Source organism: Monodelphis domestica, chromosome 2, assembly GCF_027887165.1.
Source record: "Monodelphis domestica isolate mMonDom1 chromosome 2, mMonDom1.pri, whole genome shotgun sequence".
Lineage (NCBI taxonomy): Eukaryota > Metazoa > Chordata > Mammalia > Didelphimorphia > Didelphidae > Monodelphis > Monodelphis domestica.
The window spans coordinates 283,038,924-283,327,281 of record NC_077228.1 but is presented as its reverse complement, the minus strand read 5'-3'; the positions used below and the strand labels follow the sequence as shown (position 1 = coordinate 283,327,281).

General features: G+C 42.8%; 3 protein-coding genes and 3 long non-coding RNA genes across 22 annotated transcripts; 2 read left to right on the top strand and 4 right to left on the bottom strand.

Moving 5' to 3' along the window:
* Positions 1 to 30,500: 30,500 nt before the first annotated feature.
* On the bottom strand, positions 30,501 to 60,393 carry MDFI (MyoD family inhibitor). Of its 5 annotated transcripts, none has more exons than XM_007483860.3 (5): positions 60,124 to 60,393; positions 57,832 to 57,942; positions 39,119 to 39,310; positions 34,477 to 34,725; positions 30,501 to 31,797 (listed from the first exon to the last, which is right to left on the bottom strand). In XM_007483860.3, exons 2-5 carry the CDS (start codon positions 57,929 to 57,931, stop codon positions 31,541 to 31,543), a joined length of 798 nt encoding a protein of 265 aa, XP_007483922.1. In that variant the 5' UTR covers positions 57,932 to 57,942; positions 60,124 to 60,393; the 3' UTR covers positions 30,501 to 31,540. The 5 variants fall into 5 exon arrangements, with proteins under 5 accessions (XP_007483922.1, XP_007483923.1, XP_007483924.1 ...); XM_007483861.3 differs by lacking the exon at positions 60,124 to 60,393 and adding an exon at positions 58,543 to 58,794; XM_007483862.3 differs by lacking the exon at positions 60,124 to 60,393 and adding an exon at positions 58,508 to 58,706.
* Positions 60,394 to 111,962: 51,569 nt separating this feature from the next.
* Positions 111,963 to 214,254, bottom strand: FOXP4 (forkhead box P4). 7 transcript variants are annotated; one of them, XM_056818203.1, is made up of 18 exons: positions 214,117 to 214,254; positions 188,080 to 188,329; positions 157,812 to 157,901; positions 145,683 to 145,805; positions 144,547 to 144,633; positions 139,683 to 139,833; positions 139,169 to 139,376; positions 138,538 to 138,642; positions 137,542 to 137,629; positions 136,555 to 136,638; positions 135,969 to 136,173; positions 135,773 to 135,849; positions 134,561 to 134,662; positions 119,752 to 119,873; positions 118,257 to 118,323; positions 117,921 to 118,010; positions 117,337 to 117,506; positions 111,963 to 116,828 (listed from the first exon to the last, which is right to left on the bottom strand). In XM_056818203.1, the coding sequence occupies exons 2-18, from the start codon at positions 188,311 to 188,313 to the stop codon at positions 116,681 to 116,683; spliced, it is 2,151 nt and encodes a 716-aa protein (XP_056674181.1). In that variant the 5' UTR covers positions 188,314 to 188,329; positions 214,117 to 214,254; the 3' UTR covers positions 111,963 to 116,680. The 7 variants fall into 7 exon arrangements, with proteins under 7 accessions (XP_056674181.1, XP_056674182.1, XP_056674183.1 ...); XM_056818204.1 differs by having other exon boundaries at positions 139,683 to 139,830; XM_056818205.1 differs by lacking the exon at positions 117,921 to 118,010.
* LOC107651432 (uncharacterized) lies at positions 132,779 to 149,787 on the top strand. Of its 6 annotated transcripts, none has more exons than XR_008916548.1 (7): positions 132,779 to 133,263; positions 135,003 to 135,070; positions 137,341 to 137,423; positions 138,192 to 138,243; positions 139,753 to 145,412; positions 148,603 to 148,650; positions 149,610 to 149,787. It is a non-coding gene; the product is annotated as an uncharacterized LOC107651432 (long non-coding RNA). The 6 variants fall into 6 exon arrangements; XR_008916545.1 differs by having other exon boundaries at positions 137,273 to 137,423; XR_008916544.1 differs by having other exon boundaries at positions 137,762 to 138,243; positions 149,610 to 149,785.
* Positions 214,248 to 230,117, bottom strand: LOC130456937 (potassium/sodium hyperpolarization-activated cyclic nucleotide-gated channel 2-like). Its single transcript, XM_056814712.1, has 4 exons — positions 230,041 to 230,117; positions 219,325 to 219,368; positions 216,801 to 216,829; positions 214,248 to 214,679 (listed from the first exon to the last, which is right to left on the bottom strand). The coding sequence occupies exons 1-4, from the start codon at positions 230,115 to 230,117 to the stop codon at positions 214,248 to 214,250; spliced, it is 582 nt and encodes a 193-aa protein (XP_056670690.1).
* Positions 230,118 to 230,844: 727 nt separating this feature from the next.
* LOC103099531 (uncharacterized) lies at positions 230,845 to 249,096 on the top strand. 2 transcript variants are annotated; one of them, XR_462516.2, is made up of 3 exons: positions 230,845 to 230,961; positions 242,140 to 242,274; positions 248,771 to 249,096. It is a non-coding gene; the product is annotated as an uncharacterized LOC103099531 (long non-coding RNA). The 2 variants fall into 2 exon arrangements; XR_008916542.1 differs by lacking the exons at positions 230,845 to 230,961; positions 242,140 to 242,274 and adding an exon at positions 248,369 to 248,551.
* Positions 249,097 to 281,936: 32,840 nt separating this feature from the next.
* Positions 281,937 to 283,072, bottom strand: LOC130457373 (uncharacterized). The gene is made up of 2 exons (XR_008916541.1): positions 282,992 to 283,072; positions 281,937 to 282,379 (listed from the first exon to the last, which is right to left on the bottom strand). It is a non-coding gene; the product is annotated as an uncharacterized LOC130457373 (long non-coding RNA).
* Between the last annotated feature and the right edge of the window lie 5,286 nt (positions 283,073 to 288,358).

The following is a 288,358-nucleotide window of genomic DNA, read 5'->3' as shown; positions in this document are numbered from 1 at the left end:
CTTTCTGAGATTGAGTTTGTTTGGATTCTCTACTTCCTGTTTTGTTAATTTTCATGTTTTGTTTAGAGTCTTCCATTTTATTTAAGTTTTTGTTTTATTGGCATATGATTGGATAAGGCAATTTCTAATTTTTTCCTTTCCATTCATTATGAATTCCTTCTCATTTAGATTTTGATTATTTATTCTTTCTCTGGTCTAAACTTTATTCCAACTGGTATTCTTGTTTTCCTAGAAGTTTTTGACTAATAGGTAGTCTTCCCCATCGCTGATACTGTTTTCTATTGCTTCTCATTCTTATTTATTTAGACTGTTCCACTGATCTATTTTTCTGTTTCTGTTTTTTTAAGTCAGTAGCAAATACTTTTGATGATTAATTCTTTATAATATAGTGTGAAGTCTGGTAATGCTATGTGTCCCCCCCATTTGATCTTCATAACAATCTGTGAGGTAAACAGTATATTATAATTTCCACTCTAGAGATGAGAAACCCAAGATCCAGTAAAGTAAAATGATTTGCCTAAGCTTCCTCAGCTTGTGAAAAATAGAATCAAACTACAATACAACCCAAATCTTCTTATTTCAATTTTAGTGCTCTTTCTAAGTCCATCAGAGGAAGGTATAAGCAGTTTTTAGAAACAAAATGAAATTTATTTTTTCAATTCAACAAACAAGGAAGAGGGAGATAGAGACATATATACAAATATTAGCTAGGGTGAAAAGACAATGAGTTAAGTGCTAAAGATGGCAATACCCCCAGTAGAATCATATAGAAAGAGACTTGGATATGGCATCTAGGTGGCTCAGTGGATAGAGAGCCAGGCCTGGAGATGGGAGGTCCTGGGTTCAAATCTTGCCTCAGATACTTCCTAGCTGCATGACCCTGGGCAAGTCACTTAACCCCTATTTTTTTGTCTTAGAACCAATACATAGTATTGATTCTAAGATGGAAGGTAAGAGGGTTATTATTGTTTTTGTTGTTTTTTTTTTTTAAGAGAGAGAGCTGGGAGTGACTTCAGAGGCTGTCTGGTTTAACTTTCTTACTTTACAGATGAAGAAACTGAGGCCCTAAGAGGGAAAATAACTTGCTTAAAAATCATATAGTACCAGGTTCAGAGATGAGAGGTCCTGGGTTCAAATCTGGCCTTGTACATCTCCTAGCTATGTGACTCTTGGGCAAATTACTTAATTCCCATTGCCTAGATCTCACCTCTTTTCTACCTAGAAACTAATACTTAGTATTGATTCTAAGATGGAAAAGTAAGATGGTTTTTTTTTTTTTTAAATCCCATAGTAATTATTTGAGTTGGAATTTGAACTTGGGTCCTCTAACTCTAGACTCAATGCTATATCCACTGTACCACAGTTGGAGCGTTTGCAAACAGGTGACCTAAAACTCTTTGGAATCTTGGGTGTCAGCATCATCGGGAGCACGGTTTTTAGATATCCTTTAAAGTTCCTTTATTAAATTAAATTTCCTGGATGATTCAAGGAGTTCATTTTGGGAGAGCTACAGAGGCCCACTGCTAGGTGGCAAAGTAGATAAAGTGTTAGAGCTAGAATAAGAAAGACCCAAGTTCAAATCCAGTCTCAGAAACTTTCTAGCTATATGACCCTTAAAAAAGTCATTTAAGTTCTGTCTGTCTCTATTTACTCAACTGGAGTCTGGGTATATCATAACACCTGCCTTCCAGAGCCCTCCAGTGGTGAGGATCCAATGAGATAATATTTGTAAAGCTCTTGGCACAGTGGTTGGCACACAGTTGGTTGGTTGATTGTTGTCCATACTCTAAGAGGGCCAAAATGCTATCACTATGTTGATATCAATGTACAATGTATCTGGTTGTGGCTGATCTGATGAACGTGACCTTAGGAACTATGACCATTTGAGGTGGAGATGAATCCAAACTGGCCCATCTCACATTTCTTTTGTACTATTGCAGTTTTGCTTTGCTCATAGAACACTGCCTTCTTTGATGTGGGCACATATATGCTTAATAAACAAATAGATGCTTTATTAAAAAATCAATAATAGATGCCAAATAAATGCTTGTTTCCTTCCTTCCCACTCATAATTCTGGAGTAAGTGGAAGGAAATCATAAGATCATATAATTTAGTGCTATAGGGGTATTTATTTTTATTTTTAACTTTTAAAAATCCTTATCTTCTGTTTTAGTATCAATTCTAAGACAGGGCAGCTGTAAGTGCTAGGCAATTGGAGTTAAATGGCTTGTTCAGGGTCACCCAGCTAGGAAGTATCTGAGGCCAGATTTAAATCCTGGTCCTCCTGGCTCTAGACCTGGCTCTCCATCCACTTTAGAGATCATGTCATTTTACATGGAAATGGAGAGAGTTTATGTGATTTGCCCAGAGCTATACAATTAGTTGAATGGGAGAGGCAGGATTCTGACATGGATCTTTGTACTCCCACCTGGCTCCTTTCCCAGTGGGAATGTGGTGGTCAAAGAAATGGTGGCCTGGTAATCCTTGGGAGTAGTCAATATACCTATGGTAAAGCAAGGAGGAAGAGGGAACAAGAGCCTGCCCTTGTCTCTCTCTTGGGAACCAGCCCTCTTCCCTCTGTTTGGGTTTAGGGATACTGGTTAGTCTTCATTTTTCTAGCATCAAAGGCACAGCCAAGGAGAAGAGTGAGTATATTAGCACACTTGGTCTATAATCATGGAATCATAGGACTTTTAAAACTCAGGGAAAGCTTCAAAATCTGGTGCAACCCTCTCCTTACAAAGATGGGGGAAATGAGGCTCATGGCAGGGACCTGACTTGCCTAGAGTGGCAGAGATGAGACCAAAATGATTTCTGCCTCAATAGTCTTTTGCTTTCACTTCACTGTTTTATAATCATTTTTATTTATTTATTTTAAAAAACCTACCTTCTTTCTTAGAATCAAAACTGTGTAAGGGTTCCAAGACAGAAGAACAGTGAGGGCTAAGCAATAAGATTTGCCCAGGGTCACCCAGCTAGGAAGTGTCTGAGGTCAGATTGGACCCCAAGACCTCCTGTCTCTGGGCCTGGCTCTTAACCCACTAAGCCACCCAGCTGCCCTTAATGTTTTATTATTATTGATTGACAGTGTATACCATAGTGATTATGCCAGAAAGGAGTGAGTGGAAAAATGGCGCAAGTTCTACAGTGGTTTCTAGGCTTCAGCTCAGAATCCAATAGAATTATTTGGATGTATTATTTCTGCTTTACCTTAAAAGGCTGTTTGAGCCATAAAACTCTGCCATACCCTTTGCCCCAGCAATACCACTACTAGGTCTATACCCCCAAAGAGTTCAGAGATAGGGGAAAAGGACCCACTTGTACAAAAATCTTTTTAGCAGCTCTTTTTGTAATGGCAAAGAATTAGAAACTGAGGGTATCCAGCAATTGACTGAACTAGCTGGAGTGTGCTGTGGTTATAATGCTGTAGTTATAATGAAAAACTATTGTTCCATAAGAAATGATGAATAGGATGAGCTCAGAAAAACTTGGAAAGACTTGTATGAACTGATTCACAGTGAAGTGAGTAGAACCAGGAGATCAATGTATACAGTAACAGAAATATTATACAATGATCAACTTTGAAACACTAAACCATTATCAGCAAAGCAAAGTTCCAAGATAACTCCAAGGAACTTATGAATCTGATTGCAGATCAAAGCATTCCATCCTTCATTTTATTTCCTTCATGAGTTTTTTTATTGTATATGTAATATTTTTTTTGGTCATGGTATGGGGATTATGGAAATATATAATGAGCACTGGTATAGCCTATATCAAACTATTTACTACCTTGGGAAGGGGAGGAGAGAGGGAGATAATCTGAATCACAAAATGTCAAAAAAATAATTGTCAAAAATGTTTTCTATATGTAATTTAAAAATAAAATTTAATGAAAATAAAACAAAAATGAAGACCAAAAAAGGTTTGTTTGAAGGTCCATGATCGAATGTGATGAACCTAGGGACAGTGAGAAAGGGCATTTCTGGGTAGCTCCAGGTAGGTCCTGGAGTAGGGGTTGAATTCAGCAACGGGATCTCTAGGGAGTCAACATTATAAATTATCCTTTGAATCAACAGCTTCTCTACTTATCCACTTAGGATACATAGAGCCCGTTCTCTGGTGCCCTTGAATCATATAGTTTTTTTGTTTATTTGTTTGTTTTTTAAGCCCTTACCTTCTGTCTTAGAATCAATGCTAAGTATTGGTTCCAAGGCAGAAGAGCAGTAAGGGCTAAGCAATGGGGATTAAGTGATTTGCCCAGAGTCAATATATACATTTCAAGAACTGTTCAATTTAGAGTACTTCTATCTCCTTTCCCCAGGCTCTCTGAAGACTGTCCCTCCTCACTGTGCATCTGTGATGAGCAGGCCCAGCCAAGGCTATAAACTAGCATGGAATGAATAGAGACTTACCCCAGGGTGCCAATATCCAGAGAGGGGCTGCATCTTCTCTACAGTTGCCATTGTCTCTGCATCCCAATCTCTGGTATTTTGCCAACAAGCCATTGTGTGGTATCATAGCCCCCAGGCCAGCCTTTCAAAGAGTGCCCATAGTGCCTCTCTTCTACCTGGAGTTTACTTCCTTTTCTAATCCCTGTAAGGGTTGAGAGATAGGGGATATCTCATCTTGGTATAACTGAACCTATGATTATACTCTCCTCTGAACTATCAAAGAATAGGATACAACCCTTGATTCTTGTTTTGGTTTGGTTTTGCCCTAAGTAAAAAAATTCTTAGCTACTTTGGATTCATTCCAGAAACAGCTGCCTCTCTCACTGGGGCCCAAGTAACTGCTGGCCTTGGGGTCCTGGGATGGGATAATTATGGAAGAAGTGTCCTTGGGAAGAATACACACTCTATGAATGAGGGGCAGAGACCGCCCCCCCCCCCATCCTGATGAAGAGTAAGAATTCATTAGACTCTTTCTTCCCCTAGTCCTAGAGAAAAGTCAGAGTAGTTTTTTTCTTCTACAATCTCTTTTTGCTTCCTTCCTTCCTTCCTTTCTTCCTTCCTTCCTTCCTTCCTTTCCTCTTTCTCTCTTCCTTCCTTCCTTCCTTCCTTCCTTCCTTCCTTCCTTCCTTCCTTCCTTCCTTCCTTCCTTCCTTCCTTCCTTTCTTTCTTTCTTTCTTTCTTTCTTTCTTTCTTTCTTTCTTTCTTTCTTTCTTTCTTTCTTTCTTCCTTCCTTCCTTCCTTCCTTCCTTCCTTCCTTCCTTCCTTCCTTCCTTCCTTCCTTCCTTCCTTCCTTCCTTCCTTTCTTTCTCCCTGTTTCTCTGTCTCTGTCTCTCTCATCTATTTCCAATTATCTACAATCTACCCATCTATCTTGTTTATACATAGCTATGTTCTTGGCATGTACCTATTTAGACTGGGAAAGCAAGGACTGTCTTTCTACCTTTCTTTGCTGGTACCTGACAAATGATAGGTGCTGAATAAATTCTTGGTAGTGACTTGAACTCACTCCACTTATGGCAGCCATCCAAGTATATTTCCCAAATCTTCCATCTCTACATACTAGGCCAAATCAGACTCTAGTCATTTGCCCAGTACTTGTCAAATATCTCTGAAGTTCAGAGTTCCCAGCTTTTTTGAAATTCTTCTTTTCTTTTATAGATCCATGCAAATGAGTGGATGAGAGAAAGCAGAAATAGTCAATGGCCTGGGGCAAATTTATTGTCTTTGTCAGTGTTCAAGATGCTTTCTTGGGCTTTTCATATGCAAATGAGCTATTAAAAGCAAGGTGCAAAATAATCCACTCCTATCTGAAAGCTCACCTTTTACTAGGTGCTAATGACATCTGAATGGGAACACAGTCTTACGGAAAGAATGTCAAGTGAATCTTTTTAAAATTTTTTCATTTTTTATTATGATTTGGATTAAAAAAAAAAGACCACAAACAAGATGGACCATAAAATAGAAGGCATTTAATTGAGGTGGAATGAGAAGGGGAATAAAAAGGAATTAAATCAGGTAGAAAGTTGTTTGCCCCATAAACAAAATGGTTGCCACTTTCCATGAATCTAAGGGAGCCAATACTTAAATTCTCATTTAATTACTCTACTTTCCTACCATAATGGACAAGGATACAATCAGTGTAAATTCACAGCATCTGTGCCATCGGACTCAAATTTTTTTTCTCTCTAGGCTCAGCTGGACAGGCTGATGATGGCAGTGATGATGACTGACAATCCCTGAAAGCCCCTCTGGAAGCATCACACCATGGCCTGGCCACGAGGCATACTCCAGTGCATCCCACTGGTATCCCTCATCTGTTAAGCCTGGCCCTCAGATCTGTTCATGGGCAAGGCCTGTTCTCTCTCATCAAACCATGAGATACCTCCGAGGACCTCAGCTTGCTAACGATTTCTTCCTCCTTCATCCACATCCGAGCCTTCTGCCCTTTCTCAGATTTCTTAACTTTTCCCCACAATATCCTACTGCCTCTCCTTAATGCAATGTGGTATCTATCTTCAGAATAGATTTCCTGCTAAAGAGCTTGAGAGACAGATAGTTATTACTAGGGTGAGAAAGGCCCAGAGGCACACTGGTCATCACAAGAAGAGCTAGACAAAAGCCTCAGAGAACTGATAAGGAATAGTGACAGGGGAACAGAGAGGACAGAGACAGAGAGTAGTACTGCTGTCTGGTTTCCAGGTCAGGGCTAGGGAGGAATAAGTCCGGGTCAATATATCTAATGGTTTGTGGGTTTTTAAGTGTTAAAAAGAGGCACTTTTACCAATTCAAAGTTCCATCACGACAATGGGCAGTTTAGAATTATTGAAAGAGCTATATAATTTTCCAAATGTAATCCATTCCAAGCAGCTTATCCTGTTCAATTCCAGACTAGCTCTTTGTCCAACTGTCCCCATCCAAAGTCTATTGTAAACAGTAGAAGATCTCAATGGGTTGCTCATTCAACACATTGTGCATTTTTCCTTTTTTTCTTGTACAGATTGTTAATCAATTTCTCTGCTGCCCATGGATATCAGTAAAGAATCCCTATCATGTTCCAAAGCTTTGTTTAGGATATGGATATCAGTAAAGAAGCCCAATAAAATGCCAAGTTCTTCAGTAGTTTCAGTCCCCTCTTGGTGATCCCATTTGGGTTTTTTTTTTTTGGTCAAGACATTAGAGTTGCTTGCCATTTTTCCTTCTTCAGTTCATTTCATAGGTGAGGAAACTGAGGCAAACAGAAATAAATGACTTGCCCAAGATCACATAGCTAGGAAGTGTCTGAGGCCAGATTTGAACTTGGGAAGACGTCTTCCTGACTCCAGACCCAGTGTTCTATCCACTATGTCTCCTATCTATTCTTCATATCTAATGGTAGCAATAAGGAAATGATTAGACAGTGCTATTTGGCACAGAAGTCTCTTCACAATCTGAACTCTTCTCTTACTGCTATCAAACCATTCTGAGAGCCAGCCAAAGTGCCTTTCTTGCTATGCCCCCACAAAAGACATTTTATTTCCATCTCCATACCTTTGCATTAGCTGTCCTTCATGCCTGGAATACACACCCTCCTCACTTCTCTCCCTCAGAATCTTTTACATCCTTCCACATCTAGCTCTAGAGCAATCTTCTTTATTTTCTCAGATACCAGTTCCTTCTCTTCCCAAATTACCTATATTTAATGTATAATCTGGGTCTCAAAGCCCACTTGCATGATTTCTCATTAATAGATAATGATTACTTTATGCTCTGTGCCTGTGTGAGGGATGAACCTGGTGAGAGCTTGAGAGAAGAGAACACCTGGACTCATGGTTTCTAGTTCTCTCTAGAGAGAAGACAAGAATTTTCGCATTCCCTTCAGATCCCTGAAATAGGAGAAAGAGTTAGGAAGAAGTCAGCATATAGAGAAGCCAGCACTTCAATCATGCCCCTATTCCCAGCTTCCAACACTAGAGATTTCAGGGAATTTCTACTTGGATGAAATATTAGACTCTCTCTCTGTCTCTCTGTCTCTCTGTCTCTCTCTCAGTTGAGTTAAATTATATCTCTCTTTGTGGGAAATCTCGTTCACTCCATGTATTTGGCATATTCTCATATTAATATCTTCTCTGATTTCTATTTTGCTATTAACTTTATTTACCCTTCACTAAGTGTGTTCTTTAAAAAAAATCCTACTTTCTGATCTGTTTGTAAAAAAATATTTATAGCTGTACTTTTTGTGGTGGCAAAAAATTGGAAACTGAGGGGTTGTCCCTTGATTGGGGAATGGATAAACAAACTGTGGTATATGGTGGTGATGGAATACTATTGTGCTATAAGAAACAATAAGCAAACTGATTTCAGAAAAAGCTGGAAAGACCTACATGAATATTCTACACAGAGATGGATATGCTATGGTAAAATCGAATGTAATGGACTTCTCTACAACAGCAATGCAATGATCCAGGACAATTCTGAGGGATTTATGAGAAAGAAGTTAACCACATTCAGAGGAAGAACTGTGAGAGCAGAAACATAGAAGAAAACATGATTTATCACTTGTTTATAGGGGAATAGGATTTGGGGTTTGGGTTTTAAGAGATTATTACAAAAACAAATAACATGGAAATAGGTTTTGAGTGATATTATATGTTGAACCCAGTGGAATTGTTTGTCAACTCCAGAGGGTAAGGGAAAAGGGGCAGGAGATAATGAGAATCATGTAATTATGGGGGAAAATTTAAAATAAAAAATTTTAAATGAGATGATTAAAAAACCCCTTATTTTCTATCTTAATAACAACACTAAGACAGAAGGGCAAGGGCTAGGCAAACAGGTTAAGTGAGTTGCCCAGGGCCACATAGTTAGAAAGTGTCTGAGGACAGATTTAAACTCAGTTCCTCCTGACTACAGGTCTGGAATTCTATCCACTGAGCTACCTAGTTGCCCTTCTATGTGTATATGTTTGTTTGTTTTTTTTTAACTCTTACCTTTCAACTTAAAATCAATATTGTATACTGGTTCCAAGACAGAAGAGTGGTAATGTCTAGGCAATGGGGTTTAAGTGACTTACCTGGGGTCATACTCTACATGTGTTCTTTTTTGAACTGGCATTTAGGAGGAAGGAAGTCAAGCCTTTTGTATATATCTTGGGGGACTCTTTCACCATTAAGGGATAGCAATCAGTAAATAAGCTTGAACTACAAAACTACTTAGAGGAACATTAGCTGGAACATTGGGAAGAGAGTTCCCACACTGCCCCCCCCCAAAAAAAGCTTTGACAATTGATGTAGCCACATGGTATAGGTAGGTATTGTCCATTGATAGGAGCTGGAAACAGATGCACTTTCTAAGTCTGGGGAAAATGGCATTTTTCAGTGGCTGTAGCAGTCAAAATTCCTGATATCTCTTTCAGCTGTTCTCCAGGCAACCCATGCCTGATGAATTCCCTTGTCTAGGATGTAGGACTATGTATATCAGAGACAGATGGACAATGAGAGGCCCTGGAATTAAACTAGGGAACTTGCAAAGTTCTGTGATGACCCTAAGCTTCTTCTGAAAACCAGGGTCTCCCTTTTTAATGTCAACCTCTTGCCAATACAGATATATGGCAGTGAGACATAAAATACAATAGTCTCTGAAAAATTAAAAATGCCAAGGCCATAGAGAAATACATAGTGGGTATAAGAAGGCTCCAGCACAGAACCAATGAGGAACTTCAAAGAAGAATAAGAATTATAGATACAATCAAGGAAATGTATGACAGGAAGTGAAGGGGAGCTGGTCAAATGGCTGAAATGACAGATAGACAACCAGTCTTCTATTGACCTCCCCACAATGTCAGGAGAAAGCAAGGGAGACTTCCAGTCCCTTGGGTTGATCCTCTGTGGTGAACTTATGGGAAAACATTATCAAAAATTGTATAAAGGGGCAGCTAACCAGAGAGCCAAGCCCAGAGATAGGAGATCTGGGTTCAAATTTGACTTCAAATACCTCCTTCCTGTTTGACCCTGGGCATAGCACTTAACCTCAATTACCTAGCCCTTACCTCTCTTCTTTTTTTCTCATTTAAATTTTTATTTTTATTGTCATGCAAAATATATTTCCATATTAGTTATTGTTGTAAGAGCGCATTCATATATAACCAAAAAACACCAAGTCAAACCATACTGATGTGAAAGATGGAAGGGAAAAACTACAAATCAGGTCTTGATTTATCGTTTTGATGATTGTCTAGACTTAAAGTGATGGAGAAAATATTAATAACTGTACCTCTCTTTTATCTTTAAACCAATACTTAGTATCGATTCTAAGACAGAAGATAAGGATTTTTAAAAAATGTACAGAAAGGGCAGTTATGATGGATTTTAACCTCCAGCAATGAAGGGAACTTTAAAATCAAGGAGATCATAGATTGATTTGAATATCTCTGAAAGGACTTGATCTCTGTGCTGTAGAGACCTGGAGAAAGACCTGAGGGACTTGATGGAGGCTCCAATGGAGGCAAGGTTTTCTGCCCAAAAGATTAAAGTTTGGGGGCATCTTGGTGGCTTAATGGGTACAGAACCAGACCTGGAGACGGGAGGTTCTGGGTTTAAGTTTTACTTCAGATACTTCCTAGCTGTGTAACCCTAGACAAGTCATTTAACCCCCACCCCAACCCCCATTGCCTAGCCCTTACTGCTCTTCTGCCTTAGAATCACACTAGTCAATTCTAAGATAGCAGGTAAGAGTTAAAAGAAAGATGAAAGTTTGAATGGATGGTTAGAAAAATCAACCCCTGCCAATTTTCAAAAATCTTATTTTCCATTTTCTCTAATTTAATTAAACTGCTTAGCTTGCCTATGAAGTTGAGTTCTACTTTAGGAAAGCAACAATTCGATCCAGCAAGAGGACTGCAAAGTAAAATGAGGGCAGAGCCAATGATTAAGAAATGACCCTAAACAGAGTTCAGGTGTGATTGATCATGTGATTGATGGTTCACCTGTGGAGGACACACCCTTTTTACATGACCTGTTAGGCAGGACAGTCATCGCATTTGGGAACACCCTGCTACCATTCCATAATATCAACTAAACCAAACACACCTGGAAAACAGAGAGCTGAGGGCAAGGGGGGGGGGGGGCTGATGCTAGAAAGCAACAGCTTTGGGGAAGCATGTGAACTTAAAGGCGAATGAAACTTGTGGTGAATTCTCCACTGTCATTAGAGCTGACTCATTCAAACAAGGTGTTTAAAAAGTATACCAGGGAGCTGCCCAGATCTGGCTGCACAGGACTATTTTCTTTACCCCAGCCCCAACAAGATAATAAAGGTATTTTGGGCAGAGTATTCATTTATATGCTTTCCCAGAGGAAGCCCCAGTTCACAGGGCTCAATCTTTCTCCACTCAGCTCCTTACACTATGCATTGAGTGTTTAGGATGATATGTTGTCTAATGTTATTAGTACATTTTCCTGCCCCTCCTACTAGATTGTAAACTCGGTGAGGGTAAGGGCCCCATCAAACCCATGAAATCAAACCAGTAAGAAGTTATTGAACTCTTTCTTGTGATATACAAGTCACTATTCCAGGAGCTATAGGGAATAATAGGAAGGACTCCTTGCCCTCAACAAGCTTGCAATCTAATTGACTATGTCCTTTTATGTACCTCAGGTATTGGCACATAGTTGATATTCAATACATAGAATTATCCAGTGTCAGAGCCAGGAGAAACCTTAGAGTTCCCTTTAGTCCTGAAGTTCTTAACCTGGGGGCCAAGGAACTATGAATTTTAATGGGGAAATGTTATGCCTTTATTTTATCTTCCTTCCTTCCTTCCTTCTTTCCTTCCTTCCTTCCTTCCTCTCTCTCTCTCTCTCTCTCTCTCTCTCTCTCTCTCTCTCTCTCTCTCTCTCTCTCTCTCTCTCTCTCAATCTCTCTCTCTCTCTCTCTCTCTTTTTCTTTCTTTCTTTCTCTTCTGTTCTAGAATCAATCCTGAGTATTAGTTCCAAGGCAGGAGAGTAGTAGACTGGGGGTTAAGTGACTTGACCAAAGTCACACATCTAGGAGTTATCTAGGACAAGATTTGAACTCAGGACCTTTCATCTCTAGGTCTGGCTCTCAATCCACTGAGCCACTTAGTTGCCCACTATACTTTTATTTTCACTCATTATTGTTCATCCTTTGTTTTCTAAGAAGACCAATGACATCACAGGGGTAATGTCTTGACTTGCTCATAAATTGTATGAAGTGAGGTCGAGTTATACAAAGTCATCAGCTTCATTCTTTTTTCTAGATTCATTGAAATCCAGTATCCAGACAGGAAGTCAGGATGATTGGTGATGGCCAAGGATGCAGTAGATAACCTTGCTGTCAATATCTGACCAAGCTCTTTTCAGTTTTTGGAAACATCATTTTGAAAAGGGATTCCAAGATTTTACCAGACTGTCAATGGGGTCCATGACCCCCAAAAAGGTTAAGACCACCTTCATTATACCACGAAATCATACCACATAGTCTCTCTGCAGTGAACGTATTATACTTGGTTTCCTTAACCAGAAATATGATAGCTGAGTTTCTGGTTGCCATCACTTTACAATGTGACTTTGGGCAAATTAATTTCCAACTCTGGGCAAATTAATTTCCTTCTTTGACCCTCAGTTTCCTCCTGTAAAGAGGGGAAGTACAGCTAGGTGATCTCTAAGATGCCTCCCAGGAGGAGCAGCTAGGTGGCACAGTAGATAGAGCACCAAGCCAGGACCTCAGTTCAAATATGACCTTAGACTCTGCCTAGCTAGGTGACCCTGGGCAAGTCACTTAATTCCACTTGCCATAAGACAGAAAATAAGGGTTTAAAAAGCAGGATAAGATCCCTCTGAGCCCTGATACTCTAAATTTGACAGCTCTAGGTTGGATCTGTAAAGGTTAGCACCCTAGAAGCATCTCCTGTGCCTGCTTGGACAATGCAGTGGGTGCCCTATGAGTCAGGAGACATTGCCTGAGCTTGAATCAATGTTCTTCCATGAGCCATCTTGGGAGAACCTGGGGGTAAAAAATGGGCTACTGTGCTAGAGGGACTTCCAGCTCTGGGGTCCTATGATAACAGCCTGAGAAGACATGAAGAGGACAAGGACCTTTTATTTGCAGTGACAAACATTTCCCCTTTTTGCTCCAGGAATCAACAATTTGTGGGCAGATCCACCCTGCAATGCAGGTACTTCGCCGCTAGGTGGCTGGTGATGCTTGGCCTAGACTCCTGGCCTGAGGCCTGGAGGGTAGGAGTAGATAGGTAGTCTGAGGATAAGATTAAAGTGGATTTTCCTGCCAAATTACCCCGTTTCACCATAGCAAAAAATCTTTATTAAAGCCTATGGAATGGCTAATCTGGAAATACATTTTGTGTGATTGTATAAGCATAACCTATATCAAATAGTTTGCTGTCTCAGGGAGGGAGGAAGAGATTTGGAATTCAGAAATTCGAAAAATGGATATTAAAATTTGTTCTTACAATAGTAAAAAGAGAAACAAAATAGATATAAACAGAAAATATCGTTTTTAAAAGGACTCAAAACCACTTCCCTATACTTTGTATTCATGCGTGTTTGTACGTGTGTGTATGTGTCTAACGCACTTGAATTGGTCTCATTCAGAAAGAAGAAAGCTGGATAATTCTTTCTCTGATGATGAGCTATCTGCTTCTCCTAACTGTGGATTAAAAGATTATTTGAGCCAGAAGAGAATTTACAGGCCATGTAATACAAACTCGTCATTTTGCAAAGGTGGACGTTGAGGCTCAGAAAAAAATGATTTGCTTCTATTTACTAAAATAGTGGTGGAACCCAGATATGATCCCAGATATAATCTGGATCTCCTGAATCTCATCCCAGTGAATTTATCTTAATAATATGACATCATTCTTGACCTGGGTTTACTACCACAGGCAGGGAACAAGATGGTGGAAAGAACAATGGATGAGGCATCAGAGGAAGTGGATATTTAAATAGTGCCTTTGCTAATTACTACCTCTGTGCCCTTAGGTAACTCACTTCTCTCTTCCCCTCTTTCTCTGTAAAATGAGGAGATCCGATTACATGATATCCAAGGTCTCTTCCTTATTGACCAGCTGTCACAAATAGGCCATTTGGCCTAGGAGCCCTGACCATCCATACTACTTCTAGCCCAGTCCTCAAAGCCATCATCTAAGGAAGCAGCTCCCGTGGGGCCAGTCATCCCTAACAATCACTCACCAATAGTTGTTTATTTTTTGTTTCTAAGGGAACCATGACATCACAGGGTGATGCCTTAACTTGTAAATGAATTGGATTTGTGAGGCATAGTGGCACAAAGGCATCAGTCTTTCTCTTTCAGAGTCATCAAAATCCAATGGAAAGACAAAAGTAAGATTGATGATGGCCTTGGGTTGTAGTGGATGACCTTGTATCTTCAATATCTAACCAGGCTCTGAGTGCTCCACAGCACCTGCTTCTACTGCTTTGTGGCCACTGGAACAGAATTCCACCAAGGGAAGTCTCACTTGCCTGGCCTAGACTTCTGGGATGAGGATTGGAGGACAGGGGTAGATTGGTCTTCCAAGGGCAAGATTATTCCTGCCAAATTACACTCCCCACTCCCCCTTTATAAAAAGAATCTTTATTAAAGCATATGTAGTGACTAATACTGAAATAGGTTTTACGTGACTGCACATGTATAACCTATATCAAATTGCTTGCTACCATCTCCATAATTCACCAATGGATTTGAAGCCTGTTGGTTATCCTCAACTTGGTTTAGCCCATCTGCTGACATTGTTTTGCCATGGTATGGATGATGCACATGCCACAGCTTCTTGGAGCCACAGGGAAGAGTTGGGTGAAAGGTAGATGCTAAAGGTGAATGACTAGCCCTAAAAAGAACTCAGCAAGCCCTCAAGAGATGCTGGATCTATAACAAAGCTATGAGGATATGTGTAGAGGGCTATGGAACTATAGATTTAGAGATGGAAAGAGCCTTCAAGATCATTTAATCCCCTCATTTTATAGAAGAAGAAAATGGTGAAGTGTGTATACTACAGCTTCTTGAAACGACTGGTAAGTATGGTGGGAGAGAGGCAAACACCAAAGGTAGATGGGCAGCCCTGAAAAGGGCTCACAAAGCACTCACATCAGAGGTACTACTCCTCTCTAACCACTCATAGACCCCAATAACTAACTTTCATACACAGGGCAAACAAGGCAATCTAGCTGAAGCAGCAAGACATCTTGGGTAAGAGAGTGGAGGCAATGTGTGCCCAGCAAGCCACCACCATCATCACCTTGACCATTATCTCCCCTCAGATCCTAATGATATCAGCCCAAGACCCTGAGTCCAAGATCCTTGGGAAGACCAACTCTTCTTCCCAACCAGTACCCTCAGCCATTATCCTGGGAAACATCTGCTGGAGCCTGGTCATTGCTCCTGTGGGCTACAGCCAACAGCTACTGAAGATGCAGAAAATAAACTTCTTTCTACCAAAGTCTTTGGTACTGTCAAACAGATGGGCCTCAGAAACTGATTTATTTTTATTAGTGGAAATGACATTAAAGAAGAGATATTAACATCTGCTTGACTGCTGCACCCCAAGGACCATGAGACCTTGCCATCTGACTTGCAACTGAAACTTTCCATGTGTATTGTTTCTCCCATTAGAATGTGATCTTGGAGTCAGAACCTCTTTTCTATTTGCATCCCTAGTGATTAGCACAGTACATTGCACATAGCAAACACATAAATGCTTTATTCATTCATTCTTCCAGCTCTGACAGTCTATGGACTATATTCTAATATTCTACCTCTTAGGAATTCTTCCATTTCTGAGAGTCTACATTCTAGCATCCTATGTCTTAAAGGTCCTTTCTAGCTCTGCTATCTATTCAAACAGCACGTTCTAAGATCCGTTTTAGTGCTCAGTCTATCCATCCACTAATCAATTTATTAAAGTGCCCATTATGTGCCAGGCAATGTGCTAACTAAGCCTTGGAGAAACAAATACAAAAACCAAACTGCCTGTCCTCAAGAAGCTTACATTCAACAGGAGATAATATGTGCATGTATAATTATATACAGAATAAATTCCCAATGAATATAAAGTAGTTGAGGGAGAGGGGAGCAGCAGCAACTGGATGGATCAGGAAAGGCTTCATTTAGAAGGGGAATCTTGAGCTAAATCTTTAATGCAATCAGGGATTCTAGGGATCAGGGGTGGAAAGGAGCTGTGTTCCAGGCATGAGATTGAAGAGTGGGGTATAGAGAGGCAGTACAAAGGAAGCAACTGAATGGAGGGTGGTTTGGAGTGGGAAGATGCTTTAGGTAAAGAGTCCAAACAGGAAGCTATTGCAATTATCTAGGCTAGAGGTAAGTAGGGCTTGAAATAGAATGGTGGCTATTATGAGACTGGAGACAAGAAGGTGTGTGCAAGAGATATGGAAGTAGAAATGGAAAGAGTTCATCATCAATTGGGTATGTAGGATGAGAGAGGATGAGGAGCTGAGGATGACATTGTGGTCATAATCCTGAATGACCAAAAGAATGGCAGTGCCCTTAACAGTAATAAATTCAAAAGAAGGGTAAGTTATGGGGGAAAGGTAATGATTTTTATTTTGCATATATTGATTTTAATTTACCTATAGAAGTTCAGTTTGAAAAGGTCAATAGATAATTTGTAATCTCAAAATAGAGATCAGATACACATACATATCTTTAGCCCTAGTTCTTGAGCTCAGATATATATAGCTTGCTTGCTCATTTGCTCACTCACTCACTCACTCACTCACTCACTCACTCACTCTATCTATCTATCTATCTATCTATCTATCTATCTATCTATCTATCTATCTATCTATCTCTATTAGCTATTTATCTGTTATCTAGCAATCTATTATCTAGCTATCTTTATATTAACTATCAACCTATTATTGATCTATCTATTATATATCTAGCATCTATTTAGTATCTACCTACCATCTATCTAGCTCTCTATTATCTATCCATCTATCAATATAATTATCTATCTATCTATCTATCTATCTATCTATCTATCTATCTATCTATCCATCTCCAGCCTTAGTCCTGAGCTCCAATCTGACATTACAAATTACCTATTTACCATTTCAAACTGAATGCTCTATAAATATCTCAAACTCAATATATCCAAAACAAAAATCATTATCTTTTCCCTACAGCCTACTCTTCTTTTGAACTTCTCTGACTTTGGACACACACACACACATATGCATACACATATACTTTTGATACTTATGAGGCTACCAAGTACAGAAAAAAGATAGATCCTTGGGCTAAAATCACAGTTAGAAGGAACACTGAATAAAGAACCATCAAAGGAGGCTGAGAAGATGCAATCAGATAGAAGAAACTGTGTCACAAAACTCCAGGAAGAAAAATTAGTTAACCATGTCAAATGCTGCTGAGGAGTCCAGTAGGGTAAGAACCGAACAAGGATCACCAAGCTTGGCAATAAATATTTCATTAGTAACTTTGGAGAGAAGAGTTTCAGTTAAATGATGAGATTAGAAGCCAAAGCACAGAAGTTTTAGAACAGGGTGAAAGAAGAGGAAGGAGAAGAAACGAATCTTTTTAAAAGGAGTTTGGCTGTGAAAGAAAAGAGGGATAAGGAAAGATGACTATGAACATCCATTTTTTCTTTTTAAATTTTTCTTTTAAAACACTTTTCCATGTTTTCATGATTCATTTTCTCTTCCTCCCTTCTTCCCTCCCCCCTCCCAGAGCCAACAAGCAACTCCACTGGGTTGTACAAATGTTGTCACTTGATACCTATTTCCATATTATTCATTTTTGCTATAGCAGCCATCTTTTAAAGCCCAAACCCCAAATCATTTCTCCATATATATGTGATAAGTGATGTCATATGTTTTGCGTTTGCATTTCTACTCTCACAGTTCTTTCTCTCAATGTGGATAGCATTCTTTCCCATAACTCCTTCAGGAGTGTCCTGACTTGTTGCATTACTCCTAGTAGCAAAGTCCTATGAGCATCTATTGAGGGAATTTTTTAGTATGAGAGAGAGACTTGGGTGCATTTATGGGCATCAGGGAAAGAATCTGCAGACAGAGCCTGAAGATGAGGGGGGTATGGGGGAGGGGGATAGATCAAAGGAACATATAGAAGAATTGGCCTTGGAAAGGAAAAGAGATATGGTAGCACCTCATTTTACATGAACTCAACAAGGTGACCAGTTATACACAATTGGCAATTGGAAAAAAAATAAAGGCAGGAAAATACATGAAATAAAAAATTTTAACCATATACTAACTTTACACCATTTTCCTAAATGGAGTGTCTCACAATCTTGCTCATTCTCTCTCTGAGAAGCATTAATGTGTGTCATTACATTGCTTTTCACTAACATTAGCTCCTACATCAGTCTTGGTCTTCAGTTCTTGCTTGTAACAAGTCATGTTTGGGTCAGCAGTGCTTCCCATTGTTTTATTAACACTATCCAGTTATTAATAATGGCCCCAAAGTACATGAGTAGTGATGCTGGTAAGTCTGATAAGCCCAAGAAAAGTCATGAAGTGCCTAAGTATGTTTGTATAAGAAATACTTATCAAATAATAGGGGTTCACTTGATTTTCAATTTATGTGAAGGGTCTTGGAACATATTGGTGGCTTCAGTACTTCATCAGAAACTGGAATAAAGGAGAAAAGAGTGGGAGACTGACATCAAGGAGCTGAGAGATGAAGGGGAAAAGGGAAGAGAGAGCTCATAGGGAATGGCCTTAATTCTTCCAACCAAGTTTGAGGGCTTTAGCTGAGAGAGTAGGGGAGGGAGGTGCCATGGAACACCTGAGCATAGAAAAGAAGCAAGTTTAAAACTGACATTGTGGAGAGTGGAAGAAAGGATCAGTTAGGGACATGTAAAAGGAGGACCCAGTGGAGATGAGCTAAAATCAATTTGTAGTAGATACAAGCAGCACGTAAGAGTGATTTCCTCTAGCTCAGATCAGCAGAAAAAGATATCTGTGTTCTGATGGATAGAGGACTGGATTAGCTAGTGCAGGTCTTAATCGCCTCATGCTTTGATTAGGCTGATAGTCTGCTTGTGGTTCTGCCCACCTCTGGTCTCTCCCCACCTCCAATCCACCCATTCCCAATTTGGCCACTAAAGTGATTTTCCTAAAATGTGGACCTCATCATGTCACCCATCCTCCTCAGTAAACTCCAGTGGCTTCCTGTTGTTTCTAAGAATAAATATAACATGTTCTGTTGGGCATTTAAAGTCCTTCCTAACCAACCCTCCACTTCCAGGCTTCTTACACCTTAATACCCACTAAGTACTTTACAATCCAATCACATTGGCCTCCTGGCTGTTCCACCAACAAGACACTTCATCTCTTGGCTCCAGGCAATTTTGTTTTCCTTCTTTTTTTTTAAACTCCATACCTTCTGTCTTAGAAACAATATTAAGTATTAGTTCTAAGGCAGAAGAGCAGTAAGGGCTAGGAAAATGAGGTTAAATGACTTACCCAGAGTCATACAGCTAGGAATCATCTGAGGTCACATTTGAACCCAGGACCTCCCATCTCCAGGCTTGGCTCTCTATCCACTGAGCCACCTACCTAGCTCCCCTGTTCCAAACATCTCTCTGGTTGTTCTCCCACACCTTGGAATGCTCTCCCACCTCCACTCTCACTACTGACCTCCCAGGCTTCTTTAAGTCCCAAATAAAGTGCTACCTTCTACAGGAAACTTTCCTCAACCCCTCTTAATTCTAATATGTTCTTCTTGTAATTCTCTCCTATTTGTCCTGTAAATCGATTGCCTTTGTTTATATTTGTTTGCATGTTGCCTTCCACAGTAGTTTGTAATCTTCTTGAGAGGAGGGACTGGATTTTGCCCACTGTATATTCCTAGTACATGGCACAGTGCCTGGCACATAGTAGGTGCTTAATAAGTGTTTATTGATTATTGATTAGTTGTCAGGAGCCTGGGTTTGATCACACTTCATTTCTCTGGGTCACCTTAGGATTCTCATTATCCTTCTGGCTCTATGAAATACTCTACATCCTACAAACTCTGTTCTGCATCTATGTCCTTTGTTTTGTTATGTTTTTAGCCCCTACCTTCTATCTCTGAATAAATACTGTGTATTGGTTCCAAGGCAGAAGTGTGGTAAAGGCTAGGCAAAGAGGGTCAAGTGACCTGCCTAAGGTCACACAGCTAGGAAGTATCTGAGGTCAAATTTGAACCCAGGTCCTCCTGATTCCAGGTCTGGTGCTCTAGCCACTGTACTACCTTCCATCTTAGAATCAATACTGTGTATTGGTTCCATGGCAGAAGAGTGATAAGGTCTAAGCAATGGGGATTTAAATGGCTTGCCCAGGTTTTTTTGTTTCTTTCTTTGTTTTTCCTCTGGAAGAATAACTTTGATTTAAACTGTATTTTACAGAAGTCTAGGAACAGTTTTTAAAAAGCACCTCCTCTTTCCCCCATCATGTTTCTTTGACAGTTGTTAAAATATTCAATGAGTATGTGAACAGCTTGAGGATCTGCATCTTGTAAGGCTTTCAGAGATCAGCCAACCCAATGCCAAATGAGAACTTGGCACCTTTTTATAATCTTCCTTTTAATAAATCCACTCAGATTGTTAACCTGACAGGCCACATCACCAAAACATTGTGCAAATCCCCCCCCCCCCCAAAGTTAGGAAGTGTCTAAGATCAGATTTGAACCCAGGACCGTTTCCCGCTTGTTTCAGCAAGAAGTAAATTTATGGATTTGTCATCTGATGAATGGTATAAGCTGAAAAAAATTTCAACAAGTCCCCCAAAAGTTTAGACAGATTCCTAGATGACAGTTCTGGGTAATGTTATTAAAGAAGCTAGTGATATGTAGGGCCTACCCCTCATCTGTGAGGCTCAGGTCAATAGGGACATCCTCACCCTCCCATCTCTTGACCCTGGTTGGAGAGGTGGAACTTTGGGCTATCGAACCAGGCGGTGACCCAGGCTGGAGTTTTGATGGGTTTCTGTTCTCAGCCAGGAAGCAGGAGCCAAGAATGGGTGTCAGCACCTTTCTTCTCCCAGCAAAGACAGGCACACAGCCAGACCCTTGCATTCTTGAAGATATATGGAGCAGGGAAGGTCCAACTCCCTCTTTACCTGCACCCCACCCTCCACTGAGGACAGACAGAAGCATGGCAGAGTACCAAGACTTCTAGTCTTGGCAACATCAGATTTAGGTGCTACCCTCTACCAGCTGAGCATTCTTGGCCAGGATACATCCTCCCTCTGGACCTCAGTTTCCTCACTAGATGGCATTTAAATTCTACTAATTCCTACATTCTTAGAAGTGTATGAGTTCCTGACTTATGGGAACTTGGGCAAGCCCCCTGATTTTTCTTTTCCTGACCTTGGAAGAGGAGAAAGTATTTGGAGATGGAACGAACAGCAGCCCCCAGTTTATTAAGTCTCCCTATTCCTAGGCCATGCAGAAACAGAGGCAGCCAAGTTTCTCTACTTCCTCTGGTCAACCCAAGAGCCCCAAAGCCCCTTTTCCATTTACTTTGCCATCTAAGCTCAAGAACAGTTCTCTCTCTTCTGGTCTACCTTAGTTGGGATACAGAAATGACCTTAAAATGTGGGTAGAATATCACCTGCTCAAAATCATCTCTCTAACTTGTTTCCCTCCATGCCACTCTACCTTCCTTTTTGTTATTCAGTTATGCCTGACTCTTCAGGACCCCTTTTGGGATTTTCCTGGTCAAGACACTGGAGTGTTTGCCACTTCCTTCTCCAGCTCATTTTACAGATGAGGAAACTGAGGCAAGCAGGTTTGAGTGACTTGTCCAGGGTCACATAGCAAGTAAGTATCTGAGGCCAGATTCAACTCATATCTTCCTAACTCCAGCCCAGTGTTTTATCCACTGTGCCACCTAGCTGTCCTCCTATATGGAGCCAAATTCCTACCTTTCAAGTCACTTGTTGGTATTAGGAAACAAAGGTGAAAGCAATGTCTCTAGAAGGCCCCCTAGTGAAAATGCTCTTGGAGGTAAAAACAATCCAGGGAGGATAGTCCTGTCCCAAGAACACAGTGACTCCAATTAGGTTAAGTAGATGAGAAGTCATAGAATATTATGGCTGGAAAAGACCTTGGATTTTAGTCCAACTCTCTGACTTTTCCCATTTTACAGATGAGAAGAAAACTGAGATGGAAAGAAGAGAATCAGTTTGCCTTAGTGGAGTTAATGGCAAGGCCAGGATTAAAACCCAAATCTCCTAACTCCAGTATTCTCCCCACTACACCATGTTGTCGCCTTTGCCAAAAAAGAGGCAGTGGAGGAAGAAGTTTACAGGGATTTGGGCTACAAAGATCTTTGAATCATCAGATGTTAGAGCCCAAAGGAAATTTGGAGATTATTTGAGCCAGCTGCCTCCTGGTACAGATGAAGATGCAGTTTCAAAGAGGGAAAGCTGAACTAAGTCTAACATTCTCTTATTACTGGTAAACAAAGTGAAAGTGACTTACCCAAGATCTCACAGCTAAGAACCAAAGAACAGGGCCTTGAGCAGAATTAGGAGGATGGATGGAGATGTGAAGATCTAGAACAGGAATTCTTAACCAGAGATTCATAAGCTTTTAAAAAAATATTTATTTTCTGAGAACTGCATTTCAATACAATTGGTTTTCTTTGTAATCCCATGTATTTTACTGTATGTATTTTGGGGGTTTTGATTTTATGGATTTTAAAAAATATTTCACAGAAAAAACATTGAATATACAAATAAAAGAAAAAATCTAGTGGGAACATAGAAAAAATTACAAAATGTAAAGCCACTTACTCAACAGTTTTCTAACATCTAAGTAACAGTAATGACTTTAAAAAAGCTATACCTGCATTTTTAATTTGCCAACTTAAGGATGTTTCCAGAAATGAGCAGGATTTTGTTTGTTTATTTTTGCTTTTCTTTTCGACTACATGCGTGTTTACCTTTTACTGAAAATGCATTGATTACATTATTAAATAAAATAAATCTATTAGAAACTTGGGAAAAATTTACAAAATTTCATGATTTTAAAACGTTATAGGCCCATAGTCTTCACCACACTGGCGAAGGGGTTACAGAAGGGTAGGAATTGCTAGTCTAGAACTTGGGTGGCTGTCTAGATGGGAGGAGGGACAACTCAGAGAGACAGAATTTGGCCACTGGGAACCTGCAGGAGAAAGATGCCTCTGAAAGACAGGGGCCAAAGACAAGGTTCCCTGTTTGCCAGTTTGCCCAAGGCGGACTCTGCGGATGGGGCTGAGGAGAGGCAGGACTTGTCTTCCAAAGGTCACTTTGGATGTAAGCATAGAGGGGGTGGCGCATCATTCTTTCCAACCTCATCCACACAGGAACAAGGACCTTCAGTAACATCAAATGCCTTTACCTCCCCTGCCATCCCATCTCCTAGATGTAGCTCACTTCACCTCACCACACCCATTCTATAAATCTGGGAGAAGAAAAGCCAAAGGCAAAACCACAGCTGAGCCTGCAGAGCTCCATCATTCTGTGTTGGGGCTGGCTGTTGGCCCTGGGGTGTTTGTGAGAAATGCTAGCTATCTCTGGGTCTCTTCAATGGTTCAGCTAGACTAAATTCTCTTTCCTACTCATTCCTAAACTCACCTCTTCCAAGAAGCTTTCCTTGATGGGATTCCTTTATGATCTTGCCAAGTTTTCCCCCATTGGACTGAAGGTTTTCCCAGGGCAAGGTCTGAAGCTCCTTCCTCTGAATCTCTGAAAATCCAGTAGAGAACTATTAGAACTCAGTACCTGGGGAACAGTCTTTACTGGACTACTTCTGTGTCTGTGTGTTTTCTTGGCAGCTCCTCTGGATTCCATTGCCCAGTCTTGGCCAGAGTTTCAAGGGTTACTTGAAAATGTGTGTTGCAGTTTGGTGCTCAGCTTGTAATGCCCAATGGGTGGTCCCTGATGAGGGTGAGGCCATATGAATGCACGTTATATCCCTGCATGTAATTAGTATTTGGTATAAGCCTCTGTGAGCTCTTGAATTATACAAAGCTAGCATACTTCTATCTTTGTGAGTGCCCATGTGAACATTTGCCAAATTCCAGCTAGTTACACTATCCTGGGATCCTGGGTACATTCAATTCTTTGAACCTCAGTTACCTTATCTATAAAATGGGACCCATCATACTTTGTATCTTTTTTTTTTGTATTTAATTATTGAGCTTCATTGTTAGATATTCCATTAACATGTGTGGAATACAGATTGATTGTGAGAAAAGCACTCTTGAAATATGAGCTGTGATGATGATGATATTAGAATTAATATCTGTGTGTTGGGGCATATCGATATGATTGACAGTGTCTAAAGAGTCACAGCTTGTGAATTTGGGGTCAGAGGAACTGAGTTTAAATCCTTCTTCTACTTACTGTTGGCATAAGCTTTTAGGGAATCATTTAGCTTCTCTGAACCTCAGTTTTCTCATCTATAAAGTAAAGTAGTTGCATTAAATGATCTCTTAAGGTCCTTCCCAGCCCCAAACAGTCCATGTTCTGTGTTCTAACATTCTATTTTCCATCTAATTTATTTTTGTTTGTTTTCTTCATTGTATTCCAGGAACAAATCTACACTTTCTTCTTCTAAAATCTCTTTCCTAGTTGACAAGTAATTCCACTGGGTTTTACATAACATTCTATATTCTCAGATTGGAGCAGCTTGGTGGAGCAATGGATAGAGTCTGGAGTCAAGAAGACCAGAGTTCAAATCTGGTCTCAGACACTCACTAACTGTGTGACCCTGGGCATATCACTTCACTCTATTTGCTTCTGTTTCCTCATCTGCAAAATAAGCTGGAAAAGAAAATGGCAAACCACTCTAATATCTTTGCCAAAAAAGCCAACTCAACCCAAATGGGGTCACAAAAGGTTGAGAATGATTGAACAACAACAAAAATGCTAAGGTCCCATCCAGCCCTCACATTCAGTGCTCTGTGTGCCAAGATCCTTCCAGCTCAGGCGGTCTAGGGCTCTGTGGAGCATCTTTGTGTGTGACTGTCTTTTGGGTGTTTGTGTAGCCAAGTGTACCCCTTTGGGGTTTCTCACAGTCTTTTCTCTATTCTCCAAGAGCCTTTTGTGACTCAGTCCTGTGTTTCCAAGTTTTTCTATGTGCCACTGTATGCATGATTGTGTGTGTGCTGCCTGGATCCCATCCCCCAGTGAGCCCCCCTAGTTCCAGCCAGCTTCTCTCCCCTCCCCCTCCTGGCCTCTCTGGTTTCAGCCACCGTCCTAAAGAAAACAGCTCTGTGTCTGTAGCAGGAAATCACTATTTGGGCTGCTGGGGTGCCTCTTCCTGAGGCAGAGCTCCCATCTCACAATTCCTCTCTGAGTCTTGGACCGAGGCAGGGTCCCCGCTGACCCCCCTCCTCCTTCGTGATCCTGAAGTCACATATCAGCTTGAAGAAGAGACCTTTCAGTTCCTTTGCCCATTAGGCTCCCAAGAATGGGGGCACCTTGATGTTAGCTGTAAGGTCAGCAGGGAAAGTGGGAGGAGGAGCCAAGCCCCAGGATCCCTTTGATATTCCTACCTCTTTCAGGCAGCTGGGTGCAGCAGTGGATAAAACGAAGAGCATGGAATCAAGAAGACCTAAATTCAAGTGAGAACACAGATCCTCACTAGCTGTGAGACTGGGCAAGTCACTTAACCTTTGTCTGTCTCAGTTTCCTTGACTGTAAAATGGGGATAATAACATTATCTTAAAGGGTTGTCATCAGAAACAAAGGAGATGATATTTGTAAAATGACTGGCATGTAGTAGGCGCTTAATAAATACTTATTCCACTCCCTCCCCCAACTGCAGGGAAACGGCATAGTATATGGTCAAGTTGAATGAATATTAGAGTGGGAGTCAGGAAATTGCCGTCAGCACCTCACTTAATGACCATAGGTAAACCCTCTCTGGACCCATTTTCTCATCTGCATTTTGTTGTTCAGTCATCTCAGTCATGTCTGGCTCTCTTTGACCCCAGCAGGGTTTTCTTGGCAAAGATACTCAAGTGGTTTTGCCATTTCCTTCTCATTTTACAGATGTGGAACCTGAGACCCAGAGGGTTAAGTGGCTTGTCCAGGATCACACAGTTAGTAATCTGAGGTCAGATTTGAACTCAGAAAGAAAGATGAGTCTTCCTGCCTCTGGAGCCTGGCACTCCTTCTATCTCATCATCCAGCTGCCCCTCTCTTCTGTATAACCAGATCAGACTAGATCAGGGGTTACAAACACAGAACCTATTCTCTTGTTTTGCAAAATATTTTGATAACTATATATCTGTATAATTGGTTTCATTTGTGGAAAGGAAACTAGAACAAGTTCTGGACTTTTCTGCCACTGTGTTGGAACAGGCAACAATGGGAATTCCACACATTTGTTTTCTTTGAAAAACATTGTGAGAAAGGGTTTCTAGACTTTACCAGGTTGTCAAAAGGGACAGAAAAGGTTAAGCATACTGGGTCTAGAGGATCTCCAAGACCCATTCTAGCTTTTAAGTTTCTAGGATTCTGTGTCTGGATCCAAAGGCGGAGACATTTTCCTCTGAGACTTGAGGAGGCTGGGAAATTTTTTTAGCTAACATCTCACCCCCTCTCATTTTCATTTTCAACCCTCATATCTTACTCCACTACATGACATCTCTTTAGAGATTTAATAAATCCCCCATATCTCAATCCTATTCATCCATTCACTCATTCATTTATTCAATAAACATGGGTGAAGTCTTCACTGTATAAAAGCACTGTGCAGACACTGAGGACACATCCATGGATATGGTACAGACCCAACTCTCAAGGGACATACTATCTAAGAAAGAAGTAAATGAATAACTATGATGTGGGGAATAATTAGATAAAGGGAGGCAACACGGTATGATGGGAAAAAACCCCAACAAACCAACCAGATTCTGGACCTATCAGAAGACCATGGTTCAGATCATGTATCTGATACTGCCTGTGTGATCTTGGGCAAGTCACTTAACCTCAGTTTTCTCAAATGTAAAATGAGGGCATCAGACTTTATGACCTCTAAGTTCATGGTCCTTCTAGCTCTAAATCTATGATCCTAAGTCACTTAGCCCAAGTTTCCTCATTTGTAAGAAATGAAAAGTTGTACTAGCTAGTCTTTGAGGTCCCTTCTAGCTCTGGATGTGGGCTCCATTAGATTGGGGGCCCCTCGAGGACAGGGACTTTGACTCCTTTTTGTATCTCCAGCACTGAGCACAGTGATTGGCTCAGAGTAGGTGCTTAATGTTTACTCACTGTCTGACCACGCTTTTATACTTTTGAAGGAATGGTTTCATCAAAGTGCTTGGAAAAGAAGGGAGAGATCAGTTGGGGCAGGGTGGGAAAATGAGGCAGGGAGAGGAATCAGGAAAGGCTTCACAAAGGGAGTGAAACCTGAGGACTCGAGAGAAAAAAAGGAAGCATCCTGACAGTCGTAAGAGTCTAGTCTCATACGTGGATGGGCTTTGGCAAATAGGGATCACAGGCAGTAGGGTGAGAAAAAAGAGAGCAATTCAGTTTGACTGAAATATGTAACATAGGAAGAAATCAAGAATTTTTACTTTATCCAATAGGTCTATATATAAATATATGAGCTACTGACAGATTTTAAGCAAAAGAATGATGTGATTAGAGCCATGTCATCTTCCCAATGCTTGTTTGTTTGTCTTAAGCTTACTTTCTGTCTTAGAATTGATATTAGGCATTGATTCTAGAATAGTAAGGGCTAGGCAATGTGGGTTAAATAACTTGCCTAGGAAGTATCTAAGGCCAGGTTTGAACCTGGACTCCAGGCCTGGCACTTTATCCACTCCGCTACCTAGCTGCCCCACCCCCTGGGATGCCATGTTTGTTGGAGAGGCACCAACATGAGGAATGGATTTAGAATTTTAGATGGATTTAGACTAATTTGGAAACTCCATTTGGTTAAGGAAGAAAGGAAGGAAACATGCATTTATATAGTGTCTAGGCACTGTGCTAGGTATGTTTTAAAGATATTAACTCATTTGATTCTCACAACAATCCTAGGAAGTAGGTGTTATTATGAATCCCATTTTATAATCAAGAAAACTGAGACAGATAAAGGGGAAATGACTTCTCCAGGGTCACCCAGTTAGGAAGTATCTGAGGTTAGATTTGGACTCAGATCTTCCTGATTCAAGGTCCAGAGCTCTATCCACTCACACTCCCATCTACCTCTAAGCCAGACCAGTCTAGGAGAAAAGGGATGAACAAACTCTTTGAGGCTTGTTTTGGTTTTATTTTGTACTCCAGGGTCTACCTTAATGCTTTGTACATGGTAAGCACTTAAAAACTTTTAGAATCTAACTTAATTGAAAAAGGGTCCAGCCTAAAGTGGTCAACAAACATTGGGAGAAATCAGAGGAGTAAGTCCTGGCTCAATTCTACCTCTTGCATGAAGCTCTTTCCGTGGATGCTTGTTCACACTAATTTCTCCCTTAACTGAGTTTCCCAACTGTCAGAATCAGTTCAAGATTTCTGTTTTCTTTACTTATTTCACATCTTGGCCCTGTCTCTTATGTTAGACTGTAAGCTACTTAAGGGAGTTCATATTTCTGCTTCTCTGGATCCCTCTCTCTCCCCCTCTGCCTCTAGGGCTCCGAACAGAGTGTAGAAGCTCATAAAAATCAGTGATGGTTTCCTGGGGTACATTGGTCCTCCTTCCTCAGCTTTCTCTCTCTTTTTTTTTAAATATATTTTATTCGATCATTTCCAAGCATTATTCATTAAAGACATAGATCATTTTCTTTTCCTTCCCCCCACCCCCCATAGCCGACGCGTAAGTCCACTGGGCATTAGATGTTTTCTTGATTTGAACCCATTGCTTTGTTGATAGTATTTGCATTAGAGTGTTCATTTAGAGTCTCTCCTCTGTCATGTCCCCTCAACCTCTGTATTCAGGCAGTTGCTTTTCCTCCATGTTTCCACTCCCATAGTTTATCCTTTGCTTATGAATAGTGTTTTTTTTTTTCTCCTGGATCCCTGCAAGTTGTTCAGGGACATTACACCGCCACTAATGGAGAAGTCCATTACGTTCGATTATACCACAGTGTATTAGTCTCTGTGTACAATGTTCTCCTGGTTCTGCTCCTCTCGCTCTGCATCACTTCCTGGAGGTTGTTCCAGTCTCAGCTTTCTCTTTTCCAAGCTGAATAATTTCCATTCTTTTTACTTTTTTCAAAGCAACTCACCCACCAGACTCTGGTTATTGTTTACAGACCCTCCTAGGTTCAGGTCAGAGACTCTGTCCAGGGTGAACCTCTCTCATCTATTAATAAAGACCACCTTGGGGACAGCTAGGTGACTCAGTGGATAGGGTTCCAGGCTTAGACAGGAGGTCCTGGGTTCAAATCAGATATCAGACACTCCCTAGCTGTGTGAGCCTAGGGGAAGTCACTTAATCCTGATTGCCTAGCTCTTGCCAGTCTTCTGTCTTAGATTTGATATTAAGTCAGATGGTAAGAGTCTAAAAAAGGCAGAGGGGAGGTAGCTAGATAGCTCAGATTGAAAGCCAGGTCTAGAGACGGGTCCTAGGTGTGAAGATGGAATTCACTCTCCCTTGCCCATTTTTAGATTTAATCACCAAAAGTGTATATACCCCACTTATCCTTAAGTATGGGGAGGTTGTAATTTTGAGGGCAACAGATTCTAATTTCACATAGGTTCAAATCTGGCTTCATATACTTCCTACCTGTGTAACCGTGAACAAGTCACTTAACTTCAAATGCCAAAATTTAGTACTGATACTAAGATGGAAAGTGGGGGTTTAAAAAAATAAACAACCCAAAAAGATCACCTCCCTGGGAGTCTTTGAGGGAATCTTCTAAAACAGCAGAGGGTGGAAATTTTTTAGTATTTCTGCTCCCAAATGTGCCATTATACTTTTCCTTCTTCTTCTTCCCCAATCCCAACCCCAGTCAGGGACAGGAGCTGCTTAGGTTGCCAGCCAAGAGCCTTAGAGAGGATGCCAAAGCAAGGGTCAGTCACATCTCTAGGCACCATTCCCCTGCTGGCATGGGAATTGCTTCTTGTTTTAGAAGACAGCGTCCTACGGAGCAGACTCTAAAAAGTTGGAGTCAGCAGGCAATTAATTAATTGAAATGGAACATATCTGTTATTAATTAACTTCTATGCTAGGAGTTAACCCCTTCCTCTCAGACCCCTGAATATCTCCTACAGCCAAGCCCATCCAGAACTCTTACTTTTCATGGGGCAAGGGAAAGGGACTATGGGCATTCGGCTTTCTGTCTCCCACACCCATCTCTCAGAGAGTGAAACAGAATCGGGATCGGAGCATTGGGGGCTCAAAGAAACAGTCCATCTCTTTCACAAATAGAAAAATTCCTGACTTTGGAACCAGAATGCCTAGGTTGGGCTCCAGCTCTGCAACTTGTGACATTGGGCAAGTCAGTGTCCTCATCTGTAAAATCAGGGAGTTGGGTCTGATCCCCCATGCCCCTTCTAGCCCCTCGGATCTGGTTCTAGAATGACACGCTGGGGAAATGCAAAATGGCAAAAATATTTATTTACAGCAACTAACAGGCCTGACCCTCCCCGTGCTCCCCAATTTCCCTCCCACCACCCATTCCAGTCTCTTCCATGCGGTTGCCCACCCCCTCCCCTTTCTTCTCTCTATACGCACCCCATCTCTAGGCTTTGGCCTCCTCTCCTAGGTCATTATTTGGGTGAGCATCTAAGGAAAGCCCAGGAGAGGGGAAAAAGCAAAGAGGGGAAGAGAGATGGGGATGAATATCCCAACTGAAGTTTGTCTCTTTTTTTTTTTCTTCACATTTAGCTGCCCCAGAGGCTGGGACAGAGTCAGAGAGAGTCTGGAGCTAGGGGTGGTGAGAGGTAGAGAAATTCAGGACTTCTGTTTGTCCCTTCTTCCTTCTCTACCATCTTCAATCCAGGTCCATTCAGCTCACGCTCTAGAGAGTCCCATCCAATCCCCAGTTCCTCAGGCCCAAGATTATCAGTGGCTGGCAGGGTCCCTAGCTCCCCAAAGCTCCTCTCCCTTGACTTTCACAGTGTACTGAAGCCTGGTCCTGAGGGCTCCAGCGCAGGAAGCCAGGTCTTGGAGTACTTCCAGGATGGAGTCCCTCCTCGGAGTTACCCCTGGTGGTCTTTCTCTACCAGCTCTCCTGTGCTCAGTTCTGTTGGTACAGGGGCAGAGGACAGGCCCCTAAGACCTTAGACTAATAAATACTTGTTGATTGATTGACTAACTGACTGGGACTCCTGGGTCTCTAAGTCTTGCCTCCATGTGGAATTCTTCCATACTGGGGCTCCAGGTTTAGTCCAGGGTGCTGGGGTTTGAGAAGGAAGAGACGAAAGGAAGGGGATGGCTAGGATGCTCCCCATGTATCTCCTCCTCTGGCTCTAAACTGGAGTCGTCTCTTCAAGTCAACCCCAGTGGAATCCTTGGTAAGGGGACAATTTGATCTGGAGTGGGGAGTAGGGACATGAGGGGGTAGAAGTTTAGGTTGGGAGCACCCCACCCCGTCTCTAGTCCTCCCCAGTGCCTCTCCTGGGGCCAGGGGTCAGGAGGAGAAGCAGAGCCCACAGCACTCCATGCAGATCTCCAGGCAGTCGGCTGATTCGCAGCAGGCATCAATGATGCCACAGTCCATATCACAAGGCAGGTCGCAATCGGCACATTCCCCTGATCCTCCACAGCAGCAGCAACAGATGCATGAGTCCTCAGAGCACGAGCCGCAGGTGGCACAGTCCAAGACAATGTTGCACAACGTTAAGAACTCACAGAACAGGCAGGAGAGGATGCAGTGAACACAGCAGTCTGGAGGCAGTGATGGGGGATGAGGGTAGGAGATGAGAGAAGCAGAAACAGAGGAAGAAACATTAATGAAATGCTAGGACCTAAGATCCTAGGGTCATGGCTCAGAACTGGAAGGGACCTTCTAGCTTCTCTAATCTAACCCTCTCATTTTACAGATGAGGAAACTGAGGCCAGAGAAATTTGTCCAAAGTCACCCCAGATAGCACATGGCAAGTTGTCATTGTCCTGTAATGTCAACAATCTGTGACCCCATTTGGGGATTTTCTGGCAAAGACACTTGATTGGTTTATTATTTCCTTCCCCAGATCACAGATTACAGATGAGGAAACTGAGGCAAACAGGGTTAAGTGACTTGCCAAGAGTCATACAGCTAGTGTCAGAGGCCAGAAATGATGAGTCTTTTTCACTCCAGATCCAACATTCTATCCACTGTGCCACCTAGCTGCCCTAGCACGTGGCAGGACTGGATTTAAGCCTAAATCCTCTGACTCGAAATCCAACTCTCTTTCCCCCTGTATCATTCTGCTTTAGAATCCTAGACTCTCAGATCATTAGAGCTGGAAGGGCCCTTAGAAGTCCTCTAGTCTAACCCTTTCATTTTATAGGAAATTGGTGCCCAGAGAGGGGAGATGATTTGCATAAGACCACACAGCGGGTCAGTGGTAAAGCCAGGAGTAGAAAACTCGAGCTTCCTTGCCAGATCAATAGTTAGTAATTTTGGTAACCAGAGCAAGCTTCAAACAACATAGTTGGGGTAAACAGCACAAAATGTGTCCTCAAATCAACTTTTAAAAAATAAGTTAGTTGATTGGGAAGGGAGAGACCCTAGAAATTCTGCTGAGGAGGCTTCTGTAGGGGTAAAAATAAAGGGAGTGGGATCGGATTGGTACAGGGCAGACCATGGTGGGAGGAATTAGCATGTAATGGCTTCCTATTTCAATATATTATTCTTGCCACTTTGGGGACACGATTAGATGATTCTGCTCTCAGTTGAGAGAGCTATCAGGGTTCTTTAAATTTTGGTGCCCTAGGGAAAAGCCCCAGTTACCTCACCCAAGTTCCAGCTTGGTTCCTGACAAAGAGCTCAGTGCTCTTTTCACTCCACTGAACTACATCTTTATTAGTAAAGCTGCTGGACTTCTGCACTGGAGAGCAGTCTGTTCCAAGAATATTGGTATAAAGTAAATGACTAATTTTCTTTCTGATTTCTGATTTTCTGAACTCCAATTGTACTTATATTCTGCTAGTGGGCAGCACTGCCCTTTGTTCTTTGTGTTGTCCTTTGACAATTTTTCTCCCATTTATCTTGTTTCCCAATGTGTGTGACTCAGTGAGTGGGTAGGGGTGAGGGTTGGGGTTAAGGGAATAAACATTAATATATCATCTATTATGTGCCAGTCACTATATTAAGCACTTTACTAATATTATCTCATTTGATCCTATTATAACAACCCTGCAAGGTAAGAGCTCTTATTGGTCCCATTTGAAGAACTGATATAGGCAGAAGAGAAATTATTTTCCCAGAGTCACACAGCTAGTAGTAGTAATAATAATAATAAGTAACAGTTATATAAGCAGTGTACAATTATCTCATTTGATATTATTTTATTATTTACATTTTACAGATGAGGAAACTGAGGCAGGCTACAGTTAAGTGATTTGCCCAAGCTCACACACCTAAGTCAATATCCAAGGTCAGATTTGAACTCAGGTCTTCCTGACTTCCAGGCCCAGTATTCTATCCTCTGAGCCATAAGCTGCCTCAAGGATGGGGAATCACATCTTCCCCTTTCCCACAACCACCACAGGACCAGACAGAGTAAAATGCTGGTTTACTGATGCCACGTGTCTGGTTGGCTACAGATGGAATATACTGATAGGAAGAGGGTGTCAGAATCATAGGGCCAGAGATCTTAAACCAGAAGGAACCCTGGAGATGATTGGCCAGCCTCCTCATTTTACAAATAAGAAAACTTAGAAAAGTGATGTCCCCCAAAGTCACACAAGCAGTAAGTAGCAGAGCTATATTTGAGCTCTAGGGCTTACTAAGAGGGGTGCAGAGCCTGACGTCAGGAAGACTCATCACCCTGAGTTCAAATCTGGCCTCAGATACCTCCTAGCTGTATGACCCTGGACAAGTAATTTCACCCTGTTTGCCTCAGTTTTCTCATTTGTAAAATGAACTAGAAAAGGAAATGGCAAACCACTCCAGTATCTTTGCCAAGAAAACCCTCAATGGGAGTCCCAAAGAGTCAGACATGACTAAAAATGACTGAACAACAACATTTATTCCAAAGCCAATTCTCATTCTATTGAATAGTATTTAGAGCTGAAAAGGGTCTTAAATAACATTGAATAAACCCCCTCCCTCCCATTTTTACAGATGATGCAACTGAAGGTCAGAGAGGGCACATGACTTACCCAAAGTTGCACAATAATGACAGAATTCAAACCAGTTCTACAAATCCAGCATTCTTTTCCCTATACTTTACTGGATTGGAGAACTACTTCTGCCAATCCCATTTACACTGTACTGAAATGAGGAAATCTGGAGAGGGAAGTGTCCTTCCTTTCCTAGCACCCAATTTCAAGCAGCTGGATATATAGAGGACCACAATTTACCTTTCTTGGAAGAGTTTGGGGGTAAAATTTATTTATTCATTATTTATTTATTTTTACCTTCCTGAGCCTCAATGGGGATCTGGGAAGCCGCTGATTTTGTGCTTCCCTTGCTCTTCTTGCTGCCCTGGCTGGCGAACGATGAGTGTGGCTGTAGCTTCCGGTGGGCTCTGGAGCCACCCAGTGTGCCGTTCCCTGACCTCTTGGGGCAACCCGCTTCCGGGGAATGGCCAGCACCATTGGGCAAGCGCGGGGTAAAGCTGGAGGGCCCAGGAAGTCCCCTTGGGGAGGGAAGCCCCTGAGGCTGGCCTAGGGAGAGAAGAAAAAAGGGAAGGGGCTAGGGAGCCTCCAAGAGCCCCCATGGGCCCAGGATGCCAGGTTAGTCCCTAGGAGGGTCTTCTCACTTAGAATTCACAGGTTCACAAAATCATTGATGCCTACAATCTCAGAGCTTGGACAGCTTAGAATATAGGACAGAGTGTATTACCAGAGAACACAAAAAGTCAGAGCTGGAAGGAACCTTAGAACACAGACTGTTAGAACACAAAACATAGAATGTCAGAGCTTGAATGGACCTTAGAACATAAAGAATGTTTAAACAGAGATATCAGAACTGGAAAGGATCTTAGAACACAAAATATAAGCAGAGAACATGGAATGTCAGAGCTGGAAGAAACCTTAGAACACAGAATGTCCAGAGTTTTTGTGAACCCATAATAAGATAACACATAATCATAAATGCTTAGCAGAGTGTTGCACATAGTATACACAAATGTTAGATATTATTAGAACACAAAAGCCATAATGTCAAAGCCTAGACAGACCTTAGGATAGAGAATATTCAAACACAAAATATAAGAACTGGAAAGGACCTTGGAACACAGAATGCTTAAACACCGAACTTTAGAATGGAAAGGGACTTTAGATTATAAAATGTCAGAACCAACACCACAGAATGTCAGGGCTTGAATGGATCTTAGGAGATCTTTATCTATCTATCTATGAGATAACAGGTTATATCAGGATATGTATGTATGTTATATAGAGGATATATATTTATAGCCTATATAGGAGATCAATATATAGGAGAAAGCCACATATAGGATATAGATATATAGGTGATATTAGTAGATATATAGGCTATATAGAAGACACATATGTTTGTAGGATATGTGGGAGAAAGTCATGTATAGAATGTTGTAGAATATAGGGTCTAAACATTTGTATAACCCAGTGGAATTGCTGTTTGGCTCTGGGAGTGGGAAGGGAATTGGGGAGGGAAAGAAAATGAATCATGGAAACATGGGAAAATATTTTAAAAATAAATAAAATTTTAAAATAAGGTAGGGTCTATTAGGATGTAGATGTATAGGCTATGGGATATATTAGGAGATATATAGGCTATATAGAAGGTATAGATGTTTATAGGATATATAGGAGATCAATATATAGAGAAAGTCATATATAGGATGGCATGGAATATAGGCTCTATTAGGATATATATATATATATATATATACATATATATATATGTGATACATGTTCAAACACAGAATGTTAGAACTTGAGAGGATCTTAGACCATAGAATGTCAGAACACAAAATGCAGAATGTTTGAGCTTGGAGGGACCCTAAACATGAAGGATGTTTAAACACAAAATGGAGGGACCTTAGAACAGACAATGCTTTGATCACCGAACATGGAATGGGAGGGACCATAGAGACCATGTAATCTAAGCTGCTCCCTTTACAAAAGAGGAGCGTGAAGCCCCCAGAGAGCTAGTGCCTGGCCCCAAATCACACGGTGGTTGGCCACAGAGCTTGGACTCTCAACTTCCGTCCAGTGGCCTTTGCCTCATTCCCAGGATGCCTGGCTGTTTGGGGGTAGGGGAGATAAGACACTCCACTCCCGTGGCTCTGAGGATCATGTCTTTGGAAAGTACGTTGACCCTCCCAGGCTGCTTTGCTCAGATTGACCCTCATTTCTCAGGTCCATAGCTGCCCCAGTCTGCTGGCAGAGCTGGTTTCTCCCCTAAGGAGAGACAAGGTCTGGGGAGGAGTAGGCACCGAAGCAGTTAATCAGCAGCCCCTCCCTGCCTTCCAAACCCCAGCCATTTCTGCCCTTCACGTGATGGGGGGAGTTATTAGAAACATCTGTTTGGAGAGGAATGCCCTTCCCACCTCCTCTTCTCCAGCCTGTCCCTAGAACCCTTGGGGCTGCCCTCATACACACATAGTATACACATACATGCACAATGCACACATACACACAATACACACCTAATGCACACACCACACACAATACAGACACACAACACATACCCACTACATACATGCACAACACACATCATATACAACACACATTCAATGCATATACCACACATATGCAACACACGTTACATATAAATAATGTGTGTTACATGCTAATAACACGCTACATATCAATATACAAGCTACATACAAATAACACACACCATCTCTGCTTCTCCCTGAGCAGCATTTTGGATGGAAGGAGCTTAGGAGGAGAGGGAGCCCACCAAAGTTGGGGACTGTCGGGCTGAGTTTCAGGCTGAGGGGCCAGCTTTAGTGTCAGTGGGGCATAGGATCTGGTTGAGCTCTGGAGACACCTGGGACCACATTCCCAATCCCCAGGTTGGCCCTGGTCCCTCCAGTCATCCTCATGCCCACACATGCTTCCCTAGAGGCTGGGGGCACCCAGTTCTCTGCTTACAAAGGTTTCTTTACTCCTAGAGCAGACAACCCCCTTCTGTCCAGGGAACCCAGCTATCTTGCCTGGAGGCAGATGGCTACTTGGGTGCTTGTTGCTTAGCTTCCTAACATCCCCACGAAGGCTCTAACACTTTGCTGAAGCCTGTGCTCCTTGTAACTTGGAAATGGGATAGGAAGAGGGAGGGGGGATCTGGGAGCCAAATTCCAAAGTCTGAAACAGAGGACTGAGAGGTAGGGGTGGTGGAACAAGAGATTGAGATAAGGCAAGAAGAGTAACTAGGTAACACAAGGGACAGAGCTCCAGACCTGGAGTCAGGAAGTCCTGGGTTCAAGTTTGACCTTGGATACTTCCTTAGCTGTGTGACCTGGATAAGTCACGTAACTCCAACTGCCTAGCCCTTGCTGCTCTTAGAATTAGATCTTAGAATTGATACCAAGACAGAAAGTAAGGGTTAAAAAAATAGATGAAGTGAGAGAGAAAGAAACAAGGCAGAGAATAAAGGAAAGAAACTAAGAAATATGAATGTGGGAACTATAGAACAGACTGGGGTGGGGTCAGGAGAGAGGAGGAAAACTGAGAGAACCAGAGACAGGAAACTGGTCCAGGAAACTAAGGGACAGAGGACCAACAGATAGATGGGAAGATAGAAGAGACTTGGGATCTGGGGGGAAAGAGGACTGAAGAAAGGAGATGGGGAAACAGAAGAATAACAGAGGAGACCTGAAAACAGGGGGCAATAGAACAGAAACGGGGAGAGAGGAAGCTAGACAACACTGGAGGGAAAAGACACCAGAGAAGCTTCATGCTGGGTGCTCTTTTGGGGGACTCCCTCAGACATATAAGTAAAGGGGGTTACCCTGTCAGGAGCTCTCAGTCCTGTCCAGAACCCCCATGTTTCCATCCATTATGGTGGGAACAGCTACTGCTCAGAGTCCTTGAGAGCTCTCCCATACCCCTGACATGCTTCCCACACCATAAATCTCCTCCTTGGAACCAAATGTGTATGTGGCCAGGGCTTGGGTGGGAGGAGGGTGAGGATGTGGGAGGAAGACACAGAGACTGCCTATGCTTTTGGAGGTGGGGATGGGGGACAGGGAGCTGAGTCACAGAGAAAACACCACAGCCCACTAGACACAAGGGGCATTTGTCTCACTCTGACCCCATGCCACCCTCCCCTGTGCCCTGACCTCTCTCTTCTCTCCCTTTTGCCCATGGTTCCCATTTGGGAGGGAGCAAGGAGAGAGGGTTATAATACCCCTTGATTTCCAGAATGTCAAACATAGCCCTAGATGGATTAATGGAGCACTGTCCCCACCCAGCCCCAGGTAGAGGGTTGGTTCAGGTTCTTACCCATCAGGTGTATGGGCTAAATTCAGAATCTTAGAGGGACAAGAATACCCCTTTTCTCTTCCTCTCTCCTGTCCCCAGATATATCCCCTGCTTTCTCCCTTCTGCTCATGACCCCTCAGAATAAAAGGGCAGGGGTTCACTGTTCCTTTAGGTCCTAGTTCACTTACAAAGGGAAAGATCTTATTATATATCTATGCACATAGATATATAAATACATGCATTGATATATGTCAATTTTTAGAATGGATCCATGAGCTCATTCACTTAGGGAATGCTTCTCTATACCATTGTAAATTAGCACCTACTTTGCAATGTCTAGTTTTAGAAAATTGGGTCTTGGGCAGCGTCTGGGTCACTGAAGTTAAGCGCCTTTCCCATTGTCACACAGACTCTAACTAGGCATGTATGCATGAATACACATATATTATTTGTGTATGTGTGTGTGATAGATGTGTCTTATGGGAAAGGGTGTTTCTCCCCAACTAGTCTTTAAGCTCTTTGAAAGCATATACCCTGTTTTCCATTTCTCATGTTTCCCCCTACTGTGGCTAGCATTGTGTCACACACACACAACAGGCCCCCTTGTTGTATTCATTTCAACACCTCCTTTCTCTAGACTCACATGTCACAGCTTCTGAAGGAATGGCAGGTTCAGTGCTTTCTGGGGCCTGGGGAGGCCCTGGTCCGTTGCTCTGGGGCATAAGGGGAGCTTCTTCCTTTAGGGGGTCTTCTTTCAGTGTTGCCTCTGCAAGGTGTGGAGATGGCACTACCTCCAGTTTGGGCAGGAGAGATGGAGATGAGGCTTTGTCTTGGGCTGAGGAGAGAACAGATAACTCAGAAACATTTTTCAGGAGCTCCTAGAAGGATGTGTATTTTTGTGCCCCTCTTGGGGTCCTCTTGCCCACGATGGCCTCAGGGTCCCCACAACCCCATCCTTCCCATCACTCTCTCCTCCCAACCCTTCCCTGCCCACCAGCAGCACAGCCTCAAAATAGAATGTTCCCAAACCACACTGTATGTGTTATGTGGAAGGGGTGGGGGCTGTGGCCTGGAAGAGAGACCGCAGTTATACAGTAGAAAGAAAAAAGATAGTTCCAGAGAGAAGAGAAGCAAAAAACAGAGACAAAGGGGAAGAGCCTCCAACAGAAAGAGAGACTGAGAGATGAGACAGCATGAACCCTGGTGGGAGAGTAAGGCCAACTGTGTTCTAATTTAGTTTTGCTGCTTGTTGGTTGTTTGAACTTGGGAGAAAAAACAACCTCCCAAAGCCACAGTTTCCTCATCTGTAAAATGAAGACAGTCCAAACAAATCAGAAGAGACAGGGAGACATAGTGAGACTCTAAGACAGACACACAGATTATACCAGAGGTTCTTAACCCGGGGTCTATGAACACGACTTTTAAAAAATATTTTGATAACTACCTCCCCACAATTCGTTTATTTTATAGGTCTCTGTATTGTATTTTATGAATTTTAAAATGTTCTTTTGAGGAGGGATCCCTGGGCTTCATCAGTTTGCCAAAGGAGCCATGACAGAAACCCCTGACCAAAAGCATTTCTAGCATTCATCCCTCTCGAAGTCTATGTCTGACACAGAAACAGTTCTAGAAAGAGAAAAGGAGGAAGAGTAAGAAAGAGAGAATAAAAAGAAGAAAGGACATAGCTAGATAAGGACAAAGAATAACAGATATAATGATGAAGAAGCAAAGCCAGTAAGGGAGGTGTGTAGAGAGAAGGGAGGGAGTGAAGGGAGCAAACATTTATTAAGCAATGCTTCGTCAGGCACTGTGCCCAATGATTTACAAATGTTATCTCTTTTGACAACACCAGAGAGGATGGGAGACAGATACTACTTATGTAACCTTCTATAATTCACTTACTAACTCTGTGACCCTGGACAAGTCCCTTAATCCTGTTTGCCTCAATTTTCTCATTTGTAAAATGAGCTGGAGAAGGAAATGACAAACTACTACCATGTCTTTGCCAAGAAAACCAAGCTCAAAAGGGATCATGAAGAGTTGGACATGACTAAACAACAAAATAAAATAAAATACTGATCTAATTCTAAAATAATAACAGTAACAGCAACAATAGTAATTTCTGGGGCTTGTTTCTTCTTCTTCTTCTTTTTTTTTTTTAAAGAGAGGTTTGGACTGGATAACTACTGAGGTCTCTTCCAGGACTAGATTGATGATCCTGTGGTCCATCCATATTTTTTTCTTTTTTTAAACCCTTACTTTCTCAATATCCATTCTAAGATAGAAGACTGACAAGGGCTGGGTAATAGGGATTAGGTGACTTGCCCAGGGTCACACAGGCAAGAGGTATCTGTGGCCAGATTGGAGCACAGATCCTCCTGACTCTAGGCCTGGCACTGTATCCACTGTGCTACCTAGCTGGACCTCTGTGTGGTCCATTCTTTATGTCACACACAGAGTACAAAAGAAAAATCAGAGGGAGACATAATGAGAAAATAAAATCAGAGAGAAAAAGAGGAAACAGAGAGAGAGAGAGAGAGAGAGAGAGAGAGAGAGAGAGAGAGAGGAGAGAGAGAGAGAGAGAGAGAGAGAGCAAGAGTCAGAGGGGAAAGACAGGGACTGAGACAAAAGGGAAAGACAGAACGAGAGAACTTGCAGAAGAACTTGAGCTGCTACCTATAATTATAGAGGATGACCCTCTGTACAGTGGGCGGAAGTGGGAGAAACAGAGCCACCCCTAATCCCACAATTACAGTGGCTGGAGCAGAGATCCTTGGAGTGAAACTAGCCTGGAAGGCAGGGGAGAAAAAGGGGGTTGATTCCCCACCCCAAGGCATGAGAAAGGCCTCTGAGTGGGGATCAGAAGAAGGGGGGTTAGGGAGCTAGCAGAGTCAGTCACCAGAAGCAGCCAGGGTGGAGTAGAGCAGCCTGGTCCCCCACCAAAGCAGATTGCTGTGAAGCCCCCAAATGTCAAAGACTTTAAAAGAGAGCTCTGGAACTTCACTCACCATTTCTGTCATGGAATAAGGGAAAGAGACACCCAAACACAGGCTCAGACAGACCTGACAACTCAGAGGAGACAGAATGAGACACAAAGTCTCTAGGATTAAAAAACAGACCAAGACAGGCAAAAGTTGAGTCAGGTACTGAAACTAAATCAGAGCAGGCCAGTGAGGCTCTCACACTGTGCCTGCCTTCCTATGACTAGCCTCCAAGTACAGAGAAAAACAGGCAATTAGAGAAACCAGAGAGGAAACAGGATCAGGCCAGCAGAACCTGGCAATAAAAATCTCCTCCAGCAAGAGAGTAAGTTTCACTGGGGCTCAGTGTTGCCTACCTGGGAGCAGTTCCTACAGGGGCTGCAGTGTTCCTGAGGGGCCCCTGACATTCAGGGATCCTTGGGGGGGGGGTGTCTGGCCTGAATGAAAACTCCAGTGCCCAGTGGAGGGTTAGGTGGTGTCTAGAGCTCAGAGCAAGGCAGGTACAGACTTGACATGTTCACACCTGCCCAAGGCAAATGACAGGTCCTGCCCTGAGATCTGAGAGCTGGAGTGAAGAGACAGGGTGGAACCTCTGAGCTATCCAGGCACTAATGGACTGAGAGTAAGCCCACTGGATCTGGACTTTGCACTTGAAGCTCAAAGCTTTGCTTTTTGACTGTAGAAATGGGGGAATGAGGATGTGTGTGGGGTGGGGAAGCTCTTATTCCTTTCAGCTTTGGATATTCTATCTCTAAAGTATGAAGTCTGGCTTCCAGGAAGAGGAGGAGAATTTCTCCAATTACTCTTAAGGCCCCCCTCCCCTACCTCTTCCTCCCTCTCTCCTTTCTTTCCTTCTTTCTCTCTTTCCTCTTTCCTTCCTTCCTTCCTTCCTTCCTTCCTCCCTTCCTTCCTTCCTTCCCTTCCCTTCCCTTCTGTCTTAGAATCAATACTGGGTATTAGTTCCAAGACAGAAGAGTGATTGCCCAATGTCATGACTAAAAAGTATCTGATTTCAGATTTGAACCCAGGACCTCCTGCCTCTAAGCATTTTTAAGGCCTTTCCTACAGCAGAAAGGGGAATGAAGAGAGCTGAGTAGTAGTGGGAAGATACTGGGAAGGAAAATGCATGAGGTGGGAATAGGCAAGAGAATCATGAAACAATGGAAAAGACACCAGGTCTGGGTTCAAATCCAATCTTTAAAGCTTATTTATTGCCTGTGTGGCTTTGGACAAATCATTACCCCCCCTTCCCCTCCCAGTCCTCAGTTTCCTCATCTATAAAATGATGGGAGGATTGGATTAGATAGTCTTAAAGGTCTCTTCTAGCCTTAGACCTCTGACTTTTTGAATACCAGATAGGAAGGAAAGAAAATTTTGAGAAATATACTGGTGTCACTGTGAAATATAATTACTGGGATCAAGGGCTAGAGATGCCTTTTTTCCATTTCTGTCCTATAAGTTAACTCTTCCAGCCTATATATTTATGGTTCTGCCCTCTCACCTCATGGTTTTTCCCAAAGCTGAAGCAGTGGTAAAGCTTGGCCAGGGGTGAGACCTGGCCACAGGGCAGAGGAAGGACAGCTGGAGCTAGAAACCAGACTAGATTGGATGTCATCCAATGGATTTATTTACATTTAGTCTGCAATTAATGCATGAGAACTACAGGTCAGAGAAGATGAGCTTGGAGAGACTGAAGAGGGAAGTGGGAGGAGAGGAAAGGAGGGAGCAGAAGGAAAAAGGGAGAGGTAAGATGGGAGAAGGACACAGAAGAAAGGAAGGGAAGGGATTGAGAAGGAAAAGAGAGTGAAGGGAGAGGGAAAGGAAGGAAATGGGAGAGAGGAAGAGTAAAGGGCAAGAGACAGGAAGAAAAGGAAGGAAGAAGGAGAAAGGGGAAAGGGGAAGGAAAAGGAGAGAGGAAGGATGAAAGAAAGAATGAATGGGGATATGAAGAAAGGAAGATTGAGGGTTTGAGAAGGGAGGAAGAGAGAGAGATGACTGAAAATGTAAGAGAAAATAGAAAAGGAATGAAGCCTAGTGATGAGGAAGATAAGGGCAGTAATGGGTGAGGAAGAATAAAGGAGGGAAAAGTTAATCATAGAATTTGAGAGCTGCAAAGGATCCTTAGAAATAACTTCCATTTGTGTTTTTACATTTTGCAAAATACCTCCCTTACAATCAACACTATGAGGTAGGACAGGCAAAAATGGTCACTCCCATTATACAGATGAGACAACCAAGGCTCAAGTTTAAGTGATTTATCCAAGGCCACACAGCCAGTAACTGGACTTAGGTTTTTTGGTGTAGTCATTGTTCTTTTGATATTGAAAAGGACCAAAATGACATCACAATGTTGAAGACTGGATCCATAGCTTAGGAGTTAGACCACAGGTCTAATAAAACCAGGGGCTGTGAGTTCAGATCTGGCTGGGACATTGTACACATCACTTTTTTACTCTATCTACAAGAGGAGGCTGGAAGTAGAGGTAAAAAAGTGAAGGCAAAAAGAGCAGCTAGGATTGAAAGCCAGGCTTGGAAATGGGAGGTCCTAGATTCAAATCTGACCTCAGATAATTCCTAGTTGAGTGACCCTAGGCAAATCACATAATCCCAGTTCCCTAGCCTTTACTGCTCTTCTGCCTTGGAACCAATACTTAGCATTGGTTTTAAAACAGAAAGAAAGGATACTTGTTGTTTTGTTCCTTTGATTGTTTTTTACATAAGTAAATCAGGTAGACAAGAGAAGGGAGAGACAAATGGAAAGGAAGCAAAGGGAAAATAACTGAGCAGGTTTCACTCCAAAGACTGCTGATTTGCTGATGAACCTTACAGAAGACTTGGAGATATCAGGTTTTCAGAGATGTTAACAGCCCACACACTGTAGATTAGCCACTGAGTGTGATGGCCACTGGGACCCCCTCCCTGGAGGCCAGACCATCCTTTAGCAAGGAAAGGGACAAGGCCCCAAGCTGAGGATCAGAGCAGAGAAACTTAGTAGATAATATAGTCAAGATCTGACCCCTTTCCTTCCCATCTTTCCCATAAAAAGAGGAAAAGAGCAAGATAAATAGACCCAGAGAAGTTAAATGGCTTTCCTAAGGCCATCTAGCTACTCTTCAAGTTCTTGTCTCCTTAAACCACCTGACTCCCAAATTTCAGAAAGCATTAAAGAGCTGGGATTGGGAGAAGAAGGGGAAGAGGAAAAGGAGAAACCGAGAAGTGATGACCCAGTCTGGTGGATAGAGACTCTTCCAGCCTCCAGGTGAGGCAGGTACCAGGCCAACAAAGTTCTTCTAATTGCAAAGACCAAACTGGCAGAAAAGGGAAGCTCCTATGCCAGTTAGAGAGTTCTAGCTGGATTGCCAGATTTTCTGAAAGGATGGGGGCCTCCCTGACCCCAGAAGACCTGACTCAGCTGCCCTGCTTGTGTTGTCTTCCCCATAAGACTATAAGCTCCCTGAGGGCATTTGCTGTCTTTCTTTTTGCTAGTATTTGTATACCCAGCTCTTGGCACAGAGTCTGGCACACAGCAAATGCTTAGTAAGTGCTTATTGTCCTACTTTACAGATCTGGAGGAAACTAAGGCTTCTGCTATTGTGGCAATGGGAGATGAGGCAGGAACAAAAGTCTGGGGAGAGGCAAGACAGAGGGAGGAGTTGCAATATATTGGAAAGAGACTGGCTCTGGGCTTAGAAGAGTTAGCTTGAAAGCCTACCATCTGCAGGATTTGGAACAAACTCTTTAGCCTCTCTGGAGGCCTCAATATTCTCCTCTCAAAAAAAGGGAATAGGACTAGTTGGCTTCTCGTATGCTTTGCAAATGGAAACTGATAATTCTATGATCCTTCATACAAGATGTCTTCAGTGTCCTCCTCAGTCCATCCTGGGATTTAGAGGCTTGGACATGAGCCCTGGAGACCCTAGACTCCCAGAATGGGGCATGTCAAAGGAAGGAACCTTAAGAAACCATCTAAGTCTCCTCTTCTGGCAGGGAGCCAAGGAACTGACACAACTTACTTAAGGTCACTTCTATGGCAGATCTAAGATGCTCAGACTCTAGAAAGAGTCATTTACTCAGTCAGTCAACAAACATTAATTAAGTGCTTACTATGTTCCAGACACTGTATTAAGCCTTTGATTGCTCTCTCCACAACCCTAATCTCGAGGTTTATACAAGGCTTCTTTCCAAGTTTAGATTCTTTTCCTGTTTGCAGGAAGGCGTCAGCAGATGGGCCAAAAAGGAGGCTACCAACTACTGAGGGGAAGCCACAATGAGAGAAAACAATGGAAAACAGGCTTCAGAAGTGCCCAAGTGAGGAAAATCTTCAGAAGAAATGGCAAAGGATAGCTGGCTGATCCTTGAGGAAGTGATACAAAGAGCACAAAGGGATGCTGTTCCTAATGCCTCTGAGACACAGGAAGTAGAAGGGGAAGCCTACTGGGCTAAAGGGAAGCCTCCAGGAAGAACGGCTGAGCAAACAGGAGCACTACCAGAAAGGGGAGAGGGTCTAGCTACCCTGATTCCAGGCAGACAGGGGATAGCCTGCTTGGGAAGGAAAAGAATTAGAAAAATTAAAAATCAAAGACGGCTGGTAAAGAGTCATTTTCCAGCATCTACATTTTTTCTCCCCAGAGTCCAAGAGACATCCACTGAGGCAGAAGGGTTTAGCAGGTGTTCAGAGAACCTCTGATGTGAGTACCTCTGGTGTGAGGGCTTCCTGGTCCCTTTTCAGAGATGCTCATTGATCTTTCACCCAACTCTCATCTATGGGTCCAAGAAGTTGTAGCATGCATAGTGGCCACACCTTGGTAAAACTATCTCAGCAGACAGGCTAAACCAAATTGATGGTAACCAATGGTCTACAAACCAGTCGATGAGTTGGGGGTGGTGGTGTCTACCCCAAGCATAAGAAGACTTCCCCCAGTGTAACGGACAGATGAGAACAGTGCATTTCAATGGCCATGAAGGTGGCTGAAACATACACTGTGGAGCCCCTAGAGGCATGGAAGATACTATGATCATTCCACTACATCCCAGACCATCACCAGCCACCTGCTTTTTGTCTTGCTACTAGATTTGGATGTCTCTGGAGTTGACAACTTTGTGCAACTCTGCTTCACTGAAACCCAATTCACTAGCAAGTTCAGATATCACCAGTGATGTCACTGGCCCTCATAAAAATGAAGGACAAACAACAACATTGAGATATTGAAGAGAGAGATGTCCCGTTTTGCCCCACACATTTCAGGTTTTCCAAGTGTCCAGAGTAAAGCAGGGGAAAAAAAACTCAATATAAAAATTGCCTTTACACTTTGAGGTTCAAGTGACTTATAATGTCAGCAGTCCAGGAGGAGTGGTGGGAGGGGAACAGTGAGAAAGCACTGAATCATGAAGGACTACACTCTTTGCCCAAGGAGACTATAAGAGGGAAGGACTAGAACCAAAGGGCCTTTCAAGATAATCTAGTTCTATCTTAGATGGGGAAATCAAGATTCAACTTGTCAAAGGTTTTGCAGGTATTAAGTTCCAGAGTCAAGATTGGAACCCAGATCCTATGATTCTAAGTCCAGGCATCTATACTTTAGTATTCGCTCACTTCTATCCTCAGTAGAAGGCTCAGCCTTCTGCTACTTTTCCATCTTCTATGTCCTTCCACTCTAATTGGTGAATTCTTCCTTAGAACCTAAGGACCAAGTTCACTTGTAACCTAGCTTAGTGTCTGATTCCTTGGATTTTTTCCCCTTAGGTTCTCCTGCTTTGTGTAGGAGCTTCTTCATCCCATTCCTGCCCCCTTTTATTTGAGGTCTTTCTCCATTAGAAAGTAAACCCCTTCAATATTGTAAGGACAAACAACTTTGAAAAATTTAGAAACTCTGATCAACACGAGACCAACCACAATTCATGATGAAACATGCGGCCCATCTCCTGATTAAGGGGTTATGGACTCAGAAGAAGGTATATATTTTTTGGACATAGCCAATGTGGGAACTTGTTTTCCTCTGACTATACATGTTTATAAAAAGAAAGAGTTTTGGTTTTCTTGTTTTCTCACTGGAGAGGAGGGGAGGTAAGAGGGAGTAATGTAGATCTGAAAATAAAATAAAACTTAATTGATTCTAAGACAGAAGGGAAGGGTTTAAGAAAAAAGAACATAAGCTCCTTCAGGGAAGAGGCTATCTTTCTTTTGTTTATATTTACATGAACAATACTTAACATAATACCTGACAGAGAGAATAAGCATTGAAAAAGTGGTTTTTCTAATCTAATCTTGCTGAGAAGTAGTAGCTAAAATTCTGGATTTAAAGTCAGAGGGCCTGGGTTCAAATTCCACACTCTGCTACTTACTAGCTCTGTTACTATGGACAATTCACTTAACCTCTATGGCCCTTAGTTTATTCATCTGTAAAATAAGGGAGTTTAACAAATGACCTCTCAGAATCCTTCCAGTTCTAAATCTATGACTCTAGGATCCTAAAATAAGTTCTGAGCATGTAGAAGATCTTTACCCTATCAATCATCACATAACCTGAACTGACTAGGTGTCCAGTTGGCTCTCCTTCCATATGGAGGAATCGGTCAGCCTCAAATTGAATGAGAAGATCCATCTTTAAGGATATGCAGTGGAAGTGATGCTTTTAATGTAACAATATGTTTGTAACATGAGTTTTTTATTTTCCTGTTTTCTCCGTGGAAGAACAGAGCAGAGGTAGGAGGTGGGAATAGAGGGGAAGGAGAGAATGTAGATCTGAAAATAAAATAACATTTAATTTGAAAATTTTACCTCACCTGCCAAACCAAAGAGGACTTCAGGTCTTTGGTGGAAGAGAGAATTTTCACAGGAATGAAATCTTGAATCTTAAGAAGATCACCAAATTTCAAAATTAGAAGGAACCCAAGAAGCTGTTGAGTTCAAACCATCTCTGACCATGAATCCTCTCTACAACATGTCCCAGCAAGTGGCCCTTGAGTCTCTGTTTGAAGATCTCCAGTAAAAGGAGATCCGTTACCTCCCATGATATTCTGCTTTGATATTGTTGTTTAGTTGTTTTTAAGGCATGTCTGAATTCATGGCCCCATTTGAGGTTTTGTTGGCAAAGATACTGGAGTGGTTTTCCTTTTCTAACTCATTTGACAGATGAGGAAAACTGAGACAAAAAAATGACTTGTTCAGAATCACACAGCTAATAAGTGTCTGAGGCCAGATGTGAACTCACAAAGGTTCTACTCTGGGATGGCTGTTCAAGCCTAAATTGGCCTCCCTACAACTTCTTGCTATTGCTTCTAGTACCTAACTTGGCCTCTGGGATCAAGAGAACAAGTCTGGCTAGACTCCTAGAGGACCATCTTCAGTTCTGGGCACTCGTTGTAAGAAGGACATTGATGAGGCTTGAGAATGTTCAGAGAAGGGACATGAGAGTGATGAACAAATTCTAAACCATGTGGCACTGAAACAAGCATGAGGTAAAGAAACTCAGGGGAAGTTTTATCTAGGCCAGAAAAGACTTAGGAGCAGCATAGTTATAGATTCAAAACTGAAAGGAATCTCTGAGGCCATCTAGTCCAACCCATTCGAGAGGGTACCCAAGGCCACACCAGCAGTAGGCATTGAAGGAATGATTTGAACTCAGGTCCCTAGGTTCCTGAAAGAACAGTCCCCTTGTTGTTCAGCTGTTTCCAACTCTTTGTGACCCCATTTGGGTTTTCTTAACAAAGACACTAGAGTGGTTTGCTACTTCCTATTCCAGCTCATTTTACAGATGAGGAAACTGAGGCAAACAGGAGTAAATGACTTGCCCAGGGTCATACAACAAGGAAGTATCTGAGGTCAGATGAGTCTTTCTGACTCCAGGCCCAATACTCTATTTACTGCACCACCTAGCTAGCTGCCCATGATATATAGAAATGCCTCAAAGACAGCTATTTCTGAAGGGTTATTGTGTCAAAAAAAAAGGTACTAAATTTATTTTACTTGGTCCCAGAGGATGGAGTTTGGAATGATGGAAAAGAATTACAAGGAGGCCTATTTAGGACCGATGTCAAGAAGCATTGCCTAATGTTCAGAGACATCCCAAAGAAGAATGGGCCATCTTGGAAATAATGAGTCTCCCCTTACTGAAAGTCTTCAGGCAGAGATTAAATGGTCATTTATTGGGAGATATTGTAGAAAAGATTCTTGGTCAGGAAGGATGGACTAAAATCAGTAGCCTCTTGGGTCCCTTCCAGTTCTGAGATTTGATGATTCAATTAAGATCCAAGATTTCATTCCTACAGACACTCTCTCTCCCACTGAAGACCTAAAGCCCTGTGTGGCTTGGTGGATAGTTTTATGAGTTACTGCAGCCAGAACAATTCGTCACCCAACAGGCAATCCTCCAGTGATATCTTTCCATACTTAACTAGACTGAATATAGGACAATAGACACATAGTCCTTCATGGAGTCTACACCTGAAGACTTTCTAGCCTCAAAGGACAGGATGCCCTAGAATTTGTATTCTCCTGACATGGCCTTGGAAAGTACTAGGTCATCTCTATATCTAGATAAGGATTTGGGAAAGACTTTAATGTCTTAGAAAGGAGAGTTTAACATAATATTCAAATTCAGGAAGGTAGCATGGTAAGTAGAAAGAGCCCTAGAATAGGAAAGAAGAAATCTGGATTTCAGTCTTGGTTCTTATCACTGAACCACTAAGTGATTCCTCCACTGCAAAATGATGGATTATAGGGACTTCAAGGTCCTCTCGGGTGCTAATATTCTAGGGTCTCGGAGTCTACAAAATGAGAGAGTAAAGCACAGATAGCCTAGGGTAGAAAAGAACACACAAGAGGCAAATAGTAGAAAAGGAAGAGGTCTTGCAATTCCCCAACCTCTGTCTACTAGGTCAAAGCAGGAGAGTAGAAGTTGTTCAGTTATATCAAATTCTTCATGACCCCATAGGGGGTTTTCTTGGCAAAGATACTAGAATGATTTGCCATTTCCTTCTGCCGTGAATTAAGACAAACAAATGTCAAATGACTTATCCAGGGCACACAGCTAAAGTGTGTCCAGAGCCTGGATTTGAACTTAGGTCTTCCTGATCTGGGTCCTGAGATTTATGGGATATCAGTGTTGACATACATGTGAGTTATTACAAATGACCATCTTTAAAATGGATCCATTGAAAGAATTTGGGCAAATCCATTTCCCACTTCCACATTTTTGTACTGATTGTTTCCCATGCCCAAAATATATTTTACCCTTCATCTCTACTCACTGAAATAGCTGGTTTTCTTAACACTCAGCTCAAGTAATATCATCTTTTTTTAACCATTGCCTTCTGTCCTAGAATTGATACTGAATATTGGTTCTAAGGCAGAAGAACAATAAGGGCTAGGCAATGGGGGTTAAGTGACTTGCCCAGGGTCACACAACTAGGATGTGTCTCAAGACAAATTTGAACTCAGGACCTTCCATCTCTAGGCCTGGCTTTCTATATCCACTAAGCTGCCCTCGAGCCTTTCTAGCCTTGAAGGATGATTTGGGCTAGTTCCTCTGCTCCTCATCAGGTTACTTTGTAATAATAATAGCTAATATTTACATAGCATTTGCTATGTGCTAGGCACTATGATAAATGCTTTATAAATATTACCTCATTTAATCATCACTATAGCTGTGAGGTGAGTGCTATTATCATCCTCTTTTTAAAGATGAGGAAATTAAGGAACACAGACATTAAGTGACTTATCAAGGGTGACATAGCTGGTACATGTATCAGTGGCAGGATTTGAACTCAGATTTCCCCAACTCCACATGCTCCATTTATTTCTTTATATATATATAAATATATAGATATATATTTTTTATTTATATATATGTGTTGCCTCTCTAGTTAGAAGATAATCTCCCTGTGAGCAGGGACTGTTTCACTTTTGTGGCCGAGCTCTGAGCATCTAGCACATTGCCTGGCATTTACATCAACTTTACTAAATGCTTGTTGACTGATCACATTGAGGGAACCCCACTCTGATCCCAAGAAGTTCCCACAGAACCTGTGACTACTTGTTCCATGCCCAGCCTGAGGGCTGCCCCATTCCCTGCCCTGTTTGCATTGTACTGTATTTGCATTCAAGGGCAGCTAGGTGGCACAGCCTAGAGAGCACAGGGCTTGGAATCAGAAAGATCAGAGTTTAAATCCTGCCTCAGACTCCTACTAGCTATGTGATCCTAGGTAAGTCCCTTACTCTCTCAGCCTCAGTTTACTCTTCTCTTAATATGAGGATGATAATAACATTGTTATGAGTATCAATGCTACCTACAATTATTATTACCTTGTTAAAGCCTTTGTTTTGACAGAAAGATTGTTTCCAACTTTTAGTTCTTGCAAGACTCAGCTAAAAAATTCAGAAACTAAGTAACTACCTCTGAGGTAAATTACAGAGGGAATTATACTTTAGTTATGGGTTGGCTTAAACAGCCACTGTAATCCTTTGCAGTCCAGAGATTCAGTGATTATGAGAACTCACCAAATTAAAAGATCGGGGGAAAGACAGAATTTTATTTCTATATTGTTTCTGAAAGGGATTAGAGAAAGAAAGTCACAGTATAGGCAGTCATAGCAAAGTCCATAACAATCAAATGTGAAATAAAAAAAAAAAGGAAAAACTATACTGCCCCCCTTTCTTTGTGGAGGTGGAGGACTATGGGTAAGGAATGTTGTATACCCAAAAGATCACACTGATGTATTGGTTAGTTTTGGTGAAGTGCTCCTCCTGCCCCTTTCTTATTCTTTGTTCCTATGGATGGCTCTCTGGGGAGGGAGAAAGGACAAGAGCCATATTTGGAAATGGAGGTGGTATGAAAACAGAATATATCAATAAAATTTTAAGGAGGAGGAAAGAAATCACAGAAGAAAGTACCTGACCTTTCAGTGCCAAGTGAGGGAAGGATAGAAGAGGAGAACAAGGGGAGCAATAGCAAGGACAAAGTAGCTCCTTTTAAATAGCTCTAACCAACTACCCAAGAAGTTAGAAAAGTTTTTGACAGTTGATGAGAATTCTTTGGAAAAAGCTTTTGATTTAACATTGGTCCTAAAGTTCCAAGAAAGGAATTGATCCCAACTAAAGACTCAGGATGAATTTGGAGGGGAAAAGCCTTCTGATCATATGAAACAGAGCCATCAGAAAGAAGGAATGATGCACTGGTACTCAGGAAGAGACAAGTTCAAATCCTGCCTTGGACAATTACTAGCTGTGGATCACAGCTTAGGAGCTCTGGTCCTCATTTTCCTCATCAGTAAAATGGGGATAATAATGACTGTCCATGCCTATCTAATAAATTAGATGTATATGAAGTGCTCTGCAGACCTTTAACTGTTATGTTATTGTCAGCTATGATCACTTTATGGGGTTATTAGAGACAAATGAGATGATAGATATAAAGGTATTGAGCACTATATATTGTTGTTTAGTCATTTTCAGTCATGTCTTGACTCTTCATGACTCCATTTGGGGATTTTTTTGGCAAGGATACTAGAGTGCTTTGCCATTTCCTTCTCTAGCTCATTTGACAGTTGAGAAAACCTAGGCAAACAGTGTTAAGTGACTTGCCTAGGGTCACACAGCTAGTAAGTATCTGAGGTCACATTTGAACTCAGTTCTTCTTGACTACAGGTCTGATTCTCTATAACTGATAGAAAATGGTAAGGACTTTAGAACCTCAAATGCCCTGACCTTCCCTTATAATATTTCCTTCTTAATACTATCAGAGCTAAGATGACCTAAAGAATCCATACTTTGATTAATTCCTTAGACATGGCATTCATAGCCCTCCACAATCTGGCCCCCAGCCTTATTACCATGGGCTCCCCTTCCACTCTGATCCACTTGGCTTGCCTCCTTGAAGACTCCTTGGACATTCCTATTTTGCACATCCAGGCTGTGTCCTTGACCTGCAATACTCTGACTCCTTCCTGTCTGCCTATCCATTTCTTACCAGCATTAAAGCCCTCTTAATCTTTCCCTCCCAGCACATTAACAAGAGAAGTACATTAGAAATCAGAGGCCTGGGGATCTAATCCCAGCTCTGTATTTATGACCTTGGACAAGTCATTTCTCCTTTCATAGTCCCAGTTTCATTCTCTGTAAAATGAGGATGTTGGACTCAATGACCTCTAAGATGCTTCCACCTCTAAATATATGATCTCTTCCAAAACCAATAGTTCTTATACCTCACTTTTGGGGGCAGAATTCACACAGCCTTGGCTGGTTAGTGACATTTATATAGATTGTGTACATCTTCAACTACACTAGAAATTCCCTGTGGGTAGAGACTATCTTCCATTTCCCTAAATCCCCCAGAATCTAGAACTGTGGTCATAGGAGGCACTCAAGGGCCATCCGAAAGCAAAAGCCCTGGTAGAGGAAAGGATTCCTTGCCATCCTCCCCAGATCAGACACCAGTGTGACAGCTTTTCTCCCTCACTTTGCTCCATCCACTCTATTTCCCAGCCAAATTGGACTTTGACCACAGCTCCATAGTTTCTTCCTCTGTGCCTTTCCTAGGCTTCCCCCCCCCCCCCCCTTACTTACTTAGTGTTGATTCTAAGGCAGAAGAGCAGTGAGGGCTAAGTAGAGTTAAGTGACTTTCCCAGGGTCACACGGCTAGGAAGGGTATGAGGTCAGATTTGCATCCAGGTCCCCCACACTCCAGATCTAGCACTCTATCCAATGATCTAGCTGCCCCTATTAAAAACAAGTCTTAAGATGATCTTTGCTTTGTAGCTCAGCCAGGCATAAGGCTCAAGTATAGGGGGACTGGAAAAAATCCCATGTGGAATGAGGTCTGAATGGTCTTGGCCTTTCAGACTGGTCTGAAGCCTGCCAACTCCCCAAAAAATTCAACTGGAAGCAAAGTAAAATATATGAGCCTCTCCCTTAATAGGTCATAAGCAAGGTCAGAGATTTGGAGATAGAAGGGACTTTGTGTAGAGGGCAGGTCTTCTAGTCTACCTTCTTTGGGGTTTTTTAATCCTTTCTTTCTGTCTTAGTAGTAAGTCTAAGGAGGGCAAGAGCAAATAGGATTAAGTGACTTGCTCAGGGCCATACAACTAGGAAGTGTCTGAGGTGATTTGAACCCATGTCTTCCTGACTCCAGGCCTAGCACTGTACCTACTCTGTCTTTCAGCTGCCTCTAGTCCAACTTCTTAATTTTATTTTGGGTCTTTACTTTGATGTCCAAGGAAAGTAAGTGACTTGCTCAAAGTAGTAATAGTAGGATCAAGATTTAAACCTCTGACTCCAAAATCTGTCATTGATGCTAAGAACTTCTCCTCCTCCAGAATAATATTATCTTCAGCTTTGGGGATTTCCTCCCCAAAACCTGGTGAGTTGGGTGGGTATTATTTATTGTTCTCATTTTATAGTTGAAGAAATGGAACCTTAGAGAAGTTGTGTGATTTATCTAAGGTCATATATCTAGTCATGGGCAGAGCTCAGGTTTTAGTCCATTTCTTTCTACTATCCCATGATGCCTTGGTGTGTTTTGCTGATCTGTCTATGGTCTATCTTTCATCCTTCCTGCTGCATTTGGAGCTCTGGATCACATGCTGGCAACTTGGATTTTAGCTCTTCATGATGTTAGGGACTCTGGCCTCTATTTCCTCCTTCCTTTGTCCCACTTGGAATGTGTCCCTATAATTATCCAGCTCTTTTTGTCTGAACTTGAACCCTGGTCTTAGACTCCTACTTTCCACACTATACCATGCTGCTTCTGAAAGTCAGGAAAGCCAAGACATTATTTGGAAACATGGTCCATGGGTCTGGAACTCTGGTTCTCAGAGAATAGATTCTGGGTACCTGCAGGGTTGGAGATTGGGGGACACTACCCACTTCAGGAATGGAAACTTGCCCATCCCATACCCCCCCCCCCAAATCACAGAAAAGTCTGGAGTCTTCCTCAATGCTCCTTATAGCACTTGGCCAATTTCAATGTAAGAAAAAAGGAGCCTGTAATTGGGATGGGGGTAGGGAGAGGGGGATATGGGATTCTGATTCCCTGGCTCATTCAGGGGTGTAGTTGGGGTGAAACCTGGAGAACCAAAGTGTTGGGACCAGTGTTTTGTCAGCCCTCTTGGGCGTGGGGGATTCTGGTCCAGGATTCAGGCGTCTGTGGGGTTTTGGCTGGGCCTCCTGCGGTTTGGGCTTCCTGGGCAGCTTGTTCGTTCTCCCAAGGCTTGGGCAGGCATCAGAAAAGCCAGCCCTTGTGCTATGAAAGCAGCATTGTCTGAGTCCATCTGGGGCTTGGGGAGGGGGCAGAGTTGGTTAGTGAGGGAAGAGGAAGGTGGGGGTGAAGGGGAGGACTGTGGTCTGAGTGCTTCAGGTTGCAACTGGAGGCCTAATTCTGGGGATGGTTAACTCTAGTCCCCTTGGCTCTTAGCCAGCCAGCTCCCTCTTCTTCCTGCCACCAAGAAAGTGGAGAATGCTGCTTAGACCAGAGGTGGGGGTGGGAGAGGGGTTGGTCATAGAACATGGAGGGATGGGGAAGAGGGCATCAGAGTGAAAGGTTAAGGGGAGACAGAAAGAAGGGAGAAGGAAATAGGTTTGAAGACGATCAAGGGGGCAAAAAGAGGGAAAATGAGGATAAATGAGGGGAAGGGAGAAAGAGATGAGTGAAGGACAGCTTGTCCCAATCCTCTGGGAAAAGTTATTCCTAGCCTAAGAACCTAGAACTAACCTAGAACTCTTCATCTTTGTCTTCTTCAGACTGAAGAAGTCTAATTCTTCAAGTGTTTGGCTCCTGGATTGCTTGACTACAGATATTAGGAGCTCAAGTCTGAGAGCCCAGGGAAAGGTAGAAAACCACAAAATTGGGGACTTAGAAATGATCAAGTCATAAGATCAATGGACTCTGAGCTGGAAGGAACCATAGAGATCAGATCACTCAGCCCCTCATTTTTTTACAGATAGAGAAACCAAAGTCTAAGAAGTGGATTGACTTGACCAAAGTCAAACAGTTAGCAAAGGCAAGATTTGAACTGAGACTTAATGAGGCTGAATCTGAGTCTCTTTCCACTATACTAAACTAACTCCTCGTTTCACACGTGAGAAAACCCAGGCATAGGCCAAGGGAAGTGACTCACTCAAGGTCACATTTCCTTTTACTGTCACCTTCTAGCCTAGAACCCAGGTCAGAGGATTCCCAGGTTTATTGAAGAGAAAGGAAAGGAGAGAATATGAAAGCGCTGCAGAGGGAGGAAGGGAATGAGAATTCCTTCACAGAAGTGGGCATGTGGACATAAAAAGCTTCGAAAGGAAAAATCAGGTCTAGATCTCTTCTCCACCTTCACTGAAACCCTGCTTTTTTTGGGCAGGTTTGCAAAAGTCCCACCGAAATCAGTCCCCGTCTGCCCACTGCTCCCTGTTCTTGCCCTTTTCTCCCTCAGGTCATTCAGAAGTGGGGCAGCAGGTCATAAGGGCTGTGGGACACTGAATGTCCCGGCTTTGCAAAGTTCAGGAAGGGGCGCCAGAAGCGAGGATGGGTGGAGAGGAGTTGTTTGCCTAGAGGAGAGGTGCAAGCGAGGTGAGGGAGCCGCGAGTTGTGGTCAGGTAGGAGGGACACAGCAGGCGGCCGGCCCGAGAGAGAAGCAGGGAGTGAGGGTGAGGATGAGGGGGCGGGGTCCTGGAGCGGCCAAGGCGGCAACTGCGGCGGCGGCGGTCTCGGGAAGGCGAGGCAAAGAGAGTAGACAAAAGTTTTCGGGAATAGCTCAGCTCTAGTGGGGCGGGGGAGGGAAAGGGAGAGCCAGGGACTCAGACATGCACACGCCCCAAAGGTGTTTACACTGGACAGACACGATGGGGTCACAAACTGGGACAGACACACAGGCAGGCAGACAGGCAGAGGTAGAAACGGAGACGGGCACAGAGACGTATTCTCTCTCTCTCTCTCTCTCTCTCTCTCTCTCTCTCTCTCTCTCTCTCTCTCTCTCTCTCTCTCTCTCTCTCTCTTTCTGTCTCTCTCCTGGACAGGCATCTGGGCGGAGGAGGGGAGGAAAAGAGGGTGAGAGAGAGCCTGGTGCTTCGGAACCTCAGCTCTCTCCCGGATCCCTCCGGCTTCCCGCCATCTCTTGCGGATTCCAAGCAGTTTCTAAGCAGAGCGAAGTCAGGAGGGAGCCCTCGCCTTCCAACCAGGCTTCTTATTGTCCTCCATAACCCCCCTCCCCCAAACCCAAGCTCCTCGACCTTTGGCCCCGTTGCTATCCTCAGGACCCTGGACCCTGGTCGCGATATTGGAAGCCCACACCCTCCCCTCTTGAGCTTCTCTCTCTCACTGAAGTCCTACCCCTTCCCGGCCCGCCCCCCCCCCCCCCTCCAACTTCTTTCTCTAGTGCTTCCCCCTTCGCCTACCTGAGGCTGGGTCTGAGACCGAACTGGGGGACTGACCCAGCCTGGGATCTCCATGGGACGTGTCGTGGTGTCGGGAGAACGAGCCGTTCACCTGGGACATCTGCCCGGGACCTGCGAAAAATCGAGCTGGAGCAGGGGGTGGAGAGAAGCGGGCGTCCCAGCCGATCCCTGCTCTCCCCTTGCTTCTCCCCCACTGCCCCTACCGAGCCAACCAGCCGCTTGGGGTGGGAGAAGGGGAGGAGGCGAGGGACATGACATGCTCGGGGTGGGGGGTGGGACAAGGCTTGAAGTCAGTCAGCCCTCCCCTCTCTCCACCCCACCCCCACTTTCCCGGTCCCCCGAGTCAGTGGCAAACTTATTAGACTTAATGAAATTCTGTGTGGCCAACCCAAAGGGCCAATGTAAGACTAAGGACGTCCTGGCCAAGGGCATGCAACTCTATTCCCCACCTGGGGGGGTTGGGCAGCCTTCTCTCTTCTGGTTCACTTTCCCCCTTTCCCCCTTCCTTCTTCCTTCTCCCTCTTCTCTCCTTTTCCCTTTGACTCTCACCTCCTTTTCTCCTCCTTTCTGTCCCTCCCCACTGCCCTCAATATCTCTGTCTGTGTCTGTCCGTCCCTCTCTCTCTGTCTCTCTCTTTCCCTGCCTTCTCCCCCCCCCCACCTACCCCGCCCCTTACATGTCCACAGTCTACGATTCTTTCCCCCCACTTGCCTTGCTGGCTTTCCTGGGACGATTTCCCTCCAGGGCCCGGGTTCGGGCCCCCCTCCCTCCGCCCTCTTCCACGGGGCTAGGACCGGACACGTCTGTGCGCTGGGCCGGCCCCGGCCCGGCGGTGCCCCGGGCTCCCACAGGAAGCTCAACTAGGTCCGTTTCCTCCGCGTTGCGGAGAGAGGGGCCCCCGCCCCCCTTCCTTCTCCCCCTCCACTCCAACACACACCAGTCCACCACCGAGTCTGGGAGCTGAGCCTGAGTGGGGGAGGGGGCTGTTTGCTTTCCCCTTCCCCCACTCAATGAAAGTGTGCAAAAGAAAAAGTTGGGAGAGAGAACGGGAAAGGGAGAGAGGGAAAGAAATGGAAGGGGGGGAATTACCTAAAGAGAAAAATTGACTTTGGACTTCACTCTATGGAGCATTTATCCAGGTAATTCTGGCTGGTAGACAGTATTGACCAGGGCATTTAGGATATCACAGGTTTCAGTGTTTGAAATCTGTCCCCTGAAACACCCCACTCTAATCCCCATCTAGCCCTGGAAAGGATGCTCTGAGGCCGACCGGGGAAGGAGGGGGACGATAATGGAGTTGGGCCCCCAAAGTTCATTAAGAGCCAGAGGGGAATTGTTCAGGGTAGTCCCCACTTTGTCCTCTCTCAGCTGTCCTTACATTCACGAATATAAAACCTCCTCACCCCCTGAACTCCCAAGGGCTCTAAATGAGGATCTTTAACTCCCGCTATACTTAGAGGCTAGGGGAGATGGAAGGGGGAGGGGTGGACAGGTCTACGACATCGATACAAAGTCTGTCACCAATGGAATCAGTATAGAAGACTTTTTTTTTAAGGGAGGAGGAGTGGGGGGAAAACCGAGGTTAAACGTAGCAGAGGTTTTTTGAAGATGGGGTTGGGGTGGAGTAGGGAAGGGAGCTTGGACAGAGTTGGGGGAATGAGGGCGAGGAGACCAGGATAGAAGAGTAAGAATCTTTCTTGGAATGAGGGGATCTAGCTCAAGAAGGGGCCAGTAGTGGAGCACATCTGGAATTGTGAGTTGTACCAATCCCCTTCTGGGGAACCTTGGGTGGGAAGGGAGAGAAGGGAAGGAGAAGGGTGTTTGGTGAGGTGGCAAAAAGGAGCATTGGTGCCCTTTAGGTCTGGGCTAGTCTGAGAACTGACTGTAGGTCAGTGTGACAAGCCTGCTCCTCCTGGGAAGGGATGTGTGTTTGGTGATGAACGACACTCCCCTTTCTGCGACAGAAGAGGCTATTCCTGCTGGGTTGGTTAGCAGACCGAGGCGTCCTGTCACTATAGGGTGACCGTCTGGAGGCACCAACCCACTAAGGATTGGGGGAGGGGTGGAATCAGGTCTTCTTTCAGCTCATCACCTCGTGTGCTTAATTACAATAGAGCGTATTAATTACTCCTGAGTAGACTCCTAGAATCACACACCATTTAGCCTAACTTGCCTCCGCAGCCGGGGCTCGGTGCAAGAATTCCGGGGTTTCTCCCTATGATTGTTCCTGACTCTTGTGCGCCTCTGGATGAGTCTCTCTCCCAGGGTCACCAAGGGGTCCTGGGTACTTACGGCAACTGGAGATCTTCTACAGTCGTTTCGTTGACAGCTGGGCCACTGCCTGGGGCTCTTTCCCAATCAATCCTAGGGGATGAGGCCCCAGCGGAGTGATCTGAATGATTCCAGCACCTCGAGCTCCAAGAAAGAAAGAAGCTGGGGAGCAGGAAAGAAGAGGATTCTCGTTCCAAGACCAGGCAGTGCCGGGGCTGTAGGTGGCCCGGGGCAAGCGTGGCCCCTGACCACGAGCCCTAGGACCCAGCCGGCCGGCAAGAGAAGGCTGCCCTGACTGGGGAGAGACCAGAAAAGAGGGGGCGGGTCTTGGGTTTCCTGGCAGTGTCTGAGTCACCTGGGAGGCCCAGCCGCGCCGGGCTTGGCTGCTAGCGCATTCCTGCTAGCTTACCTGGGCCACATGTGCTGTGCCCTCTGCCCCTCCTCCCTTTTGAAAACTGCCTACCTAGTCCAGAATGTCTTGGTTTCCCCTTCCAATATCCACGTCCAAAAGCATCCCTCCTCTTCCTTAGAGGTGTCTTTGCCCTGCATTTTCCCTTTGCCAGGACGCCCTACCCCCCTAGGGTCATTGAACAGCTATTTAGCCTAAGGTAACTTACCCCTCCCAGAGGTCAGTTTAGTCACCTGGAGAAAAATGGAATTTGGTTAGATGACTTCTTGGATCCATTCCGTTAAATATTCTATGATTCTCTCTTACTGCTGTAGGACATTGACATTATTCTGCTCTCTTGACTCTACCAGGATTGACACCCCCCCCCCCCTTGACTTTAGCTCTTCCAGTAATGGTTCTTTGGTCTGGGCATAGAAATCACTTTTTAGAGGTTTCGCTATCTCTTCTCGCCCCTCTAAAAATCATTCTCCTTGTGAAATCTAGGTAACATCTCAGAACTTTAAGTTTGGAATGAACGTTAGGGCAGGGGTCTTTAACTTGGAGCCCATGAACATTTTTTAATTAAAATTTAAAAAAATATTTTTATCATTGATTTCAATATTACTAGCTTCCTTTGTAATCCTGTGTATTTTATTTTATGCATTTAAAAACATTATTCTGAGAAGTTGTCCAGGAACTTCACCAACCTGTCAAAGGAGTCCATGACACAAAAGGTTAAGAGCCTAAATCTTGTCCAGTCTTTCCCCACCCCACCCCCCATTTTCCAAAGAAGGAACCCAAAATCCAGGGAAAGGAAATGTCTTGTGGAGGTCACACAGCAAGTTACATTAGGAGCCAAGACAAGAAGCTAGATTTATTGCCTCCTGGCCTAGTGCTTTTTCAGTCCAAAGGTAATGGAGATCACTACAAAGCATCATTCTGTCTCAGGGATATGTGTCAAAGTGTATGTGTGGTAGAGAGAGCTGCTACTAGTGCTGGCAGGAAGACCCAGTCCTTTCCTTTCTTTACTAGTTGACTACACAGGAGCCCCTCAGATCTTCAGTTCAGTTCAGCAAAGATTTAATGAATGCAGTGTTGAAGATACAAAGATCCCCTATCTGCACACACCCCACCAAAAAGAATCAGTCTTTACCTTCAAAATGTTTATAATATATTTAGGGAAAGGGGAGGGTGAATATAGTCTACACATAAACAATTATGTGCAAAATCATCTAAAAAAGAATAGAGGACAGCAATCAGAGGGAAGGGTCTTCTCTCTTTAACACTATGCTTATGGCATCCTATTTTCTGTTTACCCCATTTGACTTCTTACAGGTCCATGTTTTAACACTATGCTTATGGCATCCTATTTTCTGTTTACCCCATTTGACTTCTTACAGGTCCATGTGCTTGGGTTGGTTGGGACAGCAGACTAAGACCACCAATCAGTCAATAATCCATTAACAAGAATTCTGCCAGAAGATACCAGCCCTGTGTGGTGGAGCCCCTTCTATGAGAGGAGAGCTGAAGCAGACAAGGCAGGAACCACTCTAGTGTCCAAAACCCAGACTAAGATTCCCACTATTCACACCAACTGGAAGCATTACATAAGCTCTCCAGAGATGGAAAGATGGTGGCCTGTAAGAACATAGGATCTAGAACTGCAAAGGATTTTAAATAGCATCTAGTTATTTTATACCATTTTTTCCAACCCTTACCTTCTATCTTAGAATCAATACTGTGTACTAAATTAGAAGAACAATAAGGCTTAGGCAATGGGGATTAAGTGACTTGCCCAGGTCTGTAAAACTTAAACTTAATGTACAATTACTTCAAATATTATATTTTATAAGATTTATTAATAGAAGTAACAAAATAAAACCATGTGCCCATGGCTAATCTACCTGCTCAAACAGCTCACTCCACCAATGTCCTGATCCAGTAAGAAAAAAGCGCTAGACACAGAAGACCACCCTATTTATCTCCTGTCTACATTAGCATGTAACAACAGGAAGTCAGTGGGCTCCTGGGAAATATAGTTCAAAGGCACAAGATTTCCAATTATACAGGTCACACAGCTCGGAAGTGTCTGAGGTCACATTTGAACCCATGACATCTTGCCTCTAACCCATCTATACTTGGCATTCTGGGCATTCTTGTTGAATGAATGAATGTATATATTGGATGAACTCCTAGGTTTGGGAGGACTTTACAGGGCCTGCTGGCTTTTTGGCAAGTCAATTAGTGATAGGGAGGAAAATGAATTTTGTTCAGAGAGACCTGGACTGAGAGGCAAGATGTTTATAGGGTAACCTCTAAACTCTGTCACTCATTCATCAGGTAATCCTGATATATATTGGGGTGTGTAGGGAGGATTAACATTTCTGAAGGGTTGGCCAAGCATTTTTCAGGGCTATTCATCCACTTTTGATGTGTCTTTCAACTGACTCTAATCTGTGTTTTCAAGAACCATTTTGAAGGGGTAGCTAGGTGGCACCATGGATAGAGCTCCAGGTCTGAAGTCTGGAGGATCTGGGTTCAAATACTTCCTAACTGTGTGGCCCTGTGCAGGTCACAACATCATTTGCTTAGCCTTTGCCCTTCTGTCTTAAGTGGTTACTAGGACCAAAGGTAAGTTATTAAAAAAAAACAAAAAACAAAGAACCTTTTTGGTAGATGAGCTAAACCAGGTCAAAGGCCTCAAACCCAGGGTAAGGGATGTTTACTCAAAGGATATGAAGACTTCCCCTGGTGGAACAGGTAGATGAGAACAATTTGTTCTAAAGTCCATGAAAGTAGTTGGGTCAGACATCAAAGATGTCAAGGTCATCTACTGTTTCCTGAGCTATCTCCAGTCATCTTGACTTTTGTCTTGCCATTGGACTTTGATTTCTCTGGGAGAGAGTGAGGTTGATGACTTTATGCAACTCTACTTCACTTAAATTCAATTCACGTGTCAAGATCACTCCATGATGTCACTGGTCCTGTTTAAAAACCAAGAATGAACAACAACCTTGGGAAGGTTACTGGCTCACTCTGTGTCTCCATTTCCCTTCATTTCCCCATGCTATCAGTTTCATGCCCCTAAAAGTAGTACATTCTTTTTTCAGGCTTTAACAGAAGCTACAAATTAATTATATAGCATCTTCCCTCCCAATACTGCCACTTTATCCCCTGGAGTTGCCATGGCCTTCCTTATGTCCCTAAAGAACCATAATAGATAAGAAGGAATTGAACATAAAAGTAAAAAGTAGATTGTAAAAGGAATTTGTTCTCTGCAGACAATAGTACTAGATGAACATTGTCTAGTTATCTTGACCAAGTTAGCCTCAAAAAAACAAATAGAGAGGTGAGAGTCTCTGGGTGCAGAACACTAAATACCATTAAATCGGTGAGTGTGCTGTTTAGTCCTTCTAAATTAAAAAAAAATCTTTCTTTTTAATTTTTTTTTTATGACAAGAAATGGCTCTCTGAGTAAAAAGGGGGAAGGGACAGATTTGGACATGAAGCCAATTTAACAACAATAGACATCAATAAAATGCTGAAGCCAATAATAATACTAAGGATAAAATTCTCTTGAGACAATAAGCCTGAAGCTGTAGGTAATTCCTGAGAACCAGATGATCAGGGGAAGCATTCTAGGGAACCCTCAGGGCAGTCAAAGGCCCTTGGAACTAGAAGGAACCTAGGAGATTAGATATAGTCCAACCTCCTCATTTTACTGAGGAAGAGACATTTGGGGCCAGAGAGGTTAAATAACTTGGCGGGAGTCACACAGAGTTAGTGATAGAGTTGGGACTTGAGTTATTCTTAGTTTCAGTCCAGGACTCCTTTCAGAGAACCAGGAGTTCCTTGTTCCCCTAGAAAGTCTGCCAGGCTGCAGCTGCCTTGTCTCTGGAGTAAACAGCTCCAGAGAGCTAGAGGGTCTCCCCAAAAAAAACCCAATGCTCCCAGCTCTGGGTTCTCCTCCCCACCTCCCACCCCTGCAGTGTGGTTGTGGTGGTAGCCCCCATCCTGGCTTTCTACCCACATGCCCTGGCTACACTCCAGACCAAAGGCCCTGGCCCTCAGCCTCCATCAGCAGTCTGCTTCCACACCCCCCCCCAATCCCCACCCCAGCGTCTGGCCTGCATGCAGATCGCTTCCTTGCTTCCTGTCTTAGGCAGGCAGGCAGGCGGGTGACTAGGCTGCTACAGCTGGATGCCAGCTGCTGCCGCTAACTCCCTAGAGAATGATGGGGGCCATAGCCCTGGCCAGGAGGAGGCCAAAAGGCAAGTTTCCTGTCTACCTCTATCTATCCTCAATTCTAGGGTAGCTGTTGGAGATACTTTGGGCTCAGCCTCTAGCAGGTCTCAACTTGATCCCAACCCCAACACAAACAGATCAAGAAGGATCCCAAATTTAGGACTAGAAGGGAAATTATAAGACAGCAATTCCAACCCTTTGCTTTTACAGATGAGAAAATGGCAGTCCAAGTGACTTGCCCAGTGTCACACAGGTAGTAAGTGTTTGATTAGAACTCTGGTCCTCTGACTCTAGGCCCAGTGCCTTCTCTTCTCCAGAGTGGCTCCCTCCTTGTTGTTCAGTCATTTCAGTCCTGTCTGACCCATTTGGAATTTCTGGGTGAAGATTCTGGAGTGGTTTGCCATTTCCTTCTGCCTCCTTGAGTTGATATCAAGTGGAATGATGGCCTGGGTTAACTGTAGTGGGATGAGGGTAACTCAGATTACAGCCTCAAAGGAGAAGATACAGGAGACAAGGTGCTGTCATGAAAGGAGCAAAGAACCTAAAACCAAAATCCCCAAGTCCTGAGTTAGCCCCTCACTAGATTTGTAGCATTTAGCAGTCACAATTTCTTTCAACCACTTTAAAATGGGGAAAATAGCATCTGTTTGACACACCACACAACGAAATAGTAAAGTATGGTAGAAATGGGAATTATTACTCTTATAAGAAGAGAAGGGGCCAGTTCTAGTGCCTGAGAATTTCTTGGACACGGAGGACCCTTATTTCCTTCTCTGCTATTCCCTGGCACTCTTGATTCCCTCAGATTGGGTGATGTCTCTGGAGCTGAAGACAGTTCTTTCCCCTTCTGCCCTGTTTCATTGGTGCTCTGGATAGCAAGGCTTCTACAGATCCCTTTCTCCTTCAGCCAAATAACAGTAACTCATATTTCTAAAATTATTCACATATATTATTTTATTCCATATTTCAAATGTCCCATGAGATAGGTAGTGGAAATACTGTTATCTTTATCTTGCTAATGAGAAAACTAAAATCCAGAGATGAAGGACACAGGATTAGTCAATGTTTGAGCCAAGATCAAACCCATCCCTGGTCTCTGGACTCCAAATCAAGTTCCCTATTCACCATGGCATCACCTCAGCCACACACAAGGCTAGTTATGCCCTTGAACTCACCATCACTCACGTGTACCACGTGTACCACCTCCATGATCCCAAACTACAAAATTTCCATGACCATAATTTCCTATCTTTCCATCTCTTACTGTGCCTCACCTTTCCTAAATCTAATTCCCTCCCACTCAGTGATCAGCGCCTCTGTGTCCTCAATCCTGAATGCTTAAACCCCACCTACTGTGGCATCCCTATTCATTCTTTCCTTTCCCTGGCCAATTTCCAGAATCTTCTGGTTTAACAATGATGGCTCTCAACCAACTGCATTGGAAAGGCTTTCTTAAGGTAATTCACCCAATGATGGTAATGACAGATAATGGCTCAATGTGGTATGTTCCTAGAGGGTTTGCTTTAGGATAGCCCATCAAGCCTTAGTAGCCCATACTATAAGCTTAAAATATACTTTCATTTTAAATTTATAGCATTTATCTATTTCATAAATAATGAAATATAATTAAGTCTCACGTGTTTTAGGGCAGTTTTAAGCCTTTAATAACAGAAAATTGCTCAAAGACTTTTGGAATAGTCAGTATTAGATCTAGAAGAAATCATAAAGATCATTCTAACTCTTCATTTTAAAGATGAAGGAACTGAAGCCAAGAGAGGGGAAGGGACTTGTCTACAAGCATGCCACTAGTTACTGGTAGCATAGTACCAGAGGCTTCTTTTCATACCTCCATACTTCATACATGCAAATCAAAGAAAATAAGATAATATGAAAACCACATCTATGTTTTCTTTTGGATAGATTTCAGAAGTTCCTCTCCCTGAAGCTTTTGAAGCAAGGAAATATTTGTACTATTTACATAGGGTTCTAAATAGACTGTTGAAAATGTCATGCTTTCTATGTGCAATCCTAGAAATTTCACATTTAGTACTAGGCTAGAAAAGAATATTTTAATACAAGAAAATTCTCCTATTCAAAGATAATATTGTGCTATGTGGCAGAAGTACTTTGACATAGGAGTCAAAAGACCTAGGTTCAAATTCCAGCTCTACGACTATATGACCTTCCAGGGCCAGTGGTAAACCTATGGCATACATGCCAGAGGGGGTACTCAGAGCCCTCTCTGTGGTCACTCATGCCATTTCCCCAGCGCAGAGTTTGCCAGAGTTTGTTATACTAGAAAGTCAGAGGAACTCAGGGTAGGCTGCTCCCTCCCCTTCACCTGAGGGTATTTCTCACATCACCTGCTCCTCTAAAAGGTTTGCCATCACTGTTCTAAGGCAAATCACTCACCCTCTGGGTCCCATTTGTTCTTATGCAACAGGAAATAGTTGGACTAAATTATTTGTTTCTTTCCAGCTTTAAATCCTAGGAAAACTATAATAAATATAAAGCCTTCTTAGTGAAATGCAGAGTAGTGACAGATATTGATTATAATATCTACATTAGAAAAACAAAATGGATGAAAAACATGTTGCCCAGATTATCACTTGCAGCTGAAAAGAGGGAACATGGATATGCAATGTTGAAGATTGCAAGTAACTTTATTTCATTTACTGTACTTGGGTTTAAGATATATGCTTTAATACACAGTAATGAAGCTCTATCATTTCTTTACTGCTACCTAAAAACATGCGCAGGTATGTGCTATTCTTTTTTTTTTTTTAATTTTTTTTTAAACCCTTACCTTCCATCTTGGAGTCAATACCATGTATTGGCTCCAAGGCAGAAGAGTGGTAAGGGTAGGCAATGGGGGTCAAGTGACTTGCCCAGGGTCACACAGCTGGGAAGTGTCTGAGGCCAGATTTGAACCTAGGACCTCCCATCTCTAGGCCTGGCTCTCAATCCACTGAGCTACACAGCTGCCCCCTAGGTATGTGCTATTCTTAAAAACAAACCATCAAAAAAAAAAAAAACCATCCCATTTGATCGTGTCATCCTCTCAATCTGATATATCTCCTACATTTCACTATCAAACTCCTGGAAAAAGTTATCTACACTGGCTGCCTCTATTTCCTCACCTCAAGAGGTGTGCTGGAGCCAGTCCTAACAGAGAACTCTTATTAAATTTTCAATGTGAACATTTATATTTCAGAAATCAGAGCTTGGTTTATTTTATCTACTTGTTTATTACTGATTCTTTTATTTATTTCTGATTGATTTCTAAACTTCAGAAAGTCTTAATAGTTCAGATTAAACTTAAAAGTATAAGTTCAGGGGGCAGCTAAGTAAGAATTTCCTAGTTGTGTGACCCTGGGCAAGTCACTTAACTGCATTTCCTGAGCCTTTTCCTTTAAAAGATAAGGGCTTAATATAAAAGAGCATATATACATTCCCCTCCACCCCACCAAAAAAAGCCTGGTTGTTAAATGTTTACCAACATACCTGTTTTCCTCTATAAAAATTTCTTGATCTCAGCAGAAGTGTAGTAGAAGGTTCCAGAAATGAAGTAACCACCAGACTGGAGACTTTATGACTGAATGATAATAATAATAATAATAATACTAAAAACAACAGCAGCAACAATAACATTTATACAGCAATTTAAGGTTTACAAAGTGCTTTACATCCATTAGCTCTTTTGAGTCACACAACACACTCAGCACCCTCACTTCTCAACCTCTTACAATCTGACTTCTAATCCCATTATTCTATTGGAATTATTTTCTCCAAAATTATCAACCATTTTTTCCTGCTAAATCTAATGGACTTTTCTCACTTCTTCATTCTCCAGATCTCACCACTTTCATCTACCTTTTCTGTGTTGTCCCATTTATGTCCCATTATGTGTCCCTCATTAAACTCATTGTGGGAAGGGGCTGTCTTTTGTTAGGATTTGTATCCTATCATTTAGCACAATGTCTTGTACCTAGTAAGAGCTTAAGAAATTCTTGCTAACATGATTTGCTGATGACTTTTTTCATTCCTCATATCCTCCTTAACCTCTTTAGAGCTTCTGATACTTTGCACTACTGATTCCTTAATCCTGGGCACTATTTTTATGCCCTTGGTTTCCATTATATTGCTCTCTCCTTGTTCCTTTTCAATTCATTTTGCTAATTCATCATCCATATCCTGTTTACCCAAGGTCCTATCCTCTCCATCCTCCCATCCATTCCCCTTCCCCTTCCTACTCCTTCCCTTCTCTTCTTTTCCTCTTCTCTCTCTTCTTTCTTCCTACTCAGCATCACCACTATCATCTCCTCCTCTTTCTTCTCCTTTTCTTCCTCCCTTCCTCTTCCTACTCTCTGTCTCTGTGTGTGTCTCTCTGTCTGTCTCTCTTTGTCTCTCCCTCCCTCTCTCCCTCCTTTCCTCTCTCCTTTTTCTCTCTGATCCATCCTCTATAGAGTGGACAAAATGATCTCCCTCTGGCACAGTCTGCTCCCTTATCTCTTGCCTGCTCAAAAATCTTTAGTGGTTTTTCATTGTTAAAATATTTGCTGCCATCACTCAGAAAACTGCTTAAGTCTACATTTAAGGGCTTTCTTAAGCTGATTCTCTGCAAGGTGTCAGGGCACATGCCTTCCTTTATGGGAGGTGCCCATCACACAAATGTCCACACCCTGTAATCTCATCAAGTTGATTGGGTCCACCTTGGTAAACCTGGTGTATCACCCAGTTACTAGGACCCAACAGAAAGTAAACTCCCCGAGGGCAGGGAAGATTTTGTTTTTATTTTGTACCTAAGACAGAGCCTGTAATATAAGTCACTTAATAAATATTTCATGGACTGAATCGAATTGTGTCAGCTAAGGAATCAACAGAGGGAGGAAAATGAAGGAATTCAGCAAAGTGGTGGGATTTAGAATAAGTCAACATAAATCTAATACTAAAGCAGTCCTGTATATCACCAACAAATTCTAGCAGAAAGATCTAGAAAGAGAAATTCCATTCAAAATAACTATAGAAACTATTAAATATTTGGGAATGTATTTACTAATATTAAACTAGGAACTAAATGAAACCAACTATAAAAGACACTTTGAAGAAATACAGAACAAAGTAATTGGGAAAATATCAGTTACTCAGGGGCAGGGCAGGACAGGCCATACAATAAAAATGACAATGCTGCCTCAATTATTTACTTATTCTGTTCTGGGTCAATCAATGCCACATCTCTAGTGCCAGACCTCATCACCTCACTTTGCAACAGCCTACTGGTTGGTCTGCCTTCCTGAGTCTTTCCCCTCACCAGTCTGTCCTCCATTCAACTGTTAAAGTAATCTTTTTATTTCTTTTTTTTTTAACCTTACCTTCTGTCTTAGAATCAATATTGCGTATTGTTTCTAAGGTAGAAGAGTGGTTAAGGGCCAGGCAATGGAGGTTAAGTGACTTTCCCAGGGTCACACAGCTAGGAAGTATATGAGGATGGATTTGAACCTAGGACCTCCTGGCTCTCAATCTACTGAACCACCCAGCTGCCCCCAGTAATCTTTATTTCTAAAGCATAAGTCTGACCATCTCACTCCCCTTACTCAATAAGGTCTGGAGCTCCCTGTCACCTCCAGGATCAAACCTTCTATTTGGCATTCAAAACCCTTCAGAACCCAGTCCCTTCCTACCTGTCTAACCTTCTTGTACCTTATATACTGTCTCCTCCCCATAAATTATCCATTGTCACTCCTTGCACTAATGACAACTTCCTTACTATTCCTTGAACAGGTAGTTTTCAAAAGAATTCAAAGCTATCTATAGTCATATGAAAAAATGCTCTAAATCACTATTAGAGAAATGTAAATTAAAGCAACTCTGAGATACCACCTCATACCTATCGGGTTGGCTAACAGTATAGAAAAGGAAAATGACAAATGTTGGAGGGGATATGGAAAAAAAATGGCACACTAATGCACGGTTGGTGGAGTTGTGAACTGGCACAACAGTCCTGGAAAACAGTTTGAACTGAAAGTTTGCCTAAAAGATTATCAGATCTCTGAACCAGCAATATCTCTACTAGGCCTATATCCCAAAAAGATCAAAGAAAAAGGAAAGGGAAGTATATGTACAGAAGTATTTAGAACAATTCTTTTTGTAGTGGGAAGAATTGTAAATTGAGGGAATGTCTCTTGACTGGGGAATGACTGAATAAGTTGTGGTATATAATTATGATAGAATACTATTGTGCTATAGGAAATGAGGAACAGAGGGGCTTCAGAAAAACCTGGGAAGACTTATATGAACTGATGTAAAGTGAAGTGAACAAATCCAGGACAACATTGCACACATGTGAGATTTAAAATGATTGAGGTCTTAAACTGTAGTGATTAAAATAGTGGAAGATATAAATTGTGATAGATATAAGGGAGGGTGAATAAATTTGACTGCAGAAAATATGTTTCACTACAGTGTCTTGGTTTTTAAATCAAATATAAGGTGCTCACCAGGGAAATATTCCCAATTACTCAAATACCCAAGTCAACTGGGTTTTATAGAGATTTTTAATTAATAATATAATGAGGAATTAGAGAAAGAGAGAAAGAGTAGGAAAGGAATAATTATGAAGGGCCTCAAGCCAATATGGCCTAGACCTGAGTCTTAAGAGAGAGAATCACTCAGTCAGTCTTTTAACACTCACCACAAGGTCTGCCTAAACAAGGATTCTAGTGACACCAGGCCAGCTCCATCTCAGCTGACTTCACCAGAGAGCCTTCCAGCCAGAGACTGTTCCAAAGGGCCTTTCTCCAGAGCCTCTCTCAAGAGATTCTTCCCAAGCAATCCTCATCAGAGATCCTCCAAAAGGATTTCTCCAAAAGGAATATCTCTATCCTCAAGAGATTCTGCTTTTTCTTATATAGGGGTTTTTCTCCCATGTCACCTCCCCTAAGTCCCTACATCTACCAATCACTGTAGAAGCTTTCCAAAGGACTGTCCATCTAAATTCCTACTAAGTCAACCAATCTCCTCAGTAAATCTGAATCAGAAAAAATGCTGCTGTGTCGACCAATCTCCTCAGTAAGTCTGAATGAGAGAAAACACAGCTGAGTCAACTAATCTCATCAAGAGAAAACTTGCCGACCCTTTTAGGTACCTAGCATCCCATTGTATCAATTCTAAAAACAGGCCTGGCTCAAAGAACTCCTTGCCTTATTATAAGCATGGGTCCAAGTACTTTCATTGTTTAGCAAGGATTTTTCTCCCCTAAAGCAGTCTTAAGCACAGGTGGAGTAGAGGTCCTCCCATTTCTGATCCTGGCGAGTTCTCACATCAAAATGGGGAATGTTTCTCAGTAGGGAATTTGTTCCAATTAAGAATTCCCCAATGGGGAAATTTTTAACATTCACAAGTCTGAGAGATTTCAAGATTTACACACAGTAATAGCAATACTATAATGATGATAAGTTATGTAAGACTTGGTTACTTGATCAAAAGAATGATGCCAAACACTTCCAGAGTGAAAAATGCTATCCATCTCCAGAGAAAGAACTAATGAAGTCTGAGCGTAGGTTAAAGTATAATATTTTCTTTTTCTTTCTTTTTTAAAATATTACTTATATGGAAATATGTTCTGCATGATTTCACATGCATAATTGATATCATAATGCTTATTTTCTCTATGGGTGGGGAAGAGACTAAAGGAGGGAAGAGAATCCAGAACTCTGATTTTTTTTCAAAATGGATGTTAAAAATAAATGGAGCTTTCCTTAAAATGATAAACAACATCTATCTAAAACCATCAATATCTATAATGGGGATATACTAGAATCCTTCCCAATAATATCATGGATGAAGCAAGGATGCCTGTTACCACTACTACTATTTAACACCAGAAAAAATTAGCTATAGCAATAAGAGCTTAACTTCAAAGGAATTGAAGGAATTGGAATGGGTAATAAAGAAAGAAAATTCTCATTTTTTTGCAGATGATGTAATGGTAAAAAAAAAACAAAACAAAGAACCCCACAGAATCAACCAAAAAACTAGCAGAAACAAAACCCAGCAAAGTTGCAGGATACAAAGTAAAACCCACATAAATCACCAGCATTTCTATTTACTACCAACAAAGTTCAACAGTAAGATAACTGTAGACAATATAAAATACCTAGGGGTCTACCTAGAAAACAAACCTAGCAACAATTTGAACACTCTTACAATATTACAAAACACTTTTTGCACAAATAAAGCCAGACTTAAATAATTAGAAATGTATTAATTGCACTTGGATTGGCTGAGGCAATATAACTAAAATGACAGTCCTGTGTAAAGTAACTTATTCAGTGCCATACCAATCAAATTACCCAAAATTTATTTCCTAGAATTAGAAAAAATAATGAAAATTATCTGGAAGAACAAAAGGCTGAGAATATCAAAGAAATTAATAAAATGTAAAGGAAGGAGTATCAGATCTCAAACTATACTATAAAGTAGTAATCATCAAAACAATCTGATAAGAGGTAAGAAATTAAGTTGTGGATTAATGGAATAGGTTAGGTCAATCAACACATAGTAGTTATTGACATAGGCTAAATAAACCCAAAGATCCAGGGTATCACTATTTAACAAAAACTACTGGGAATGGGGGCAGCTGGGTGGCTCAGTAGATTGAGAGCCAGTCCCAGAGATGGGAGGTCCTCAGTTCAAATCTTGCCTGAGACACTTCCTAGCTGTGTGATCCTGGGCAAGTCACTTAACCTCCATCATCTAGCCCTTGCCAGTCTTCTACCTTAGAACCAATACACAGTATTGATTCTAAGACAGAAGGTAAGGGTTATTAAAAAAAATACTGGGAAAACTGGAAAACAAATAGGACACAGAAAAGTTTGCCTGTCAGACTTATGAATGAAGGAGGAATTTGTGACCAAACAAAATATAGAGAATTGTACAAAAAATGGAATTGATAATTTTGATTATATTAAATTTTAAAAAAAGGTTTTGTACAAATAGCAACCAAAATTAGAAAGTAAACAACAAATTGGGGATGGGGAGGAAATTGTATAGCAAGTATTTCTGACAAAGGCCTCACTTCTCAAATATATAGAGAACTGAGCCAAATTTATAAGAATATAAAACAGAGCTTATTGATAAATGGCTAAAGGATATGAACAGGCAATTCTCAGAAGAAGAAATTAAAACTATCTATAGTCATATGAAAATATGCTCCAAATCACTATTGACCAGAGAGGTGCAACTTAAAACAATTCTAAGATGCCGCCTCACACCTATCAGATTGGCTAATATGACCCAAAAGAAAATGACAAGCATTGGAGAGGATATAGGAAATTGGGCCACTAACACATTGTTGGTGGAACTATGAACTAATACAACCATTCTGGAGAGCCATATGAAACCACTATCAAAGGCCTGTAAAACAATGCATACCCTTTAACCCAACAATACCACTACTAGGCCTGTATGCCAAAGAGATCAGAGATAGTCCCTTTCTGGGCTTCCTTGTACAAAAATATTTTCAGTAGCTTTTTTTTGTAGCAGCAAAGAATTGAAAACTTAGGGGTATAGATGACTGAGGAATGGATAAACAAATTATGGAATATAGTTGTAATGGAATACTATTGTGCCATAAGAAATTACAAACAGGATGAGTTCAGAAAAACCTAAGTTTATATGGCTGATGTTAAGTGAAGTGAGCAGAACCAGGACAAAAGTATATACAGAAATATTGTAAGGATGAGTAACGGTGAAGGACTAAACAATTCTGTAGAGAAGGAAAAAAAAACTTTGAAATACTCTTCAATGCCATTTCATATTATAATAAATCATGAGTCCAGAAGCCTGAAGTTAAAACATGACACTCACCTCCAATGCATCCCTTGACTTTCTGTGCCTGTAACTAGACATATAGAGGAGCAAATGAGAGAACAAATGGAAAGCACTTGGCACAATGCCTGGTACACTGGAGATTCTATATAGAGGCTTATTTTCTTCCTTAACCAATCCCCTTGGTTAGGAATACTTACCCATCTGTGGATTGTTCTCTTTCCTTAGTTAAACCTAGATCTTATCTAATTTCCTCCAAGCTCACTAAATCTTGCGTATTCGTTCATATATATACTTCTTTAAGTTTTGTTTACTGCTTTCTCCGATAAAGAGGTTCATCAACCACTTGTGATGTCTTTTGAGTGACCAGAAGTGAGGAACTAAGCTAAAGAGATAAAGTTAAATGTTACCTTCCCCTTGAGAGTGATCAGGGAAAGTGGTAATTATCTCAAACCCCAAAAGAGTCATACCCCTAGACTACCATTATGTTTGGCATGGCATAGATGTAATTTTAGCTTAATTTCCATTTTAGAGATAGTAAAGTAGTAAATGTTCAATCATGACCATCTCTTGCTACCTACAAAGATGGAAATTATAGCCTCTCTTGGATATGGGGTGGGATACATCCTAGATGTAAGATGTAGCTACATCTATGTTAGGTGTAGGTCGGGAAAATAAGACTATAACTATAAAAGAAAGAATCACAAATGACAGTTAGAACTGTCATAATCCCTTCAAGCTTCATTTATGAGTATCAAAAGTGTTTGGGAATTCAGGGAGGACTAGAACCTCATACCAGGTATGAGGACTTGCTGAGCCCTTTTCAGGGGTGCTCATCTATCTTTAGTACCTCTTTCTTACCCAGCTCTCACCCATGGTTCCAAGAAGCTGTAGCATGTACAGTAGCCACACTCTGATAAAACTATCTCAGCAGATGGGCTAAAACAGGTTGAGGGTAACCAATTAGTCTCAAATCCATCAATGAGATAGGGGGTTGTCTACCTCAAGCAAGAAGACTTGGCCCAGTGCAATAGGAGGATGAGAATAATTTATTCCAATGGCCATGAAGGCAACTGAAGCAGGACCTGTAGAGCACTTAGAGCTTGGTCAGACATGGAAGATGCCAAAGTCATACTTTGCATCCTGTCCTAGGCTATCACCAGTCCTTTTGTCTTGCCATTGGACTTTGATGCCTCTGGAAGAGACTTTGTACAACTCTGCCTCATTGAAATTCAATTCACTTGGAAATCAGGGCATCAACCTGTGATGTCATTGGTCCTCTTCAAAAGCAAAGGACAGGGAGACTTCCAGTCAAGATGGCGGCTTAGAGAAAGCTAAAGTCCAGATCTCCTGAAATCCTTCCTTACCAATCTCAAATGGAATGCTCCTGGGGCACTGAAATTCAAAACGATCAACAACATAGACCCCGGGAGTCCTCCTCCTGGACCTGGACCTGAATCAAAAGGTACGGCCCCCCCCAAAAGCCAGAACCCGAGACCACTGGGACCTAAGGGGTAGGCAGAAGGAAGGTCCTAGGACCCATCCCCCCCAACCCAGAGTGCCAAGTCCGAGTCCGAGGCAGCAGAGGCAACCTCAGAGCCCCACATCCTGCTATTCGGAAGGCCGCTTCCTGAAAACAACCTGACTCAGTCGAGGGGGCACCCAGACAGCAGGGAAACAGAGAGGGATGGGGGAGCTCTTAACCCCCTGGGAGGAGCCCTCGGAGCTCCAGGAAGCCGCGGCCCCTCCCCCTCAGAGAGCAGGGTCATCTGGAACAACAGCAACCCTCAGGGCTGGCAAAAGGGCCTCAGGAGCTGGCTATTCTGAAGGCCACATCCTGAAAACAACCTGACCCAGTCGAGGGGCACCCAGACAGCAGGGAAACAGAGAGGGATGGGGGAGCTTGTAACCCCCTGGCTGGATCCTTCCATTGGAGTCTCATGAAAAAAAGTCCCTGCCTCAAGGCATACTAAATTCAACCCAGGGAAAGCTAATCTCATTAGGAGCCCTCGGAGCTCCAGGAAGCCATGGCCCCTCCCCCCGCAGAGTGCTGCAGCTGACAGGCTAAGGCACAGGAAGAAGGGTCAAGCTAGGCTCAGAGCCTGGAAGTAAGGCAACGGAGAAGCATCAGGAGGCTGCCGAGGAGAGGAGGGCAGCAACAGGGACACACCAGCAATTCCTGGCTCCCCAGGAAGACAGAATAACAACTGCATAGAACGGACAATCTGCCTAGGGCTAAAACCTCTGAACGCCAGACAGAGATAAGAAAAGCTAATCCTCCCCACTCAGATAGAGATGGCAAACTACACAGAAGCACAAAAGCCCCAAAATTCCAAAAGAAACAAGAAGAAGGGGACAACTTTGGACACATTTTATGGAGCAAAAATACAAAACACAGAGGAGATAGTAGAGGAAACACAACCAAATGCTCAGATACCTTCCAAAGGAAATGGAAACTCTCCACAAACCCATGAAGAATTTGAATCTGAAATGAGCAAAAAGATGGAAGCCTTCTGGGAGGAAAAGTGGGAAATAATGCAAAAGAAATTCACGCATCTACAAAACCAGTTTGACCAAACTGTAAAAGCAAACCAGGCTTTAAAGCAAGAACTAATAAAGCAAAGCCAAAAGACCAAGAAATTAGAAGAGAACATAAAATATCTCACTGACAAAGTGACAGATTTGGAAAATAGAGGGAGAAGAGATAATTTAAGAATAATTGGACTTCCAGAAAAGCCAGAAATAAACACCAAACTTGACATCGTAATACAAGAGATAATCAAAGAAAATTGCCCAGAGATTCTAGAACAAGGGGGCAATACAGCCACTGACAGAGCTCACAGAACACCCTCTACACTAAACCCCCAAAAGACAACTCCCAGGAATGTAATTGCCAAATTCCAAAACTCTCAAACAAAAGAAAAAATCCTACAAGAAGCCAGAAAAAGACAATTTAGATATAAAGGAATGTCAATCAGGGTCACACAAGACCTTGCAAGTTCTACTCTAAATGATCGTAAGGCATGGAAGATGATCTTCAGAAAGGCAAGAGAGCTGGGTCTTCAACCAAGAATCAGCTATCCAGCAAAACTGACTATATACTTCCAAGGGAAAGTATGGGCATTCAACAAAATAGAAGATTTCCAACTTTTTGCAATGAAAAGACCAGAGCTCTGTGGAAAGTTCGATATCGAAAATCAAAGAGCATGGAATACCTGAAAAGGTAAATATGAAGGAAAGGGAAAAGGAAAAAATGTTATCTTCTTTTACTCAAACTCTCTTCTATAGGGACTACATTTATATCAATCTATGTATACTAACAGGTGGAGAAAATGTAATGTGTAAATAGGGGGAAAAGAAAGACCAAATAGAATAATCTTTCTCATACAAAGATTCACATGGGAAGGGGAGGGGAAGAAAACTCCTATAAGAAGGAGAAGAGAATTTTTACTTAAAACTTACTCTCAGGGAAATCAACTCTGAGAGGGAAAAACATCCAGATCCATTGGGATCTTGAATTCTATCTTACCCAATAAGGGTAGGGAGAAGGGAAAACCAAAGGGGGGAGGGGGAGGGGGAAAAAAGGGGGAGGGAAAGAGATGGGGGGAAGGGGAGGGAACAAAAAGGGAGGGACTAAAAAGGGAAACATATCAAGGGAGGGGACAAGGGGGACCAATTTAAAGTAAATCACTGGACTAAAAGGTAGAGCCAAAGAAGAAAAGGTTAGAACTAGGGAAGGATATCAAAATGTCAGGGAGTCTACAAATGACAGTCATAACTTTGAACATGAATGGGATGAACTCACCCATAAAACGTAGACAAATAGCAGAATGGATTAGAATCCAAAACCTTACCATATGTTGTCTTCAAGCAACACACATTAGGTGGGTTGACACCCACAAGGTCAGAATTAAAGGATGGAGTAAGACCTTCTGGGCCTCAACTGACAGAAAGAAGGCAGGAGTGGTAATCATGATATCTGACAAAGCCAAAGCAAAAATAGACCTGATCAAAAGGGATAGCGAAGGTAATTATATTTTGTTAAAAGGGACTTTAGATAATGAGGAAATATCACTAATCAACATGTATGCACCAAATAATATAGCACCCAAATTTCTAATGGAGAAACTAGGTGAATTGAAGGGAGAAATAGACAGTAAAACAATATTAGTGGGAGACTTGAACCAACCATTATCAAATTTAGATAAATCAAACCAAAAAATAAATAAGAAAGAGGTGAAAGAAGTGAATGAAATCTTAGAAAAATTAGAATTAATAGATATATGGAGAAAAATAAATAGGGATAAAAAGGAATACACCTTCTTCTCAGCACCACATGGCATATTCACAAAAATTAACCATACATTAGGTCACAGAAACATAGCACACAAATGCAGAAAAGCAGAAATAATAAATGCAGCCTTCTCAGATCACAAGGCAATAAAAATAATGATCAGTAAAGGTACATGGAAAACCAAATCAAAAACTAATTGGAAATTAAACAATATGATACTCCAAAATCGTTTAGTTAGAGAAGAAATCATAGAAACAATTAATAATTTTATCAAGGAAAACGACAATGGCGAGACATCCTTTCAAACCTTTTGGGATGCAGCCAAAGCGGTAATCAGAGGTAAATTCATATCCCTGAGTGCATATATCAACAAACTAGGGAGAGCAGAGATCAATCAATTGGAAATGCAAATGAAAAACTCAAAAGCGATCAAATTAAAACCCCCCAGCAGAAAACCAAACTAGAAATCCTAAAAATTAAGGGAGAAATTAATAAAATCGAAAGTGATAGAACTATTGATTTAATAAATAAGACAAGAAGCTGGTACTTTGAAAAAACAAACAAAATAGACAAAGTACCGGTCAATCTAATTAAAAAAAGGAAGGAAGAAAAGCAAATTAACAGCATCAAAGATGAAAAGGGGGACAGCACCTCCGATGAAGAGGAAGTTAAGGCAATCATTAGAAATTACTTTGCCCAATTATATGGCAATAAATACACCAACTTAGGTGATATGGATGAATATATACAAAAATACAAACTGCCTAGACTAACAGAAGAGGAAATAGAATTCTTAAATAATCCCATATCAGAAAATGAAATCCAACAGGCCATCAAAGAACTTCCTAAGAAAAAATCCCCAGGGCCTGATGGATTCACCAGTGAATTCTATCAAACATTCGGAGAACAGTTAATCCCAATACTATACAAATTATTTGACATAATAAGCAAAGAAGGAGTTCTACCAAACTTCTTTTATGACACAAACATGGTAATGATTCCAAAACCAGGCAGGTCAAAAACAGAGAAAGAAAACTATAGACCAATCTCCCTAATGAATATAGATGCAAAAATCTTAAATAGGATACTAGCAAAAAGACTCCAGCAAGTGATCAGAAGGGTCATCCATCATGATCAAGTAGGATTTATACCAGGGATGCAGGGCTGGTTCAATATTAGGAAAACCATCCACATAATTGACCACATCAACAAGCAAACCAGCAAGAATCACATGATTATCTCAATAGACGCAGAAAAAGCATTTGATAAAATACAACACCCATTCCTATTAAAAACACTAGAAAGCATAGGAATAGAAGGGTCGTTCCTAAAAATAATAAACAGTATATATCTAAAACCATCAGCTAATATCATCTGCAATGGGGATAAACTAGATGCATTCCCAATAAGATCAGGAGTGAAACAAGGATGCCCATTATCACCTCTACTATTTGACATTGTACTAGAAACACTAGCAGTAGCAATTAGAGAAGAAAAAGAAATTGAAGGCATCAAAATAGGCAAGGAGGAGATCAAGTTATCGTTCTTTGCAGATGACATGATGGTCTACTTAAAGAATCCTAGAGATTCAACCAAAAAGCTAATTGAAATAATCAACAACTTTAGCAAAGTGGCAGGATACAAAATAAACCCAGATAAGTCATCAGCTTTTCTATATATCTCCAACACAGCTCAGCAGCAAAAACTAGAAAGAGAAATCCCATTCAAAATCACCTTAGACAAAATAAAATACTTAGGAATCTATCTCCCGAGACAAACACAGGAACTATATGAACACAACTACAAAACACTCTCCACACAACTAAAACTAGGCTTGAACAATTGGAAAAACATTAACTGCTCATGGATAGGACGAGCCAATATAATAAAAATGACCATCCTACCCAAACTTATTTATCTATTTAGTGCCATACCCATTGAACTCCCAAAATATTTCTTTACTGATTTAGAAAAAAACATAACAAAGTTCATTTGGAATAACAAAAGATCAAGGATATCCAGGGAAATAATGGAAAAAAAAACACAAATGAGGGGGGCCTTGCAGTCCCAGACCTTAAACTATATTACAAAGCAGCAGTCATCAAAACAATTTGGTACTGGCTAAGAAACAGAAAGGAAGATCAGTGGAATGGACTGGGGGAAAGCAACCTCAGCAAAACAGTATACGATAAACCCAAAGATCCCAGCTTTTGGGACAAAAATCCACTATTCGATAAAAACTGCTGGGAAAATTGGAAGACAGTATGGGAGAGATTAGGAATAGATCAACACCTCACACCCTACACCAAGATAAATTCAAAATGGGTGAGTGACTTAAACATAAAGAAGGAAACCATAAGTAAATTGGGTAAACACAGAATAGTATACATGTCAGACCTTTGGGAGGGGAAAGGCTTTAAAACCAAGCAAGACATAGAAAGAATCACAAAATGTAAAATAAATAATTTTGACTACATCAAATTAAAAAGCTTTTGTACAAACAAAACCAATGTAACTAAAATCAGAAGGGAAACAACAAATTGGGAAAAAATCTTCATAGAAACTTCTGACAAAAGTTTAATTACTCAAATTTATAAAGAGCTAAATCAATTGTACAAAAAAATTAAGCCATTCTCCAATTGATAAATGGGCAAGGGACATGGATAGGCAGTTCTCAGATAAAGAAATCAAAACTATTAATAAGCACATGAAGAAGTGTTCTAAATCTCTTATAATCAGAGAGATGCAAATCAAAACAACTCTGAGGTATCACCTCACACCAAGCAGACTGGCTAGCATGATAGCAAAGGAAAGTAATGAATGCTGGAGGGGATGTGGCAAAGTTGGGACATTAATACACTGCTGGTGGAGTTGTGAATTGATCCAACCATTCTGGAGGGCAATTTGGAACTATGCCCAAAGGGTGACAAAAGAATATCTACCATTTGATCTAGCCATAGTACTGCTGGGTCTGTACCCCAAAGAGATAATGGACAAAAAGACTTGTACAAAAATATTCATAGCTGCGCTCTTTGTGGTGGCTAAAAACTGGAAAACGAGAGGATGCCCATCAATTGGGGAATGGCTGAGCAAATTGTGGTATATGTTGGTGATGGAATACTATTGTGCTAAAAGGAATAATAAAGTGGAGGAATTCCATGAAGACTGGAACAACCTCCAGGAAGTGATGCAGAGCAAGAGGAGCAGAACCAGGAGAACATTGTACACAGAGACTAATACACTGTGGTATAATCGAACGTAATGGACTTCTCCATTAGTAGTGGTGTAATATCCCTGAACAATCTGCAGAGATCTAGGAGAAAAAACACTATGCATAAGCAAAGGATAAACTATGGGAATAGAAACATTGAGGAAAAGCAACTGCCTGACTACAGTGGTTGAGGGGACATGACAGAGGAGAGACTCTAAACGAAACTCTAATGCAAATATTAACAACATGGAAATGGGTTCGAATCAAGAACACATGTGACACCCAGTGGAATCATGCATCGGCTATGGGGGGTGGGGGAAAGGAAAAGAAAATGATCTTTGTCTTTAATGAATAATGCTTGGAAATTATCAAATAAAATATTATTTAAAAAAAGCAAAGGACAAATAATAGCAACCATGATTATTATAAATCATCAGAACTTAATTCATGTTACTGTTTTTTGATCCTAAAAACTTGCCAAAGAGTTATGTACAAGAGACCTCTAGAGGTCTCAGCCTTACTAGACTGTAAACTCATTAAAAACAAAGTTTGTTTTATTCTACTTTTGCATACTCAGCACTGAGTACATAGCCATTTTTTTTTCCTCAAATGCTTCTTGAATGAAATTAAACAACCTTATGGAATAAGAAGGTAAAAATTATCATTGTCACTCAATAGGTGGGGAAATAATGTCAGAGAGGGTATGTGAATAAGAATGTTGAACTTGGGTATCAAAGGATCTGGGTTTGAATTCCTATTCTGAGATTTCCTTAGTGATCTGGGATAAGTTGCTTAACCTCTCTGGTTTTCTATTTTCTCATTCTCAAACTGAGGAGATTGGATTAGATGAACTCTAAAGTTCCCACCAGCTTTAAGATTTTTGGCCATATGATTCTCTAGATACAATCCATAGGTACCAGTCACTAGGAAGAATTTCTGACTGTAAATTGAACAAGTGCTGTTCAAATAATTGTAAGTATAAGTATATTGTCCTTGATGTTGAATAATGCTTAAAATATTATAGAAGACTGTCCTATACATTAACTCATTTTGTTCTTATTAGCCATTTGGTTAATTCTGTTATCCTAATGAAGAAATAAAGCATAAAATTCAGGGAGTAAATTTTCTGGAGGGCAGAGATTGTTTTCAGGTTTTTTTGGTCTATGTCTGGAGATGCCAACAATATTTGCTGAAATGAATTGTTGTTTTTTTTAAACCATTACCTTCTGTCTTAGAATTGATTGGTCCCAAGGGTATCTAGGTAGCTCAGTGGCTTGAGAGTCAGGCTCAGAGATGAGAGGTCCTTGGTTCAAATCTGGCCTCAGACACTTCCCTTATCATACTTGTGCCTTGGAAACAATACACAGTATTGATTCTAAGAAGGAAGGTAAAAGTGGTAAGGGCTAAGCAATGAGAGTTAGGAAGTGTCAGAGTTCAGATTTGAACCTAGGACCTCCTGTCTCCATTGCCTGGCTCTCTCTCCATTAAGCCATCTGGATGCCCAAATTAGGTCATTTTTCCAAAGGCACAGAGCAAGTGAATATTGGGATTGCATCCTATTTGCACTCCTGGTCTATCTAATATTATTCCTGATGGACCTTATTTCCTGTGTGTGGGCTGGTATTTGAGAAACAGAGAAGACAGTTAGTTGGTGGATGGGTCAAGTAGGAGCAGTTCCAGTCCAATAAAGACCATTGATGATGGTCAGACATATCAGTCACATCCAACTCTTATAATCCCATTTGGGGTTTTCTTGGCCAAAATACTGTAGTGGTTTGCCATTTCCTTTTCCAGCTCATTTTACAGAGGAGGAAACTGAGACCAACAGGATGAAGTGATTTGTCTGGGGTCACTGAAATAGTAAATGTCTGAGGCCTGAATTTAGGAAGCCGAGTTCTCCTGACTCTAGGCCTAACACTCTAGCTACTGCACCACCTAGCTCTCCCCTCCCCACAATTGCACAGCAATCCAAATAATTAGGGAGGCTCCTTCCATCAAGGTCTCTCTGAAACAGAAGCAAATGAAAAGGATATAATCTAGGAATACAGTCTGACGGAAGAGACACAGCTTGTTCCTCAAGAATTCCCCAATTTGATGGGAGAGACATAGACCCTGCCTTCAGGGATCTACCAGCAGGTTATAGGAACAAGGACAGACACAGCAAAATCTGGACTTCTTGAGGGAAACCATTCTACCCACTGTGCCACCCAACTGTCCTATGAAGCAATTTATAGGGCCACTAAATAGACATGTTACATTTTACCTTGGTTCTGCACTGTCCAACTAAATTCTCTACGGGTTCATATCTTCTGCCAAGCCAATAGTTGTCTTATAAGTTTGAATGAGTATGGGGTGAAGAAGACAGAAACTGAGATAAAGCTAAGCCCTGGGGTCAAAATCATTGTCTCTGGCCAAATAACTACTGTTTCACACAAGATGTAGTCAGCCAAAATCTAGAGGTCATCACATACATATTTATATTGCAAAGCAAGGGAAAGGAATAAGCATATTCAGTGCCTATAGTGGGTTAGGCACTGTGCTAAGTGTCTTACAAATATTATCTCATTTGACCCTCACAACAACTCTGGAAGGCAGGTGTTTTTATTAACCCATTTTGCAGTTGAGAAAACTAAGGCAGGCTAAGGTCAAATAACTGGTCTAGGGTCAAACAGCTAATAAATATTTGAGGCTTTAATTTGAACTTAGGGTTTCCTAACTCCAGCCCTGGTGCTCTACACTGTCCAACTCAACAAAATGGTTAAGCAATAGCAATTGATACTGTGTATTTGATGGCATATGCAACATTCTATACCCATAGTATCAAACCAAAAGAGGGAGATATATCCTAATTTTCTTCTCCAGGGCCAAAAGAGATAGTACAGTTGCATGGTGTTCAGTATGAACTTCATTTTGTTATTTCTTTTGTTTACATTATTCCAAACTATGTGAATAGTGGTCTTCATTCATACTTCTCTCTGTTTTAGTTCAAGATTTCTCATTTCCCCATAGAAAATATTATTTATGGCACTACAAGTCTATGGAGGATTCTTTATGTAATGAAAGACCAAACCTCACAGTCACAAAAATGGAGATCATCTGGTAGTTGCCAACACTCCATCCAGGTCCTTCTGGGGCTCCCAGATTTCCCCCCAAGCTCTCAGGTGCAGAAAAATAACTTTTCATCAAATCTCCCCACTACCAACTCATTGAACCACCAGAGACAAGTCTTTTTATTAATTAAAAATCAGTTGTATAGGGCTTAGATGAAAAATAATCTTAAAAGAACAGACATTTCTATTATCTTTTAAGGTTTTTGATGTGAATGTTTATTATCTCATTAGATACTTTCAACAGACCTGAGGGGTATGGACTAAAGGTTTTATTCCCCTTCCCTCATTTTACAGACAAGAAAACTAAAGTCCAAAGAAATTAATTGACTTATCCATAAAGATCAATTATAGATCTGAACCCAGTTCTCTTCTGAATTCTGGCCCATTGCTGGGTTGGGTTTTTTTAAGCCTTACTCTGTCCTAAAATCAATACCAAGTGTTGGTTCTAAGGCAGAAGAGTGGTAAGGGTTAGGTAATATATATTTTAGATAATATAAAGGTAATTACATATATAATATAATTATATAATTATAGGTTTCATATATTATACAATTATATATTTCTAGGTTATATACATGTACATATGTATATATGTATATATATATATATATTTTTTTTTTCCTCCCAACTCAAGTCCTGTGTGAACTTTAGATTACACCACCCTACTTAGTCTAACAAAAACTGAAATGTCTACACCCATACTTAAGGATCAAGTATTTAGGAGGATGGTCTATGATAGACATGTGCTAGCAAATGACAAATCAGAAACAACTGATGACCCCTAGGCTGTCCTAAGTCAAGCTTAAGCTACCATTGGTACATGTGAGATGCAGGAAATTGATGTAAAAACCATCTATATATTTCGTGTCACTTCCTCTCTCTGGGCTATTTCTGCGGAGAGGTGGCTCTGGCGGCAGCTTGCTGAACATTTCAGCATCTTGGCATGGTGGCAGCTATTGTCCAGAGTTGGCGATGAGTTTCCCTTGATACTATACTGGGAGAAGCTTAGTAGCCTAGTTCAGGTGAGGCATCTTCACTGAGCTCTCTCAGAGTTTGAGCTGATTCTTTTCTCCTTTACCTTCCAAGCGCTATCTTCTTAGAAAAGCCTCTAATCTTCTTCAAAGACCTCCTTGTGGAGATCTTTGAATTTCCCCTGGCACAGGCCAGGCGACAGAAATCCTATACCCTCTTTCTCTCTCTTCTCCTTAATTCCTTCCCTCTATATTAATTAAAATTACCATAAATTTCCAAACTGACTTTATTTGGGATTTTCTCTGGCAACCAAGTTAATTTAGAATAGGTCACAACCCTAAAATATCCTTACACCTGGGGTCCTATTTACTATATTACCTAGTTGCCCCTACTTTGATAGATATTTATCATATATATACTTTGTAGAGATAGGACCTGAACCTATGATTTTCCTAGCATAGGAAATTACCTGCTGAGGAAATGACCCCACTGAACCACAAGTCATCACCTTTTCTAAGATGTATAGTCTGGGGGCAGCTAGGTAGCTTAGTGGATTGAGAACCAGGCCCAGAGATGGTAGGTTCTGGATTCAAATGTGGCCAGAGACACTTTTTAACTGTGTGACCTCAGGCAAACCACTGAACCCCCATTGCCCAGCCCTTATTGTTCTTTTGCCTTGGAACCAGTACTCAGTATTAATTCTAAGACAGAAGGTAAGGATTTTTTAAAAATAATAAAATGTATAGTCTTAGTGAGTTGCCTAGAACACTGAAGGGCAAAGTGATTTGCTCAGATTCACACATGTAGCATATCTCAGAACACAGGTGTTCCTGGATTATAAATTGGTTCTCTATCCACACTCCTGTCTATACGTACACAAACATATATATAGTCACACATGTAGGTATATATGTGTATATACAAAATTATGTTGTATATATTTATATGTTTTCATACTGCTTCCTATAGAATCTGTGAGCATTTATTAAGTACCTACTACATGCTGGGAATTGTGTAAGACGTTAGGTTTACAGAAACAAAAATGAAACAGTCCCAGAATGCAAGTTTCTTCAGGGCAAGAACTACTTCATTTTTGTCTTTATATCCCCAACACCTAATGAATGTTTGACACATAGTAGATATAAGTAGACAGTACAATAGAAAGAACATTGGGATTGGTATCAGAAAGATCCAAGTTCAAATCCAGCCTCAGACATTTACCAGTTGTGTGATCCTGGACAAGGTATGTAACTTCTGCCTCAGTTTCCTCAACTGTAAAAATGAGGCTAAACAGTACCTCCCTCCCTGTGTTATTGTAATGATCAAATGAGACCATATTTGTAAGTGTGCTTAGCACATAGTGTAGATACCTAAATGCTTCCTTCCTTCTTAAATAAATGGTTAGTAATTGGTTCACTGATTTTCTCCTATGTGTTCTTCCTTTCCCCAGGGCCCTGTGGTTCTCCATATCGAAAGCACCATTCCTTGGGATCCTCACGAATGTGCTTTGGCTAATTCAATCCCCAGACATTCTGGTTAATTCCAGATTTCTGCTCTCACCTTGGAGACCCTTATAGGCATCCAGAGTTATGGTAGTTAACATCTTGAGGGTTTAGACTTGCCTGGAAGAGAAACCTGCTTGGAGATCCTGGGACAGTAACTCTTTTATCATTGGACCTTCATTCCCCAATAACCCAGTAGAAGATAATAGCAGAGGATAAAGTCCAGGGCTTTTGCTTCTCCATATCATAGGTTAGAGTCCTCTGCTGTGTCTACAGCTTTAGGACCATGTACACAATCCTCCCTTTCCAAGAGGTTTGTCTCCCACGAATACTTCTCTCTCTAGAAGGATAGGCCTCAGAATTCTTGAACCTGCAATTGCCCCCTTGGCAACCCAAAGCGGATGGTCTGCAGTAACTCCCTTTCTCTCTCCTGAAGGCTGGATTCCAGCATCATTGCCAAGGATTGCTCTCCTCTAGCTAAGAGACTTGGGTTCATGAACTCCTACCCACAAACCACGTGGCTCCTCTCTCCGTGGCTTTCATTTTGGTGAAAGCATATGTAGTGGGGGATATTTGGTTTTCCCTTTCCCCCAGTTCACTGGATTTAATAAAAGAAAGGAAAGGAGAGATAAGGAAGTTAATGAGGCGTTAACATATTAATGAAGTGCAAAGACCTGTCTACACTCTATTATCCCATCTTTTTCCAAGAAAAAAAAAACTTCTCTAATTGAATTGGAAGAGAAGTTTGCCATTGGCTGGCAAAAGATTGGCCTCACCCTGAAGGACTTAAAAAGCTAAGCTTGTCAAGCCCTGGACCCAGTAGTGGAGAGGAAAGAGAAATTTCCTAGCAGAGATACCCATTTAGTGATACTGTCCCTGAGAAGCACTAGAGAAAGGAAATAGGAAGCCTTTGGTAGTTTCCTTGGCCATATGCACTCCCTACATGTATGCCTAACTATCAACACAATGTGAGTTTGTATCCACTATTTCTGCTAACAATATGTGTGTTTGTAAGAAAGGTTTATGAGGGAAGGGTTCTTACACCATCTAATCTAATAAAGGCCTTTGATGTGATCTTGTTGGGTCTATTGACTAACTATTAGGAGTTTGAGGTGAGTGGACATACAGAGTAACCTTGAAAACTGAGAGTAATCCTGTGTGATCCCTACTTTCACCAACCCCAACTTTAAGCTTGTGAGTGCTAAGTTGGGGAGGAGGGAGACCAGAAGGAGAACTCTGTGTGTCACATAGTCTCCTTGCTTCTCCAGTTTGGGACTTAAGCACTCAAAGTCCAGAAGCACAGGTGATTTTTTTTTATCCTTACAGCAACCCTGAGAGGTGGGTGCTATTATTATGTCCATTTTATAGATGAGGAATCTGAGACCCAGAAAGAGAATGACTTGTTCAGACACATGACTAGTACTGTTTAAAGCAGGATTCAAACTCTGGTTTTTCTGATCCACGTGTATTGTAGCAACTCATTACTTTGCTAGGTTTATTACTCTACCCTGGTATTTTACCATTTTATCAAAGCCAGTAGTGATAGACTGATGACATTTTTAAGACTTAGGGTAAATAAAAGGCCCTTCATTTAAGACTTCCCCCATAACCTGCCTACTGCACAAGTCCAAGATGCTCATACAAAAAGTCCTGAAGAACTGAGAAGAATGCAAGCTTAGCCCCTTCCACCAGTGGTACAGTTAGCTGAAAAACCCAGACCTTGGCTGCCCTCTCTTTCCTGTAAGTATAACAGCTCCATTCAAGTCAGTGTGTTGTTCCACTGTGCTCTGGTCCCAAAAGTGAATGTTTATCTCCCTGGCCAGAACTTGAACACACACACACACACACACACACACACACACACACCATAGAGTTGATTTGGACTTGGCTCAGTCAGATATTGAGTATGAAATTCATTTATGAATATTGTATTTTCAAGCTTATTCAACCTACACAGTTCTCCTGAGGACTGGCATTCTCTTGGCACTCCAAGCACTCACTATTTCTCCTTAACTACTATTTAGTGTAATCAGTAGAAAGAATAGTAGTTCTTGGTCTCCTGAGTTCATATCCTATCTCTGATCCTTATTAGTTGTGCAATATTGAGTAGGTCTCTTCCACTGTTTGGGTTAAAAAGTGAAAAATAGCATGCTTTGATCTGCATTCAGACTCCATCAGTTCTTCCTTTGGAGGTGGATAGTATTTTTGATCATGAATCCTTTGGAATTGTCTTAGATGATTGTATTGTTTATAACAGCTAAATAATTCACAATTGATCTTTGTTACAATATTGCTATTATTTTGTAGTGTTCTCCTGATTTTTGTTTATTTCATTTTGCATTGGTTCATGTAAATCTTTCTAGGATTCTCTGAAACATTTCTTATAGCAAAATAGTATTCCATTACAATTACATTAACTTGTTCAGTCATTCCCCAGTTGATAAGATATTCCTTCAATTTCCAATTCTTTACCACTATAAAAAGAGCTGCTATAAATACTTTTGTACTTATTTCCTCCCCCCCCCCCCCTTTTGTAAACTCTTACCTTCCAGGTTCTAAGGCAGAAGAGTTTTAAGGGCTAAGCAATGGGAGGTTAAGTGACTTGCCCAAATTCACACAGCTAGGAAGCATCTGAGGTCACATTTGAACCTAGGACCTCATTGTCTCTCTAGTCAAGGAGATAACCATTCACTTTTGGGGCCAGAGCACAACAGAGCAACACGTTGTCTCTAATGGAGCTATTCCATGTATACTTACAGGAAATAGAGTGCAGCCAAGGCCTAGCTCTCAATCCACTGAGCTACCCAGATGCCCCCTTCTTTTCCCTTTTTTAAAGAAAACTTCTTTTGGATATAGAGCTAGTAGTGGTATTGCTATGTCAAAGGATATACATAATTTTATAGCCCTTTGGGAATAGTTCCAAATTGCTTTTCAGAATGAATGGATTAGTTCATAACTCCACCCATAGTACATTAGTGCCCCAATTTTTACATCTCCTCTAACAGTCATTTCCCTTTTCTGTAACATTAGCCAACCTGACAGGTGTGAGGTGGCACCTCAGATTTGTTTTAATTTGCATTTCTCCAATCATTAGTAATTTAGAGTTTTTTTAAAAATATGGTTTTGATTACTTTATCTGAAAACTGCTTGTTCACATTCTTTGTTCACATTTATCAATTGGGGAATGACTTGGACTCTTATAAATTTGACTTAGTTCTCTATATATTGAGAAATGAGACCTTTATTAGAGGTATTTGCTGTAAAAATTTTTTTATCCTTTGGCTTCCTGCTTTTCTTCTATGCCTGGATGCATTGGTTTTGTTTGTGCAAAAATTTTTTAATCGGATATAATCAAAATGATCCATTTTACACCCCATGAGGTTCTCTGTCACTTGTTTAGTCATAACTTCTTCCCTTATCCATAGATCTGACAGGTAAACTATTCCACGGTCCCCTGATTTGCTTATGGTATCACCTTTTATGTCTAAATCAGGTGCCTGAAATGAATATTTAATAAGGTAATATATAGTAAGAACAGGTGAGTATGACCCTAGTTTTTTGAAGGGTATGCAACTGTGTGTAGAATATGTATTTCAGTCCTTTTTGTACCTTATGAGTATATATCACTTTGCAAAAGTTAATCGATACTAAGGAGATGACAACTGCTTTAGTTGATATTAGAAGTAACATACCAGTTAGGAGCTTGTATTCTAGCTTCAACTCTCAAGGTAATCCTAAGAGCTGCTGTATCCAACTGCCTCCTGGAAATGAAACTTGTCAATGAGAATGAAGGGTTGGAAGAGTGAGTCCTAGAGCCTCAGCTACATAGCCTTTCTTGGGATAAATATTGGGCCTTTCACTTTTGGGGAGATTCTATAGGGGGCATCTCTACACAAGAATTCCTTTACTGAATCCCTTAGTTTTGAGGATTCAGTAGAGAAAGCTTGATTTTTTTTTTCTCTTTTGTTTTAGGCTACATTTGTACAATCCATTTTTCAATGTATTTTCTTTTGTCAGATCTACTTTTTCTAATAACTTTTGTTTACATGCCAATATCTATTATCACATTGTACTCAGTATGAATATGGATTTTGCCGCCCTAAAATACTGGTGCCTATCTAATACATGCTTAGGTTTTTTCAGATTTCCTTTTTAAATAGCTCTTGATTTCTTCCTTTGCTGGGAGATCATTATAGGCTGGGGGTACATATAATGCTGACTATTGGTTTGTAAATCCAAAATAATCAATCCCAAGTGATTAATCCTTTAAAGGATAATTCATGCTGGTTGGATTTTACCTGATTTGGTTTACTTTCCCCTGGAAATGTGCCTGCTTCTTCTATTATTGGATGAGTATAGAATTCTACCTGAGTTATCCATGTAATTACAAGAATTCTTGGGGAAAGTTTTGGGTGTCTGGTATAGGGACCCTGAGGAAATTTGCCTGGGTTTCCAAGGGGATTGCCTATGATACAGGAATCCCTAGAAGAATTTTTGTGTACCCTGGGTAGAAAGGGACATCTGCATGCTTTATCCAGACCCAGGATGGATGTCCTTAAGCAGTGAGGAAATCATGGAAGAATTTTCACGCAGGATAGTTTGGTCTCTCAGCTAAAAGATGAGAAAATGACTTCTAGGCAGCCTTAACTAGGAGCACAACTAAACGACACAGTAGATAGACACCAGACCTGGAATCAGGAAGACCCGAGTTCAAATTTGACCTCAGATACTTGCTAAGAGTGTGACCCCAGGTAAGTCACTTAACCCTGTTTGCCTAAGTTTCCTCTTCTATAAAAAATGAGTTGGGGGACAGCTGGGTATCTCAGTGGATTGAGAGGCAGGCCTAGAGATGGGAGGTACCAATTCGCAGATAGGCACCAATACGCAGTATTGATTCCAAGACAGAAGGTAAGGGTTTTAAAAAAAATGAGTTGGAGGAGGAAATGGCAAATCACTCAAGTATTTTTGCCAAGAAAACTCCAGATGGGGTCAAGAAGAGTTGGGCATGGCCAAAATAACTGAAGAACAAGTCAACCTCAGATTCTCAATCCCTGTGGTGAGAGTTCCACCTTTTATGGGAAAGCTCTGTGTGGGGGGGAGAGAGGGCAGCTTTTTTTCTGAGACAGGATTCTTAATTTTCTGTATTTTTCTTTTCTTTATTGTCTTTGAGTTGGAGAAGGTTATTTTTAGCACCAAGTCCTTCCCTTAGTCAGTACTAAGCAAGCGATCACCTTTGATAAACATTGTAAAATGTTCTTTTTGTTTTTTTTTTTAACCCTTACCTTCCATCTTGGAGTCAATACTGTGTATTGGCTCCAAGGCAGAAGAGTGGTAAGGGCTAGGCAATGGGGGTCAAGTGACTTGCCCAGGGTCACACAGCTGGAAAGTGTCTGAGGCCACATTTGAACCTAGGACCTCCCATCTCTAGGGCTGGCTCTCAATCTGCTGAGCTACCTAGCTGCCCCCGTAAAATGTTCTTTGTTGAATCTTCCTAACTGTATTTAGAAATAATTGTGATTTCTGCCTACACAAATGGGACTGTAGAAAATCTGTGCCACCATGATTGTTTGGAAACTCATTCCTATATAGCACTGAGGAAGCCAAGTTTGGGATCAGAGAACTGGACCAAATTGAATTGGGGATAGAGACAGTGTGTTCAAAATATAACCTGACTGATTTGCCAAGGATAGCAAATTTTTAGACAGAAAGAAGAATGTAATGAAGAGTCTAGCCAGCAAGGATCTAGTCCTTTGAGCATGTACAATAGTTTTTGCCTCTTTACAATTCATGTAAAGATTCTAGAAACATTTGATGAGATGGTAGTTTCCTTCCCTGTTTTGGAGCATCTGCAGGTACTTTCTTCCATGAGAACAAAAAGCCTTTTAAGTGAGTGTTGAGCCAGAATGGAATATGTATACAAAAGGTTCAAGTGGACAAAACCTGTCTTTTACCTGGAGGTGAGTGAATTGTTATGGATCCTTGGTGTAGTAAAGGCATGGGACCTCTCTCCTACCCTAGTTCCATGTGGCCATAAACTCATGGCACTTATGTTTTATTTACCTCTTTGTGTTTATGCTTTCCTGATCTCAGTAAATGAGTAATGGAGCTACAATAGACCAGATATTTTGAGATTCATAAGATTTTGAGAGCTGTCAAAGGTCAGTCAGAGACAATGGTAGCAATATCTAAGTCTGGTGAGGAGAAACTGATTGAACTCAACAGTGAATCAACCTGCAGCTAATGTCTGATAAAAAAGTGATTTTTCCATTGACTACTGCATACTCAGAAGTGAAGTTAGAGGGACTTCAACTCACAAATGCAAGGAGTACTTCTTGACAAAGGAAGAGATATTTTGTAGCAACCACTCTAAGTGTGGGTTCACTATGCTCAAAGACCAAGTGGGTGGGTATAATCAGTCAATGAACATTTATTAGGCATTTACTATGTGCCAGACCCTGCACTTGGTTTTAGGGATACAAAGAAAAGTAAAAGTGCCTATTTTCAAAGAACTGGTGATCTAGTGAGAGAGACTATGAGCAAACAAGTTATAATCAGGGTAAGCTGGGGATAATTAACAGAGGGAAAAGAATAGAACTAAGAGGGATCAGGAAAGTTACTTGTAGAAGTCAGGATTTTAGTTGGAACTTAACAGAAGTCCAACAAGTCAGGAGATGGAGATGAGAAGTCGTTATCATTCCAGGCATGGAAAATCAATGAAAATGTCCAAAGATGAGAGATGGAGTGTATTATGTGAGGAACAGCAAGGAGTCTAGGATCACCAAATGTGATGAAGCAAAGATATGTACAGAGTTGATCTTGGATTTTCAAGTCCCTAATCCAGACTAGTAGTGTAAGGTCTCTAAGAGACCAAGTACACAGATTCACTTACTGGCAAGAACCCTGAACAAGGGGCTGTGCCACTGAGATCAATAGGCCCATCTCTTTGAGAAGTGATCCTCTAACCTCCAATTGTTATGCCTTTAAGCAGATGAGATGAAATGGTTTAGTAAACAGCCCTGACTCTTTCAAGTCTAAGAAATTCAAGTCTAGTCCTATTTACTCATTGTTCTTGAAAATTTTATATTTCATTGAGCCTTAATTTCTTCCTCTATAAAGAGTGTTAGACTAAAGATCTTTAAGTTTTCCTTTCACTTTTGAAATTCTATGATCTTTAATGATCTCTGTTCTAAAGTCACTTCTACCTTTGGAATTTTAGGATTCTATCACTTACTGAGCAAGATGGCAGAATAAAGGCAAAGACTGATGAGCGCTCCCAAATTCCCTTCCAAACAATTTTTAAATCATGCCACCAAACGAATTCTGAAGTGGCAAAGCCAACAGAAGGACAAGGATCAAACAAATTTCCATTTCAAAGCAACTTAGAAGTTTGGCAGGAAAGATATGTATCACCAGGTAGAGAATGGAGCTCAGTTCAGTGAAGGCCATGCCAGCTCAAGTGCTACAAATCACCAGTAGGTCTTAGGGGTGACTGAATCAGTGGCTTCCAGATCTCTTAGCCCGCAGACTCTAAGGGTGTTAGACAATTTGTCAGAAGGAGGTTATTAGAGACCCTTTGGTAGAACTGGAAGCAGGATTCTGTTGCATTGCCCATATGAAGTTCTGGGTTTTGATCACAGGATAAAGAAAAGCACTAGCCTGAGCAGGAACTCTGGACACAGTTATAGAGCAGAAAAATAAGTGTTTGTGATTTCTCCCTATGAAGATAGGATTAACTCTCCCCTTGTTTATTTTTAGCTAAATAAATCAAGAACTTAAAGTGTCTCTGCTTGACACTAAGTAAGATACTTAAGTATCAAGTCACTTACTAGAGTAAGCTCATACCTCCAAAGGTAAGGGCAGGGAGGGTGGACAGTGTTAGGCAAATTGAAAGACTGTGATTGGTTCCCATAAAGTGGGGGAGCAATAGGAAGTGATATCAAGAAAACTGCTTTTAAAAGGCCAGCTTGAGGATTCAGTCATTTACTCTGTTGGCGACCTGGACTAGAGGAGGAGACTCTTTCCCTGGATCCTGCATCAGCTTGCTGGGTGAGTAGCTGGCCTTCCTTTCCTGGCTTCTGGAGAGATTGGTTCCAGGGAGGCCTTCCTTTCCTGACTTTTGAAGAGATTGGTTCTGGAGATTCTTGCCTTGGCTTTGGAGGAGGCTGTATTGGTGGAACCCTGGCTGAAGATACCACCAGGACTTCTGGCTGAGGATTACTGGAAAATCCACATGGAGACAGAATCTTGGGGAAGCCCTGCTGGGGCTGAGCCTGGATTCTCAGGAGAAAGACTGGTCAACATTAGAATCTGTCTCTTTATCTACATTTTCCCACTTTCACTCTTTCCACCTCTTTGTAAATAAAGCTGCTAAAAGTGATTTTTACTTAAGCTGTAATATTTTTAAATTGGCAACCACAATATTAGTTTAGAACTTTCATATTAACATAAAAACCTAAATTTAAATTCTTACATTAAAGAACAGAGCATGAGACAAGAGAGCAGGGACTACATCTCTCCTTAGATCATACCACCTTGGAAGAACAGAAAACTTACAGATATTCATAAATAGTTCTGAAAATAGCACAAAAAAAACCTGATACCTGGGGTAGTATCCCTTCTATCACAGGAGAAGAACCCAACTTTTTAATGCAAAGTTAGAAAGTTAAGAAATAGGCTGGAAAAATGAACAAACAAAAAAAGAACCCAAATATAGTATTACTGTGGTGACAGCAAAGCTCAAAAAACAAACTCAGAAGAACATAGTCAAAACAGATACATGCAAAGACCCCAAAAAAGATGTGAATTGATCTCAAGTCCAGAAAAAGAATTCCTGGAAGAACTAAAAAAGGATTTAAAAAAGAACCAAGAGAACATTGTACAGAGACTGATACATTATGGCACAATTGAATGTAATAAACTTTTCTACTAGCCGCAATGCAATGACCCAGGATAATTCAGAGGAACTTATGAGAAAGAACACTATCTACAACCAGAGAAAGAACTATGGGAACAGAAATGCATAAGAAAAACATATGATTGATCATGTAGCTCAATGTGGATATGATTAGGGTTTTTATGTTAAGAGATCACTCTACCACAAATATGAATAACATGGAACTAGGCTTTGAACAGTGTTACATATATAACCCAGTGGAACTGCTTATCAGCTCTGGGAAGGGGTAGCAAAGGTGTGTGTGGGGGGAAGTAAGCATGAATCATGTAACCGGGAAAATATTCTGAATTTTAAAAAGAGAAAAAAAAGATTTAAAAAATTAAATAAGCAAGGTTGAGAAAAAAACTGGGAAAAGAAATGAGAGTGATACAAGGAAATCATGAAAAAAGAGTCAACAACTTGGTAAAGAAGGCACAAAAAATACCGAAGAAAAATGCTCTTTAAAAAATAGAATAGGCTGAATGACTTTAAGAAAGGCACAAAAATCCACTGAAGAGAAGTATCCTTTAAAAGCAGTATTGATCATATGGAAAAAGATGTACAAAAATTCACAACTGAAAACAATTTTTTAAAAGATAGAATGAGCCAAATGGAAAAGGAGGTTAAAAAGTTCACTGAAGAAAATAATTTCTTTTCTTTTTGCTGTTTAAACCTTTACCTTTGGAGGTTAAGTGACTTTCCCAGGGTCACACATCCAGGATGTCTCTGAGGCCAGATTTGAACCTAGAACCTCCCATTTCAAGACCTGGCTCTCAACCCACTGAGCAACCCAGCTGCTGCCAATAATTTCTTAAAAATTAGAATTGGATAAGTAGAAGCTACTCTATGAAATATCAAGAAACAATAAATCAAAATTAAAAGAATGAAAAATAGAAGAAAATATGAAATAGTTCTTTGGAAAATAAACCCAGAAAATAAATCAAGGCAGTTATCAAGGAAGGTTGCCCTCATATTCTAGAATCAGAGGGTAAAATGGAAATTGAAAGAATCGACCAATTGCTGATTGAAAGTAAAAGGGTTAAATGTAGGAGTTTGACAAAGTGAGGAGAGCAGTTTAATAAAACTCACTGAACCTGTCAGTTCTCTGATCCACTGAGAAACCCTGCTCTCTCCCCTTTTAAGCTAAACAGAGGGAGAGATTAAGAAAATCCTTTGAACAAAAGCTATACCCAAATGAAAATCCCAGGAATATTATAGCCAAATTCCAGTACTCCCAGGTCAAGGAGAAAATATTGCAAGGAGCCAGAAAGAAACAATTCAAACACTGGGGAGCCACAGTCAGGATATTACAAGATTTAGCAGATTCTACTTTAAAAGGTTGGAGAACTTGGCATATGATATTCTAGAGGGCAAAGGAGCTATGATTATAACCTAGAATCACCTTCCCAGAAAAACTGAGTTTGATCCTTCAGGGGTTAAATGGATATTCAATGAAATAAAGGACTTTGAAAAATTCCTAATGAAAATAATAGAAAATTTGGCTTTCAAATATAAAACTCAAGAAAAGCATAAAAGAGAAATCATAAGGAATTCAATAAGGTTAAACTCTTTACATTCCTCCATGGGTAGATGATTTTGTAATTTCTAAGAACTTTATCAGTATGAGGACAGTTAGAAGGAGTATATATAGACAGAGGGCATGGATGTGAGTCAGGTAGAATGGGATGATGTATAAGGAAAATAAAATTAAGGAGTGAAAAAGAGGAAAAGTAGAGGGAAAGTTGAGGGTGGGGAACAGACCATCAAGTATAACTTAAAACTTCCTCTTATTTGAGTTGACTCAAAGAGGAAATAACCTGCACAATCAGTGGGACTTAGAAATTTATCTTCCCATATAGGAAAGTAGGATAGGGGATAAGAGAAGGCAAGGACTGTTAGAAGGGAGAGTGTATTTAGGCATGTAATGGTCAGAAGCAAAACATTTTCAAGGAATGATAAAGTGAAATGAAAGAAAGAGTTGAATAAAGGGGGGGGGAATAGGATGCAGGGAAATACAGACTAATTATAATTTGTGAAAAAAATTTACAAGTTTCTTCAATAAAGATCTAATTTCTGAAATAGCTAATGAACTGAGGCAAATGTATAAGGATACAAGTCATTCCCCAATGGATAAATGATCAAAGGATATGAACAGGCACTTTTCAGATGAAATAATCAAAGTTTTCTATGGTCATATAAAAATGTTTAAAACCAGTATTGATTAGTGAAATGCAAAGTAAAATGACATATTACATTGCCTAATATTACAGAAATGGAAAATGACAAATATTGGGGGGGGATGTGGGGAAATTGAGACACTAATGCATTATTGATGAAGTTTTGAATGGATTCAACCATTCTGGAAACCAATTTGGAACTATGTCCAAAGGGCTATAAAACTATATATCCTCTTTGGTCCAGTAATACCAATCTCATTCTGTATCCCAAAGAGATAAAAAAAATGAAAAGAACCTATTTGAACAGAAATATTTAAAGCATCTCTTTTTGTGGTGGTAGAGAATTCAAAATTATGGGGATACTCATCAAAATGGGGAATGGCTGAACAAGGTATGGTATATTATTGTGATGGAATACTATTGTACAATAAGAATGACAAGCAAGATGATTTCAGAAAAAAACTTGGAAAAACTTATGAAATGATACAAAGATCAGAACCAGGAAAACATTATATATGGTAATAGCAATATTGTACAATAATCAATTATAAATAATTTAACTATTCTCAGCAATAAGGCAGCTAGGTTGCTCAGTGAATAGTGTCCTCATCTTCTTTAGTTCAAATCTGGCTTTGGGCACTTCCTAGCTATGTAACTCGGCAAGTTACTCAACCCTGTTTGCCTCAGTTTCCTCATCTGAAAAATGAGCTGGAGAAGGACATGGCAAAACACTCCAGTATCTTTGCCAATAAAATCCCAAATTGGATCACAAAGAGTTGGACATTACTCAAAAATGGCTAAACAACAACTGCAATTCTCAGCAATACAATGTTCCAAGACAATTCTGAAGGATTTATGAGAAATGCTATCTACTTTCAGAGAATGAACTGATGGAGCCTAAATGCTTATCAAAGCATACTTTTTAAACTTTTTTTGTTTGCTGTGTTTTCTTTCACAACATGACTAATATGGGAGAGAGAGAAAAAACACAGTTCTATACCTCAAAGAGACCAAAGAAAAAGGAAATATTTATAAAATGTATACCAAAATATTTGTAGCATCTCTTTTTGGTTGCAAGGAATTTGTCAATTGGGGAATGTGTTTGTCAATTGGGGAATGGCTGAACAAATTATATGAATAATGGTATATTTTTACGTTATAAGAAATGATGAGGGGAATGATTTCAGAGAAATCTGGGAAGACTTGTCTGAACTAATATAAAGTGAGGTGAGGCAGAGCCTAGAGAACAATACAACAGCAACAATAGTTTGAAGACAAATAACATTGAAAGACTTAGGAACTCTCTCAAATGATCATCCATAATTCTAAAAAAACTAATGATAAAATATGTTACCCATTTTCTGATAAATGAACTTAAAATGCAGGTTGAGATGTATTTTTTTTTTGTTACAACTATGGTGGAAATTTGTTTTTCTTGACTATACGTTTATGCTACAGGGGTTTTGTTTTTCTTACTTTCTCAATAGAGAAAGAGGTAAGAGAGAGAGAAATCAGACCTTAGTGAAAATAAAATAAAATTTCATTACAAAATAAAAAGCTAGAAAATCCCAATTATCAATGCATAACACAATTTGTCTTCCTTTTCCTCATCATGGAATGGAGGTGACCCTGGGTTCTTTTCAAAGGCTGTATCAACTGGGCTTCTGGTACAGTTGGGTGACAGATTGTGTTTACTCAAGGCCAACTTAATTAAGAAATGCAGAAGTTCATCACCAGAGGGCTGGCCTAGGTGATGAATTCTTTGGCCAGGAAGCAGATAAAAATAATAAATTGTCCTTAGTCCCATCAGTCATCACTCCCCCATCCCATCATCCCCTGCTGCTTCATCTCTTCTGTGACAGTCTTAAAGTGGCACAAAAGAGGAGGGTTGGAGTATGAAGAAGCTCATATTTCTTAGACAGATCTGTGATTTCAGTCATACAGCTGCTTTCTAGGTAACAGGGCATTCAAGAGAATGTGTCTGCTCCTGATAGACCATATGAGCTACTAGCACAGGGTTCACACACTTTAGGGAAAAGGAAGCCCTTGACTGTGATACAGCAATGAAAGATTTGGACACTCAGAAGAGGACAAAGTAATACTCATATTAGCTACTGAAAAGGAAGAGCCACTGACTCTGGATTTTTTTAGTGTTTTCATTTTTTAAATCATTTTAATTTTTTGAATTATTTCCCAATTACATGTAAAAACTGCTAACAATCACTTAATTTTTTTTTAATTACTGGATTCTCTCCTCTCTCCCAACCTTCTCTTTTCCCCTCTCCTTGAGAATGCAAGCACTTTGATTTTTATTATACATGGGAGGTCATAGTAAATATATTTCCAAATAGCCATGTTACAAAAGAAAACAAAAACAAAATAAAATAATAAACATAAAGTTTTTTTAAAAGTATGCATCAATCTGCATTCAGAAATCAGTTTTCTCTCTCTAGGTTGGATAGCATTTTTCATTATGGCTCTTTAGAATTATCTTGGATCGCTGTCTTAGATTATGGTAGCTAAGTCTTCCACAGATGATTATCTTTACAATATTACTCTTACCGAGTACACTATTCTGTTTTGCTCAATTCTCTTTGCATCAGGTCATACAAGTCTTCCTAAATTTCTTTGAAACCATCATGCTTGTCATTTCTTATAGAACAATATTATTCCATCACAATCATATACCATTACTTGTTTAGTCATTTCCCAAATGTTGGGTATCCCCTCAATTTACAGTTTTTGCCACCCCCAAAGGAGCTGCTATAAATATTTTTGTACAAAGAGGTCTTTTCCTTTTTCTCTGATCTCTTCAGGATAAAATTCTATTAGTGGTATTTCTGGGACAAAGGCATACCAAATTTTATAGCCCTTTGGGGTTCCAGTTTTGTTCTCCAGAATGGTTAGACTAATTCACAACTCCATCAACAGTGTATTAGCATCCCAATTTTTCCACATCCCCTCCAGTATTTTTCATTTTCCTTTTCTGCCATGTTAGCCAATCTGATAATAGTTGTGTGGTGATACCTCAGAGTTCTTTTAATTTATACTTCTCTAATCAATAGTGAATTAGAATATTTTTTAAATGTGGCTATTTATAGCTTTGATTTTTTTTCTTCTGAAAAGTGCCTGTTCATATTCTTTGACCATTTATCAATTGGGGAATGACTCTTACTTTTTATTAATTTGACTCAGTTCCCTACATATTTGAGAAATGAAGCGTTTATCAGAGAAACTTGTTGCAAAAAAAATTTTTTCCCCTTTCCTTTTTTCCTTTTCCTTTTGGCTGCACTGATTTTGTTTGTATAAAAGGTTTTTTTTTTAATTTTATGTAAACAAAGTTATCTATTTTACTTGCTGTAATCTCTTCTCTCTCTTTTTTGGTCTTAAACTCTTCCCTTATTCATAGGTCTGACATCTACATTTTTTCATTCTACCCTAGTTTACTTATATCACTTTTTATGTTTAAATTATTTATCCATTTTGATCCTATCTTGGTATATGACATGAGTTCCTGATCTATGCCTAATTTTTGCCTAATAGCGTCCTAGTTTTTCCTAACAATTTTTGTCAGATATTGAGTTCTTACCCCCAAAAGCTTGAATCTTTGGGTTTATCAAACACTAGATTACTATGCTTATTTGCTACTGTGAATTAGGTACCTAATCTATTCCTTGGTGGATCTTTAAAGAGACTTACCTATCCTTGGTCCCCTTCAGTCTTTCCATCAGCTGAGTGTGCTATTACCCTTTGAGCCTCCTCCATTCTTACAGAATATTGACTACACATTTGATACACCTGGATCAATAGGATCCAACTAGATTAATTTGAATCTAATCCACTGTCTACTTTCTCCAATTTGCATTTCCTTTCCTGAGCATAGGTGGCCAAAGAGCAATACTGAGATGGACACATGCCATCTTGGAGGCAACCTTGTGAATTCATAAGGTTGGAAATCTCTGTTCCCTTGTTCAGAACAGATTGATGGGATAGGGAGTTTCTGCTTTCAGAGAAAATGATGACCTGACCACTATACCAAAATTTAATTATAGTTAATTCTTCTTCTTCTTCTTCTTCTTCTTCTTCTTCTTCTTCTTCTTCTTCTTCTTCTTCTTCTTCTTCTTCTTCTTCTTCTTCTTCTTCTTCTTCTTCTTCTTCTTCTTCTTCTTCTTCTTCTTCTTCTTCTTCTTCTTCTTCTTCTTCTTCTTCTTCTTCTTCTTCTTCTTCTTCTTCTTCTTCTTCTTCTTCTCCTTCTTCTTCTCCTTCTTCTTCTCCTCCTTCTTCTTCTCCTCCTCCTCCTTCTCCTCCTCCTCCTCCTCCTCCTCCTCCTCCTCCTTCTTCTTCTTCTTCTTGCCAGTGCCAGCTTATGAAAGTCCTTTGTGTTGAACAATTATTTTGTGTGATTTACATTGTATATTGAATAGCTTTCCAAATTTCAACTATAAATAATTGTTCCTTGGATACCTGGAGTGGGTGGTGTGAAGAACCAAAATGTTACAAAAATTATCTCATCCCTCTTTCTGGTTCTCAAATGCTTTATTTTAGAGTTGAGAAGGACTCTTTGAAGAGGGTGCCCAGCCCCTTGGGTCCAACAGCTAGGTGGGGCAGTGGATATTGTGCTGAACCCGCATCAAGAAGAGCTCAAACCCAAACTCCGACACTTACTAGCTGTGTGATCCCCAGCAAGTCATTAAACCTGCATTCGCCTCAATTTCCAAATTTATAAAATGGGGATTATAATGGCACCTACCTTCAGGGATGTTGTGAAGATAAAATGAGAAAACACACGTAAAGTGATATGCACACCTTAGTGTATACTATAAATATTAGCTATCATTATTATAATAATTGTTAGATCAACAGTGATAAAGGCTAAAACCCATCCATGTCTATCCATCCTGAGAGATTCTTATTATTGTCTTCTAAGTTCAAGAGATGGGGGAAGGTGATAAATCCATTATTAACATGCTAGAGCCCTTCCTGGATTTCTCCTGATATCAATAGTTTAATAGGAAGAAAGGAAACAAGCACCTATTAATCTCCTGCTATGTATTAGGCACTGTGATAAACACTTTACAAATAGTATCTCATTTGATTTTCAAAGCAACCCTTTGGGGTAGGTGCTATTATTATCTCTGTTTTGTAGATGAACAAACTGAGGCAGGTATAGGTAAAGTGTCTTACCCAGGGCCACATAGCTATTACATATCTGGGATAGGACTTGAACTCAGGTCTTCATGATTCTAAGCCTAGTAGTCAGTCAATAAGCATTGAATAAATGTCTACTATGTACCAAGTACTGGGGATTCTAAGAAAAACAAAAGGAATCTATCAGGAGAGAAGATACGAAACCAACTACATCTAAACAAGATAGATGCAGGACAGACTGGAGATAATCAAGTAGGAACAGAGAAAACTCAGCTCACACCCTGCCCTCTACAAGAAGCCTCTCCCAGTGATGTTCCCCATGCTAGTTATTTCTTTATGAAATCCATTTCCATTTGCACTGTGGATCGCTTGGCTTTTCATAGGTATTTGCATGCTGTGTCCCCATAACAGTGTGAGCTCCTTGAAATCAAGGATCATGTCTTTGCCTCTCTCTGCATTCTCAGGGCTTAGCAAAGCACCTGGCATAGAGTAAGCACTTACATCTGGTTGACTGGTTGTGTCATTATCTAGTTTAGTTAGTCACTGTTCAACTCCCAGGCATTCTGGCCTCTACCTCTAGTTCCCTTTCTGTGAATTTACCTCTTCACCTCTCACTAGTAGTTCAGATTCCCCAGAGGAAGGAACCTCAGGATTCGAAGGTAAGTCCAGAGTCCTGGGACTATTTTTCATAAGCCCCCACCAATGTATGTACCTTTAATAGTCAGACAACAGACCTATGTAGCTCAAAGGAAAGGAATTTACTGAAATGGTATAGTAAAAACAATGGCTACAGAACAATCCTCCTTAACCTGGGGCACATTGATCACCAAAGGCACCAAGAATCAGTGGAAAGAGCAGGAACAGACTTAAAGTATTCTGTTAGTGAAGGAACACTTTGGGTTGTTCAGTCATTTCAGTTGTTATCCAGTCCTTCATGAACCTATTTGGGGTTTTCTTGGCAAAGATCCTGGAATGTTTTGCTATTTCTTACTCCATTTTGTTTAACAGATTAGGAACTGAGGCAAACAGGGTGATGTAACTTGCCCAGGGTCACTCAGATAATCAGTATCTGAAGTCAGATTTGAAATTCGGAAGAGTTATTCTGACCTCAAGTCTGGAACTCTATGCACTGCAGCACCCAAAGATGAGGAACATATCCTGCTAAGGCAATTCATACCTCTACTAGGACAGGACCCAATGACCTTTCTGGTCTTGTGGGGCTCTTACTTTCCTCCCTGCTTAGGGATGTATCACTGCCAAGGTGGTTGTTCATCTAGGCTCCCAGAGTCTTGGACTCACCACTGTCAGCACTGTTTCCATTGTCTGTTTGTCTGCTCTCTTCTCTGCAGTCAAAAGTCAAACTCTTTGATGGTGTTTCTTGCTCTCAACTTTCTGTTTCTATGTTGGCCAGTCAATAAGTATTTATTAAGTACCTACTATGTGCCAGCCACTGTGCCAAGTGCAGGGACTACAGAGAAAGGCAAAAGATGGTTCCTGCTCTTTCTTTCCTTTTTTAAAAAAAAAGCTATCAAGGACATGACCTATCCTTTCTAGTCAATAGATTATTCTCTAATTCCACCATATAGATTTGACATTTTCTAAAAGAGTGACAGGAATCAGACATATCTACGAACTTCTCATTAGCCCGCTCACTGAGATTTCATCAACTAGGTTGGGGTAGGGGGAATCCTCCCCTTCCCTCACATTCTCATACTATGCTACTGAAATTATTCTGTCAGCAGTCACCAATGACTTCCTAATAGTTAGGTTCAGTGCCTTTTTTTCAGTTCAGAAAGGAGAATCTCAACTTTTTTTTAAACCTTTACTTTCTATCTTGGATTCAATATTGTCTATCATTTCTAAGGCAGAAGAGCACTAAGGGCCAGGCAACTGGGATTAAGTGACTTTCCCAGGGTCATAGAAAATAGGAAGTATCTGAGACTATATTTGAATTCAGGTCCTCCCTACTCCAGGTCTGGCATCCTATCCGCTGTGTTACCTAGTGGCATCCCTTTCCTTTTTATTCCTGCCTCTACACACTATAGACCATGAAGGTGTATGTTCTAAGGTGTATTCACCAAGGAAAAGAAATAGTCACAGAAGAAATATTTTAAATTAGGGCTATATTAATTAAAATGTAGTTTTGGAGTCTAGTGTAATTGTCTAGCCCATACTATTCTTCTGCCTTGGAACCAATACTCTGCATTAATTCTAGGACAGAAGGTAAGGGTTAAAAAAATACACATGAAAAAAACTATCCAGCACAACAGCCCAAATGGTAGAGGGTCCTCCAAGGCTGTCAGGGCTTCGTTGAGCTCTCACATATTTGGGAAAAAATCCAGAGGTCTTAGTGGACTGTCAGCTCTATAGGGATCAGCAGCATGATGTGACAGCCCCAAAATACTTGGCTTTGGTCAGATCATATCTAGGTTCTTGTGTACATCTCTGAGCATCAGAGGTTAATAATAACATTGCTAGGAAGGCAAAGATGGCAAATCAGGGCCTTGAGCCCCTAATATACAAAGGATCAGTCAAAGGAACTGAGGTTGTTTAATCTGGATAAGAAGAGACTCAGGGGAGACATGAGAGCTGCCTTCAAGTATCTGAAGAGCTGGCATCTGGAAGAAGGATTACATTTGTTCTGTTTGTCTCCAGAGAGCAGAGTTTTAGGAGTCCTGAGTAGAAGTTGCCAAGAGGAACATTTAGAGTTGCCCCCAAAGTAGAGTGGCTGTCTTGGGAGATGGTAGTGGGTCCCCTCTCTCTTTGAGGGTCTTTGAGCAGAGATCAGGGTATCACTTTAACCAGCATGTCTTTTTCCAGTATGGATTGGACTACCCAAGCCTTGGGTTCCATTTTTCTTTGTGGCTCACAAAGTAGAATGAAAACTCTCAGAACGATACCTATCAATTTGATGGTACTTACCAGAGTATTCTGAGCTCATCTTAAGCCTTTATTCATATTCCTTTTTTTTTTAAAAAACCCTTACTTATTGTCCTAGTAACAACTCTAAGACAGAAGGGCAAGGACTAGGCAAACAAGGCTAAGTGACTTGTTAGGGTCGCACAGTTAAGAAGCCAAATTTGAACCCAAGTCCTCCTGACTCCAGACCTGGATCTCTATCCATTGAGCCACCTAGCTGCTCCCCTTATTCATATTCCTATAGACCCCCCACCCACCCACCCAACTCCAAGCCAGGCTCTCATCATCTTATAATCAGACTATTACTCCAGCCTCCTCATTGGTCCCCCTGCCCCCATTCTTTCCCCAGGCAGTGTGGAATAGAGAAAAAATGCTTAAGTCCAAGAACTAGAGTTTGAATCTCAACACTGCAACTCATTTCCTGTTGGGCTTTTTGCAGGGCTTCTTCAGTTTCTACATTTATAAAATAAGAGAGTTTAATTAGATGTTCTCTAAGTTTCCTCTGAGCTCTCAATCGTGATCTATCTACATGCAGTTACAAAACTAAGCTTCCCAAAACACTGATTTGTGCCTCTGCTGTTGGAAAGCAAAAGTATGGCATCCACTGAGAGGGTCTCCAAGGTCCCTTCCACATCTTACATTGTGTCATTGATGGGAGGGCTCGCTCCTCTTCTCTCTTCCCCTTCACAGAGCCTTCCTAGAACAAGGCTAGCAGCAGCATGGTCGCTGTTGCTACTTTTGATGATTATGGCCATCCCTAGGATTTCATTGGTATAAGGAATGCCTTCTAATACAAATCTCGGCCAGCGATGTGCCTGGGACACTCCAGAGATTAAAGGATTTGCTGAGGATCCCACACCCAGGACGTGTCAGCTGCAAGAACTGAACTCGGGTCTTTTCTGACTCAGAGCCCAATTCTCTATCCGCCATTACACCTGGAGTCACATTCTTTTTATATAAATATATCTATAAATAATATATAGGAACACTTTATATAAATTGGCATTTATGTAAAATATATAAATAAAAGGGCAAAGCATTAAATGCTACACAATGGCTAGTTATTATGACGATGCCTGTCTTTCCCCCATCCCTGTGCCTCTGATTTCCCTCTTCTCCCAGGTCGGGACCAGCCCGCTGGCCCTCCTCCCTGCCCCTGTCCAGGCCAGCACAGAAGGCCTTTCAGACAGGGCTCCACCATGACCTACTCCCTTGGGAGGGGCTGTGTTATTCTAAACTTTCACTCCTGGCAGGAGGCAGGACAAAAAGGAGGGAGAAGGCTGGATGGGAGTGGGAGCTCCGATGACTGACTTCAAGAGTAGCTGTGTAGATGGGATTGTGGCCGAGCATCCATTTATTGGGTGGATTGCAATGTCGCAGCATGTTAAGAGCTAGAAGAGCCCCTGTGCACATGTCTGTGCTTTGCATGTGTGCATGCACGTGTGTGTGTGATGTGTGCCCTGGCTGTGTTTGGGAATCCACATTTGAGCTTCTGTGCATGTGCGCGTGTGTGTCTGTATTTGTCTGTGGGGAGGAGGCGCCTGTGTATGAGTTGAGTTGCCTATGTGTGTCTGGCCTTACTGTGTTTCTAGGTTCAGACAAGGCCTCCTTTGTCCTCCTCATGCCTTACTCCTTTCTTCATATACATGGCCCCGCTGGATTATTTTTATAAGTTTTTTTCAGCCTCCTCCCCTGCCCCCTACCCTCTCTGCAGTGGCTCAGTTGTTTGAAGGGCAGGGGCTGCAGACACAGAAGCCAGGACCCCTTTCTTGGCTCAGTCTACCTCTATGTCCAAGTTTCCCCAATAGAAGTTTCTGGAAAAGAAAGGTTTAGTGGAGGGAACTGAGGAAAACAGAATGACCAAAAATTAAGATTAAGCCATGGAAGCCTACTCCCACTCCTCCCATCCACCCATTTCTGACTATTTCTCTCTCTTGCCATCTCTCCCTCCTCATCTCTGTTTCTGTTTCTATGTCTCTCACCCCCAACTCTCCCTTTTCATTCCTTCTCCCCTCTCTCCCTTCTTGTTTCTGTCTTTCTGCCTCTGTTTCTCTGTATTTCTCTCTCCCCCATCTCATTCCTTCTCCCTTCTCTTTCCATTTCTCCCTCCTCCTCACTGTCTCTCTATCTGTCTCCCTCCACACTCCCATCTCATTCCTTTGACCCCCTCTCTTCCTCTCTCTCTCTCTTCTTGTATCTGTTTGTCTCTCTGTCTCTCCCTCTTCTCATCTTATTCATTCTCCCCTCTCTCTCTTTCCATCTCTCCCTCCTTGTCTCTGTCTCTCCCCAAGCTCATTCCTTCTCCCTTCTCTCTTTCTATTTCTCCCTCCTCCTCACTGTCTCTCTCTCTCTGTCTCCCTCCACTCCCCCATCTCATTCCTTCGACCCCCTCTCTTCCTATCTCTCTTCTTGTCTCTGTTTCTTTGTCTCTCTATCTCTCCCTCCTCTCATCTCATTCCTTCTCCCCCCTCTCTCTTTCCATCTCTCCCTCCTTGTCTGTCTCTCCCCTATCTCATTCCTTCTCCCTTCTCTTTCCATTTTTCCCTCCTCCTCACTGTCTCTCTATCTCTGTCTCTGCCTCCCTCCATGCTTCCATCTCATTCCTTCTCTCCTCTCTCTCTCCCTCCTTGTCTCTGTCTCTGTCTTTCCCCCACCCCCACTCTCTGATCTCATTCCTTCTCCCTTCGGTCTCTGGGAGATTTCCGAAGACACACTAAGGGAGGGGAAGAATCCTGAAAGCCTCATCCCCCCCCCCCCCAACATCAAGGGTCTTAACCATGTTTTGGCCCTAGCTAAACGCTGCAGCTTAGAGCCTTCCTAGGGGACGAGGGTGTATGCAAGCATGTATGGGGCGGGAGTGAGATCGTGGGCACTCTCTTCTGGCTGCCCACCCTGATGCCTCTCCCCTCTCCTACCAAAGGTCAAGCTCAAGGGAGAGAGCTCGGTGACTAGTCTGTCCAACACCCCCCTCTGCCGGGTATTTGCAGTCCTGCACCAAGGAGCCCCCAGAAGGCTGATGGCTTTGGGAGAGTGGGGTTATGTGTGTGTGGTTGTGTTTCTGAATGAGAGGGACCTTCTAGAAGGTAGGAATGGGCCATTCTTTTTCCCCTCTTCTTCCTCTGTCTGGAGGCTGGGCCCACAAAGAGTGCTACTCTGAACCCCTGCATGGAGGATATTCCTTCCAGGACCCCCAGGGAGAACAAGCCGCACTGGCAGCCCGAGATGCAGAAACCAGAGCCATTGGTGTGCTCCCCAGAACTCCAGAGATAGAAAGCAGTCAGGAAGGAGGTCCATAATTGGACTGTCTAAGAGTGAGTGGACAGAGGGCTGGACTTGGAGCCAAAGAAACAATTTCGTTCTTAGTATCTCCAATTACTGTCTAGGTTACCCTGTCCATTTCATCTCTGACCCTCAGTTTCCCCATCTAGAAAGTGGGAATACTAATGCTCTGAGAGGCAGCCTGGCATCATGGATAGAGAGTTGAACTCAGAATCAAGAAGACCTGGGTTCAGAATCCTGCCTGATGCCTACTGGCTTTGGGGCTCTAGACAAGTGACATAACTTCTTAGCATCCCAGACAACAGTCAAAAACTTGAATTTGCAGAAGACAGATGCTGGTCTACACTGGTAGGATTTTCCACATTAGGACTTCCCCAAATCAATGAAATTAAGGTCTGGCATAAATGATAGTAATACTTGCCCTCTCTCCCATAAGGGGTTGTGGCGAAGATCCAAGGATGTTGGGCATGAGAAGTGTTTTATCATGGGTTGGCACTAAATAAATATGAGCATTTGAGCTGTTTGAGGCCAGGAGTGGGGGAGTGTGGAAGGCTGTGGAAATCTTTCTTTAGGATCTCCTGACACAAGAAGGGATCCAATTGGCCTTGGTGGGAAGCAGCTTTTCTTGTTTTGAAGCAGAAGAGGATGGATGAGGTGATCTTGAGAGAGATAATCCAGAAAGAGAATTGAAATCAGGAATCTACATTTCATAGGGTTCCAAGAACAAAAGGAGATATATCTTCTTCTTTTCTCTGGGCTTTCTGCTTTCCACTTGCCATTCCTAAATGAATCTCAGGGGCATGGACTCTATTGGATTTCCAAATGCCTGAAGGACCATCTTCTGTTTTCTGAGGATAGGTCTTAAGGAAGGAAGGAAGGGTTGAAACTTTGCCTGGAAGGTATAGAGTAGAGGCAGCTCTACTGCTAGAGAGAGGCTCTAGAGAGGATCAGAAATTAAGGGAGGGTGGCATCTGGGTGGCTCAGTGGACTGAGAGCCAGGCCTAGAGATGGGAGGCCCTAGGTTCAAATCTGACCTCAGATATTTAGCTGTGTGACCCTGAGCAAGTCACTTACCCTTCATTCCCTAGCCCTTACTGCTCTTCTGTCTTGGAACCAATATTGATTGGAAGGCAGAAGGTAAGGTTGTTTTTTTTTAAAAAAGAAGAAATTAAGGGACCTGGATTCTAATGTTGCCTCTGACCCTGTCTGGGTGACCTTGGGCAAGTCACTTAATTTCCTTAAATGTGTTTCATCTGATAGACTGTACATGTGTTATAATAATACATAATTCCACATTCATTAAGTTTTGAAAAAAGACATCACTTCCACTAGAGAAACATTTATAGAAGAAATAAAATGAAAAATGATATGCTTTAAAAACAATGTGTTTCATCCTCCATAAAATTAAGAGGTTGGACTAGGTGACCTCTGAGGCCCCTTCTTGTTACAAATCTATGATCCTTGAGGGTAGCTAGGGGACTTCGTTCTAGGTTCAAGTCTGGCCTCAGACACTTCATAGTTGTGTGACTCTGGGCAAGTCACTTAACCCCCACTGCAAGCCCTTACTGCTCTTATGCCTTATAGCATTGATGCTAAGACAGAAGGTAAGGGTTTAAAAAAAGAATAATTCATTTATGATTGGGAGGACTCTTCTAATAGTGAAGTTGATTGGAACAGAACACAGTGATTTCATCCCTGGGCAGCTCTTTAGCACAGGGCAAACCACTATGGGCTGGAGCAAGGGCTGTTCTGGACCAGAGGCTGGAGAGGGATCGATTTGCCCCCAAAGCAGCATCCTGGATTCTCAGCTGCTTTCTGGAGTTGTGGGGAGGAAAGAAGGGGGAAGGGGCATCACTGTAGGTAATTCACTTTATTGCATTATATATAATGCTGTTGTCCATACAGATTACATGCAGCTAGTTCTACTGTACAGGGTCCGCCTGTCTGCCGCCACAGAGCAGAAGGAGGGTAGGCGGAGAACGAATACACAGCAATGCTATTCCTTTATACAGCGCAGGATGGGACCGGGCTTGGGCCGAGGGGAGGGCATGGAATCCCCTGTCTGTCCCACCTGACCCCCTTCACCCTGTAGGGGGACCCCAGCTCTGAGCATGTGTCCAGCAGGATGAAGAAAAAGAGTGGAGACACAGAACACCACATAGAGGAACTAAGAAGGATCAACAGAAACATACATGTACACACATGGAGCAGACAGTGGGGGGGCACACAGATAACAGAGACAGAAAAAGGCAGAGAGAAAAGGAATGGGGGGGGGGGTGTTGGAAAGAGACAAGACAGAGAAATCAGGCCAGAAAGAGAGAGTGGGGCCACAGAAGAGAAGTGACACATAAGGAGTTTGGAGTCCTCAGGGCCCTCTCCTCTGTGGTCTGTACTTAGTTCTAAACATCCCAGATTGGCTACAGGGAGAAGGCTGGGTCCCAGTACTTCACTTGCCTCCAGTGAAGGCGGACCATCCCTCTCCTCAGACCCATCTTCCCTCAACTCTACCCTTGAAAGACCCTGGTCAAGGAGCTCCCCAGCCTCCAGAGCGTTTGGGGTGTCTGGAAGACTGATGGTGGCTGAGGGTGAGGAAAAGGAAGTTTGAGAGTTGAGTCTTGGGGTCCCTGTGATTGAGTCTCAGAGGAGGGTATATAGCAGACAGACAGCATAGGGAATAAGCAGGCAGGCTTCTTTCCATCTATCCGGCCCCCATCTTGGGGCTGAGGTTAGAGAGAGGGTGGATGGGGAAAACTCATGATTTTGTAAGGAATCAGTAGAGTTGGGGAATCTGGGTGGTGGGGAGAGAACTGGTCAGGGGAGGACTTTGGTTTAAGCATTTTAGGGGTTCCCTCCTCCCCCCCGTCCCTTCTCTTTGTTGGGAGACCAGTAGCACTCACCAGGGCAGTCAGTGTCCCTTCTACATTGGTTTCTTGGACTCCACATCCCATTCTGGCAAAACCACATGATCACACTCACATATATGTTCAGGTCTGTAAGCATGAGCCCATCTACAAATCCTTACAGCAGCATATAGACATGCACACACGCACGCACACACACACACACACACACACACACACACACACACACACAGCTCTCAGGGTGTGGGCTTGCCACCCCAACATTTCAGACTCGAGTCTTCAGAACCACTTTCCCTTGTAAGAGATCTGGTTTCCATCTAGGAAGGAGGACATCTTTGATCTAAGAGCCAGGCTGACTGGAAGGGTTAGTCCAACAAGTAAACAGACCCTGGAAATCGCTTACCTCCCCCAACCCCAATCCCCCTCCTCCTCCCAGACGCATGAGCCTGGGAAAAGCCACCAAAAACTTGGATTCCAAACCTGTGCGAGAACATTGGGTAGCAGGGTGTAGGGCTGGGCTACTGGGAAAGAAACTTCCAAAGGACAGAATATGAAGGGATTAGGAGATGGGGTGAAGGACCAGGAGGGGTCTGGAGCTGGGATGAAAGGCCTGAGACAGCACCTCATGTGTCTGGAAGGCCGGGTATGAGAGGCTGTACCTGTTATCTGGGAGTGTGTGTGTGTGTCCTCAGCTCTGCTCCCTTCTGGGGGGCGGGGAGAGGACACAAGCATACTAAGGAGCTGGGGGAGCAGTGAGGAGCCAGGCCAGATCCAGAGAGGGAGAGCTGGGGGCCCGAGGGGAATGGTAGCCTGAACACACCGGAAGCTTGTCAGAAATACTGTCAATTCCTCGGCACTCTGGCTTCTCCCCCCAATGGACCACTTTATGGGGAAGCGATCCCCAGATCTCACTTGGTAAGAAGGGAAAGAAGAAACTAAAGTGGGAAATGGATCCTGCAGTCCAGTCTGGGCCAGAGGCTGCCTTCCCAACCAATACGTGCCTTTGTTCCATTGGGAATGATGCTTCGAATCAGAATGTGAAGGTACCTGGACACACACGTTGGTTTTAGGAACCTACGGGTGCCCATCGCCATTCCTGCTCATTCGTGCATGGCTGGGTATGGTCAAATGGACACACACACACACACACACACACACACACACACACACACTCATCCGCTCCTATGGAATGCCCCCTCCCATACTTTGCTTCCCATGATCAGGTCCTCCTGGCTTGCCCCTGCCCGCCCCGCGCCACCCCCGCTAGGTGACACACACTGAGGGCCTAGGAGCAGAGGACATTTAATATTTCTGCACAAGTCAGAGGGCAAAGGACAAACTGGGAGGAGGATCACAGCTAACAGGCACCAGGGACCTTTGGCCACCCAGGTCCTGGGGGGGGGGGGGGCTTGTGAAGATCACAGTCTGCGTGGGGTACCTGGGTGCTTTCTGGACAATAGTCCATCGGGTCCCCTCCAGACCCCTTCCTGGTCCTGTCCCTATAGGAGGGGCTAGTCTAGGGGGAGGATGGTGTCAGGCATGGCAGCCTGGCATCTTGCCCTTCACCTGGAGTTGGAGTCCCCCATATCGGGGTGGGAAGGAAGGTGGCTTTGGCGCTCTCCCCAGAGAGCTCACCGATTCCAGCCCTCTACCATTTGTGTCTCCAGCCCTAGTGGTGGGAGGCTGATGATGGGCACCCCAGGGACTGTGCCTGGGGTGGGCACTGGAGGGTGAGCACAAGGAATGGCTGGCTGGCTAGAACACAATAATGGCTGAGGGTGGTAGGGCAGGAAACTGTACCCTCCTCCCAGAAGCCCTTGGAGGCTGCTCTGTTGCCCCAGGGAGAGGACATCCCATCAGGGCCTTTCCTTCCCCTCAGATCCCAAGACCCCCGAAAGGGGAAGAGGAAGGACAAGTGAGGGAAAGAGATGAGGGGGGACATAGGAGAGCAGGAGTGAGGTGTGCAGGGAGGCCTATCCCCCAACCCCTTCGGTGGAAAGCTGAAGACCAGGGTGTGGAAGAAAGCCATGGCCACCAACAGACACTGACAACTTTGGTTTAAAACAATAACTTAAGTGGAAGGGGCTCCCACTCCTCCAGCTTCTAGTCTGGGGGGGAGGGAGCCATGGGTGAGGGCAGAAGGTCAGATCAGGAATGGAGGGCAGGGGGTGACAAAGGAAAAAAAGCAAACAAAAAGTTTTGGTTTCTGCTTCTGGCATAAGAAAGGTCTTTGGTCATCCATTTAACTGGGGGTGGGGATGGAGAGGGAGAGGGGCAGGGGGCAGGAGGAGGATGAGAGGGGGACTTTGGAGGAGGTAACCCTTTCCTGTGCCCCCCACATCCCACCTCCCAGACACAAGCCTCTTCACGAAGGTGGCCCAGGAGGCTGGGGGCACACTCCCTCCCTCACTGCTGCAGCAGGGGGCTCCGCTCCATGGGGTGGCCTAGCAGAGGCCCTGGGATTGTCCCCTCCACAAGTGAGGACTGACCCTTCTGGTTCCATGGGTGTATACCAAAGTCTTGAGGACATTTTCCCTCTTTTCCTTTCTCCCCGAGGGCAAGTAATCTCTTCCCCCAAGCCCTCCCTTTGCCTCTCAGGCTTCTCCTTCCAGATCCTCAGGACTGCCCACTCGGCACAAGAAGGCAGCTCCATGGGGGGCTTCCGGCCTCTGTCTGCCTGGAAAGGGCAGGAGTCAGGCCTCAACCGTTACAGCAGTAACCCAGGGGAAAGTGTGAGGGAGGCAGCATCCTGTCTCCCCTGGGGATGTCCGTCAATGATCCCCTTTGCAAAGCTGTTTTCCATCCCAGAGCCCCAGCTGGTCTCACCCATGTACCACTCTGAGGCTGCTGGGCACACGGGGAAGAAAGAGCTGGCTCGTCCTGGGGAGGCAGGGAGGCTGATTCTAAGCCACTCTAGGCTCCCCTTTTCCCATGAGGCTGGTGGCCGGTGTTGATCATTCACAGTACAGAAGAAGGGAGCCTTGTAGAGTACAAGGGAGTGGAAAGCAGACCAAACTTGGGAACAGAAGACCTGGGTTCAAATCCTGACCCTACTGCTTACTGTCAGTGTGGCTTTAAGCAAGTCACTTCCCTTCTTTTGGGCCTCAGTTTCCTCATCTGCCAAATGAGGCAGTTGAACTAAATCATCTGTCTGGCCCCTTCCAAGGTGGCCTTGTCCTGGGCTTCTTGGAGAAGAGGGTGCAAGGTCAAGGCTGGGGTAGGGGAAGAGGGGACAAATGCTGCCTTGGTGAGAATGGGGGTTGGTTAGCCCCGCCTGCGGGTCTCCATGTTGAGGGAAGGGTGGTGCAGAAAACAAAGATGGCGGGAGCGTCCTGCTGGTGGAGGTCATGGTGAGAGGAGGGGCTAGAGGGCAGAAGTGGGGGAGGTGCTCGGACACAGACTGAAGTCAGGTATTGGGGGTCCACACTCTCCTGGCTCTTCCACCAGTTCTAGACCACTGGCCACTGGTCTTGGGGTCAGTGGAAGGGGGAGGAGGCCATCTCTGCCAGGGAGAGTCTGTCAGTCACAGGTGGGTGGCAGGGATCGCCTAGAAGCCCCTACCCCAATCTATTGTCCTGGAAGTGCCTTGAGGTGGGGGTAGAAGGGGGCTGTAGAGTGGAGGGGAAGGTGAGGGCCTGAGGAGGGATCTCCTGAGGGGGGAAGGGGGCGTGTTCACCCCTTTCCCCCCTGCCTGCCCTTCCCCCAGAGGCCCTTACGACAGTTCTTCCCCTGGTAGATCCTCTTCTGGGTCCCTGTCTTCTGGGGGAGCCCCAGTGGTGGGGTTAGTGGGGCCCAAGGGGGGGCCAGGCCGGCTGTCCTCCTCTGCTTCAGCTGGCTCTTCCTTCACCTGCACCTGGTGACTGAAGCAGTGGGAAAAGAGGATGAATGGATGGTCCGGCAGGGGGCTACAAGTCCCAGATGGCAGGAATGACTCTCCCCAATTCTCCACGTTGACCATCCCCAAGACTCATCAGTCAGTCCCTCATCCCTGGCTCTACCGACCATAAATAACACACCTGCTCCCATCCCACCCAGGGGGACCTCTCTGGCATGGGGTCCCAGGCTCCCAGGTTCCCCGTACCCAGACCCTCGGAACTCCACTTCTCTCTCAAGGAGAGGTGGGAGGAGGGGAGGGAAAGAACATGAATCATGGAACCATGGAAAAATATTCTAAATTAATTAATTAAATAACATTTTTCAAATAAAAAAATACATGCTTCCAAGAAAAAAAAAAGACCGACTTAGTTGGTGTGATCTTCAGCATCACAGCAACCTTCAAACACTATATAAACACTAGCTACTTTTATTAGGATCCCTAGCTGGGAGGTAGAATGGGCCCTTTAGATGGGGGGCAGAGGGTGATCTCACCTGTACTGGGGTGGGGAGAGACGTGGGGGGCTGATGCTGCCATTGCTGGTGAGGGGCTCTACAGTACTGCTCACGTCCTCATGGCCGAGGTGCAGGAGGCTGCTGGTAGAGCCGGGGTTGAGCATGCCTGGGCTGTTGAGGAGAGGGAAGCTGCTCTCGGCCAGGGCAGCCTAGAGAGGGGTTCGAGAGAAAAGGGACAAACATTTAAAAAGAATGCTTTATGCAGAGGTCATATCTCACTGCCCCCCCCCACCCATGTCATACCAGCTGGGGACCCTCCTAAGTGTCTCTCTGGGTTCACCTGTTTCTCTATTAACTCCTCTCACCCTCTTAGCCCCAACACAGAGAGACTGGTATGGTATATCTGTGGCCCCAATACTTGCCAGGCCCCCACAGCCTGCTGCTCTCTTTGGCTCCATCCCACTTTAGCCCTGGCCTCCCACCTTCTATCCTCCCAGGCTCAGCTCACATCCCATCCAGGAGAGAATGGAGCCCATGGGGCAAGGGGCTCCAGATGTCTGGAAGACAAAGGCCTCTCCTGTACTGGGGGTAGTGAGAAGGGAGATGGGGGAGGAGGGTCTCACCTGTACTGGAGGGGAGAGGCAATCGGGGCCAATCTTCCCTCCTGTCCCCCTCCCCCAGCTCCATACACAAGAATTGGAAAGAACTGGAGGCTGTGTGGGAAGGAGGAGATAGAGGAGGAAAGGGAGTTGGGGGGGTCTTAGTCAACATGGAGAGAGGGCCCTCAAAAGAGGAAATAAGCTTTTCTTGGCCCTCAGCTGCCCTGGTGCTCTTTGGAATAGGAGAGGAAAACAGGTCTTTGGTAGAGGGTGAGGGAGGGCTTTTGGAAGGAGCTGGGATGGAGAAAGCAAGGCAGGAGAAAGGGAAAGCAGGGACCCACTGGAGGGACAATAAGTCACCTGATAGCTGGCATTAAGTGCTCCATAACTGAGGCCCGAGATCATGTTCTTCACCAGAGTTGGACTCCTTGGAGGGAAGAAAAAGGGAGATATTTTAGAAAGTATCACTTTCCTGGAGTGTACGTGGCAAGTTGAGAGAAAGAAAGCCTTCCTAGCCCAGATCCTGGCCATGATGGGACAATCAGTGACTGGGCATGGAAAGAGAAGGTATTGGATGAAAGTAGGACAGTCAGGTGGAAGAACAACTGTAGAGACAACCAACTCTCCTGCTCACATCCAACACCTACCCTCTCCCCAAAATACCTCTGACCAAAGGAGAAAGCCTGGTGTTTGCCCCAGCCCCAGAAAATTGGAAGAGAAGCCCTATGAGATAAGTGACCAGACACCTGGAAAGGAAGGAAATTAGGATAAAACAGTTCCTCAATCCCTCCACACATCCTGAAATCCTTCCTTCCTTCCTTCCTTCCTTCCTTCCTTCCTTCCTTCCTTCCTTCCTTCCTTCCTTCCTTCCTTCCTTCCTTCCTTCCTTCCTTCCTTCCTTCCTTCCTTCCTTCCTTCCTTCCTTCCTTCCTTCCTTCCTTCCTTCCTTCCTTCCTCCCTCCCTCCCTCCCTCCCTCTCTCTCTCTCTCTCTCTCTCTCTCTCTCTCTCTCTCTCTCTCTCTCTCTCTCTCTCTCTCTCTCTCTCTCTTTCTTTCTTTCTTTCTTTCTTTCTTTCTTTCTTTCTTTCTTTCTTTCTTTCTTTCTTTCTTCAAGAATACAAAAGTAGTTCATTGTAGTCAAAGTTTGAATTCATATCCTGATTCCAAATTCTTTCCTTCTTTCTTCCTTTCTCTCTCTATCTCCCTCCCAAGACTGTCAGTTTGTCTGTTTCTCTTCTTCCTCCTCCTCCCCCCTCTCTCTATATATTTAGATTTATATACATACATGCATATAAATACATGCATACACACCATGGTACATGCATGTGACCAACATGTCTATATGCTTACTTATATATACATCAGTTATAGCATAGAGGCTAAACTTGGGAGATATATGTGTGTGTTTGCACACATGTACATTCATATCCCTCTTTAGCCCTATTCTGTGCCTCAGTGTCTCTCTTGCTGGACCTCCCCTCCCTCCTTTGTTTCTCTGTCTTGTCTGGGGGAATAGGACTGTCATGACTAGAGTAATTATCCCCATCTCCCCTAGCTCTCTATTACTTTCAGACTCCATGTAGACCATTCATTCCTCAGCTCTTCCCTTCTGTTTTCAACTCATCCATCTATCTGTCCATAAGTTCCCAACTAGGTTTAAATGGAATCAAAGTTAGGATGGATGGATGACATCTTTGCCTTGGCAGTGGTGGTGGTGCTGGTAGTGTATGTTGGCTGAGGGGATAGGTGGGTATAAGTGGGCATTATCACCCATGTACCTGCCTGGTCACAGAAACTTATGACCTGAAAGGATCTTTTTACTGGTCCAGAGGGCGCAGGGGGCTGAGCACACATACCCTGTCATCTTTGGCGGTCTCCGCTTTTGGTACTCGTGTTCATCCACCGTCCACACGGCACCCTTGACGTTCTCTACTCGTACAAAGCACTTGTGTAGGCTCAGGTTGTGTCGAACAGCATTCTGAGAAAACAGAGAGATGGGGAGAAAGGAAAAGATGACAAAAGGGACTTGTAGCAACATATCTTCTAGCAAAAGTAGGCATGGAAAATACCAAGCAGCAGCAGCATCATCATTATCTTCAAGAGACACAGAATGTAAGTCACAGAATGTAAGAATCCCAGATTTGAAAGGGACCCCCAAGATCACCTAGTTGAACACATCCCTAAATAGAAATCTTCCTTCAGCCTCCCTGACAAGTAGTAGTAGGATCTTAGGGTCATTTATTTAAAGTTCAAAGACACCTCAGAAGCCATGTGATCCAACCCCTTTCACTCTTTAGGCTAAGAAAGAGACTCAGATTAATAAACTTTTCCAAGAATACAAAAGTAGGGCATGGTAGAGTCAGAGTTTGAACTCAGATCCCATGATTCCAAATCCATTGCTCTTTGCACTGAACTGTAGTGCCTCATCCAGCTCTATCCACTGAGTAACCTAGTTGCCTCTTACCTTTTTTAAACCAAACTTACATCTTCTTAAGAGAGTTGAAGCCAACATAATTGCTTCCATATATGCCACACCCAAAACATCCTGCATTAGTTTAGAAACTAACCCTTGCCATAACAGGAAGGGACCTTAAAGATCATTTAGTCCAGCCCCCTTCTTTTACAAGAGTAGAAAATGAGACCCGGAGAAAGGGCCAACCCAAAGTCACAAAACAGAAGAGTAATTTCTAGGTCTTACTGAGCACCTAATACTGAAAGCCCCTGTCCTAGGTATTGTGGGAAGTACTTAAATGGGCAAGACAAAGCTGGTACCCATTAGGAATTCATTTCAGAAGGCATATACTGTGAATAGAAGGACCCCCAGGCTGGATCTGGGGTACAGCCTTAAGAGTTCATCCCCATCCTGCCTGGGAATGATTATGAGATTGTCAGAGTCACAGGAGTGGCACGATGATCAGGAAGCCTGTTATATAGGCCCATCAGTCATGACTCTTTCTTCTGAGATGTCTAAAAGGGGATTTCCACTACAGAAGCCAAGATGGCAGCAGAAGAAATGCTCTAAGCTCATTCAAACCCACCTCCAAACAACACACACACACACACACACACACACAGAGCGCCTGAGCTCTCTAGAGGGAGTCCACTAAAGGATAGTCTTCCCCAATCTATCTATCCTACTCTTGACCTAGTCCCAAGTTTGACACATGAAAGGGTCGGGGTGTTCTGCAGAAACAAAGTTTCTCCATTAACCACCTCTACCTTCTCAGGTCTAGAAAGCTCTTCCTCCTTGCTTGTTTGGCCACCACACCTGGAAAGCTCTACTTCCTTATGTCCACCTCTGAGAATCCTGGGCTCTATTCAAGACTTGGATTAGGGCCCAGATTGTCTACAAGGCCTTTCTTGTCCAACCCCTCCAAGTTAGTGCTCTCCCTCCACTCCATAACTCTTTATACACTTTGTATATAATTTGTATTTACTAGCAAGGCAATATGGCATAGTGGAAGGACAGTTGGTTGCAGAGATAGGAAAACCTGAGCTCAAGTCCTACCTATGGCATATACTGGCTCTATGACCCTGGACAAGCCAGGATTTAACCTCTTAGCATTCTAGGTAATAGAAGACCTGAGAAGGTGCAACTGCATGAGTAGAAGGAATGTCCTCATCCAGGAGTTCCCAATACCAATGAAATCATATGTCCAGTCTCTTGCTATATTTAGGGCATCTTCTCTAGTAAAATAAAAGTTTTGGGGGGCAAAGGGGGCAGAGAGAGTTTCACATTCATCTTTGTATCCTCCATACCTAAAACTGTGCCTACATAGTAGGGACTTAATAAGAGCTTGTTGAGCTAAATAGCCCAATATTCCTTTTCCCTTTGGCAATCATGTCCCACCAGCTCCCCTCCCACCTTTCTCCTCCTCTCATCCTTGCCATCCAGACCCACTGCCCTACACATAAGTCCTGTCCTGATGATACCTTTCCTGGCCCATTCTTTCAGTTTTAGGCCCTCCAATCTGACTTCCTCCCAGTCCCTCAAAATCACAGAATCTAAGACTTTGGAAAGACATTTAGAAGGTGTCCAGGCCAACCCCTGTCTACAAAGCAGGGGATCATAAACTCATATCTATGAACTTTTTATTATATATATATGCTTATAAAATATATGTCTACATATAACATATATACATATATTTCATTAAAATTAGTTTCTTTTATAATTTTATGTATTCCATTTTAGGCATTTAAAAGTGTTATTCTGGGGGCAGCTAGGTGGTTCAATGGAGTGAGAGCCAGGCCTAGAGATGGGAGGTCCTGGGTTCAAGTATAGCTTTGACACGTCCTAGGCAAGTCACTTAATCCTCATTACCACTCTTCTGTCTTGGAACCAATACATGATGTTAATTCTAAGATGGGAGGTAAGAGGTTTTTTTTTCTTTTTTAAGTATTCTCAGAAGGATCCATGGACTTCACCAGATTGTCAAAGGGGTCCTTGCCACAGAAAAGGTGACGAATTCCTGCTAAGAAGCAATTCTTTCTGCAACATGTGAATGATGAAAAAATGTTACCCTAAAGGTAGAATTGAGTAGACTTGGAAAGTCACTAAATAGTGTAGATGAGAGAGGTGGAAAGTCAAAGCTACCCCAAGGTTATGAAGCTGGATGGCTAGGAGAATTATAGGGCCCTAAAGAGAAACAAGGGGAGCTTGAAAAAGAGCTGGGGTTTAAAGGGAAAGATGGCAAGTTCTGTTTTGGACATGCTGATGCTGATGAGATAGCCAGGAGAAGGCCTATATATAGGTACGCTCAAGTTCAGAAAAAATTCAGGTAGAAGATAGATTTAGAAGTCATCAGCAAAGGGATAATACTTCAGTCCACGGGAGCTAACGAGGTGATCCAGGTACAAGAAAAGAACTGGACAGAGTTCTGTGCTGCAGGATCACTGGAAATGGATGAGAAACCAGCAAAAGCGCCTGAGAGGGAACAGTTAGGCAGCTAAGAGAAACAGACAGGTTGTCTAGTCACAACTCCCCAATCTCTCAGTGGAGAAGCTGGCTTTTTAATATAAGTGAAGCACTTTACATTTATCTCAATTACATTTCATCTTTTTTAGATGCAGCCCACTGTGCTAGTCTGTCAAGATCTTTTTGAATCCTGACTGTCATCCAGTGGGTTGGCTAACCCTTCCAGCTTTGTGTCATTTGCAAATTTGATAAGCAATACCATCTATGCCTTCCTTCCTTCTGTTACCATCAGTCTACAGACCCGCTTTTCCTCTGAAGTGTATGGCATTCAACTATATCATCTTCCTCCATTCCTCATGGTTGACCTGCACTGTCCTGGGTACCATTCCACCTTTCTCTTGGGCACCTGGCTACCATATTCCACCCCCATCCCATCCCAACTCCTCCCCTTTGCCGTCATTCTTAGATACTTCCACATTTATGCTCCTCTTTCTAATACCCTGATCTCATAGTTCCTTGAATTTTTCACCCAATGGAACTTCTATACTAATCAACCAATCAACATTTATTAAGCACCTACTATATGCCAGCAAGCACTGTGTTAAATAGTGGAGACACAAAGGAAAAAAAATCCCTATAACAAAAAATTTCTACTCTGATGGCACAATCATAAATCAGAACATACAAGATACATAAGGGCAGATGAAAGATATCACCATAATACATGTATAACCCAGAGCTTGTCAGCTCTGGGAGGGGAGAAGGTAAAGGGGAGGGAGAGAATATGAATCATGTAACTATGGGAAAACATTTTTAAATAAATAAAATAAAACTAGCTAAGATAAATGTGAGAAAAAAGAGAAAGATATCACCAGCATCACTCAAAAGCTGAAACCAAGTATAAACAGAATCAGGAGAGAAGCATCCAGGTAGAGCATAAAACCACTGGATTTAAAGATAGAAGGCCTGGATTTGAATATCAGCTTTACTGATTATTATCTGAATGAATGTGGGGAAGTCATTTAAACTTTTAGGGGCCTCAGTTCCTTCTTTATCAAATGAGAAGGCTGCTCTAAATTTATAATCTTATCTTCAATTTTCCCTTATCTGCTTTGTATAGTTTTTTCAAATCAGTCTCCAAAAATGCTCATGTTTCCCCAACCCCCTAAAAATTTCTTGACTTCATTATGCCTTTAAGTTATGGTTCTATTTCTTTCCTCCTTACACTCCTAAATTTTTAGAAAGAATATTTCATCCTTCCTCACTGCCGTCTCTCTCTCTCTCTCTCTCTCTCTCTCTCTCTCTCTCTCTCTCTCTCTCTCTCTCTCTCTCTCAAACCCTTATATTATGTCTTAGAATGGATTCTAAGTATGGTTCTGAGGCAGAAGACCAATTAAGGCTAGGCAGTTGGGATTAAGTGACTTGCCCAGGGGTCACACAGATAGAAAGTGTCTGCATCCAAATTTGAACCCAGGACCTCCCATCTCCAGACCTGGCTTCCTATCCTTTAAGCTGACCCTATCCTCAACATCTTTTAAAATAGCTAGCATCTCTGTGACCCTATTGCTAAGGCTGTCTCCATGGTTACCAGTGACCACTTTATTATTAATCCAGTAGCCTTTTTTCTGCCCTCATTCTCCAAGCCCTCTCTACAGCATCTGACCCTTCTGACCACCCCCTCAATCTTGATACCCTCATCCGTGACTTTCAAGACACCGTACTATTATTTCTTTCTCTATTTCTCTGACCACTCTTTTGTTGGGACCTTTTCTTTCTCCTCTACTATCGGCACCTTTAAACCTTGGCATCCATTCTGTTAGCTTTAATGATCACCTCAAAGCAGATTTCTCTTAAATCTTTATTTCTAGCTTGGACTTCTGAGAATTTTAGTTCCTTATTTCCAACTGTCTACTTGCATCTGAATGTCCTTCTGGATGCTCAAACTCACCCTTCTTACTCAATATGCCCTTTTTAAACTTCTGTTTCTGTTGATCACCCTAGTCATGAAACCTCATAGATCTATTCCATACACTGGAACAGTTAACAAGACCAATCATTTTTGTTGTCTGATCATTTTCAGTCATGGCTGACTCAGTGACTCTATTTGGGTTTTGTTGTTGTTGTTTTTGCAAAAACACTAGAATGGTTGACTATTTCCTTCTCCAGCTTATTTTACAGATGAGAGAACTCAGGCAAACAGGGTTAAGGAACTTGGCCAAGGTGACCCAGCTAATAAGTGTTAGAAGTCAGATTTGAACTCAAGAAGATGAGTCTAACTTGACACCAAGCCTGCCATTCTATCCACTGCGCCACCTAGCTGCCTAGTTCTATCATATCAACCTGAAAATATTTCTTCCATCTAACTTTGCCATAGTGCAGGCCATCATCTCTTCTTACTTTAATTACTGTCATCCTGTTCCCAGTCTCCTCTCTTTCTAAACCATCCTTTACATATCCCTGAATATTTTCCCAGACACATAACTCTGAGCATGTAACTCTCTTACTCAAAACCCTTCCTTAGTTCTTGATTGCTTACTTTATAAAGGATAAATTCATTATCATTATCATTCTGCCATTCAAAGCCGAACAGCCAAGAGAATAATAATATCATTATCTACTCTAAGGCTTAGTTCTGGATCTTTATTAGGTGCTGCCTCATGTGGACATTGGCCTAGAAGACAGAGAGAGAGAGTAAAGTATGTGGACAGATTATTGGGGAGAGAGAGACAGAGAGCCAGAGAGAGAGAGAGAGACACAGAGAGACAGAGAGAGAGGGGTGGGAGGGAGGGAGAGGGAGAGGGAGAGGGAGAGGAAGAGGGAGAGGGAGAGGGAGAGGGGGAGAGAGACAGAGAGAGAGAGAGAGAGAGAGAGAGAGAGAGAGAGAGAGAGAGAGAGAGAGAGAGAGAGAGAGAGAGAGAGAGAGAGGGGGAGGGAGGGAGAGAGGGAGAGAGGGAGAGGGAATATCCAGCTTCATTCTACTCATCCAACCTTAAATTGTACTTTTCCCTTCACAGAGGCAATGGAAGGAGAATTGGCCTTGGAATTAGAGGACCTGGATACAAACCCCAGCTGTGTCATACACTCTCTCTTTGTGACTTAGGGAGGTCACATACATTTTCTGAGAGTCACTTCTTTCATTTGTTAAAAGAGGGGACTGGATTCAAAGCATTTTAATTCAAGAGGCAGTGAGATGCAGTAGATCAGTGATTGTCTTGGAATCAGAAAGCCCTGACCAAAATCACACCTCAGATACTGCTAGCAGGCAAGTCAGTTAACCTCTCTAGGCCTCAATTTACCCATCTGTGAAACAAGGGGTTGAATTAGATGACCTCTAAGGTCCCTTCCACCTCTAAGACCTTTTGTTTTTCCAATCAAACTGCTTCACTCTCTGTTCTTCGATCCTTTATAAACTCTGGATTTTGCTTATGGTGACTCCCCAGATCTGCAATGACCTCCTCTCAATTCCATTTTCTACTTTTGGAAACACAATTCCTCATTTTCTTCAATGTCCTATTCGGCTCTATCTTAAAATCTCCTTTGACCCCTCCCCTAACTCCTCAAATCATAGCACATAGCTGAGATTTCTCCTTTATAGTTATCACACTCTTTCTTAAAACTTAGGTCAGTTTGGAATACACTGTAAATTGATGAAATTTATATGAAAAAGTGATTTGATTGGAATTTGGTGGCCTCTCTACTACCTTCATTGGGCTGTAAGTTCCTTGAGGGCAAGGGCTATTTCATCTCTGGCCTTTATATTCCCAACATCTAAGGCAGTATCTAGAATATGACTATATTAATTATACTTTATTATTAAATCTATTATCTTTCTTTTGTTTTTTAAGCTCTTACAATTTTTTCTTAGTAACAACTCTAAACAGAAGGGCAAGGGCTAGGCAAATAGGGCCACACAGTTGGAAGTGTCTGAGGCCATATTTGAACCCAGGTCCTCCCATTTCCAGACCTGGCACTCTAACCACTGAACTACCCAGCTGCCTCTAGGTGATTTTTTAATTGCTTCTGCCTAGCTCTGACAGTCTAATATTCTATAAACTGAACTGAATTTCTTCAGCTGAGGAGTCCCATAAGTCTGGAACATCCCTCTTCCAAGGTTCCCTATTTCTGTCAGGAGACCCATCATCTTTATAATCCTCCCAGATTCACTCACATGCATTCCCTCTTTAACTCCATCTCTTGATCCTTAGCAGCCATCCTTGACTCCTCACTGTCATCCCACATATCCAAGTCAGTTGCCAAATCATGTCATTTCTATCTCCACAACATCTCTCATATCTGATCTCTTCTCTCCACCCACATGAGCACCTTCCCACTTCAGTACCTCATTACCTCTCACTTGAACTATTGCAACACTCTCCCCTTTGGTCTTTCCCCATTCTAGACTCTATGATTTTCCTCAAATTTCGGCCTGCTCATGTTACCCCACCCTTCTACTCAATAAACTCCCTATTGGAAATAATCCAACTCAACCAGTATCAGGTAACCCCAAAGTCTTAGAGCAGTCTTAAGCTTTATTAACTTATTTATGAGACACCTACCATGGGAAAAGCTCTGGGCTAAGCCCTGGTCATGTTGTAAAGAGAAAAAAAAATAGCCTATGCCCTCATGGCGCTTCAAGTCTAGTAAATCTAATGTGGGCACATACATCTAGAAAACTCCAATACACAGTAGAATATGAAAGAGTAATGAGGGAAAAGCAATTTATTTATTCTGTTATTCAGGAACAAATAAGCCCTTCTGTTTCACATTTAAAGCTCTTTCCAATCTGATTCCACCTTAACCTTCCAGCCTATTTAGCTATTATTCTCCTCCAACTACTTTTTTTTAAACCCTTGTTTTCTGTCTTAGAATCGATACAAAGTATTGTGTCCAAGGCAGACAAGGGGTAAGGGCTGGGCAATGGGAGTTAAGTGACTTGTCCAGAGTCACACAGAGCTCTTCCATGTACTCTTTGATCTAAGCAAAGTGGCTTTCTTATTCCTCACACCTCTTTTCCCATTTGTGCCTTAGTACTGGCTGGTTTACATGGGTAGAATGCATTCCCTCTTTAACTCTATCTCTTGAAATCCCTCGCTTCCCTCAAGCAACATTTTCTGCATGAGCCTATCCTAGTCCAGAAGCTAGTTAGTCAACAAGTATTTATTCAGCCTTTACTAGGTGCAAGGCACTGTGCTAAGTCCTACAGAAACAAACAAAAAAAAGTTGTAAACAATCCCTGCCCTCAAATAACATGCATTCTGATGCATTTCCCCACCAGTTTATCATGTATCTGTTTTGAGTGGGTTTTAATATGTGTGTGGAAGGCAGAAGATCTATGTCCAGGCCCTGCCTTGGACATATACCGACTAGGACCCTGGGAAGGTCACCACCTCTAACTATTCTGGGCTATCATTTATAGTCTTATAAACTCTCCAAGGCTCTCAGTTGCAGTGAGGATGACAATCTGAATCAACAGAAAAGAAATTTCCTTCTTTGGGAATTATCCATGCCAACAGCAATGCAGATTCAGTCCTTATCTCCTTTTTTGGGTATGGGGGGGAGTATTTTCCCCTTTAGAATGTAAGTGCCAAATTGGAAACTGAGGAAACGTACAGTCTTTGAGTAACTGTGCTGTAAGAAATGATGAAGGGAAAAGCTGTCCCTAAAATCTCAACTAGCTTACTTATGAAACACCTACTATAGGTAAGGCTTTGGGGTTCTTAAAAATTTTAATAACTAATTTCCACATAAATTTTCCAAAGTTATATGATCCAAATTGTCTCCCTCCCTCTCCTTCCTCCCAGAGCTGACAAGCAATTCGATCTGGGTTATACACACACACACACATCACACACACACACACACACACATACATCACACAAAACACATTTCCATATTATTCATTTTTGTAAGTGACTAATCTTATAAAACCAAAACTCCCAAACATATGCTCTGGGTAAAGCTTTGTGCTAAGCACTGGTGGAGAACCAAGATAAACAAGACAGTCAATGCCTGCGTAGAGTTTCAAGTCTAGAAAGCCTAAGAAGGGTACAAGTTGCATATGTAGAAAACTCTAATGACCAGTGTACGATATGAAAGGGTAATAAAGCAGAAGTAAGCAACAGGCAGCTGGATTTCAGAAGATCATTCTGCCTGAAGGCATCAGAGGAGGCTTCCTTCATTAAAGACACAACATCTGGCCATGGGTTGGTTGAATAGGGCAGGAGTCAGGGCACAGGGCCTTCCTGGTGGAGAAGCTGAGGGCATATTTTAGGAAAGAGTATCTCAAGTCTGGCTAGTGTACATCTAAGGCTGGAATGGCAGGTTGGAGTCAGAATATGGAAGGCCAGGATCTTTTTTCAGTAGGAGAAGGGGAGTAATTCAATGATCACCAAAGTGAGGAATCTAGATAAATCACCCCTCTAACACTGCTTCGGAAAATAAGGGCTCTCCCATAGAATGTGGGGAGCCTGACTCCTCTTCCCTACCCTCTTGATCTTTAGGTAGGGACTCAAGTCTATGCCCACTGCCATCCGCTGCCCCATCTTCTCAAGGTGCCCTGAACACAGTAGGTACTTAGTAACTGCTGAAATGAATCGAGTTCTTCTTCTTATTTCCCAGCCTGTCCCTCCCTGTCTTCTGACCTACTTCCTTGCCCCTGATTCCTTCCCCTGTCCTCATCTCTAGTCTCCCATTTTCATTCCTGTTGCTGGGGCCCTCCCTCGCTCCCTCCCTCACCTGCCCTTTTTCTCCCTATGTCCCCATCCCTGTCCCTGGTCCCTGACTCCATCTTTACATTTCTAAACAGAGAAGAAAGCGGGCAGGGCAGGCAGGCGCTGTGCCCCCTCGAGATCCCCTCTCCTTCTCTCTCTTCCAACTCTTGCCACTTGCAACTGGCCCGATTTCATTACCAATTTTAATTTGCCTCTAATTAAATCCTGTGTATTTTTCCGACTCGCTTGCTAATCCACGAGGGAGGCAGGCGGCTGGAGTGGAATCTCTCGGAGCGATAATTACAAAGGGCCTAATCACGCCGGGGCTCCTGCCTCGGAATAAATTTCCCCGCATTACGGGGCTCGGATCCTCCGCTTTGCAAATGAGAATGACCCCAATTTCCGAGGATGGCCTCACCGGGGCTTTTTTCCCTCATTTCGAAGCCTGATTCGTGATGAGAGACTAATTCGTTACGCTGAAACATTAACGGCAATTTAAGGGGTCTGGTGGGGGCTTCGTAAACAAAGGGACCGGCCCACAACAAGGGCCCGGGGAGGGGCCCGACACCAAAAGGGGCAGGAGGAGGGAGCTCAGGAGGAGGCCGGGGAGGGCATCGGCTTCAGGAAGCAGATGGCAGCTCCTGGCTCTGGGGTGGCCAGGATCAGCCCCAGGCCCCCTCCCCGCCTCTCCCCCTGATCCGGTCCTTCCAGCGAAAGGGATCCAGCAAGAAGAGAAGAGACGAAGAGACGGTGAAATGGGGAGGGAGGCAGAGAGGGAAGCGCAGGGTGAACAGAGCAGGAGGAGGAGGAGAAATGTAGGAGGCCCCAAGGGGATGAGTAGCAGGGCCCGAACCCCAGGAGCCAGTCCCGGGAAGGGAATAGAGTCAAGGCATGGGAGATAAGAGGAGGGAGTGAGTCAGAGGCAGGAAATGAGAACTGAGGATGATTCTAGGAACTCTGGACCCTGGTGCTCGGGAGCTGGGTGCAAGAGAGCTGGAATATGGGCCATGATGGGCCACCATTCCACTAGGGCACATTCTTCTGAGTTGTCCACCATTCTATGCTGAGAAGAAAGCTAGTTAGAAGTCCCAGGAAGATGATTTTCATTTGACCCCACCAGCCCCCTCCCCCATCTGCTGCTGATGTTGACCAGGCCATTGTCTATCCATTATCAAGTCAGGCCTAGGCACAGGGGAATGCAGACACTGTGGGGTCTGGGAAGGGAAAGGAAGACTAAGGAAAGAGCAGAACCCACTAATGACCAGGAAATAAGAAAGAGCAGGAAGAGAGAAAGTCCTGAAAAGGAGAAATGAAGAGGCACTACAGAGCTACTCATTCACTAAAAAGCCTTCTAAAAGGGTGATATGTTTAACCCAGATCAAATGGCCTGCCAGCATGGGGAGGAAGAGGGAAGGGAGGAAGAGAGATAAGTTCCATCGTCTAACATGCAGAAATTTGTTAATTTGTTAATAGTTAATTGTTAATTTGCATGTTAAATTGTTAATTGTTAATGCAGAAACATGTAATTGATAATAAATAAATCTTTTTTAAAATAAATGAGAGAGGATGATAAAAAGGTGCAGTAAAAAAGAGCAATGGATTCGGGAGACCAGAGTTTGGATCCTGGCTCAGCCACTCACTCCCTCTGAGGCTTTGTAGAAGTCACCTTCTCTTATGAGCCTGTTTTCTCAGCTATAAAAAGAGGGTGTTGGACTACATGAAGGCTAAGGTCCCTTCCAGATCTAAATCAGCTGATCTCTTATTATTCTCCATCTTTGAAGAGGAAATGGTCTTCAATTGGCGGAACGAGAACAACAACAACAAATGAAATAATGAGAGTGAACGTACAGTTTCTGGTTTGGGCAGATATTTATACTGTGTATGAAGACAACATGGACAGAAGGGATCATGCTGTGCGTGTGTACACACACTCCTCACTTGGGCTTGGCACAATTGTTGAGTAATAGTTGACTCCCTTCAGTGCTGTCCCATCTAGAGGCGAAAGCCTAGCCGAGATGACCCCTAGAGGGCTCAGCCAGCCAAAAAAGAGCCCAGAGTCTACATAAGTCAGAAGGATGACATCACTTACAGCCAATGAGAAGAGCCTGCCCCAGCTTGGCTTGCCATTACCTCTTTTGGGCTTGAACACTCTAACCCTGTGACCCTAGGCCAAGGAATGTGACCCTAGTCCAGTCCTGGGAGGAGGCACCATGAATAATACCTGCTGTGGCTCTAAACCAGGCACTCAGTATATTCATGTTTCACTCAAGGAATGACAGGCTTAAATGTTACAGTGCTTGAAGATTTACAAAGTTCTTTACCAATATAATCTTATTTGAGCCTCACAACAATCCAGGTGCTGCTATTATCCCTCCTTTGGAAACTGAAGCTGACAGAAGTTTAGTGACTTGCCCAGGGTCCCAAAGCTAGTAAGTGGACTAAGTCTTGACTCAAACTCAGGTCTTCCTGATTCTGGGTCCAGTGCTCTATCTACTCAGCTAGCATGCTATTCAGAAAAGTTTTCTGACAATGAATTCAATGAACAACTGATATGGATGAATGTGGAATATTCTCGAAGTTCCTTACTAACAATGTCAACATCCATCTTTCCAGAAGGGTTTCAGTAAAGTTTGCTTAGAGCTAGGAGGATGACCGCACTGACCCTCAGAACTCCCTTTCAATCCTATAATTACCCAGTTTGACTTTTTCCATAAGCCAGGACAGGCAATGATAAGGCAATATGACTTAAGAGCTTGCATTTTGAGTCAGATGACCCAAGACTGGGTACTAGAAAACTTTATGAGGAAAGAGTGCTGGATTTGGAGTAAAAGAATCTGAATCAAGTCACTCAGTGCTTTTAAATGTCAGTTTGCTCATCTGTTAAGTAGGGGGTCAGACTAGAGTCGATGAATTCCAACATCCCTTCTTGTTCTAAATCTGTGATCCTAATTCACAGCAATAAAATGTTCCCTCCCAACCCAATCTGTGGAAGAAGCACCTTGTAGCCCTGAAGTTCCAACACTGGCCAGTAGGGGGACTCAAAGGCCAAAGATCCTGGCAACTTCTGCAGAGATACCACATGCTTCCCCTTGTCTTCCCCACCCCATGGCCAAGCCCCAGCCCTCTCTCCACTGAGTCACAATGCCCACCTACTGTATAGGCACCAAGCCTCTCAGCTGAAGGCTGCACCTGCCTGTGAACTCATTCCCTCTCATTCTGTCTCTCTGTCTCTGTCTTTCTCTCTGTCTTTCTCTCTCTCTCTCTCTCTCTCTCTCTCTCTCTCTCTCTCTCTCTCTCTCTCTCTCTCTCTCCCCCTCATTCTCTCTGTCTCTGTCTCTCTCCAACTCTTTCCATCGGTTTCTCTCTGTCCCTCCTCCTCTTTTTCCCATCTCTATCTCTCTCCATCATTTTCTCTCCATCTGTCTCTGTCTCTCTCCATTTATGTGTGTCTCTGTGTCAGTCTTTCTCTCCCTTTCTCTGTGTCTCCATCTCTCTCTCCTTCCTTCCATCACTACCCCCTCCTCACACAAAGTCTTGGCAATGAGAAAACAGAAGGCACACTCAGCATCCGGCCCCTAACTCCCTGTCCCATTTTCCCTAGCCCTCCCCCCTTTCTCTCTCTTGTCCCCCTAGGAAAACTGTTATGGCTGGAGGTGTTGAAATGACTAATTGGACTGAGACAATTATCTTTCTGCTTCTGACAGCAAAAAGGGGGAGGGTGTATGTGTGTCCATGTCTGTGTACGTGTCTATGCCCATTGTCCTCAGACCTGTGTTTGCCCCATGTCCAATTTTCCTATATACCATTCTTCCCCGATGAGGGGAGGGGTCTTTGGAACCCCTCCCCCATGTTACAGTTTTAGTAATTCTAGGGTCTCTGGATGATTTAGACAGATATAGTTAGGTAGGTGGCTCAGTGGATTCAGAGTGAGCCCTGGAGAAGGGAGATCCTAGGTTCAAATATGGCTTTAGATGTTTCCTAGTTGTATGACCGGGCAAGAAGTCACTTAACCTTCATTCCCTAGCCCTTACCACTCCACTGCCTTGTAATTTGGTATCAATTCTAAGATAGAAGGTAAGGGTTTAAAACAAAAAAAGACTCTAGCCACAGGTCATCAAGGGTCCTGTTGGGGCTGCCTGTGGAGCCTATGTAGTCAGCAGGGGTCAGATCACCAAAATGTCTCCTTTTGTAGAAATATACATCCTCAGTAGCTCGCTATTGTCTCTAGAATAAAGTATAAACTCCTCAACCTAGTTTAAGGCCCTCCATAGTCTAGTACCCCCCCTACCAATTTATTTTATAATACTCCCTTTAATAAACTTGATATCCCATTCAAATTGGACTATATGCCATTCCTGAGATTTTAAACTCCCTCTCTCACCTCTCTACATTTGCACAAGCTATTCCCCACACCTGGAATGCACTCCCTTCTCATCTCTACCTTTCAGAATCCTTGCCTTCCTACAGGGCTCTTTAGAGGGCACATCCTCCTTGAACCCACCCACCCCCTTAGATGTTAGTCTTTTCCATTACCATTGAATTTTCTTCATAATATACTTATTTATAAAGATATTTTATCCCCTCCCTCTTCCTTAAAATGCAAGAGGAACTTATGAACCTGTTCCCTGGCGGCAGAGACTCCTTCATTTTTTACTTTGTATCCTGAATATCTAGCACAGTTACTTGCTCAGGGTTTTAGTGCCAGCATATGGAAGAAGCAGGCTTTGAACCAAGCTCTTCCTGACTCTGAGGCTCAGCTGGTACTGCACATAAGTGTTTAATACAATGTTTGTTGAACTGAATTAGAGAAGGGTGTTTAGAAGCCAGACACTCCCAAATAAGCGTTTGAGTTCTAGGGATCCCGTTGGGGCAAATCCATGAGGAGATAGAGCTGAGCCACCAGTGTGCCCATCTAAGCCAATGTCACAAGGACCGAACTGACCTTCTGGAGGAAGCTCCCTATAGGAATCTCCACCCTAGGGTGAGGGCCTGCTGCCCTTAGAAAGGGGGAGGGAAGGCAAAGTAGGGAACTCTCACCTTCCAGGTGGCTGTGTTCCTCCGGAAATAGGCAAACATCCTGGTGAACCAGTTGTAGATCTCATTCAGAGTGAGCTGCCTGTCAGGGGTCTCCAGGATGGCCTTTGAGGGAAGCAGAGGTCAAAGGGCTTACTTTATTTCCTCCAGGGATAGGAAGTCAAAACTACTGGTCTCTCTTTCTGAGGATTCCAACTCTCCCTGGAGCCCAAAATAGTCTTTGCATAAATTCCCAAGTATGGGAGCTTGAGACAGTATGAAGGGTATGAATTTGTGTACAGGTGTACCTTTATAGCATTAGTAGTAATAATAATAATAATAATAATAATAATAATAGCTACCATTTATAGATTGCTTTAAGGTTTGCAAAGTGATTTATAAGTAACATATCACCTTATCCTCACAACCTTTAGAAGTAGGTGCTAACGTTATCCCCATTTTACAGATGAGGAAACTGAGGAAGTCAGAGATTAAATAACTTGCCCAGATTCACACAGTGAACTAACATGTGAGGTAGGATTTGAACTTTGGCCTTCAGTAGTCTATCCACTGTACCATCAAGCTGGTTCTGTCATATGATAAGTGCTGAGGTCCATTAATCAGTTCTGCTAATGACCCAGGAACTCTTGAGTCTAACTTTGTGTGTATGAGTACATATTTGGGAGGAAGGAAGGGTGAGAGAAAAAGAGAGAAGGTAGGAAGGAAGAGAGGTGAGAGAAGGAGGAAAAGAGGAAGGGAAGGAGAAAGAGAAAAATAGGAGGGAAGAGAGAAAGGGGGAGAGAGAGAAAGAGGAAGGAAAGAGAGAAGGAAGGGAAGGAGGGACAAAAGGAGGGAGAGAGGGACAGAGACAGACAAAGTGTGGGTGCAAGAGAGGGAATGGATATATATATATATATATATGTCTAAGTAACTCTATCAGTCATATCTGGATGAGATAAGAGAGAATTGACCAAGAGAACGGGAAGAATCTATGTAATAAATGAGCTGATAGGTAATGTATGAGAGAAGGTACATCTGGCAAAAATTAAGTGAGGGTATTGGGATCAGGGAAGGGAGAGGATGAGAAGATTTTGGGTAGTGGGAAAAGACAGGGAAGGACTTCATAGACAAATGGGCAACTGGAGACAGATTTGGGAGATGATGAGAATAGAAAGTAGGATTTATCATGCAGTCTCTTATCCCCGATATCTCCACCATCTTCCCTGGGAAGCTCACCTGTCGGATGAGGGACGCATAGGTGAAGGGAGGTCGGACATCTGCATTCTTGTAGAACTCGTGATTCTGGGCCAGCTCTGGAGGAGAAAGATGAGGGATATAAGAAAGGCCAGACCTGTGGTCCAAGGAAGCCCCTTCCCCTGAACCATAATGCCTCCCTTCTGTAGTGCTCCTGCCCCCATCTCCCCGCCCTCACCAGAGGAGATGGGGGTGCAGAACTTGTCACTACTCCTCCTGCGGGCAGGGCCCCCACTGTGCAGAGTGGCAGAGCTGAGGCCAGGGGGGCGTAAGGGAGTAACAGGGGCGGCAGCTGAGGTGGGGGGGTGGGCGAGGCCATCCGGGAACGAATCAGCAGCTGAGACAGTCACCTTGGAGAGTGAGGAGCCTGACACCAGGTTCAGCTGTGAAAAATGGAAAGCGTGATGAGGGCAAAGCTGAAGAGGAAAGCAGGGATGAGCAGAGACTCTCTCCTTTGATTCAACTGTCTTTTCTGCTCTAATTGATCTCAGGGTCAGGATGGTTAGTGGGTGAATTTTATTCACTAAGGGAAGGGGTAAGTGGGGGACGGTCAGAGCAAGGGGGTGGATTCTGAAGGGGAAAACTGCAGAGGTCTAAAGTAGATGGGCAATATCTAGAGGAAGAGACTGAAGGAAGGGTTGGGAAAAGCATCTGGGAAGTCCCATAGGGTTCCTGGAAGGTCAGACCCCATTGGAAAGTATAAGGAGAGTCAGAAGGACTAGAAGGAATGGGAGATGTATGTATGGGGATATGGAGCATCTCACCGGCTGGCTAAAGGGCTTGGGTTCCGAAGGCCTCATGTGCAAATGGGCCATCATTGCCTGAAGTCGTTCACTCTCCTTGGCTAGCTGTTGGGAGAGAGACAAGATGGAAAAGAAGGCCTGGGTTTCAGAGTTTTCTGAGCTTAGCCCTTTCTTCTTTGGTCAGCATCCAATATCATCCTTCCCCAATCCACTGCCTCAAGGGAAAAGGGAAGGAACCAAGGAGAGAAAAGATGACAAACACCAAGTCTTTTCAGCTGCTTGACCTTACACAAGTGTCCCTGAGTCTCACAGCCCTAGCCAACTCAAGGTTTCCCACCTTTGTTCAAGCTTTTTGACCCACTTAGAATTAAGCATTTTTTCATAAATCCCAATTGGCTGATTGATTCACCCACCAAATATTTGTTGAACATCCATTACATCAAGACCCTTTGTCAGGTGCTGTGGAGAATGCAAAGATATATCCCTACCCTTGAGGAATATACAGTCCAGTGGGGAGCTGATATTGCATACGTATTTGTTGACAGATTAATTTCTCTCATTGATTGACTGGTTCTCCCAATCTGTCTTTTGGGTATTTACAGTTCAAGTCACTATTTTCTCTGTGATCTCTTCATTTTCCCTCACTCTGACTTAGCCAGAACCTTTTTTTTTTGCCACAATCTTTGCCCAAGACAACCCATTAGGAAAATGAGCACATCTTGTTTCCCAACTCCAATAGAACCCTTCTGGCAAGAGGATCACTCTTGATGTTGGGCACACCAGTTACATTGCTTCTGGTCCTCCCAGGACAAGACTCAGACTCTCCCCTCCAAAGCCAACAATGTGCACTTGATAGAATGTGGTTCCTCTGTCCAAGACAACTAGAGGAGGTAAGATTACTTTGGTTCCAAGAACACATGGTTAAACCCAGGGGAAGGTGATACTGGGGCTAGGGAAAGGGTGTGAGGGACCCGACGAACATCCCAACATGCACAGAGAGGGCCACACCTGTATCTCCAGCTGCTGGACAACCTGCATCTGGACCCGGCACTGGGCTGTGCTTCTGTCGTCAAGTGCATGCTCTGTGTTGAGGTGTCTTCATGGGGAGGGGGGGTGGAGAAGGGAAGGTTTAGACCGATTTCACCTAAGAATTGCCCCCAGCTCCCTGAACTATTCTTCCCCCATCTGCCTTCCCTATGACATCTCTTCAATTCCCTCACACACAAAGACAGGGGCAGACAGAATGATGGAGACAAAGAGACAGAGAAGGTGGCCCAGCCAGAAGAAAGGAAAGATAGAAGCGGCATCTTCCTAGTCAGCTTCCTTTGATGTCTTTGCTAAAATCCCAGCTACAGAGAGATCTAATTGCAAATGAACTAATTAAGTAAACCTCTGACGAAGCGTGAAAACAATTTGTTTGACCCTGATGCTGCAAGGGGCTGGGAGACAGCAGAGTTAATCAGTCAGTGACAGAGCCTGGCACCACTGTGGCAGCACCAACCGCCTGTCCGCCCCCCTGCCTACCTGTCCACCTGCCTCCTCTAGACCTCATCACTCTGCTGTCAGGTTCTCCTGACCCTTGACTGGGGAGACTGGGAGGATATAGGAGATAGAGACTGTTCCCTGCTTGCCCTTCAACCTGTTCCATATCTCCCTAGGAGGGAGAGGAGCTACTCTGATTCCACAGAAGCTGGCTAGAGGGAGGTCCAGGTAAGACAGCTATGGTGCAAGTATATGAAGTGACCCCTACACATTTAACACTCCTTCACCCCCAAAACCCAGAGAGCAAGTGCATGGCTTCCGTGGCTGGGGGGCCAGTACAGGACTTGAGAATGGAGGTGGATGGGAGAGATGTGGCCATTGAGGGAGTGAGGAGAGTTGGGACTAACTTGTGCTGGTCAGTGAACAAAGGGGGCAGGGAAGTGGAGATAAGGAGTGGAGAATCCAGGTTGGGGGAAACAGGAGGGCTTAGAGGTGAGGAGGAAGGGGCAGGTGGGGACTTACTTGACAAACTGCCCCAGATCTTCACAAAGGGTTTCACAGCCTGGCCATTTGCATTCCCCATGCCCATAGAGGGGATGGGAGCCAGGGGTGTCCTCGTGTGAGGAGCTGGGAAGAAAAGATTGGCAGGAGGTCAGGGTCCTTATATGGTAGTCAGGGCCCCTATTGCTGACTATAACATCCTTGCTTCCACCTTGGTTCCAGCTCCTCCTGCCCCCATCTTCCTTGGATTTAGTCCTCCAGGCGTATTGTTCCCCAGCATCATCCCCCCAGACCTCCACCTGACTCCTCTCCCATTTTAGAAATTCCATATTTTAGAAGTCAAATATGAACTCAAAAGGGGACAGCTAGTGGCTCAGTATATTGATAGGCAGGCCTGGAGACAGATAGTACTGAGTTCAAATCTGGCCTCAGACACTTCCTAGCTATGTGATCCTAGCCAAGTCCCTTAACCCCCATTGCCTAGCCCTTACCACTCTTCTGCCTTGGAATCAATACACAGTATTGAATCTAAGACAGAGGTAAGGGTTAAAAAAAAAAGATACGAACTCAGAGACCATTTGAAGTCAACTTCCTACAGTCACCCCCCTCCTTCCCCCAGCAGCTTCATTTCAGATCCCCTCTCCAGAGGTACCTGTCTCGTCGAGGTGTGAGCACAGTGGGTTGCCCATTGGGGAGGGTGTGGTGGGAGAGGGGGGGTGAGACCTTAGGAGGGGCAAACGAGGTAGCAGTGGCTGCTGCTGTGGTGAGGTCCAGCCCCTCCTGTTTGATGCTGTCTTCAGCTGGCTGGGCAGCTGCCCCGTCTCCCTTCCATAGCTGAGGCAGGTCGGATGGGCACACAGCTGCAGAGTACAGGGACACATAGAGATCTCTTACCACATTTAATCTTTGGGTAGCACAGAAGGCACCTTATCCTTCTGGAACTGAAGGCTGGGGGTATCTTCCCAGGGACCTTGGGAGGGATTCTGAACATTTGGTCTGGGTCCCTAGGAATATAGGGTCCCCTTAGGGGCCCAGGCCATGGGAGCATTGGAGGCTTAGGCTAGATTCTTGGGAGGGGAGAATTTCAGGGCCTCGGGGCAGGGGTTCTGGAGGCTCATTCTGGCCTGGGAGGGTGCAGAGGGTTGTCAATGCTCCAAGTCACTCACCTTGTGGGAGGGTTTGGAGGGGTCCTGTTGCCTGGCTGGGCTGAAGACTGACCAGACCCTGTCTTTGCAGGTTCAACAGGTGCTGCTGTTGCAGCTGCTGCATCTGAAGGAGCTGTTGCTGGAAAGCTAGCTGCTTGTTCCCAAGTGCCTGCTTCCCGGAAAGCGATGGTGCAAGAAATGTCTAATCAGGCCTTTCGTCATTGAAGCCATGTGTTCTCTGCTCTCCACCACCTCCCACCGCAACCCTCTCTGTCTCCTTTCAGCTTTGTCCCCTCCCTTTCTCAAGGACTGAAGTCCTTCCTGAACACGCAGTAGTTTCTTACATACACCTATTGCATCAAGTCATTCTCTCCCATCCCATGCCTTCTTTCCCAGGGCCATACTCTATACTCCTCCCTTCTATTCAGTGCAGTAAGGGCAAGAACAGATGCTAAGCTCTCTCGATCTCTGCCTCCTCCTGGCCCATCATAAGGCTGTGGGTGCCACTATGCCCTAGAATTCTACCGGGCTGATTTGAGGGGTTGCCCTATCATCTTCTTCCTCCAAAAGCCTCAGCTTTGGGAATAGTCATTGGCACATGGGGCAATGCTGAAAAGGGGGACGACTTTTCTTTCCCTTGGTCTGTCCCTTCTTATGCCTTTCTCTCATTTTTTTCCTCTATTTCACTCTTCTGTCTATTCTTTCCTCTTGTTGGATCTTTATCTCTCCACTTCTTTCCTTTCTACTTTTTTTTCTTCTCTTCTGATCTTTCTTCTCCTTTCTCTGCTTCCTTCTACTCTTCAAGATCAAAAGAAGGAATGGACCTTAGACATCATCTATTCCAATTCCCTCATTTCCCAGATAAAGAAACAGACCCAAGGAGATTAAAGCCAAAGTTAGTAAGTAAGGTAGTAAGTTGCTAGACCGAAATTTGAACCCAGATTCTCTGAGTTCTTAAAATTCATTACTCTTTCCAATGTTTCTTTCCTTTGTTAATTTTTTTAACCCCTTATCTTCTGTCTTAGTATCAATTCTATTATGGAAGAATAAGAGCTAGGCAACTGGGGTTAAGTAACTTGCCCAAGGTCATACAGGTAGGAAGTGTCTGAGGCTAGATTTGAACCCAGGACCTCCTGACTCTAGGCCTAGTGCTCTATACACTGTACTGCCTAAGCTACCTCTTACTGCTTTCTTCTTACTAAATCACAGAACTTAGAATAAGAAGATCACCTAGACAATATATTTTACACAGCTCAGGAATCATCCCTGATATAGTCTTATAATCTGCTGAAATAGAGATACAGATGAGAAGCTTACTCCCTGTTAAGGCAACACATTCCATATTTATTATTGTTCAATCATTTTTTGGTCATGTCCAACTCTTTCTGACTGCAGTCAGGGTTTCTTGACAAAGATACTAGATTTTCCATTTCCTTTCCTCCTTTCCTTCTTTTTTGCCTTTCCTTTCCTTCTTCAGCTCATTTGACAGATGAGGAAACTGAGGCAAATAGGGTGAAGTGACTTGCCTGGAGCCACAAGCTAGTAAGTGTATAAGGACAAATTTGAACTCAGAAAGATGAATCTTTCTAACTTCAGATTCAGCACTATCCACTTAGCCACCTATATGATCTACATTTCATATTTAGACAATGAATTCTTTAGAAAGTTCTTCCTTCTACTGAGCCCAAATCTTTCTTCCTCTAACTTCCACCCTTTGGTACTCATCTTGCCCTTTGGAGCTATGAAAAATACATTTATTCTCTACTTCATCTGACAGGCTTCTAAATACTTAAAGACAGCCAACATACCCCCATCCCTACCTATTCCCAAGTCTTCCCTACTCCAGACTAAACACATCCCATTCCTTAAGCTATTTATTCTCTTTATAACGTGGTTTCCAGACCACTCACCATCCTGGTCACCCTTCTCTGGTCTCACTGCTATATGTCAATGTCTCTTTTATCTCATCTGGATAATCAGAAAAACTTCTCTCTAGAAGCTAGGGGTTCTCTCTGGGGAGGACAGAGGTCACCAACAAGCAAGATAAAGCCCACGATAACATGTTCAATTATTTCAATATGCCAACACACACACACACATACATACACACACACACACACACACACACACACACACACACACACACACACACACCCTAAACACACAGCCATATATACGTAGGCATGTCTCTGCCTGGAACAACTGACCACAGAAACCTCTGGGGAGAGATATCAGGCTGGGGCTAGAAGTGAAGTGTACCATTCCTGTCCCACCAACCTTCTCTTCCCTCCTCACCCCTGCCCAGCAGCAGACCCACTGGAGTAGAAGTATAGCTACACCCAGCCAACAGCCACACACAACTCTGCCTTCCACGCACACACAGATTCAAACAGGGGCATTTCTGCACAGGCAGAAACATGTCAGTCAGTCAGCAAAGCTTTATGGGTGCCTCCGGGGCTATGCTCACTTTGGGCACTTGCAAGTTAAGAATAAATGCTGCCTGCTTGGGGCTTGCTAGTTATTGGAAAATAAAACAAAGGATCACACATTTGCGAAGTCCCCATTAGAGTGAAAGCTTCTGGGACTGACTTTTCTGTTTGTATCCCAGCCCTTAGCACAGTATTTTATACATATTTATTTGTTATCAGTTTTTCAGTTGTGTCCAATTCTTTGTGATTCCAAAGAGGATTTTCTTGACAAAGATACTGTAGTAATTTGCTGTTTCTTCTCCAGCTCATTTGATAGATGAGGAAACTGAGGCAAACGAGGCTAAGTGAAACTGTCCATGGTCATATAGATAGTAAGCTTCTAAGATCAAATTTGAATTCACTCTATTCATTACACCACTTAGTTGCCCCAATGTGTTTTACACATGATGAGCATTTGATGTCAGTCATTCATTCAGAGCTGAAAGAACCCTTAAAAGTCATCAAAGCCCTCATTTTAAAGAGATGTTGAGTGACTTATCCAGGGTCACACAGCTACTAAATATGTAAGGCAGGATTTGAATCCAGATTTTCCTGACTCTAAGACCATTGCCTTATACTGTAATATCATGCTGGCAAGCCAAAGTACCTGAGAAGAGATACTAGAAATGGTATAGTAAATGTGAGAGTGGTTGAAGTATCAAAAGAGCCACCAATTATCTTGTTATACTAGATATCTCTTTGCTTCCAATCATGGAAGGTCCCCTGGAGGAGGTTGCTTAGAACCATCTTTTTTTCTCCCAACATGGGAGAAAGAAGGTTGCTCTAGACACAGAGTAGAAGGTGAGGGGCACAGAAAGAAAAGTGTGGCTTGGATAGAGTGGGTAGGTTTTAGGCTAAGGGAATTCAGAAATGAGAAGTAAAGAGATGAAGTAAATAGAAGTAAGCTTAAAGGTTGAGGAAACCTAGCAGTGGGCAAGCTGGTAAGTAGAAAGGCACAATGTTGAGATCCACAGAAAAGACTTTAAGAGAATGGAAGAAATGGTGCAAAAGTATAAAAACCATGTTTGGCCCCAAAGAAGGGCTATGAGGTTCTCTATATTCCCCGCTTTCCCCATCCTTTGCAGAGATGGGGAATAAAGAGGGACAGTTCATGAGTATGAGCCATTGCTTGTAATATCAGACTTTTCCTGGGTTGAATTGTTTTGCTAATGTTTCTTTTCACTCTTTCATCTTAAAAAAATCCTTTGTTTTAAGGAATGGCTCTGGGAAGGCATATAATGGAAAATATAGATGATTTTTAAAAAGAAATCCTTAAAATCTATTTTTTTAAATAATAGAAAGATTCCTTCTGAAAACTCAATGTACATAAAACTAGGTTTTATCCATAGCATGAACTACACCCTCACAACTAAATTCCCACACGATTATCCCACATAGTAAAAGGGAACCCAATTTATCAGATGGTAGTCTGGATATAAGATAGCACATAGGATAAAAGGAAAGAAAGAGGAATAGAGCAGAATGGGAGAAAACTCATCACCAACTAGATAGCTAGGTGGCAAAGGAGTAAGAGCCTAGAGTCAGGAAGATTTGAGTTTAAATTCAGCCTCAAGATACTTACTAGCTTTATGACACTTAACTTCTATCTGCCTCAGTTTCCTTAACTGAAAAATGGGGATAATAATAGTACATGTATCCCTTCCACATTGGGAGGATTAGGGATGCATTGCCCCCATGATCTGGAAAATCCACATAAAATTTATTGATCCTCCTTTTCAGACCAGAGAAGTCTGAATTTTTTTCTTTTTCTTTTATAAGGTGTTTACAGTAAAAGAAATCGTGTCTATTTGTATTAGAAGATACAATATGTTGACAATGTACAATCCTATACACATATTTTATGCATTTCTTAGTTTCTAAACTTCTTCTGTGTCATCTACTGGCCTTTGCGTGTCATCTGTGACTTCTGCAAAATTCCCATTTAATTTCTTATGCCAACCAGAGATATATGGAAATTGTGATGGGGAGGACTGTGATGTAGAAGAGATATCTGTACTTACTTTCCAGAATTGTTGTGAGGATTAGTTTTAAAGCATTTAGGAGCTATAAAAATGTTAGCTTATGAGAATGATGATGAAAATCTGGCCTCAGATACTTCCTGGCTGGGTGATCCTGGGTAAGTTATTTAACCTCTGTTTGCCTCAGTGTCTTCATATGAAAAATGAGGATAACAACAGCACCTCCCTCCCAGGGTTGTCTTGAGAGTCAGAGATAATATCTGTAAAACACTTAGCACAGTGACTGGCACACAGTAGGGGTTTAATCTTCAACTACGTCCCTCCCATGGGCTTCCCAGTTCCCTAGGAAGGGCTTAAGGGAAAGTTAGTTAGGAGAGGAATGGAGGGAAAGAAGGGGGCCAGGGCTAGGGCCTCACACCCCTCACCCACGCCTCTTACCTCTTTGGGTTGCTGTTTCCCAGCTTGCTGCTGGGTGAGGAGCTGTAAATGAAGCTGCTCTTGTTGTTTCTTATAATATTCCTGTAGCTGAGGAGCAAGGGAGGGGTGGGAATAGGTCACAGAAGGAAGAAAAAATAAACAAATAAACAAACCATAGTCTGAGTTGCTTTCCTTCTTCCTCTACCCCATCCCCACCCACCAACCCTGGCCTCCTCACCACCCTAAAGTGAGGGTGGAGAATTGAATTCGACTTGCTTGGCAAAATGGATGCAGGAGTCCAGGCAGATATAACCCTTTCCCAGGGAAAAAGCACTTGCCCTGGTTTCAGAGGACCTGGATTCAAAGCTGATGCTTACTCCCTGGATGACCCTGGGAGAGTCATGTGTAAAATGAGGAGGAGAGATTAAAATGGCTCGGAAGGTCTTTCCAATCAGTCTCTAGACCTCAGATCCAATTGTTTGGCCCCTGGAGGCTGAGAACAACTTCTGGGGAATGTGGTGGGGCCAGAGGAAAAGAGGTGGTAGGCAGGACAGACTTGGTGTCTAGTGTCAATCACAAGAAGGGATTCTTTCTCAAGGGAGGGTCTCTGCACTGCCCAGATACACATGGGGCTTTTGTGCCGGGGAAGGAGATCTCCTGTACGGGTCACAGAGCCCTAATTTTATTATTATTATTTTGCTCAGGCCCAGAGCTCTGGGGAGGACTGGCACATCAGAGGCCCCAGGATACAATGGGAAAGAGAGCAGAGTGTGAGAAGCATAACCCTCCACAAAGAAGAAAGAAGAAATGACCTCTAACCTGCATCCAGCTGTTCTAGAAGAATGCAAGCCTGTCTAGCCTGAGTGGTTTCCCTAACTGTCAAACAGGTTTCTGTCTCTTCTTGGCCCCACCCACCCCCAGGGCTGGGGGTACCCCATGGCATTGGTTGTGAACAGGCACAAGAGGCAGGAGGCCAGGCCCGAGGGTGGACAAGGGGAGACCACCAGGAGGGGGAAGGGGGGCTCTTGGTCTCTTGCTTTACCTGCTCGGGAACAACCCTACACTTGTGTAGGGTCAAGGACATGGGCATGGACCTGGTGGCAAGAGATGAGGAGAGGGGACTCCTGGGACAGGAAGCAGAGGGGGTGGAGTCTCACCTGTTGAAGCATGATGGCTTGTTGCTGCTGCAGCAGGGCCTGGAGCTGAGGAGGTGACAGGATCTGCTGCATCTGCTGGGGGGTGATCATCTGTGGGGACATCATGGCCACTGACACTGGCACCTGGGGAGCAGGGAGAGACACCATCCTGGTCAGACACTCACTGAGCCTTTATCATTTCTGTTCCCAGATATTGGCACGTCATATCCAAAAATACAGAACCCCAGAAATGCAAAGGCCTCAGAGACCAACTTGGCCAAACTATATTGGGACAAGAACCCTCTTTATGACATCCCTGAAAAGTAGTTAGTCAGTCTACAAGCATTTATTTATTTAGCCTACTATATACCAGGCACCAGGCTAAGCCCTAGGGATAGGAAGGAAAACCAAAGCTAGGCCCTGCCCCCAAGAAGCTTACATCCTAATAGCACTTTACTCCTCAACACAGATGCTCCCATCCAGTGCCACTGGCCTTCCTCCAACTGGATGCTCCCCCTCTGAGCTCTCAGCATTCTCTCTGGGTCCCCCATGCCCAGAAGCTCCATGAGCTACTGACCTCCTTGGCCTCCTTTAAGTCCCAACTAAAATCCCCCATTATATGAGAAGTCTTCCCTCCCCCCCCCAATTCCTGAGTCTTGCCTCTGTTAATTATTTCCTGCTTGCCCCGTATATATTTGCTTGTATGTTGTCTCCCATACTAGATTGTAAGCTCCTAGTAGGCAGGAACAGTCTTTTGCCTTCCTTTTATCTCCGGCACTAAGCACAGCATCTGACACATAATAGGAGCTGACTAAATGTTTATTGATTGATTGATTAATGGGAGAGACCACACAACAAACAACAAGTACCTAGAAAATAGAGACAAAGTAGATAGAAAGTAACCTGAGAGAAGGCGGCACATGGGAGGAATTGAGCTATATTTTGAAGGAAGCTAAGGAAAATAAGGCATGGGTTCTAAAGCAATTACTATATGGCTGACTCTATACCAAGCACTGGAAATATAAGAGAAGCTACCCTTCAGTCTCAAGGAACTTTCATTCTAATGAGGGAGCCAAGGTACAAACCAGGATGAAACCAAGAGATACATCTAAAAATGGGAAGTCATCTCAGAGGGAAGGAGAGTGGGGTAGGGAAAGGACTCTTTCCACCTGGAAGGTGGATATTCCAGGCATAGGCAACAGTCATCACAAAGGCCTGGTGGGGGGACAAGAAGTAGAATAATATGTGCAGGGAACAGCCTGCTTACTAGATGGTTGAGTTTGTGGAGGGGGGTGAGTAAAATAAGAGAAGCCTGGAAAAGTAGGAAGGGGCTGAGTTAGGAATGAAATCTTTCTTTTTATCAAGTTGAAATCTTCCTCTCTGTCACTTCTAACCATTGACCTCTAGAGCCAAAGAGAAGAAGTTCAATCCCTCTCTTCGAATACTTCAAGACAATGATCTTGGTCCCTTCCTCCTCACCTCCATCTCCAGTCTTCTCTTCTCCTTGTTAAACATCACCCATTCCTTAACTGAATCCCATCTGGCCTAGTTTTCAGTTCTTCAGACATTTAGGTCACCTTCCTTCCCTACCTAGAATTCAATACTCCAGAAGTCATTTGACCGGAGACTAGTGCCAAGGGATGTCACCTCCCTATTCCTAGACTCCATGCTTCTCTTAATGCATCTGAGGCCAGCAATAGCTTTTTTGGCTGCTGTGTTATGCTGTTGACTCTTACTAGGCTTGGCAGAGAAGATGCCTTTGGATGCCAATGTGTGGGTACCCATGGGTGCCCAGGAGTCCTTCATGTATAAAGAACACAATCAGTAGGACCTAGATTTTTGTTCAGCCGTTTTCCAGTCATATACAATTCTTTGTCCCATTTGGGGTTTTCTCAGCAAAAATATTGGAGTGATTTGCTATTTCCTTCTCCAGCTCATTTTATAGATGAGGAACTGAGGCTCATAAGGTTAGTTGACTTGCCTAGGGTCATACTGCTAGTATGAATTTAGGTTGAATTCAAACTCAGGAAGCAGAGTCTTCCCAACTCCAGACTTGGCACTCTATCTACTATGCCACTTAGCTGCTCTAAAATCTGGAGGTTGAGCTGCTTTTCTACTAGCAGGAATAGGCTGAATGGAACCATCCTTACTCTCATACAGTCCTGATCACTCAGAGGCAGTGTTGCATAGTGGATAGGGTAAAGAACCTAAAATCAGAACATGCCTGGGTTCAAATCCCAGCTCTGGCAGTTAGTAGCTATAGGACTCTGGGGAAATTTTTTAATCTCTCCAAGACTCAGTTTCCTCAGCTGGAAAATATTACGATAAGAATATAGTTATATTTATTACTTCATAGGGTTGCTTGGAGGAAAACACTTTACAATCGAAAATAGGAGTTATTTGAGTTATTATAACCCTACATGTGAATAACAGCCTTGCCATAAAGCTAGTCAGTCATTGATATAATCAGTGGCTTTGGAACTTACAGGCCCACAGTGAGGCTTAAATATCTGACCCCAGCCCACTTAAGAAGCACAACCATGCTCTCTCATTTATATTACATTTTATAATTTACAAGTCACTTTCATCTCAACAACCCTATAAGGAAAGTAATAAAAGTATTTGTTGTTCGCTCCTTTCAATCATGTCTGACTCTTTGTGACTCCATTTGGGGTTTTCCTGGCAAAGATACTGGAGTGGTTTGCCATTTCCTTCTCCAGCTCATTTTACAGATGAGGAAAATAAGGCAAATGAGGTTAAGTGATTTGCCCACAGTCATATAGCCACATAGTCATATAGTAAGTGACTGAGTCCAGATTTGAAGTCAAGAAGTCAAGAAGATGAACCAAAGCACTATCCACTGCACCATCTTGCTGCCCAGGAAAATTTGTATTATTTTTTAATAAAATTTTTTTAATAAATTTTTTTTTCTTTTACAAAGGAGGAAAATGAATCCTAGAGAGAGGATTTGTCCAAGATCACATGAAGAGTAAGTAATAAAAGTGGAAATTCCAACTTAGGTCCTCTGATTCCAAATCCATATTGGTATATATGTACATAAACAAGGACAAGTACTCCTACTTGTACCACATAGACTCCTGGATCACCCCCTTCCCCCCAAAAAGAGTCAGATTTGAAAGTATCTATGATGGACCAATACAGAAGTGTATTTTGCATAACAAGAAAAAATAAAATAAAATAATAAAAAAAAGAAAGTAGTTAGATTTGGAAGAGTTCAGTGAAAAGAAGCAGGAAATTGGGTGAACAAATAGGTCCTACACTCCAACCTGGAAACTCACTACTCTGCCATTTCCCTCAAGGGGGTGGGGGGGTGGGGGGGATTAGAGGGCTGGCCTAACTCTCTTATTTGTCTTCATACATGAGTCCTGGATGGGACATGGAAAATTTGGAGACCTTGCCTCTAGAGTCTGCAAGCCTAAATCATGGGTTCATAGATGCCTGAATGGATAGAGCACTGGGCCTGGAGTCAAGAAGACTCATCTTCTTGAGTTCAAATCTGACCTCAGACACTTATTTGCTGTGTGACTCTAGGCAAGTCACATAGTCCTTCTTCCCTCAGTTTCCTCACCTGTCAAATGAGTTGAAGAAGGAAAGGCAAACTACTCCAGGAGTATCTTTGCCAAGAAAACCCCAAATGGGGGTACGCAACAACTGGAAAATGACTGAAATACAGTGATCAAAGAAGGTTAGAGATCATTTAATCAAGCCTCTTTATTTGAAACAGAAATAATCTGAGGCCCAGAGAGGACAGTATTTTGCCCAAAGTATCACAGTTAGAAAGCAGCTGAACTGGGATTTGAAGCCAAGTTTTCAAATTCAAAATTCAGTGCTCTTTCTACTTCATGGTCTGCTCTCCTTTTCTCCCAGGTATTTCCATGCTCCTCTCCCTTATCAACCAATTTGAATTCTATCCCAACTGTCTTCCAGGCCCAGATGCAATCCTACATCCAGTGACAGACAGTTTCAGCCTGGCCAGTCTTCCCTTTCTCTGAATTCCTGCAGTATTTGGCTGTCTTCATTGTTTTATGCATATATTCTCATTTTCCCAGCTATAATAAAAATCTGAATTCAAGGGAACCCAACTACAAACTCCTCATTAATAAGAATTGGTTTTCTCTTCTAAACTCTACTTTTTGGAGAAAGAAAATGGAAAAATGGGAAAAAAGGGGGGGAGGGGTGACTTTAAGGATTTATTTTAAAACAAACAAACAAAGCAAGCAAAACAACTTCCATGCTATGTCCTTGGCTCCTTACATCTCTCTCTTCTAAATCCTTCCCCCCCCCCCCCCCCCCCCCCGTCTATGCTCCCCCCCTTTCCAGATAAGAATTCCTGACCAGCAACAAAATTGGAAAAACAAAACCACAAATCCTCACAAAAGAATAAAGAATCAGGAGACAGGGAAGCAAACAGAACATTTCTGTTCTGATTTTGTTGGAGTTAATATACACATAGATTTGAACAAATTGTAAATAATTTTGAGTTTGGGGTTTTACATATGGATCATTTTCTTTGTTTATTTGAATGTTTGTTTTTGTTCTCAGTTACTAAGGTTAGGAAGGAGGGGGAGAGAAAAAGGAGGGAGAGGGAAAGAGAGAGGTTAGGAGAGAGGAAAGAAAGGAGAGGTATGGAAAGGGACAGACAGAGAGATAGAGGGAAATAGAGGGAGAGTGGGAGAGAGGAAGGGGGGAGGGAGAGGGAGAAAGAGTTTCTATTCAGAATGCAAAATGTTGGGATCTGATCTGAAAGATTGTTCAGTCAGCAAAGAAAGTTACCATTGTTTTCTGAGTACTATAATTAATAAGACAGGGAAGGGGCCTGAAAGAGAAATCTGTGGTTGTAGTCAATGGACTTATGTTCAAAATCCCAATAACAATACTGACTCCCAGTGCTACCTTAGACAAAACACTTCCCTTTCCTGAGCCTTAGTTGCAAAATGAAGGAGCTGCACCAAAATGATCACTATGATCTCTTCTGACTCTAAATTTGCAAGTCTGGGATTGTAAAAAGACTGTCAAAAGTCAAAGATTTTTAAATATTGGAAAAGTCAATGATGTAGGGGTTGTGGAAAGACAGATACACTAATACACTGTTGGTGCAAAGGAACTGGTCTAAGTTATGGAAAGTTATTTGAAATTGTACGTTTTTTTTTTAAGTGACTAATATGTCCATACCCTTTGACCCAGAGATCTCACAGCTAGGTATATGCCCCAACGGGATTAAAGATAGAAAGCAAAGTCCAACATACACCAAAATATTTCTAGAGATACTTTTTCTACTAGCAAAGAATTGGAAACAAAGTAGATGTTGACTGATTGGGGAATAACCAAACAAACTGTGATACAAAATTATGGTTAAGAATATTACTGTTTTGGAAGCGACAAAAAGGTGTCTAGATTTAAATAAAATGATACAAAGTAAAATAAATGGAACCAGGAAAACAATATGCATGATGACAACAATAACATGGAAAAAGCAATAAAAATGGAAACTGAATGCTTTTAGAATTAAAATGACCAAAACTTAGTCTGTAGAAAAGATACTAAAAATACACGTCTCTTTGCAGAGGTGGAGGGCTACGGATATGGATCACAGTATATATTATCAGATTTGATCAGGATCTTGTTTTGCTGAATGACTTTTTCCTCCACTTTTATTAGGAAATGAAAGTAATAAAAAAATAGAAGATTAATTAATTAAAATTTCTAGAAGCAGTGAAAAGGAAAGAATGGAGGAAAGGAGGGGGTAAAGACGGAGGGAAAGAGGAAGAATAGAGGGAGAAGGAAGGAAGGACGAATTTTTTAGGATCTCTAACCTTCCAAGCTTTCACTTCCATTACCCTGGGATACCTGAAGAAATGAGATCCCATAAACTATCAAAGCCTTGCACATACTATTTTCAATCTCTGAAGAATCTAGAGGAACAAGAGGCAATCTTTGTCAGGATTGAGGATGGGAGAAAGAGGAACAACTTACAACTAGGAAACTGGTAGCACATTATAACTGGAAGAGTGCTAGATTTGGAGTCAGAGGATCTGAGTTAGAATCCAGACCATGCCACTAACTACATGGGCAACCTTGGGCAAGACACTTTACTGGTCGGAGCCCTAGATTCTGTGTCTGGAAAATAAGGGGACTGGTCTAGATGGGCCCTTCAGTCCTTTCCTAATTCTGTAAGTCCATGTATACCTCTCTCTTAGTGGGCTGAAACACTGAACACTTCATTATGTTTGTCATTCCTATCCTCTATTGGAATTGTTTTCTTCTCTGTCACTCTCTTCCTTTCCCTTTAAGCCCATTACAAAACTAATTCTTTTTAGTCTTTTTAGTCCCTTTAACTTTTAGCTTTCCCTAAAGCCTACTGTTGACCACTATGGGTCACAGTTTGACTGAGAACACTCAAAACTAAAGAGGTTGGTTACTTAGTCCAGAAGGGGCAATTTAGTAGTCAATAAGCTCTAACGAGGGTGGGGGTACAATTTGGAGAATTCCAGCTAGAAAGGACCTCAAAGGCCATCTAGTCCAATCACTTCATTTTTTTCATATGAAGAAACTGAGAACTGGAGAGTTTAAGTGACTTGTTCAAAAGTATAATGTAAGTGACAGAGGTGAAATTTGAACCTAGGCCCTCTGACTCCTAATCATTCACTCATTTCACTGAATCACACAACCTCTAAGCCCAATGCTCAGAGAAAACTAACTAGCCCAAAGTCCTATAGATAATGTGTCAGTTGGGATTTTAAATCTAGATTTTCTAACTCTGATTCCAGTGCTCTTTTTTCCATTGACACCATACTTCCTTCTGTGGGCATGGGGGTAGGGGGAGGGTGGAACACACAGACTTGGCCCACAACAGGAGAATCTGAGGTCAGACACAAGGAAGAACTTTCTGGCTTTGAAGACTGTGAGTCACTAGGAAGAATAAGTGAGAGTGGCCAAGGGGGTCTATTTTCCAAGGGCAGACTAACCCTCTCCCTTTGGCTGTCTCGTCTGGAGGAAGAAGAATGGATAAGATGACTCCTTAAAGTCCTCTGTATTTGGGAATCTATGACTCAATTTATCAAGAAAACTGAAAATCTGAGCCTGAACCCAACCACCTCTGTCTTGGTCCAAGGAGTTCTATAGGATGAATGCTACTCACTAAGATGGCACAGCTGATACCATGGTGACTTTAACCATGCTAAAGAATGGCTGGCTAGATCCCTGACCCAACTCACTTTCTCAAGGGGCCTCACTTCCTCTATCTCATGAGAATTGAACTACAGTTTCCCCCAGTCTCCTCCCTCAGCTTCAGAAGCTTGGGTTAGGGATGTGTCAAGATGGGCATCTGCCAGATAGTGAGCTCAGCAAAGTTAATGAGTCACCCCCTGGCCTGGGGCCAGCCCAACAAAAGTGCTTACTAAGGCTAGGAGTCACAGGCCACCCCTCCCCTAAACTCTCTCCTCCCTGCCCCAGAGCTAATAGTAAAAGAATCCCCCCTACTATCCTGCCTCTCCAGAAATACACATTAGTCCTCTTTCCCAGACCAAAGATTATTCTTATTAGAGAGTAGCTTGGCTGGTAAGGAGAGATGGAAGAATAGATAAAGGAGAGGCTCATGTGAGGCTAGGATCCCCCAGAAGAGTAACACTGATGCAGGTTAGGGTTGAAGCCAAGTCCTCAACTAAACACCATGTAGTAAATGTCTTGCTGGGAGCTGAAGTCAAGAAGACTGAGATGAAATGAATTAATGAATTGATTTCATGTGTGTGTGTGTGTGTGTGTGTGTGTGTGTGTGTGTGTGTGTGTGTGTGTGAGAGAGAGAGAGAGAGAGAGAGAGAGAGAGAGAGAGAGAGAGAGAGAGAGAGAGAGAGAGTTGCTATGGAGGGGGTAACATAAGATATTTTTAAAAACCTCTCAGGGACACATTAACTGTGTGACTCTGGGCAAGTCACTTAACCTCCACCTGCTTCAATTTCCAGCTCTGTAAAAGAAGAGGAAGAATAGTTGATGTGAGAATCAAATGAGATAATGTATGTTAAAGCGTTTTGCAAATTGAAAAAGCTTTAACTATAAGGGTCCCTTTGACCCTAGACAAGGATGGAAGGAAAGAAAAAATCCTAGCCTAGGCTTAAGCCCTAATTTAATGTGTGTGATTAGGAGGGGTAGCTAGGTTGTACAGTGGATAGCGTGCCAGGCCTGAATCAGGAAGATATGTGTTCAAATCTTACCTTCCTAGTTGTGTGACCCTGGCAAAGTCACTTAACCTTGTTTGCCTAGCCCTTTACCCTTCTGCCTAAGAACTGTTGCTGAGACAGAAAGTAAGGGTTTAGAAAAATAAAGTGATTAGGAATGTCCAAATTCAGGGTACACAAAATGATTTTATTCTTTCTACTCTGAGGAACAGAAGACCAGGCCTGAACTTAAAGGGGGAAGGACTCTGGTGAGACACTGGGTAAAACTCTTGAAATGCTGGAAAGGAAAAAAAAAATCCAAGGCATTCTTCACAGGGAATTTGAGACTGGGAAACAGTGTGTACTATGTCCTCCCAAGGGAACCAGCCTCCACTTCTTTGACAGTTGAGCACCAAGCCCCCCATTCCCTCCAAGCCCTGGCAAAAGATGTTGACCACCCCTCCCTAGGCCAGACTCAGAAACTTAACACCAAATTTGGGAACTCAATTGAATTTGGCCGGAGAGATGTTCAGGAAACCCTTGGGAGTGGGGAGGAGGGGGGAAGCCCAAGGAACTGGGGGGAGGCAAGCAACAGAGCAGGAAAAGGGCTGCCATCGATCTGTCTTCATTACCCATTTCACTCAAGTTTCAAATCAACAAAATACACTTTTCCGCTTCAGTGCAGTCTCTGTTCCCCCCATACACACTTCTCACCCTCCCCACATCTCCCTTCTCTGCTTCTGAGCTCAAAAGAAAAGCAATTTCCCCAGAAAGTCTCCAGATTCCCCCGACTCCCTGGACAGAACCTGTTTCCTTTGCAGTCAGGTTTTAGGGGATAGGGAAAAATAGATTATATGGGCTTCCCCTCCTTCATATCTCTCAAGAAAATTAACATGTCTAGATGATGAGTGAAAGGAGAGCAAAATCAAAGGCCCCAAGTCAAGTAAGCATACCAGGATGTTCCCTTGGATCCCATTCTCTGAGACTTCCTTCTCTTAGGACTTAAGTGGAGTTCCAGACTGGGGCTCTATTCTCAGTTTAAGAAGAGGATGTGATTTGAGGTAGTAGGGGGAAAGGTTCTGAGAAGATCCCCATCTGCTTCTTTAACTCCAGGTACAAAGATCCCTCACCAGATCCAGAGTGAATAGGATTGCCATCATCCATGATCAAATGAGATGATATTTGTAAAGCACTTAGCACAATGTCAGGGATATAGTAGGTGCTTAACAAATGATTCTCCCTTCCTTTCCTTCTACATATTGAGGGAATCTCCTAGGAAAAGGTTTTCCTACTCTCCCCTTCCCACCTGAGAAATCTTTTTGGATGTCAGAGCTTCATTCCTCCTGTGGAAGTTCAAGTTTATTCACCTTTGTCCTTTCCCTTATGCCGTTAGCAACCTGCAGGGTTTTGAAGAATGACCTCCATCCCATGGAGTAGCACTCATGAAGATATATTGCCCAAGAATGGGTTTGGATAAAAGAACAGTGCTCCTAAATTCACTCCAGACTTAAACTCAAGGCTATTTCCTCTGGGGTTTTTCCCCCTCCCTTTAGATAAGAGTACCATCCAATAGTAGATTTCCTATTTAAAAAGGCTAGGCCTGGAGTCTAGGGGACCTGGGTTCAAGTCTAGCTTCAGACGCTTCCTAGCTGTGTGAAGCTACATAAATCCCTTAACCCAATTCCCAAGCCCTTGTCCTTCTGTCTTCTAGTTTTTACTAAGATAGAAACTAAGAATTTTTTTAAAAGGGGGGACCTTAGAGATCATCCAATAAACCCCTCATTTTACAGATTAGGAAAGTGAGACTAAAGATTAAATGACTTGCTGTAGGTCCCCAATATTTGAACTCAGGTGCTCTGTTTCCCTCCCTCTTTCAAAGAGTTAGTCCACTCAGCTGTGGAAACAGCTGTTCTGATTGGTAAGTGCATACAAATTCACCTAACCTACTCTAGTCTGGCCAAATTCAGACAATGTTTCATGTCCCATTCACTCATCTACTGGGAAATCTAGGCCCATTTATAGGTATTCTTTGAGGGCACTGATTGTCTCTCTCTCACCCTTTGTACTCCAAGTACCTAGCAAGAGTGTCTGGTGCATAGCAGGTGCCTAATAAATACTTCTTCATTTATTCTCTCATTTGTTCTGACTCCAAATCCAGTGCCCTTTCCACTGGACCACATAGTGGTCAACATCTGGGGTGGAAAGCTTTAGCTGATTCCTATGGTTGATTTAAGAAGTTACTTCCCCCTAACCTTACACAGTCCTCTACCAGTCCTGCTCCTGCTTCTTTGATCAAGACCTGGATTACTATAATGGTGCCTCACATCTCTGTAGAACTATAAAAACTTCTCCAAACTCTTTCAAAGACAAGTCAGAAAAGTTATCAATGTGGCAAGTCTCCCACATGGGGGCGCAGCTCAGCCCTAGACCATTCTTTCCATCTCCCTCCAGTCTGCAGTCCCCCCACTGTAGAGTTGGCCCCTTTCTCCCCAATCTTATTATTGTCCACCCCCCCCCAAAAACACAAACATGTTCACTTATCTCTGTCTCTGTCTCCCCTTCTCTCTCTCCCTCCCTGTCTCTCTCTCTCTTCCCTTCTTTTCTTTCTCTCTGTGTTTCTCCCTCTCTCTGTATATATCTGTATGGTGTTTCTCTCTCTCTCTCTCTCTCTCTCTCTCTCTCTCTCTCTCTCTCTCTCTCTCTCTCTCTCTCTCTCTCTCTCTCTCTCTCTTTCCTCATTCCTCAGTCCACCTTCCTTAGTCCTCCTGGCCCCTTTGCCCAACTCTCCCCATTCAGCCCCTTTTCTCCTCCTCAGCCCCCCAAGTATTCCACATCCCCTCCCCCCAGCCCAGATTCCAGATCCCCTCCTGCTCAGAATCACTCTCACCCTTCCTCTCTTAGATAAACTTCCTTTCAAAGCAGCCGCTTAATCCTCTCCCCCTATTCAGAGCCTCCCCCAGCTGCTGTGGGGAGGGGGGCCCAGAGAGAGGGGAGGGAGGGGGACCTCAAGGCGGGTTGGGGAGGGAGGGGAGGGAAAAGGGAAAGGGGGAGGCTGTCTGAGTTATGACCCATCCCTGACTCATGTCTGCAATTCTCCCAAGTTCTTTGTGACACAAAAAGTAAACAGAAGGCTGAGCTTCCTTCCACCACCACCACCCCCTTTCCCCTCCCCCTACCAGCCAGATGGACCGACAAGCTGGGGGGGGGGGGGCGGGGGGAGCAGATTGTGCAAAGGAAAACAAAAGAGACAGAGAGATATCAGATAGAGAGACAGGGATAGAGACCAGGAGAGGCCCCAGAGGCAGAGAGACACCAAAAGATAGCTAGAGAAAGAGATTCAAAGAAACAAGTTGACTATAACAGAAAAACAGAGACAGAGAGAGGAGAGCAGGGGTAGAGGAGTAGAGGAGTAGAGGGGAAGAGAGAGAGAGAGAGAGAGAGAGAGAGAGAGAGAGAGAGAGAGAGAGAGAGAGAGAGAGAGAGAGAGAGAGAGAGAGAGAGAGAGAGAGAGAGAGAGAGAGAGAGAGAGAGAGAGAGAGAGAAACCAAGAGAAGGGAAAATGAAAGAGGGAAAGAGCAAAAGAAACAAGAGAGAGACAGAGAGAAAGAAAGCACAGATTAGGGTAAATTCAGGCATGGAGACATGAACAACTGAAATTGTAAGTCAGAGTAAGAGATGGAGGGATGGGGAGACAGAAACAGAAACAAAGAGATGGTAGCCTAGAAAGCAAAACTTAGGTGGGACAAACCCCGATGCCAGTGACTACTGGGAGAAACTGTCTAGGTAAGATCCACCCTGACTGGGAGGCAGAGAATTGATACTAGAAGTTCTCCAGATTGTAGATTTGTATATTCAGTTTCCCCTGCCCTCTTGTGCCCAAGTTGTTCTCCCAAGGACTGCCCCCCTCCCAGTTTACCTTAGTTCTTCCTGATTGATGCCCCCTCCCCCAATCAACTCACATCTGATCTGACCTCCTTACCTGTACTGCAGACTGCTTGTTGTCATTGTTCCCAGGAGAGCTCAGGCCTGAGGCTTGCTGTAGCAGGAACTGCCGGGCTACTTGGAGAGCCTGGAACACAGGGGGCCTGGGTCAGTGGAGGAGGGTCATTGGTGAGTCAGAGATGGGGGGGCATCAGATAAATATACAGTGAGAGGAGTGGTTCCCAGGTCTATGGGAGAGGATAAATGGTAGGTCAGAGGGTCATTGCAAGAGGGCTATGGGGGCAAATAAAAGGTCAGGGGGTTAGAGGGTAAATGAAAGGGGTCAGATAAAAGATCAATATAAGGTCTGATGTACTTTATCAGATCTAGAATTCAGCATGGAGGTTCAAGGATTGGGGGGAGAATCAAGAATAACAGGATAGAATTAGGAGTCACTTGTGGATGATAGGTCAAATTAAGAGTCAAGGAGTTTAATGAAGAGAAGTCAAAGGGAAAAACATGGGGTCAGCAGTCAAAGTAGAGCCTTGGAATTCATATAGAGCCAGTTTGACATTCAGAGATCACTTTAGAGTTATTAAAATAGTTGAGTGTGGATTGGTGGAGGGCAGAGGAGGCAGGGCACATCCATGAAGAATACAGGGGTAGTATGTCAGCTTCAGGCCAGGAGTTCAGTTTGGGATCTAGAGCAGTCTAGGCCTTTAGAAGTCAAAAACCATGTGATAGGCCAGAGTTTCCAGGCTTAGGTAAATTAAGTGCGGCATCTTAAGAGGTTGTCAATAAGGCCAGAGGGCCAGTGTGTGGTCAGAGAAGACTGAGTGGTTTATATGGGACCATCCTGATCAATGTGGATTCAGAGGAAACAGCATGGCATGGTGGTGGCAACTACACTCAAGGGTAGTTACTATGGGGTCAGTGACTGACATAAGCAGGTTGATAGAGCTCTAGAAGGCTTGGGATGGGATTGGATGGATCTTTGTATGGACTAGGGTGGGCAGTGTAGTCTCTAATGGATCAGGGTGAAACCTGAGAGATCAACAGGAGATTGGAAATTGAGGAACAAAGTGACAGGTCCAAGGATGTAGTGATTGGTCAGGGATGTCTAGGAAATAAATCTAACCTTGAGTTTATCTCAATTCCCAGCTCAGGGTTAGCAGCCCAGCATTGGGAAGTTCAAGTACCATGCTCCTTACTTCAGCATGCACTGAGAGCCCAGGGGCTGGCTCTGGACATACAAAGATGCCACCAAAAATAAAACCAGTCTCTGCTCTCAAGAAGCTTATATTTTTAGTTCCAAAAGGATAAGATAGGGGCAGCTAGGTGGCTCAGAGGAAAGAGAACCAGATCTGGAGTTGAGAGGACCTGAGTTCAAATTTGGCCTCAGATGCTTCCTAGCTATGTGACCCTTGACAAGTCACTTAACACCTATCAGGCAATATATTCCCTTACTGCTCTTATGCCTTGGAATTGATACTTGTGTCAATTCTAAGACAAAAGAAAGGGGTAAAAAAAAAGGCTAAGATAGCTCCTGAACTCTGAAAAAGAGGTAAGGTCAGTCTGCAAGCATACAACAAAGCATTTACTACAGTACTAGCACTGGGAATATAAAGAAAGATAAAAACATGGTCCCTGTCCTTAAGGAATTCCCAGAATAAATGGGGAAATATTGTTACAATCATGTACATCCAAGATATATATTGTATAAAGGAAAGGTAATCTCAAAAGGGAAGGCACTAGCAGTAGCAGGGACCACAGTGATTGGGTTCATACTTTCAAACACCTCTCCCCTCCTTAAAAAACAAAATTCAAGAAATAAGGAAGGGCATGAAATGAATAGAGTCTTCCCATTCTAAATCTACATATATTTGTAGTATGTATATAGTATGGCTCAGTAGAAAGAATATTGACTCTGGAATGGAGGTCCTGGATTCAAATCTCACCCCTGATCCTTATTGCATGTGTGACTTTGGGCAAGTCACTTAACCTTGCTGAGCCTCAGTTTCCTCATCAATCTAGTGAGGGAGTTGGTCTCTGAGGGTCAACCTTAAATACATGATTCTACCTTTAGGGCTTCAACTTCCATATCTCCCATTCACACCATAGGCACCTTTAAGGTGAAATATGTTCTCCAACATATCACAAGAGTTCAAATCTGGACTCAGACACCTACTCACTGTCCCTGGGCAAGTCACTTAGCCTTGGCTGTCTCAGTTTCCTCATCTATCAAATGAGCTAGAGAAAGATATGGCCAACCATTCCAGTATCTTTGTCAAGAAAACCCCAAATGGAATCATGAAGAATTGGAAATAACTAAATAACAATTACTTAGAAACAAACACCCACACTCAATTTGCTTGTATTAAACACATGCATACCTAATGACTTGTATCACTCTCATGCAAAGCATATACACACTATACACACACACATACATATATATATATATACATATATATATATATACCCACAGAAAACCATAGTGTGCAAAGCCTCAGAGTTGAAATCACCTTCATACATCATCCAAACCAATAACAGTTTAATACTAGTCCATCCAACATTATTTGGAGTAGGAGAGGAGTTCACCAGAGTAGTGTGGCTTTTGGCCCTGTGATATCTTTAAAAAGGTTTCCTTCCTTGATAAGGGGAATTTCTAATGTGGAAAGTCCCTCAATTGATGTATTCCCACAACTCATCATTGATTCAGAGAGTTGCTTGGGAGCACCACCCCTCCACAGGATAAGTGACTTGCCTAGGGTCATACCACTGTTGTGTGTCAGAGGGGACATGAGAATCCAGGTGTTCCTGACACCAAGGCTCATCCTCAATATACTAGACCATGATCCCTGTGCTCACTATCATTCTTGGCTTTGGCCATGGTTGTCACCGAGGTGCCTCCCTCTTGGGACAGCTAGGTGGCACAGTGGGGAGAAGACACATACTGGAGTCAAGAAAATGTATCTTTCTGCATTCAAATTTGGCCTCAGCTACTTCCTAGCTGAATGGCTCTGGGCAAGGTACTTCTCCCCTTTTGCCTCAGTTCCTCATCTGTAAAATGAACTGGAGGAAGAAATGACAAACCACTTTTTTGTCTTTGTCGTTGTCAACTAAATCTAAAATGGGGACACCATGAGTTGGATGCAACTAAAAAATGACTGAACAACTCACTCTTAGTCCTAGACCAGAGGAGTGTGTAAATACAGATTGATCCATGCTGACTCCACCCTAAGCAAAGTGGAAGGAGGCATGCCAGCTTCTTTTATCACCCCACCTCAAAATTCAGATTCACAGGGTTTATGATAAGCTCATCATAAAATCAAAAGATTTAGAGCTTAGATTGGGGTTTTGGTGGTCATCTAACCTAATTTCCTCATGTTATAGATGAAGACATTGAAACTCAAGATGGAAAAATTACTTCACCAAGGTCACACAGACAAATAAGTGGCAGAACCAGGATTTCCACCAAAGTCCTATGAGATCAGTCATTGTCCTATGGCCTAATTGATGGTCCTCTCCACCCCCATTAGGTCACTTGCTTAATAGGGTTGGGAAGGGGGAGAGAAGTCTTGATAGGAAGGTCTGGGAGATATCCCATTTAAAGGACAAAGTATCCTCCCAGCCCCCAGTTCAAATGTCCAGCCCCAAGTTTAGCATTGTAGACAGTGTCCCTGACACTCCTAAGTGGCAGAATACCTACCCTACACCCAGCTTGGGGGAGAAGGGAGAAGTCAAGACTTGAGTTTCAAAGCCAGAACAAATTCCCACTTCTCCCATTTTTGTTGCCTTTTCTCATTCTTTCTCTGTTACAGCTCCGGAATATTCTCCCCACCTCTTCCTGAGTTCCTGAGCCTACAGGATTTGGAATCAGGAGACCTAGAGTAGAATCCTAGCTCTAGTCATTTTGTCCTTGACCAAGTCATATCCGCCTCATTGTGTTTCTTCACCAATAAATTGATGGAATTAGACTGGATCTGAGGTTTTTAACCTGGGATCCAGAGTTGGATAAAGAAAAAAAATCTTTATTTCAATAAAATTGGTTTCCTTTGTATTCAATGTATTTTGCTTTCTGCTTTAAAAATCTTATTCTGAGGTCTGTAAATTTTCACCAATTTGACAAAGGAGTCCATGAACCAAAGGAAGTTGAATAACCCTTTGAGGGTAAAGAATCCCTACAGTGTCTTTCATTTCTCTAAAGACCGAGTGCCTAATACAGTGCTTTGCAGAGCTGGGCTTCATAGATGAATTCAAGTGAATTCTAGCTCTAAACCTTTGATCTATTCAAGGAATTTCCCAGAATCTGGGGGTAGGGTGAAATGAGTATGCTTCTTTCTTTTTTCCTCTCTTCTTTTTTAACTCTAACCTTCTGTCTTAGAAGCGATACTAGGTATTGGTTCCAAGGCAGAAAAGTGGTAAGGGTTAGAAAATTGAGGTTGTGACTTGCCCAAGATCACAAAGCTTAGGAAGTGTTTGAGTACAGATTTGAACCCAGAACCTCCCATCTCTAGGCCTTCTGAAACTGGAAACTCCACCCATTCAGATCAGATGAATAAAAAGAAAAGATGGCAAGTAAGGGTTACTGTTGATGGAGGAGTCAGAAGGAAAGGAAATAGCCTGTACCTCCATTCAGGGTAAAGATAGTGAGGAGGGTCATCTTGCTCCACTCACCATTACCAGGTTTAACAACATCAGCTGGACAAAGAGCTCTCTGACTACCCAAGAAGACTGAATGGGCTATGGGGTACAGGGGCCAAGAGGAAGCCAAAGGGTGGAGAGGCAGTCCAAGGGAAAGTGGCCAGCAGAAGACATGAGGATAATGGACTGGTCTTGGGGAGGGGGAGTGGCTAGGGCAAGAGCCTGAGAGAAGATGGCTGCTGGGCTAGAAGTGGGGTGATCCAGGTGGAGAAATCAAAGAAGTCACAGAGGTTCCCAGAATCCCAGGGAAGGTGGGGAGAGACCAGAGAGGGAGGGGTGCACTTCCAAGGAGAAATTGAGGCTGGAAGTGGCTGAACCACCCTTCTCAGTCTCTTGGGGCAGAGGGGAGCCGGGGGAGTTTGATGCACTCCCCGCTGACTCTCTCACTTTGTCGTCCTCTGGAGCATGAAATTACAAGATTTACAGGAAAAAATGACACGGCCTTACACTCTCACATGGGGACCTCCCCATGACAGCCCTCCATTCCCCCTCCCCCCCATTCTCGACCCTTGGACCTCCAGCCCCACTCCATTCATGCCAAGCTTCTCCTCTCCCTGACCCTCTTTACAGACTCAGATGAGTCAATAGGGCCAGGAATGATCCTTCCTCATCTGCCTAAGCGCTGCTCTATTCCTTCCCTGACTTCCCTTCCTTTCCTTCTACTGGTTTTCAGTTTTTCTGGATGCCCTAAATACAAGGGAGCCTGGGAGATGAGGATCTTAGAAACCATGTAACTGTCACCCTGGACCACTAACATGTCACCACTTAGCCCCAAAAGGGCTCAGAGAAAGAAAAAGAGGGTTAAATGGTAACTATAATTCCCCAGAACCTCTGATCTGAGAGCCTGCTGGCCTAGAATGGTCTAAATTCTGGAGCAGTTCAAGTTAAAGGCCAGCAATCATGAAATCTTGGCCCTATTTTTTATTATCTCTATGACCTTAGACACAATATTTAACCTTTGTTGACTTCTTGAGTAATTTATTTCACCTGTCTGTGATTCAGTGATTCATCTCTAAAATGAGGGGGTTGAACTCTATGATCTCTAAGGTCTCTTCTAGCTATAAATTGTATGATCCAACAAAGACACATGGAATCACTGAATGGCATTTCATTATTTGCATGGCTTCAGCATAATGGATAGAACACTGGTCTGAGAAACAGGAAGCATTGGTTCTAAACCCAGCTCTGCCACTAATTTGAGATTTGATCTTGGATAGGTCATTTTCCTGACATGTGATTCCATTTTCTCACCTTTAAAACAAGAGGACTGGTATTCCGGAAAACAATTTGCAATTATTTGAGAAAAGTTATTAACTTGTTCATACTCATACTGGGTCAATACCCAGTAATCCACCAACAGGGCATGTTCCTACAAGTAGGTCAAAGAAAAACAAGAATTGCCCTGTATATACCAAAATATTCTTATAAACACTTTCATGGTAGCAAAAAACTGGGAAAAAATAGCAGGTGCCCAGCAATCAGGAAATAGCCAAACAAATTGACAGATAGAAAGGGATAAATATCTCTATATCTGCATGTGTGTGTGTGTGTGTGTGTGTGTGTGTAACCACTTGATAGTGGGTTAAGAAATGACAAATACAAGAATTTAGGGATTCAAAAGATCATAGGACCATAGATTTAGAGCTGTGAGAGACCTTATAGATCATCAAGTCTGTCATTTAATTTTAGAGATTAGGAGACCAACACATGAAGTTGTTAAATGACTTCTCTGAGGTCACACATCTGTATCTGACATGGAATTTTTTTTAACCCGTACCTCCTATCTTAGAATTTATTCTAAGTATTGGTTCTAAGGCAGAAAAAAGCTAAAGGCTAGGCACTTGGGGTTAAGTGACTTGCTCAAGGTCACACGGCTTAGGAGGTATCTAGGGTCACATTTGAACCCAGAACCTACCATCTATAGGCCTGGCTCTCCATCCACTGAACTTCCTACCTGCCCATCTGAGGCAGAATTTGAATCCAGGTCTTCCTGACTCTCAGTGCAGTGGCATAGAGACCATGCCCCAAATATGGAGTCCAAAAAGTGATATAGTGAGAAGGAAGCCCAAATGAGCAAACAACAATATTACACAATTTCTACAAAATCCCCCAAAAGATGTCAGAACATAGAATTAATTTTGCTTCCAATTATGGAATATACTTCCATCTTGTCAGAGTCAAGAAGTCAAGGATCAAATAAGATATTTATAATGAGCTTGGCATAAAGCCTGGCATATAGTAGGTGCCCAATAAATGCTTTCTCTCTTCCCTCCTTGGTAGAAGTCATGGACTACAGGTATGGAGAGTAGAATAGACTGGTTGGGGCTGTCTCAAAAGGCTTATTTTGTCTTTTTTTTTTCTTTGTTGTTACAAGGATGGGCTCTATAGCTGGAGTAGGCTGGTTACCAGGAAGTCAGAGGAGTGTAGAAAATAAAAAGCATTAATAAAACATTTTTAAAAATTTAAATAAAATGAGGGGGTAGACTAGATGATATCTGAGGTCTCTTCCAATTCTAATATTGCTTCATTTGCATATGAAGAAGTGCAATCACATATATCCACATATATGCTTTCTTCTAGCCCTCTGGATAAAATCATTGAGTCATCTTTTAAAGGACAGGAAAAAAAAGAGGAGTCCTTGTCCCTGTTAGGCCCTACCTATCTCTCTCCCTAGTTAATCCTAACCAGGCTGTAAATTCTTTGAGGACAGAGGCTGTATTTTGTGTGTGTGTGTGTGTGTGTGTGTGTGTGTGTGTGTGTGTGTGTGTGTGTGTGTGTAATCTGCCCACAGATATAACTGCTCTGGGCACACAGCCGACGCTCAATAAGAACTTGTCAAATTGAATTTTGTTTAGGTTGAATACAGGGGGCAAGTATAGACAGATGTATAACTTATGCAAATGATTTACATGTTGGTGAGGTCTGGAGTCTGATAGCTGTCAATCCTCCTTCCGCACTACATATACTTTTTCTGTCAACCCTTTCATGTGTGTGCCATTAAGATGGGGCAGGCGTTGGGAGAACAAGAATGAGAGCAGGGCAGACGCCTTGGAATGGAACAAGAACCTCTGAGGAAGGTCATCTGGGCAGCCAGGGAAATCCTGTGCAAAGCTGGCCAAATCTCAGCCCCTAATAGGTGAAGACTAGACTCTCTGACCTCTGAAAGGGAGTTAGTTATCTGGGGAAAGACTGAGATAGGGATAAGTCCGCATGGCAGACATAAAGATAAATGCCTACAGAGCTTACATTAAGAAATCATACTTTTCTATCCTCTCATGTCTAGAGATGAAAAAAAAATCAAGAGTCTGATAAAAATGGGGGCCTGGAACCTTCTTTTGGGACATGTGCATCTGAGAGGGGAGCATAGTTCTTCCCCAGTGTTATCCTCTGGCCTGCTTCCCCCAGACAGCACAGCTCTCCCCAGGCCCCGCACCTACCAATCCTGCCCCTCTCCAGAGTTTTACTTTTCCCCATGTAAAAGTTAAATTTAGTCTCTACTGATAAAAGATTTATATTTTATGAGGTTTATTAAAGATTGTTAGAAATCAAGGATAATGAAATACCAAGGGGGCAGCTGGATGGCTCAGTGGCTTGAGAACCAGACCATAGGAGGTCCTAGGTTTAAATCTGACCTCAGACACTTTCCAACTATGTGACCCTGGGCAAGTCACTTGACCCCCATTGCTTAGCCCTTACTACTCTTCTGCCTTGGATCCAATACACAATATTGACTCTAAGATGGAAGGCAAGGGTTTAAAAAAATACCAAAATAAGAAAAGCACATGCCTAGGGCACATTAGCCCATTCACAACCTACTCACTACATCTTGCCTGCCGGGTAGAGAGACGTGTGTGCTTAGAAGAAGAGGTGCTCCTGGGAGGCAGAGAGCCCTTTAAATTCTAAATTGTGTTCTCGCACTCAGGTGAGGACTCAGGTGAGATTATATGGAATTCTGGGAAGCACCAAGGACTTCTGGGGTTTGAAGTCTGGGGTTCAAATCTCCATTTTTACACCCAACAGTCATCTTTCCCCTGTCTCCACCCTATATGCCTCTGCAAAATGCCACCCACCTACAAAGGGATTTTTCTTTGGCCACCCCCTTCACCCCCAATTGAATTTGCCCAGGGGGCCAGAATTCCTAAAGACGACTCTGAAAACCAACACCTTCAAGTTTTGGGATGATAGCATTTAGAGGGAAAGGGACCCTTCTTTTTCTTTTTCTTCTTCATACCCTTACCTTCTGTCTTGGTATTAATTCTAAGACAGAAGAGTGGTAGGGCCTAGGCAACTGGGGTTAAGTGACTGGCCCAGGTCGTACAATTGAAGCCAAGTCCCCTCAATTTCAGGCCTAGGGCTCTATCCACAGTATCCCTCCTCTCGTTTTATCAATAAACAGACCCAGAGAGGGCAAATGATTTGTACAAGGTATAATTATAAATTACAACTCTAATAATAAATCTGGAGGCTTTTTAATTTTCCTATGACATTTTTGTGCGTGTGTGTGTGTGCGTGCATGTGCGCACACACGTACATGCACTTCCCTGGACTGTTTTTAATAGTGCCAAGCAGAAGGTTTTGCTCTTTTTTATTGAGAACCAATCTCTCTGCTTCTCAATTCCCCCTTCAAAAAGTCAAGGAACCCAGTCCCCACTAATGAATCCCAACTCCTCCTCCTTCCCTCCACTCTGTTCAGGAGTCATTAGCAAGGATCTCCACAATTAGGAACAAATGGTTTATAACGAATGGCATCAGGCCTGAGGGAGAGTGGGAGGGGAAGCTGAGCTTGGGATCCGACGATGACAGGGAGCTCCTGAGACCCTTCCTGACAAAAAAAAAAAAAAAAAAAATATATATATATATATATATATATATATATATATAAACCACAGACCAAGAAAGAAATAGGGCTAACCTCCTCTGTCCCCCAATTCTTCTCTAACAATAATAGCAAGAACTGACATTTATATATCACTTTAAGGTTTTCAAAGCACTTTATCCACATTAACTAGGCCAGATAAGTTGATGGGGCCAGGAATAATTCCAGATCAGAGGAGGGCTGTGCTCCACCTCTGACTTTCCTTCCCTTCCTTTCACCTGATCCGACTTCCTCCAGGGGCCCTAGCTACAAGAGGATCTAGGATCGTGCTCTAGAATCTGAGCATCTTAGAAGCCAGGTGGCTGTCACCTTAGATCCTGAATGTGTTGAGTTTTAGCCTCACAGAGATGGGTGAAGGATAGAAAGGATCCATCATTCTAGAGATGAGAACTTGATCCTTAAAACAACTCTGTGAGGCAAATGTGCTATTTGTGTCACATTTTACAGACGGAGACACTGATGTGGGGCAGCTTGGCAGCACAGTGGATAGAGTACCAGGCCTGGAGTTAGGAAGACCCGAATTTCAAATCTGGCCTCAGATATGACCCCTAGGCAAGTCACTTAACCTTAACTCCAACTGCCTAGCCCTTGCCACCACTATTCTGTCTCAGAATTGATACTAAGACAGAAGCTAAGACAATTCCTAGCTGTGTGACCCCAGGCAAGTCACTGAACCCCCATTGACTAGCCCTTACTGCTCTTCTGCCTTGGGACCAAAACACAGACTAATACTGAAGGGAAAGGCTTAAAAAAGGGGGGGGGCTGAAGTTCAGTAAGGTTAAATAATTTGCCTAAGGTCACACCACAAGTAAATAAAGACAGCAGGATTTGAACCCAAATCTTCCTGACTCTGTGCCCAGTACTTTGCTATGTTGCCTACCAATGTACTTTGAAAGGGGGCAGCTCAAAGACCACCCCAGATCTCTCATTCTTCCCCCAGATCAAAGCAGCCTAGCTCTTTGGACTCTAAAAACTCAGAATTTCAGAGGTGGAAGTGACCTCGGTTGGTTATTTCATAGAACCCTGACCTGAATGGCAAGCTTCTCTCTAAGCCCCATTGTAGCGAAGGGAGCCAGGAGAAAGAATGGAAACCAGCTTTACTCTTTTTCCTGCACCATTCTGCTATTTTTTTGGGGGGGGATATTTCCAAACTTGTAGGATCACAAGATCTAGAGATGGCAGGGATCTAAATCCATCCAGCTCAAACCCCTAATTTTTTACAGATAAGAAAACTGAGGCTCAGGTGGGAGAAGTTACAATTCCAAAGTCACCCAGGCAGTTGAGCATGGAAGGTGGGATTGGAACCCAGGTCCTCCAACTCCAGAGTCAGTGCTATTTCTACTGTACCCCAGACTACTTCCTGTGGGGTCCAGGGCAAACAACACTTTTTTTCTGTTTCAGTTTCCCTCCCATCCTACAGGATTATTCTGAGGACCAAATGATACATGTAAAGGAAGCATTTAAAAAAAAAAAACACCCTGTAATACTAAGTGTCAGTTCCAAGGCAGAAGAGCAGAAAGTCCTAGGCAACTGGAGTTAAGTGACTTGCCTAAAGTCACACTGCTAGGAAGTGTCTGAGGTCAATCTAAACCCAAGTTGAGAGTCAGAAACCTAGGTCTTCCCAATTCCTGATCTGCCCCTCTATCTACTATCCTACCTAGTTGCCCTGAAGAAAGCATTTTGTAAATTGATATACAAGTTAAATTGATACATAAATATCAGGTATGTTATCTTTATTTCAGCCTCCCAGGACACATATGGAAAGACATAGGAGATATTACCCTTTGCCTTCAAATTGATACTAAATATTATTCCAAGGCAAAAGTGGTCAGGGCTAGGCAATGACTTGCCCAGGGTCACATACATAGCTAGGAAGTATCCACCCAGATGCTCCCGATTTGATTTTTGAGGATAGCCAGTCAAAAAAAATTTAATAGGCACCTACTATGCCTCCAGGCACTCTGCCAAGTACTGAATAGGGAGGGAGGCTAGTAGGTTTTGGGTTTTTTTTTTTAAATCACGCATACAGAGAATAAAGTAAAAACTTATTTTCTAATTACCCAATTGAACAAAATCAAGATTTGGTTCCTTTCCACTTCCACTCAGGCAGTTATTACTAGACTTAGAAGAGGTCCTGGGGGAGGGATGGATGGATGGTATTATTCTGCCCCCCCCCAATCCCCTTGCTCTGGGTGCCCAGGCAGAAGATGGCATTTTAACAACCCTCATGCCTTCCCCATCTGCAGGAACTTCAATTCTATGTAATTCAATCTAATTTGAGAAATATTTATCACCTTTTATGTGCTAGGTATCACAGGCAAGGTGTAGTGGACCTGGAATAAAACAGCCCAGATTTGTCTCAGCAATAACTTCATAGCTATATGTCCTTAGCTAAGTCATTTCCTTCCTAAAAGTCTTGGCTTCCTTGTCTACAAAATGAAGGGGGTCTTCTTTTGTTGATGTTTTAGTTTTTTGGGTGTTTGAGCTCAGAATTAAAAAAAATTAAAATAACCCCCACACCACAAAGGGTTCAACTGGATAATCTTTAGGGTCTCTTTCCAACCCTGATGTTTTATGATGCTATAGCCTTGCTTTCAAGGAGTTTACAACTTAATACAGAGGGAAAGATGTTCAAGTCAATAACTGTAATGGAATAGAGAATTCAGTCAATGAAAAGGAGAATTTGTCCTGGCAGAGAAGTGGTGGACTTTAGGTGGGAGACACAGCATACATTGTTAAATATGCCCAATGTCTTGGTTTCTTTTTTTGTTTGTTTGTTTAAGATAGATTTCATTTCAAATCTGTCTTATAAACAAATAAAATTTTAAAACAATAAATGTGTTTAATAAATAAGCTATCTTTCCATTCAATGGAAATTTCTTTGGGTGGAAGTGAGAAAGAACTGGGAAATGACAAAGTCTCAATAAAACATCTGAGGTCTTTTTTCAATTAAAGAAAGTATAGGTCTACTTAAAGTGCTAGAATAAATATGACATCTAAAAAATTCCAGGAAAAGAAGCACCATGGAATAGTAGAGACCAGGCCTCTTAATCAGAAGACCTGCCTTTCAAGTCAACTCTGCCATGTACTGGATTATATGACCCTAGGAAAGGCACTTAACAGTTGAATATTCCAGATCTCTAAGATTATAAATTGCTAAAAAGGAACAGATTGATAGCTAGGTAGTACAGTGGATAGAGCACCAGGCCTAGAATCAGGAAAATTCATCTTTCAGAGTTCAAATTCTGCCTTCAACATTTACTAGCTGTGTGATCCCTGGGTAAATCACTTACCCCTGTTTGCCTCAGTTTCCTCATCTAGAAAGTAAACTGGAGAAAGAAATAGCAAACTGCACTAGGATCTTTGCCAAGAAAATCCCAGATGAGGTCATAAGGAGTCAGAAATGACTGAAACAACTAAACATGACACCAACAAGAAGAATCATAGGTCTGGCCCAAAAGAAAAAGAAAAAAGCCTATGTCCCCATATCGCTTTCATCACCCCAAGCACAACCTCCTTAATTAATCCTCTTTCCCTGGGAGGTCTTTAAGTGAAGCCCAGTGAGGCTATGGGGAGGGGGGATTCACAATGAAAAGTAGCTGCCAAGTGTGATCCCTTCAAGAGTTCTGAGATTCTATGGCAATATGGCTCTCTGGTTGTTTTGTGAATTTAAGTCTTGGTCTCCTTTGCTAATGTGGAAGACTTGCCATAAGTGTGGAACATGGCAGAAGCCTAACAAAGCAGCTTGAGGTAAACAGCACAAGAAGCCCCTTGTCTTTCACCCTGGTCACCTGCCAGAACAAGAAGGTCACCAGCCAGCACTTGGTGAAGACTACCTGACCTTGGCAGGGAGGAGGGGCAGAGGTCACTGGGCCCCAAACTATTGGAGAGAGCCTGACCTGGAAGAGATCCAAGTTTTAAATCAGGTTTTGTCCTCCAACAGAGGAGACCAAGAGAGAGAAAGAGAAAGAGAGAGAAAGAGACATAAAAATGATATTAAACAGTGGAGAGATGAAGGAAAGGAGCTGGAGAGGGGAGGGGGACCATAAAATCCCGTAAGTGATTCTACACCTTTTTCCCTTAGAAAAAAAGCTTTTTGGAAACGGCTGTAAATTATTTTTACACCAACCTCGTAAAAATGACATCGGCACATTCCCGAATTAGAACTATTAAGATAAAAACCAGAAACATACACACACACATTCCAAAGAATACTGTGGCATACATATTTCTATACAAGAAGATAGACACATATATAAGCATACACACAACAGAAATGAAACACACAAGTGTACATATCCTTAGCTATTATGGAATGAATTTTCCCCAGAAACAGAAGAGACAGGGGGAGGAGAGTGGGGTGAGGGTGGTTCTAGTTTGGGGAAAATCCCTTTCCCAATTATCTGGCTGTGGATCAGCTCCAAATCTATGCTCTTATGATCTCTGAATTAATAAATTACCCAAGTAGTGATCAAAATTTATAAAAGAGAAACAGTCTTTTGAAAGCTCTTTTCAGACCTTCCTTTTCCTTCTTTAGTTCCCTTTTCCCTTCTGCCAAGAGGCCAATAGATCCTAGTTCTCTAGTCTCCCACAAATATGTCTTGCCTAAACTACTATGTTTTCCCATTTTCTCTTGCATGTAAAGACCAGGGCAAATCATAGAAGGGGCCCCTACTAGCTCTGGGTCTGCTGCTCTCCTGAGGAGGGAATGTGGGTGGGCTCTCTGAGATACTTCCAAGGACTGGGGTGGGAGACCTGTTGAGTCTTGGCTGGAGGGAGGGAAGGAGGGAGAGAGGGAAGGAGGGAGGGAGGGAGGGAGGGAGAGAGAGAGAGAGAGAGAGAGAGAGAGAGAGAGAGAGAGAGAGAGAGAGAGAGAGAGAGAGAGAGAGAGAGAAATGATGCTTCAAGAAATTAGGCTTATTTTTGTAAGAATCCAAGAAATCTGACTATTCCCTTGGGAGTTGGGTTCCCAGAGGGAGAACCAAGTCACATCATTTTGTCTGAATTTACTCTTCTCTCTCTCTGTCTCTAGAGGCTTCCTGGAATTCAATCCTCTCAGCTTCTCTGCCCAATGGGTAGACCTAGGTTGAAAGAGCAGCATTATAGAGGACCTCTGAACAATTCATAGGGCACAGAGATGCTGCTTCCATTTGGGTTGTCTCCAGAGATAAGGCAGAATCCCTGAACAGAGGGAAAGGCCACTTCCTCTGATCTCTGTTCCCAGCAAACGCACCTGTTGGAGGGTGGTTAAGGGGAAGGGCAGCACTTGGGAAGGACACAGAAGACCCTTCACTATCCAAAGTGGTGTACTCCTAACCCAAGGGCAGCCTCTATGAACATGTTTGGCTCTGGAGTCACTGGAACACAGTATAAGGGGAAAAGGACTAATTTTAGAGTCAGAGAACCTTTGTTCCTATCTCACTACTGATACTTACTCCCCGAGTAAACTTACACAAGTCACTTCTCTTCTAGCAGACTCAGTTTCCTCATCTTTAAAACAAAAGGATTAGACTAGATGGATTCCAAGGTCCTCCCTGATTTAAATCAATCTTATTGAATAGCCTATGGTCTTCTTGAAAGATTAGCCTGAGTCAGGGAGAGAAATTTGATAAAATGGAGATAGATCCTCAGTTCCCCAAAATGGAAGCAAATGTACAATCTCCCACCTTTTTCCTTTGGGCCCTCTGCCCTATTTTGAAGGTGTGGGGTTGGGAGTAGGTTCAAGGTGTGGGGTTGAGAGTAGGTTCAAGGTAGAGAGATGGGAAAGGGAGGGGTAAAGAGAGAAGTTGATGTTTCCAAAATGGAGCAAAAGGCAGGTTGGAGCAAATACCCTAGAGAGGTCTCTTCTTATGGGCCACAAAATCAAAGTCCCCAATATCTTCTCTCCTTATCCCCTCACCTTTCTCTCTATAAGGCAGCTGCTTCTGGTTGGAAAAGTTCACTTTTTGTTGATCAAATGAGATCGCATTTGTAAAAAGTGTTTAGCACACTGTCTGGCATATACTAGGCATATATTGGGCATATACTAGGAAAATGCTTATTTTCCACCCTCCAAACCCCACCATCCCTTGTTTGAGAAGGGTAGTCCCAAAAGGGGCACCTTCCTAAATAAATGATCCACTTGGGGTAAGAAGATGGGGATGCAAGCTTCCCCCACCTCCCCAATGTACAAATGGACATCCCACAGTCCTTCATCCCTTCCTTCCCACTCATATCCCTTCCACTCCAGCACCAAGCTCCTTAACTCTCTACAACCAACATCATCTCATGCCCACATCACCCATTCCTAGGAACAGAGGGAGAGACTATGGAAAAGAGAAGGGAGTGGGTAATTCCTCAATGTAGGGACCTTGAGTAAGGTTATAAGAGTTCCACTGGTCTTCAACTTCCCCAATGTTACCTCCAGGCACCGCTCAGGCTTTGTTGGGGGGGTGGGAAGAGGTATGGAATTTGGGAAAAAAGGGGATAATAAACAGAGTAGCCTAGGCTCCACCCCAAAGTTCCCCAAACCCACTACACCATTGGAGACCTCCCCAACCTTTCAAAGCATGCTCTAGTGGTCAGGGAAGAGTCCAGAGGAATGTGGAGTGTGGATAAAGGCAGAGGAGGTGGCCCTAGGGGACACAGGCATGGGGAATCAGGAGGGAGATGAGGAAAGGGATGCTATATTGGCAAGAGAAGAAATAAGAACTTGTAAAACTAATGGGAGAGCTGGGGTGAAAACTCACTAAGGAGAGGGCTTTCTGCATTCGCCTCTTTCTGAGGCTTCTACCAACTGAATTCAACAGAGACTAATTAGACACCTTCTGTGTACCGAGAATCCTTGGATGAGGTGCTGGGGGAGCTCCCCATAAGTTTACAGACACTGATAAATACTCTATTTCATGCCTTTAAATGACCTCTGAGGTCTCTTCCCACTCTTAAGATACTGATTCTATCAAAGGGGCAAAACTTATGCTTCATGTGAGGTCAGAGGAAAGATTGTTACTCACTTAAGTTACTCATTAATTAATTGTTACTCATTCCAGATGCTGAAGTGCCGCAGTGCTCAGAGTCCAACCTCCTCATTTCATAGATGAGGAAACAAAGGCCTCAGAGAGTAAAAACTTGGGGAGACCTCAAAAGCCATTGAGATATTTTATAGATGAGAAAAACTGAGGCCTAGGGAGGGTGACTTGACCAAGGAAGGTTTGGAAAGATCTCTGGGGCTACTGAATTTAAAATTGCTCCATTTTACAGATGAGGAAACTGAGGCCTAGAGAAGGATCCAAGAAAGGTTTCAGGGAATACAGATCATTTGAAAGCAGGACCAGAATGCTTATGGCCCGGAAGCCCCAAGGGGTCATTAGAGAGAAGCAAAAGAGAAAGGATAGGAAAGTCCAACATCCTCTCCTCCCTCCTGGCTGCCCTCCACCCCCACCCCAGCTCCATATTCCTTTCTCTCCTCCCCCAACTCCTTGCCTGCCCCCCCCCCCCCAATCTATTTTCAAGGCAGGGAGAGTTAAAAGCTCATTAACGTGCAGGGACCCCCGGCCCCTTTGAATCTCGTCACAGGATGTGAACGGGCAGGAGCTGGCCCCAGTTGCCAAAGCAACTTCGGTGGGAGTTCCCAGACGCTAGGCAACCCTCCCATGACCCTCTCTGACCTTTCACCCCGAGCGACCCTGGGGACAATGGGAGTGCACGCTAGAGGGGCCCAGGACGCTTTTCAGCCCGGCCGACAGCCGGCTCAGCCCGCCCCCTCCCCCTGAGCAGGCTCCGCCCCCTCCCCAGGCTCCTTCACTCTACAGCCTCCTCCGTGCCCAGAGTCTACAGTGGGGGCGGGGGGGGGGGGGTGTAACGGGTTCTCTTCCTCACACCTCCCAGGGCTGGAGCAGTCTGCTTTGCCCCTCGCCCCTCACCCCATGGGGACAGAGGGGCTCGGGATGCCCAACCCCTACCCTCCCGCCCCTACCCTGCCTCGTGCTCAGGCTTAAACTAAGACCTACGTAGTCCCTGCCTCCAGGGTGCATACAGTCTGGTCTGAGCACCGAGGGACTTCATCAAAACACACAATGTGACTAGGAAAAGAGAATTCAGAGAGAAAGAGCAGGCCAAAAGGCCACGTGACATCCCAGAGGGAAGGATATTACAGTGATTGGACGATCAGAAAAAGCTTCTCAGGAGAGGGCATTTGAGTATCTGTTCTGGGCCAAAGTTTCCTCTTTTGTAAAGTGAAAAGGGGTTGGACTAGACAACCCCTATTGAGTTGTCTTGGCATCAGTGAGCCATGAGTTTAAATTCTGCATCAGCCACTGTGTGATCTTGAACAAGTCACTTAGCTCTTCTCAGCCTCAGTTTCCACATCTGAAAAATGGGGCTCAAAAGAGCCCTAACATCACAGGGTTGGGGTAAGGAGATAATATGAGATGATCTATATAAAACACTTCGCAAACCTTAAAACACAGCATAAATGTTAGCTGTTATTAATTTATGACTTAGGAGTCCAGGCAAAGTAAACCTGGGACACCAAATGGCCAGAATTCTTCCTCTCGATGTATTCAGGTGGCTTGGAAGGACATGGTTCAAATCTAGTCTCAGACACTTCCTAGCTGTGTAACCCCAATGGTCTAGCCAGTACCACTCTTCTGCCTTGGACTGGATCCTTAGAATGATTAGAAGTCAGAAGGTAAGGGTTTAAAAAGAAAGGGGGGCAGAGGGGGGATGTTTTGGAGGGCAATAGGGACCCTCCCTACTAAAGGTGTCCCCAGTGGGCATAAGAGCCTGAAGCACCATCAAACCTCTGGGGATCCCCACTCTCCTCAGAATACATAGCAGCACAGTAAACATGTTAATACAGGTACAATCAGGGTAAGGTAAACAGCCAGAGCTGCCTAGGGGAAAAGGCTTTGCACAGAGCCAGAATGAGGAACAGTTGGAGGAGGCAATCATCAAGGGCACAACATGCAAGGACAAGGAGTGCAGGAGGAGAGGAGGCCGATTTAACTATATTATTATCATTATTATTAAATAAAAGCTCACTTTTTAAGGCTAGACTATGTCCCCCTCGATGGCACCAGGACCTTTATTTAGTAAAACTTGAACGTAGGTCTACGGTGGACAGTCGGATCACGGATGGGCACGTGTGCATGTGCCCATGCTCTTGGAGGGTCCTCAAGCCTTGTCTCTGGCCTCCACAAATGTCTTGTCCAGTTCTGATGGACCATCTATGAGTGAATGGCGGGTCCCTTTTTTTTAAAAATTTTTTTTAAACCCTTACCTTCCATCTTGGAGTCAATACTGTGTATTGGCTCCAAGGCAGAAGAGTGGTAAGGGCTAGGCAATGGGGGTCAAGTGACTTGCCCAGGGTCACACAGCTGGGAAGTGTCTGAGGCCACATTTGAACCTAGGACCTCCATCTCTAGGCCTGGTTCTCAATCCACTGAGCTACCCAGCTGCCCCCAAGGTGGGTCCCTTTTTAAAAAAACACTTTAAACCCTTCAAAATCTAAGTCCTCCTTACTTTTCTCTGTGGGTTCCATGCCAGGGATCTCACACACACAAATCCAAGGCCCTCCTGCCCGGAATGCCCTCCCTCTCCACTCCTGCCCACTCGAACAGGATCATTTCTTTAATTCTCCAGCTCAAAGGGTGCCTCTTCCCAGAGGCCTTTCTTGTAGTCTAGCACCCACCCCCCAGCCCTTTATATTTCATTTCCATACTCCCCATTTCCAATTTCGGTGAACAGGGAGCACTCCCGGTAGAAGGTAAGCTCCCTGAGGGCAAGGACTGTCTGGATTTTGTATAGTGATAGGAGGAAGTGGATTCATAAAAGGTTGTGGATGTATGGATGTATGGATGTATGGATGTATGGATGGAGCACCATCTTTATCCCCCAGGCCAGCTCTCCTAAATCCTTTCCGGGGCCAACAGGAACAGGGATGTGCTCAACCCTTGGGGCCTAGGGTGCTCATAAACACTTGCTTAGTGAGGGAAAAGGAGGATTTTCAATGAAAGGGAAGGTCTGAAAGGGGTGGGAAAATAATGGCCCCTCCTCCTTTACTGTGGCCAAAAGGCTGGACCTAGGAGGGGGGCGGGGTGTGTGGAATTAGTCATTGTTTCAAGGGAGGCAGTGGAAATCGGTGGCTAGCTGGAATAGCCAGGCCTCTTCCCCACCGACCCAGATTTTCCCTTCCAGGCCGGGGTCTGGCCTGTTCAGACTTCCCCCAGCTCCCTGTTCTCACTCTATTATTTTTTTAAACCCTTACCTTCCATCTTGGAGTCAAGGATCCATAATACTGTGTATTGGCTCCAAGGCAGAAGAGTGGTAAGGGCTAGGCAATGGGGGTCAAGTGACTTGCCCAGGGTCACACAGCTGAGAAGTGTCTGAGGCCACATTTGAACCTAGGACCTCCCATCTCTAGGCCTGACTCTCAATCCACTGAGCTACCCAGCTGCCCCCTTCTTGATCTAAAAGCTTGCCAACTGCATGGAGACAGGCTCTCCCACCATGTTCTGTGGTGAAGCACTGTTTGGGCCTAAACTCCTGGTCACCAGCCTGATTTCTGCCACCTCCCTCCATATCTCCTTGCTCATTGCTACTACAGGTGCCCCTTCCTCTTCCCCTTATTCCTGCCCCCCATTCTGTTTCCAGACCTTAGACATCCCCCATTGTAATGGCCCTCTTGAGCCCCATTTCTACATTCCCAACCACCTCCTGGATCGCTCCACTGGGGAGGATGTCCCTCTGGCACCTATCAGTTTCATGGGTCCAAAGCTGGGCTTGGCATCTTCCCCCCAATAAAGCTGCTCCTTTTTGGTGTAGGGTACCACCCTCTCCCAGCAAGTGCTCGATGCCTCAGCATGGTTCCTGGCTTCTCCCTGCTCTCTCATCCCCTAGACCCAAATAATAAAGAGCCCTGTGGATTCGACCTCTATTAGATTTCCTGTATCTGTCCCCTCCTGAAGGGCCTCATCACCTCTTGGTCTGAATTACTGTAATAGTGTCTTAACTGGTCTCCTTGACTCTAGTCTCTTTTCTTTTCCATCTAATTCATCCTTTGACTAGGCTGTCAAAGGAATCTTCTGAAGGCCTCCAGTACCTGTCTAGTTAGGTCCCACCTCTACCCAAAAACCTTCCCTGGATGCTCATTAGTTGCCTGTATGATAAAATACAGATTTCTTAGCCAGGAAATTTAAGGCCCTCCATTATTAATTCATTATTAAGTTCCTGGGACAGCTAGGGGGCCCAATAGGTAGAGCACTGGGTTTGGAATCAGGAAGACTCATCTTCATGAGTTTAAATCTGACCTCAGCCACTTCTTAGCTGTATGATCCTGGGCAAGTCACTTTGACCTATTTGCCTCAATTTCCTCATCTGTAAAGTGAACTAAAGAAGGAAATGGCAAATCACTCCAGCATCTTTGCCAAGAAAACTCCAAATGGGTCAGCAAGAGTTGGACACAACTAAAATGACCAAACAACAAAGTCCTTGCTATGTCCTCAGCACTCTGCTAGGTGATGGGGCAACAGAGACAAAAGAACTTATACTCTATAGAGGAGACATTTGCATGTAAGAACATGCAAATATATTAAAAATAACAACAAGGTAATTTCTTGGGACAAGGGATAGAACACTGGTTTCTCGGGGAAAGGCTTCATGTTGAATCTGTCACATGCAGAATTTTGAAAGAAAGGATTCTAAGAGATGGGTATAAGGAGGATGGCCATTCTAAGGCATGGAGAACAGCCAGTGCCAAGGCAAGGGGACAGGAGATACAGTGCCCCATGTGAGGAACAATAACAAAACCAGTTTGGCTGTATGAGGTACCAGAGATTGCAAGAAAGGGAGTAATATATCATATAGTTGGAAAGGTAAATTGGAGTCTGGTTGTAAAGGTCTTTAAAGCTAAACAAGAAAGGATAGCTGGGTGATAGTGAATAGAGAGCCAGATCTAGAGTTGAGAGGACCTGGGTTCAAAGCTAATCTCTGATACTCTCTAACTGTGTGACCCTGGACAAGTCACTTAACCACAATTGCCCAGCCCTTACTGCTCTTCTGCCTTGAAACTGATATTTAATATTGATTTTTTTAAAATTAAACTCTTACCTTCTGTCTTAGAATCAATACTGGGTATTGGTTCTAAGGCAGAAGAGCAGTAAGGGCTAGGCAATGGGGGTTAAGTGACTTGCCCAGGGTCACACAGCTAGGAAGTGTCTGAGGCTAGATTTGAAACCAGGGCCTCCCATCTCTGGACCTGACTCTCAATCCACTGAACCACCCAGCTGCCCCCATTTAATATTGATTCTAAGACAGAAGGTGAGACTTTTTAACATTTTAAAATTAAATTTAAAATTAAAAAAAAAGCTAAACAGAGGAATTTATATTTGATCCTAGAGCCCCTGGAATTTATTGAGTTGGGGGCAGAGTTAACGTGCTCAGATTCATGCTTTGGGAAAATCACTTTGGCAGCTGAGTGAAGATAGATCAGAGAAGAGAAAGCCTTGAGGGAGAGGGATCAATTGGGAAGCCACTGCAATAGCCAGGGGAGAAGAGCTGAAACCCAAAGGGCAGCTGTATGAGTAGAGAACTGGGGACAGAGACGAGGTATTGTGCATTTGGATAACATTTGGCAACCAACCATATATATAGGTTAAGGGAGGGTAAGGAGTTAAAGGTAATAGCAAAGTTGGGAACCTGAGTGACTGGTGGGGTGGTACCCTCAAAGAGAAATAGGAAAGTACAAAATAAGAGGGTGGGAAGTGGGTGGGGGATTTGGGAAAAGGTCATAATTTCCATTTTTGATACCCTATATTATAGCCTCTTTGCATATGAGTGGGCCATCAGGCCTCTAATTCCATATTTCTGCTTTTTGGAATCCCTTTCCTTCATTAAGGCTTCTTGGATCTCCTTTCTCTTCCTGCCCTCTTAAAATCAATACTCCTTCAGAATTTCCCTAGAGTTCTTAATTGGATACTTCCTTTGCACTTATTATACTTTATTCGGAAACTTACTTATTTGATTATATGTTGGAATCTCTTCATTAGATTATAAATTTCTTGAAGAATAAGGGGAAAGGACCTACTTACATGAAAATATTTTTAGCATCTCTCTTAGTAGTGGCAAAGAACTTATATATAACCCAGTGAAATTGCTTGTCAACTCCTGGGGAGGGGAAGGGAGGGAGAGAAAATAAATCCTATAACCATGAGTAAAATATTTAAAAATAAAAAAGTTTTAATTGTAGTGGCAAAGAACTGAAAACTGAAGGGGTGTCCATCAACTGGGGAATGACTATGTTGGTAATGCAATCCTATTGCTCCTTAAGAAATGATGAACAGGATGAGTTCAGAAAAACCTGGAAAGAGTTATATGAACTGATGCATAGTGAAGTGAGCAGAACCAAGAGAATAGTAACAGAAATACTGTACATGATATACTGTGAAGGACTGAACTATTCTCAGCAAACCAAGGTCCCAAGTTAACCCCAAAGGACTCATGATAAAAAATGCTCTCCAAAGTCAGATGGATATGGATCAAGGTACACTGTTTTTCACATCAGTGTATTTACGGTTTTATTTTGAGGTTTGAGTTTTGTGTAAATGTGCTCTTACAACAATGATCAATATAGAAGTGGGTTTTACATGATAATAAAAATAAAAATTTTTAAAAATTAAAAATGCTATCCAAAGCCAAAGAAGGAACTGTTGGAATTTGACTGCAGATCAAAGCATGCCATCTTTTGCTTTATTGTATGTGTCATATATGTCTTCTGTCCCAGCATGAGGAATATGGAAATATGTATTGCATGACAGCATTGGTATAACCTATATCTGACTTTTTCCACCCTGGGGAGGAAGAAGTGGGCGGGGGGGAAGAAAGGGAGACAGAGAATCTGAATGTGCAAAATACCAGAAAACAATTATTATTTCTACATGTAATTGAAAAGAATAAAAGAAAGTAAAAAATAATAATAAAACAAATTTCCCGAAGGCAAGGACTATGTCCTTTTCATCTTTGAATCTCCCCACAGTACCTTCACATAAGCAAATATTTGTTGACTTGAATTGTTTACCCAGTGCACTAAACCTTCCAATGAGAAACTAGGACAAGAAAAAGTGGGAGAAAAACAGAGACTTTAAGAAGCAAGAGATTGTGAAATAACAGAGGGGCAGGAACATGGAAAGAAGGGCAATCACACCCATCCAGTTGGCAAAATTATTTTTAAAAAACCTGGAATAATGTTGAAGGATTGTGGGAATGGCAGATAAAGACCCATTAATAATATTGTTGATAGAGCTATGCATTGATTCAACCATTATGAAAAAATAATTTGGTATTATGGGGGAAAATCACTAATCTGTTCATTTTCTTTATCTCATTACTGAGCATATGTTAAATATATATATAGATACATATTAAAAGATCAATGACAAAAAGAAAGGTCCCATATATAACAATATTCATAGCAGCACCTTTTGTGATTTTTTTTTAAAAACCTGTAAACAAAATAGATGATTATTGTTAGAAACTTAAACAAATTGTGGTATATAAATGTTATGGAATATCATTGCTGAATAAAAAAACTACAAATAAGAGTAATTCTGAAATTCAGAGAAACATTCTAAGACTTTAAAAAAAAATACAAAGGGGGCAGCTGGGTAGCTCAGTGGATTGAGAACCAGGCCTAGAGATGGGAGGTCCTAGGTTCAAATGTGGCCTCAGACACTTCCCAGCTGTGTGACCCTGGGCAAGTCACTTGACCCCCATTGCCTAGCCCTTACCACTCTTCTGCCTTGGATCCAATACACAGTATTGACTCCAAGATGGAAGGTAAGGGTTTAAAAAAAATACAAATAAGAGGAATTTGAGAATTCAGAGAAACATTCTTAGGTTCTATTTAAAAAATTATAAATAAGCATAATTCTGAGAATTTAAGAATTCAGAGAAACATTCTAAGACTTTTATGAAGTGATAAAGAAAAAAGAAAGCAGAACCAAGAGAACAATATACATGACTACAATAATATAAATTAATACAGCACAATAAGGTAACTGAAGTCAGATAAATTACAATGAAGGATCTTGGTTCTGGAGGCAGAGAATTAAATACAAATCTTGCCTCCCAGTAGAGGTGGGGGACTACAGGTGTGGAATACTGCATATGCTGTCAGATGTAGTTATTCTATCCATTGATTTTGCTAAAGTGTTTTTATTTGTTACAAGCAAATGATTCAATGTATATGCGCTCACACAATGTGTATTTGGAGAAGAGTATATCAGGAAATTACTATGATGTAAGAAAATGAGCAGATAAAAATAGAGGAAAAGGGAGAAGTAGTTCTGGGGACCATACTCACCCTTAACTCAGGTAATAAGCCCTTAATTAAGAACCACAGGGTCATTTCCTACCATTTTAGGGGGAAAGATATCAAGGGAATGGGAGCTAAACTACCTATATTCCTTGCTTCTTTCCTTCTACAAACATTTCATGAACACCTACAAAAGATATTACATTGAATTTTCCTCCTCTTTTTCCCTAAAGGAGGTGCAACCTCAGAGAAGCAGTTTAAAAAGTATTAAAGTCTGGAGATCATCAGAATCTAAATCTTAGCTTGGATGCATAGTAGTAGACCTATGAGTCAGTCCCTTATCATCTCCAGGCCTCAGTTTCTTCATCTATAAAATGGAAATAATAATGCCTATTCTATTTTTTTAAAGAATACCAGAAGGTTTAAATAAGACCATGTATGTGAAAGCTTCAGCTCAATAGAGATATAATGTATTTATTTATTTAAGGAAAGGGCTAATACAGGAGGCCTCTAAGGACTTCCTCATAGATGCTGGAGCTTGGAGCATGGGAAGGGGCGGTGGAGGAGGGATAAAGGAGTGGGAGAAGGAAGAAGGAACCCTATCCCTGAGGCAGCTACCAGAATTTCTTTCCCACACTCCCCTCTGCTTGGCCAATTCCCATGGCAATGAGCTAAAGGGGTTGAATGGGTCCCAGAGAGTTCAGGACCTCAGGATCCCCAAGTAACCCTAATAAAAGGCAGTGAGGGAAGGAGAGATGGTATCTATATTCCAACCTTCTCCTCCTCTCCTCCCTTCCCCCCTTTTCATGCCTCCCACCCCCCAAGACACATACACACACTGGGCTGTGGTTAGCTAGGGCCCCACCCTGTGCATCACATTTGGGAAACAGAAGGATTGCCTAGGGCACGGAGCCATTTAAAAATAAAAACAAAAACAGGAATAAACAGAACACATAAACATGGGCTGTGTATACATAGCTGCCTTAAAATGGAAAACTGAAAACTTCACTTGAAAATGAGGCACAGTGATGTGGTATAGAGGTAAAACACTAGGTCTTGGTCAAAAGAACTGGGGTAAAATGTTAATCCATCTCCTAACCTCATTCCAAGCCTCTTCCCCTCTCTGAGCCTTGGTTTCCTCAACTGTTAAGGGAAAAGCTTGGAATCTGCTCATTAAGGTACCCGCATCTCTAAACCTTACAACACAACTCACGATTCTGTCTTTTCAGGCATTTTTCTGTCATGTCTGCCATTCGTGACCCCATTTGAGGTTTTCTTGGCAAAGACATTGGGGTGGTTTACCATTCCCTTCTCATATTGCTTTATCCAAAAAGACCATTTTACATATAACTTCTCATTCCCCCCTACAACATCCTCCTGAGGTAGGGTGGTGGGATTAGTCTCATTTTACAGGTCAGGAACCCGAGGCTCAGAAAGGAAAAGTTGTCTGTCCAAGGTGACAGGGATATCACTTGAACCCAGTTTATCTGACCGGGAAGCCCCGGGGGCTCTTCCCCCCCCCCATCCAGCCTTTTTAAACATGGCCAGCCCACCCTCCACCCCCAGCCACAATAGTGGGGGATTTGAGATGACAGATTTAAATGATCCAGACAATTGGGTCCACCCTTTATCTGTGCTCCTCAAAGCAATGAGGTACTTCTTCAAATACTAAATAAATGTTTTAAAATAGGACTTTGCCCTAGGTGGTAATTTCCCCCAGCATTCAATATTCCTGGCAAGGTTCACACTTGTGGAGGGAGGGGGAGAGGGAAGATGGTTCAGGAACTCTTGCTGGAGGGGCTATACTAGCCATATAAAAATGGGCGTGGATGGGGGACTTTTTTGGAGGAGAAGTGCTTTGTTTTTTTGTTTTGTTTTCATATAAAGTATGTCTCTTTAGGGGTGGAGTAGGGAACATTTGCACTTTCATTATGGGGGAAAACCAGTTGAGTTTCTGCTTCCTGCTTGTGGGGAGAAGGGATCTCTGATTCCAGGGTTCTGGCTGTGCCTCTTGGGGCCCTTCTCTTACTAGGATTGTGGAGCTGTGCTAGGGATACTCCGAAACACTAACAACAGACACTCCACTCCCTGGGGATGGCAGAGTGGGATATGGAAACATCTCTTGTTCTGTTCCAAGCAGCAGAGAAAAAGAAATCATTTTTTTTTTCAGTCCACAAACCCTTCCTGTATCAGATGGTACAAGGAAAGTTGACAATTTCTTTCAGAGAAGTTGTAGGTTTTACCTGAGATCCACTCAAGATGTCCTTAGGCTAGTTCCTTCACCATTCTCTGTGTCTGTTTCCTTCTTTGTAAAATGAGGGAGGTGGAAGAGACTAACCCAGAATCTAGATGCCACTTCTATGTTCTTTGTTGTAACTTTGTACATTCTGAAATCCCTTCTGATATTATATGTCCTGTGTTCTAATGTCCCATGTTCTAAGGTCCTTTCCTGCCCAAGTAATCCTATTTTCTGTGTTTAACATTCTATATTCTAAAATGTTTACTACCTGTAGGATCTTGGACAAGTCACTAACCTCCATGTGCCTCAGTTTCCTTTTCTGTAAAATGAGATAGTTAAACTAGTCAGCCTCCACAGTTCTTTCCAGCCCAAAGCCTACAATTCTATGTTCTTATGATCGCATCCAGCTGACACTCTAGGTTCTATGTTCTAATATTTGATCATGTAAGATAGGACACTACTGTAACACTGGTGTTCCCAGACTATTTGGGGTTGAATGAGAGAGAAGTAAAGAAGAAGGAGTTTCCTTTAAGGTGGACTACTATACTCTACGTTTGAGTCAAGTCATAATGCTTTTTGGTCAGTCAAGATTCCTTGTAAACAAAAAACCCCAGGGATCATGTATGTACAGAACTGGCAGCAGAGAATCCAATAAATAAACATGATAGAAACTGACATGCATGTTCATTAAAGTGGAAAGGGAATTTCAGCAGTGGACCAAAAGCTCTGCTTTAAGAATTCTTAAGTCAGAGATCATGAATTCAAATCCCACCTCTGATGCTTCCTGCATGTATAACATTGGGGCAAGTTATTGTTCCACAGTTTCTTATCTGTAAAGTGAGGGAGTTGGATTACATAGTATCTAATGTCCTTCCAGTCCTAGATCTAAGATCCTAGGTAGATGCCTTCCACAATCTGACTTTCTGGGTCTAATACTTTATGCTCCAAAGTCCATTCCAAGTGGGAACAATGGTCTGAGAGTTAGGAGATGCCGTTTCCAGTGCCTATTCTATAGCTAAAATTAGCTAAGTAACTTCAGACAACTTATTTTCTCTTTCTTGGTCTCAGTTTCCTTATCTGTAAATTGAGGGGGGAGGGAAGGTGTGAATGAAAGAACTTCTAAAATCTCTCATAACTTGAATTCTAGGATGCTAGGTGTCTGTAGTTTTTGTTCACGGTCTTCCAGGATCTAATGTGATCCAGGGTGGGCAGGACTGGTGTTCTGGCTTGGGGTGGGTTGGAAGTGGGTGTGACAGTAGAGTGAATGGAGGGGGGGCAGACTGGGGCCTCAGCTGTGGGCCTCAGAAGGCAGGGGTGTGACTCTCATTTCACATCTTCTATTTCCGCATTCACCTTGAAGCCATCAGGGCTAACAGGGGCAGCTTTGGATGGGAGAAGCAGAAACAAATAAATGAAGGAGAATCCCTGGCTGAGGGCTGGCCCAGCCGGTTTTCCCCAAACAAGTAAAGCATGATTCTCCCTCTTTCCCCAACCCATGACACCTGGGGCCCCTGCCTTGTTATCATACAGCTGGGCTCATTGGGCAGTGTCAGTGACTCTTAACTGTCTTGCAGAGGCAGTTCTGACCTTAATTCTTTACAGAAAACAGTGTGTGTGTGTGTGTGTGTGTGTGTGTGTGTGTGTGTGTGTGTGTATGTGTATGGGGGATGGGAACAGGCATAATTGGAAGGGGGAATAGGATATGAAAGTGGGGGTGGTATTCAAAAAGAAAGGAGCCCCAGAGGATCCCCAAGAGTCTCATCCATCAAAATAGGAGGGATTTGGGAAGTGTTGTGGAATACAGGGCACAGAGTTGACCTTAGAGTTAAGAAGATCTGGTTGCAAGCCCACAGCTCAAAGGAAGCCTTTCCCACTACCACTTAATTCTAGTTGCTTTCCTCCTACTGATTATTTCCCATTTTTCTTGAATATAACTTGTTTGTACATAGTTGTTCAGATGTTGTCTCTCCAACTAAACTATGAGTTCCTTGAGAGCAGGTACCATCTTTTGACTTTTTCTGTATCTTCACTACTTTGCACAGTGCCTGGCCCACAGATTTACTGAAACATACTGTCTACACAAGTCACTTGACCTCTCAGTTTTCTAGTTAACTCTCTGAGACTATAAGGATTTTTTGTTTTTTAAACTTTTACCTCTAATTGACATCTAATTGACACAAGTATTGGTTCCAAGGCAAAAGAGCTGTAAGGACTAGGCAACTAGAATTAAGTGACTTGCCCAGGGTCACAAAGTTAGAGAGTATCAAAGAATAGATTTGAACATAATATAAACTTTTTTTTAACTCTTACTTTCTGTCTTAGTACCATCTCTAAGATGGAAAGGCAAGGACTAGGCAACTGGGGTTAAATGACCTGCCCAGGGTCCCACAGCTAGGAAGGTGGAGAGAATTAGGATCAGAGCTCATAAGGTCATCGATTTAGGACTGGAAAGGACCTTGGTTGCCAATGTCTTTCCCATTTTACAGACAAGAAAACAGAACAGGAACGGGGAGGTGACTTATCCAAGATGACCCAGGGAGTAAGTAAATGGCAAAGCTGAGATTTGAAAACCCAGGACCTTGGCCCTCAAGTCTAGTGTTCTTTCCATTATTTGGGAAGATCTTTGAGTTGACAGGATCCTGCCCAGCCAACCTCAATCACAGAATGCCCAGGAAATGACCCACGTGGTTCCTAAGTCAGTCACCCATCTACTCACATCCTAGAAGTGCACACACTCGGGTCCTTCCCGACCCAGAGGAGGGCACAGCGGCAACTCTCCAGGCACTACAGGCTCCCTCCAAACCCCACCCCCTAGAGTTTTCTCCCAAAGGAGCCTCCTAGAAGTTAGACTTATCCCATCTCCTCCCCCTGGGCCCTTCTCCTCCGATGGTACTCAGCCACCTAGGAGACCGGGTGATAGAGGGTGCCTGGCAGGGGAGATACAGCACTGGACTTTCTGGGGACCAGGGAAACGAGGCTGGAGGGCTGGAGGAAAGGCAGTTTGTCACCCGGCAGAAGCTCCATCCTCATTAAGCCAGGGGCGGGAGGAAGGCCCAGTTCTCCTCCCTCTTTCCCCTCCCCCCAGCCTGAGGGATCAGAGGAGACAGACGGATGGAGCAGAAAGGGATGGGGGGGAGGGAATGAAGGAGTGGGTGAGAGTGGGGGTGGGGAGAAGGAGATGCGTTGGGGGGAGGGGATTAAGAGTCGACTCCTACCTGTTGCTGCTGAAAGTGCAAGAGCTCCACAGGGCTCATCTCGCCGTTGCTCTCCCCGCCGGCTCCCCCATCTCTCCCCGCTGCTGCTGCTGCTCCTCCTCCTCCTGCTCCGGTCACAGTTCCTGCCGCTCCAGCGCCACCACCGCCACCATCGCCCTGGCTGGAGAGACTGCTGACTCCGTTCTGACCGGACGGAGCCGACCTGATTGTCTCCGAGGCAGATTCCACCATCATGTCGATCTATCGGGACCTGGAGGAGGGGATGGGGGTGGGGGGGGGGGAGTGGGAAAGAGAGGAGGGGCTGAGACTCGGGAGCTGGACCGGCCAAGCTGGCTCCCGACCTCCAGGCAGTTTTGTGTCCCTGATACCACATGCCCCAACTGGAGTCTGCTTCTCAGGCACCACCCTCATCCCATCCAACCCCCCTCCCCCAAATTCTGCAGGCAGACATCCCCTTGTATGTAGCCTCCTCCCTCTTGGCCTGAAGCTCCCCGAAGCCCAGGCCAAGGAAGAAGTTGAGGGTGAGGGAGGATGGAATTAGCCTAGAGCCCAGCCCCAGAGTGAAACTGGTATTAGGTACTCTTTTGTCCGTATCTTCCCTCGGGTTTGTGGAGATCTCCGGCCCTTGGGAAGGGAGAAGGCAAAGGAAGGATGCTTTACTGTCACATTCCCATTAAAAACCCAATTCCTAGGATAAGGCCTTTGGAGTTTAGAAGACCTGGGCTCCAGGCCTGCCCAGCCCTGTCCTCACCTGACATAATTCATAGGAGGAAGTTCAAGGTTGAGGCAAAGGGATTGACAGGAAGAAATTAAGGTGACTCCCTCCAACCCCTAGAAATTAACATGATTGTGGGGGAGAGGGGTGACCAGATTATAGGATCAAAGCCTAGAATGGTCTTGAGAGACTGACCAACTCAATCCAATAAACATTTATTAAGTGCCTTTTATGTGCCAGGATCTATGCTATTCTGCCAGAGATACGCTTAATAAAAAGAATCTGGGCCTCCCTTCTTTTCCCCCACCCACCCCATCCTATTCTACAGGTGAGGAAACTGAGATCCCAGAGAGGTTCTCAAGCCCCACCCCCAGCCAATCCCACTTTTCTTTTGGGAAAAGAGCCAGCTATGTTTTTCCTCAGGGTCTTTGATTGAGAACCTAAAACACCCAGGATAGAGGGTTGTTCTTCCAATCTTATTATACGGATAGCTTCTGTGTATCATAGAGAACATGGAAAATAGTTGGAAAACAGCCAGCTATTGAGAGGACACATCAACCAACCCCCTAAGTCAAGCCTCTGCCAAAGCTATGGCCTCAGGACTTTTCCTTCTTCCCCATAAGGAGAAATTGCCATTCCTTCTTTGGTTGACCCAAAGCTACTGGTTTCTGTTCTTTTAGATTATCCATTTTCCTGAGAAATAAGAGGACTGGGGAGAGTATCCTGGCAAATTCTGTGGAGTAATAGATTTGGAAGTAAAAGCCCTGAGTTTGAATCTTGTGACTCTAACTTAATAATGTGTAATCTTGAGCAAGTCATTTCCCTTTCTCTGAGCCTCAGTCTTCCCATTTATATACTGAGGAATTGGACTAAGTTCCTAAAAGTCCCCCTCCCAGCTCTAAATCGATAATCCTATAATTCTAGGTGGCACATTAAGCACCTACTGTATTCAAAGTAGAGCAGTAGGAGCCTGGAGGAAAATATAAAAATTAGAGAAGACATGCTCTTCCCTCCTTGCCCCTATTCTATTTTCCAAGGAAAACAATTTCCCTAGATCTCAGTTTCTGCAATGGTTAAATAAGGGAGTTAAACTAGATGGGAGTCTAAGATCCTTTCCAGTCCTCAGTTTGTGGTACCATAAACTGGTCTACTTGCTATAGACCAAATTAACATTCCATTTCCAGCCTTCATTCCTTGCTGGGTTTTTGTTTGTTTTTTAGACAAACAGGGTTAACTGACTTGCCCAGGGTCACACAGCAAGGAAGTATCTCAGGCTGAATTTGAACCCAGCTCCTCCTGACTCCAGGCCCTGTGCTCTTTCCCACTGATGCCATCTCAATGCCCCCTTTATTCCTTTCTTAGCACAGCCTTCCCCCCCCCCCATGCTGAAATATATCCTTACCTCCATTTCTTAGAAATCCTAGCTTAATTCAAAGGTCAGCTCCTGTCCACTTCCTAACTGAATTTCTTAAACCAACTAATTATTTTTCCTCAAATAAATTTGTGTATAATAATGTGTATCCTACCAGTACAATGTATACTCCTTGAAAGCAGGGACTGATTTTCATTTTTCTTTGTATTTCTAAAATCTAGCCTTGTACCTTGCCCAGAGTAGGTACTTAATAAATGCTTTTTAAGGGTTAGATTGGATTGTTCCTGCACTCACAGGGGATATTAGAGGGCCATGAAATGTAGTGGAAAGCATCCTGGATTTGGAATCATGAAATCCGGACTGAAATTATTACTTTAGGCAAGTTATTTACCGTGCCTATGCCTCAGTTTACTAGTCTGTAAAAAAAACACTAGTTTTTTTTTTTAGTTGAAATCCGACAATCTTGCACATACACAGAAAACTATAAAAGAAAATAATACTTCAGTGTACTTATTCAGGCCTGTCTCTTTGTGGCTCTGCTTTGGGGTTTTCTAGGCAAAGACACTGAAGTGGTTTGCCATTTCCTTCTCCAATTTATTTTACAGATGAGGAAACTGAGGCAAACAGGGGTAAGTCAATTGTCCAAGGTCTAGGCTGGATTTGAACTCAGGAAGATGAATCTTCCTACTCTAGGTCTGGTGCTCTACCTACTGTTCCGCCTAACTGCCCTTCACAAGTGTACTAGAGAGCTGCAAAGTTTGAGTTACCTGTGGGGAAGGTCATTCATCAACCATCTGGGAGAACATAGAAGTCTTATTGGACTTTAAAGGCCAGGTAAGAATTCAACAGGTAGGGAGGGCAAAATATATATAGCCATATAAGGAAAGGCACTGGGGCATAAAAGAAGGAAGGCGCATGATCTAGTTTGGATGAAGGAAGAATATGTAAAAGGTGGGTATAAGGTGAAAGGAAGGGTAATACCAGATTATGGGTGGCCTTGAAGCCAGGCTAAGGAGTTTGAGCTTTATTTGGCTGGCAATAGGGAGCAAATGAAGAGAAAATGACTAATCCATGCATAAGGATTTATGTGTGTGTCCATGTGCTTGTTGCTCTTATGTTTGTGAGTTTCCTGATGGGTTTGTGTTCCCGTTGTATTGCTCCCCAGACCAGCCTCCAGTCACCCTAGGGGGAGGGGAGGCCAAAACTGTGTGGTTGGGGGCTGCAGCAGGGGCAGAGGCCTGGCCCTGGTAAGGGTGATGGTTTGGAAGAGATTGAGCACTCTGGTCTCCAGCCTTAATGGCAGTGTCAGCCTGAGGGCAAGCAGCTGAGGTGTGATTGATGGGACTTCGGTGGCCTTCCTCTACAGGCTCAGCTCTCACCAAGAGAGCTGACCCCCACCTCTGGCCACCACCGGCCAGACTGTGGGGCCTTCAGCTCCTTCCTAGACTCAGGACCAGGCCAAATCTGACAATGTTGTAAGGGAGTAGGGAGGGAAAGAGAAACTGGGGGAAGAGGTGTGCAATTCACAGGCTTCCATCTTCTTGGCTATGAGAATCAGAATGCTGATTCTCAAAGCTATGGTGGGACCAGTAGGCAGAATCTGGGCAATGTGGAAGGCGGATCCAACAGCTACCCTCCTAGGAAGGAAGGGGACCCCCCTCCCCCCATACATACACACTACTGAGTCACCAATCAAATAGCTGGGTAACAAGTTTGGCGAAAGACACTGGAAAAGAGGAAGAGAGAAGAAAGCTGAGGGCTCCCTTTCTTTTCTACCCTTTTGGGGGGGGGTGCAGAAGACAACCAGTGAACAACATAATTGCTGCAATGTGGCGTGTAATAATAGCTATTCAAGGGCCGATCATTCATATTAAACAGGGTGAAGCAAGCCTCTCATTTGCATGCTTGAGATTATATGCATTTGAAAAGTCATTTCCGCAGGGTGTATGAATGACATTAATTCCCATGTGGAGTTCTCCGTTCCCTCCTAGAGCCCTTGCACTAGCAGACACACACCCGCATACCTCCTCACGCAGTCACTCACTCCCACTCACATACCCCCACTCTCAGTACCCTAACACACACTCTTACACTCATACAAGCACACTCCACACCCCCAGCCTTCCTTTCCTCCAAGTGTGGCAATGGGGCTAGGATATTGGGTAATCGGGGAAGGAGCAGGTTTAGATGTAACTGGGTTCAGCCGGCAAGCAGGTAGGGAGGGGAGGGTGGCTGTTTGTCTTGACCCAGCCCCATGGCCCAAAGAGTCAGTCACCAGTGGGGGGGGGGGTCAGGGAAGAAGAAAAGAGAGAATTGTAAAGGGAAAGAAGAGGGAAGAGAGGAATAGAGAAACCAGTGACAGAAAAAGAAGGGAGAAAAAAGGGGGAGGGAAATAAAATGTGGAATTAAAGGAAACTACTTATCCCCCTCCCCCCCCCCCAAATCTTCCTTAGACAGGAGACACGTCCAAATCCCAAATTCCTTTTGGTGACAGAAAGACCTGGAGCCCAGCTGGTGAGGCGAAGCCACAGGGGCCAGTTTAACTCATGTGCTCCTTTTCTCTCCAGGCTTACTGACAGGTCAGGACCTAATGGGTCTAAAGGAGAATTTCTCCTCCTCTACCCAAATCACCCCTTAAATGTCTCCTTTTTGTCCCCCCCCCTTTCCATTCATCCACCCTCCCTTCTCCTCCGAGTACATTCATTCAAGCAACAAATAGGTATTAAGGGCCTATTCTAGGTTCTAGAGGAAAGGCAAAGTTTAGTGAAACCCCAATCCTTCCGGCTCAGGAAGCCTGCAGCATGGTTGAGAAGTGCCACAAACACTCAAATATACATTTCATTCATCCTTTCATTCAGCAAATATCTATTAGGAGCCAGCTGTACATATAAGCACTGCTCTCAGCCGGCTTGCTGGACTCGTTTCCTAACGCTTTTATTAGGGCCATAGAAGGGTAGAGCTGATAAAGATAGTGGGTCTTGGAGCTTGTTAGACTTGGGTTCAGGTTTCCCCTCTGACACATGGGCTTGGTGTCCTGGGCATTCTGCATTTAACCTCTCAAAGGGTGCCTACCTGTATTAGCAGAGCTCCTTCGTGGGGGAGGGGGAGGTCCCTAAAACGAAGAAATCTTTCTGTCCCTAGCCTTTTATGGCCCCTGCTCTCACCCTCATGGCACTTTCTCTCTGAGGGTGGAAGAACAGAAGGTTTGCCCCGCCCCATCTTTCCCCTGATCCCAGGAGTGGCTCCCCGAGGCGGAGCAGTCAGTCCTTGCAGCTTGGAGACCTGGGAGTCACTGGGGCTCCTCCAGCAGCAGCTGGCCGGAGAACTTTGGGAAAGTGAGCCAGAGCTACAGCCACCCCCCTGGGTCTCGGGTCTCGGGTGGTTCCTAGGTCGACAAACTTCCGCTGGGAGGGTTGGCCTCACTCTAAGAACTGAGGGGTGCCGAACTAGAAACTCAGCCTGGCTCATAGCCATCCAAGGTCCATTTCTGCCTACCTAGAATCAATGGGTCGGGAGAATTTCAGGAAGAAGAGAAAAAACGCTCGTTGGGGGCAGGAACCAAGATCATGCCGGGCGCTTTGGGAGGAGAGGGTGCTGGAGTGGGGGTGGGGGGTGCGGGAGGAGACACAGAAACCTTTTGTGTCTTTTATCGGGACCATATGGCAGCGGGAGTATTAATTACCGTTGCTTTTTAATTAACAATCGCTTAATCTGAGCGGTAACATTTGCCACGACACCCCGTGACTCGCCGCAAACCCGCGCCGCCCGCCCTGCTAACTCATCAATTAATTTTTATTGACGTTTTCTTCCCCAAACAGGCACAATACCAGGGTTTTCCAATTAACACCTCCGCGATCTCTAATTAGTGCAATTAACAGACTGATGGATGCCCAGAGTTTCCCTGGGAGAGAGTGGAGCAGCCCCTGCAGGCTCCCCCAGGCGCGCGCTCCGTTAAGCGCACACATGCACACAAACGGGCCCAGCTGGAGGGCCTGGGTGCGTGTTTCTGCGTGTGGGCACATACTGGGAGAGGAATTTTGAAAAGTGTACCGGGGACCCTATAGCTGTTGAGCCAGTGCATCACACGAACTCACTTTTGGGCCCCTTCATGCCAGAGTGCATTTTGGCCGAGATGATGCAGTGAAAAGAGCCCCGGATTTGGCGTCATAGGACCAGGGTTTTTTGCTTCTTCCTAACATGCAGCGGGCTTGTACAGGAGTTTTTAAACGTGTGTGTGTATGTGATGGACCTCTTTGGCAGTCTAGTGAAGTCCTCAGAATATTCTCCCAATAATGTTCTCAAATGCACAAAATAAAATACATAGGACTACAAAGGAAAGCAATTATGTTAAAACTATAATTACCGTAAGTATCACAGATACATACTCTTAATTCATAGACCCTGGTTAAGAATCCCCTGGGCTAGGTGACCACAAATCTCTAAATCCTATGAACCTGGATCATGGGTGTTCTGGGCAGAAATAGGGAACACAAACACCAGCCTGGGTGAGCTTGCTCTCCACCCTTAGACCTTGGGGTTAGCTTTACATCAAGAGCATCCCAAGAGAGATGTGGGACAAACTTTCCCTCTGTTTATATAGGATACACAGTAATGTGTAACATTTCTAGGAAAGGCACCCCTTATCATGGTACAGAGGTGCCCCTACGTTTCTGAAGGCAATGCCAGCAGAGCACTAATTCTGCTGGGTCTTACCAGACTGGAAAGCTTGGAAGGTGAGCCCAGCTATCAAGTCTTCTAAGGATTAACCTATCTAACCTCTCTAAGGGTCATCACGACAAGGTCAGCTCAGCTACCTTTGGCCAGAGCTGCTCCTGAAATCACATAAGGCAAGGAGAGGCTGTGATGTGCTATTGTGGAAGGGCAAGAACAGCCCATGACACAGGAGATCATTTGAAATCTATAAGGCAGTTTTCTTATTGATCTGGACCCTGAATTCACTTGTGTAGGAGAGAGATCCCAGTGAGAAAACTCTCCCTTATCGATCCTTTTACCATTTCAGTTATTCTGCAATTTATTGTCCTGGAGAGTTATCTGTGCCCCACTAGGCTGACTTCCTCAGGGTCACATTCAGTAAGTATCAGATCTTCTTGACTGAGACTTGATTGGCTATTAATTTCACCATGCTGCCTCTCCAAAGTTTTACATATTTTCCAGAGAAAGGAACTAGAAAAAGGTGGAATCCTAGGCAGACCATTGCACCCAGACACCAAGCTCAGGCAGCCCTGTGCTTCAGTGGAATGAGCATTTGACTGGGATTTGGGACACTTGAGTTCTAGTTCTTACTTGCTGTGTGACCTTAAGCAAATCATTTAATTTCTTGTGACCTAACTTTCATCAAAGGAAAAAAAGAAAGGGTGGGATTAGATTGATCAGTATTTCCAAATTAATTTTGGGCTAATGTTGAGTTTGATCCCCAGGGAATCCATAAATGCTGATCCAGGACTCTAGGAATATAAAATAAAGGGGATAGGGAGGCAATTTGGAGAAGTACAAAATATTCTTTAAGATAAAGGAGGCAAAGGGGAATTGGGAAATATAAATTGGAATTAAGTCTATTTTATATCAAAAAATTGTCTAAATATATTTAGTGTTTCCAATACATGCATAAGACCATATTTAATCATTTGGGTTGGGATTTCATTCATAAAAGGGAACTCTTTAATGAGGAAATTTCCTCTAGCAATGTAACATGTCATTGGCTCTGCAATTTATGATCTTAGAGTGTTACCTAAAACATTGAAAAAACTAAGTGACTTGCCCAGGGTCACATACCTACTATGTCTCAGTGGTACAACTTAAACCCAAATGTTTCTGGCTTTGAGCTTGATCAGCTATTTGGTGTGGTCCTTCATATTTAACACTTTACAGGGGAGGAAATAACTCTAATATCGACATTTTCTCCATTTGCATGGAACCAGAATGTCCAGGTCTTGGAGAATACAGCTGGTGACTAAAGAATCACCCCTCTAAGTTCCCAGATAGCTTAGAATTCAGAGCACCTAAGTGGCATAATAGATAGCTTGCCAGGCCTGCAGTCAGGAGGACCTGGGTTCAAATTTGGCCTTAGATACTTCCTAGCTTTATGTTCTTTGACAAGTTGCTTAACCTCAATTGAATACCCCTTGTCCTGCCTTAGAATTATTGCTAGGATAGAAAGTAAGGGTTAAAAAAAAGTCTTGGAGTCCAGATCTGGGCTTATTCAAAGAGAGATGAAATGTTGCCCATGTGAGGCATCATCTTCCCCTTTCTAACCATGGAATCTAGTGGATCCTGATCTGGTAAGAAGATGTGATTTTAGAGTTACATTTCTTTACCCTTCCCCACCAAGGGCTTCAGCACCAAGGGTAAGGGCCAAGTTACCCATGTTAAAGGTAGTTTGTGGCCACTGTTAGAGTGCAGGACCTGGTGTCAGGAATACCTTGGGTCAAACCCAGCTTGACCATTCATTTCTCTGAGCCTCAGTGGCCACATCCTTTCCATATTTTTACAAATGAGGGTTGAGAGTAGGTGCAAGAGCCTAAGAGATGTTCAGAGTCTCTTGACCGAAGCACTCTTTCCTCAGGGTTAAACATACTGATATTTCACTCAATTTAACTCAGCAGATACCTATGGGTAAAGGGGGGGAGGGGGGAGGGGAATTTTCTTGAGAGCTAGCTGCCCCTACATCCCCTACAACTTTGCTCTGGTTTGGACACACAAGGTACTATGGAGAGATTTTCTTTTGTACCATTTTCCCTCTTCTCTTCTCTAGCACCTAGTCTTTGGTGCTCTGGAAACTAGACATTATCTGATGAACATTCAGTCAGAAGCTTGAGATCTTCAAAATGGGGAAGCTGGGCCAAGGTCCTTGGAGGTACCTGAGAAATGGGAATGGCATTAGAGATGGGGAGTCTCAGATTGTAGGGTTTACATCCAACCTTGTAAAACTAGGGAACTAGACAATAACTAAACAAAGGAGCCAGATTAAGGACATGTGAGCATGAAGAAAGACCCATAGACCTTCTCAAGATCCCTAAGAGGATCTATTCTCCCCTCTCCATATATATTCATGCTGGTAACCTCTTTCCAAATTAGAGTAGTTTCCCCAAAAGAGGAGCATGACCTTCTCCCTTACTGCAGGAGGTTTCCCTGTTCCCCTGCCCCAGTGCCACTGAGATTCATTCTGACAGTCTCAATTTCCAGGCCTCAAATTCCAGAGACAGGCATGCTAAGAAATCTCTCCTGTTGGTTTTGCTCATCTCTGTTTTCCCACTTGAGAAGCTAAAGCAAGTGGCACACGCTGCTTGGAATGAGAGCTGCTTTGCCTGGTCCATCCCTGTTTAATTGTTACTCTGAGTCTTCCCCTTGTCTCTCTCATAATGTGCTCAATGCCCAGGACCCTCACTTCTCCTTGGGGACTAGTCAGTCTGTCAAAGATTGACTGATCCCACAATGAACATAGGATCATAGATTTAGAATTGTAAGGGACCTCAGAGGTCATCGGGTCCAACCTCCTCATTTTATGGATAAGAAAAGCAAGGCTTGGAGAAGTTAAACAACTTGCCCATTATCACAGGTATTAAGTGGCAGAGTTGGGATTCCAAACCAGGACTTATGGATCTAGGCCCCTCATTCTTCTCAATGGTTCATGCTGTCTCCCCCACAAAAATAATAACCCCCCTATATTTGTATGTAGTATCTGCTATCTTATCTGTGGCTTATTTGACTATTCCAGAGTCTTTTTCTTCATCTGTAAAATAAGAAGGTTGAACAAGATGATCTCTAAGGTCTAGTCTAGCTCTAAACCTATTATTCTATAAGGTTGGCAGAGGAAGTATTATTATCTTTTTTTAAACTCTTAACTTTCATCTTAGAATTGTCTAGGGTATATGGTTAAACAAAACCCTAGAATATCTGGGCTAGGATCCCAAGAGATTGTCCAGATCAACCTCCTCACTTTACAGATTTGGATACTGAAATACAGACAAGGGAAGTGACTTGCCTAAAGAAACCCAGTGGCTGAGCCAGTGTTAAAATTCAGGTCATCTGTTTCCCAATCTATAGCTCTTTCCTTTATACCAATGGGCACAGGTAGTCAGTAAATGCTACCCCATCCTTTAAAACTCAGCTCAGTGGACAGAGAGACAGGCCTAGAGATGGGAGGTCCTGAGTTGGAATCTGATCTCAGATACTTTCTATTGGTGTGACCCTGGGCAAGTCAATTAATCCCAGCTGCCTAACCATTACCATTCTTCTGCATTGGAACCAATATTCAATATTGATACTAAGATGGAAGGTGAACATTGTTTTTAAAAAAAAGAACCAATACTAGGACAGAAGGTAAGAGTTAAAAAAAAAAAACCACCTCAACTCAAATGCTACCTCCCTCACAAAGTTCTCCAAGGCCACCTCATTACTAATGATTTTAAACTATGAGCTCTTTCTTTGAAGGACTCCCTTTTGCTGTCTTTGTATCCTTAGCACTTAGTCTAGTTCCAAGCACATAGTAGGTGTTTAATAAATGCTTATTGGGGGAGCATCTGGGTGGCTCAGTAGACTGAGAGCCAGAGCTAAAGACAGGAGGTCCTGGGTTCAAATAAGACCTGACACTTTCTAGCTATGTAACCCTGAACAAGTCACTTAACCCTCATTGCCTAGCCCTTGCTCTTCTTCCTTGGAACCAATACACAATACTGATTCTAAGATGGAAGGTAAAGGTTAAAAAAATGTTTATTAGCTGACTTTCTCCTCCTTCCCTTCAGAGTCCACAAAATATTTCCTTTGCTAACTCTACTACACCTCAAAAGCTATTATATAACTATTTTGTAGAGACCTGTCCCTGATACCAGAAATCAGGTCTTGTCTAAATTTGTATTTCCTTTAGCACTTCTTGAATTGGCAAGTTCAGTGGAGACAGTTAAATATTTATCAGGTTGTGTTGTGTACTAGACAGGGATTCAGAAGATGGAGAAATCATAGTGGACACAGTGGTCAGGAAGTGCTCAGTGTACCAGATTGTCCTTGAGTTTCTAAAGGGCTGGTAAGAAGAGAGAGAGCCAATAGAGTAGGAAAAGGAAATGTAGACTGTGGGGAAAAAGGAATGTGCAAGGTGTAGACCAGTATGGATGCAGGTAAGTCACTTAGATGGGGTAACACCTCCCAGGGTTTGGAAGAATATGTCGTTGGTTTTTTCTTTTCTTTTTTTAAGCCTTACCTTCTGTCTTAGAATCAATCCTAAGTGTCCAATCCAAGACAGTAGAATGGTAAGGGTTAGGCAATTGGGATTAAGTGACTCACTCAGAGTCATATGGAGAGGAAGTATCTGAGGCCAGATTTGAACCCTCTCCAACCCTGGCTTTCTATCCATTGAGCCACTTAGCTGCTCTTTGAACTTGAAGAATCCTACCCTCTCCCCGGCCCTCCATGCTCTGATCCTTCAGGGCCATTGTTGCCATATTGTATTCTGCCTCAGAGGTGGCAGGAAAAGAAGTCTTCTGGAACTTCCCTTGATATCTCTCTTCACCTGATCACCCTCTGGCTTTCTCCAGCCAATGGCCAGCCCTCCCTACTTCCCTCCACACGGAGGGACACAAATACACAGCAGATTTGGCACGCACCACGTGGGGCACACCCCAGACACTCAACAGACCCTAGCAGGGTAGCTCCCCCTTCACTACTCATTTCCTGCCTTCATCTAGAAAAGAAGAATTAACAAAAAAAAGGAAGAAAGAAAAAGGGGAAAAAAGACCCCACTCCATCTCATTAAGAAAGTAAACACAAGAGCCGTCTAAGTGTCTAATTAAGCTTCTAATTAGTCCCTGCTTGTTACTAATGCAAATTAGATTACTCCGCTTAACTACAGCATGTCCACAACACCCTTGTTAATTGCGGCCTTTTGAAATTAAATTACTCCCTAATTAGCATATCAAAGCCATTGATTCGGAGCCAGGAAAGATGAGGGCAGGAGAAGGCGAATGCCAAGTTTGGTTAATCAGAGACCGTTAATAAAATAGTGATGTCTTATGTGGGGGCTGAGTTTGGGGGTGTCCTATTGCAAAGGGAGAGGAAAAGCTGAGCCCAGGCCCCCAGGTGTAGTTTTGGAGTGTGGTTCCTTAAAGGAAGCATAGCACCAAGGAGCTCCAGATGGGGCCTGAGTAGTGGACACTGGGCAAGGAAGATTGGGCAAGTAGTCAGTGCTGCTCACCAAGGAGGGGCCTGTCACATCGGGCTCTCCACTTACCAGTCCTTGGCTAATTTCTCCCCCTGGTTCCTCCAAGCCCATCTCTTGTCTCACAAAAATAATGAAATTTAATAATTTTTAAAATGATTAATATTTAAGAAAAGTGATTGGATGACCCAGTGGAAAATCTCTTAAGGGTGGGATCAGAAGGTCGGGGTTCTAGTTTTTCAAGCCATCTTTCATATCACAGGCAAATCCTTGTGCCCTTTGTGACTCAGTTTATTCATCTGCAAAATGGGTACAATAATACTTTCATTACCTAGCCTACTGGGTTGTGAAGTTCAAATTTGCTAAAGCATGTAAGTGGCAAAAAAAATGTAAGTTATTACCATTATCATCTTATTTAGGGAATCTTCCACCAATATTCAGAGAAGTTGAAGCCACTTCATCAACACCTGACAACTGCTCCCCAGTCTTCACAGTTTATAGCTCTTTCTTCCCTCACTCCTGAACCAGTTCAGGTGGACTAGACTGACAGACTCTTTGTTCCCTTCTGTTCCAGCCACTCTGGAAGGGACCCCCTTCCCTCCCTTCAGCTGTGACCCTAAGAGCTAGACTCACTCTAGGCATCTATCTCTCCTGGGGCCCCAGAATTCTGTCAGACTACCCTGGGCATAATGCCAGAGGAGTAGGGACATCTCAGGGCATCTCTCATCACCTCCTTGTTCTGACTAGCACCCAGCACCATGCTAAGCACACAGGAGTCATTCAGTAAATACTCCACTGGTCAGATTCCAGGCCAGATTTGCTGAGCTTTCAGTCCCTACCCAGAGCTCTTTGCAACAAAGATAAGGAAATTGGGTAGATGTTAGGGGAGAAGGGATAGGGCAAAGAAGAAGTTAGGAGGTGCTCAGGTAGTCCTGCCTTCATTTTCTGAACTAAAACTTCTCTTGATACTGTCAGAAATGTTTTTCTTCCTCCAACCTTAAATACCACTTTACACTTGCCTTAGGCTCATACTATTCTATTTTGCTCTATGATCACTGCATCACTTTCTCCTTAATCCATCCTTCATACAGATGCCAGATGAATCTTCCTTCCTTCCTTTCTTTCCCATACCTTAGAATCAATGCCAAGTAGATGGTAGTTAGATGGCTCAGTGAATTGAGAACCATGCCTGGATATGGGAGGTCCTGGGTTCAAATTTGACCTCAAACCCTTCTTAGCTGTGTGACCCTGGGCAAGTCACTTAACCCCAATTGCCTAGCCCATATCTTTCTTCTGTCTTGGAACCAATACTTGGTATTGATTCCAAGATGGAAAGTAGTTGTTTTTTTTAACCCTTACCTTCCATCTTGGAATCAATACCAAGTATTGGTTCCAAACAGTAGGATGGTAAGGGCTAAGCAATGGAGGCTAAGTGACTTGTCCAGGGTCACACAGCTAGGAAGAATCTGAGGTCAAATTTGAACCCAGAGCCTCCTGTCTTCAGGTCTGGCTTTCAATCCATTGAGCCATCTAGGTGCCCTTTCAAACCACTGAGCTACCTAGATGCCCCTCCAAATTAATTTTTCCTAAATTTTCTAATTTTTCTAAAAATGAAAATTCCTAATTTCCAAATCAGACAATTTCCCTAACTCAGAAATATTCACTGACTCCCTATGGTTGATAAGGGGAAAATGCTGATTCAATAGTCTGGCATTGAAGGTGCCCCCAAAATATGTCTCCAATCTACCTATGAAGTCTATTTCACTCTGCATTTTTAACCAAACAGGACTATAAGCCATTCCAAGAGCTTTTCCTGTCATCACTTTTGTCTTTTATCCTCAGCATCTAGAACAATTCCTGGCATTCAGTAAGCCCTTAAAAATGATTATTGAATTGAGTGAAGACACTGAGATCCAGAGAGGGAAGTTACTTGCCCAAGGTCACACAGCTTGACAGAGCCAGGACTAGAAATCAAGTTCTAACTTCAGATCCAGCCCACCTCCAGATGCTCTTTTAACCCAGAGATGAGTGGAATGGCCTGAAAAGTTCAGCTCCATTAGCCTCCATCAGGAATGGGAGCAGGGGTAGGGGGCACAAGTAAGGATACTGAATTTTCTTTCTCTCTCACCCCTCTTCTCTTATCAGGGGTTAGGGCAGGAGACAAGGGGCAGCAACCTGAGTTGGTTCATAAGGCAGCAGTGGCACAGCAGATGACAGCCATCTTTCTTGATGAGGGGTTTTTATTTATTTACTTAAGGGGGAAATAAACATGGGACAAGTGAAAAAGGAAAAGAGGATGAGACACTGAGAGGGGCTGAGAGTATATCAGGAGAGGTAGGTAGCCCCAAAACAGCCTGGCAGGAGCTGCTGGCATCAGAAAGTCTGAGTTGGTTGGTTTTATTTAGGAGGAAAGAGACAGACAAACAGACATAGGCAGGGTAGGGAGGGAAAGGGAAGAGAGAGAGACAGAGAGATGGGGAGACATACAGAGACAGAGGAAGAGAGAGGGAGGGAGGGAGAGACAGAGACAGAGAGAGAATGGGGAGGGTAAGAGGGGGGAGGGAGAGAGAGAGGAGGGAAGGAGAGAGAGAGGAGAAGGAGACAGAAAGAGAATGGGGAGGGGGGGAGAGAGGAGGAAAAGAGGGAGAGAGAGAGAGGGGGGGGGAGAACAAGCAGAGGGAGGGGGCACTCTGGTGTCCCATAGAGGAGTGGGGGAGAAAAGAAGGCAGCGCACAAGGGCCCAGCCGCTTCCCCTACTACCCCTGCCACACTGAGCTCTCTCCCAACGAGATTCAATTAATTGATAAGAAGAGGCATCAAATTAATTTCTGGAGGATGTGAGATTCTGATGAAGGGAAATCTCCTCGATGGGAATCAGAGTGGAGGGGGAGGTAGGAGGGGGTGCACAGCCCTTTCTAATCAGGCTCCAGCTACTTAATTAGGGGGGGAGGTTCTACTCTCTCCTAGGTCTCATTGTCCCCCACCCACACTGCACCATGGGAGAAGGTGGGGTCTATGATTGGACACACCGTGAGGTTCTGGTTCTGGTCATGTCAAAAAAGCAGTGCCCCCCCCTTTGGCCCAACTCCCATCCCTCCCCAACTCTTATTTCCTCAAGAAATCAAAAGAGCTATGGCCTAGGTGAAGGAATGGGCCAATGAACTAGGCTGGCTATTTCCAGCTATGATTTGGGCAAAGCAGCCTGTGCCCACAATTTGTGCATTCTGGTAGATATGCTTTATACTTTCAGAGGGCAAGAAGTTTTTTTAAAAAGGCATTATTAACAAGGCAAAGCAATCATTTTAGTTTTCTAAGAGTTGTTATGAGACCAATTTCCTCCCATTTTACAGATGAAGAAACTGAGGTATAGGGGTAGTGATTTTCCCAAAGTCACACAAGTAATTAAATGTTACCTCTTGCCTGAACATATTGATTTGGGAATAGAGCATATTTTGTATGCTTTACTGTGTGTGTATAGACAACATCCAGAGCCTTTATTTCCCTAGTCTCTGGCTCCCTTTATTTTCTATCACCTGTGAACAGGTCAAAAGGATGGAGTGGAGTGGGGAAGGCCTTCCATGGAGTAAGGGACATCCCCATTCCTAAGTATTCCTTGATGAGGACTGAAAGTAGGAGTTCCACATCCACCCCTCAGTTATTTTCCTAACTTCTTTCCCTTCCTCAGTTCTAAGCAAATACTTGCAGAGAGATGGGAGTCTAGGTCCTACTTTCAATGAGCTTAAACTCTGAGAGATCTAGTACTTTAAAACCACTAGATTTCTGGGATCATTAAGCTCAGCTCCTTCATTCTACAGATGGAGCAACTGAGGTCCAAGGAACGACTTGAACCAGATCAAACATAATAAATAGATTAAGATTTGAACTCAAGGCTGTCTGATTCCAAAGTCAGTGAATCTTTCCATTAAACACTCTCTCCCCAATAAAGCATTTGCCTAGAGCAAAGAAGTTGGGTAGTTAGTGTGAGAAGTGAGACTTAGGAAATCTTTTCTCTGAATGTATTGTGGGATGATTCCCTGAGGAGGCAACATTCTTAGACTTATAGATTTTCAGACCCCAAGGACATAGGAGAAGCTTTGTGGTCCCAAAAACAGTTTGCCTAGCCCTGGACCATCTGTCTTAGAGTTGTTACTGATAGAAAGTAAGAGTTTTTAAGAAAAGAAAAAAGAAATGGTGGAGAGGTTGTGGGATTCAGAATCAGGGAACTTGGGTTCAGATTCTGGCTGCCAACTGCTGCCAGTGTGACTTTACTCATGCCACTTCCTTTTCTCTTGGCTTCTCTTTTTCTAGAAAATTAAGTGTTTGGATGAGATCCATCTCCAAAGTCTCTTCCAAATCTAAGTCTTCCAATTGCATTTGCTAGTACTCCCATTAAGTCTTTTTTTTTTCTTTTAAAACTCTTACCTTCCATCTTAGAACCAATATTTTGTATCAGTTCCAAGGCAGAAGAGCAGTAAGGGTTAGATAGTGAGGGTTAAGTGACTTGCTCAGGGACCCACAGCTAGGAAGTATCTGAGGTCAGATTATTACCTAGGCCTGGCTCTCAATCCACTCAGCCACTTAGCTGCTCCCTCCCATGAAGTCTTTAATGACACACTGAGTCCTCTTGAAAAAACTTGGGTGCCCTCTTTAACTTAGGGCTTTAACTTCCTCCCCCTGCTTTTCCTCTCCTACCTGCGCTTGTCCAGTTCCTGGCAAACACGATGTTCCCACTTCCCTTGTCGAGTTGGATTCAGTTCAGGAAAGATGCCACCTGTTCTAGGACTAGGGAAACTTCAGGCAGCCTCTATGGTCCAACCAGGCTCTCTGAAGGACAGAAGCTGGTAGGCTGAGGACTGCTACTCCAGCTCTAGTCCCAGAGCCCCTGAGCAGCATCCCCTTACCAGATAGGCTCAGAAAAGAAAGGAAAGGAAAAAGAAAGAAAAGATCCCTTCTGATCTCCTTTTCTCTGCCCCCTTCTTCTCTGGTCTGAATATTAAAACCAAAAGATGTAGCTGGGAGAGAAAAGAAAAGGGGATGAGGGAGGATTGTTAGGACTTATCCTGAAGACAAAATAGGAGTGGGGTAACAGTCACAGACTCCAGAGGCTCTCCAATAATAAAAACTCATATATTCATAGCAATTTAAGATCTATAAATCACTTTCCTCAGAATAAATTTGAGAAAAGGCTAAGATTCTACATTCCCTTCCACTTGTAAATCCATGATCCTCATTCTACAGATGAGAGAACTAAAATGAAACAGCTCACATGGGCTCACACAGGCTTGTTGGATGCAAGGAAATCCTAATTGTTCTCTGTGATATGTGCCGCTGCCAGCTTCACCTTAGCAATCTAGCTCAGGCCCCTCAAGAAAGTGTGAACGATTGACATTTCACTACAGAGGGCTGTGAGCCTAAAAGGGAATAATATACCATTGCACCTTGAGGGATATCGCCATTTGCTGAGAGAATTTCTCAGGTCTCAGATCCTAAAGTCCTGAGGATTTGTCATTATTTCTGCATCCCTCCAGCTCCTAGCCTTGTGTGCCCTGCACAGAACACAGGCTTTTTGGTAAATCTGTGTTAAGGGAAAGATAGGGATTGTGCTCCAACTATACAGGGACACCATCTGAAGCCCAAGGATCTTGGTTTCAACCCTGGCTTTGCCATTTTCTACCTGTGTGACCCTGGGCAAACTCAGTTTCTCGATCTGAAGGGGAAAAACATGAGCTGTTGGCCTAATGGCCTGGTCCCCTTCAGCTTTAAATCAAAGGAGATCTCAAGTTAAGCAGGGAACCTTCACTTTCTCTGGACAGTGGAAAGTGGCCTTCTACCTGTCCTCCAGGTTTTTCCCCTCCCCACTTATTGGTATTCTCCCCCCACCCCCCACTTCCTTCGAGGATAACAGGATTCAGAGCTGGAAGGGACTGGGGAGACCATCTTGAATATATCTCTGGCATATTTTGGATGTGGAGAGAGTCTGCTTCCCTGGCCCAGGCCCCAGCAGTTCCACCAAAAGCATCCCTACCTCCATTTGAATTTAAAATAGGAACTACTCCCCGAAAGCACCTTTCTAAACAAGTCAACCCTAGTGAAGCAGAACTCTTGCCACAATGCTTCCCACAGCTGCCACTATCTTCCCTTCTCACCCTTACTCCATTTACCTCTGGGAACCCAAAATCAGAGGGAGAGTGAGCATAGGAGTAAAGAGGTACCTGGTGTGAAAACCTTTAGCAAGACTGAGATCTGGCTGTCTTAGCAGTGAAACACCAGTTACTGGGGGGGGGGGGCAAGGCAGGGGGGAGGCACAGAGCAATGCCCCACCTGGCTAGAAGTAGGGTAAGATACAGAGAGTTAAAAGACTGAGATTGGAGGGCAGCTAGGTGGTTCAGTAGATAGCTCTCCAGGCCTGAAGACTAGAGGTCCTGGGTTCAAGTCTGGACTCAGACACTTCCTAGCTGTGTGACCCTAGGGAAGTCACTTAACTGCCATAGCCTAGTCTTTATTGATTTTCTGCCTTAGAACTAATACATAATATTGATTCTAAGGTGGAAGGTTAGGGTTTAAAAAAAGAAAAAGAACTGAGGCCTAAAGTTAGGTCATTTTCAGTTGAAGAATATATGAGAACTATCAGGCTCTGAGTAAGGTGGGATGTTATAGAAAGGTCCATAGGATTTTAAACTAAAAAGAACTTCAGAGAACATCTAGCCCAGCTACATGATTTTGCAAATAAAGAAATAGAGGCTTAGGGACATGGAATAACTTGCTCAAGGTCACACAGCTACAGAATGAGATATCACTCCAGGAAAATAGCATCTTGTCTTCTGGACTCCTCTCTCCTTCCTGGTCCCAATCATAGAGCCAGGGACCCTCGAGGAAGTAGTCTCTTGGACTGGAGTGCTAATATTCTGTGGCAATTTGAACCTTTGAGTTTGAAGGTAAAAGGTTTGAGAATGAACTGATGAGGGAGCACAGGAGAACCAGAAGAGACAGCCAAAGAGCTCAGCAAAGATCTGTCATGAGAAAGTAGAACACAAAGATGCAAATGTTTGGGAAGCCAGACACAGATTGAAAGGGAGCAACTAAGAGGGAAGGAGTGAGGAGCTGGGAAAAACAAATGCAGAGCTGGTAGGGAAAGGACATAGGGGAGAGCAGCATGGACAAGGGAGCATTGGGTGGGGAGAATGTTAAAGAACAGAGAGGTATCCAGACTCACCTATGGCCTCCCTTTTTGGGGTCCCCCCACCACCCAGTTCTTCTCCCTAAGCATCTAGGTTTCCTTATAGATCTGAACCCTTACAAAGTCTATGAACCAGTATGAAAAAAAGGGATGTCTTTATTTTTCATTCACTCTCTTCATCTGATCAGCACTAAGAGAATGGAAGTCAGGGAGGTAGGAAAAGGTGGTAATCTGTGGGTAGTCAGACATTGTAGGATCTGATCAGTTTTGGGCACTGATCAGTTACTAGTTCTGGCTCCCCCCTTTGCCCTTATACTTAGTCCTAAGGAGATATTAATTCTATGTTAGTGCATAGAGGAAGAGAACATCACTCCAAAATCATGATCCCAAAATATCCATATTTGAGGCAGATTTGGGTGGTATTCTCACCCTGCTGCCACATCTCTAGAGAGCCTGACTGTTTAGGGAATCTAAGACCACATTACAGCAGGAGCTCAGAGAGCTCTAATTCCAGAAAAAGATAGGGTGAAGCAAGGAGATGGGGTGAAGAAGTCTGTCTCTCTTTAGAAGATATAGGAAGTGAAGGAAAGATATTTAGGTAATCAGGAGAAACATGCTTTAAAAAAAAAAGTTCTTCTTCTCTCTGTCTTTATCTAGAGTAATAAAACTGAAAATCCAGAATTGGCAAAACCCATGTGATATTAAGTTTATGTATATGGGCATCTGTCTTTTTGAAGGGAAATGGTGGCATGTAGCAGTGGGAGGAGGACAGTGATGTCCACCTGTCTACATTCACTGCTCTAATCATGAATACCTGACCAGGAGAGGAGAAGAGAGAAGGGAGGGGAGATAAAAGATTAGAAGAGAAGAAAAGAAGGAGAAAAAAATCAGAAGAGAGAGAAGAGGAGATCAAAGGAGAAAAGAAGAGATAGGAAATGAGATCAGAGGAGAAGAGAGAGAAATGGAGAGATCAGAGGAGAAGAGAAAGAAATTAAGAGATCAGAGAAGAGAGAAAAGAGGAGGGAGAGAAAAATAGAGGAGGAAAGGAGAGAAGGGGAGGAGAGAGATCAGAAAAGAAGAGATTAAAGGAGAGAGAAAAGAGAAGACAGGAGAGGAAAGGAGGGGAAGGGGAGAGAAGATTGGAGTAGAGGAAAGTAGAAGAGATCAGAGAAGAAGGAAGAGAGAAAAGGAGAGGAGGACATTCTTCAGTTTCTAGTATAACAGGGATAGAGAAAACTGTTCATTTGGTTCTGGTTGGGAGGAGAAGAGGGGGTTTCAATGAGATAGGAAACTGTTTTCAGGTTGGTGGAAATCGAGACTCAGAGATACTACTTGCCCAAGGGCACACAGGTAGAGTGGTAGACCCAGGATCCCAGTTCATATCCTCTCATTCCAGCCCAGTGCTTTTTTCTAGGCCACAAATTTAATAACTAAACCAGTTACCCATTCTCTAGGCTCTAGAAATTAACCAGAGTATACTCTCCTCATAGCAAGAAAAAAAAAAGCCCAGATCCTCAGAGCTGGGAATATGAACAGTGGAGATGCCTTAGAGCATCTTCTTCCTACAACTACTAGCTTCCCAAGATCTTAGTCTCTTTTTAAAGACCGTTCTATTTAGGCAGGTAAGTTCCAGAAGCTATTTGAGGGGAGAGTTTGTTTAAGAAATCCTTGAAATCAGAACACTCCTCTTCCTTTCTCTCCTTTTCATCAGGGTAAAAACTAACTGAATCACCATTAACTAACCCCCTCCTATACACATTTTCCATTCATCAATTCACTAAGCACTTGAGTCCATATGGTCATGGTTTTAACTGTGTTCAAGAAGTCCCACTGGCCCTTGTTTTCTCCTTTTTACCATGTTTGCCTCCTGCCCCCAAAGTCTAGACTAACTGTTCTCCTACCATGGTTCTCAGTCACCTTAAATTTAACATATATTTATGAAGTGCTATATGTCTAGAATTGTGCAGCTAGGTATAGTCTGCAGAGGCCGAGAGATGTAGAAGAATCACAAAAGCAGAGTCAGAACTGAGGAAGAGAAGGAAGGGATGAGGGAAGGGAAGAACCTTGGAACATAGACTATTAGAACAGAGTTGGCAGAATATCTGAACTAATAAGTGATCTCAGAATGTAGAATGTTACATCTCAAAAGCAAAACTAAAAGAGCCTAAAAGAATACTGAATGCCATCTAGTTGAATATCCATATTCTAAAGTTGTGGAAACTGAGTCCCGAAAGATCAACTGATTTGCCCAAAGACCGTTATCCACTTAGTGTTATAGCTGGGACTGGAAGCCAGCTCTGATGATTAGCATCACTAATAGGGTATTATTCATATAAGAATATATAATCTAGTGGGAAAGAGAAAGCACACACATGAAAATAGCTGAGTAACAATTCACAAGATCATAATAGATTTAGAGCTAGAAGGAACCTTAGAGGTCATCTAATCAATCAATTAACAAGCATTTATTAAGTGCTTCCTATGGGTCAGACATTGCTTTAGATGCTAGTTGACTCCATTTCTCTCCTCTATCTGACAGAGGCTTGCTTAAGGTCACACATGTAATAAATGGGAGAGGAAGGATTGGAATTCACATCCTCCAGTTCCCATTTCAGCAAGTTCTTCCCACTGTCACACAATTGCAAGGCAGAACTAGAGCTTTTTACCTGAGGGCAATGTATAGGGCAAAGTCAGTCAGGGAAGGCTTAATGGCAAACATCTCAACACCCCTCCTCCCCAGATCTGTTCCAGCCAGGCTCACAGATTTTGGGGGGTAGGTGGTAAATACGCTGAACCTAGAGAAGAGATATAGAGATTACTCATTGAGTGAAGGGAGGCAAGCACCTAGCAAATTCTGCCAAATTCCTTATCGAGAAGGAAGCTGCTTCACATAAGCCCACAGAAAAGCTTTCTGGGTTAAAAGCAGAACGGGGATTCAGACACTGAGGGCTTTTTTGGGGGAAGGGGTAGAATCAGGGGGCAAGGACTATTTCCTACTCTGCTAACTACTCCAGGCCTGGTCTGGGGGTAAGCCCTACATCTCTGAGGCTAGGCCAATAGCGTCCTGAGACCTTTGGGGGGAAATTGAGGTGTTTGGGGTGGGATGAAGGAGAGAAGACTCGTTTTAAGTTTATAGGGGGTTGTTGGGGAGAAGAGGCAAAGCAGCCCGGATGCAAGTTGGCTCCCACCCATGGGCGTTTCCCCTTCCCAATGCCAGGCTCTCTCAGCCTGCAGGGCTCAAGGGTTCCCCAGTCCTTCAGCTCCCGAGATAAATGTCTGGGATGTTTAAAAAAAAAAAGTTTAAAAAACGTTTAAAAAAAAATCTTCCCTGGGATCCATGCCAGGAGAGAAGGTGCTATCTGTTCTCTTCTTTTCCCCCAGGAACCCCTGTGGCAACTTCACCACCCCCCCAAATCCCCTTCTCAGGGGAGTAGAGGAACTTGGGGGTGGGGTGGGGAATGGCAATGAGCACTGGTGGGGTGGGGCGAGAAGACGAGAGCAGAGACTTGTCAAGGCGGAACTCGCCTGAACTAAGCTTTTCTTTCCGAATCTTGAAAGTGTATGTATGGATTTGCGGATGGGGGTGGGGGTGGGGGGGAGAGGGTTGAAAGTTGTATGTGTAGGGGAAGCAGTAAGATACCTGTACAGTAAGATACCCTTCCCTGAGAAGCCCAGTGAACTGGAGTGTGAGGGCAAAGTTGAAAAAGATAGACCCTGAGGCAGATTTTCTACAAACTGAGGGGAGAAAGAGACCGAGGCAGCCCAGGAGAAAAAGAGCTGAAAAGAGAACGAGTTTACTTCCTTCTGCGTCTGGTGGTCTCTCGTGCACGGTGACAAAGATTCTCTCGGTCTGCAGACGCAAAATTCAAAACAAAGTTTCTCAACTTAAATACAATGAAAGCCTTCCCATCCTCTCAGGATCAGCTTCTGGGGGGTAGGGGGGTTAGGCAGAGAGGACCTGCAGTATTTGCCGGGCAAAGAGAGCGGATGATAGAGATGAGGCCCATTGGGTGCCGAGACACAAGCTGACATTTCCTCAAGACCCAGGACGGGTAGGCTTCGACAACCTCGGAGAATAGCCATATCCCAATACCTCAGCCTCTCCCTGAGCCTTTGGGTGGTGCTTGATCTCAGACAGGAGGGAAAAAGGGGAAGGACCAAAGAAAGGAGCTTTACTGACCCTGTTCGATTCTCCCTGAAGCCCCGGCATCTCCACTTCAATCTAAAGAAGCCAATGTGTGAAGGCTCCCAGCAGGGCTTTGGGGTCGTGGGGAGCAATTTTTCAGGAACCTCCAGGATGAAAGTGAAGTGAACTTCAGGTGTCTTAATCACCCAGATCATTGTTTCAATTCCCTGGGCTTGGTTTTGGCTTTAGGAACCTGGCCGAAGCTCCCGCCCTTCTCTCTTAAGTAAAGCTCCTGCCGCCTTGGCCCAAAGTGGTGTTTCTGCAGCTGACTCTTGGGGCTAACTAGGATCGTTCCTGACTTCTATCTTCCCCCAAGGTCCTGAACTACAAACGCTAGGAAGAGATTCACCTCCAGGCTAAGGGAGCTTTAGCCAGCCCCCAGATGGGATGCATTTATTTATTTGTCAGGGTAAAAAAAAAAAATCCGGCCTGGTCAGACTGAAGGAACCAAGAAGTAGGTTGATGATCCTTAAATAGAGCAAAAACCCGCACCGGCCAAAAGCGCATTTTCTCGAATTCTCTCTGGTTAGTAATCTCAATTCTCCTCTTCTTCATGGGGGGAGGGGGGGAGGGGTTGGAAGACCTGACAACTCTCATCTGTTTTCTTCCCTTTATCCTCCCCTTATTCCATATTGAGTCTCCTCACTTGGTCCCTCTCTCCAGATGAGGAAAGTTGTTTGAGAGATTAGTCGGGTTCAACTATGACTGCTGGGTCAGCAGGCAGCCACTTCCACAACACCCGGTTACATCGCATCATTTTCGATGCCGACAAGAGTTTGAAAATTGGGGACAAGGGGGTCATGCATGGGTGGAAAAAAAGATAAGAAGAGTAGGAAGAGGAGAAAGGGGGTTCTGGGGTCAGATACTACAGGGGTCACTTTTTTGACCTCTCTGCTTTGCTTCCTCTCCATTTCACTCACTCCCACAACCTCCCCGGAGGCCTCTCATCTAAATAGAGGAATGGGAATTCCTAGCAGCTCCGAAGCTCAAAATCCGCTTCGGACGAAATGCCAAACTTTCGGGGGTCCGGGGAGAGGGCGAGGTACACGGAGACGGCCTGAGAAATAGGAAGATGGGGAGCTGTCCGACACTTGTTAAGGGGTAACAGTATCTGACCCTGTAGGGACGCTCTCAATCGTCCAGCATCCTCACACCCCAGACCGGGATCTGAAGCAGCCTAAGTTTGCTTTTCGGTTCTCCGACATAAGGCCCGAGGGAGACAGATTGGGGAAAGTGAAGATTTCATAGTGGGGCGCACTACTAGGAATCAGGGGCAGAAAGCTGTAGTCTAAGGCAACACTCAGGTGGGGGCCTTCTATTAGGTATGTCCCCCACCCAATACTCCTCGATGCTAGAATTCTGGTCTGGTAGAGGTCCCAATTGGTCCAGCTCCTGGCAAAGCCCCCCACCCTCTTGCCTCTCTCCGCTAACCTGGTAGGGGGGCATCATGGACAAGGGTGCATGGAGCCAGGGGAGCGGTCCGACGGCTTAGTCCCTTCCTAAAGATCCCATCGGAGGGACCTCTCTGCCTAGAGGCTCCCAGGTCTTCAGGAAGTTTTTTCTTCCCATATCTGTCCCGACTAGGAGATTGATCCAGGGCGTAGGGTGGGGGAACTACTTAAGACCGTACACAATCCGTAGATGCATGGGAATCCATTTTTCCTGAGTTCTGGACTTTAGTAAAACCAGATCCCTTTCTTACAGAAACTTAAGCGGCTCCCGGTGGCACTACAAACCCCACATCAGAGCTCTGCCCAACAGTGAGAGTCCGGCACATACCGGGAAGGGTGGGGGGCTAGGGAGGAGGGGGAGGTCGGAGCAGGCCCCTGTATTTCACTCTCTCTTCAGTCCAGCAAAGTCCCAGCCGGGAAGTTGTCTTTGTCTGACTCCCGGCTCCAGGGGGGTCCGCTTCCCCCCTCCCCCCCAACTCCACAAACCCAACCCTGGAGGGGGCGGGGCTGAGTGCCTAAGCCTCGTGGGGTGGGGGGGTCTGCCAGGGTGGTGAGATGGGGTGGGGACGGGATAAGTAACCTCTTCCCGGGATGGGGGGGGGTGCGACTCTGACGGCTCCCCGCCCCCACTGACCGGCTGCCCCCACCTGTTCCCTCAACCACGCTCGAACTGGGCTCAGTCTCAGTTTGGCTGGGGGGCAGCGGCAGGAAAGGGGGTGCTAGGGAGAGGGACGCGAGTATCTGCGCAACATGGTCATTGCCCGGCAAGGCACCCCATCCCAAGATGAAAAAAAAAAGTCAGCACGAAGCCCGGCCCAGTTCCGTCTCCCGGTAGTTTGCAAACACAAAGTGAGTGGTGAGTGAGCTAGCGAGCGCGAGCTTCTTACTCCCCTACCCACTCCGCCTCCCGGACCCCACGGCCCCCCACTGCCCCATCTCCCGTCCCCCTCCCGGGCCCCAGCACGTACCTGTCCGGGTTCCGCGGCTCCTCTCTGGGTTCCGGATCCCTCAGCCCGTCCGGGGCATGGGGCTCTCGCTCCGGCCGCTGCCCCGGCCCTCCCGCCGCCGCCGCCGCCGCCGCCGCCGCCTCCTCCTGCTTCTACTCCTGCTCGGGCTCCGGCTCCGGCTCTGCCGCCTCCCCCTCCCCCAGAGGCAGACCCGCTCGGCTCTCGGCTTCGGCGCCCGGCGCCCTAGCCCCGCCGGGGCATCGCACTTGGGGGGCGGCTCCCGCTCGGGTTCGGGTTCGGGCTCCGGCTCCCTTTCGGGCTCCGGCTCCTGATTCCCCGCTCCGCTCACTCGCCTCTTCTCCTTCTCGCGTCCTCCGCTCCTCTCGGCTCCTCCGGACCCCGGCGTCCCCGCCCCCGGCCCAGCCCTTGTTCCGGCCCCGGCTCCTCCCCGCCTCCGCTGCCGCCTCCGCCGCGCCCTCCCGGGGCTCGGAGCTGGAGGAGGGGGGGCTCCGACCTGGGCCGTCCGGCGGCGCTGTCCAGTGCAGCGGGGCAGGCGGCTCGGGACTCAGGGCTAGGGGCTGCGACTGAGCAGGGACTGCGAGTGAGTGAGTGAGAGCAGGAGAGGGCGGGGGGAGGAGGAGGAGGAGGAGGAGGAGGAGGAGGAGGAGGAGGAGGAAGAGGAGGGAGGGAGCAAACCAGGGAGGGAGAGAGGGAGAAAAGGAGGGAGACAGGCTGGGAGGGAGGGAAGAAGGGGGGAGACTAACTTCCAGTGCTACCATAATTCATCTAAAACAGGTGCAGCCGCTTTCACCCCTACAGAAATAGCCGCCAGTGAGGAAAGATTAGGAAAGAAGAGGCTTTGGGGGAGGTAGAGTGGGAAGCTGAAAGAGAAGCAGGAGACCTTGGGGTACGGCTCTGGAAGATTTCAGGACCAGAAGGAGAACGCAGGAATACTTTGACGACAGCCTCTTCCTACTTTGACTCTTTTCAGGATTTTATTCCTCCCCCTTCCCCCCCCCCCAATTGCCTACCACCTCAAACCAACCTCGAGGTGCATGTTCTAACTCAGACAGCCTCTCCTGGTTCACTGCTGATTGGCTATCGTATTCGCCCCAGAGCTTGAGCAACTGTCCAGCGCGGCCTTCAACCCCTAACCAACTCACCGACCACCCACTCCCACTCGATCCAGGGGGCGGGAGTCCAGGGTAGGTGGGGTGGAGTGGGCTCTGGTATGGTTAAGCAGTCCTCCACCCCGAACCGCTGACTTCGCGATCTCTCTAGGCGCGCTCCGAAGGTGCAGCTCAGAGGCTACGCATTTAAGGGCGTTTTCTTAGAGAGGAGTTTGGGTAACCAGCTTTGAAACACACTGGGGAGCCGGTCTGTGGATAGTTCGCCTCGATTTAAGGAAAGTGGGAACTGCGGGAAATTATCCGGATAATTTATATTTAGAACGGCGGGAAGTAGGGTGTGGAGGGGGGTGTAAGGAGGGGGAGAACTATTTCTATGTATAAGTGCTGAAAGAAACCAGTTGAGCTGTCTGGTTGTATGTAGGGAAGGAAGGGGGGGGGGTGGACCCAGTAAGATGTCAGGGTTGGAGCTGTCACTTGGAGGTGGGAAGTCTGTCAGTGAGGAGGGAACAATCCCTTTCCTCTTCAGACAAATGATCACGTCAGTAAAACTGGACTATTTTTCTCTTCCTAAAACGGTACTCCAATCTCTTGACTCCTCAGCTTTTCACTGGTTGTTTCCTATGCCTGGAATGCTCTTTTTTCCCACTTCCACTTCTTAGAATACCTAGTTTCCTTCACAGTCCGTCTCAAGCGCCACAGTCTGAGAGGCCATTCCTGATTCTCCCAGCTGCTAGTATCTTTCCTTCTCTCAACGACATGTATATATTTTGAATGTATCTTGTAGAAGAGGCATCATAATAGACAGCAGAGGCTACAGGACCTGGGGGAGTCATTTAACTCAGTGCCCCAGACACCTCTCAAAGTTAGAAAGCAGGTGCCACTGCATTGACAGATTAGATGAAACTATTACATGTAATCACAAGTCTGGTAAATGTATGCACTATATTTATGGATGTACTTATATATGCTCTATTCTTCTAAAGAATGTAAAATCCTTGAGGCCTTCCTTTGTGTATGAGTATATATGCATGTATCCTCAGAGCCCTAGCACAGAACATGGCACATCTTGGTGGTGGTGGTGGTGGTGGTGGTGGTGGTGGTGGCGGTAGTGGTTCGGTCATGTCCGACTCTTTGTGACCCCATTTGTCTTCTTGGCAAAGATACTGGAGTGTATGACCATTTCCTTCTACAGCTCATTTTGCAGATGAGGCAACTGAGACAACAGGGAGAAGTGACTTGTTCAGGGTCATACAGCTAGGAAGTGTCTGAAACGACTTAAACTTAGAGAGAGGAGTTTTCCTGACTCTAGGTCTGGCACTCTATCGACTGGGCTACCTAGCTGCCCTATACCACCTAGCTGGTACATAGTAGGTAATTAATAAATCTGTGATTGCATAGAGGGACCTTAGAGATATCATAGAACTTTCCCTCACTTCACAGAAAAGGAAACAGGGGTCTATTTGACTTGCAATAGGTAGAGTAGAAGAAAAATTATTAGAACCAAGATTTCCTGGCCTCAAGACTTTGGACTTTCCACTCTAACACACTGCTTCTCTCCCTGTCGAGGTAACTGACCTGGATTTGAGTTTTAGTTCTGCCACTTACTAGTCACTTCACACACACAACAAATTGCCAGGGCCCATACATAGTTAAACTAGTAACGAGTGTATGGGCCCTGGCAAGTTGCTGGAGTACTCTGAGCCTTACTTTCATTCCCCATAAAAAAGAATGATAATACACTTAGTTTGGTGGAAAGCTCTATGTCCATCCAGTACACAATATCAACGTGAGCTATTATTATTGCTAAGGAATTCCAAGGCCCTGTGTCCAAAGTTTAGACAGCCAGTAGAAACACTGCTACAGGGAGCCAAATGCCAACAACTACGAAGACTGAGCTGTAGGTCATTCCCTGGGGAAGTTCACATTCCATTTCAAATAAGTCAGATGGATGTAGGAATGGACCTCTGAATGATGATCTGGTCCAGGCGAGGTCACACTGCATGTAAAAGTTGGAAAAGATCTTGGAGGCCATCTTGTTCATCCTGAACCTGTCTGAGAATCCCCTTGACAACATCCAGACTGGGCTTGAAGAGCTCTATTGAGAGGCAGCCCATTGTATTTTGGATGGCTCTCATAGTAAGGGAAGTATACTTATATGGAGCCTGTATCTGCACCTGCACAGCTTCCAAGAATCCCTTGGAGTTGTTCTGGATCTTTGCATTGAGGATAAAAATTAGTTCATTCACAGTTGATCATCATACCCTTATTGCTGATACTGTGTATAAAATTCTCCTGGGTTCGCTCACTTCGTTTTGTATCACTTCATATAAATTACTCCAGGTTTGCCCAAACTATTTGGTAAGAAGATTATAGGAATCTAATACCAACAGGAATATCCTCTCCAGAATCCTTGATAAGTGTTCATCTAACCTTTTGGATTCTCCTTCCTAAACTCATCTTGACATAGTATATGGAGGGGATCCAATGTTCATCCTAAGGTCTTCTGCAGAAGGCTGAAGATTTCCCCCCATTTGGGACTCAACACATTGGGTTTTTTTCTATCTTAGTTCCATAGGGCTTTCCCTCCCTTCCATATTTTCACAACACTTGGACATAAAGAACTTTATTCTCTCCTTTTCACTCATCCCTTCTAGGGTAATATAGGCTCAAGTTCTTTCTAGGTTCTAGCCTTTTCTCTCTCTCTCTCTCTCTCTCTCTCTCTCTCTCTCTCTCTCTCTCTCTCTTTCTCTCTCTCTTTCTCTCTCTCTCTCTCTCTCTCCCCCCCCCCCCCCTCTCTCTCTCTCTCTCTCTCTCTCTCTCTCTCTCTTCCCCCCCCCTCTCTCTTTTTTTCATTGCCTCTTCCCAGGACTCTTTTCCATCTTCACTTTTGCTTTCTTCTTTCCCTTCCCAATGGTCTAACTCTAGGATCTTACCAGATATAAGCAGTAGACCAAAAAGGCCAGGGTAACTTTCAACATTTGAAACCTTAGCCATAAGAATAATAATTCTTTTAAATAAAAAGTTATATTTATACAAGGTTTCCCTCACAACAACCCTGTGAGATAGGTAAGATAGAACTTGGACCTGGAGTTAGGAAGATATGGGTTCATACCCTGCCTTAGACACTTGCTAACTGTATAACCATGGGAAAGTCACTGAATTGCTGTTGGCCTCAACTTACTCATCTGTAAAATGAGGAGGTTAGATTCTAAGGAATCTAAGGACCCTTCCAGCTCTAAATCTATTATCTCCATTTTAAGTTATGTAACTTGCCTAAGGTCAGATGCAGGATTTGGTTCAAAGTTGCGGCAATTAGATCAATTCAGTTCAATACATTTCAACAAGGGTTTATTAAATCCTCCCAAAAATATCCACCTGTGTTTGGGGGGATTCAAAGACAAAAATTAAAATAGTCCCTACTCTTGAGGAACTTACACACCAATTATTTCCATTAGACTTCAACATTTCTCTAAGATACATAAAATTAAAATAGGGAATCCAATAAGTGAGACATAATTTGACTTTTTTAGCCCCCCCCCCTTTTTTTTGGCAAATGAATTCATTATGGCAAGAAATCTACCTTTTTGTGCAGTATCACAGTTGATATCAAGCATGGTAAGACCGCCCTTATCCATCAGCTCTTGGCCCACCCTTGCTAAATTTGAAGCCTTCTTGAGCTGGAGGGATGAGCCAAATGGCAATCTCCTTCCCACCCTCCTCTCCATTTGGTTCTGGTTCTTCCTTTCCATTCAATTCAATTCAACAAACATTTAGTAAACCCCTACTGTGTGCAAGGGGTGCTAAGGACACAAGTGCAAAAATGGGCACATTACGCAGCCCCACTACCTCCTGCCCACCTGAGTAAGAGAAAGGCCAGTAAGGAAAGGGGCCCTGGCTTGCCCCTCCCCCGCAATCTCCCCACCCACACGCACAGTTCCCTGCAGATCAGTGAATATTTTAACAAAGAAAAATTTCATTAAGGAGTTGATACCTTAATGAACTGTCCCCAGGAGCCGTCAAAAACGCAAAGCTTCTCTCCCCCGCCCCTCTTTTAAAGCGAGGGGGAGAGTCTTACCATAGGGTTGGTTTATCAAATTACCGTAATGGCCTGAATAGAAGCCACAGTCGTGTGGAAGAGCCAATCTGGAAAAGGGGGAGGACAAGGGGAAGACACTCAGTTTGGGGGCCGGCCATGACTCGGAACAGTAATGGACTTTTTCTATTTCCTGAATGCCACCTCCCTTCTTGGCCGTCCCCCGCCGCTCCCAGACCCTGTTGTGGGTGGTGACCTACCTGTCCTCTAAGGTGTTTTCACCAGTCCTCGCCCCTATCCTGCTCAAAGGGACTGTGCAGACTAAGGTACTGTGCGGTGGTCAGGCCAGCGCGGGTGCGGAGACTGATTGGTGGAAAATCAGTCATTAAGGACCAGGAAATAAACAATAACCTGACAAGGAGCGAGCAATTTTCCATCAGTTAGAACCCGGCTGCGTCTTTGGGTCAAATGAAGTTCCGAGCCTGATTCCCGAGGCTACGAGGTGATTGTGGGAGGAGAGAAGACAGCATGGAACAGAGTCTGCGAGATCCGAATCTGTCCCTTCCCCCTTTCCTCTATTTCTCACATCTCAGACTTTCACCCAGAGGCAGCTGTTAACTGGAGACCCAGAAAGTGGCGGGAGAGTAGCAGGGGACAGGAAGAGAAAAGGGGCTGGGACTCAGGGACAAGTTCTAGACGAAAAGTATAAATGCTGCTCAGATTAGCTAAAGCTTACCCATCCTTCAAGGCCCATCTCGGTTCCCAGAGCACTCTTGGAGATCTTTTCCTCTTTTGAACTCCCAGATCTTTTACTGACAAAACCCATCTTCTTTTCTGAGTTGCCTTTTCAATGGGTCTCCATTCCCCAACCTCAGACCCATTATCACACTCTTTTTTTTTTTTTACTGCTTAGGAGCACTTTTCATGTATAATTTTGTATCCTAGTTATTTGTGTTTGTTATTTCCCCCTACTAAATTGAAAATCTCATGAAGGTAGGGATGGACAAGTCCTGTTAAATTTTCATATCTACTCTTTGCACACATCTGCAGAATTGAATTCTCCCATTCCCCTTAGAAAGTGAACTCTTTAAGGCAGAGAATTTGCCCTCTGCTTCTTTGCAAAGAAACTTTGTGATGGGCCTCTAGCCAAGATCTGGGTTGGAATCCAACTCCTAATGCTACTAGCTTAAGTGAGCATGGGGGAGTTACTTAATCTCCCTGTGCCTCATCTTCCTCACCTGTAAAATGAGCGATACTAAGAACAGAGGCAGCAGTGGTGGTGCAGTGCTGGGCCTGGGGTCAGGAAGACTCATCTTCCTATATTCAAATCTGGCTTCAGACACTTCAGAATTGTATGACCCTCAGCAAGTCACTTCACCTGTTTGCCTTAGTTTCTTCATCTATAAAATGAGTTGGAGAAGGAAATGGCAAACCACTCCAGTATCTTTGCCAAGCAAGCCCCAAATGGGGTCAGAGAAAAGTCAGACACAAATGAAATCCCTGAACATTGACAAAATCAGAATCACAGAATCAATATAAGGTTCAATTGAGATCATGTAAAGTGCTTTGTACATTTTAACTTCATATTTAAATGTCAATTATTATGACTGTAGCTTTCACTGTGTTTAGCACAGTGCTGGGCACATAGTAGTAGCTCAGTAAGGGCTTTCTGATTCATTGATAGGAGAAATGGAGAAAGAGGACAAAGGATTAAAAAAAAGAGAGACATAGTCAGGCAGGGAAGGAGATGAGGAAAAAACCCTTTCCACTAGCACCACCAGTCTCTTCCCCTTGGAGGACCCATCTTTTCCTGTCCGTTTCTCCTTTTCCTTTTTCCTCTTCTCCACTGGACCTCCCTCACCTTCACTGGAAGCTTCTATAACTAAATGTGAGACTGGTAGTAAGAACCAGTTCAGACAGAACTGTCTAGGACCCATCAGAACTTTCTTCTACCTTTCTCCTTCCAGATTCTGTCTCTGAAGAATTTCTAGTCTCAACTTCATGGCTCATTTTTCCATCTGTCCCATGAATACTAAAGACAAGCCAATTCTTCTCAAATCACAATCCAAGTCACCCTTTTCCTCTGGATGTGCAAATGGAAATTCTAGTAATGGGGCAAAGATCAGAAAAGGGAGGGCATCTAGGTGACAGTGAATAGAATGCCAGGCCTGGAGTCAGGAAGACTCATCTTTCTGAGTTCAAATCCATCCTCAGACACTTCCTAGATATGTGACCTGGAGCAAATCATTTCACCCTGTTGTCTCAGTTTCCTCATCTGTAAAATGAGCTGGAGAAGAAAATGGCAAACCACTGCAATATATTTACCAAGAAAAATCCCAGTGGGATGACAAAGAGAAAAGGGAACCTCTTTCTCTTGCAAAGCTTGAATACAACAGGAAACCCAAGCTGCTTAGTCTTGAGAAGGATAAATCCCCTAGATGGTGGCTGGAAAGTCTGGGAACCCATGTCCTTCAAAGTGCTATGGTACTATAAGGATTCTACATGTTGAGTCCTTCACCTCTTAGGAGGTGGGAATCCTGCCCTATCACTGGTCCCTACTAATTGTGGTTGCTCATTGCCTTGATCAGAGTACTTAAGTCTCTATTATTTTTCTTACAGTGTTATTATTATTGTATAAATTGTTCATCACACTGAAGCAGAGACAGTCTTGAGGTGATAGGCCTGAGGAGATGAGGATACCTCATGCCTTCTATTATTTCTATGTTTCTAGTAGTGGGTCTGTTGGATTAGTCACAGAAATTCCCTGGGGAGAGGCAAATTCCCTTGATTAATCAATAAGTGTTACTATTAACAGAAAGCTCCACTGGAAAAACTAGTGGACTATGCATGCTACAGCCATGAGTGTTGACAGGAATTTGAAAAGAAAGACCATATTACCATGCCCAACCCTGCCTAGAGACTTCTTACAGGTCAGAGCCTACCCCCATTCTAGCCCTTTTACTCAGAGTATAAATACTCTTGGGATTTACAAGATTTATATATCTATATTGATTGATCAATCTATCTCTGGTATTAACAATTACTTGATATTCCAATTTGTTTTTTTCTCCTTTAAATAAAACCATATTCTATTTAGAAAAAAAGATTGGAAAAAACTCTTATATGTGCATATAATGGAATATCACTGTGCAGAAAGAAAGAATAAACTTGAATCACTTAACCCTGTCTGCCTTGGAGGATTCATTCTTTTCCTCTCTGTCTTTCCTTTTCCTTTATCCTTCTCCCCTCTGGACCTCCCTCATCTACAGTGGAAACTCTTGGAACTAAATGTGTGGCAGATAGTAAGAACTAGTTTAGACAGGGCTGGCTAGGACTGGGTTGGCAAACCTATGGCATGAATGATGGAAAATCTTATAGTCTTTCCCTTCCCTCTCTCCACAAGTGCCTGAGGACATTTCTCACATCACCTGCCCCTCTGTCCAGCAACCCAATGGGAGTACTTCTTCCTTTCTCTGTCTGGTGAAAGGCAGGGGGCTCACATGTGATGTGAGGGTTGCAATTTGGGCATTTGGTTTCCAAAAGTTTCACCATCACTGGTCTAGGACCTACCAGAACTTTCTTCTACCTTTCTTCTTCCAGATCCTGTCTCTGAAGAATCTCTAGTCTCAACTTCATGGCTCACTTTTCCATCTATTCCATGAAAATCAAAGACAGCTCAATTCTTCCCAGATCACAGTCTTTTTCTCTAGATATATAGATGGAAATTCTAATAATGGGGCAAAGGTCAGAAAAGGGAGTGCAATCAAGATAATGCAGAATTCAGAGAAACACAGGGAAATTTTTGTATGAATGGATGACAAGTGAAGTAAGCAGAGCCAGAAGAACTACACTGTATTTACTTCAACAATGCAAATGAAAAAGAACACTTTATGAGGAAGCCAAACCTTTGAGTAATGAAGAAAATAATAGAGCTCCTGGAGAACAGGTAAGGAGCCATGCCTTCCTCAGCAGGAGAGAGGGGCAGAGAAGTGGAGTACTGGACTACTAGGAAAGAATACTGAATACATTGTCAAATTCTATGACTGTCAGATATTTTTGTTTAATTGGGCTTTTTTTGTCATAAGGGGAGGATTCAAACCAGAGTTTGATGTGATATAAAAGAAGGATGGTGATATGTAAAGACAAAAGTCATCAGTTAAAGGTAATAAACAACCCAGCTGATCAGTCAACAAACATTTACATTTACAGCACAAACATGACCCTTGTCTTTGAGGAGTTTACCACCTACCAAGGCCAAGGGAAGATGAGACCAACCAATTGGCTTGCAATATTACAAAATTACCATAATATTTTTGAGTGGCAAGTGTCAAATGTTGTAGGAAAAAAAGGGATAGCTCTAGAATTTTGGGGAAAATGAATTGGGCCAATCTAAAAAGGCCTCTTAAAGGAGGCAGCCTTTCACTACAATGTCATTGAGGGCCAGAATGGAGTTTGAGAGGGAAGAGGGAACTGACTATAGCATGGCATGGACAAGGCTTGGCCATGTGAAAAAGGAAGATTGGGCAGAGAAAGGAGCTTAAAGTGGGGGAATGAGTGCTAGATTTGGAATCCTAAGGTTTTTTTTTAAACCCTTACCTTCTGTTTTGGAGGCAATACTGTGTATTGGCCACAAGGCAGAAGAGTGGTAAGGGCTAGGCAATGGGGGTTAAGTGACTTGCCCAGGGTCACATAGCTAGGAAGTATATGAGGCCATATTTGAACGTAGGACTTTCCATCTCTAGGCCTAGCTCTCAATCCACTGAGACACCCAGCTGCCCCCAGGAATCCTAAGATTTGAGTTCATTTCCTGGCTGCATTCTTCTTACCTGTGAAGGATTTTCCCTTTAGGTGCTTCATTTTCTTCCTCATAAAAATGAGGCAATTATAGTATACCAAGGTCTTTCTAACTCTGAATCCTACAAGAATAGGAGTATCATAATGACCTTTCTAAGTTAGTGTACATGAGATAGGCAGCATATTGGGGCAGTGAGAAGAGATGTAAGAAGAAACCAAGGTCTTTACCAGGGACCTGCTGATCATGTGGGGTTCTGTGGTTAGCCCTATAAAGGCCCAGTCACACAGGTTCTATGTGCTGTCATGACTTGACTTGCAAAATTAGGAAAAATCACTTTGGTGGCTGAATGGAGGAAAGATTGAAGTGAGGAGAGATAAGACAGACACACTATTGCAGTGGTCTAAGCCCGTGATGATGAGTGCCTACAGCAGGATGGTGGCAGTATCAGAGGAGAGAAGGGGGCATAATGAAGACATATTACAAAGGTAAAATTGACAGACTTTGACAACAGATTGAGAAATGGAGGATGATACTCAGGTTGCCAGCCTAGAAGTCTTTGAGAATGATGGTGCCCTCAACAGTAATGAGGAATTTAGGAGAGGGAAGAGTTTTGAGGAAAGATAAGTTTAGTTTGCGACATTTTGAGTTTATGATGTCTACTGGACATTAAGTTCAAGATGTCTGCCATTCATCGATTGTAGTTGTAAGACTGGAGATCGAAGGATTGGCAAATTTGAGAATTATCAACATTGAGATGGTAATCAAATCCATGGGAGTTGATAAGATTACCAAGTGATATAGTACAGAAGGAGAAGCAAAGAGAACCCAAGACAGAACACTGTGGGCCACCATACCATTATAGGGCAAGACCTAGATGAGATTCAATCTGATGGGTAAGAAGAGAAACAGGAGCAGGCAGATGGGTGGCTCAGTGGATTGAGAGCCAGGCCTAGAGATGGGAGGTCCTGGGTTCAAATGTGGCCTCAGACACTTCCCAGCTGTGTGACTCTGGGCAAGTCATTTAACCCCCATTGCCTAGCCCTTACCACTCTTCTGTCTTGTGGCCAATACACAGTATTGATTCTAAGATGAAATGTAAGAGCTATAAAATAAATAAAGAAGAGAACCAGGAGAGAGTGGTATCTCAAAAACCTGGAAAGAAGAGAGTGATCAACAGTACCAAAGGCTATAGAGAGGTCAAGGAGAATGAAAATTGAGAAAAAAGCTTTGGATTTTCCTTTTAAGAGATCACTAGTAATTTTGGATAAAGTAGTTTAGATAGAATGAAGAGGTCAGAGGCTGAATTATAAGGGGTTAAGGAATGAGTAAGAGCACAAACAAAACCAATGAAGCCAAAATTAGAAGGAATTCATGAAACTGGGAGGGGGAGGTATGGATTTACAGCAAATTTTTCTGACAAAGGCCTCATTTCATAAATATATAGAGAACTGAGTCAAATTTATAAGAATAAGAGTCATTATGTTGAAAAATTACCAAAAGACATGAACAGACAGTTTTCAGAAAAATAACTCAAACTATAATCCTGTGAAAAAAATTTCTAAATGGCTATTGATCAGAGAAAGTAAAATTACAACACTGAGGTATGACTTCACACCTATCAAATTAACTAATATGACTAGAAAAGAAAATGACAGGTGTTGGAGGGGATGTGAAAAAAATTTGGATATGTTAGTTGAGTTGTGAACTGATCCAACATTCTGGAGAATAATTTGAAACTCTTCAGAAAGAGCTATAAGGCTGTATAACCTTTGACCCAGTAATACCTCTAGTAAGTATGTATTCTAAAGAGGTCAAAAGAAAAAGGAAAAGAATCTATATGTTCAAAAATATTTATAGTAGCTCTTTTAGGAAATTGAGTGGCTGTCCATCAGTCGGGAAGTTATTGAACAAGTTGTGGTATATCATTGTGATGGAATATTATTATGCTATAAGAAATGATGAGCAGGATGGTTTCAGAAAAACCTAGGAAGTCTTCTATGAACTGATGCAAAGTGAAGTGAGAAGAATCAGAAGAACACTGAATACAGTAATAGCAATATTGTAATGAGAATCAACTGTGAATAATTTAGCTATCCTTGTCAATACAATAATCTAAGACAATTCTGAAGGAACTGGCTTATGATGAAAAATACTATCTGCTTCCAGAGAGAGAAGTGAAGTTTGAGTGCAGATTTAAGATTAATTTTTTCACTTTATTTTTCTTGCTTTGCCTTTTTTTTTTATAACATGGAGAGTATGGAAATATGTTTTCCATGATTTTCCATGTATAATTGATATCACATTTCTTGCTTTCAAAATGGGAAGGGAAGGGTGGGAGGGAGGGAGAGAATTTGAAATTCAAAATGTGTAAAAAATGAATGTTAAAACTAAATATAATAATCATTTTAAAAATTAAAAATAAAAATGTGAGAGGAAATTGGAGTTAACTATTGTAGATAGTCTTTTCAAGTAGTTTGGCCATTAAGGACAGAAGACAAAAAGGACAATATTCAGAGGGGATAGAATGGGGGTTTTTTTTGAGGATGGAAAGACATAGATTTGTTTGTAGGTACTAGGGAAGAAGACAATTGACAAGGCGAGATGCCATCCTAGGTTCCCCATGATATATTTCTGAAAACCTTGGTGCCTTGGGTATTCATTCTAGGTGTAGATTATTGATATTAATGAGGCAGAAAGTCATAGGGGTTAAAAACTGTCCTGGGAACCAGGAAGACATGGGTTCAAGTTCCTCCTCTGACATTTTATATATATATATACACATATATATATGCAGTATAATTGCTATTCTTATCCCCATTTTTGCTTTGATGACAGTGGGATGTGAGATATTTAGGCAGCAAACTGCAGGACTGTCTTTTTCTCTGGGGTCCTAGTCAGGGATCTCAGAACTTAATCCCAAAGACATAAGACAAAGAACCCACATGCTTTTGAAGTGGAACAGTAATACTAAGAAGTCGGTAGGGCCTCTGGCATCTCTGTTTATTTCTCCTATCCAATGTTGTCACCACTGGGGTCATATTCACCCACATATGGTCTCTTGTTTTCTCTCTAACTCAGGCACAATCACGTACATATAGGAGTCAATTTTTTTCTTTAAAAATTTTTTATTGATTAGTTTAATGACATTAAAATTCCCAGGCATCTCCATCCCCTCTCCACATCACAGATGGCATCACCCAACCAAAAAAATATGTATATATAAATTATATATTTCATGTTTTTGTTAATTAGTTCTTTCTCTGGAAGAGAAGTTCATACATAGGCACATTAACACTCCTGTGCTCATATTCTATCTTCCCTTGGAACTTTACGTGAGCTTTGTTCTGTTCTTCTTTAATGTGTTTAATGTATTATTGTGTAACATAGTTTATTTGCATAAGGCAACATGTTATAGTAAATAGGGCTGGGTTTGTGGTCAGGAAGACTCAAGTTCAAATTTGCATTCTGGCTCTTATTATATGACCCTGACAAGTCACTTAGTTGACAAGGGGAAGTGGCCTTGTGTGCCTTACTCACTGTCAGAGATGGCTTTCTACCATGGGTTGTGAGAGATAGTATACCAGCAATTCCTTAGGCTAAAACAAACCACAGAGCTTTCTTGTATTTTCATTATTATTTGTGTATATTTCTCATCCCCCTGGTAGGCTGTAAACTCCGTGACACTGCTTGATATAGCAAAAGATCATTGGATTTGGAGTCAGAAAGCCTGGATTTGAATCTTGGCTCTGCCACTCAACACCTATGAGATGGTAGCAAAGTGACAATCTGAGACTCCATTTTCTTCATTTGTATAATGAAGCAGATAGTCAAGACTATTTGAGCCTTAACACTCTCTCTCAATCTTTATATAACACCCCAGAGAAGAGGTGTGTCTTATCTTAACTTTGTGTCCAAAGTATCTATCATAGGACTGTCCCTTTCACATTGAGGGGGTTAGTTATGTTAAGATTTGAAAACCCAAGTAAAATTTTTTAACCCTCCCTTTGTACCAAAGAAGTCTGATTTTTTTTCTTTTATGGGGTTTTAACAGCTCTTATTGTAACTTTTGGGTTAAGTATGCACTTCTGAGTACCTAAACTTTTTCTGTAGTCATCTTTGGCTTCCCCAAAATTCCCATTTAATTTCTTATGCCAACCCTTGAAATATCAAAATTATGATGGGGAAAGTTGATGTGGAAGGGATAACTGTACATTTAAAATCAGAAGGATCCCTAGAGATCATCAAATTCACCCTTTCTCCACCATGACTTTAGACATAAGGAAACTGAGGCTCAGAGATGGTACATTATAGCCTGAATCTGAGCCCAATTCCTCAGATGCCAAAGTAAGCATTCCCTCCATTATGTCTTTCACAGTGTTCCATGTGAAGCAGGGGCTTAATGTTTGCTGGACAAATGGATGCTTATATATACACACTCCTGTGTTTACATGTACACACTCCTACACTTACATATTTTCCTTTTTACATTTTAAATTCTTTTTTATAACACTTTATTTTAACATGTCCCATTAATACCTTTTGTTTCTCTCTATACATGCATCAATCAAACTGTCTATATTGTGGTTCAGTCTTATCCAATTCTTCATGGCTCCATTTGTCTTTTTATAATTATTTTATTTTTATTATCATGCTTAAACCCACTTCCATATTGGTTATTGTTGTAAAAGCACACTCATACATAACCAAATTCCCAAAACAAAACCATAAATACACTGATGGAAAAGATGACTCCCACAATTCTTTCTCAGGAGGTGGACAATATTCCCATCACAAGTCTTTCAGGATTATTCCAGATCATTGCATTGCTGAGAGTAGCTAAGTTTTCCTAGATAATCATTGTACAATATTGCTGTCACTGTGTACAATGTTCTCCCAGTTCTACTTATTTTGCTCTGCATCGGTTCCCACAGATCTTCCCAGCTTTTTCTGAAATCTTCCTGCTCATCATTTCTTATAGCCCAATAGTATTTCATCACCAATATGTAGAACATTTCATTCAACCATTCCCCAATTGACAGACATACCCTCAATTTCAAATTCTTTGCTACTACAAAAAGAGTAGCTATAAATATTTTTGTACAAGTAGGTCCTCCCCCTCCCCTTTTTTTATCTCTCTGGGAGGCAGACCCAGTAGTGGTATTAACTGATCAAAGGGTATGCACAATTTTATACCCTTTTGGGCATAGTTCTAAATTGCCCTCCAGAATGGTTGAGTCTTCTTGACTTCTAGCCCCCAATACTATCCACTGTGCCACCTAGCTTCTTTATTTATTTATATACATATATATGGTTATTTCTGGATGCACTCCACCCTTCTTCCCATGAGCCCTCTTTAGTAATGAATAAAAATAGTTATGCAAAATCAACCTACACAGCGGTCCCTCCTCTGTGTATACGGACATTCCTACCCATCGGTCCCCCCACCCCATTCTACCGAAAGGAAGATGCTTGCTCATTTCTTCTTGGGGCCAAGATTGATGATTACGATGACCCCCCTCTTAGGTAGGCTTCAATGTAATAGTGTTTTCTTTTCCCATTCCTGTCGTCATTGACTCACGGTCTTGAGAACATCTATTCCTATAGATGTACACATTGCCAGGCTCTGACACTTGGTCCCCACTCACTCCCGTGCCCTTCCGTGTTAACACAAGAAGAGACACAGTTCCTCTAAACTTTAACGGGCCTCCTCCAACCTTTCCCCACCCCACAACCCACCACATCACCCACAAACCCTGGAATGGGTTTGTGTATGGTATGTACTGGAATGATGAGGCAGGGGGAACCGCTGCAGTTCTTTCCCCATTCGCCTCTCCCCAACCATTCCCAAAAGTGCCCCATTGCCCTCTGCAGTTACACGGCCCTCCGCGCGCGGACCCTCCACACACTCCTAAGCCCTTCCTCCGTCCCGCTCCCACGCCTCCCGCCCCCCAAGTCCCAATCCCCACGGTCTCCCTCCCTCTCTCCACCTCTTCTCCCCCGACTGCTGCTGCTGCCGCTGCGGCAGCGGCAGCGGCAGCAGCAACGGTGGCAGCCGCGGCAGCATCGCCGCAGCCTGTTCTCATTACGGGCCAATGAGGCTGTTTACTCACCCAGCTGGAGATGGTTAGATAGTGATAAATAATGAAAGAGAAAACAGGCTTTTCCCCTCTGCGGCTTCTATTTATGTAACATGTGTCACAGCTCACTCACAGACTTTGTTTCGGAGTTGGGTGCAGGAAATCGTTTATTTTTTCCGGACAGTGGCTGGGGTGGGGGGTCTTGTGCCTTGGCTCACACCCAGGGGATTGGGGAGTCAGGGGAACTCGACGTTGGTTTTTCGGGATCAGTCGCCCAGGGTTGTATCCCTTCCCCTCTCCTCAAGGCCTACTTCATTTTAGAAAGCCTGGCCGCAAAGGGAAGTTGTCACTACCCCCTCCTCCTACTGTTCTTTCACAGGATTGGGGTAAACTAGGAACTACCACTTCAATCCTAGTCTCCCAGGCAGTCTTTGGGAACCTCAGAGAACTTGGAGGTCTGAGATTCCTTGAGCAAAGGCAGTTGGAACAAGTCAAAGAAGGGCTTCCTGGGTGGGCTGCACCTGCCTACAGGGCAGGGAGTGAAAGGGACAAAGACCCCAAGCCCACCCCTACTCCCCAGGGAGAAGAACCTACCTGGGGAAAGTTCATGGCAAGTTTACTGACCTTGAGTTGGGGGGAGGAGAAGGCATGTGTGTGGTGGTGAGGGAGAATGATGAGGTGGGGAACCTCAGAAAAACTTCCTTTTTCTTCCAGGAGTCTGAGAAGTAGGAATCCTTTTGGGGACATAGATGATGACAATAACAATAACTGAGATTTATGGAGTACTTCCTGATACATTATCCCAGTGGAACCTCATAACAGCCCTCTGAGGTAGGCATTGATGATGATGATGATGATGATGATGATGCCCATTTTCCAGATGAGAAAACTGAGACACATAAAAGTAATTTGCCTTCTTAAAATTGCATTCCCCTTCACCCCTAGTTAGTGTCAGAGGAAGTATCCAAACCTACTTCTCTCTTGACTGAGGCCAAAACTTTTTCCACTATACCAACATGTTTCTCTATACTAAGGGAAAGGAAAAAGTGAGTTTTGTTTTGTTTTGAAAGTAGACATAACTTTACAAGTTTCCCTCCCATCCCTCAAGGCCTGGCTACCCTAGCTTCCCATTTTCAATACCAGCTATGCCTTACCCAGTCAGTCTGTCAGGAAATAGCCAAATGTGGGCAGAACCCTAGACAGAGTACTAACAACCATGCCACCTTACAGGAGTATAGCTTTTTAGAAAGCATTTTCACAGAGATATCTCTTGATTCTCTCAACAACTCTGGGAGGAAAGCAGAACCTGAGGTCAGTTACTCCAGATGTTTTAGCCTCAGTTTTCTCATCAGTAAAATGGTGATAATAATGCCTTTGGTGGCATAATGTGATAGTGAAGTTCAGTTGAGAAAATTGATATAGAACACTTTGAAAATAAGGGTTTGATTTTTAATAAAGTAATATATAAATGTAATTTCTCCTCTTCCTTTCCTTCTTCATTCTCATTATTCCCATTTTGCAGATGAATTAACTCAGAGTGTTATGTACTCAAGGCCACTAAGATAATACATAGTAGAAATGAAACTCTGGCTTGGATCTTGGGAAACAGTCCAGTGCATGGTCCAGGTGTGTTAAAATTTTTTAAGGAAGTTGTTATTTGTCTAATGATAGGACTTGTGGTTTCCCTTTGTGAACTTCCAGTCTGTTGAGGGAGAAGTTACACACATCCACAGACACATGAATATGATTTTTAAAAAAAACTTATGAAGCAATGTACATACAAGGACAGCAATCTAGCTTGTTGAAAAGAGCAGTGGATTTGGAGACAGAGATCTAGGCACTGACTTCTGACTCTGCCTCTTACTGACTGGGACAAGTCACTTCTCCAGTGTTCAATTTCTTCAGTCATTTGTAGGATAAAAAGTTGAAATGCATAATCTGTAAGATCCTTCCCAGGACTGAAGTTATGACCCTCTGACCAGAACTGTGAATAAGAACATAATACAAAGTCAATGGAGAAACCCTAAAGGAACCAAGAATAATGGAGTCTTTGAAACTAGCTGACATCAATGAAGGAAGGCTTTCTGGAAAAAGTGAGGTTTCAGAAGGGAGTTGGCATAAGAAATGACAAACAAGATGATCACAAAGCAATCTGGAAAGACTCATATGAATTGATACAAAGTGAAGTCAGCAGAACCAGGAGAACTTTGCACACAGTAAGAGCAATATTGAACAATGATCAGTTGTAAATGATTTAACTATTATCAATAAGGCAGGATCCAGAACAACTCCAAGGGACTGATGATGAAAATGGCTTCTATTTCTACTTCCATAGAAGGAGCTGATACAGTCTGAATGGAGATTGAAGCATATCATTCTTCATTTTATTCCTTCCATGAAGTTTTCTCTAGTGTAAGTCATATGTGTCTTCTTTTACAACATGATTAACATGAAAATATCTACTATATGACAACACATGTATGACCTATATCATATTACCCGTTGTCTTGAGGAGGAGGGGAGGGAAAGAAAGAACATGGATTGAAAAATGTTAGAAAACTATTATTTAAAATTATATTGATATGCAATTTGTAAAAAAAATTTTTAAGTATATGAACCAAGGGAGAGAAGAGGAGGAGGCCATTCAGAGAGGGACCATGTAAACTTTATTTTTTGTAAACCCTAACCTTCCAGGTTAGAATCAATGCTATTTCAAGGGCAGAAGAGCAGTAAGGGCTAGGCAATGGGGATTAAGTGACTTTCTCAGGGCCACACAGCTAGAAAGTATCTGAGGCCAGATTTGAACCCAAGTACTTAAAGCTCTTCTGCCTTGGAATAAACACACTATATTGATTCTAAGACAGAAGAAGGTAAGTGAAAAAGGAAGGAAGGAGGGAGAGAGGAAAGAAGAAAGAAGAAGATCTGGACAACCACTTAACCACTTGTTGGGATTTTGACATAACATTTTGACATACAACCTCTGTCTATATATTTATCTATCGGAATATGAACATATTCACATATAATGATACCTCCTATACATAAAGACAAATTCCAGTTTGGCTATGAGCTCTTCATGGGCAGAAAATGCAATTTGTACTATTATTCTCTGGTAACCCCAAACCATCTAGAGCAAGACATTGATGTTCAATGAAACCTTGTCACCTGTTTGATTAATATGGATATTTTTATTTCCTTCCTTCCTTCCTTCCTTCCTTCCTTCCTTCCTTCCTTCCTTCCTTCCTTTTTCTCCTTCCCTCCCTCTCTTTCTCCTTTCCTCTTACCTTCTGTCTTAGTATCAATTCTAAGACTAAAGAATGGCAATAGCTAGACATTGGGGGTTAAGTGACTTGCTCAGGGTCACACAGCTAGGAAGTGTCTGAGGCCAGATTTAAATTAAATCCTCCCAACTACAGGTCTGGTACTCTATCCACTGTGCTACCTAGCTGCCCCTAACAAATGCTCATGCCTACCCCATCCCCAGTTGCAATGGGGGAATGTCAAAGGTGTTGGATTTGGAATCGGAGCAAGTGAGAATATTAGTTAGGCCACTTATTAACTGGGTGACCAAAGAGAAGCCATTTGACTTCTCTGTGACTCAATTTCCCTATCTATAAAGAGGGAGTTGGACCAGCTGATTTCTAAGGTACCTTCCAGTTTTTAGGTAGATCGAGGACAATCAGATTAATGATATGGAAATGGAAGGAACCTCTGAAGCCAATTAGTCCAACCCCATAATTTTACAGAGAGGAAACTGAGATCTAAAGAAGTGACTTGCTCAAAGTCATAGGAGAAGGACATGAACCTCAGTCTTCTGACTCCAAAGCCTGTGCTTTCTCTACTCTCCCTCTCTAAATCCTTTGACACCTGAGTCCTCTTATTCTCCCAGCCTTCTCTAGTCTACATGGTTCATGGTTCCATGAGACATAGAATGTCAGAATTGGAAAGGACCTTTAGAGTCCATCTTGTCCAACCCACTTTACTTTATAAAAGAGCAACATGACCAGATAGAAGGGAAGTGACTTCTCCAGCGTCACATGATGATTTAGTAGCAGAATTAGACTAGAATTCGACTCTCACCCCTAGTCTAGGACTTTTCCCCATTTTCCCACATAGAGTAAATGCTGGGCCGTACTAATCTAGAAAAGATTTAAGGCACAAAACCCTCTTTCTTACTATCTCTATGACCAGGACAAGAGAAAACCTTAGTTTACCCTGTCTGTTTTACAGGCTGATGATGGCACACACCTAGGCATGTTCCTCCCCAATCCTGGATGGAAGGAACCCATAGCACAGACCAAAGTCCAGGCCCCTCTCTCATGAAACCCCAGGCTTTGGGGGAACCTGAGGGCTCTGACAAGGGACCCGGTTAATTCTCCAGCTCCTCAGCACCCTCACACCTTCCCTCTGCAGGGCTTTCATTCTCTGCCCACCCCCCTCTCAAGTTCCTCCTCCCAGCCTCTCCCCACCAGCCTCCCTCCCTCCCTTGCAAGCCCCCAAGGGGGCCCTGGCTTCGCTTGAGGGCACGGAGTGAACCAGCCTGTAACAGAGAAATCTCAGGCTCCTCTTTAGACGTCCCCCGAGGAGGCAGATCTGAGGGAAAGCTTCGGAGAAGGCGCCTGCAGCAATGTCAGCTTGAGAACAGCCCAGCTGACAGGATGCTGAGCAGGGGATTAAGGTCGGGATCAGGGAAGCTGGGGAAAAATGAAGGAAGGTTCTTGCTGTTTCCTGGGGCCAGCTCCATCCTGCCTTGTTTTTTTCTTGTTCTCATTCTGGGAAAGGAGGCTCAGAAGGGAGACACACTGAGGAAGGAGGGAGAGATCTTTGGACTCAGTGCCCAGCCAAAGAGAAGGGCTCCTGGAGCTTCTGGGCCTCCCCTTCAGTAGTTCTACTCCCTTCCTTGCCCCTTCCTCTCTCACCTGTGATCTCCAAGCATTTCCCAGAGACACCTGTTTCAGCAAGTGAGTCCAGTATGACAGATCTTAGGAAATCCTTCTTTTGATCATCCCCCATCTTCAATGTGTACTAGGTTGAGGAGGGGCTTGGGGGAAGGGATGTGATGAGACTGGGTTCATGATTTCCTTGGTATGGGGGACTCTTGAACAAGGGTTAAGACAAGAGTTCAAGTCTAGCCTCAGACACTCATATTACTCATGATGTCACTGCTCTTCTTCAAAAATGAAGGACAGGTGGCAACTGGGTAACTCAGTAGACTGAGAGCCAAACCTAGAGATGAGAGGTCCTGGGTTCAAATGTGACCTCAGATACTTCCTAGCTGTGTGACCCTGGGCAAGTCACTTAACCCCCATTGCCTGACCTTACCACTCTTCTGCCTTGGAACCAATACATAGTATTGATTCTAAGGTAGAAAGTAAGAGTTAAAAAAAGTGAAGAACAAACAATAACAACAGACACTTACTAACTCTGTAACTCTAGGCAATTCACCTATCTACTGCCTACCTCAGTTTTCTCAACTGTAAAATAGTGATAATAATAGCACCTACCTCTCAGGGTTGTTGTGAGATCTCTAATGAAATGATATGGTTAAAGCTCTTTGAAAACCTTAAAGCATTATATAAATACTAGCTATTCTTATTACACAGCTGGTATGTGTGAGAGATGGGGCTTGAATCCAGCTCTTTTGGACTTTGAGGGCATTCCTCATTCCATATATTCCCTATAATATGCTGCTTCTAAGTGGGAATTCTGAAGACCAGAACTGGTGCCAGAAATGAAGGCATTTTCATTTTGATGAGGAAACACAGATCTTTACCTAAGGAAACTCCCAAGCTGAGTAACAATTGTTGTCATCAGGGAGCTTCTACTCTGATGAAGAAGGCAAAGAGACTGAAAATCAAGAGAGAAAGGTAGCTGGGTGGTTCAGTGGAGAGGAGAGATTCACGTTCAAATTTGGCCACAGACACTTTCTACCTATGTGACACTGGGCAAGTCACTTAAATCCCATTGTATAACCCTCATCACTCTTATGCCTTGGAACTGATACTTACTATCAATTCTAAGCCAAAAGGTAAAGGTTTAAGAAAAAGAAAAGAAAAACAAGGGGGAAATAGAAAACTGCTCACAAATAACTGCTAAGTCAAATATGACCAAGTAAAACAGGTATGACATGATAAAAAGAGTATCAGTCACAAAAAGACAAAATACCCTGGAGGAGAGCCAGTAATGTGAAAGGAGGCTTCAGCTATCAACTTCCAAAGTTCAAAATGTAAAGAATAAATAAGGTGAACATCAAGGTCTCAATAGGAAGGAATACCATTTACCTCATAGTTATCACTGAGACTTTATGGGGATGAAGTCACTAGAAAATGGTAATGGAAGAATATTCTTTACTAAAAAAGAATAGATTAGATAAAAGGCAGCAGGAGAGAGTAGCATTATTAATTAAGAATGCACATATGGGGGCAGCTGGGTGACTCAGTGGATTGAGAGCCAGGCCTAGAAACAGGAGGTCCTGGGTTCAAATCTCATCTCAGACACTTCCTAGCTGTGTTACCCTGGACAAGTCACTTAATTCGCATTGCCTAGCTCTTATGCTGCTTTTTTGCCTTGGAACCAATACACAGTACATTCTAAGATGGAAGGTATGGGTTTAAAAATAAAGAAAAAAAGGTCACACATACACAAATGGGCTAAGTGTGGTAGAGAACATTTGAAAAGATCAAAGTGAAAAAAGAATTATTATTATAGTATTATGTTATATTATATTATTATAGTATTATATGTAGATTTTATTATTTTTATGTAATTTATTTTATTATAGTAGAAATTATTATAGTATTATAGTAGAAATATACTGCTCCCCACCTAACCAGAAAGAAGGCATGGATGATGGGCTCCAGAAACATCTCACAAAGCTAGCACAGAAAGATGATACAGTGGTGATACCAGAATTCAAGTACCCCAAACATCTGTAAGAGATCTGCTAAAATAAGAAAAGCTGCCAAAATTTCTCAAGGGGAGGAAATAGTGCAGGGAATTGCTATTTTGGATTTGTTTATGACCAATCATTGGTAGCTGAAAAAGAAGTAAAGGAAACCTTGGGGAAAATGAACATTTAATCTTAGAGGTCATGAAAGAAAAGAAGGGTGCATGATTTTAGGAGAGTAGGTTTCAAAGAGTTCAGAGAACAGATAGATAATTTCAATGGGGAAATTGGCTCAAGAGGACTAGGAAGCCCCAAAGTACACAATTCTGATGACATAGTATACATAAATGATTCTGATGAAGAAGAAAAGTGTGTGTGTGTGATTCAAGGAGCCCCATCTATATTTATGCATAGGAACTCATAGATAAACTCAGCTATTAAAATATCATTCAGGGGATGGAAGAAAGGGCAGGTAAATGAAGATGAATACAAAAGAGTGGCATGATCCCTTAAGGATTCTGTCAGGAGCACTAATGCTCATAATGAGTTGAGTCTGGCAGTGAAAGCAAAGGACAACAAAAAAGACTTTTTAAAACAGTGTTGGGACAAAGAAACAATCAAGGAAGTGATAAGACCACTGAATGGAATGGTGCCAATAGACAACAAAGAGAAGGCTGAACTACTCAACTCTTATTTTCTAAATTTTTCATCTAATAGGGCGAATGATATTTGTACTCAAAGGAATAAAATGAATATGGTGAGCAGGAATTGAGACAAGCTAAGTGAGGAGATGTTAAGAATTTCATTTTCTTCAATTATCAGGCAAGATGATTCCAGGATGCAGAAAGAACTTGCAGATGTTACTGCTTAACCACTATTGAAAAAAAAAATCACATCAAAACCAAACAAACAAACATAAGAGGGGATATGAGGCCAGTGATGGCTTAACATAGTCAATTTTTGTATAGTGACTGAGGGCAGATTCTGATAGATCTTATCCTTGGAAAAATTCCAGAAATTATTAACAAAAGGATTGCAAAGAAACATTTAGAAAATTAAAAGGAGATCCTCAGGAGCTAGCATAGGTTCATAGAGGTAGACTATCTCCATTTCAATTTCTAATGGGGACGCAATTGATCAGAGGAATGTTATAGGTATCATCTACTTGGATTTCTTGGATTTGTCAGTAATTTTTTTTAATCTCTTACCTTCTATCTTAGAATTGATAATATGTTTTGGTTTCAAGGAGAAGAGTGGTAAGGACTAGGCAATGGGGGTTATATGACTTGCCCAGGGTCACACAGCTAGGAAGGGTCTAATCTGTAGGCCTGGCTTTCAGGCCACTGAGCCACCTCACTGCCCCCTGTCAATATCTTTTGATGAACTTAAGAGGAAGACAAAAAGATGTGTGGTAGGTGGAATGGACTGATAGGTCATAGCTAAATATAAGGGACTAGTGATAAAATGGTACTACTATATATTAGGAGAATTCATGGGTAGCCTGGAGATTGTCCAAGAGAGAACAATCAGAGCCCGGAAGAGCCTCAAGTTTATAACACATGACAAGCAGTTGAAGGGAGTAGGAATATTTATATTGGAGAAGAAAAAAACTCAGGGAAAAAATGATTTTGTTGTTGTTCAGCCATTTCAATGGTATCCAACTCTTCATGACCTCATTTGGAGTTTTCTTGGCCAAGATACTGGAGTTCTTTACCATTTTCCTCTCCAGCTCATTTGACAGATGAGGAAACCAAGTCAGATAGGATAAATGAATTATCTGGGATGGCCCACTTAAGAATCTTAATCCAGATTTGAACTTGGGAAGTCAAGTCTTCCTGACATCAGACCCAGTACTCTATCCATTCTGCCACCTAGCTGCCCAATGATATGATATTCTTCTTCAAGAATTTGAAGGATGGAGCAGTTAGTAGGCTCAATGGATAGAGAGCCAGGCCTAGGGATGGGAGGTCTTGGGTAAGTCACTTTACCCACATTGCCTCAGCCTTACCACTCTTCTACCTTAGAATGAATACAGTGTTGATTCTAAGATGGAAGGTAAAGGTCTTAAAAAATCGGTGGTGATAAATGCAACATTCTATATTTGGGTTAAAAATCCAATAGGATGGGGAGGTATGACTAGATAGTAGCTGGAACAAAAAAGAATGTGGAGTTTTTGTGGCAGTGAAGTCCATACAAGTCTGCAGTGTGGCATGCCAGTGTCAGTCAATAATAAATTGATAGGATCTCAGGATGAATTAGAAAGGCAAGAATAGCATCCAGAAAAAGGAAAGTAATAGTTGTGGGACCGTTTTGGTGTAGTAGCTTTGGAGTCAGGAGAACTTATATTCAAATCCTTCCTCAGATAGTTAACTAGTTATGTGACCCTGAACAAGTCACTAAGCATCTCTCAGTCTTAGCTTCCCTAGCTGTAAAATGGGGGCGATCATAGCATCTACTTCACTAGATTATTGTAAAAAAAAAGTTATTATATGTGAAGAATTTTGCATGCCTTAAAGAACTATGTAAACCTTTGTTGTTGTTGTTGTTGCTATTCTGGTCAGATGGGCACTGCATTTTTGGAAGGACACTGATTAACTGGAGTTTGATCAGAAGACGGACAGTATGATGAGAGGACCATAGACTGTGCCCTACGAGGAGCAAAGATCATATCACACAAAGATTAGCTAAGGATGTTGATGACAGTTGGCCTAGAGAGAAGACTTAGAATGCATGACAGCCATTCTTAAGAGTCTCATCTGAAGAGCCCATACCTGGAGAAGGGATTAGAGTTCTGCTTGTCCCCAGAGGGCAGCACTGAAAGCAATGGGTGGACTTCAGAGAGAAACAGATTTAGGGAACATTTCCAAACAATTGTAACGGCCCAGAAATTGATGGAAAGATAAGGTTGCAGCTATGTGACTCAGTGGATAGAGAGCCAAGACCAGACATAGGAGGTCCTGGGTTCAAACTTGGCCTCAGACACTTCCTAGCTGTATGCCCCTGGACAAGTCTTATAGCTCTTCTGCCTTGGGATTAATTCTTGCTATTGATTCCAAGACAGAAAATAAAGGCTATTTTTTTTAAACTATTGCCTTCCATCTTGGGATCAATACTGTGTATTGGTTCTAAGACAGAAGAGTGGTAAAGACTAAGCAATAGGGGTTAGGTGACTTGCCCAGGGTCACACATCTAGGTATCTGAGGTCACATTTGAACCCAGGACCTCCCAACCTTGGGCCTGGCTCTCAGTCCACTGAGCCATCTAGCTGCCTCCTAAAGGTTGTTTTAAACAAAGAAAAAAGTGGACTGGGATATCTCTAGAGTCAGTAAGTCCTCCTTCCAGTTTCCAGGAAGCTGGATGAATGGTTATAGGGGATAATAGAAAAAAGACATATAAATTTGTACCAAACCTCTGAGGTACTTTCCAACTAGGAGACTGTTTTTTTATCCTCAGGATTTCTCCAGATGGGAGAAGACAATCCTTATCTTCAGGGTGCTCCTCCACTGCACACAAAATATGGGGATCATCCATAAATAATTTACAGAAGAAGGTCCAACAAATACATACAAATCTACAAACCTAATCCCCTTCTCAGTCATCATTCCAATGACAATGTCTTTGAAACAAAAGTATCTCCAAGCTCTAATCAACAGTCTACTAATAGTAGGATTATTTGATACAGTAAAATTCTAGCATAACTCAAGAAAGGCTCAGCCATGGGCAGTCACTGAAACAGATTCAAACTATTAGTACAAGCTGATATATCTCCAGGCAGGTAATGTCAAGGGAGTAAAGGTCATACAAGGAAGACTTGACGTCTGGAATGTCTTTGAAATGCTTACAGTGTCATGGGCAAGAGAATGTCACGAAACACTAATAGTTGGATGAGTTCTAAGGCAATAAAGTCAAATTCAAATAGAAATGGGGCCACTAAACCATACATAAGGATCACTGTAGGCACATACTTAGAAAACCACATAGTAACATTGTTGTTGTTTAGTCAATTCAGTCATGTCTGATTGTTTGTGACCCTGTTTGGGGTTTTCTTGGCAAATACTGGAGTAGTTTGCCATTTCCTTTTCCAGATCACTTTACAGGAGAGGAAACTGAGGCAAACAGGGTTAAGTGACTTGCCCAGGGTCATTTAGCTAGTGCCTGAGCCTGGATTTGAACTTGATTCCAGGTCCAACATGCTATCCACATTATATTTTATTGTATTTTTATTTACCTTAAACATTTTCCAATTACATTTTTAAAAAACCCTTAACTTCTTTTTTTTTTAATTTTATAATATTTTATTTGATCATTTCCATGCATTATTCATTAAAGACAAAGATCATTTTCTTTTCCTCCCCCCTACCCCCCCCCCATAGATGACGCGTGATTCCACTGGGTATCACATGTGTTATTGATTCTAACCCATTGCCGTGTTGTTAATATTTGCATTAGAGTGTTCGTTTAGAGTCTCTCCTCTGTCATGTCCCCTCAACCGCTGTAGTCAGGCAGTTGCTTTTCCTCGGTGTTTCTACCCCCACAGTTTGTCCTCTGCTTATGAATAGTGAAAAAACCCTTAACTTCTGCATTAGAATTGATACTGAATATCACTTCTAAGGCAGAAGAGTGATAAAGGCTAGGCACTTGGGGTTAAGTGATTTGCTCAGGGTCACACAGCTAAGAAATGTTTGAACCCAGGACCAGGATCCTGTCTTCAGATCTGGCTTTCTACCCATGCTTAACAACAATCAATATCAATAAAACTTTATTTAAAATAATTAATTAATTAAGAATGTTTTTCCATGGTTCCATGATTCATGTTCTTTCCCTCCTGTAGCCAACAAGCAATTCCACTGGGTTTTACATGTGTCATCGATGAAGACCTATTTCCATACCTTAATATTTGCACTGGTATGATGGAATAAAACTTTTTTTGAAGTGGAAAGAAAAGGAGAAAAACGAGGAAGAGTTGGAAGAAGGAGGAAAAAGAGATAACAACTTGAATTAAAATTATAGTTCTGTCCGTTCCACCTGTGTGACCTTGGACATCACTCCCACTGCCTTGGCCTCGGTTTCCTTTGTATGTCAAATGAACAGATTCATTATGTAATGTCTAAGTTCTCTTTCAGATTTATATTCCCTGGCTCCAGGATAATAGAAGCTGGCTCCTTGACCAGGAGAAGGTTTGAGCTGGGACTGGCACAAGGAGGAAGAGAATAGATTGATATAGAAGGGTGAAGATAAATGGCTGCTTAATCTCATAGGTAAGCATGACTTACATTGTAGGTAAGGAATAAACAGCAGGTCTGATGTCCTCAAAAACAGAGTTTAGGTGAAGCCCTCATAAGAAATCTTAATGTTGTCGTTTATTCATTTTCACTCATGTTCGACTCTTTGTGATGTTTTTTGGGGGGATTTTCTTGACAAAGTTTGCCATTTCCTCCTCCTGCTCATATTACTGGAAACTGAGGCAAACAGGGTTAAGTGACTTGGCCAGGGTCACACAGCTAGCAAGTATCTGAGGAGATATATACATAGAATGTTATAAAACCCTTTTACATCTATTCTTCTGTGGACTCTGATCCCAGTCCCAGGAGGCAGATAGGAGAAGGGATTAATAATTAAATAATTACTTAATAATTTTATAAATTAAGAAACTGAGTCCCAGCAATAGTACTTGAAACTAATTTTGTAACTCCAAGCCCAGTGTTCTTTCTACTATGCCAAAGGATCATCTGGTAAGATGGGGAAGGAATAAAATGTCTGAGGAGTCTGGAAGGTAGTATGGTGCAGTAGAAAGAGCGCTTTATCTAGAGTCTGAGAACATAAGTTCAAATCCCTGTTCGTTCACTATCTGTGTGATCTTGGGCAAGTCAATTAAGTTTTCTGAGCCTCAGTTTCCTCATCTATAAAATGAAGAGGTTAGACTATAAAATCCCTTACAACTCTAAATCTGTGAGCCCACTTTCAATCTCTATTTTCTCAGACTCTCTGATCCAGTGATGTACATCTGTCTATCTTGGCACTACAGGCACAAGGGGAATCTACAGCATGACAAGGCAGCTACAGATGACTACATGATTACATATACTTCAATTTCATTGACATGGGTACTCCCTCCAAAGGCCCAGTTTGTAGCCTATCTGTGGTGCAATGGGAAGACTGCTAGATGTTGAGTCAAAGGGTCAGAGTATGAATTTTTCATTGAACCACTTATTACTTAGCCTTTTTTTAGCCTCAGTTTCCTTATCTGCAAAATGAAAGAGTTGGACTAGAGGATTTCTTAGGTCTCTTTAAAGCTCCATATCTACAATATATGCTCCTTCTATGTCTTCCTATCCTGTGGGAACTGGGAATCCTCTCCATGTCCTCTTATAAATCTTCCATGAACAGTCCACTCAAGGCACTAGAGAGCTTTCCTCTCTGGCTCTTCATATTATGTGGTCACCAAGGCTATACTTTCCACCTGTTATCCTTTACAATGTCTAGCCAACCTCCTTTTATGGCCAAAAATCAAATGGATGATAGCTTCTTTGATGCCTCATTCTTCAGCCTAGTTATGCCCTCCATACATCTTTCCATTGCCTTTTGTGTGAGCCACAGTTTAGATTTCTCAGCAGCTATGGTGTTCCACGATTCAGTCATGTAGCAGCATTGAAAGAATAATGGCATTAAAGAGATGGGATTTTATTTTAGGGAGAAACTTTGGTTCATTGAATATACTGTACTACACAATTTCCCAAATGCAATATAGGCTATTATTCTCCTCCTATTCAGTTCCAGGTCCTATTTGTTGTCCACCTGCAATGTCTGCCCAGGTATGTGTACTGATGGACCTCCTCTATGAGTTGTTCATCTAATTGACACTCATTGTTTAACAACAGTCATCCTTCATCTATTACATTTTCCTGCATAGATAATTAGACTAAACTCTTTTGAGTAATGTTAGATTTCCTTTCTCTTAAAGACTTGCTTCAATCAGCACAGTGGTCCACAAATAGGATCATCTGGAGGACCTCACCATTGTTTAGGGAACCTCACTTGTAGGTTGACTCTGTATTGAATATGTTCTATAAGTAACAAGCACAGAGTACCTTAGGGAAGTATGTTTCCCCCTATTTTTATGTCTTTTCACATCTATTCATATTATTAACTAATAATTAAAATTATCTCTTTGTTGTATATTTTAAGGACTCTTATGGGATGTTAATGTATGCATAGGAGGCATCTTGTTTGAGGAGAATTTTTATGGCTGCATTTTGCTTGATTTAATCAATTACTTTTTTTAATCATCAAAAATGATGAACACAGTGGGATCTCATATTTTCTGCACTAGTCATTTGTGTGACTGACTATGAAGTTGTGATCAGTTTTCAAATACTGTTTGCCAATACTTGCCTCTTCTCTTCTTATATTTTCCATCAAGGAATCCCTAAGTATATGTGTAATTTATTCTCATAAAGATTTCATAGCGATGAAAAAGTAGGCATATGGGTTAGTAGTTACTGATATTCTCTTGATAACCCTTTTAAAATAGTAATAAGACTCCTCATTTTTTACCAATCACTCAGTATCTTCTTTCCTTTTCTTGAGAAGTGATCCAGCTAAGATCAATGATCCTATGAAACTCAAAACCATTTTGCCTCTATCATGGACTCCCAACTATATACTTGCTTTGGACTAGCTTCTCTTTCTATTTTCTTAGTGCAGTTTTCATTACCCTCTAGTGAAAACAGGGTTCAGTGAGGATAGAGTTCCAGTGTCATTAATGTCAGATAGAGAAAATTGTTCATTTAAAAAATCTTGACACCGTAGTTTCCATTTTCCATTTGTTTGTTGTCCTATTTCTATTTTGTTTTTCAAAATGCTTTTGGAATGATCTGACTTCATTGAGTCTCATGACAAACTTCTAGAAAATAAACTTTTTTCTTCTACTATTACTCAAGGTTTTATGAGGAGATAGCATTCAATCTTTCATTATCTTTCTCTGGATGATTTTACAAACAAGTTTGATTTCTAAAGCAGGGCTGCTCTTGGTTATCATATTCCTCTGCTTGGCAAAGAAACCATGTGTTTGCTGGTCCTTCTGGTCTCCCCTCATGGTAACAGCTTTACACTGGTTAAATTTCTTCAGAAAATGCTGATTAATCCTTGTCAATGTCTGTTCCTTTTTCATAACCCATTTTTTTGCATTGATAGCCTACTTAAATAGGCCAAGTTAAAGCTGCTTTTTTTTTTAAACCCTTACCTTCTGTCTTAGAATCAATACTGAGAATTGGTTCCAAGGCAGAAAAGCAGTAAGGGCTAGGCAATGGGGGCTAAGTGACTTGCCCAAGATCACATAGCTAGGATGTGTCTGAGGTCAGCTAAATCTGTTTTGATCACAAACTGGATCATTTTATTCTTTATTCTTATTTGGTATTGATTTTTATCTTTTTTCCCCTGAAAAATTTAATGGTCTGAATGTACATGTACAGATGACTCAGAAAGGTCTTCTTCATTTGCAACTAGTAATTTCCTGTCTAGTAAGATGTAATAATCATTTTTTTGGTTATGTGATTCAGTGCTTACCAAATCCAATGCTTTCTGATTCTCTTTTTACATAAAACACTCAAGAAATATATATATATATATATATATATATATATATATATATATATATGTTTGTGATTTTCACATCATCCACCAGCTTTTGGCCTCTTTAATTTCTTCATACTGATAGATATTTCCAATACTTTCTGGTAATTCTCTACCATACTCACTTTCATATTGAAAACAATGTGGGGTATATGGGTGTTCAAGGAAGACTAGCACCTCAGGTGCTTGCTATACCCTTTTCAGGGCTGCTCATCCACCTTTGGTGTCTACCTGGCATTCACCTATCAACTGTGGGTCCAAGAAGCTCTGTTATGTTCAGCAGCCACACCCTGGTAAACCATCTGGGCAGATGAGCTAAATCAAGTTGAGGATAATCAATGGACCATGAATCCAAAAGTGAGTTAGTGGGATGTCACCTCAATCATGTGAAGACTTCTCCTGGTGGAATAAGCTGATGAAAATGATTTGTTCCAACTGTCATATGATGGCAACTGAATCAGGCACTGAAGTGTGCTTAGAGCTTGGTCAGACATCAAAGATGCCAAGATCATCCATTGCCATCCTTGGCCATTACCAGTTATCCTGATTTTTGTCTTATCTTTAGGCTTTGATGACCTTGGAAGAGAGAGTGAGGCTAACAACTTTTAGTAACTCTGCCTCTCTTAAATTCAATTCATTCACAAGTCAAGACATCGCCAGGGATATCACTGATCCTCTTCAAATATCAAGGAAGAACAACAATATTAAAGACACTTTGTATAAAGATGTTATGACTTGGTTTGGAGAACTTTTTAAAGTTGTTCATATCACTTCTCTTGCTCTTTATTATCTTCAACAAATCCTGATTTCTAAATATCTTCATGGTGGTCTTTTTTGCTTCTTTTCATCGTGAGTATTGCAAAAGCACAGGAGCCATGTATCCCCCAAAATGATGTTTTGGTTGTACAATGAAATAGATTCTGCCAAAATTTTTATTTGATTCTTCATGGTGAACCTGTGAAGGGATGAGAGGTCTTCAAATGGGAGGCTGGAGGTAGCAAGAGAATACTCTTGGGTAGGTATAGGGACTGGACTCCATTACTTTGAGACCGTTGCCTGTTCTGAGAGTATGTGATACAGTGTAAGGGATGGGAAGCCACCCTGGTAGAATGGAACTTGAGACATCTAAAAGATTTCTCGATGGTATCTGGCACCTTATCAAAGTTAATCAGCTAGTTAATGAGAAGTATCTGAAGAAATGCTTTCAGTCAGCTGGAAATGAATTCTTCATTGGAGAATATCCTACTCCAAGGAGTTTCTTCTCTTCAAGGGTGTTTTCTCAGAAAAGGGATGTAGGCACAAAGGGTAAATGAAGTCCTTGGATTCTTTGGCTTCTCTAGAACTTCTCATTGGTGTTCTTTGTTCTTTTGCTAGTGCAGAGAAAAGTCTAGACATATTCTTCCTGACTGTACTCTATCCATTTTCCTCTGGTTTATTATCCAACACACTATGATGGCGGCTAATATAGTCCATTTAGTGCCAAGTAGAAGGGTTGAAATTTAATAAATTTTCTCGTAGAGAAGACAGGTGTTTAGGAAGACTGGTCTGAGGAGTTTAGTCTCTGGAGACCCTAATCTCAGGATAATTCATAGGGACTGATGCTGTCATGCTGGTCTGGGAGATGAGACTGGGATGGGGAAACTAGTCTTTGGGAAGACTGAGTTTTCTAACTCAGGGTCCTTGCCCACCTCAAAGAGGCCTGAGGATAGATTTAAGGAAGTTGCTGAACTTGAATGGGAAAAAAGTTACATCTTAATTTTCACTGACTTCTAAATGAAATCTAGCAATTCCTTTAATTATGAATCAAGGGGGCATCTGTGTGGCTCAGTGAATTTTGAGCCAAGTCTAGATAGAGACAGGGATGTCCTAGGTTCAGGTCTGGCCTTAGATACTTCCTAGCTGTGTGATCCTGAAAAAGTCGCTTAATCCTTGTCTCCTGGCCCTTACCATTCTTCTGTCTTGAACTAATACAGTGTTGATTCTAAGCGGGAAGGGAAGTCTTTTTTTTTTTTAAATTATGAATTGAAAACCAACAATAACATTGTTCTGAATAGGAGTCTGTATACTTCATCAGATTGCCGGAGGATTCATGAATACAAAAGGTTAAGAACCCCTGATCTGAGGCAATAGGCTTCTTGGTTGACTGGCTCTCATGGATGAGCCTGAGGAGACTGGTCTATGTAGATTTGGTTTTAGGGTGATTAGCCTGAGAAGACTGGTCTCCAGGAAACAAAGGGTTAGGGCAGTTGAGTGAGGTGAAACACCTAAGATGGTCAGGGGTGGAGGGCAGTGTTCCAATAAAAGTGTCATTCTTCTCTAGATCCCAGTTGCTTTTCCCGGGTCCTGGCCAGCTTTCTACAAAAGAAAGTAGTAGCTCCTGGATAGTGACCATTTTATCTGCTATGGAGAAGCCCTTCTCAGAGACCTTATTCCTCTCTTTTTTACCTCTTATCCTCAGGAAAAAAAAATCATGAACTCCTCCTTGCCAGGGCCCTCCCCCTCAGTCCTCCCTCCTTGTTTCCCTCCTCTTCTCAGACTCATTTGAGTTCTTTTGTTGTGTCTTCAAATTGATGGCAATGTTGTGGCAGCTTCTCAGGACTCACTGGAGAGTGAGGCAGCCCCTCCCTTATGCTGACGGCACAGCCCATCTCACTACTGGGCCAGTGCCCACACAATGCTGCCACCTTCCCCCCCCCATATTGCCTGGCTAGTACCCCTACCACCCACTTTGCCACTGGGCCAGTACCCACACAGGCCAAATGTCCATCACCTCTCTAGCCCACCTCTTTACCTCAGTGCAATGACATCCTGATATTTTCATGGTGGTTTTTCATAGAATTCTTGATCATAGAGGTGAAAGGGGCTTCAAGAAATCATGTAATCCAGCCCCCTCCCCCCCCATAGGTAGTCTCATTAAAAACATTTCAGACACAAAAGACGTAATGTCCCCTAGCTTCATGCCCCCCCCCCCAGCCTGCTTCTTCCTTACGTCTCTCCTTTCTCCTCTCTCTTTCTCCCTCGTCTTTGACACATAATCTCCCACTCTCTATCTCCCATTCTTTTTTTTCCCTCTCTCTCCCCCTCTTTTTTTATTTTAAGTTTTTTTTTCTTTTAACTTTCAAGGTCATTCCGGACTCCCGATGCCGCCAGTCCCTCGGTGAGACGTGAGCGCCATTGGCGTCCGTGGCCTCTGTTTCCGTGGCAACCCAGTAACCATTAATTTTCAATTAAAGGAGACAAAAAGCCCGATGACAGCTCCGGGTCTGCTGAAGATGTCAAGAATCCGTATTAATATACAGCAAGAGAGCATAATTGTGTGTCCATCTTCCAGAGCAGCGAAAAATGGGGGGATAATTACCAGCTGGAAAGCCACTCTGTAATTTAGTTCTTACTGTCACCACAGCCCCACACATTAGCATAAATTAAAAGCAGAGTTTATTGTTATCAAAGTGCATTGATATCGCCAGCCCCGCTTTCTTCCTTTTAACTGTTTGTTGTGGATGAGTGGCTCCTGGACTCTTGGAGAGGTGTCCCCAAGAGAGTGCTAGTGGGCACACTGGGCCAAGCTGCCAGGTGGGAAGCTATGCCCAATATTCCCCATTGTCCTCACTTTTGGAGGAAGTGAGGGCTTTTTTTTTTTGTTGTTCCCTCAGCCATTCTTTTCTTCATAGGCTCTTATATTGGTACTTAACTTTTCATGGAGGCATGGCTCTTGTTTCCCTCACTATACTCCTTCAGGGTAAAGACTATATTTTGTACTTGCTCTCAGGTGCTTGTGGTGTCAACCACCCACAGGGGTAGGTCACATTTTTTTGGACATACTTGTTAAAAGAATGAATGAACGAATGAATGAATGACCTTGGATCTTGGGTCTTATCTCTCTGACATCAAGAGGTTGGTCCATAAGATGATCTACAAAGTCTCTTCTGTCTCTAAATCTTAGAATCTTAGTTTGTAAGGAATTCACAGTCAGGGGACTTGGGCTCAATTCCCAACTAACTGCATTTAACCTGTGTAATGTGAGGAAGTAAGTTTAATTCTCTGAGCTTCTGTTGCCTCGTTTTCCAAATGAGGGGGTTTGATTAAATGTCCCTTGAGGTCCCTTCCAACTATGAAATGAATCTCAAATTGGGTGAGTTGTTGCAGGTACATGGATTGCTTTGAGGGTTCTAGATTGTTTCTTGGATATCCTATCCCCAGGTCTGGTTCAACCTGGCACTTATTGACTCACACTTTTCCACATGAAGATATCCCTGGGTCTCAATTTAGCTGATCCAGTCAGTGTCATCTCCTGGGTGTGACCTGTAGGCCCTCCCTGCCTGAACCCTGAATATTTATTCCTTTCTTTGTCCCCTCTTCTGTGGGGAAGGGGAAAGGAAGTTGTTGTGGAGGAAATGTCAAGGAATGCCACATTTCTTACAACTCACCTTGATGGTTATACTGAAACTCAGGAGCTGAGTGTCTAGCTTCTGGGGTGCTGGTGACAGGCGCCGAATTCATGAATTTCAGTGAATGGGGGAAGCGGGTTTTCTTGTATTATATCCAGAGAGAGCTGTCCTTCAGAGGGGAATTTAGTGTAATTACCCTTAAGGGAGCGATCCTTATACAGTCAGTCACAACACTGACCTGCTGGCTGGGATCTGACAGCCAAATTACAGGCTGTGTACTCAACAGAAGGGGCATCCTCCTTTTGGGTGGGGGGAGGAGGGAAAGGAGATGCAGAAGCTTTGAAAAGAAAAGTGCTGGCTTCGTGGCAGCCAGGCAGGAGGGTTTTCCTTGTTGAGGCATCGAGAAGAGAAAGGCATCCCAGGGAGACCCTAGTACTTAAGTCTGGCCCATGGAGGAGGAGACAGGTCAGGGGTGCTGGCCCTTTAAATATACCAGTCTTGGCCCATAGTCTTCTCCAAGGTCTATGCACCTTAATAAGAACCATAATGAGAATAATAGCTGACATTTAGGGCTTTAAGGTTTCTGGAAAACTTTATACTCATTATCTCATTTGATACTCACAACCACCCCAGGCAGTAGATACAAAAAAATCCTCCACTTTTCAGAGGAGACCAGGGTTCCATGATTATACAACGATGAAGTGTGATTTGAACCCAGCTCTCTGCTGATAAGTCCAGTATGTGTCTCACTAAATTGAACTGCCCTTATACAGGAAGAAGGGACTCAAGGTTTAATTTGAGGAAGAGCTGCAAAAAGCTTTGCCTGCCCCAAAATATCAACCTTGCCCCGTGGCTTTTATGTCATACCTCAGATTCCCTTATTACTGTTTCCTTTGGATTATGGTATTGATGGTCCCTATTAAAATGAATTTGTATACTTTAGAAGATAGATTGTGTATGTGTCTGTATGTGTGTGTGATAAACTTACTGAATGTTAGAATGAAGAGGGAGAGAAGAGAGATAGACAGAGACAGAGAGACAAAGAGAGAGAACCAGAGAGACAGAGAGAGGGAAAGAGAGAGAGAGGAGATGGAGAGAGAGAAAAAGAGAAAGACAGAGAGAGACAGAGTATTTATTAAGCTCCACCTCCAGAAAGAGAACTGATGAACTGCAACTTGAAGTCTAATTTTCTCACTTTATTTTTCTTTAAAATTTTTTGGCTAATATGGAAATATGTTTTGCATGATTTCACATGTATAATTGATATTATATTGCTTGCCTTCATGGGTGGAAGAAGGGGGCGGGAAGTAAGGAGAGGATTTAGAACTCGAAATTTAAAAAGAAAAGGTTGCGAATAAATAATAAATTTAAATGGTTTAAAAAAAAAACTAAACAAGTTAAGCCATTTAACAACTGCTAAGCACCAGGCATAGTACTATGCCCTGAGGGTACAAATATAAGCAAGCAAGGTGATCTGTGACCTTAAGTAGCTTACATTCTAATTTGGGGAAGTCAACACCTAAAGCAAAATTAGAGGAGATAGAGAAATCTAGAGACAAAATTAAGTTGGGAGTAATGAGCAATGGCTGGGACCCTTCCTGAAATGTTAGATTAAGTTCGGCATTCCTCACTCAGAAGAGCAAGCCTTTAGAAACTTTCTTTTTTAAAAACCTTACCTTCTGACTTAGAATTGATACTGAGTACCAGTTCCAAGGTGGGAGAGTGATAAAGGCTAGGCAGTTGGGGTTAAGTGACTTGCCCAGGGTCCCACGGAAGCATTTTGAAAGGGTAAAGTAAGGAATCAGAGCAATGCAGAAAGTAAGTGGAGTTAGGAGAAATGGACACGATTTACCCTACATTAGTCATTAATTCCTCAGCAAGAATTGCCTTCATTAGTCCCAATCTGATTTTCTTCTTGAGGGAATGCCCATACATCTCTGCTTTGACAGGAATCTAGGAAAGGTTTGGAGCTGACCTGGAGCAGACCATAAAGCTAGCAAGAACAAATGGCCTTCTAGAGAAATAGATGGGGCAGAGGAAGGTGGAAGAGAGACATGAGGGTCAGCCTCAAAGGGTTAACCCTTTACTTTATTCCCAGATCCAGTCCTGACTTCTCCAGGGATAGTCTGAGACAGGAGAGTTGTTGGGAGGGGTCTGACTCTTCATGACACCAATACTGTCCATGGAGTTTTCTTGGCAAAGAAACTGGAGTGGTTTGCCATTTCTTTCTCCAGGGGATTAAGGCAAACAGGTTAAATGATTTAGCCAGGATCACATAATTAATACATGTCTGAGGTCACATTAGAACTCGGTTCTTCTTAACTCCAGACCCAGCACTGTATCTACTGAGCCATCCTAGCTGCCTCCAAGGCAAACAAAGGTTAAATGATTTGCCCAGAGTCACACTGTTAGTAAGTGGCTGAGGCCATATTTGAACACAGGTCTTCCTGACTCCAGTCCCAGCACTCTGGAGCTGCCTCTTGAAATTGGAGCCTACTTTCCCTTAAGATGTTCTTTTTTTCCCTGCCTTCTCAGTTTTCTCTCTCTTCCAGCCTAATCCCCTCTACACCCCCACCCCACATCTTCCAGGGCTTCCTTTCTCCTCCACACTCCCCAATGACCACTTTTCCTTTTTATTTTCTGATAGAAAATGAGATTAGGGGAAAGCCAACTCAGGTCCTACCTCCTGCATGAAGTTTTCCCTGACTACCAGAGTCCCTGGGGCTCTCTCCTTTCCCAATTTTGCCCTCTCCTGCTAGGTCCCCTCGTACCTACCTGGAGTGGGGTTTAGGCACTTAGTGCTTCCATAGGTCTTGGTTTAAAAATGAGCACTAATTCATTTTCTCTTCCAGTGCCTTAGATTTGTCTTGCTAACTGTAAGATTCTTGAGGATTGGGACTACATGTCAGATTTCTCTGTGTTCTCTAGACTAAACTAGCTGGTTCAAGACTCCAAACCGAGTCGGGCTCCCAATAAAAAACTATAGATTATAAAATAATAAATAAAAACTAGAATTGTGGTTTTAGGACTGTAAGGGCCCTTAGGGATAGTCCTGGCCAATCCCTTCATTTCATAAAACAAGAAACTGAAGCCCCGCAAAGGGAAATAACTTACCCACTATTCTCTGACCCAGAATCCAAGCATCTTCCATGACACCATAGCTGAAAAGGAGTCTTCTCTCCTCTGCACTCTTAGAGCACTTGGTTGCTATCTTTCTCTGCATTTATGTTCATTTTTGTATTTGGCACAGTGGATAGCAATGCTGGGCCTGAAGTCAGGAAGATTTGAGTTCAAATTTGACTTGAGACACTTCCTACCTGGGTAATCTTAGGTAAATCATTTGACTATTGTTTCCCTTGAGAGCAGCCAAGTGGCTCAGTAGATAGAACGATGGGTCTGAAGTGAGGAAGATTTGAGTTCAAATCTGACCTCAGATACTTCCCAGTTATGTAGCCCTGGGCAAGTCTCTTAACTTCTGTTTGCCTCAGTTTCCTCATTCTTAAAATGGGAATAATAATAATAATAATAATAATAATAATAATAATGACTCCTGCCTCCTAGGTTTGCTATGGAGAACAAATGAGATAATAATTGTGAAGTACTCAACCCGGTGCTTGACAAATAGTGCTATACAAATGTTAGCTATTATTATTGTTATTATTATTATTTGTTATCGTTATAGCCCTTAGCACAATGCTGATGTTATAGATATAAATAAATATTAACTCTATATGTAAATAAATATGAACAACATATAAATAAACTATAAATAAATAAAAACCATATGAATAAATATGAACTATAAATAAAAATGATATATGAATAAATAAAAACTAGATACAAATAAAAACTATATATGAATAAATATAAACTATATAAATAAAAATGATATATTAATAAATATGAACTATATAAATAAAAACTATGTATGAATAAATATAAACTATATAAATAAAAAGTATATATAAACTATATATAAATAAATAGAAACTAGATATAAGTAAATAGAAACTAGATATAAATAAATATAAACTAAATATGAATTAAAACTATACTTATAAATAAAAACTATATAGGAATAAAAAATATAAATATAAATAAAAACTAGATATAAATAAATAAAATTAGATATAAATATAAATTATGTATAAATAAAACTATACATGTAAATATAAATTATATAAAATAAATATTAGCTATACATAAAATGATACAAACTATATTAAAATGTATAAATATAATAATAATTGTTATTGTTATGTACACTGGACAGAGCTTGGCTTTGGAATCAAAGATCTGAGTTGAAACCCTCACTTTTGGATAAATCATTTCATTTCCTTGGGCCTCAGTTTTCTTATCTGTGAAATGAAGGGGAGGAGTGTCTCTAATGTCTCTTCCAAGTATGACTAGTAACTCCTAGAGGGTCGGAACCTTCCTTATTGTTCTTGGGTGGATTACAGGCCCTTATGTGAGGTAGGCCTTAATAAAAGTTGAATAAACGTTCTACGAATTCTCCCTCTTTGTGGCCTTTTCTCTAGGCCTCCCCTCCCCCTGCAGAGATCCTGGCAGGTGTGGAGAGGTTGTCGGGGAGGGGAGCAGGTCCTTCCCCCAACCCTGGTGCTTCCATTAAGGGCCATGCACAGAGCAGCCTCAGGTGCTAGCCCCAGCCCCCAGCCCTGAGTGACTCCCCAGTGGGGCCCAGGCACCCCTGCGGGAGGCCTCCCTCACCCCAGGTCACGGGAGTGGGCTAGGCTCCCTCCTCTCCCCACAGATAGAAATCCTAGGCTCCGATTGGTGGCCCAGAACATACATCTTAAACAAACATTTCTCTGAGCTGTTTATCTCCTGGGCCTTTAAACAAACTCTCTCAAAGGTTTCTGCTGATAGGAAAGATTTACTGAAAGCCATTCTGGTTAAAAGCCCCAGGGTTTCTGCTGCAGGGGGAGAGGGGCCCTTCGGGCCTGGGTTTCTCTGTTTCCCAACCGCATATTTATTCTCCTGGCTTTGATAGAGGAGTAACACAGACAAATCTTTCTGGGAAAAAAAATAACAAATTTGAGGGCGGGCGAGGAGAAGGGAGGTGAGGGGAAGAGGTTTGGTTCTTGTCAGGGCTTCCAGACACACTTGGCAGGTTAGGGGTGTCCCATGTCCATTCAGCCTGGTCAGCCTGGGTTGGGGTGGCTTCTGGGAAGGGTCAGACTCCTTTGTACTCTGGACTCCTGGTCAGAGGACAAAAATGATCCCCTCGGGGCCCCTTCCTCCCAAACTCTCTCTTACCATCCTGTGCTTGGTTGTTGGAAGGCACCTGCCCTGTCTGCCCTTTTATTTTATTTTATTTTTTTGGTGAGGAGAGTGAGACAGAAGTGGACCTAAGTCTGTGTGAGGGCAAGTCACTTGCCCTCTCTGAGACTCAGTTTTTTTTTTCTTTGTAAAATGGGCAAATGATCTTTAACACACATTCTAACCCACTCTTAATCCTATATCTAACTGAAAGGATAGAATGTTAGCTATGGAATAAGGCAGATCCACCTCCAATATTTATTATCTGTTCAAGCTTCAATTATTCATCTATTAAATGGGAATGATCATATCTAATTTTTTTCAGTTTCATGTGGAAACAAAATTTTTCAAATTTGTTTATTCAATTCATTAATTTAGAATGTTTCCATGGTTACATGATTTGTATTCTTTCCCACCCTCCTTCCATAGCCAATGAGCAATTCCACTGGGTTTTACATGTGTCATTGATCAAGATCTATTTCCATATCATTGATATTTGCACCAGAGTGATCATTTAGAGTCTACTTTCCCAGTCTTAGCCCCATCAACCCATGTGATCAAACAGTTGTTTTTCTTCTGTGTCAGAAACAAGTTTAACAATTGTATAACATCTAATCTTAAAGACAACTTTAAAGCAAGACTTCAATTGCAGAGCAGATGCTGATTTGCCCTTACACTAATGAAATCATAGTCCAGTTTCTTCTGTCCCCTTTTCCTCCTTCCTCCTGCTTTGTATAATGCCTATTTCACTGGGTTGTTCTAAGGGGAAATCTTTGGAAAACTTAGAAATCTTACATAAATGTGAACTCTTTACTATTCGTCTGTGACCTTCCCCATGACTTGTCCATCTGAGGGGTGGTACCTGCTCTCTAAGGATAGGTTCCATCAGAATATGGGGATCCAGGAGGGTGGCTGGTGGCTCTAAAGTTTATTCTTGGCTCTCCTCTTTCCTGAAAAACAGCCAGTATTATTTTCCCCCTTTTCAGGCTGCCAGACTAATATTTCTCTCTGGGGATTGGGTTTGTGAGGGGAGATGTCAGAGGGAGATGGGATCCAGCTTGCTCTGGAGATCTTGGGCAGCTGCTATAGAGCCAGAGAGAGCTGGGGAAGGGGGTGAGGGGAGCCTCACCCTGTATCCCTAGGGTATGGGAGGGTGTCAGGCCCTTCCCAAACTTTCCAAGGTAGGATAGGCCTGGAGAAAGTTTAACAACAATTCCTCTCCTCCCAGTATCTCTAAGTACTTTGTAAATAACAGGAGTAAGAATCTGGTTAGCAGTCTATAGCTCTTTTAAATGGGGGAGGTGGGGAGAGAAGAGTCCTAACTTTCCTATTCCTGTATTCCTAACTTAGATTTCTTCCCTATTTTAGGACCCTTTGAATGTCTGGATCCCAGGCCAGAACCAGAATGGGTTCTCAGGAAGGTCTAGACAATGTTCAGAATGCCAAGACTTGGGACAGTTTTCAGGGATTGCCAGCTCACTGCTCCCCCCCCCCCCCCCCCCGAAAAAGAGTATAAATCTATAATCTTAAGAAGCTGTTAAAAGATAAATTTAAGTTTGATGTTGGGGGAAGAATAACATTTTCCTAACTTTTTTTGTTATTGTTGTTCTATCCTATCCAACTCTTATGACCTCATTTGGTGTTTTCTTGGCAGAGATATTGGAGTGGTTTGTCATTTCCTTCTCTGGTTCATTTTACAGATCAGAAAACTGAGGCAAATAGGGTAAAATGACTTGTCCAGGGTCTGAGGCCAGATTTGAACTCAAGTTTTCCTGAGTCTAGGCCCAGGGCTCTATCCATTGTGCCACTTAGTTGCCCTAAAAATTAGAACTACCCCAAAGTGGAATGGGTTGATTTGGGAAGTTCTGCCTATTGGATGTCCAGAAAGCAATTAAAACTCAAAAAGTCTCACAAACTATCCCTCTCCTGACAGTCTCCATTTCTGTCAAGGGCATCACCATCTTTCTAGTACCGAATTGCCAGGTAACCTGAATTCCTTACACTCCCTCATCCCTCACATTCAAGCAGGTCCCAGATCTGGTAACATCTACATCCACAATAGCACTCCTATACCTCCCCTTCTTTCCTTTCATACAGCCAACACCCCATTTTGGGTCCTTATCATCTCTCAAATCTCAATCCATGTTAATCCATCATCCCCATTGCTACAGAACTAAGTTTCTTAAAGTTCAGGTCTGGCCATGTTACTCTCCTACTCAATAAACTCAAATGGATCCCTTTTACCTTGAGAATCAAGTAAATGCCTCTGTTTGGGAATGTAAAGCCTTTTATCGCTCAGCTTTCTACTTACCTTTCCAGCTTTATTACACTTTCCTACTTTAAAGGTACCTTGTAACTAGCCATACTAGGTTCTTGGTCTTCATAGATGGCCCTCTCTAGCTCCTCTCTCCATGCCTTTGAGCTGGCTGATCTCCTATGAATATATTCCCTCCTCCTTTTGGCTTCTAAGAACCCCTAGTTTCTTTTTTTTTAATCTTTTCACACACCCCCATAGTTACAGGATTCATGCTGTCTCCTCTCTTTCTTTCCCCCTCCTAGAGCTAATAAGAACCCCTAGTTTCTGAGCTCAGCTTCAGTATTGTCTTCTACAGTCTTTGATGCTCTCAAATGCAAGTACCTTTCCCTCTTCCCAATTATCCATTTTATAACAATTTTGTGTATATCCACATATGTATGTACATGTTATAAATTCCAAGATACATATAACTACACATGTATGTGTTATCTCCTCCCCACTCCTGTAAGATCCCCCCTTAGACTTAGTTTCTTTAAAAAAAAAGATTTATTTATTAAATCCTCATCTTATGTCATAGAATTGATACCAAATATCAGTTCCAAGGCAGAAGAGAAGTAAGGGGTAGGCAATGGGAGTTAAATCACTTGCCCAGAGTCACTCAGCTAAGAAGTGAATGAAATCAAATTTGAACCCAGGACCCCTTCTCCAGGCCTGGCTGAACTACCTAGCTGCATCATTCTTAAAGATTTTCAAGCCATATCATCTAGTAAATTACAGTGGAGATTCTTTTAAGGCAGGAATTGAATTAGATAAGGTTTCTTCCAATTCTAGGATTCATTGATTTTTCTCTCTCTAGGACCCAGTTTCCTCATCTGTAAAATCAGATAGGATAAGCTAGAACTTCTTTGGATACTAAAATAATGTATTTTTGCTTCTGTCTGAGGTCATCTTGTTTTGCCTGGATGACTAGTCAGAGAGGATATGAGGCAATCAATCAGTTTCCCTTACAGTTCCATCCACTGTAAATGGTCTTCTTTTATAGTCCATAGGTGACATTTTTATGTTTTTTGGTTTAGGTTTCACTCTTCTCTCTTCCTTCTTTAACTTTCTTCTATTGAATCCTTTCTTTGACTCCCACCTCCCCAGACTAAGTGATTTTTGTTCTTAAACACAAAGATGACTTCCCTCCTCTCTTCCTTTCCTCTTAAAAAACAAACAAAAAAAGTCAGCAAGTATTTATGGAGCACTTACTACTGCCTAGGGCTATACTAGGTGTTGTGTTAGATACCAAGAAGGATAATTCAGTTCATTGCAGTGCTACAGACTTTTATTGTCATTGTTCAATCATGTCCGCCTCTTCGTGACCTCATTTGGAGTTTTCCTGGCAGAGATACTGGAGTGGTTTGCCATTTCCTTCTACAGCTCATCTGATATATGAGGAAATGTAGGCCAACAGGAGTAAGTGACTTGGTCAGGGTCACACAGTGTCTTAGGCCAGATTTGAATATAGGAAGATACCTTGGACTTTTACTAGTTGCCTACCTTGTACCTGGAAAAGAGTCACCTTGTGGTAGAACTCAGATTCAGGAGGATCTAGGTTCATAGGATCATAAATTTGGAGCCAGGAGGAAACTTGGAAACCACCAAGTCCAACCCTCACATTATAAGGATGAGGAAATTGATTCCATAAAGTTTAAAATGTTAAATGACTTGCCCAGCATCACATAGTGAGTAAGTGTCTGAGGCTGAATTTGAACTAAAAAGGAGGAATCTTTTTGATTCCAAGTTTAGTGCTCTGTTTACCAAGGTATTTAATTGCCTCATCAATTTCTTAATTTACAGCATTGTTGGGAGATAAATTGCTTGTCAAAGGACATTGAGGTAGGGCAGTGAATAGAGTGCTGTGACCTTGGATAAGTCACTTCACCCCATTTGCCTTAGTTTTCTTCTTTGTAAAATGGGCTGGAAAAGAAAATGGCAAACCATTCCAGTGGCTTTGCCAAGAAAACCCAAAAGGGAGTCATGAAAAATCAGACACCACTGATCAATAACAAAAACTTATTTTTGATTGTACTTTGAATCTACTTACATGTACACAAGTACCTTCCCAGATAGAGTGGGAGTTTCTGGCGGGCAGGGACGGGTTTTTTTTGTTTGTTTGTTTTTTGTTTCTGGTTTATCTTTGAATCCACAGCAATTAGCTTAGTGCCTGGCACTTTTTTTTTTCTCTCTCTCTCTCCTTCCTTCCTTCCATTCTTCCTTCCTTCCTTCCTTCCTTCCTTTCTTCCTTTCTCTCTCTCTCTCTCTCTCTCTCTCTCTCTCTCTCTCTCTCTCTCTCTCTCTCTCTCTCTCTCTCTCTCTCTCTCTCTCTTCTTTTTACTGATCTGTGATTTCATTGATTTCAAAGAACTTCTGACAATCCAGATCAGCATCTGCTCTTCAATGTACAGTCTTGTCAAGTTACCTGGGTTGTATAGAAATCAAGTGACTTGCTCAGAGTCACAGTCAGGAGATATCAAGGGCTGGATGGACTCAGAACTTCCCATCTCCAAGGCTGGCTCTAGGCTCTTCGTATATGCTTGTTGTTTAATTGACAGAACTCAGTCAAACAATTCAACAATTAACAGAATTTTTAGAAGATCTGTTATGTGTCAGATACTGTGCTGGACTCAGTTTGCAAAAACAAGCTAAATAGGGGGCAGTTAGGTGGTTCAGTGGATTGAGAGCCAGGCCTAGAAACATTCTGAGCTGGAAGGTTAAGGATTAAAAAGAGAAATAATCAATACTGTGTATTCATTCCAAGGCAGAAGAGCTAGGTAATGGGTTGTTAGGTGTCTTAGCCAGAGTCACAAAATTAGGAAGTGTCTGAGGCCAGATTTGAAGTTCAGGACCTCCCAATTCCAGGCCTGGCTCTCTATCCATTAAGCCACACAGCTGCCCCCCCCCCACAGTATTGACTGTAAGAGAAGAAGGATTAAAAAAAAAATCTCCTAGGAGAAAGTGTGGAAGGAGGTAGGTGTTATATTTTCTTTGCTATCAAATAGTATCCACTTACCAAATACACACACACACCTACAAAATCTTCAAACTTTGGGGATTGTGGATTTAGTGTCTGGAGATCCCCATAAAAGGAATTAATACACCCTTCTTTAACAGATAAGGAAACTGAGTCCAGGAAAGGGGAAGTAGCTTGCCTGGGGTCATTCAGAGAGTAAATGGCAAGGGTAGGATTTTAATTCAGGTTTTATTTTGGATCCAGTGCCCTTTTTGCTGCGTGAGGACTGTGGCCCTGGGTTTTCAGCCTTATTCTTCATAGGAAGCGTCCCAGAAGGCTTCATGAAGGACGAGGCATCTATTGCTGTTTCCATCGTTTCAGTCTTACTTGACTCTTCCTGACTCCATTTGGGGTTTTCTTGGCTAAGATACTCGGGTGATTGATTGGCCATTTCCTTCTCCATGATGAGGAAACTGAGGTTTAAAGGACAGATAGGAATTAATGGGTGAAAATTGTGGAGCCTCTTGGAGGTTTCGCTTCCAAGAGAAGCGGACATTTAAGGGAAAATCTTGAAAGATTCTACTTGCTTTCAGTTTGGGATTTGTTTGTAGAAGAGAAGGGCCCTAAGAAGCCTCGAGGGGGGGAGGGAGGGAGGAGGGGGGAAAGGAAGGTAAAAGAAAAACTGCCAGGTAGGGATTTCAGTTCTTTCTTCACCCATCCCCCCCCAAATTAAACCGACAGGAAGCTGCTTTCCCTCTCCTGAATGTTTACATATAAACAGCCGCCAGCCCTACTGGAGAAGCGGCCGGACTCCTTGACCATCCTCTTCCGCCCTCTTCCAGCCTCGGGGCCAAATACCTTTCTCCTTCACCCTGAAAGCACTTTTCAGCACTGGGGGCCTAGATGGATGGGCCGGGCCTCGCTGCGGGCAGGTGAAGGGTGAGAAGGAGCCCGGGAGAGAGCACAACATAAACCACCATCCTAGGACCTGGTCTCTCTAGTCGGTCCCTTTCCCCCTCCCCCTGGCCCCCAGTTTAGTTTATCCGCCGGGACTATTGCAGTGTTTTCTCAGAGGGTCTTGGGATCATAGAATTAGAACTAGATAATAACTCATTTTAGAATTGGAGTTAGAGCCGGGAAGGCCGCTGAAGGTGATTTAGTCCAACCTCATTTAACAGATGAGGAAACTGAGGCCCACAAAGATGAAGTGGCTTCCCCTGGTTTACACAGATAAGAGGTCCTAAATCCAGGACTTGAACCTTGATCCTTTGGCCGAAAATATACTGTACTATGCTTTCTCCATTCTTTTCTCTAATCTCCAGATTAATCTCTATAAGGTTTAAAGGACTATATAAAGTTCAAAGAATATATATATATATATGTATATATATATATATATACACACACATGTGTGTGTGTATGTGATTGTGATTTTTTTCTCATCCCTTCCAATCCCCTCCCAATCTATCCTCTAAAGTTTAATGGCCATTATATATATATGCATATATGTGTGTGTAAAGTTTAAAATATATATATGTATATTTTTTTCCTCTTCCCTTCTTCCAATTCATCCTCCAAAGTTTAAGGTTTTATATGTATGTAAAGTTAAAATATATATACATATATATTCTCTTCCCTTCCCTTCTCCCTGTCCATCCTTTAAAGTATAAAGATCATATTGTATATATATGTACACACACACAAAACCACTGTTAGATTTCTTTCCTTGTGTACTAGACTGATCATTTAATTCCTCTGCTCTAAAAAAAATTCACTTTTTGCTAAATAAAAGTCCAGTGCCTTCCCCTAGCAATCAAGGCCACTCAAAGTCCCATGACTCTCAAAGCTTTTTAACCTCATCTCATCTTATCAGCCTCATTCCTTCCCCTTAATGCTTGTAACTCATTGGACTACTGGTTCCTTGACAGTAACCTTTGGTTCTGAGACTCTGCTGTTTCTCACTGTTTCCTATTGTAGGATCTTCCATGACTTTCCCTCATTATTTTTTCTCTATCCTTTAAAACCTAGCTGAGGGACAGCTAGGTAGCATAGTGGCTAGAGTATCAGACCTGGAGTCAGGAGGATCTGGATTCAGATATGACCTCAGACACTTCCTAGCTGTATGGCCCTGGGCAAGTCACTAAACTCCATTTGCCTGGCCTTTGCTTTTCTGCCTTTGAGTTGTTACCAAGTTAAAAAATTAAGTTTAGGTTTAACCCCCTCCCCCCCAAAAAAACCCCAAACCTATTTCAAATGCCTCATCCTCCATGAAGTCTTTTGGGATTCTTACTGGATTTCCCTACTAAGACCTCACATAGGACTTGGATTTCATAACTGAAGCACTTTTCACAGTCTTGGCATATAACAGGTGCTAAATAAATGGCTATTTGCTCTGTCTGGGTTTCACAATCTCTCTGAATCTCTGTGGGAAGAAACCTTGTTTTATCTAAAAGTTGTTGGCACCAAAATAGTTCTGTTCACACAATAGATGTTTTTAAAGTCCTTACTTTCTATCTTAGAAGCCATACTATTCTAAAGCAGAAGGGTGGAAAGGCTGGGCAATGGGGGGGTTAAGTGACTTGCCCAGGGAGGCACACAGCAGTAAAGTGTGTAAGGTCAGATTTGAACCTAGGACCTCCCCACTCCAGGCCTGGTGTTCTATCCACTGAGCCACCTAGCTGTCCCCACACAGGAGGTAATTGGATAATTCTGTTTGGATTTAATTTAGAGAAGAGGAATGAGGAGTTCAAGAGCAAAGACTCAAAGACCATTACCTCTCCCAACATTTTCTCCAAAACTCTCTAGATCTCTGCACACAATTTCCTCTTCTTGGTGGTTCCTTCTCTTCCAGCTGCCCTCTTCTCCTGATTCCCAATATACCTTAGGACTGCACACCCCAGTGGAAAAAAAACTGGAGTTGAAATCAGAGCATTTAACTTAGACTCCTGATTCTTCTATATTGTCCAGATGGATAAACCCCTTCACCTTTCTGGGCCTGTTTCTTGTTTCCCTTTGAGAAAAATAAAAGATGTAGAAGGTACCTTCCCATTCTAAGTTCAAAGATTCTTTCCTTCTTCTCAATGTTCTCTGTCTTTGCTTTCCCTTTAGAAAATCTGGACTCAAATTTTCCATTTAGATGAAGATATGAAATGCAGATAGCTACTTCAGTTTTTACCCTTTCCCAAGGGTGTTTGAATTTTTTTTTAAACCTTTACCTTCTGTCTTAGAATCAATACTGTGTATTGGTTCCAAGGCAGAATAGTGGTAAGGGCTAGGCAATGGGGGTTAAGTGACTTGACCAGGGTCACACAGCTGGGAAGTGTCTGAGGCAGGGTGTTTGCTATTCACTCAATGGACTCAGACCATAGCCTGTGAAACTGAGCTAGTCACTCCACCTGAGACTTAAGTTTCTACATATATAAAATGGAGATAATAATTAATAGCATCTGTCTCACAGGATTTCTGTAAGGGCCAAATGAGAGAATCCATGTGAAGATCTTTCCAAACCTTAAATCTTTGTATATGATTTAGTATTATCATCACTACTAACACTGTTCAGGGGCCATCCTTGTTGCTGAGAATGTGGTTGTTGTTCAGTTGTGTCTGACTCTTTATGGTTCCATCTGGGGTTTTCTTGGCAAAGATACTGGAGTAGTTTGACAGTTCCTTCTCCAGCTCATTTTACAGATGAGGAAATTAAGGCAAAAAGTGTTAAGTGTCTTGCCCAGGTTCACATAGTAAATCTCTGAGGCTGGATTTGAACTCAGAAAGAGCAGTCTTCCTGTCTCCAGGGCAGGCATTCTATTTCTTCTGACACCTAGCCACCCTCAGTAGAAGGTTATAATCTCATAAAGATCAAAGTTTTAATTTAGGTCAATCTGACCAGCTATGTGACCCTGGGCAAGCCACTTACCCCTGTTGACCTCAGTTTCCTCCTCTGTAAAATGAGATGGAGAAGGAAATGGCAAACCACTCTAGAATCTTTGACAAAAAAAACCCCTCAAATTGGACACACTGAAAAATGATTGAAGGACCACAACCTGACCAGTGTTGAGGGGGTCCTGACTTTAAAGCCTTAAGTGACAGATTTCTTCATTCCTCTTCTTTGGAGTTTGACCCAAGCTGAATATCCCACTCTTTCATGATTGGCTTATTACTTTATTGTCAGTTAATTGTTGATAAATAATTATTAAGGACCTACTATGTACCAGACATTGTGCTAAGCTCTGAGAGTAAAGAGAGGCAAAAGTCAGTCCTAGCTCTAAAGCAGTTCACAGTCTAACATGAAAACAAGGTAAATACCAGAGAAAATGGAGAGTCTACTCTGACTCCCCCATATCAAGTTGTAGCAGTCTACCCCTAGCTATGGGCAAGGGGAACAGTTGGTATGTATAGATTGTCTTAGAAGAAAGCATGCTCAGTCTTGAGCATGCTCAGTATTGCACGTGGCTGGGAAAGCCTCTGACCCTTGACCCCAGCTTCCCCCAGGTTAGGCAGGAACACAGGTTTCTTTGTGCTCACCTGGTTAAGAGAAACCACACCTATACCTTGTCATTAACCAATGATCATCATCCCTATGTACTGTGTATATTTGCATATCAAAGAGATTAAATAAGGCCCAGCCAGCTTCGCCTCTCTCTCTTCTGCTCTTCCCTCCCTTCCAGCTCGCACTGATGGCTGTCCTTGCAGGTGCCTGGCCTTTGGCCAGGCTCCATTTCTAATATTTCTCTATCATCTCTCCGACCTCTGTGGTATTGAATCTGGATCTCTGGACTGGTAAAAGCCTTCGGAAGGGTCCTTTGATCAGAGCTTGGCTGTGGCTTATTGGTAATTAATAAAGACTCATTCCTGCCACCTCATATCTCTATTTCGACTCTGTCATCCCCCTCGTGGTATCTAAAACTTCTATCCTTTCTCTATCTTCCTACTTTAAAGCTCCTCTCTCCCCTCTGAGGAAGCTTTACAAGTAGAGCAAGATTTTGAATTCAAATATAGATTATCACTTAGTCCAGTAGTTTCCATTTACATTTGAGGGAACTAAGGACCAGAGAGGGAACTGGCTTGTCTAAACTAACATTACTTAGGTGATCACTGGAGCTAATATTCAAGCAAAGAACCTCTGACTGAAGATCCCAGGCCCTTTGTACCATAGGCCCCAGCTGCCCTTTCAAGGCTTTAAAAGGATTGGGTGTGATTGAAAGGAATAAATGAGCCAAGCATTGAACTTCCTGAAGAACCACAAAACATGAAGCTGGCTGAATGCATGAACACAGAGTGTTAGAGCTGGAGGAGACCAGAGAACATAGAACATTGAGGCTTTGGAAAAGACCTTAGAACAAAGAATGTTGGAAAACACAAAACAGAATGTCAGATCTGGAAGGGACTTTGGAACGTAGAATGTTAGAGCAGGAAGTGAGTGGTCAGTCAGTCAGTCAGCAAATGCTTAATAATTGCCTACTGTGTGCTAGACAGTGAGGAAACATGGTATAAGAGATGGTTGACAGAACATTTATCTTATTCTAGGATTTTTACCTCCTCTGCTAAGCACAGTATCCCAGATCAATCTTCCTAAAAGGGCTCTGGTCATTAAAAACTTTTAATAGTTTCCCATGACCTACAGAGTCCATTCTAAATACTTGCCTAGCAATCAAGGTACTCCATGCTCTGGCCTCAACCTCCCTTTCTGTCTAAGCTCATATTTCCTCTCTGGCATAGCTGTTGCTTATTTTTATTCTTCTTCCCCTTACCTTATGTCTTAGAATCAATACTAAATATTGGTTCTAAGGAAGAAGAATAGCATGGGCAAGACAAGTTGAGGATGAATGACTTCCTCAGTGTTGCACAGCTAAGAAGATTTTCTGAGGCAAGTTTTGAACCCAGGACCTCCCAACTCCAGGCCTGGTTCTCTATCTACTGTGCCACCTAGCTGCCACCCCCCCCCCCAGGGGCTTCTTGCTCTAGCCAAAATGAATTTGTTGGCCTTCCCCAAATACAACATGTCAAAGCTGGAAATAATCTTAGAGGTCATCTAATCCAAACACCTAATTTTACAACAGAGGAAACTGAAGCCTGGAGTTATGTGAGGATCTCCCAGTTAGCAAGGGCACTACAAAATGGTTCCTTCTCTGGGTAGGATCTGTGAATAGTATCATATCTAAAATGTTTGTTAAGTGAATTAATATTTTTTTAAAGTCACTTTTAAGATGGTTTTACTTTCCACTGGGGATCTTCCCAATAGGCTTTCTTGCTTTCCACTGCTACAGCTATTGAAAGCACTAAAAGCCTAATTGCCTTCCCCAGGACATCTTACCTGGGGGTTGGGGGTGGTGGGACACCTACCCAACCTTCCTTGAATGGAGGTATAGGGAGACAGTGAAGGCTTGAGTCCTTGAACTCCTGACACTAACCTCCTGAGCCTAAGCCCAACAATAGTTTTGGGAAGGTTCTGGATCATTTGATTGTATTCATACTCTCCCAACCAGAGGGAGATTTTGAAGAGGAAAGAAGAGGAGGAGGAGGAGAAGCCAGAATTCTTCACACTTCTTAGGCCTTCACAGATTTCCCACTTCACAGGCTTTCTAAGAGCAGAGATTCAAACCCTTCAAGAGCTTTTGAAACAATTAGGATTGCAAGTGTCCAACAGCTCAGTCTAATTGCTTAAAAGCCACTTTAGGGACCAACTGACCCATGGTACAGCCCTGAGGATGAGGATAGAGGTGGGGGGTTGGGTGGGAAACAAGCCTGGAAAAGCCTCAACCCACCATAACATCTAGGGATATCGTTGATTGCCAGGCACAGGAGAATGGAGAGTAGAGGAGAATGCAAGGAGAAGACATGGGAAAAGCAGCAAGAATTGCTGAATAAATGATGGCATATGAATGTAAGGGAATATGATTGCCTATAAGAAGTGATAAATATGAAGAATTTGGAGAAACGTAGGAAGATATTTATGAACTAATGCAGAATAAGGTAAGCAGAACTACAACAACTTATGTGATACCCACAGTAATGTAATGAAAAATAATAATGCTGAAAGACTTCAGAGCCTTGATCAATATGGTGTCCAGTCAGGACATCAGCACACTGGCGTAGAATATGTCTCCCTCATCTTCACAGAGAAGTGGTAATCGACAGACAAGATTCATGTAGTAAGTGATTTTACCTGGCCATGTTTCACCTCCTCCATCTTGGATATTTTGTCATCTGCCCTACCTCTGTCCCCTTCTTCCCACCTGGAGCAGCACCATCAAATTTAAATCTCAAGAAGACAATGCTTCCCTCCCTGGGTGAATTAATTTAATCAGTTTTGGATTGCCACTTTGGGCTGTCTTTGTTTCATATGAAACAAGCCTATCCTTTTTCTTGTCTGATTGCTACAGCTATAGTTTCACGTACAAGACTGAATAGTAATGGTAACCACTGGCATCCTTGCTTCACCTTATTAGAACGGTTTCTAGCTTATTCCCTTGCAGATAATGCTTGCAACTGGTTTTAGACAGATACTACTTTTCATTTGAAGGAAAATGTCATTTATTCCTATGCCATCTAATTCTTAAAAAAAAAAAACAGGAATGGGCATTATATTTTGTTCAAAGCTTTTTCTCCAGCCATTGAAGCAGTCCTATGATTTTGTTGGTTTTGTTATTAAGCTGGTCAATTCTAGTTTTCTGAATAATGAACTAGTCCTTCATTCTTGGTATAAGTCTAGCCTGGTTGTAGTGTATAAACTTTATTATAGTCTCCTTGCTAATACTTTATTTAAAATGTTTGTATCAATATTCATTAAGGAAATTAGGCCCATGCTTTTCTTTCTCTGTTCTGTGGATTTCTCTAAGTATCAAGGCCATATTTGTATCATAAAAGTAATATGGTAGGATTCTTTCTTTCCTTCCCTCCTTCCTTTCTTCCATCTTTCCTTTCTCTCTTTTTATTTATTTATTTTTTGACTTTTTAAACATTCTTTTATTTGGTTATTTACAAACATTATTCATTGGAAACAATGATCATTATCTTTTCCTCCCCCCCCCCCCCACTTCTCCCATAGCCAGCGCACAATTCCACTGGGTTTCTCTCTCTCTTTTTAAACCCTTCCCTTCCCTCTTATAATAAATATTATGTATTGGTTCCAAGGGAGAAGAATAGTAAGAGGCTAGGAAATCAGGATTAAGTGATTTGCCCAGGGTCATGCACCTAGGAAATGTCTAGGGCTATATTTGAACCCTGGATCTCCCATTTCCAGGTTTGGCTCTCTATCCATTGAGCCACCTACCTGCCCCTGTAGGTTCCTTTTTTAACCTATTTTTTTTCCAACAGATTATATAGAATTGGAACTGAGCTCCTTTGATAGGTAAATGAGCAAAAATTCGCCTTGTTCACTATGTCTAACTGCACCCCAGCCTTTAGCCCATGCTTCACATTCATCCATCCTAGACATCTTTCCACCAGCTGTTCATAAAGTTTGAATACTGTCCTGAAGTACTGATTTCTCTTGCCTCTAACCTCTAGCCAGGCTTTTTCTTTCTGGTCTTAGAATGATGAAAAGGGCATGATCTGTTGCTATCAGCTCTAATGGCCATTCCTTTGCCTCAGTGGAGAGAGTACTTGGCATAGAGTCAGGAAGATCTGAATTCAAATTTACCTCAGACTCCTATTAGCTGTGTGACCTTGAACAGGTCACTTAATTGCTCTCTGCCTTAGTTTTTCCCACTGTAAAAATGAAGATAATGATAGCATTTATTCTGAAGAATTGTTGTGAGGGTCAAATGAGATAATATTTGTAAAAAGCACTTAGCACAGTGTGTAGCATATAATAGATGGTTATTCAAATATTTATTCCTTTTTTTCTTCCCCAGAGGAAAAAAATAATAAAAATTTCCTTGTCCTGGCCACTATTACTTTATATGTATTGCCATTACCCATTAGAATATAGGCTTCTTTTACCCATATTATTCTTTTTTAATAGAGTAATCTTTTAAAATCAAAACCCCAAATCCAATCCCCATATAAACAAGTGATAAATCATATGCTTTCATCTGGATTTCTACTCCTCAGTTCTTTCTCTAGTTGTGGATAGCATTCTTCTCATAAATCCCTCAGGATTGTCCTGTATCATTATATTGCTATTAGTAGCAAGTCAGTTACATTTGATCCTCCCACAATGTTTCATTTACTGTGTACGATGTTCTCCTGGTTATGCTTATTTCACTCTGCTATCAGTTCATGGAGGTGTTTCCAGTTCTTATAGAAATCAATTGATTCATCATTCCTTATAGCACAATAGTATTCCATCACCATCATATACCATAATTTCTTCAGCCAGAATATAAACTTCTTGAAGACAAGCACTATTTCACTTTGATATTTGTACCCTTATTGCCTAGAACTAAATCTGATACATATCAGTTGCTTAATATTCTTCACTCATTAACTTGAATTTGTTGCAAGTAGAATGTTCTAATGGAGGTGAATGGTGAGTCAGTAGAGAGTGAATGATATAAAAGAAGAGCATCAATGAAATATCTAAAAAGAAAAAAATAAAATAGAAAAGAAATATAGAAATAAAAATGGAAGGAAAAAAGAAAAATGAAGAAATGGGAAAGAAAGAAAGGAAGGGAGAAGGGAAGAAAGACAATAGGTGGGAGACTGTAGTCATTATCCTAGGCCTTAATTTCCTCATCTGTAAAATATGGACCAGATGGACCAGTTAGACCAGATGGCCTTTAAGGTTTCATGTAGTTCCTAATCCAATGGCATTATAATGATAATTCATTTACATTTGCAGTTTTCTTTTTAAATTTTATTATATGTTTTTTCTAGATTACATGATGTAATTTTTTTGGAGAAATTTTAGTCAAAATTGCATGATGCAATTTTTAATAATCATTTTCTTACATTTTGCTACGGATTTCTCTCTTCCTCTCCTTCCCCCTTCCCAAAACAGCAGGTTATAATGAACTGTCATTCAATATGTGTTTCTATGTTTGTCATGTGGTGAAAGAAGACATATCTTGCTTATACAAGAAAAAACTCATGAAAGAAATAAAGTGAGAAATGGTATGCTTCAATCTGTATTCAGACTCCATCAATTATTCTCTGGCCATGGTTAACTTTTTTTGTCATGGTCTCTTGGCATTGTCTTGGATCCTTGCCTTGTTGATAATAGTTAAGTCATTCACGTTGATCATCATACATTATTGTTGTTATTGTGTGTGACATTCTCCTGGTTCTGCTCACTTACTCTGCATCAGTTCATATAAGTCTTTCCAAGTATTTTATGATTATCTTATCCATCATTTCTTATGGCAAAAATAATATTCCATTACAATCATGTACCACAACTTGTTCATTGCATAGAGTTTTACAGATTTTAGTCACTTTTGCAAACATTATCTCACTGGATTGTATCAACCAGCCAACAAAGCAGACAGTAGTAACAAAATTTCCATTTTTGTGGGTGAAGAAATTGAAGCCCATAGATGTGAATCAACTTCCCCAAAGTCACACCTTTAGTTAATAATCAAGATGAGACTCAGACTCAGGTCTTGGTAAACAGTTGTTCAGGAAAGAGATCTAGATTTTTTTTTTTGGTGGACTGCAAACTCACCATGATTCAACAGTGTGACATGACAGTCATTAAAAAGCTAATTCAATCCTAGACATCATTAAGATAGCACCGTGTCCAGAATAAGGCGGACGAGAACCCAGTTGTCTTCTGCCCTGATCAAACTATATCTAAAGGAGTTTGGATGACAAATTTTAAGATGGACTTTGATTAACAGAGTGGAGTAAGATGATCAAGGTGTAAGGGGACATGAATCCACATCAAATGAGGATGGATTTTCTTTGCTCAGGACAATGAACACTTGGGAGGCACATGATTACTGTTCTAGAGTATTGGAAAGAGAGAAGAGGATTGGAAGAAAATTAGACATGTTCTATTTTACCCAGAGGGCAGGAACAGGAGCAAAGAATGAAATCTGATTGGATATAAGGAAAAACTCTCCAACAATTTAAACTATATAAAGATGGACCAGGTTGCCCCTAGAAGTAGAGGGTCTCTCAATACTGGAATTTGTGTGTGTGTGTGTGTGTGTTTTTTAAATCAGAGACTGGGTAACCACTTCTTTAGGTATCTTGTAGAAGAGATGGCTGAACTGGTCTTTTAGATTATACCACCTTGAAAATCCCTCTTAATTCTGCTCTTATATTTCTGCCTTTTCTCCCCACCTAGACTATCAGTAATAAAGGGTGGGAACCACATCCATTATGTTCCTCTTAACATTTAGCAATGGCTAGCATAAAGTGGACACTTCAAATTCTCCATGAACTGAATTGACTTGATGAGGGTCATTGGTAATCCAAAAATCCATTTTTAACCTTAATTTGGGAATTGATGCATGATTCTCTAGGAATTTACAGTATTCTTAACCAAATAATAAAGTTTTGTGGTAAAGAAGAACCAGGAAACTATTCAGATTTCCCATCTCATCCACCTGCTTAAGTTCTGTCCATGATAGGAACCAGCAGTGTCCTTCACATGCCTACAAATCCCTCACCTCAGTTGAGTGGTCCTCTCTCCCTGGAAGTCTGGCTTTCCTTGGGCTACTGAAATGATTTGGCTTCAAAGAACTTCCTTTGGGTTCAGGCTGTACAGAGACCAAATTAAAATGGTGGCAATAACAAAGGACTTTTAAGTAAGCAGAATGAGTGATAATGGCAACCAGATGCTCAAAGTAAAATTTGTGGCTGTTCAGTCACCACAGTAGGGGAAAAGGGAGGGTTGACTGGAGATCCCCATAGCAGGTGTTGAGCACCCTCATGGTAAGCCAAATCTCATCAGCACAAAGGCCACTTACCACTGCTATACCCCCACCTCATCAGTTTCAAGAGCTGCAATGCATTGGTCTCAGCATCTGGCATGTACTCTCCCTACTCTCCTGGTGGCAGTGAAGTGACAGCAGGTGTGAGCACTCATCCTTTTCCTTCTCCCACTCCCTGGCTTATGAAAAGACCAGGTGTAGGAACTATGATATGACATTTTTAAAATGTTGCCAAGCCCTGTCCTACAGGATAACACATGTTAGATCTAACAGATCACTTTGAGCAAGTTATATTCTGGGGACTAAGGAACATGGGGCAAGATGGCAAAGAGAAGAGTCTAGAAGGGAAGGGTATAAATATTTATGTAGCGCCTACTCTGTGCCAGGCATTATGCTAAGTGTTTTTTTCTGTCTCTATCCCTCCTTTCCTTCCTTCCTCTCTTTTCTCCTTTCTCTCTCCTTTTCTTCTTTTCTTCCTTCCTCTTCCCTTTCTTCTCTTCTTTTTTCCTTTCTTTCCCCTTTTCTCTCTCCTTCCTTCCCTTCTTTCTTTTCTCCTTTTCTTTCCTTCTATTTTCCCCTTTCTTCCATTCTTTATTTTTTCTTTCTTCTTCCTTCCTTTCTTTATCCCCTTTCTTTCCTCCCTTAACTCTTTCCTTATCTTCTTCCTTCCTTCCTCTCTCCTTTTTTGTCCTTCCCTTTTTCCTTCTTTCCTTTCCTTTCTTTCTTCCTTTTCTTCTTTCTCATATTTTTTCCTTTTCTTTCCTCCCTTACCTTCTTCTTTCCTTCCCCTTTTCTTCATTTTTTCCTTCCTTTCTCCCCTTTCTTTTTCCCTTCCTTCTCTTTCATTCTCCTTTTTTCTTCCTTTCTCTCTCTTTCCTTATCTTATTTCCTTTCTTTCTTCCCTTCTTTCTTTTCTTTCCTCTCTTCCCTTCTTTCTTTTCTTTCCTTCCTTTCTTTCCTTTCTTCCTTTTCTTCCTCTCCTTCCTTCCTTCTATTCTTTCTTTCCCAAATAGTATTTCATGTGATCATTTGACTCATTACATCATTGACTCATTGATTATTAAACTCATTTGAGTATGGAACAACTTTATTTTCAGAGGCAGCCTTCTGAAAGACTACCTCAAGGTAGTCTATACAGAGCACAAGAAAAGGAATCAGAAGACTTGAATTTGAATCTTGACCACTTGACCACTTCCTGAACTGTGAGAACTCAAGCAAATTACTTTACTGCTCAGAATCTCAATTTCATCTTCTTAAAATAGAAATAGCTCTTCCCTTCCTATCTCAAAGGGTTGCTGGGAGGACCAATGAGATAATAATCAGGAGTATGAAAGCTCTTTGTAAAAAATAATCTATTTCCAAAGGAAAAGGAACAGGATTTAAAAGTATCAAAATATTTATAACATTTTTTGTGGTGGTAAAGAATTGGAAATTGAGAGGAATTGGGAAGAGCTGAAAAAGTAATGGCATAGGACTGTTATATAATACTACTGCCATAAGAAGTGATGAGCAGGAGAATTTTAGAAAAACCTCAGATGGACTTATATGAACTAATGCAAAGGGAAGTGAGCAGAAACAGGAGGACAATATGCATAGTAAGAGAAATATTGTAATGTTGATCCAATGTGAAATACTTAACTATTTTAATCAATATAGTGCTTTAAGATAATTCTAAAGGACTTGGGGGAAATGGTAGTAACCTCCAGAAAAAGAAGAGATAGAGTCTGAAGGCAGATTGAAGCATACTTTTAAAATTTTTCTTTATTGGGTTTTTGTGTGTGTGTGTGCTGTGTTTTCTTTACAGCATGGCTAATATAGAAATATATTTTGCATGACTGCACATGTATAGACTATAAAATTGTGAGGGAGGAGAGAGAGAATTTGAAACTCAACATTTAAAAAAAACAAATCTTAAAAATGGTTTTTACATGTGATTAGAAAAAATAAAATTCTTTAAAAATAAATATAAGAAAGAGATCTTGCTTCTCAAAATTCTCATATCAGTATGCTTGACCATTTGACTTATCATACATTTATACTACAATAGATTCTATTACAGATATTAGAATATATGCCCCATTCTCCTTTATTAGGTCATAAGTCCTTTAAGGGTGGAGTCTACCATTTTTAAAAAAACTTTTATAACCCCAGAACTCTGCAACCTGGCCAGCATTTAAGTGTGCTATTAAAAAAATGTTTTTTCAATTGAATTATATTTTTTAACTGGATCCTGAGACTCAGCAAATCCAAAACTACACTCATTAACTCCCCCATCTATCTCATCCCTCCTTTGAATTGTCTTATTTCTTTCAAAACCTCCCTTATCCTTCTAGTCATCCAGGTCCAAAAATTTGTGTCATTTTCAATACCCTACCCTTATGCACAAAAAGTATCCAATAAGTTGCCAAATCTTCTCTCTTTAGTCACTTTTATTTCCAGTTGAAAATTCTCTCCTTTTCTCAATCCCTTCCATGACCCACTGAGAGAGTAAGAAAAACAAAACTCATTAAAAATATGTATAGTTATGCAAAATACATTTCTGCATTTTAAAAATTCAATGTTTAATTTTCTTATAGTTTCTACCACCACAACATTGCTCCTATATATCCCTTGATGGTCCATCTTGAAGTTTCCCCCATTCTAATCAGTTCCCCACTCAGCTGCCTAAATGATTGCCCTTAATCATAGGCCTGATCATATCATTTCCTCTACTCAATAAACTCCAACTGGGATCTATGGGATTTCAGGGAGGACTAGCATCTCTGGTGTAAGGGCTTGCTGAGCCCTCCTTAGAGCTCTTTGATGTCTATGGGTCCTCCAGCTTTCACTTACCCTCAACCTGGTTTAGCCTCTCTGCCAAGACAGTTGTTATCTTTTTTAACCCTTACTTACTTTCTTAGAATCAATATTATGTATTGGTTCCAAGACACAAGAGTGGTAAGGGCTAAGCAATGGAGGTTAAATGACTTTCCCAGGGTTACACAGCTAGGAAGTGTCTGATGCCAAATTTGAACATAGGACCTCCCATCTATAAGGCCTGGCTCTCAATCCACTGAGCCACTTAGCTGCCCCTTACTGAGACAATTTTGCCAGCATGTCACACAGCTTCTTGAAGTGACAGGTGAGAGTTGGTTGATAGGTGGATAACCAGAGATGGATAAAAAGTCCTGTAAAGGGTTCAACAAGCCTTCACATCAGAGGTACTAGTCCTCCCTGAACATCCCATTGACTCCAAGCAATTAATGAATTCTTGTTGATTAATAAATTAAATGGACATGATTCTTTCACCCATTAACTGCCTATTGAAAGCTATTCTGTAGAAAATTGGCAGGAGAGTGATTTAGGTTGTTGTCCTAGAAAGGGGCAAATAGATTTCTCTCCTATGGAGCCTGAATGACACCCCAGGGCAGAATTGTGATGTACCATCCTTAGGGGTACTCCTTTTTCATCCCAGGGCCCCCCTGCTGCCTAGTCTATCCCCTTTTGGAGGAAAACATTTGGCATATTCATTCATATTAAGAGGGTAAGCAAGTTAGTTACCCTCCTTAGACTGAGGCTTTGTGTTTCCAAAAAGGAAATGGAAGAGACAATGAACCCGTGAAAAGGAATGATGATTTGCAATCAGAATAGTAGAATGGGAAGGGACCTTAGGACTTAGAATGTCAACATGGTTAGAATATAGAATGTGGATCATGGAATGGCAGAGTTGGAAGTGACCTAAGGGAACTTCTTCCACCCTTTTATTTTACAGATGGAAATAGTGAGGCAAAAAGAAGACAGGGACAGAGACATTCCTAGAACTCTGGTTTTTTAAATGTCACTTCCTTTTTAATAGCAAAATTCCTGGTAGCAGTGAGGGAACTATTTTGGAGTAGGGATAAGTTCCTATTGATGTGTAAGGCTTGCCCTGGGTCTTCTCCTGAATAGAGTCAATTCAATTCAACAAATATCTGATGGGGCAAGTTAGGTGGTATAGTGGATAAAGTGATGGTCCAGAGTCAAGAAGATCCATCTTACCAAGTTCAAATCTAGCCTCAGGTACTTACTAGTTATGTGACTCCAGGCAAGTTATTGAACCCTCTTTGCCTCAGTTTTCTCAACTGCAAAATGAGCTGGAGAAGGAAATAGTATTTTCTCCTCTGGTATAGTTGGCAAGAAAATCCCAAATGGGATCCCAGAATAAGACACAACTGAATGATAAGACCAAAAAAACAAAACAAAACAGGGATAATCAGGGATGACCATAACCAAGGGCTGAAGTGTCCTGAGGAGTTGCCCCTACAGATTTCTGTTTCCTCAACCTTCCAATTAATCAAGTTAAGTTCACAATTCTATTGTTCTTTTTGGTTTACAAAATCCTCACCAGTATCACTATGATCATTTGACAAATGAAGGAATCTCTAAAAAGTTACATGATTTTCTCAGGGCCACACAGCTAGAGCAGAGCTACAGCAAGAACCCATAGAATTCAATAGCATGTAAGCTTTTTGAGGGCAGCTCCCTTTTTTGCCTTTCTGTCCCTCTTCTTTCTCCCTACCCCCTTACCCCCCCCCCAAGCACAGTTCATAGCATGCAATGTTTATCAAATTCAAATAAAATGATTTTTAATTTCTTTGCTTTTTTCACCATACCAGACTTTTAGTCATAATACTTTGGAGGGGAAAGGGGTTGAATTTTGCAGGGAGGAAGAGTTCTCTATCTATAGGTTGCATAAATCTCTGTATCCTTGAGCCAGTTATTTACCACTCCTCCCCAATCAGGAGAAGGGTGGATCCTCCCAGTGTGGAATAAACCCAAATCTCCATCACTCCCCCACTCCTTTTCTCTATTTTTCTGAGCCCCCCAATCCTTCTACCTACCATAAATCTTTGACTCTGGTAGAAAATTCTAAACCAAAGCAACCCTGGCTAATGAAAACGGTGATAAATCTCTGTCCATTAGGCTTGTTGTGCAGTACAAACATTGCCAAACAAGGGCCCATCGGGGCACTCCTCCCTACCCTGCCCTGGCCTTGCATAGCTTTAAATGGAAACTGTTGCTTTTAACATCTATTTACTGCTTGGAAACAAGGAGATGATTAAGACCAGGGATGCCTGGCCAGGAAATGGAGGGAGGCCCAAACAGGTGAGGATCCTCTAGCCTCAGACACCTGAGCTGGGCTCCCCTCCATTCGCCTAACCCTGAACTTACTAAACCAGATTTCCAAATAGCTCTCTGTGGTTTGGGGTTTTGTTTTGTTTTTTTGGAGGTGGGGAGGTAGAGAAGCAGCAGAGACCACTATAAGAGGAAAGATGATGATACCCCGTGTCTCCATATGGGTCTGATCTTACTCTACCTTTCCTACTTTCTCACTATTCCTTTCTATGCAATCTTCCACTCCAGGGAGGCCACATCTTTTTGATGTGCTCCCTAGGGAAAACTTTTGCCTTGGGACAGCTAGGTAGCAGAGTGGAGAGAGTGCCAGACCTGGAGTCAGGAGGATCTGGGTTCAAATGTGACCTCAGATATTGCCTAGCTATGTTACCTTGGGTGAGTCATTTATCCCCAATCCTTCTTCTGCCTTAGAATCAATAACAGTACTTGGTATCAATTCTAAGACAGAAGATGAGGGTTCAAAAAAACATGAAATTTTTTGCCTTCCCCATCCAGAGCCTTTTTCTTATCTTTGGTGTCCTTTTTCCTTACTTTTCCTTAAAATACTATCCTTCCTTCAAAGTCTAAATTACATGATGCCTCTCCCATGCCACCTTCCTTGGTGATCCCTAGTTTACTGGAATCCACCCCTCTTCAGAATGCCCAGAACCCTGAGAGTTCTGTCACTTCTCTGCAATCAGCTAGGTGTTGAAGTGGATAGAGTACCTTGAGTTAGGAAGACCTGAGTTCAAGTGTAGACTCAGATACTTACTAGATGCATGACCCTAGGAAAGTCACTTACCTGTTTACCTCAGTTTCCTCATCAGTAAAATGAGCTGGAGAAAGAAATGGCAAACTACTCCAGTCTCTTTGCCAAGAAAACCCCAAATGATCTCACAGAAAGTCAGACACCAGTGAACAATAACAAAGTTTAAATCATTTAGTATCTGTGTAGATTCTGGGTATATTGGTCACTTAACCTCTGAAAGTCTCCTCACTGTAAAATGGGACTATAAAAGCACCTATCTCCCAGGTAGTTGTGAAGATAAACTGAGATAATATTTGTAAAGCCCTCTGCAAAGCTTGAAGTGCTATATAAATGCTAGTGATTGATATTATCATCACATTACACAGTGCTGGCTGTTTTTATTGTATTAAGTGATTTATTTTATCCAAATTAACCTCGAAAGTATCACTGTCTTGGACTAATCATCTTCATATTATCTTCATCCTCCATGAATACTGTTTTTAGACACTAACAACTCTAGATAAGAAATTCAAGGTTCAAGAGATTTGTTCAATGTCACCCAACTAGTAAGCCAGAGAGACTCAAAACCAGGTCTCCTGACAAAATTCAGGGCCCTTTCTGCTCTATCTTGCCCCTTATTCCACACTTAATATAATAGATCTATTTATTGATGTTCACAAAATACTTACTGAGGTTACTCAGGCAGGTATCACAAAGATCCCTGATTTACAGCTTTATAAAACTTGAGTACAAAGATATTATGTGCTTTATTTATTTAAATTCTTACCTCTGTCCTAGTAAACGACTTGTTTAGGAAGTGGCTGAGGCAAGATTTGAACTCAGGTCCTCCAGACTCCAGGCCTGGTGCTCTATCCATGGTGCTCTATCCATTGTGATACCCAGCTGCCCCCTAATTTGTGCTTTTTGTAACTAGTTAAATGTTAGGGTCAGAATTTGAACTCAAGTCTCCGGACTCCTGTGTGGAGGCATATACCATTATGTCACTATTTATCAGACACAATAGATGCTTGGGGCATATTTGTTGTTTAACTAGGGAGAAGGCACCATGGTTCCTGGAAGGAATAATTGACCAGGAGGTTGGAGTCTTGGGTTTGAGACTGTGACACTTGGTGTAGGTCTTTGGGTTGTTACTTCCATTCTGAGATTCTCATTCTCTCTATCTGAGAAAAAGGGAATACAATGCCGACCTCACCCATTTCTCTGGGTTTTTGTGAGGAACCAGATAATAGCTGTAAAAGTACTTCCGAAAGTTAAAAGTGCTATGTAAGTGGTAGGTGGTGCTGGAGGTGCAGACAGATTATTCTTTCTCCAAATAGCACCCTAGCTTTGGTGCCAAGAACTAGGTGCCAATTGGCATGCTATTCAGATACATTTATTCCCATGTGGCTTATGCCTTGTCAAAATTGAGACCACTTCCTCCCTTCATCTCTACTTTTCTCATTGCTGGGCAACCGACTTACATCAACATTTATTAAGGTCCTGCTATGTTCAAGGCACTGTTGGAGGCAACCCCCAAAATATGGAATAGTCCCTGTCCTCAAGGTACTCACATTCTACAATGGGTCTGTATGAAGGTGAAAAACGGTGAAGCAAATATTTAAAAGCTACTTCATGGAGCCTCAGAAATGGAAATCTCAAAGGATATTTGAACCAACCTGCACCTTGAACAAGAATGCCTTCTACACCTACCCCAACCAACAGCTTCTGACTTCTGCTTGGATACTTCCTTAAATGGGGAACTTACTCTTTAGGAAGTCAGCTCATCCCATTTTTTGACAACTCTTGGTTTTGAAGTAGATAGAGTACAGAGCCTGGAGTCAGAAAGATTCCTCTTCCCAAGTCCAAATCCAGCTTCAGATAATTACAAGCTATGTGACTCTGGGCAAGTCATTTCACATTTTGCCTTGGCTTCTTCATCTGCAAAGTGAGCTAGAGAAGGAAGTAGTATCTTTGTACTCTAAGATACTCTAGTATCTTTGTCAAGAAAACCCTAAATAGGGTCGTCATGAAGAGTTGGACTTGAATGAAAAAAATGGATAAAGCACTGAGGGTACATAAAGACAAGCTAATAATTATATATATATATATATATATATATATATATATATATATATCACCTGTTTTCAAAGAGCTTGTAGTCTAAATAGAATGAACTTAGGTGTACTTCGTTCAAGAGTCATTGACTGAATTTCAGAGGAGCCTGTCTTGAAAACAAGGTTAGACAAACAATAAAACAGCCTAGCTCAGGAGACAATAGCTCACATTTGAAGTTTACAAATCACTGCTGAAGACATATAAGGTGAGTTGTGGAAATATCATTCCCATTTAACAGAAAAAGAAACTGAGACTCAGTCTAAAATCAGCAATCAGTGGCAGAGCTAGTTCTGAAACTCAGTTACTTCTGGTATGACTAATTTGTTTGAAGTGACACATTTGATAAGTCATCAGAGTCAGGATTTATACCCAGGTCTTTCCCTTCTTAGAATCAATATTGTGTGTTGGATCCTGGCCAGGCAATGGGGGTTAAGTGACTTGCTCAGGGTCACACAGCTAGGAAGTGTCTGAGGCCAGACTTGAAACTAGGACCTCCCATCTCTAGGCCTGACTTTTCAATCCACTGAGCCACCTAGCTACCCCCTATACCCAGGTCTTTTGAATCACAGAGCAAGGGTGCTTTCTACTACATCACACTGAATGTGAGTGAGAGGGTATAGATGGCTCAGCATAGCCAGCCCCACTTCTGGAGAAACACAAAGCACATTTCTACCCCAGAGTGGTCTGGGAGTCAGAAGATCTAGCTTCAGGTCTCTTTACCTCCATTTACTATCAAACCTCTTAAACTCTGAGCTTTCCTTTTTTCATCTCTAATACTGGCCTCTAAAACCTATACTACTTAAAAGAAAGTGTTTTGTAAACCCTATTTATCTATACAATAGGGGTAAAATATGCATATTACCTGTAACCTCACAGGACTATAGCGAAGACAATCTATTTGGTGAGCTTTAAAGCAATAGAGAAATGTGGGCTATTATTACCTTACTGATAATGGGTCACCTTTGTATAGAAAGGAAAATACATTCTTATTAAGGGAGAAAAGCCAATTCTCTTCCCCACCCCAGAGAAAAGAGCAAGAGAAAATAAAGTTTAAGCCTAGGAAGAACTTCATAAATATTCAGAGAGGAAGGAGGGTGGGAAAGGATTTTTCCAACAAGTATCTACAGGTGGTTTACTACAAGCTCAACGCTCTGCTAGGTGAGGCAGGGGAAACAAAAAATGACACTGAGAGACAAAACTTAAACACACATGATGGATCAGGATCCTGAAGGAACTGAAGGAGCATCTATTCTAACCTCCTCATTTTACAAATAAGGAAACTAAGACCTGGGGAGATGTGATGACTTGCTCATTATATAATTTAAGAATGATACAAAACAAGGGTAGTTAGATGGCTTAATGGATAGAACACCAGTCTTGGAGATGAGAGGTCCTGGGGCCAAATCTGGCCTCAGACACTTCCTAGCTGTGTGACCCTGGGTAAGTCACTTAAACTCATTTGCCTAGTCCTTACCATTCATGTGTCTTAGAACTCATTGATTCTAAGACAGAAGGTGAGTTGTTGTTGTTTTTAAAGAACTGTACAAAACAATCTATAATCAAGTACGAATTTTACCCCAGTACAAACTCTCAAGATCAGGGAACATTAGAGGTCATGTGGACTTGGAACAGTAATCAGGAAAAAGTTGGGTTAATAAAAAGAGCACCTATACACAGGGGACAGGATACTTGGGCTTTAGTCTTGTCCATGCTAGCAGTTGTATGACTGGAGCAAGTTGATGTCCTTCTCTGGGCCTCGGTTTCCTCTTCTGTACAATGTGAGTATAGGACTGGATAAGGCCCTTCGAGTTATAAGCACCAGGTTTTTATGCTCTGAGGCTAACCCCTTCCTGAGAGTTCTGTACAGCTGAGAAGTCTGGGATTTCAAGCTAATTCAGACACTTCATTAATGAAGAGGAAGAAGGGGGAAAAGAGGAGGAGGAGGAGGGGAGGAATCCTGTAAGAAAAATCAAGGGAAGGGGAAAAAACAGCTGGACCTGGTGAAGAGGAGAGAAATCCATATTTAGGCAGCATGATCATATGGATATGTCTCTATGTGAGTCTGTGTGTTTGTGTCAACGTATATCTTTTTTCCCCCTTCCAGGTAATATCTGTACCTCTGATGCTTATCTTCCCCACTTGCACTTGTTTTTTCTCATTTTCTCAGTCTCCCATTTTGTCCTGGCCCCTCTTCTCTTTCCCATCCTGTCTTCCCCAGTCCATCCCTGCCCTGTTCCCTCATTCCCCCATCTCTCCTCTCCCTTCTCTTCTTTGCCCTTCACTCCTATTCTCTTCTCTCTCCTGCCCTCCCTCTTCTCTAATTTTCCTCTCCTTCAATTCTTTTCTCCTCCCTCCCACCTTCTATGTCTTCCTGTTTAGTTCTTTTTCTCCCCTCCTCCAGGTAGCTGCTCTCACTTTTCTCCTCTCCATCCCTCCCCTCTTCCTTCTTTGCTGCCTGCCACCCATTCTCCCCTCCTTTCCTCCCTAGCGCTCTTCTCCCCGCTGCTGCTGCTGTTCCTGCCGTTGCTGCTGCTGCGCCTGTTCCCCGCCGCTGACTTTCTGACTTCTTAACTTGTCAGCAAATCCCAAAGTTAAAAATGCACACGCACCCAGGCCGGCAGCCAGCAGGGCTGTCTGGCCGCGGCTCCAGATGTGGGGGCCACCGCGCAGCCCGCCAGCCCCGCTCTCTCCCTGCACCGACGTGCAGACTAAACAATTGTGACTTGGCTGTGAGCAGCAGCGCAATTCCAGATGCTGCTTCCCTTGTGCGGCCCTTTAATTGGGCTGGCAGGCGCGAGGGCTCTTTCAGCGCGAGCAAAGCTCTCCCGGGGGACCCCGGGCTCTGGCCCCGCGCCCGCCCGCCCGGCTACCTTTAGCGAGCGAGAGAGAGAGAGAGAGAGAGAGTGAGAGAGCGAGAGAGCGAGAGAGAGATCGAGAGCGAGAGAGAAATAGAGAGAGCGCAAGATGGGGGGTGGGAGGGAGCAGTAGAAGGAGACTGGAAAGCGAGGTGGAGGAAGAAGAGGTGGGGACCGAGAGGGAGCGAAGAAAGACTGTCGGGCGCGTGTTTCCCAGGTGTTTACTGCCCCGATCGCTGCTGTTTTCCCAGAATTTTTTCCTGCCCCCCCCCCTTTTATACTTCGACATTCTCACCTTTTATAATTCCCTCCAGACCTCCTCCCGATTTCGGGGCCGGGGGCCTGACCCCAGACGGAGTCCCAGACTCAAAATATCTGAGCTAGATGAGACCCGAGGCCAATCCCCTTGTTTTACAGGTGAAGAAACTGAGACCCAAAAGAGAATCTTACAGCTTGTCCAGAGTTGTCCAGCCCTGCGGTATATTTTACTGGAAAAGTGCTCCGGGAACTGCAGACAACCGGGCAGGGAGGAGCGGGGGTGGGGGGGGGTAGGGGGGGAGCGGGCGGCGGCGCAGAAAGTGAGAAGAGACTCTCTTCCTTAAAATGCGGGTTTCAAGAAGCCAAATTTTCTCAGTGGTCAGAACCAGAACCCCGTAACTCCATAGTCGCCCGGGGAGGTGGGGCGGGCAGGGGTATCGGAAAGCGTGCAAAATTAAATCTTAGCCAAAAAGGCAGGAGGATGGACTACATGACCTACCTCTCCAGGTCCGAGGCAGCCCAGAGAAGGCTTTCTTTGCCCACCCCCCCATTTCGTTCCCCCTCCCCCGCAGCCTGTCTCTTCCCTCCCACTCACAGAACCTTGGAGGCAAGGAGAGGTGAGTTTCACCGGACCCCCCAGAGACAATAGGCCCCCACCTAGGCCGGTCAGAGCCGGGGGCAGGAGAAGCAGGAGGGGACCACACGGGGAAAACCCCCTCCCCCGCTCCTCTGGCCTCTACACAGACGCCCCTCCCCCGCCCCTCCAAAGCTGTCGAGTCCCGGCCCCCTGAGGGTGAGAGAGGAGGGCAGCGCGCTGGCCCGGCGGCTCGAGGAGGCCCCACTCTGACAATCTTCCCTTTGTTTGTTTTCCTAAATCTGGGAGGCCCGAATTCCTGCCGGATTCCGTATGTTTCACTCAGGAAGGAGGCGCCCCCCCACCCCCTCCCCCAATCCTCTTTTCATGTCAAACAGCGGCTGCCGGGGAATGGCAGGTTCTTCTAGGAGTCCGATCGGGCCCCAGCCCCTCACCTCGGGGGAGGACAGGGGGAGGAGGGCCAGCCCAGAGCAGAACAGAGAGTCCCAGGCGGTTGGGCCGGCCCTCCCCGGACCAGAGCCAGCCTGGGGGAGAGGGAACGAGTGGGGGAGGGGGGGAAGGGGGAGCAGAAAGGAGAATGGGCTGAAACAAAATGGGGGGGGAACCCTCAGCACGGTTTAAAAGACATAAAAGTCAAACCAGCCCCCAATCTCACGCCTCAGCTCGACATCCCTTACACCCCTCTACCTCCCTCCTTCCTTTTTTTCCATCTTCCAAACTTTAGCCTCATTAATTTCCAAAAAAAATTTCCCCCAATAAAAGGCAAACATGGAAAGAAAAACAAACTATTAGAAAATAGAGGAGGGAGGAAATGTTATTTAAAAGGTTACCAGACCGCATCATTTTCCAATGATATTATATACTCCCTGCAGTATCCAAAATATATATGGGCTCTGGGCCAAGAATGTTTAAAAAAAAAAACCTTAAAAAAAAAAAACCCAGGCTTAGACACAACATCTGGACTGGGGAGTGAACAAACCCCCCATTTATCACACTTAATCCTGCAATGAAGCAATCAACAGTTTACTTCTGTTTTGCTAATTTAGCTGCTTTCAAGCTCCTGGCCTAGTCCAGACTGGGAATTAAGTGTCGCTTGTGAAGAGTCTGCCCTTCTAGCCTTCCCTTCTTCAATTTCTTTCTCCTGGTTTTGCTCATCGTGTGTGCGGGTCTGTGTGTGTGTGTGTGTGTGTGTGTATGTGTGTGAGAATGAAAGATGAATGGAGAAGGAAGGAAGGGGAAAAAGGAAGGAAGGAGAGGAGTAAAGAAAAAAAAGTTAAAGAAATAATGTCTGACTGGCTACCTTTTTTTCTTCTACACAATGTGGAAAATGCAGAATTTGACCCTGCCCTAACATTCTTCTTCTTCTCCTCCCTCAGTATCCCATGGAACCCATCTCCCTGAGCCTGCACTGAGTTCTCCTAAACCTTTAGGGTCAGTAGAAATCATGCCTCCAGCTTATATTTTGGCTTTGACTCAAGGCCTGCAGACATTCAAAGTATATAGTCACCTTGCTACAGGCAAAAAGCTCAGGCTGTAGTCCTGTTAACTGGCTTCTCTTGATGTTTATTGGGTTTTGCCAACCTCATGCCTGGCACTGTCTGAGAGCACATAGACACCTCAGGCTAACACGTGGTGGCTCTTCTACATACAAATACACACATGCAATAGAATTGGGCCCCTAGGCCAGAAGAGTCACATGAGGAGGTGACAGAGGATCAATGGAATGAGGAGAGCATCCTGTGGGTAGGCCATGGTGAAGGCCTGGGAGCCAGGCAGAGTCTCCATGGCACAAGGGGATCTTCTGAGAGAAGAGAAGCAGAGGGAACAAATCCGGGAGAGTGTATCATTTTAGGATTTCTCAAGAAATCCCTGGGACCCTTGTCCAATGGGGCCTGTGCTAGAGCTGAGATTGGCCTGGGGAAATAGAAAGATTTCCCTTCCCTGTAGCAATCTTCCCATTCCTTTTCCTCCCCTTCCTCTCCTTCGAATGGGATCTCAATCTTTCTTCCCCTATGCCCTCCACTATCAATGTTTTTCTCTCTGCCTTCAATTGTTTTTCTATTTCTCTGTAGTTTCTTCATTGTTTGTTTTCCACAATCTAATAATCTGTTTGACTTCTCTTTTTGCATAACTCCTTGTTCCTAGGGGCTTGAGGATGTCAGGGAGGAAGAGAGAGGTGGGAAGGGGTATTACCAAAAAAATGGAGCCTGTGTAGCTAGAACTGAAAAAACCTGGACTCCACTTCCAGCTCCAGGACTTACTACCAATAAGACTTTGGAGAAATCATTTCCCTTACCTGCCTCACTTTCCAGATTCTATAAGGAGGGATTGAACTAAGGACTCACAGGTTCCTTTCAGCTCTGAGTTGAATAATCCTATCTTAAAAAAAAAAATCATTGTGTCATGTTGAAAAATATGCTTAAAAATTCCAATACCTCAAACAGTAGAAAACAGGTTTCTTGTTCTATTATATTATAAATTAGTTTTTAACAATATTTTAAGACTTCAAGGTTACCACAAGTGTCTTATAGGGAGACAGGAAAACAGATCTTTTCCATCCTCCACTATTTTTGCTTTTGTGCATGGCAAGAACTTGTGAGTGCTTAGGAGTGTGAGTGTATCCTCCTAACTTATCCCATAAAACCTTCAAAGGTCTGTCTCTCTGCCTCCCCCAATCCTAAAACACACACACTTCTGTGCTTTTGAACAGGGGGCTTGACATTAAGAATAGGGCCAGGGGGAGAAAGTTGTTCAGGTGCTTAGGTTTCTGCTTTGGTGACTATCCCCTCACTGCAGATTCTAGCCAAATTGAACTTTTTGTTACACCTCACATATAGAACCCAACCTTCCATCTTCCATCTTTGTATCTTTGTTTAGGTTGTCATCATTGCTTGCAATATATTGCTTTCTGCTCATCTGCCTCCTTGAATTCCTAACTTCCTTCAAAATTCAACTTGAAGACCACTTCCTACCTAAAACCTTTTGTGTTCCCCCAGTTATCAGACTCCTCTCTCCCAAATTATTTTGTTTAATTGACTTTGTATACATTTTGCATATACTTAATTCAATGTCTTGATTAGATATATTTGATGGGATGTGTGCCCTCCAAGCATAATAAGCTCTTCAAAAACATGGGCTACTTCATTTTGTTTTTGAATTCTCAGGGTCTACTGCAGTGCCTGGAACATAGTAGGTTATTAATAAATGCTATTAGTTGATAGATTGATGGAAGGGAAATTTTTCTTATGGGGGAAAAAAGAGACCTAAGCAAAGAGATTCATTAATTTAAAGAAAAATTTTTATTTGTAATAAGCTGGCATTCTGCTTCATTTTATTATTCTTTTTACCTTATTGGAATGAACTGTATGCTGTTTTTCTGGTTTTGCTTACTTCACTCTGTATCAGTTCATAAAAGTTTTCCCATATTCATCAGTATTTTTTATCCCCATTCTCTGTCTCCAATGTTTATTCTCTTTCTACTGGTTCCTTCCTTGCTGCCTATAAACATGCCCATGTTTCTTCTTCCTCAAAAAAATTCTAATTTGATCCTATTATTCCAGATAACTACTATCATGTATATAAAAGTATGTACATATGATAATAATTATACATATGGCTATATAAATAACTATGTAACTTTCCCTCTCTCTCCACATAAACAATTTAATTTTTTTTCCTCTTCAGTGCCTAGTATTTGAACCTTATGTTTTTTATGTATCTAGGGGCATCCTGACCTTGACCTTGACACTGCTCCCAATAACCTCTTGGAAACTAGATTCCTGCCACCTCTAAAGGCTAATTTTAAAGGTTTCTTGTGATTTAAGCATCCATTTGGGTAGACCTGGCCCTAAGTTGGTAGCTGGTTATATAAAATTAGGAGCCCATGCTGCTGAGTTCCATGATTCTTTCTAAGATGACCTGTGGAAGTCCTGACTCTTACTATCTGTACCACTTACTGAGCATTTCTCAGGTATTGCTGGATATTGTTAGTTGTCTTTCTTGGTGTCTCTGTCCTTTTTTCTCAACTAGATTCACCTTTCAATCCCTCTAAAGCTGTGGAGCATTGGGAAAGAATTAACAGAGTGGGATTGGTGCTGGCTGTCTCCCTAGCCAAACTCCTTGTGAGAGAATCTCTGTCATCCCATAGCACCAAACTTTTCTTTTTTTCTTTAGAATGCTTTTCCAGGGTTACATAATTCATGTTCCCTCCCTCCCTCCCCAGTGTTATTCATATTTGCAATAGAGTGATCTTTTAACATCAAAACCCC

Bases quoted from the DNA above. Each gene is read 5' to 3' on its own strand.
- FOXP4 (XM_056818203.1), bottom strand. From the start codon at position 188,313: ATGATGGTGGAATCTGCCTCGGAGACAATCAGGTCGGCTCCGTCCGGT. The intron at 136,174-136,554 runs GTGAGATGCTCC...CATTTTTCACAG, and splicing joins CCAAGCCCTTTAGCCAGCCG to CTGAACCTGGTGTCAGGCTC. The intron at 118,011-118,256 runs GTGACTTATTGT...CTTCCCACACAG, and splicing joins CACTTAATGCCAGCTATCAG to CCTCCAGTTCTTTCCAATTC.
- MDFI (XM_007483860.3), bottom strand. From the start codon at position 57,931: ATGTCCCAGGTGAACGGCTCGTTCTCCCGACACCACGACACGTCCCAT. The intron at 39,311-57,831 runs GTAGGCGAAGGG...TTCTCTCCTCAG, and splicing joins GGTCTCAGACCCAGCCTCAG to CCCAAGACAAAGCCTCATCT. The intron at 34,726-39,118 runs GTGAGTCTAGAG...TTCTCTCCCTAG, and splicing joins TCCTTCAGAAGCTGTGACAT to GCCAGCCTCAGGGGCTTCCC.
- LOC130456937 (XM_056814712.1), bottom strand. From the start codon at position 230,117: ATGCTGCCGCGGCTGCCACCGTTGCTGCTGCCGCTGCCGCTGCCGCAG. The intron at 216,830-219,324 runs GTAATTTGATAA...TGAAGTGACTAG, and splicing joins CTTCTATTCAGGCCATTACG to TAAGTGGCAGAACTAAAACT. The intron at 214,680-216,800 runs GTCAGTTACCTC...GTCCCTGCTCAG, and splicing joins GAACTAAAACTCAAATCCAG to TCGCAGCCCCTAGCCCTGAG.